Here is a 279,541-nt window from a genome sequence, read left to right as displayed (position 1 = left end):
ATTCCCACCCACCTTTATTCCCCAGAGGGTACCTAGATCAACTGAAAACAGCAGCAACAATGAAAACATGGTTTGACCTTGTGGATGGGCAATTCGACGGCGTCCGTTCTTCCCAAGAGTTTAGCCCAGTGCCTGGCATACAGGAAAAATTCAATAATAGCAGCTCTTACTGTTTTCTTAGTGAGAAACCTAAGGCTCCAAGTTACCAGTCGGTGAGTGGCTGAGCCGGGAAGAAGGCTGAGCTCTGCTTGGTCCTGCAAATTCAGGCTTATTCACCCTACGACACAACCTCCAAAGAGACAGGGGCTGCTTGTAGCCAGACTAACCCATTGAGTTATTCTCATGCTGCAGGTCATCAGGAACCATGGATAGCTGGGTTGGAAGTAACAACAGGTGTGGCATTTATAAAACTCCCCTGACAACAGAGTATAAGATAGAGATCAGTGGATAGAAGCTAGGGATGGTATGGTGATTAATGTAATAATAACAATAAAAAAAAAAAACTAGGGACAATGAAACCAGCTAAGCTTCTCCTTAAATAGAAAGCAGGACTCAGATGAGAATGATAGCAAGGGACAAATCTAATGACTGTGTGTGTGCCAGGTTGCAAAGGAAGGGGTAGCAGAACATGGTGGCTATCGTGTCATCATCTGTCATACAAGATGTGTGAGATGATGCTGAGCTCCTGTGTGCTCACTGGAAGATGATGGCAATATTGGGGGAGAGCACGTTTGCTCCCAGGGTCTGAGACACACACGACTGGGAATCTACTCCTTCTGGGCTAAGCTGTTCATGAGCTGGGCACCCAAGCTTGAAGACATCTAGGAAGGTCTTCCTCCTAAGGGTAACCCACCAGGAAAAGAAGAGGATGAGATTGTGGAAAGATGAGGTCGGGGGCTGTTAGCTGGAGGTGTGGGTGTTGGAGGCAGGGCAGTGTGTGCTGGTAGAGGTTTGTGAGTACGAGTGTGTGTGTACAAGTGTGTGGGTGTACATGTGTCAGTCTGTATGTTGGGTGGGGTGTCTGGGTGGAGGACTTGCTTCAAGTAGCAGGTGCAGGATTATATCCAGCAGTGAATGCCACACACCATCCTTTCAGTTATTGGGTAGCTGAGCTTCCAAGAAAGGTATCTTGGAGCTGGGCCTCCTCTATTCCAAATAGGCAACCTTGCTATCTACAAGAAAAACAAAATCCCGCCTAGTGTGATGGCGATTTGCCTTGCCAGGAGCCACACATCTCTTACCCAGTCCATGAATGATTAGAGGTGGGCATGGATACCGGTGTTAGGCTTCTCGATCTTGACTTTCTGGTGTTCTCTTGGGTGTGCGGCAAGGGGAGGGGGTGGGGAGAGACATCAAAACTGGAGGTGACCTGATGTGGGCTTCCTCCAGAAGACCAGAAACCAGCCATCGAACGATCACCAAGAGTCCTCAACACAGGCAAGGAAGGCTTTAGATTCACTTTGAAAGTTTCGACACATGCCAATTACATCTTCAAGAACTTAGCTATATGTTGGTGGGGGAAAGAGAGGTTTGTTTTATTTTGTTTTTCAAATACAAGGAAAGTCTTGGTTGAGAGGAGCAGACATGTTACTAAGAGTTACACTTCACCCATCTAACTGTCATTTCCTGAGAACTCGTGAAGCTTTCAGCTTTTAGGCTGGAGAGATGCAACACGTTGATCTCAGGAGGAAAATCTGATTCAGGCTAGATTGCATCTAAGTTTATTCCAGTCAGAGAGTCAGAGGCATTTTAAAATATCACATTTGCATCACTAACTGCATAAACTTTGTAATTGCCCTGTGGTCTCTTTCCACATTTCTTTTCACGCGTCTAACCCGGCCTTCTTTCAAATAAAATATTACGCTTTTTAAGCTATTCTGTCCTTCATCAGCTTAAAAAGATCTTTATTCTATCAAATGGCCCTTGGCGTACAGCTTTTCTCCCCCTCCCCACTGCCCCCCCCCCCAGCCGGCCAATTTCATTTCTCTAAGGTCATCAGAGAAAACCACCATTTCTTTTATTTATTTGTTTATTTATTTATTTAAATTCCATTAGCTGGCACATAGTACATCATTAGTTTCAGATGTAGCATTCCACAATTCGTCAATTGCGTGTAACACCCCCATTTCAGAAAGTCGCCTTCAAAATCCCAACCTTGAGGGTGATAGTGGTGTCACAAGACCCAAGAAGCCCCTTCGCTCTGTCTGCAGCGACATTTTTGCCAGCACAGGCCCAGGGGTCGGGAGAGCCAGACCTGGATCCCTGGGCTTCACCCTGGATGTCTCTGCGCTCCCATGCAAGTATAGGCAGGAGGCAGGTCAAGGGACGGGCCAGGTGCATTTCAGCCGTGAAGCTTCCAAAATGCCCAGTTAGCGCCCAGTCTGGTTCTTAGACCTTGTGCTCCCAACATCCCACCTAAGCGCCTTTGGTTTTCTTAATGGAAGAGAGCGGCTTTCATTGATCACTTCGTATGCTAAGCTGAACAATTTTTTAAAAATTATCTTGGGATCCCTAATTTTCCTTTAACTCCCCATCATGGAGCAATCGTTCCTGAATTTATCCAGAAGTATTAAACTGCAGGCGTATCCATACACTATTTTACCATATAGAGGAGGACCCAGTAGGTGCGACCCTGTAGAGGTGAAGGCACTGCTCTTTTGTTCTCTTTCTGCCCCTTTTTGGTCTCAGCTTCTGGGCCAAAAACCAGGCTTTCCAACCACGGTCTCTTCTTTCCACAGTGGAAGATGCTGTATAGTCTCTCTGTGTCCTGTCTTCCACTTCTTGGAATAATGAAGTCTCATATTGTTCTAGCACCTTCAAAAAGTGTTGTTAACTACCAGACCCCAAGCCACCTCTCTCAAGGCTCCAGAGAATTCCCAGCCTGGTGGGACACATCTCCCATCTTGGAATGTAAGCTCCCAAGGACAGTGCGAGGGCTGGGTGCTCCCGACCCTGTATCTTGATAAATTAGCACTTTGCCTGGCCCACAGCAGTCATTCAACAAATATTCTAGAATAATGAAGGGATGAGGTATACGAACACTCCCACCATTATGTGTCTTCCTCAGGCATCTTTCCTAATCTCCTTAGCACATCTCCAAGTCCAAGGAAAAAGTAATGGATGTGGTATTTACGTGGCCACCAAGTAAATCTGTCCTTCCTGCTCATTGTCTGGGCCATGTCCATCCTTAGAGTTAGGACAGGCCACTGTGAGTAGTTCTAGAATGTAAGCCCTTCAGGGTGAGCCCAGTCAAAGCAAACACCTCCAGGCTTTCTCATTCCCCTTCGAGCAACGGGCATGGGGAGAAATCCTTCCTTATCTTTCTTCAGTGTCTTAAGCCTTGCACACTGGACCGTAGCCCCAGTGGAGCTGGTCATCTGGAGATGTCCTGTATTTGAATTATTAGTCTTCCCAAATCCTCAGCTTTATTCTTGCCGGTTTTTTTGATTGTTTGTTTGTTTGTTTTGTTTTGTTTTTTTAGGAGTTCATGACCTTGACATTGCTTTTCAGTGACATTCCCTTGGAACTTCAGACATTGGAGCTTTCCAAAATGCACACTCCCTTTGGTGACATCAATGGATTGCCTCGTTCTGTGTATGGACCAAAGGCAGAGGGACTCTGAAAAACAATCTGAGGGGTTTGAAGTGGCGAGGGGGTGGGAGGTTGGGGTACCAGGTGGTGGGTATTATAGAGGGCACGGATTGCCTGGAGCACTGGGTGTGGTGCAAAAATAATGAATACTGTTTTTCTGAAAATAAATAAATTAAAAAAAAAAAAAGAAAGAAAGAGAGAAAAAAAAAAAGAGCAGACTGCCCCAAGATAGGTCACTCTGCCATGAAGACGGTGTTGAGCTAAAAAGCAGCTGAAACCCAACAAATTCAGGAAAATCTCTGCCTCCTCCTCAACTGCTTAAGATGAACTGAGAAATAGGACCTGCGGCAGGAAAGGAGCTATCCGCGTTGATAATGAACTAGGTGAGGCAGACAGGATAGAGGAACCTAGCAAGGCCCATTTGATCAAATCCTCAGTGTCCCGTTGTTTCTGAGGGGCCTAGCAAATGAGTATTTATCAAACATTTATGCTTCCTCGTCTTCCTGTGTAATTGCATTCCTTCTCTTTGACGTCCCAGACTCCAGCCCCTTCTCCTTGTTTCAGGATGACATCCACGCCTCATTTGGTCTGTCTCTGGAATTTCCACGTCTGTGTGGACACCCGGTGGGTACAAAATTAAAAACTGCTTTTCTCCCGTTAGTCTGTCTGGTGTCAATTTGACTCTTAGTCTGCCTAGAAGGACTTTGAATGGGACAGGACATTCTTTCTCTCCAACATCTGTGAGAACATCGGTCACCCCCAGCAGGCATGGCAGCAACCCAAAGGGCAGCAGAAAGGAGGGCAGTCGGACAGACGCTGGTCAGCCCAGCCATATGGGCTTTCTTCTTCTTCCTCTGTTGGAAGGGGAGAAGCCAAGATCCGCTCTTTTGGCCGCATGTTCCTCAAGAGTGTGAACAAAAAAGAGTGTGAAGAAAATAAAGTGACTCTCAGACAAAACAATGGGTCTGGCCCTTCATTTCAGGAAGTCACTAGGTTGAGTTTGTTTGTTTGTTTGTTTGTCTCCTCTCCCTGCAGTTTGGCAGACTCTGGGTTCTTGGTCGCTGGCCTTCCCCTCACCTGGCAAGTCTCTCTCCCCAGACTCAAGAGATCTCTGGGATTCCTGGAAGTGAGACCACAGAACAGGCCCCTGGAAAACTCATGGCAGCCCCAAAGTTTTGTGTCCAGCTCACCGTAGATTTGGGCCCTGACTAGATGCTGCACAAAGCCGCTGCTTTTCAAGGGATGCCAACATTCCCAGACCCCATGTTTGCTGAAAAGAGGAGACCATGAAAAGCTGGATGGTGTGTTTTTAAAAATCGGGCTCCCCACAGAAAAACACTTTCATATTGAAGGTGTGAGTGTTTGATGAGGAGATAGGGCACAGCGGTTGAGGGTGTGGGTGCCTCAGGCCCCAGCCCCCCCTTGCAGGCCTCTCACAACCTCCCTTCCTCTCACCACCCAGACCTGGGGGCCCCTCGAGGGCCGGGGTGGTCATCCACAGCCAGGGAGCCCACAGCTCCCGTTTCCAGAGTTCCAGTCATGATTTGCTTCCTCTGAGATCACTTCTGCTGATATAAAATGTTCTCAGACGTTAATTTTAGGCTTTTTATGCCAATAAATGTTAAGCCTGTCAGACAGTAGGAGGGTCACTGAATTCCACCCCCCGACCCCGACTCCATCTTTCTTTTTCCATATCTTGCTTTCAAAAGATTCACATAAATACAGCAAAAGTTAAAAAAAAAAAAAAAGGTAAAATGAGCCCAAGGCAGGGTGTGAGATCAGAAGAGGCTGGCAAGGCCAAGCAGGTCCTGGCAGCAGCGGGTTGGCCCCAGTTCCTTGAGGTGGTGTGGGAGCCGCTGTGTGAGCAGCGGACATTTTCCAGACTTTAAAGCTCTGGACAGCGGGGAAACTGTCCCCTACCCCCCTGTTCCTCAGTAGGGAAACCCATTCAGTGGTGCATCAGGTCAGCCTTAGGCCTGAACAGGAACTCAGAGCCACTGGCCATGAGTGGGCCTCTTCTGGCGTCTTAATAACTCTTGCCTGGTCAAGGGAAAATCCTTAAGCCTGTCCTTTGCATTTTGGTTCTGGAAAACAAACAGCAGGAAGGGCTTGCTTACGGCCTTTAGGCCAGGTCCCCCCCTTTCCAGGACACACCCAGACACCTTCAGATCCCTGTTGCCACTAAGTAACTTCTTCCCGCCGGATCAGCATGTTTCTCTCCAAACAACCCTGGAGGACTGGCGTGGGTGTTCTCTCATAAATCAGAAACGTGGTCCTGCAGGATTTCAGGGTGGTGAGAGCGCCTTGGTAAAAAAGGCAGAAAGTGGTGGGAGCCTTGGGGAGCATGGCTGAGTGACCTCTGTGCCCTCGAGGCCCTCAGGAGTTTCTGCTCTTTCCCCCAAGAACCATTCAGACACCCCTAGCGTTCCGTGGGCTAGTGCTCCACATAACCAGGAAATAAGGCAGAAATCCAGAGAGGTGAGGAAGGTAGGGAAAGGGGCGAACAGCACTCCTTGGTGTTGGCTGTGAGCTCACCCCTGGACTTGCTTTGAGCTGAGCCCACAAATGACCTCTCGCTGTGTCCCCTGCCCCAGCAGCTCCCACTAGAGCAGGTAACAGTGACTTGGCTGAATTACACCACCGGCTTTCCCTGTTCTCCAGCCCACAGAGACCAGATTATGGGTCTCCGTAGTCTCCGTAACTGCGTAAATCAATTCCTATAACAAATCTTGATCTACGCATCTCTGTAGGTCCTAATGGTTCTTCTTCTGTGGGGAACCCTGGCTATTACTACCTCTAAAACAGGAAATCTCAAGGGTGAGATTCCTGGGTGGAATCCCAGGGGCTTCCCTGAAGGGTGTGCAGGAAAGGGTGGGTCCAGGGAGAATCAAGGTTCCCTTGACTAGGTGAGGAAGGGCAACAACAGGGGCCTCTCTCCTCAGCCCTGAGGCAGGGCTGGGAGGTGGAGGTCGCTGTTGAAAAACAAAATTCAACTGAGTGAATTTAAAGATCTAATCAGCTTTCTTCAGAATTCCTGAATCGGGCAGCATCCCATCTAGCAAGTAGAGGGGAGTTCCTGAGCTGAATGAAATAAAGGTTTTTAAAAACAAAGAGAGGAAAGAAGAAGAAAGAAGCAGAAGGAGAAGAGGAAGAAGAAAGAAGAAGAGGAAGGAGAAGAAGAAAGGAATTTACTAGCAAGGAGTTCCTTATTTAGGCAAGGTTGTCCTCTTCAGGGAGAGATGGGGGCCTATCAGCAAATTTCCTAGCATTGACCAGGAAATTCCTTGTCGATTGGTGAAAGGTTATGTTCCCCAGGGGCTTGACAATGCTGTCAGGTTAGGTATCGAGTCTTGGTTTGCTGACTCCCCAGTCTACGTGATGTCATTTAGGGCCTGTGGTTTTCTTTTCAACACCATTAAATCAGTATCTGAGGAGTGAGAGGATTTTGTTGTATTCAAACACACACCCTTAACAGTGCTCAAACCCAGTTCTAGTCAATTGTCAAGGCATGTTCTCTTTCTTCCGTGATGCTGAAAAGAAATGACCCTTGCTTCACCGCAAAGTGATTGCCTGCTGCATGTGAGACAATCCTGCACAGCCATAGTTAAGGGGACACAGGGGGTGAGGAGTAGTGAAGACAGAGAGATGAATTCCGAGTCTCCTCATGAGAGCATGTGGTAACTGCCTATGTCCTACGGAGCGGCAGGGCGTGTGAAGGTGTTATTGAGGAAATAGAGATCAAAAGACACTTTCTCAAAAGGAAAGAACAAAACAAATGTAGGTATTTGATGAACCACACGTTGATAAAATGCCAAGGCCTAGAGGATTCTGTGATGAGTAAGATTTCTCACCCTTGAGATTTCCTGTTTTAGAGGTAGTAATAGCCAAAGTTCCCCACAGAAGAAGAACCATTAGGACCTACAGAGATGCGTAGATCAAGATTTGTTATAGGAATTGGTTTACACAGTTACGGAGACTAAGGAGACCCATAATCTGGTCTCTGTGGGCTGGAGAACAGGGAAAGCCGGTGGTGTAATTCAGCCCAGATTTGAAGGCCAGTGGTGCAGGTCCTGGGCCAATCTGAAGGACCTGGAAGCTGGAATGCCAATGTCTGAGGACCTGAGGAGATGGACGTCCAGCTCAAGCAGAGAGCAAATTGGCCCTTTCTCTGCTTTTTTGTTCTATTCAAGTCCCCAAAGATTGGGTGATGTCTGTCCTCATGCCTTGGTGACAGCAATCTTTTTTTATTCATCTACAAATTCAAATGTTCATCTCTTGTAGAAACACTCTCACAGACATACCCAGAAATAATGTTTTGGCTGCTAAAGGAGCTTCCTTTAGCAAAGTCAAGGTGATACAATATTAACCATCATGGAGAGGAAATCAGAATTGAACCCACTCATTTCCAAACAGTGGAGTCAGCCTGGAAGCCAGCTTCCTTTCCTGCACAGACACTGCTGCTCCCTGATCTAGAGCTAGGCTGTAGCCACTGCCACATGTGGCTACTGAGTATTGGAAATGTGGCTGGTCTGGGCTGCTATATGTCATAACTGCCAAATATACATTGGATTTCAAAGATTTACTTAAAAAAAAAAAAGAGCGCTATCTCAGTATTTTTTAATATTGAATACATCTTGAAATAAAATATTTTGCTGAGTTAAATAAAATATATTATTAAAATTCATTATAATTATACGTGGCTACTATGCAACTTTAAATCACATCTGGGGCTTGCATTTTTTTTTTTTTTTTTACTAAGCCAGCACTGACCTAGAAGGAAAGCTAAGATCTCCTTTCACAGTTTTCCTTAAACTAAGACCCCAGGAAAAGTCCCAAGGAGCTTCCAGAATTGTTTTGTTTTGTTTTTTTTTGGACTCCCCACCCTGAATCTTTGGGCTCTCTTGTTCCTCCTGAGTCAGAGACACCCGAGCAGATGTCACTAAAGTCAAAAATATTCCTCCCGTAGGGACCCCTCCAAAAATGACCTTGGGAAATTGACCCCTAAAATAGCCTGCAGAGATCCCACACGGAGAGCTCCTCACCCCCAAACAGAGACCAGAAGTACACCTTCCAATTGGCTGTTTCTCTGTGTGCTCTGGGCTATAGCTTGCCAAACCGTGTTAGTAAACTTGGTACATGCTGGACTAACCCAAGTTACTTTTTCCAATTGCAGGAATGCTCAGAGCCTATGTATACTAATAGATATTGCGAATCCCTAAGAGTCAAACACTTTTTTAAAAGTTTCATTTATTTATCTGAGAGAGGGAGAGAGGTGTGCAAGTGGGGGGATGGGAAGAGGGAGAGAATCTTCAAGCAGACTCCCTGCTGAGCACGGAGCCCAACTCCAGTCTTGATCTCATGACCCATGAGATCACCACTTGAGCAGAAACCAAGACTTGGACACCTAACCAACTGACTGAGCCACTAAAGGCACCCTGAGAGTCAAACATCTTTTGCGACTCTTCCTGCATTTACTGAGGATGGAGTCCTCACACCTTGTTTGAGAACCCACCAAACATACCTCAAGAAAGGCTGTGCGGGCTCTGTGACTTCTGCCACCACCCAGGTCTTCTCCTTCCCTAGAGGTGGCCAAGGGCACCAGGCACACCCCTCTGGTTCTGAGAGGAGATCACAGCTGCCTCTAGTTTCTAGACTACTTTTCTTGCTGGCATTTGGCAAAATGGCACTTGATTTAACAGCAAGAGGAACTTGCAGCTATTCAACCAGGTAAGACCATTTTTCTCTGCCTGGTTTTGATATTCTGTGCTCCAGACCTCGGGAGCCCTTAATTGCCCTCTGATTTATATCCTCATAAGAGATTTCAAAATATATATATAAATTGTGTATTGGGAGTAAGTGAGAGAGCTTTACATCAATACCTAGTTCATTTACCTCTGCTGAAAAAATATAATCAATTTCCAGCAGACAGCTTGAAGATTTACAAACTGTTGGACTAAGGACCTTACTCAATAATCATCTTTTCTATTATTTCATTTCCAGGCTCTAACCTGCCCAGGGTGTGGGGGTGGGGGTGGTAGAGGACAGAGCCTGCCCATAGGCTGCTTGTAGTAAGCCACCAGCAGGCTGGGACTGAGGGATGGCTGGAAGGGGGCCAAGAAGCTCGTTTACTTCCATCTATCTTGCTAGCATTGGTTGCTATTATGTTCTGTCCCAGTCCCTCTTCCCGTCCTGACCCTTGAAACTCAGAAGTCCCTCCCAGATATTCCGTTCAGGCCATAGCGTAGCTTCTAGCTTCTGTCACTGGTTTCCCACACCAGGCTCACTTGAAAAAAAAGAAAAAGAAAGAAAAGTCAGCTCTAGGTTGGTCTTGCTATCTCGGGTATTTTCTTACTCTTGACTCAGTCCTCCTGGCTTCATCATCACTTCACATTTTTCATTAAACAGAATAGCAGCCCTGTGCCGGGCATGGGGCTAAATGTCCCTACAGGGTCTGCACATACAGAATTGGTTGATTTGGGTTTTTTTTAAATGGTATTTTATTTAAATTCAGTTCATTAACATCTAGTGTGTTACGAGTTTCAGGGGTAGCACTTAGTGATTCATCAGTTACATACAACACCCAGTGCTCATCACATCACATGCACTCCTTAATGCCCATCACCCAGGTACCCCATCCCCCCACCTGCTTCCCCTCCAGCAACCCTCAATTTGTTCCCTATAGTTAAAGAGTTAGGTTAAAAAAAAAAAAAAAGTCCTGGCCTCATTTGGTTGAATTCATTATTCCTTTGTGTTCTTTTATCTTCACGACAATGAAATTGGAGTTTGATCCTGATGCATGGTGGACCACGTCTGCCAGCTGTCTTACTCCTGGAATGCTCCCTCATTATCTTAATGCCAGCAGTGCCCCCGTTCTCCGGAGAACCTGATTTCTGTTCTCCTCTAGGTCCTGGAAACTGCTTGGTGGCTGGTCGCAGGGTAGGGCCATTGCCGGCCACGGAGCCTTCTCTGCCTCTGCTAACACAGCAGAAGCCCGGGTTCAGCTGACAATCTCATATTGCGAGACAGGAAACAAAAGAGGAATTTAGTCCTTGTGAAAACTTGCCAGATTTCCATGCAACGATTTTCCTTCTTGAAATCACTTTTTGTGTTTCCATCACAGAAAAGAATTCAAAGGAAAATGAGTAATTGCTGGTCTACTCAGAATCATTGGGCCCCCACGAGTAAGCGCATTCCTGCGTGAATCTACTAATTTCCATTTCCACGGCTTTTGGATATAAAACAAATGTTTGATGTAATATGCACCACTAGTCTGCTATAATTAAACAACCTCTTACTGTCTAAATTGGTGAAGCACATCATCGATCAGTATAAATTTGGTCCTTAGGAGAGGGCTTTCACATTTTCTTGATACATGGAAAATGGCCACAAGTATTCTGTTAAGATTTCTTGGATGCCACTCTCCCCCAAGTTAGAATAATAGAAATAGCTCCTTCTCGGCAGCCTCACTGTAATGCTCGTGTCCAGTGATGGCTCAGTGCACATGTACGTAGAAGGGAGTGAATGGTGGGGAAACTCCGATTAGGAATCAAATACAATTGACCCTTGAATAGCACAGGGGGTTAGGAATGCTGACCCCCATGCAGTCAAAAATCCACATAGATGGGCACCAGGGTAGATCAGTTGGCTACGCGTTGGACTCTGATTTTGACTCAGGTCATGATCTCAGGGTAGTGAGATGGAGCCCCACGTTGGGTTCCCAGCTCAGTGTGGAGCCTACTTAAGATTCTCTCTCTCCCTCACTCCCTGCCCCACCGCCTCCACTTGTGCCCACTCTCCCTCTCAAAAAAGAAAGAAAAGAAAAAATCCATGGGGCAACTGCGTGGCTTGGTTGGTTAATCGTCTGCCTTCTGCTCAGGTCAGGATCCCAAGGTCCTGGGATGGAGTCCTGCATCGGGCTCCCTATTCAGCAGGGAGCCTGCTTCTCCCTCTGCCCCTTCCCCTCCCCACTCATGTTCTCTCTTTTTCTGTCTCTCGCTCTGTTTCTGTCTGAAATAAATAATAAAATCTTTTTAAAAACCCATGTATAATTTTGGATTCCTCCAAAACTTAACTACCCATATAGCCTACTGTTGACCGTAAACCTTACTGCTCACTTAAATAGTTGATAAACACATATTTTGTTTGTTATATGTATTATAATACTGTATTCTTACAATCAAGTAAGCTAGACCTCTGCCTTCAGCTCAGGTCATGATCCTAGGGTCCTGGGATCGAGACCCGCATTGGGCTCTCTGCTCAGCAGGGAGCCTGCTTCCTCCTCTCTTTGCCTGCCTCTCTGCCTACTTGTGATCTCTCTCTCTGTTGAATAAATAAATAAAATCTTAAAAAAAATAAAGTAAGCTAGAGAAAAGAAACAATTATTGATAGTATTATAAGGAAGAGAAAATACTTTTACAGTATGCTACTGTAAAAAGATCTGCATGTAAGTCCATCGGTGTTGTTCAAGGGGCCACTGTATATTTATTCCATTCCAGGACCATTTCCTTAGCTCCTATGCAACACCATTCTGAGCACCACTTACTAAGCGCCTCGAATGTACTAGGAGCCATCCTGACATCTTGACGATATTTAAGATGTGGGTTCAGTCCTCCTAACTACGCCCTGCATCTTCTGCTGCATTCTTCCACAAAGTGGGGAGGCTGGGTTCCTGCCAGGTCTGGTAGGATAGCCTGGAATTCACCGCTTTCCTGTAGCCAATAGGAGAGCAGAGTAATTCTCAGCCACTGCTCCCTTCCCTGCCCAGGTTGGGGGGCTACCTCGCTGCCATATCCAGGTCAGTCCTGGCCCCGGACCCTGGGGCAAAGGCAGATCCAAGGTGGGGAGGCTGTCGGTACTCCATCACTGCACGGTTAGCCCTCATTGCACACCGCATTTCGGACACCACAGCTTCTGCTTTAGTTCTCTGGAGCCAGCAGCCACATCCCACCTGTATTCATTCTTGGGGCTCAGCTGCTGAAAAAGAATCGCTTAAGCCACTTGAAGTGGAAAAGGATTTCTCACAGGCTCCTCAATGGCTTCCCCGATGCTTGGCAAAGCTGAGGAACAGACCCCAGGAGGGGATCCCCAGAGCTCCTCTCAAAGCCACCTAGCAGAGCCCGGAGACATTCATGTCCCTCAGGGAGGTCTGCAGGACGGGCAAACAGCCCCTGCATCTCCTGGCTTCAGAACCACTCCCCTCTTCTCTGGTCCTGCCAGCTGAAGTAGCTGTCTCGCCCTCTGCCTTCTTAGCCACTTGACCCTTGCCAAATTTAACCTCCCCCGTTTGCATCAGGAGGTGGATCCTAAGTAAGTCTAGAGTCCTAGTTGCCAGGATTCAGGTGGGGAATGAGGTTTTCGCCTGCCCACCTATGCAGTCTGGGAGGGAAGACAGGTTGAGTGACCGAGCTGACATCAGGTTTGGTCAGTTTCCCAAGCCATAACCTAACACCCGCCCCTCTGGACTCGATCCATTTTTATCTCGGTAGTTGGCTTAATCCCTCAGGGCTCTGGAAACCGATTTCAGTTGGCTGAGAACCAGCTGGGAACCAGCCACCTGCTGACAAATGCCAAACCCAGGACTGTTTTGTATCGAAAACTTCTCTTTGCTGAGGTCCTAATTTTCTGCAAAGGGCCTCTTCTCCCCACCGCCCCTCAACATAGTTACCATTTTACGAGGTGCATCTCTGCCACCTAACACCTTTGTCCCTCCAGGAATAATAAGCCGCTCCCTAATCTGAGCCAATCAGGGATCTCATCTTGAATCTAGGGGCTGGAACCCAAGAGGGTTGCATCAAACTTCGCCATTGAAGCTGTAAAAAAATATCTCGGGAACTCTCAGACGCTGTGATTTCTGCCACATGGACAGCCCTGACCACAGTGAGAGCAAGGAAGGAAGCGGATAGAAATACAGAAGGAAATTCACAAGAAGGAGAGGGAGTGCTGAAGGCCTTGGCAGCCCTGATTCTGGTTTCTTCTAATCCCCTCCCCTCCCATGCCAGTCTGTTAGCTGCAGGGGTGGTTCTGTGCCCGAGCAGTATTGTCATTCTCCCATTTTTGCTTCATTTTGAGGTGGCCTCTGTCATCTGGAACAGGGGGTTCGAGTTAATACATATGTATTGAGTGATTTGAGACGGACTCTTTGATTCTTGTTAGTGTGCACACATACTGTTATTCTCCTAACACACACATGCATGCACACACACACACACACACTTCCTGACTCTGCCAGTTCTTAAAGCTCCAGTGCTATTACTCTGCTCCCCTTCATAGCAAAGCCTCCTCAGAACTCTCCGTACTTCCCCTGGTACCTCCTCTCTCCATCCAATCTCTCCTCCGCCTCACTGCTGGCCTTCAGGGTCATCTCTCAGCCTCTCTCTGGACCTCTCTGCAGCCTTTGATGCCACTCAACATTTCCACCTCCCTGGAACTTTCTTCATTCGCCTGCAGGCCACAAGTTAGCTTCATCATTGCCCCTGCCCAGTGTCCCTCTTGGTTCCTCCTCCTATTCTTGACATCTTCATATTTGTACCCTCTGTTGGCCTCTTGGATTTCCTGGCCCTCCCTTGTCCTTTTCATCTGCTCTTCTCTATCACAGGACACCTGGCTCAGAAGTCTGTTTTCCCAGATGACCACGCTAGCTGGTTTCTGCTGCATATGACCAGCTGGAGGCTGGGCTGGGAGAGCTGAGGAGGAGGGAGTCCTGAGTTTTGTCTCCAACAGCAGCTTCATTTTGCCCCTGTCCACCTCCTGGGGGCTTGCCAGAGCTCAACGTCCATCAGGTGAGCCCAGCCTCTGGGTGCTGGTAACACCATCACTGTTCTGTTCCCAGACCACATGACTGTAGAGAAACTCTGATGGAATCTGAAAGTCAGCTAGGAGAATGAGTGAGTTTAGCAAGGTTGCAGCATACAATATCAAGGTACAGAAATTAGTTATTTATCTATATACTAGCAACAATCAGAAATGAAAATAAATCAGTTATCACTTAATATCACATAAAAGTATTGAAAACTTCAGGATAAATCTGACAAAAGATGTGAAAGACCCCCACTGAGAACCACAAACCTTTGCCAAGGAAAATTAAAGAGACTTAAATTAATGGAGATACATACCTTTTTCATAGGCTGGAATACTCAGTTCTCCACCAAATTGATCTATAGATTAAAAACACAGAGGGAAAGGTACGTGGGTGGTTCAGTTGGAGGAGCATGCAACTCTTGATTTTGGGGTAGTGGGTTTGAGCCCCAAGTTGGGTAGAGAGATTACTAAAAACAAAACAAAACAAAAAAACCAAAACCTTTAAATAATAAATAAATACATAAAATTTTAAAACACATAAGGCATAGAGGCAATAGTATTGTAATAACATTGTGTGGTGACAGATGGTGACCATGTTTATTGTGGTGAGCATCACATAATGTATAGAATTGTTGATTCACTAGGTTGCCCCAAAACCCATATAACATTGTATGCCAATTACACTTGGATAAAAAAAAAAAAGAACAGTCCCTGTCAATATCAAGCAGAGCATTTTTTTGTAGAAATTAACAAGCTGATTCTAAAATCTATATGGAAATGCAAAGGACCTGAAATAGGTAAGAAAATTTTGAACAAAGTTGGAGGATTAATGCTGCTCAATCTCTATAGCTATTATAGAGCTATAGGAATCAAGACCGTATATTACTGGCATAAACACTGACAAATTGAACAGAGTCTAGAAATAGACCCACATATACACATACATAGACCACTGAGTTTTGACAAAGGTGTCAAGAGAATTCAATGAAGAAAGGATAATCATTTAAATGAATGGTACTAACATAATTAAGTAAATAGTACTAGAACCATTAGATAATCATATACAAAAAAATTTTTGATTCATGACTTGTACCATATGTAAAAGTCAACTCAAAGTGGACCATGGTCTTAAATGTACGATTATAAAATTTCTAGAAGAAAGTATAGAGAAAAATCTTTGTGACCTTGGGTTAGGCTAAGATTTCTTAGTTACACCACCAAAAATAATGTCCATAAAAGAAAAAGTTAATCTTTGCTCTTTGAATGACATTGTTAATAGAATTAGAAGCCAGGCCACAGGCTGGGAGAAGATGATTGCCAATCCTATCAGAAAAAGACTATCGGAATAAAGGATTCAATAGCTCAATAATAAGAAAACCAACAATATGGTTTGAGGGCAAAAGGTTTGAACAGATACTTCACCAAAGAAGATATATATTTGGATGGCAAATAAACACATGGAAACATGTTCAACCTCATTAGTCGTCAGAGAAATGCATATTAAAGTTACCATGGGCTAACACCACACACCTATCAGGACGTCTAAAATATAAGACACCAGCCTTAGCAGCTGTGAGGATGTGGAATGACTGGAACTCTCTACCATGATGGTGGGACTGCAGAATGGTACAACTACTTTGGGTAATGGTTGATTCTTGCAAAGAGGAACCTCCACTTCCCATATGATCCAGCCTTGCTGGTCTAGGCATATATCCACACAGAGGCTTGTACGCAAATGTTGGCAGCAGCTGTCCTTGAAATAGTCAAAGATTGGAAGCAATTCCAATGTCCACCAACAGACAAATGGATACATTCTGGTACATCCACATGACAGAACTCTGCTCTGCACTAAAAGGGAATGAACTGTGGATACACGCAAAGATGGATGAGTCACTGAACAAACACTGACTGAAATAAGCCAGAGAAGAGAGCACAGGCAGCGTGATTCTTCAGAATGCAAATTCATCCTTAGGGCAGAACGAGGTGTGTGTTTACTGGGAGGAAGGGTGGGAGGGGAAAAAAGACAAAGGGGCGTGGTGACCTATTCATGCTCTTGATTTGGTGATGGTCTCACAGGTGTGTTCACATGTCTACACATTACCCTTACAGTAATCTTTATGGTGTATCCATGATACGTCGATAAAAGTTTTGAAAAAACTAAGTCAGACCATATTTGCCCTTTGCCCCAAACCCTGCATTTCATGTGCTCCAAAAGCCAAGATCCATACCCCATCCTCGTCTGTGCTCCCAGCACCCTGAGTGCCTGCCTGTGCTTCCCACAATGGTTCAAAGACAGCAGGCAGGTTTCCACATGAGGGACTTTTTTGTTCGCTGTTCATATGTAACCCAAATTTGTTACCGAAATTTCCATGTAGCTAGGTCCTTCTTTTAAGCCTTTGCTAACATGTCACCTTCTCAATGAGACCCACCGTTATTTAACTCCCCACAATCCTGAGTCCTCTTTCCCTGCTCTGTTTTTTTTTCCCGAGCCCTGACCACATTCTAATAAAATAGGTATTTTATTCACTTATTATATTTATGACTTAGTTTTTCTCTGACCCCCCCTCTAGAATATAAACTCCATGAATACAGAGGGTTTTTGCTGTGCCCACCACACCCTGATGAGTCCCAAGACCTAGAACAGGGTGTGGCACATGGCGGCTTCTCATAAAGACTTATTCAATGAATGAGTGAATGAGTTATACATGGATAACGCTTGCTAAAGACAGACGTAACCTACATCAACACAGTTCTAAAATCCAGCTCAGAATATATTGACAAAGTTTTGACTTTCATGTCCAGAAAATGCTCCATAATTTTACATGATTGTGTTTTGAGCGGTAGTATTTTCAATCAGTAATAATTCCCCCCGCCAAAATGCTCACTGAACGTGGATGATTTCAAATACAGTTTGCTAACGTCTCCCAAGTCAAATCTGTAAATAAGGACTCCCCGCGAATGGCTTTTCCCATAACACGCGGAGTTAGAAAAACAGCAATTACGGATATCCTAAGAATGAATAAGCTTTTTGCATGTGTTACCCTTTGAGACAATAGAGCCAGCTTGAGAAATTGAGTGCAATAGGCCATCTCGTTGCTTCAGTCAAATCTGGTTTAGCTCTACTGAAACTTCCTCTTCACACAGACAAGGGCACTGTGGTTCTCATGCCAGCAAGCTTTTAGGTAAAAAAGTATTTAAAGTAATATCGTGACCCAAAAATGTGCATGTTGTTCTTTCTGATTTGACATTTCAAGTTCAGAATGCCCATCAGTTTCTGTGCAAGAATTGGCTGCAGCAGAAGTTCTCAAAGTTTGATGGTTACTAGAGATGCGATTTTCCAGACCCTAACCAGACCGACAAATCAGACACCCCCCACCCTTGGGGTGGGGTCCAGATTTCTACAAGCTTTCTAGGGGATTCTAATGTCTGCTAAAGCAGAACCAGGACCACTGGGTCTACACAATAGTGAGGTTTGGAAATCAATTCACTATGATGTCTCTTCTACTGCCTGAACTGAAATTAGTGCCCTGAAATCAATCGGCAAAATGTTTCCTATTTTTTAATAGTTTTGCTCCTTCTTCTGTTTTCTTTATTTTATTTTTTAAACTGGACAACTTTTTCAGGAGGCACATGAAAATTTAGATAATAAAAAACACTATTCCTTCCTGGTGATCAGCAAATCCTCATCAAGAACAGAGTAAATAAATGTATTTTTTAATATATTAACACAATAGATTTACTAGTCAGTGGTGAAAACAAAAAGTATACGTGTGCACACACAGTGTTTTTATTGATATGTGGTGAAGGAAAAGAAGTCAGATGCAAAATAATACAGTCCAATTTCATTTATATAATGTTGAAAAACAGGTTAAACCAAACTGTACTCAGGCGGTAAAAACTACAGTTGAGAATGGTATTGAAGTCAGCACAGCGACTGCCTCTGGAGGCAAGGAGGGTGTTTTGATGGGGAAGAGAGTAATAGGCAAGGCTTCTGGGGTAAAACCAATGCTCTGAGGGTATTTGCCTTATAAATACATTAAACTATACGTGGAAGTTTTTATGTTTTTTATGATATTTCACAATTCAAAACTGTCTTAAAAAGAAAGAAAAGTAAAAGAGTTGACACTGTTGTGCCCCCCTTTGGCTTCAGGAATTAATGTTACCAATACAAGTGGAGGGCCTGTGGGTTTCTCCCTGATTCAGTCCTGTCTTTTCCCCTTCTCCCACAGGAATTGTTTGAAATTGGTTATTCATCTATTTCTGTTGTGTTTGTGTATAATAAGTTTCTGTGCAAGAATTGGCTGCAGCAGAAGTTCTCAAAGTTTGATGTATGTATATAGCCTTAACTAGCGTATATCACCGTGTTGCCGGTTTTTGAACTTTATATAAATAATCTTACACTGAATATGTTCTACTGCACTGCTTCACTCAGATTGCAAGTTCATGTGCATTCATATGACTATGGTCATTCATTATTCTTTGTTTAGCTAAGCACATTATCTGTAGATATTGGGTTGTTTAGAGATTTTGTCATGTATTGTAAATGGTGTTGTTATGAAACACTCTTGCACATATGCCATAACTTTCCATCTAAATGTATGGAAGGTGATATTGTTTTAGAATTATATAAATTATATAAATAATTATATATAATAAAATATTTATTTATAAATAATTAATTAAAATGAAAATAAATCATATAATATATAATATATAATTTAGTATATATTATATAATATAAATATAATACTATATAATGTATTTTAATGTATATAATTATATAATATAATAAATATAATAATATATAATGTAAATAAAATAATAAAATTGTATATAATTATATAATTTATATATACACATATATTGGCATATAAAGACACCTGTGGACATATGTGGAATTTCCTGGTGTGTGTGTAATGGTGGATTTCTCAGGCATATGGTATGGTCACATTAAACTTGATTAGATCCTGCTAACTGGTTTCCCCAAGGGGGTTGTTCCCGTCGACATCCCTGCTGGCAGGACACTGTGACCCATAATACCAGCGTACCGAGACTGTCTAATGGATCTGGAATAGTGTCCAAATTTGGTTTTCTAACCTGCGTTTCCTGTTCCCTGACCATCCTTTTATATGGCCATTTATGTTTCCTCTTCTGTATATAGCCTGTGTATATGTGCACCCTTTTTCATATTGTCTCTCTTTTCTAAGTTCTTCTTGTTGAGAACGTGTTGAGCATATTTTCTTCCAGTTCGTGGCTTGACTTTATTTATCTCTCTGGATTGTGTCTTCTGAGAAATGGAAATCCTGGTTTGTAATTGAGTAGGACTTATTTACTATTTACTTCAAGATTTATGCTTTTTGTGTCTTATTTTTTTCCATGTCAAATTCATAAAAATATGGTTCTACAGCCTCCTTTAAAAGCTTTGCTTCTCACATTGATGTTTGTTCTGTCATATGAAATGAGGCTGAGGGTCCCCAGCTGTGGACTGGCTTAATATGCACCAACAGTCCCTTTCTCTACAGACTATCACTTAGTACTTACTTCTGGACTAAATAGCTAAACATAATGCAGTTATACTGCTCTTTCTCAGTTCTCCTGTTGTAGACATTGTCTACCAACTTCCCAGGATGAGTGATGAAATGTAGCTTTTTGGCCTGACCTTGTATCTCCTCTCCTCTACATCCCAGAACTTTCCATACTGTTCTCCCCACCACTCTCTCCCCTTTCCTTTAGCGGGAATTCCTAAAAGTTGATTGTTAGCTCCTGTATATCTTGTAATTTTCTCATCTCTTCCCTCCATTTCTAGAAGATTTTCTCAACACTATTACAGAGCCTTTCTGCGTAATTACTAAGGCCACCTCATTTGTCATTTCCAAGAGCTGGCTCTGTTCTGTCACTCTTCAAGTTTCATAGCATCCTGTTCTTGCCAGGGACGCATTGTGTCCTGAGAGCAGGATCATGTAACAGTTGGGGGTGCAGGAGGGAATGCTCTAAGGGGATTGGGCTGGGGGAACCCAGGAATTCAGGTGAGGAAACAGCCCAGACAAACATTGTCCCATAGAAACATGTTGCCACCCAATTATGTCATTTTAAATGTTCTAATAGATATATTTTTAAAAATACAGAAGAGGAGGTTGGAATTCATTTTGATAAGGTATTTTATTTAACCCAATATATTATTGTTTCAACATGTTAGAGATTTTAAAACTTAGTAATGAGATAGTTCACATTTGGGGGGGCATGTTTTCACAATTCGGCATGTGTCTCACACTTAAGCATATCGTCATTCAGACTTGCCACATTTTAAGTTCTCGGCAGCCTGTGACTGGTGGAGCCTATGTTGGGTAGGTCAGGTCCACAGGGAGCTAAAACAAGCCAGTAGGCTCATTTCGAAGCTGCCTTGACTCCATCAAGAACTTCCTCTCCAGCCCATTTCCTGTCTTTCTGGACCTTGCCCCCAGCACTCTGGCCCCCATGGATGGTGGGCCCTAGAGCACTGCTCCATCCCAGATCCCTGTCTCAGGCATGTCTCATGGGCCCCTGCCCACCTCTGCATTATCGCCTCTCATGGACATGATTTGTGTTGCTTCATTTGCTCCCACTTTCATCCCTTTAGAAAGTGCGGTGCACCCAGGGCTCTCTCCCTGTCCTTCTCCCTCTACCAAGGCCTGTCATCCTCCAGATCCACTTAGCTTTGCCATAGCGGCCTTGATATCCAGAGCGGCTGCCCAGCTGACTGGCTTCTTAATCCGGTTAGAAAAGCTGCAGCCTAAAGGTGTCATGGTGGGCCAGAAGAAGCTCATACCCAGCATGGTGAGTACTAGATCCAACTGGCAACTAGCTCTGGGTCGGGTGTGAACTCCCAGATGGGTGGCCAGCTCTGGTCATGATGGGCTCAAGAACTGGAATGGCCTTGGGGCCACAGTGTCTAGGGCCTGGACTCTGGCCTTTGTCCCAGTAGAGAAAAGACAAGGCTAGGAAAAATGAAGTAGGGGCCAACAGGAGGCAAAAGAGATGCCCCTAGTGTTCATGGGCGAAGAGGTATGGAATGAAACCCAGGGTATGCAGGAAGCTCTGCCTGCCCCGGGCCCCTGAGGAATGGAACGGGCAGGTGTGCTTGGTGAGTCAGCCCTGGGCCCCTGCTGCCCTCCCGATGACTTTCAGCTCATACAATAGCCCAATTGTGTCACTGCATCTAGCTATGGCTTGGGTTGCAACCCAGGGACTCAGCCCAGGGACCTCTAGGGACAGAGAGAAACAGCTATGAGAGAGGTCTTTGTGCAAATCTGTCCTGCAGGAAGGAGCCCAGGGGTCACAGAGAGCATGGCTGTGGCTGAGGAAGGACAATGGGGGACAAGAGGAGATGGTCTCAGCAATCCGTTTGGACTGATGGCCTGTGGGTGTCAGAAAGTGGCAAGAGGAAAGCTTATCCAATCAGTGTGGAATTGTTGTGCATTTTAAGTAGGTTTTCAGACAAAAGACTTTCTAAGTCTGAAGTCTAAGGGAGATTAGTGAGGTCTCAAGATATTGCAATGCTTTCTAACCGAGTGAATAATTAGAAAGCATTTGCCTTTTTTTTCTTCTGTTGTTGTCACATGCAAGGACCTATTTGAGATTGTTTGTAAACAAAAATGATGGGTAGCTTGGGTCTCTTGGGGCTGAGAGCTCAGTGTCCACTGTAAAAAAGTCTAACTTATTTTTGCAGAAGGTGAAATTTCTGAACAGTTATTCTAGACCATGTTTAGAGATGAGAAATACGGGGGCATTTCATAGCTTATTTCTGTGAAACAGGAAGTTAAAATATTCAGACAGAGATGTGGGTCTAAGACCAATGGAGGCAAGCCCTTCATCCAAGGCACCCAACAGTGGCATCTTTTCATGGGTACCAGCTTGCAAGGTGTGCCTTCTAGGTGTTAGCCTTTGTCTCCTAGGGGAACTAAGGGTGAGAGAGATTTTTAAGCTCAACACTGTGTTCGAATACTAAAAGTAAAGCATAGCCTCTGTTGTCCCACTTTCACCAGCCTACAGGCTTGATGCTGGGATAGTCCCAAGGATATCACTGGTTTCTCTAGCTCCAACTGATTCATTAATGCTGGGTCTGTAGCCCCTCTTGGATTCCCACCTGATTCTTTATGGAAACACTGGGTGAATCTCACCTGGAGCCTGAGAGACTTCCTTGCTCCTGGGTGGAGCCATTCTGGCTTTTCTTGTTGGTGTCCAATGCATTGGCCTCATTGACCTCTATAGGGACACCTTTTCCTCAGCTTGTGTTGGGCAGGGCCCCAGTAGGCTTGGATGGAAACCCAGTATGAGTAGGGACCATCTCAGAGAGGACGGATGCTCTCCTTTTCCTTGTCTTCTCCTTCCCGCTGTCCACACGGCCACATTCCATGGACATCATTTTGTCAGGAATCCTCATGCAAATCCACGTCTACCTCACCTCCTGTCATATATTCACAGAGAAGTCTGAATCGACATGAAATGGTAACTTATATATGGGACCTCCCCTATTAATGAGAACTGAAATCCTGGGACAAACTCTGTAAGGTGTGATAAGATGCCAAACTTAGATTTTTTCTACCTTGCAGTCTTGGCAAGAGTCCTGAAGGCTGTCCTTTTTGTTTTTCTGTATGTTAACCTCATGACTTGAAGTGACTTACACTTTTAGCTACCGTCTATCAACTGCTGACAGGCTCTCCCATGCTTTCCTTTATGCTCTCTTTCCCTCCTTCCCTATCTACTTTGTTATCTGGAATTTTCTTTGTACATCATCAAGGTGGACAGCATTCCCATGATGTCAATAGCCACGTCATTTCCAGGTGTTTTCCGATTCACGACTGTGATGTTCTGTCAAATCTGAGAAGATTCATTTTGTTCACTTTAAAGTACCTGTTGAAGTATCTCTGTTTCTTCAGTTGTTTGTTCTATTTTTGGACTTTGGTGTTTCTCCTCATATTTCCTTCAGTGTTGAAAAGTACTGGGCTTTAGTCACCTGCCTATCAAATGCCAGTTTTGTTTACCAGAGCCTGCCTCAGGTGACAGGCAGGAAACTTATGTATATCACAGATAATGTTAGTCATCACCACGTAACTTACCATTCCAGAGTCGGGGCGCATCCACTCCTCCGTTAATTCCATACCACTTCAATTCTGCAACCGCGCTTTGGATGGTTTGCTTCTCCCTCTCCCTCTGCCCCTCCCACTGTTTGTGTGCTCTCTCTCTCTCTCTTTCAAATAAATAAATAAAACCTTAAAAAAAAAACACACAAAACACAAAATACCACAGAATGGGTGGCTTATAAACAACAAACATTTTTTTTCTCACAGTTATGGAGGCTGAGAAGTCCCACGATGTAGCTGCCAACAGACTCAGTGTCTGGAGAGAGCTCTCGTCCTTGTTTATGGAAGGCTGTTCTCTCACTATGTCCTGGTAGAAGAGCAAGGGAGCTTTCTGGGGTCTCTAATCCCATTCGTGAGGGCCCTCACTTCCAAATGCTCCACCTTGAATATCATCCCCCAGGGGTTAAGATTTTAATATACAAATTTGGGGGGGGATGCAAAACTTCGGTCTCTATCAGACTAATCTCTGGAACCACAAAGACAAATAGGATACATTCTTCACACAAGAAGTGCACCTTCTCAGGAGAAAACAAGAACGGTCCCATTAGAGTACAGTGCAGTAAGTGCTACCATGAAGATAAGCACAGATCCATGTGAGACCATAGTCCAAGCTGAGGAGGGGACAAGTCTCTTGAACGGGTGCTTTCTGAACTGAGTCTTGGAGACATCCTGAGGTAAGAGAGGGAGGCACCTGGGGATGGGAAGATGAATGGTCCAGGCTGAGGGAAGGGCAGAGACAAAGCCTTGGAGGCACAGGAGAAGACAGCAAGCCTAGGGGTGAAGACAGAATGTATGGCTGGAGGACTGGCTGCTGAGGAAGAGGGAGCAGAGCATGAAGGGATGAAAATCTGGGAAATGGAGCTGGGAGGTGTGTGTTCCCAGTGCTCTGATTATTCTTTGCTGCAAAACAAACCACCCGGAACGGTGGCTTAGAACAATAGCAATCATTTACTTTACTCACAAATCTGCAGTTTCTGCAGAGCTCATCACAGAGGGTTTGTCTCTGTTCCACATGGGGATCACCGAGTTGATGTGACTTGGGGGCGGGGGAGGGGTGCGCAGAATCTGCAACCAAGATCGCAGGACTCCTTATCCAGCTGCCAGCCCCGGCTGCTGGTTGGCTGGGACTCTGACCAGTGCGGAGAGCCAGGAACCTTGGCTTCTTTCCATCAGGTCCTCTTTGTGGACCTGCTCTCTCTTGTGGACCAGTGACTGTGTGCCCAGAGTGAGCATCTCAAGACAAAGAGGCAGGTGGAAGCCGAACTGGTTTTTGGTATCTTGCCTTTGAAACTTGTAGACTCATTTCTGGTTACACTATTGGTTGAGACAGCAGGAAAAGCATCCAGTTTCAAGGGGAGGAGACCTAGCCCCCATCTTTTGAGGGTTGAGCGGCAAACTTCCAAAAATGCATGTGGGATGAGCTATTTTTAGAAATGCACTCTCCCCCATGCAGCAACTGTGTGGAAGGCAGAGTGTACAGATTGATACTACAGGCAAGGAGATGCATTAAGAGATGTTTCCAGTGAGCAAAGAGCAGACTGGGGAGATGCAGATGTATTCCAGAGTCTGCTAGGTTCTGGGAGTCGGGAAGGGAGGCTCAGTCATCAGGGAGCAGCACTGGCCACAGTCTACTTTGCAACTGAGCCCTTCGCCCTTTGGAGGTACAGTCTGTGTATACCAGCTCTCAGTTCCCTAGCATCAGTGCTAGGCCAGCTAGGAGTTGTTGGTGTGTGCTGTCCCCACCATCAGTTGGGGCTGTGGTTTCTGTGGTCCCAAGGAAGCCTGGGGTGCCGCTCACAAAGGCCCACTGTTGTTACTGATTGATAATAACACCAGGACCTTGCTGTCCGCAGAGACCAGTCTTCCCCGGACACCACTGCAGAGAGAGAGAGATTTTCACCTGGGAGGAAACGAGAAGGTCTGGTCCACTTTCAGACCATGGAAATTCCTCACAGTGGCCTGCAGAGGAGGTGGAGGACATTGACTTCCAAATGCCTGGCCACCCATTCAGTGGATGAACAAGGACATTTAAGATAACATTTAAGAATGTTCAAGAACATTCAATTGTGCTTATTTTCAAGTCCACAGACCTTCAACGGTCAGAAGCTGAAGGATGGAAAATAACCCTATTCAGCTAGTTTGTGAAGACAAGAACAGCTATTGGGATGTTTACTGTCTCCTTCCCACCAATGGTCATCTATCTCTTGTTCTCTGAGCAGCACATACTTTCCTCTCTACCAATCTTGGAATACACCCAGCTGGTTGGTCAGCAGAATCCCACCAACTCTGGGACCCTTGGAAGCACATGAGGACCCCTGAGAAAGGCTCACAAAAGGAAGTTCTACCAGGAACGAGCACTGAAGTTGTCAGGCAAGGCTGTCACATGCTCTTTCCTGATGCCAGCAAGACAAAGTCTTCAAAAAACCAAGAGCCCCTTGTCATGGCATGCCCCATGTGAAAGATGGCTCATCTCAGCGATCTACCAGAAGAAGCCTATGGCTTTAGACACTGCTGGTCAAATGCTCTTCCCGCTCTTCCCCTGTTGCTCCTATAGTTTCTCTGAGCCTCCCCTGTCATTGTTTGCAAATGCGGTGGGGTTAACTACCCCTACCAGTGGAAACCTTTGAAGTCCACTTTTTTTTTTTTTTAAGATCAAGAACTGACCAAGTTCATCCAGATGAATCCAGTTTCTTGACTTTCTTCTCTTTGGTGATGTTTCCCTCCTCTCCTTCTTGATCATTCACTGGGATAGACAAGTCCTATTTGGCAGCCACAACCAATTATCCTTCCACGTCAGTTACTAACTTAATCTTACAATATCACATAGACCTCTGAGTTCATGGATCCCTGGGGATCTTCTCTTCCTTCATCGATTCCTCTTTACTCTCCCCTTTATCCAGTTTGGATCCCCGTGGTTTACCTTCATAACTAAAGGAGAGGGTGTTTTATCCCGTATCATTTGGTCTGGCAAGTAGTAATTAAAGTAAGAAAGCATTTAAAACGTAAAAATATTAAGTTAAAATTGGGAAGACCCAAAACTGGCATGTACATCTTTGAACTCATTACTATGGTTTACAGCAGATAGAGATGGGCATTCATCCACCAGTCTTTGGAGTTAGGTCCATGCCTTTCCTTTGAGAATGGGTCTGCTGATAGGAATTCTGCACTGTCTCTCTCGCATAAGTCACTAGAAAGCCTCAACTACAATTTGGATTGGTTTTCTTTAGAATGGAATGACCACCAGTCCATGCCTGAGAAGTGATCCGAGTGCAAGTGTGCTCTTACAACAGCATGGAAGCCTGGAACAAACAGGTGCTAAAACACCTGTGAGCTCCGAATAAATAAAACCATTTCTTGTTCCATAAAGAACAGTGGACAGAGTGCGCACTCAGGGTGGCACCTGCTCGCCCCCTGGCCTCACCTTCTGCTAGGGGTCCAAGCCCATGAGGCCAATAAAGCCCTTGTGCTCTTTGAAAGCTACTCCCCAGTTCTTTTTCATTTCTCAAGCCCTCATCCCTAGGTCTTCTTAGACATCCTTATCAGCTTAGGGCCTTCCCTCCATTACTGGAGTGATCTTAGAGCCAGACAAGGCCATGAGAGATCGATCAGGGCTAGATGTTTACTTAAGGGTTGTGACCGTAGAAGGAGGACAGATGGGACTGACAGAGTAGGGATGCTCGCTACAGGGATTGGGGGCATCTAATAGCATGAAAGTAATCACCGGCCTCCCTGAGTAGTGAAACAGTGGGGGGTTAGTCTGAGGACCATCTACGAGAAAGGGATGACACAACCATAGGCAGGGCCCACACTCCCCTCCCTTAGGGATCACGGCAAGAACCCTGTCACTGTCTGGGCTGTGACCTCTTGAATTATAAAAAATCCCCTTCTTCATCTCTTGAAACTAAAACTCTGTCCTGAATTTCAGGACTGAGAAGGCAAACCCAGAAAACGCTTAGGAAATTTCTGCCAACATCACTGGGGATGGCTACAATTACTTTTGTAGATAAATATTTCTTAATTCCAAGAAGACTTTAAATTATAGAAATGTTTGCTGGGATGAAACTATAGCATTAACATTTTTAAGGTAAGACAATCTGTGTGTATCTGGTAGCTTATGTATTCATAAAATTTAAGAGAATCTGACCTGTTAATTTAAAACATCTAACTGAATTTAGACTTTTGAATTTAGGTTGGACTCTTAGTAAATGTACAAATAGCAACAGAACATGTAAGAGAACTTAAGACTCACTGTATTCATAAGTTTAATTATTAGATTTCCCAAGGATTACTTAAATGCTTGGAAAGGTTTGTTTGTTAATTAGATCCCTGAAGTACTTAAGACTGGAAATTGAGGGGCGCCTGGGTGGCTCAGTGGGTTAAAGCCTCTGCCTTCGGCTCAGGTCATGATCTCAGGGTCCTGGGATCGAGCCCCACATCGGGCTCTCTGCTCTGCGGGGAGCCTGCTTCCTCCTCTCTCTCTGCCTACTTGTGGTCTCTCTCTGTCAAATAAATAAAATAAAAAATCTTAAAAAAAAAAAGACTGGAAATTGAATTAATAGACATATAAATGTAATTTAAAATACTTAAAGGAAAAAAATAATAAAATGCTGAAAGGAGATTAATTCCATGTTAATCTGGAAATAGACATTAATCAAACTAATTAAAAAGGATTGCTTTATGTTGGGTTTATAAATAAAATAAGATTTGTAACCCGAATTAAGAAACTTAAGGTAAAACCAGGGTTCAGTAACTATATATATATTTTAAAACTCAAGTAACTTCCTTTAAGATAATCTTAGCTATAGATTTAAAAGCCATTTTTTGAGGACACAAAAATCTCACACTGATAGCCTCATAGTTCATGGGAAGACCAAAACCACCAGACAGGCACCCCATCACTGTCTGATTACCAAATCCACAAACCAACTGTATCCACTATTCCTTCTTTCTTCCAAGTAGCAACAGAGTCTTGTTCCTTCTGTCATTGCTCAGTTCTCTTTTGCTCCCTCCAACCCTTCCTCCTCTGGGTGTCCCCTTCCCCACACCATCAGCTTTGTACTAGTATGTAAAGAAGCTAGCACATGGACCAACATGCAAACATTGGCTGGACCCAGAGCTACAAACATATGTAAGAGGATGGGTATCTAACGGTGTAATTACAGACAGAGCTTTTGAGACGCCAACTATCGCAGATGGGTTGGGTTGCCTATCTCCATGCTAAGGGATTAAATTCATTCACTAAAGTCACAGGCAGAGGGGAGTGGTGACTGTTGGGACAAGGTTGCATTTTTTATTGCTTGACTTGGCTGATTTTAAATGTTAATTATTTTCTAGAAACAATTTCCTTTTAAGACTAATCTCCAGTCTCACCATCACTTGCTTTTAGATTTCATTTTTTTCTAAATTAGAGTAAGCTGTACTCTCTACATTACACCTATGAATTAAGATACATAAAAATAAAACTTTAATATAAGTTGAATATAATAAACTTATAATATAAGTTCAATGTACTTGTTAATGCCAATGTACTTGTTAATATGGGTTTGAGGATATGCATACACTCAAGTTTAAGTTCATACATGCCGTTATAAACATGAAACTGAGCTAGAATGATGTGACATTTTCCTCTAATCTTTACAAAAACTTCAAAGTAATCATACCCATTAGTATGGCTACCACTGAAAAAGCAGAAAATAACAATTGTTAGCAAGGATGTGGATAAATAGGAAGTCTTGTGCGCTGTTGGGGTTATAAAGTGGTGTGGCCATTGTGGTAATCAATATGGTGGTTTCCCTAAAAATTGAAAATAGAATTACCATATGATCCAGCAGTTCTACTTCTGAGTATATGTCAAAAAGAATTAAAAGTAAGGACTCAAAGAAATATGTGTACACCCATGCTCACAGCAGCATTATTCAAAATAGCCAAAAGGAAGGGAAGCAACCCAAGTGTCTACTGAGGGAGGAAAGGATAAAATAGAGCATATACATACAATAGAATATTATTCAGCATTAAAAAAGAAAGAAAATTCTGACAAAGGCTACCAGATGAATAAACCTTGAGGACATTATGCTAAATGAAATAAACCATTTGCAAAAAGACAATACTGTATGATTCTGCTTATATGCAATACCCAGATTAACCAAATTCATAGAGACAGAAGGTAGAATGACAGTTGCCAGGGCCTGAGGGGAGAGGGAATGGGGAGTTGCTGTTGTCAATGGGACAGAGTTTCAGTTTCAGAAGATGAAAGAGTTCTGGAGATGGATGTGGTGAAAGTTGCCCAACAACGTGAATGTACCCAGTGCCACTGACTAAAAATGACATAGTAAATTTTTTATAGACTTATTTATTTTAGAGAGAGAGTGGGAGAGACAGTATGTGTGCACAAGCAAGAGGGGAGGGAGGGGCAGAGAGAGGAGGGAGGGAATCTCCACTGAGTGCAGAGCCCAACGTGGGGCTCAATCTCATGACCCCTGAGATCACAACCCGAGCCCAAATCAAGAGTCAGATATTTAACCAACTGAGCCAACCAGGTGACTCAAGATAGTAAATTTTGTTATGTGCATTTTGCCACAATTTTTTAAAAAGTCACAATAGGTCACAGGGCACAAGTGGTTTCTGATTTAAGGCATTTTCCAGAAATTTTATGGTAGATTAGACAGATAAGAAAAAACAGCCCTACTGAGCAAAACTCTGACTCAATTTCTCATGCCATATAACCTTTTGCAGACACACACAGACGAAAGAGCCTGAGAGACACAAGCCTTCTTGTGAGGCTTGTGTGTGCAAACTCAGAGTTAATCAAAGTGCCACCGGGACTTAGAATGTACCTTTATAGCTAACGTTTGATTATGTCGAGGCTTCCTTCTAGTGTTTGTAAAACGGCTTGCTTTAACTCTTATTAAATCAGAGAGAAGGATGTTATTTCATTTTATAGGTTCTCTTTTGCTGTTGTCAATCAACCAACAAATATTTGCTAAGCATCTACTGCGTACAGGGAGCACAGAATCTAATACTCCGAGAAAAGTTTTTAGGTTGAACCATAGGAAATTGCCACCGTTCAACCATTTCTGACCTGAAAAAAAGGGCCATTTCCTATGGCTCAATCTTAAACTCAGTTGTTGATAATCTGGGGAGAGAACCAGCAACCTCGGGAGAGAAAAGATACAGACACACCAGAGAGGTTGGCCGGCAACCACCAGTACAACTAGCACAACACATACGACCCGTACAGCCCCAGAGCCAGAGAAACGCTGCAGGTCTTCTGGAGAAGAGAGCAGGATAGGGACAGTGCGGCTGGGCGGGCAGAGGAAGTGACTCATTTACCAAGATGGCTGCTTGACGCGAGCGCAGACGCAGGGAGACCGGATGCCCGGGCTCCGTGCGGAGTCACCGGTAGCGATGACGAGGCCCCGGGGAGCTGAGGCTCGAAGGGGAGTGGGAGTGTGTGACGGGCAGTCTCGTCTGGGTTTCACCGACTCCGTTGGACCAGGCAGCTGCTGAGCACCGCAGTGCGAAGACGGAAGCGGAAGTTCAGGAAGAGCAGTTGGTTGAGTGAAGACATTAGGTGAAGACCGTGGGCTGAGTACCTACTGTGTGCAGAGCACTGGTCTATTTTGGTTACATTAGGCAGCAAAGCAAATACCCCTGCCTTTGTGGAACCGAATTCTAGCTGTGGGGTGTGGATGTGTGGGTGTCTATGTGCACGCGCACACAGTAAATAACAACCATAGCAAAGAAGTGAGTTATCTAGTATGTTAGAAACTGTTAAGTACTGCAGGGAAGAAAAAGAGCAGAATAAGGGTGGTCGTCAGGGCAGGTTCATTGAGAAGGTTCTAGATGACCCAGATTACAAATTCTGTATTTCATAATATTCATTATTCAGTTAATTGGCTTCACTGCATTTTTAATTTGGCAATTAGGATTTTAACCATTATTTTTCGTGAAAAAGTTGGCTACCGATAAAATTATTTTCTAATAACCCCAGGAAGGCCAAGCAAAGTCCAGAGCAGAACTCTTTCTTTTTTCTTTTTTCAATTGTTCATCTTAGAGGTTTTATTTTTTTTTCCAGTGTTCCAAGAGTCACTCTCTCCTAAATATTTTTCTACAACCAGTACAACAAATGGAGCATTGACTCTGTGTCCACCTCATTTTGGTCCATGCAATTTTAAATACAGAAGAATTTTTTTGATGTATATTTCCTTCAGATAATTTCTATCTGTTGTAGAAAATTTGGGAAACATTAAGACATGTAAAAAAAAACACAATATTTTCAATTGCTCAAAATGATTTCCTGAAAACTTTGTAGCCAATATCGCTGTCCTCCCCAAGAAAATCTACCACTGAGAAGTCAGAGGCTACACCTGCAGCATGGATTGGTCATTCCCAAAGAAGAGCTCTGAAAGCCTGTTGAACAAACACTGCTCCCTTGAGCTTCCAACACCTACTGTGACCCCTGTGATTTACATGCTATTTGGATATCTATATTCTGGTTAGGCGGTGGTTTTAACTGGTTTCATTACTTCAAGTTCATTCCTTTCTTCTTATTTACTATTTACAGTGCTACAAGGGAACCGTTTGTCTTTGTAGCAATGAACACCACTAGCATCTGAATCCTATCCGTGACTAGATGGGAGCTGGAGGTCGAAATCATTTGAATACAGTGCCTCTGTGGGTCTACAAGCAGACATGGTCTGGAATTGTGGGTTACCTCGGGCTTCGTTTAGATAATAATCTAGCCTATTAATCTATTTTTCCTTTTTCATTAAGATACTTAACAAGCTGTACGAAGCTTCTAAGCATGCCACATTATTATGCAAAGTAGTTCACCTTATCTACATGTATAATAATGTCTGACAACTATAATATCATCCTGAAAGGGTTGGGCAGAAAGTGCCGCTCTGCGCCAGTGTTTCTGAGGCCATTGAAGTACAGAGGTCTCCAAACGTGGCAGTCAAGGTGCTGGAGAAGGGCAGAGCCCAAGCTTACCCACAGGGCAGAAGCCAAAAGGGTTTGACTACCATGAAGATAGGACCACTGCCTCTTTGGACTTGGACTTTACCCAGGCCATGACCTATTCTTGGAAAGCTGCATCAGCAGGAGATGGAGCTCTGGTCCTCTGGTTCCTGACTTTGGCTCCAGAGCCTGATGCCCAAGCTGAGGAGTTGGTCAAACACCCATCCCCTGGGGAGGAGGCCATGCATTTTTTAAAAATCTAAGAGCTTTTATACCAGCTGTCAGTCTCATTCATCTTCGGTAATAACTTCCTGTCAAGTGACAGGATCCTCCAAGGATGGAATGAGTCTTTCCAATTAGCTTGGACGGCTGGAAGCTGTGATATGGGAAATCCACATGGAGGTTAAGGCAAGTAAAGATTACTCTTTAAAAAAGACAGCTCTAGTTATTCAAGGTCTGACACTTCTCTCTATATGATCCAAAGAAAGGACATGCTACAGAAGGTGTGTGTTGTCAGTAATGTGAACACAAGGCTTTGGGAGGTGGTGATTTTTCCGAAGGTTTCAAGCAGAGTAGAACAGTATCCAAAGCGTAGGCCTCAAACCACCACCATCATTATCTCCAGGGAGCATTTTAAAAATGCAGGTGCCTGTCCCTTGCGCCCTTTAAAATGGAATCTGGCAGTTAAAAAACTGCATGAAAGAACATTCTCAAAGGGTTGGAACTATAAGCCATCTAGGTCTGAGTGAGCTGAATTTAGAATAGCAACTACCAGTGTCCTCGGAGTGCAAAGGCTTTTTGAGAAGACTGCATTAGGGACTGATTGTTTGCACTGCCTCCAAATTCATGTTAACATCTAATCCGCAATGTGATAGCATTTGGAGGCAGGACCTTTGGGAGGGAGGGAGTTCAGTGATGAGGAAGGTGCCCTTACACATGGAACTATTGCCCTTATGGGAAGAGGCCAGCAAGCTAGCCAACTCTCTTCCTGCCATTTGAGGAGACAACATGGCAGGTCGGAGGTCTGCATCCTGGGAGAGGGCTCTCATCAGAACCTGACCACACCGGCATCCTGATCTGAGACCTGCAGTCTCCAAAACGGTGAGAAACAAATCTCTTTCATTTATGAGCCATTTGGCTTATGGTATTTTGTTATAACAGCACGAGCTAAGATAGGGGGCAGAGGTCTTCTGAGCTTTGGTTGGCCAATTCAACTTTTGCCTAGTACTCAATGACTCTTGTGTTGTCAGCTCAGGCTAAGAAACATAAGGAACTTGGAGGATGTTCTATTCTGCCCTCCATGCCCCCTCCCCTTCCCAGCCATCAAGGAGAAAACAAAGATGTCTGCTCCTCAAGGGAGGATTTTTTTTTAGGGGATGTAAATTTGTCGAATACCTGAGGTAAGAATGTGGTTTGAGTATGGTGCTCAGTGTGGCCAAGTATGGCTTTGGGGCCTGGGCTTCTAATGAAAGATGGGTCCCATATTTAGAATGAGGAGTTTCTTGGAAGACATGTCCTTGCGTACTTTTAGAGTCTATGTTCTAGACTATGTGGGGGTGGACTGGTGCTGACACTGCTGGTAGGGACCACATCGAGGGTCTCATGGAGCCACACCTTTGCAGTGGGGCCCTCTGAGAAAGCCCGTGGCTGGTGGACGCACCAGGGTCCCAACAAATGAGGAAAAATGTCAAGTAGATTATGTGACACACAATCGGCCTGACTGGCATTGCTTAGTGCTGTGGAGCGTGTCCTGCCAAGTTGGTCAAGTGCTCTACTGCATATAATCCTCACAGAGCCCTGGGAATTGCCAAGATGGTGAGCAGCCCCGTTCGCCCACAGCGAACACACTCAGAGAAGCTGGCTGATTTGCTTGAAGAGACAGGGTTAATAAGGATAACTGGACGCTCCTACCACACTTGGCTTTGGCAGCAGCTCCCAAGCCTGGAAAAGGGATTCTGCTTCGTGAGAGAGCTGACAGCAGATCAGCAAACCACGGTACTGATCACACGAGTGGTTATTACACGAATTATACACCTATGGCTGAGTTGTAGTGGGAAAGTGGCCAAGACCAGAGCTGTATTTACCGTGAGATTTTATTTTAAAAGAATACTTTCAAGCTTTTCTAGGCTCTCACAGTTCTAAGCTTTGGTCTTAAAATTAATTTGGCATTCTGGTATCGGGTGGTAGAAATTAGGAAGAGAAGTAGTTTATAAACTGCTTCACAGATAGAAGCCAAAGATAAAATTGTACTGGTACTGAAAATATTTAGCTTGGGAATGTCAGAGTTTCAGTAGACCTAAAGATTCTAATTATAATTTAAGACTATAATTTGTGATGCACTTTGGGAGAAAACATGGCCAGTTTTAGCTCCCTAGAAACATGATTTAATAGCATCTGGCACTCGTCACGTGTGAGGGCTTGGTGGTTCAGGGCCGTAACTCATCAGGGCTGTTTCTGAAAAATGAAGGCACACTGAATGCAAACAAATGAGCGGAGTCACACAACTATAAAATGACTACCCTTTATTGTCCTTTGCCATCTGTGCAGAGACAAGGGAATGGCAAAGCAAGATCTGTCCAGGACATCTCGGACATGCAGCAAGGTGATGGCAGAAGGGCCACCTGGACAGGGCACTGACAGTCTGTTCACACTCCAAACCACACGGGGACCCTGCCTTGACCGCCTTCCCCACTGTCAACAGGCTCGTACTGGGACTATCAATCCACCCTCCACCGGTCCACCTGGCGCTGGGAAGTCTGGGGATGCTGGAACCTTCATAAATACAAATCCTGATCTGTCCCCGGCAGCTGGAGGACTTCCCATGGGGGTTTGGGGCAAGATTGAAAATGACGGTCAATTTTAACTACAAGCCTTAGAAAAGTTCCTGAGGCCAGAATGTCTATCTGTATTGCGTCCTTTAATTGCTTGTTTCTTCCTTACTTGCTTTGTGTAAACCCAAGTCTTTCAGCTATCCAGACACTTATCGTATGAACGGATTCTAACATCAGGTCAAAATGGAACACACAACACTGAGACCTGAAAAAGTCAGAAGCACTTGTAATTTCCAAGGATAAGGTATAGGACAGATGTGCTTTGTCTGAAGCAATGATCCACTTCGCTCATCTGGATATATATTCTTACAGAACTGGGTACCCCAGCTTCAGGTACCAGACCCCAAACTTCTGATTTATATCACAGGCAACAAAGAGAACAACGAACTCACAGAGAACAGGAATGGCAGGTTAAGTGCAAGCTCTCACCAAACTGTTTATTTCTGCTGGAAACCTCTGGGGTTGGTGTTGGAAGGGGGTGGCACCAAAGCCAGCTTTCTGGCTTTGCAACTGGCATTACCAGCGCCGTGACCTTGTGCATTTACTTCCTGCCTCATTTTTTCCATCTGCATAAGGGAGATGAGAACAGGACCACCTTAGGGGGTTGTGATGAAGACTAAGTGAGGACCCCCTTGTCTGGCATAGACAGGGCACTGAGGACACAAGCGCTCTTCATTAGCCGGTAGTGGCACAACTCCCCTGTGATGTGACTTTGTTTCCTGTGCCTGGCATGTTGCAGGTGTTTGAGATTTGCCTACCAACTGAGCAACTGAAGTAAGACATGGGTGGGAGAGAAAAAAACTGGTGCTCAACAGTACGGCTGACAAAAGTTCGGTGCAACATTTTTAAACAAATAATTTCCAAAGAGTAAAGTTAGGACCAAGCTTGAGATTCTGCTTTCTCTTGGAGTTTCACTAATTAAAATTTATTATTTCAGCATATAAAATATGTGGTGGTAGAAAAAGAAAACACGCAGATAATAAATCTGTTAAAACTCCTCTCTAAAAATTGTTTCCCCATAGACACTGAGGAACCAGTAAATGCTGGAGCAATTACTCTCCCGGGATGGACTCTGAGTTTTCCCAAAGATAAATACACACATAGTCTTGTCATAATACTTTTTTTTTATTACAATATCCAAAAAACTGAGTATGCAAGTTTAGAAGGTCTCAAGACCCCTTCTTCAGTTGTAGGAATGTGCCATCTCAAGACTGTATATTTAAACTATAAAGAAGTTCAAATGTAAAGAAAAAAGAAAATGCAATTTCTTCATAAACATTCTGTGTCTTACTACCAATCACATATCTCTTGTAAACCCTGAAAAATTCCCTGTAAAGCAAATAATATATATATATAATATATATATATATATATATGGGGTGTGTGTGTGTGTGTAAAGTGTATGGTAGTTCCCCTTCCCCAAAGATCAGCTGTTTTCCTTAATCATCTGTATTAGTGTCAACAAATGGCTACGGATACATATTACTTTGAGAATTAAATACATAATTGGGAAATTTAAACAAGCCGCAGGGCGAGAGGAAAAAGCACTAGGCGGATGGCACATCTGGGGGTAAATGACCACAGCATCTGTCTGTCTGGGTCACAGGTCTGGCTTCTGCAGACTGACTTTCAAGGAAATTCTTTTATTGCAAGCATAGCCCCGAAGGCACTGGACTTTCCTCACTACTCTCTCATCTGATGGTTCTGGTATTGCTACCAGCAAGGCGTGTCCACTCCCTGGGCAGTCTGGGAGCCACGCGAGGGCAAAGGGCATGGAGCCACGGCTGCCAGGCCCAGGGCCGGGGCCCTCTGCAGGAGCGCCCGCCCCGCTTTCTGAGTTGTACTGTAGTTCACTTAACGGCAGCTTCGGTGCGTTCAAACCGTGCCTGATGTCTGCTTAAGGAGGGCTTCTGTTAGCGCGAACCATCTGAACAGACTAAGGCTGTTTTCAGTTGAGCAGGAGTGCCGTGATCGAACAGCTCCCTCTTGCACTTCCCGTTTGAAACCTGGCCGGAGGAGGGCAGGCCGGCAAGTGGGTACCACGGCCTGGCCTGGCAGAGGGGAGGCGAGCGGAAAAACAGACCGACCTGCACGCAAAGGTAAACGAGGCCAAGGAAGCCAAGGACCAATGAACCACCGGACAGAGCGGAGCCCGCTGCAGGAGGGCCCGTGAGCGCGGCCTCTTCCGGGGGCGACGCGCCCGGCTCCGGGGAGGTGAGTGTGGCACCAAGGGCCTGGAGGTGGCAGGGGCTGTGGGCGTCACTGCAGCGCTCGGACGAGGTAGAGCTTCTCCCCGTGCTCACTGGTGAAGATGGGCGCCTTTTTGTAGTGTTCCACCAACTCGTCCATGGTGTGAAACCGCCGCTGCCCGATGCAGTAGACATTGTCCACGAGCTGCACCTTGAAATGTTTGTTCTTCCCTGACGCTTTCAGAGACACGGAGAAGTCACTGGGCTGGGGAGGAAATGGAACAAGAGTCAGGACGGGCGGGCGGCAGTACCTAGCGCGGCACCTGAGGCTCCCAGCGACCCAGGGGCCATGCGACCTCGCGTGCTCCGAGTCCAAGCAAAACTCCATTTTGCTTAGTACAGTGTCCATGCCAAATGTATTTCAGTTATTCGAAAATTGGGGACCCCATACATAGAGTGTGGGATACTGGTGTTACCCTGATGCTGAAGAAACTTGAATTTTTTTTTTCTCCAGCCTGTTTCTAATAAACTGAGAATTTCTAAAAAGTGGTCTGCATATAGGCAGCAGCTAGAAATTTTCCTCCATTAGAAATGAAGCCATCAAAATTTTTCTAATTCTAAGCTATTTAAAAATAAGTAAGAGCAGTTGAAAACTCCAGAGTTTTAAACATGGTTTGTGGTATCTGGGGGTGGGGGTGGGGATGGGGGGCGCTGTACTATGGTTTAAGCGCAGATTTTAGTGAGAAGTGCCTGATTTTGCGATTATGTCAGTGCCTTATTTATATGTGAATCAATTTGAGAAAGGTATCGTTATTTTTTATTAAAAGTGGTCCTGCCTCTTCTGAGACACTGACTAGCCAGCTGATGGGGAAGTGGAAGGAGGCTGGTCCCCCTCAGTGGCTCCAGAATAAAACCCAATTGCCCACTGGCACTGTGTCCACATGGAGTGTGTCACGTGGCCCTGCCTACAGATCTAATCAATGAGATGTCACTGTCCCACTGTCCCACTCTCACCACAGTTCACGTTGTTCTTTGAGCCATCCTGTTACTACCTTGGACGATCATCCCTGCAAGGCTACAAGCTAAAAGGTTTTCCACCTGAAGAAACCTCTCTCAATTGAGGTAAGTTCTTCCCTTCCTTGGCTTGCCATACAGCAGAAAGCTGACAACTTCCAGGGACAGGAGTAGAGTGTACTCCAGTAACTGTTCTGTAATAAATAATTTACACATTCGTCCTATCCCTTCAACTATGCATTAGGCCAGGTGGACCACATCTTCTCCACTCTATATTCCGGAGAGCCATACAGATGGTAGGAGCCTACTATAGCTCTTAAAGAAATTCCTACAGCAGGGTTCATTGGTTCTCAAGACCCAACTAATTTCCTGATGCGGAGGACCCGCCCTGTTGTGTGATCCCACGGGGACAAAATTAACAAGCACCTTAGCCACTTTTACATGCAACTTACAAACCTTTGGTCCAAAGTGTGCAAAATCCTGCAAAACAAGTGAAAATCCCATAAACCAATGACATCCCAGGGAAATGGATATCCAAAGGCATTCAACTCTACAAAAGCACTGTGGGGCTTACCCACCAGTCACAGCTGCTACCGTGCAAGAATCAAGAGACAACCGTATTCACAGCCTGTATTTATGGATCCCTCCGCCCCAATCAAACCAAAGAGAAACAAATCTGTGAGGAAAAGGTCCCATCTTATCTCCGTGCTAACCCTGGGACTTGATGCCCTGGAGGAGATGCGGGAAGTGCTAGTGGGCTGGACCTTCAGGAAGACACAGAAAGACTGATGTCCGAGTCAACCTCAGACGACATACCATTTTCAGAGTCATGGGCGTGTGAGGGTTAGGGAGTGGGGAGGACGACACAGAACTCGGAAGTTATTTCCTCCACTAGACCTCTTAGAAACGAATCATCACAAACCCTGATGTCACAGATGATCCTTTCAACCCGCCCTGTCAACGTAATATTCTAAAATGCACAGAACGTCATTCTAAGTAATTCTAATCAATTCTCCAATTGTGACTGTTCTCATGGGACTGAACAAGATGGGTTCAAGCTAACCCTTGGTATCCTCTGTGTTATTTTCCAAGCTGGTTGCTGTGTGTGGCTCTAAAAAAAGAACCAAGTGAAACAGGTTCTGCCTGACAGGTCCTCCACGTGTGAGCAAGGCTTGGAGCACCAGTGTCATTGTTGCTGTCACAACAGTTATTAGTCCTAATGCAATAGTCCATACAGCTTATGTACCACTCAACCCTCTCCTGAGGGCTTCTGGTTTCCCTTAAAGCAATGTTTAGTTTCAAGCTTCTATTACACACACACACACACACACACACGCACGCACAGAAGGCCATCTCCCTTTTATAGTTTAGCACAAGCCAGGCACTGTGCTAGTTTTATAGATCCCTGAATCAATTCACAGATTAAGCAGCATCGTGGTCGAGGTGAGTCAGGGTAAGTACACAATATACCCAATTTTAATTAAGCCAAATGATCAACAGATGACTTTCTGAACAGGAAAATGTGCTTTTAATTTAAGCTCCTTAATTCAACATCATGGCACGCCATGTGCATTTGGGTGTTAATGGCAGGAGCGCCGATGCAGCAGAGAAGGTAATTTTTAATTTCATGGGCTCTTGAGCAGAAACCTTAAAAGTTAAGGACGTAGAACAAACCAAGTTTATGTGAAACAGGAATGCTGAACACTTGGGGGATTCTTGGTTCGTTCTGGGCAGATTTTTCCAATCACTAACTAGCACTAAATGAAGCCTGAAGATGAGCTCGACCGGTGGTTCTCAAGGTGGGCTCCCAAGACCAGTACCAGCAGTAGCATCACCCAGGAACTTATCAGAAAAAAAGCAAATTCCCAGGCCTCGCCCCCAGACTGGCTGAATCAGAAACTGCAGGGTAGGGCCCAGCCATCTGTGTTTTAACCCTGGCCATCTGCATCTCAGTGAGCCATCCGCAGGATGCTGATACGGTCTTAGAACAGAAACGCCATCTGCGCCAACCACCAGCAGTGTTTTCAAATGTTCAGAGCCATGAGAAAAAGATATGAACATGACTGATGGGCTGAGTAGCCCCCTTGAAGTGGGGAACTCTGGGGCCAACCTCACCCCCAGGCTGTGGGTGCCTTTCTGATTCTGTCCTGAGGACTCCGGCCCCGCCAGACATTCTAGTATGGAGCTGCCTCAGTGACACAGCTGCGACACAGGTGGGCAGAATCTCCTTTCCTTAAACTGGGCCAGTTCCCTGGGTCTGACAGAGATGGAGTGGCTCCAGACCCAAAACAACTCTGCCTCCGGAGAAAGCGAAAGACCACGAAGTGGAGGAAGACCCCTGGGGAGGCGATGCCACCAGCCTTGTCCACATCTTGTCCATCTTCTAGAATGACTCAGGGGAGTCAGGTGAAAAAGAACGAGGCCATGCTCCCTTCGGCTAGCAGCGGTGTGCTGACACTGTGACTCTGAACTCTAATTTGAAGCCAGTCAAAGAACCCTGACAGGGTTTTGTGAGAATACCTACGTTGAGAGAAAAATGCAGGCAAAACTAAAATGTTCTGTTTAGGGATACATACTTAGGTTTAAACAATCATGGAAATTATTTTAATAAAATTAAAGGTAGTAATTATCTCTACTTGGAGGTATGGAACAATCAGGAGGCTAATCTGGGATGGGCAGTAGCTTCTAGAGTACCAGCAATGTCCTGTTTCCTGAACTTGACCTGGGTTACACATGTACTTAAATCAGGCTCCTTGCTCTGTGGGAAGTCTGCTTCTCCCTCTCCCACTCCCCCTTGCTTGTGTTCCCTCTCTCACTGTATCTCTCTCTGTCAAATAAATAAATAAAATCTTAAGAAAAAAAGAAGACATTTTCTGTGTGTTACTTGACATGATAAAACATGTTTTAAAGGTGCTAAATCTGAAGCGAGGAGAGCTGGCTTGGCTCTCCACCAGTCATGTGGCACCAGCATTTACCACTTCAAATAGCCCTGCCACCCTCTTGCCGAACTCTCCCCTTCCCCATCCACTCTTTTGGGACACTGGTCACATGTAGGTAAATCTCAGTTCAGCCTACTATAACTGAACACCACAGACTATGTGGTTCAAATTTACTTCTCACAGTTTTGGAGGTGGGGAAGTCCAAATCAAGATCAGGTTTGGTATCTGATGAGGGCCTGCTTCCTAGACAACCAACTTCTCATGGTGTCTCCGAACAACAGAAGCAGCAAGAGAGCTCTCCAGGGTCTCTTTTATAAATATGTGACTAATCTCATTCATGAGGGCCCCACCCACCTAATACAATCACATTGGGTAGTGGGCCTTAGCCTGTGAATTTGGCAGGGGTTGAGGTGAGACACACAAACATTCAGTCCAAAGCAAAATCTTTTTTATATTCTTTCTGTGTTTTCTGTCCTTTTTTGTGTGTATCCTAAAATCTCTAATTCCTCTGGGCTATCTTCCCATTTACTAATCCTTTCTTTGGCCATGTTTAATCTATGGTAAACCCACCAAGTTCTTAATTTCAGTTATTATATTTTTTAGTCTTATAATTCTCACCTTTGTTCCTTTTTTATTACTTCTAATTGTTTACTCAAATTCATCTTGCTGAATTTCTTGAACCTACTAATCCACAGATCTTGAGGACGATGTTTACACATCCAAAATCTGGGCTTCTCTGGGTCTGTTTCTATTCTCCTTTTCTTCCCCTCCTTGTTTTTGGTAATTCAGTCTTGCCTTTTGGTACTGTCATTTGAGTGCTACATATTGATACGAGATATGAAATGATGCTACTGTCCTTTGGAGAGAATCTGCTTTTGCTTCAGTACTCGGGGAGGGTGGCGCAGAACACCTCAATCCAATGAGGAAAAGAACTGATGACAGTCTAGTTAATTTCAGAATTGCCTTTGTGTCCAGTATGTAGACTTTGTGGAACCCATACTGAAGGCATGGATTTTTTTCTGGTGCCTTGCCTCCTGGGTGGCCCTGGCCTCCAATTTTTGCCCCCTAGCACTGTAGGCTCCCAAAAAACTACTACTTGGTTGCTTTTTGTTTGTTTCATGGTTTCGTCCAGCTTCTCAAGGTGTTTTTGGCAGAAGCGTTAGTCTGTGAGAAATTAGTCTACCATGACCTGAAGTGGAAACTGGTCGTGTGACATTGGACAAGTGGGAATTTGTTCAGACTCCAGGTCTATTACATTTATGCTACTGAGAAGCAGGATAGTTGGTTGTACTAACACTCTGGAACCAAGCTGCTTGGGTTCATATTCTGGCTCCTTCACTGAATAGCGTTGTGATCCTGGCAAATTTCCCAATGGTTTTTTGTATTGGTTTTCTCAACTGCAAACAGAGACAATTCCTAAAATTGGGAAGCAACTAGAACAGTTTAATAAACTCTAGTAATGTCAGGAGTATAAAATCTTTGGGGAGATACTAAGCAAATACTGTCATTTAGGGGATCTTTCTTAAGTTCCTCTCATGAAACTTTATAAAGAGAGCAATTGGTGTCTTGTCAATACTTAAAAAGATTTCTTTTGACTAGAATTTCTAGAGAATACTTAACTTTCCAAACTAACTAGAAGAGGCCTACTTCCTTCTGCAGAAGCACCACATTTTACTTCACACGTGATCATGTTGTCATCCTGACTTGTTTAAATCTATCCTACTAGGCTCCAAGCTCCTTGAGGAAGAGGATCATTTCTATCTCATTTTTATGAACTATCTGCCTTTAAGTATCTTTGAGGTCTCCTGATTTCCAGCAGAGGGAAAATAAACATTACCAACATGGCAGCCACTCGTTCGCTTTTTCTTTAAACAACCAATGGAAAAGCTTTGTTTCTTGAACTGTCATTTTCTGTCGTCGCCTAACTTACGGTCTTGCCTTCTGCCTGGGATACCATATTACTTATTTACTGCTGTGTCACACATCACCCCTAAATTCAGTAGCTTGAACAGTGAAAATTTTAATTGCAGTTTCTGTGGCTCAGGAACTGGGGAGTGCCTGAGCCGTGAGAAAACCACTCAGCTCCTATTGGGCTGTAGTCAAGACATCGTCTGAAGCCTCAACTGGGGATGCGGGAGCTGTTTCCAAGAACCAGGTTTGCTCACATGAATCATTCAGGAGGCCTCTGTTCCTGGTTTCATGGGCCCTTCCAAGGGGCTACTTGAGTGTTTTCAAGACCAGGCAGCTGACTCCCTCAAGATCAAGTGCTCAGAGAGGGAGCAAACCCAGAATGTCTTTCACAATCCAGTCTCGGAAATCACCCAACATCACTTCCACCACATTCTGTTCATTAGAAGGAAGTCAGTAAGGGCAGCCCCTCCTCAAGGTGAGACAATCAGTCTCCACCCCTTGAGGAGAAGGGGATCAAAGAATTTGTGGACACCTTTTAAAGCCATCACAGGTACCATATTTGTTAAACTTTCATTCAAATCTAACTAGACTCAGTCCTGTACCTTCTCTTCCATTTTGAAACATCTGCCTTCAAGTCTTGTAGTTAAGCTTCCTCCCACTGCCCACACTTCCTCCCTTTCCTTCTCCAAATGCCATACTTACTTGATGTCATGTCTCTTCACCAAATGTTCTAATATCAGACCATGTCTTCTTATTCTCTCCTTCTCTCTGACTGTCCTTAAATGAGTGACATATTTCTTTTCTATTCTCACACTTTTGAACCACAGATTATGAAGAATTATCAGTTAGGATAAGCCATTCATTCTCCCCATCCCCTTTTTTAGGAAGTCATTTTCCAAGTGGAACAGGAAAACAATTACTAGATTAGGAGAAAATCAACCTCTCTCAGGGCTTTTACTAATATATATATATACTTTTGCTTAGGTTTTAGGTCCCTATTTCAATACAATCCCTCTAAGTACTAGAACTTGATTTAACCCCACACATCCACACTGGGGTCAGAGCAGGTGTTCAATAAATGAACTGACTTATGAATTTCCCATTCTGACCATCTCTTCCAGTCTTCATTCCTTTAGGTAATTTTTACATCTCACCTTTTTATAATTTCTGCTCACAAGTGACCACTTTTAGAAAAGACAATGAAAGAACACCCTCTTTGACATTACTTCTACAGCTTCATCAACTTGATCCACTGTTTCAAATACTTGCTGTAAAGCACCTTTGCATTTTTATAAAACAGATACCCTGGTCAAATATTTCTCTCCTTTCCTCAAGATTTAATCACTATTTACTCACTGATGGGGAGAAAATGGATGCTGAGAACAGTCCGTAATGTCCTTTATTTCTTCTTCCGTCCCTGATAGCTTAAGTAGTAATATGATTTTCTTTTAAGCACATGGCTGGGAAGAAATAACAGGGGAGGATGGGAACTTGCTCCCTGGCAGTAATTTCTTAAAACTTCTTTTTCATTTTGGAGAGTAGAAATGTCATCTGTGTGGTTTGTTAAGCCTCCTAGGTAGGCTCTGGACCGAGTTCCGGTCATGCTGGTTTTTGAACATCAATAATTTATGCGTATATTCAACACTCCCTCTACTTCCAAATCCAGGTCACCCTGTTGGTTTCTTATCAATGGCCGCATCATTCTTTCCTTTTATTTGGTAAATGGATCTCTTTTATACTTCTTCAAGGAAGGTACTCTGTCCAGAGAAGCAGTTCCTTGATCAAAACAAATCTGAGAACCAATGGATTAGAGGCAAATTCTATTCCACTGATCTTCCACTGATCAATACTCTCTCTGTTCTTATCTCAAAAAAGCTGCCTTTTGGTTTTATCATTCTGCTAGATCACCTGCCCAGGTTGTCCAATACGGCCTTCGTTTAATCAAAATTGACTCACTGTCTATACTTAGGCCACTAGCTGTCAACTGATACTACTCTCTTTGTTTCTCCATTGATTATCTCTTTGCTGGCGTTTTCTCTTCCTCTATAAATGTGTCTTTGAAATATTTACTTCACAGGCCTGAGGCCATCCCATACGTGACATGATCAAGCATTCTCATTCTCTTTTGAAATAAACTCTTTTACAGAACTCAGTCGTCAACCACAGAATGGTCTACTAATCTTTAAATAACAGTGTTTAGGGTCCACTTTCAAGTTAGTGTGTGCATGTGTGTTTATCCTTCCCTGCCTCCCAAAACACATTTCCTAGAGTTAAATGTAACTATTTCAGAGGCTGAACTTTCAGAATATTGTCCTTGTTACTCCTCGTCTTTTTGCCACGTCATGCCGAGTGTAAATGGTCAACAATAAATGATATTCAGCGATTCATCTTACCATATAACACAATGCTGTTCAAAAGGGCTGGAACCAATTTCTGATGCCACAAACCAGTGGTTCCCAAATCACTGGGAGAGCCTATCCACACAGAAGGCACGTGGCTCCATCCCAGAGACTCAGATTTGGCAGGTCTGGGGTGAGGTCTGATCATCTGCATTTCTGGCAAGTTCCCTGGTGACACTAATGCTTGTGCAGCAACCACACTTGGGAGAATGACTGCTGCCAAGCTAAGGAAAATTTTACATGTGTCTTCTCCTGTTTGTTTGCCGACCTATGCATGCTTGATTCTGTCATACTTCCCATGACTGTAATCTAGTGGGAACTTTCAAAAAGGTGAAACACAACACAGTAAGGAAGAAGGGGGTGAGCAGGCCAGTTTGTACGCAATTCCACCTGTAATGACAACCTGTGGACCTCATTCATAATGAACCGCTTTCAATGTCGCAAACTTCACAGGGCTATCTATTTTGTTATTCTCCCTGGCTCTTGCCATCACACGGAGGTAACGGGGAGGAGCTGCTTAGTACTAGTGCCATGAGAAACATCCCCAAAGAAGCAAACAGTGAAGCTGAGATTAAGAGGTTATGTGCTGATGCAAATAAAAACCACAGTGAGCTGTCACTTCACACCCATTGGGATGGTTATCGTGAAAAACGAAAACCAAAAAAACAGAAAGTAACAACTGCTGGCGTGAATGTGGAGAAACCCTGTGCACCACCCGTGGGAACATGCTATGTGCCGCTGCTGTGACTGACAGAGGGCAGGTCCTCAAAAAATTAACCAGTGAATTACCATTTCATCCAGCCACTCCACTTCAGGGCATACATCTACAAACACTGAAGTCTGGGATCCGAAAAGGTATTTGCACACCCATGTTCACAGCAGCATTACGCACAACAGCCAAAAGGTGGAAACCCCAACCAACTGTCCATCAACAGATGAATGGATAAGCAAAATGTGGTCTGGGCATACGACAAAACCCCATTCAGCCTTAAAAAAGGAAGGACATCCTCTCACCGGCTACAACACGGATGAACCCTGAGAACATGATGTTACATGAAATAAACCAGGCACAAAAGGGAAAATCCTGTATGATTCCACCCCAGTAAGGAGCTTAGAGTGGTTGGATTCATGGAGACAGAAAGCAGAAAGTCACCAGGGGCTGGGAGAAGAGGGAAACAGGTGGTATTTAATGGGGATAAAATCCCAAGCAGGGAAGCTGAAAAAGTTTTGGACATGGATGGTAATGATGACTGCACAATAATGCAAATATCCATGATGCCATTGAACTTGAAGATGGTTAAAACCGTAACTTCTGTATTATGTACAATTTGCCACTATAAAAAGTACCAACCAACCAACCAAACAACAAAAAAACTTCTCTTAAAGTTTCTGTGGGGCCTAAAAAACTGTGAAATTCCGGTGGAAATATGAGGCATGTGACAAAGGGAGCCAAGGCATCGGGATGGGCAAGGACATATGCTCCTCCCGCCATGGACGTTAACCTGCAGTAGTTTGGCTGAGCAGTCACCGGCTGCAGGAGCGCTGGGGGCGGGCTGAGGAAGTGGCGGGGTCCAGTGCATCGCCTCCTAATGAGGGCACAGCAGTGGTATGCAACATTTCCCTCAGATCACCTGAAACACCTGGTGACCCTAGTTAGCTGGTTTTCTGAGAGAAGTGTGGGATATGGGGGGTGACCACATGTGGCAGTTGGGAGACAGGGCTCAGACTCACCTCCTGATCCAAAAATGCATGCTTTCCTTTGGCTTGGGGTCAGGCAACAATCATCCCTAAACTTTACTTTTTCCTATGAATCACTTTTTTCTCGATTTTCCGAAAATGCTACCATGATACTACCTTGCTTTGGCTGGGACACCTGCTGGTCCACCTCAGAATATCTTAATGTTGGGAGTATTAGTGAGATACCCTAGAAACCATGTGCACTGGGCATATACCTGTCTTGCACACATCTTGAGACCAATGTATACACTTCTTGCAGAATTCCTTCTATAGGAAGGAATTCCTTCCTTGCAAAGGAAGAGTCTTCTCAGGACACCTGGTGAAGACCCCTGGCAGGCAGGCCAGGGTCCTCAGCTTAAGGAGAGAAGACATGTGAGACTGCAGGTTGCTGTTTACCATGTGTCAACGAGAGCCAGATTTCGATGTTTCTTTGTCTGTCCTGGTTCCTCCAATCTTGAAAGCTGGAGATAGTACAGGTGATCTTCCTTCACCAGCAGAGAAAACACATCTGTGGCAAGCAGCCCAGCTTTGGTCTGGCCAGTGGGCACCGGCCTGGGCCAGCAGCCTCACGTGCCCCTAGCTCTGTGTCTATGCACGTGTGTGTGTGTGTTGTGAGAAACAAAACAAAACTGCCCAGTTCACAGAAGTCCTAATACTTTCTATGGTTTTCTTTCACTGCTCATTCAGTGGCATGATCGTCAAGTTACTGGGAGGTCAGCCTAACTTCTACCTCCTACAGAAACCACATGGAAGCCTCGGTCCAGAAGATAAATATATTTAGCTATTTCTGTAGCCACAGCCAAAAATTCGATAAAAACAAAAACAAAAACAGGGGCGCCTGGGTGGCTCAGTGGGTTAAAGCCTTTGCCTTCGGCTCAGGTCATAATCCCAGGGTCCTGGGATCGAGCCCCGCATCGGGCTCTCAGCTTAGTAGGCTCTCTCTGCCTACTTGTGATCTCTGTCTGTCAAATAATAAAAAATCTTTAAAAAAATTATTAGAAAATAAAAATAAAACAAAAACAAAAACAAAAACCAACGCAGAGGCTTTCATAAGCCTTTCTAACAGATTAAGGGCTAAGAACTTCCTTCACCCAGTTTTTAAAAATTTCCATTACATTGTGAAATGTTTTTGGAGAAAACCATTTCTTACAGGTACTGGTGATTTTCTATGAGAGCAATAGAAATATTTAGAAAAATGGTAGTTCATGGTCTAGGAAATTTTTATGAAAATCTTTCTGAATACTGTTATGGATCAATTGTTGACTTGGACCTATTTTTTTGTTTTACTTTGAAAGACTTGTTCTTCAATTGGCAGTGGTTACTGGATGACCACTTCTCTCTTCATTATGTCTGCAGGCCTCAACAGAGGGTGTCTGGACCACCCTCGTGGCAGCAAAAAATACGCCAGAGGCCACAGTTAGGAGTCCAGCAACGCATTTAAGCACAACCCCGGGAGAACACAGGCACAGACAGAGAACTTCGGAATCTCTAGCTCTCAGCACTTGTTGGCTGCTGATTCCCATACTGAATCTATTACGCACTTTCGGGATAATTAATTTGTTGGTTAATGCAAAGAGTGTTTCTTAGAATCCCACCAAAGCAGTGGGATTCAATGGCCAACAACATGACACAGTACAAATTCTGTGTGCTGACCTGGCCTTCACAGGGGCCAGCACAGCCATGTGTTTAGGGGCAAAGTCACCCGAGTGTAAGAATGCCCTGTGACCCAGGAGTATGTAAGGAGCACATGGCCCAGGCCTGTAGGTCAGGAAAGACTCTGCAGGAGCAAAGGTGGCTGGAATGAGACTTGAAGGACATGTATACATTCCACTGGTGAGGGGCCCAGGGGAGGTGAACTGCATTCTAGATTTTTCTAGGCCTGTATAAAGGTCTGGAGGCAGAGACAGCCCACTCCAAGAACCCAACAGCAGGAACACAAGCACAAGGAGGGAAACTTGCACAATAGGACCTGGAGAGACACCAGGCATAAACAGAAGAGGCCACTCAGCAACTCAGCTCACAAAGGGGAGGAGAGTGGCTCTGCGCAGCCTCACTGCCCTAGTCCACTGGCCTAACAGGGCCCCCCTGGCGAACCTTCGCCTGTTTCCTTTACATTACACGTCACCAGTTAGCTGAGTTTGGGGTAACAGACTACTCTTTCTTTTCAACATTAATCTCCCTCCAAAAACCAATCAATGGATTCAGAACTATTTACTTTTATTTGCAACAAAGCAGAAATCAGACTCCATTTAAAGCCCTTCATCATAAATAATGGTATTCTAAGATTCTCAGGTGCTTTCTGTGTTACTGATGGGCTAATTTATTTTGCCTACTGGTTACATGCAATTCTATCGGTAGTCTGCAAAGACACAAGCAGAGCACTCAGAGAACCAGTCCATTCCCCTCCTCCCAGGAAGAACCCCCTCCTCCGGGGATGAACGGGGAGCCAGGCCTTGAACAAAGGCCAAGGGCTCAGTACAGAAGCCTTCGTTGGGTTCTGAAAAAAATCACAAGGGATACCCTGGGACACTTGTGACTGATCAATATTTCAAGAACTAGCTTTAAATAAGACTCTAGCCTTTTTCACAGATGCATGAGTTTGATGATTTGTCTGAAGGTAAATACGGAGGGGCGCGCTGGAGCTGAAGAGGCTCAGGGCCATCTGGGAGGTGGGTCAGCGAGACAGGTGATGAGGAGTGAACTCTTGGAAAAGCAGCCACCCTAAGTGATGCTTTGGGTCCTTGCAGTTTTAAAAATGTGATATATTTCAAGTGAGACATACTATAAAAAAAAAAAAAATACAGGCTTAAAGCTTCCATTCAGTACTGTTTTCTCAATGGAAAGATACATGTAGGCACGGCTCTTCTTTAACATTAACCCAAACCTGAGAAGGCATCTAGAGATCATGGCCCCAGACCATGGATTTAAGAAAGCTCGTGAGTATCACTGTTATAAGGAACTCACTCCGTGGGTCCCCCCTCTCTGAGCTGCTAGGAAGCAGGGTTCACTCTGCTCTGACGACTGCCCTCTTTCCCACTCTGAGACACAGAGCAAAGGCCATTCTAAACAGCTGAAAAAAAAAAACCACAAAAAGCACTTTAGAAGCTGAATTCCACTCAACAGAAAGCCAACAGTTCTACCTGAGGAAAACTTTAGAAGAGATAAATGTTCAACTTTGAGCATGTTTATAGTTCTTGCAAATGTAGAATTAAGCAAATGTAGTATTTCAACAGCTAATGTAAATGTGTCTGAAACCATTCAGGTTACAATAATCATTCTCAAAGTGTGGTCCTCAGTTCAGTAGCATCAGCATCAGTATCACTGAGGAGTGTGCTAAGAAATGCAACTTCTCGAGCTCCAGATCTGCCGGGAGTCACGGTAAGGGAGTCACAGTCAGGAACGTTAGGGGTGGGACCCCATGGTCTCTATCTTACCAGCCCTCAGAGAGATGTTGGCCTGTGGGACAGTGTAAGCATCAGTGATTTAGAGAGGCAAAGGGATGACATCACCCAAAAACAGAGTTTTGGCAATAAAATTATGATTTCTAGAAGAAATAAAATTTGAATACTATAACAAGGAACTATACTAATTCCTTCCTTCTGTTCCTCTCTGGCCAGATAATCTTAATGGATGGATGGAGATAGATAAATATAATTTTTTTTTTTCAAAAAGAGCAAGGAATGAACACATGACTGTTCATGTGGTCACCACACACATTACGTGATCTTTAGCAAAAGGTTGTTTTTCTCCATCAGAAACAAACGCCGTGGATGATCAGCAATTAGTTTCCAAAACCCACTGTGAAACATACCATACACATGTGGAAGAAGGAGCTCTTGCCAGGATTTCTTAAGTCCGGCATAGGAGAAGGGCTCCCTAAGCCACGGGCGGGTGCTGCACGGCTAGTCTCCTCGGCAAACCTCATCATAGGCATAAGCTGTCTCTTTCCAAATAATGGCTTCAAGGAGGGAGGATGGAGCTCCTGTAAAGCTAAGTTACTGACAACTTCCAGAGCTTCCCAGAATGCCCGCTGCTGGTTTTTCCTAACTGTGAGCACGGCTTTCCAACCCTATCCGCAGAGTACAAATACATGCGGGCAAATGCATCAGGATGTCTGGTGAGCACACAGAGGACAGGCAGGAACTTGGAATTCTCTAGACTTCATGAGCTATGGATTCGCAGGTGCATGCAGGGAATCGGAACATGGGGGTTAAGAAACAGTGCTGTTTTCACCCTGAGCTGCTAAGAGAAATGATAATTATAGGGCTGAGAGGAAGGGAGAGAATACGGTAGAAACGGAGGGTAGGTATTGAGATTTGGGACAGGAAAGGGCGCCCAAATAGGATCCTTTGGTTGGTCTTGTTCATTCCTTGATAAAACATGCCTGACAGCTCTGATAACACCCAGGACATCACTCACACGGGCAAGTCCAGGTTTGTATTTATTTTTCCAAAACAGGCGCTCCTCCTCCCTTAAATGCACGCATGTCCTAGGCAACTCTATTGGTAGTCTGCAAAGACGCAGTGTTAGGTGTATTTTTATTTTTCAAAACAGGGAAATACTGAGTATTTTTAAATGCACGATAACTTTAAGAAAGCGCCTCGATTATTTATAGCAGAATCCCTCAGGAGATCTTAAGGAGGCCTATCTGGAAGAAAAGCTCTGAAAATGCTGCTGAGCTCCCGCAGAAGCCAGGTGTCCTGTGGTGACCTCAATCAGAGGAAAGTCCCATGCCCAAAGATGGCAAGAGAGAAGGGAAGTGAAACAAAGATGTCCCTGCATCCCATCAGAAGCCTTTCCGACCCCGGCAGGACACGATGTTCTGTTAGATTACAGCGGCTATGTCAAAGGCTCACATCGGTCTGTGGTGGCTCTGAAAGCCAGGCTCATCTCAGAAGTGCCCAAGTGAATAGCAAAGGAGACAAAGGATAAGAGAGCGTTGGGAGACAGGAGAGGCAAAGAGGCAAGGCAGAGGCAGACAGGAGATCATGGAAAATGAATAAGAAATGATCTGTCCACCTGTCCAACCATAAAGTTCCTCAACAGCCTCAGAGGAGCCAGGTGGGAGTAGGAAAAGCAGACCTAGGTCTGCTGTTGGGAAAAATACAGCAGCATGCCTTGGAGACCCCCAGAACATCCCTTTGGCACAAGGCAGGCATCCCAACAGGGAAAATGCCATGTGTGAAGGCAAATGCCACTAGTACGGGCAGTCCTGCACACCGTCACAGCCCTGCACATTGGGTCATGTGGTCCTCTTCAGCCCGAGCTGGTGCTAGAGAGGGTGCAGGGCTGATGGGTGTCCTCTCCTGCCTCCATTCTCCTGGAATCACACCATTAGTGTGCCACAGCTCACTTTTCTAAGTTAAGACAAAATGGAAAAAATCAGGAGAGTGTCCTATAAAAATGGTTAAAATACAGTTTTAATAATTAACATTTCAGTTATTTAGAAAGTCAGCATATTCTCTTATAATCTGAGACAAACAAGCCACGGGAGCTTATTCAAGTGCTAAGACAGAACCCAGGTGAAGAAAGCTCAGGCATACCTTGGGAATACTCTATAGACCACCGCAAAGAAGAAAATTTCACAAGAAAACAAATCAGATGAATTCTGTGATTTCTCAGTGTGTATGAAAGTTACGTTTACACTATCCTGTAGTCCATTAAGTGTGCGATAGCATTACGTTTAAAAAATAATGCACACATCTCAACTAAAAAAAAACTTCATGGATAATAAACACTAGCCAACACCCGAACTTTCAGGAAGTCAAAAATCTCTGATCACAGATCACCATAACAAATATAAACATGAGGAAAAAGTATCAAATACTGTGAGAATTATCAAGACGGGACAGGGACACGATGTGAGCAAATGCTGGTGGAAATCGGTGCCAGTCAGACTTGCTCACCACGGGGCTGCTGCAAACCTCCAGTTTGCGAAAAACACACATGAGCAAAGCGCAGTGAGAAGGGGGAGGCCTGTGTCCCCCCATCCACCAGGATCTGGTCTCTGAGTTCAGACAGTGACCCCCCACCGAATATGTGTTTCCTACGGAAATGTAGTAGGAGGTCTGCCCCGAGGCCAGCAGTCAGGAAGGCACTTTTCTCATCTCCCTCGCCCCAAGCCCTAGATAGGAAGAACAGTGAATGAGGCTAAGGTCTCCGCACCGCAGGGCTGCTTTGACCCCTCTCCATTCTTAAAAGTGTCTTCAAACTCAAAAATTATTATTTTTTTTAAAAGTAATCTCTACATCCAACGTGGGGCTTGAACATACAACCCCAAGGTCAAGACTCACACGTTCCACCAACTGGACCAGTCAGGGGCCTCTCAAATTCCAAATCTCTAAATCAAGCTTATACTTTCTGACTCAGGATTATAGTTATCCCTTAGGCACTCTGCACCAACCACCTTCTACCATAATTGGTTTTCCAGTGATTCCTCTAAGTTTCTGCTCAAGAGTTAAACGTGCAACATACTTCATCCTCCTAAGCCTCCAGCATGATCTGAAGGCAGCTCTGCGCAGAGCTTACGTCACGTGAGAAGGATTCGATCTGATGTCTTGCCAGCAACGATAAGCTCTGGTGGCTGGATAAGAAAATCACAGAGTTCAGATTTCAGAGGGAGTTAATATCCAGGCCTGGGGTGCTTGCCTCAGCACATCTAAGGCGGCTGCCAACGCCGTGACCTGCTGACACGGCGAGGGGTCCAGTCGCCACCACCATGATGCTCCTCCTGCCTTGAAGAACACATCGCAGGTGCCTCTCTCTCAGAGAAGGAAAAACATTTCCATGGCCTCGAGTTCCTCGCAGATCCTTCTGCAAGAGTCTTAAATATGCACTGACTGATGGCGCTATCAGCCTTCCCAGAGGACCCCAATTACAGTACAGATTACATATTTCCTAGTCTTGTAGTTTGCATTTTAAAATTAAACTGAAACCTGCCAGAACCGACACAAAATAATTGCAATGCACTCTATCTACAGCACTCTTGTTTCGGGGGAATCTTATTATATGGAAGGTGCATCTTTAAAGGGATCAACAAAACCGGTTGGGTTGAGTATTTCCACAATGTTTACACATGAAAAGGTTACCTTGCGTGACACTGGCCCTGTTCTTCCAGACAGGCTCAGCCTCGTACCCAAAACACAAACCCCAGATCTGTCGACCGACTGCTAGAAGAGGATCTGCTATGAGACAAGCGGCCTCCTACCTCTGATTCAGTTCACACACGCAAACTCTGCTCTCTTAAGCCCTGTCTTCTTCTTTTCAATTCCATTCATAAGTGCTTTAAAAGCTTTCGGGAGATGAACTCCGCGATGCTGCCTGCAGCAGAGATGACCATAGGATTGTATGGTTTCAAAAGGAAAACCAACCAATGCACAAAGGCTGTGTCAGAACCCAGGTGCCCCGCCCGCTGAGAGCAGCAGACATGCCTCGGACCCAGAGAGGAAACAAAGTCAACCACCAGGGCTGCGGTCAGCAGGGAGTGGGCTCATGAACAGAATGGGAAGCCTAGAGAGAAAAACGATGTCTGAGTCTGTAGAACATTAAAGGGGTAATCTCTGTAGAGCAGCCAAACCACCTTCAGGAGCTACAAAGCCACCTTCCTTACCATCTCATCTGCAAGAGTACGTATGCAGGACAATGACGACCACTGTCCCCAGCTGGGTTCCCATCCCCACGGAAGACACAGTCTATTACAGAGCAGCAACCTTACGTGGGTTTACAGGCAAATTGTATTTCCTGAGCTTAACTGGAGCCCCAGATATGGGGGGGCTCTAGGCTACCTGGAGCTATAGATGTGCTCTGGCTATGGGCCTTATATGGACAGGGAAGGGAGCTGACCAGCACGGGGCATGATGTACCCATGGAGATGAGTACACTGCAGCCACCAGGCCTCTGCCACCCCAGGGCACTTACCGAAGACTCGCTGTCCCTAATGAGGAAGTCGCCCTCGACGCCCCGCTCGTTGAGGGCGCACTCGGCCTGGTGCCGTGTCACGTTCCCGTAGTACCACTCTCGGCCCGCGAAGCGCCCGCTGCACGCAGGGCCCGCGTAGCTTATCTGCGGCGCGTGCGAGGGATGTAGGGCAGGCCCGTCGCTTAGGACCACTACGTAGTTTTTGGGGACCAGGCCGACCTGCCCCCGGGCGTTTTTGCACTTCCACCACTCAGGGTCGTTCTCGGGCTTCTCAATCACCTCCATGGTCTCCCCCTTCTCAAAATTGAGCTCCTCCTCGGTGACCGAGCTGAAGGGGTACAGTGTCTGCACCACATGCAGGACCCGGGCGCCCTGGCCGTTGCTCATGGAGGCACCTTTCCGCAGGCTCAGGAAGCTGGGAGACTCGGCAGCCGCTTCATCCATCTCCTCTAGGACATAGTTAGAGGGAAACCAGCCAATCTGCCCATTGTAGCTGCCTCGCCACCAGCCATCGCTGCACTTCTCCATGACGGTGACGCGCGACCCCTTCACCAGGGACAGCTCGTCCTCTCGTTCCGCCACATAGGCGAACTTGACAAAGGCGGGAATGTTGAGGTCATAGATGCGGTCGGCACCGCCCCCATTGGCAGGGTACTCGGCATCCGTGCTGGGTGTCGGGGATGCGTCCCGTGCGCTCGTCTTCCTCTTGGTCTTGCCGAGGCCTGCAGAGACACAGCAAGGGCTCAGTGGGCACACACGGGGCATCCCTGGTGCTCAGACATGCCTTCCCCAACCCTCTGACACACCGGGGGGGGGGGCAGGAGGTAGACAAAGCCACCGTGGGCACACCCTGCAGCCATAGCCAACAAAGGGAGGTGCAGCTAGAGTGCACCTTTGCAAAAGCTGGGGATTCCTACGCCTCCCCTCTCTCACTCACTTGGGAAAGATTGTCAGAGTACTAGCAACGCAAAAAGATTACAAAAGAGCAGAGAGCTAGCTTCCTTTGGAAGTATGCTACTTTTTAGAAAATTCCTGTGACCCTCTTAGAGAAAAATAAGGTAGAGTTGCTTAGATAGGATGTCTTTGACCTTCGTACACACTGGGAAGTTGGACTGATAAGCTCAGACCTGCTCTAAGTCTAGGACTGGTCAGAGCTGCTTGCCCAGCTCCCACCTCGCCAACCCAACGCCTGTGCCACTTCGGGGACACTTTGGGCCCTCTGAGAGCTGTCTGGCAGTAGACTGGCCCTACTGGGTGCAACCAATACCCTCCTCCTCCTCCTCTCGTCTTCCTGCAATTCTGTCCTTTCAAAACAAGAGACTCATTTCCCACATGTTGTGATGAACCAATTAGGAAAAAATTAGTTCATCTGTTAAGCCTAAGGCAGAATTTCTCATGTGGTGATTCAAAATCCACTAGTGGATCATAAAACCAATTTAATGGGTTGTGACCGTGTTGTTCGTGTGTGTTGAGTTGTTTGGGTTTTCTTCAAGGGAATAAGAAAATCTCAAAGTGTATCAAGCAGGGTCTGAAGCTTCAGATACATAAGGGAGTGGGTACTGAGTTGCATTGGGAAACTTACTTCCTCCTGTGCAAGGGGAAAACAGTGTGAAAAGCTCTAAGGTAAAAGTGTTTCAGCCCTGGTAGAACATAGAGAATTCCGGAACCTTCTTGAGAAGTGAGCCTAGGGGAGGAAGTTACATCGGCACTCAGAGCCACGGGGCCACTAGCCTCGCAGGGCAGGCAGACTCCCCAGCTTTGCCTGATAGACAGCTGCCCGCCCATCAGCTCCACAACACCTCCTAACTTGTCAATGTGGGGATTTTGATGGTATGGAAACTAACCATTTACAGATACCCACCCCCACAAATGACACCAAAGCATTTTTATGGGTGGAGCTTGTACCTCTCATTTTTTTCCTTTAAATGGAATAAAGACAGAATGATCCCTTGTTGAGCAGGCAGGAGTTCAAGAGGAACAGAATGTTGCCTTATGACCACTGTCTACTGTAGGGTGTTGAGCACCACCTCCTGGACCAGCACCCCCAGACCTCAAGGCTCAGCTACCCCACATTTAGTGCCAGCAGTAGGGTCTGGACACTATAAGGCCCTTGGATAGCACGCACGAGGTGACAGCCCAGCAACATGAAGGGATCATTCACAAGGCTTTCATGCAGACATACCAATTCTTTAGTGAATGGCTTCAGCAGACTTTTCTTTTCTTTCTTTCTTTCTTTTTTTTTTTTTTTTTAAATATACAACATTTTATTTAAACATGTAGGAAATACGAACGTAAACCAGGTATGAAACCAAGTTATGATTTTAGACTTCCACTTACAAGTTAACTCACTTTACATGAAAACATGAACCTCTAAATCTTCAAATGAATCTTTCATGTGATTTCAAACCTATGTGAGATTCACTAGCTCCAGAATCTAGAAGGCAGACCACTCAAGAAAGTACGCTTCTGTCTAGAAGGCTCAGGCATCAGGGTATTCTGAGCCTCATCAAGGAGTTGGCATGCTAAGGCAGCAATGGCCAGGCAGAGGAAAATTTCTACTGGTAACAAGACTTTAAGAAATAATATTTACAAATAACTTTTTTTTAAAAAGATTTATTTGAGAGAGTGTGTGTGTGTGTGTGTGTGTGTGAGAGAGAGAGAGAGAGGGGAGGGACAGATGGAGAGAATCTTCAAGCAGACTCCCTGCTGAGCACAGAACCCAGTGCGGGGCTCGATCTCATGACCCTGAGATCATGATCTGAGCCGAAACCAAGATGCTTAATCAGATGCTTAATCGGCTGAGCCACCTACGTGCTCTTACAAATAACCTTTTTTTTAAAAGATTTTATTTATTTATTTGACAGAGAGATGGCAAGTAGGCAGAGAGGCAGGCAAAGAAAGTGGGGTGGGGGGAGCAGGCTCCCTGCTGAGCAGAGAGCCCGAGAGGGGCTCGATCATAGGACCCTGAGATCATGACCTGAGCTGAAGGCAGAGGCTTAATCCACTGAGCACCCAGGTGCCCCCACAGATAACTTTCTAATAGACCTTTTCAAATTTGTGAGTAATGAAAGCTACTTGAGAAAACACCTACAGAGGAGCAGGATTTAGAATATTTATTGGCACAGAAAGGTGTCAAGATCAGGAGAAAAGCCAGCATTAGACCTTAGATCTCATGATACATTGTTGAAGCCACCTTATGACCGACTTATGAGCTTGTGACTTTGCTGACTCTTCAAGCAAAAAATAATTACTTTAGCCACTGAGTTTTTACCAGGCACCTTCCTAGACTTTGGGGAGACCAAGAAAAACGAGACAGGCATGTTTCTTATCTGCATGGAGCTTAAATTTATCAAGACTAGAACATTCCGCATAGCAAGCACACCATGGAAAGTTAGACCTGTTTTACAGCTCTAATGTGATCCAGTCTTTGAGGCAACTGTCGAAGGGGAAGGGGGGTATGGAATGCGGCAAAGAAACCGAAAGCCCGGCCCACAGGAGACTCCAAGCAGGCCACTTATTAGCCGTGTGGTCTTGGGTAAGTTACTCAGTGTGTGTCTTCATTCTCTTACCCATAAACTGTGGACAATAGTGGCACCGTATTAGTGGGCTGGGGCTGCCATGACAGGGTACCCCACAGACCGTGGAGCTTAAACAGAAATTTATATTCTCACAGTTCTGGGGGCTAGTGAGACCTCCCTTGTTAGCTGGCAGGTGGCTGCCTTCTTGCTGTGTCTTTCCATGGGCTTCTCTTTGCTGCACGTCTGAGCCCTGATTTCCTCTTCTTACAGGACACCAGTGACATCAGACTTGGATCCACCCTAAAGACCTCGTTTTAACTCAGTGACCTCTTTAAAGGCCCTTTACCAAGTCCGGTCACACACTGACATAACTGGTGGGTCAAGACGCAACATATCAATTCTAGGGGATATAATTCAGCCTCTAATAGGTAATAAATGCAGATTGTAATACAAGGCACATGAAGGACTCTGTGAATAACAATTACTACTCTGAGTGAGGGCCTTGCGTTTCTTTTTTCCCAAACAGGTATTCTACCGGGAGAGGGCCAAAGTCCTCTGAACAGTCTTGGCAACATGTTACCAACACCAGATGGCCACCAAAATAGAAAGCTCGCCTGGCGAGCTTTTGGCACCTGAGAAACATTATCGCTTGGGAGCAAGGTCACAGGCAGTTGCTGAGGCAGGGAAATTCAAGAGACAGATGTCTGGGAATAGGGAGGAAGCTGGCATTCCCTACATCTACATGATCTGAACACTCAGATCAACAGCCCTGCGACAAAGTGAGCATCCCTCTATTTCTACAGATGGGGAAACTGAGGCTGAGGGGATCAGGGAAATGGCCCAACACGTGCAGCCAGCGAAATGGTGGGGACTCGTGCACCAACAAAATCCTACTGAACCCGTAAGACCATGTGCTGTAAGACCCTGTACCGTGAGACCTATGGGAAATGTGTGAGGACTGCCGGCTGTCAGAAGTCCATCCTCACTTTCCATATCAAGCCTCCAAATCCCATGATAAGTGGTTCCTCTGGTCCTTGGGAAAGGAAATGGCCCGTTGTCTCCAGGTGTAAGCAGGGCTGAGGTTCAGGGAGTGAAGATGTGGGGTTAGAAACATATCCCGAGTAAACATGAGGCCAATGGGCCACTGCCATGGGGCAGCTTGGAGATCTCAAAGGCTCAGAGGGAAATCTGTGAATGCAGAGCAGGCAGTGTGGTTCACAGACGTCTCATAGATGGCTGTGCTGCTATGCCCGCCAGCCCCAACTCAACCCCCCCCCACAACCACGTGGTGTCCAGGCCCCAAGCAATCTCTCTCTCTAATTTAAAGGCAAATCTGTGGGACGCCTAGGTGGCTCAGTTGGTTGGACGACTGCCTTCGGCTCAGGTCATGATCCTGGAGTCCCGGGATCAAGTCCTGCATGGGGCTCCCGGCTCCACGGGGAGTCTGCTTCTCCCTCTGACCTTCTCCTCGCTCATGTTCTCTCTCACTGTCTGTCTCTCAAATAAACAAGTAAAATCTTTAAAAAAAATAAAAAAAAAATAAAGGCAAATCTGTTAGGGATTTGGAGGCAGGGTGGGAATTCCACAGTCCCCGCCCCCCCGCCACTTTCTCTGTGGCTATTTTCCCCACACATCTTCTGCTCTGTTTCTTCTTTCACTGAAGTCATACCACCTACTTCTCCCAGTTCTAGCAAAAGCACCTTGAACCCATCAATGTGTGTTTTTGATTTTCTAACAAAGACAATGTTACATTTTTTCCTAGCAGGCGAGGCAAACCCTCACACTCTTTTGCAATGTCTCAGGCAATCTTTACCTACCATAAGTAAACAGTAACTAACCCCACAAGGCAGACCGGAAGTCCTCATTAACCAGTGTTTCTACTCATGCCCTCTCTGTGTGGTATTTTGCAAGAACACACTTTCCCACGGGGACTGCTCCTTTGGCCCAATCATGAATCCCTGGGATAGCCAGACTGCAGACAGGAAGAAGGACCCAAGAGCAGTACCCAGCCGCCCTACCTGGCCATACCCCTCCCCCTCCCTCACCCCCTTGGGTATGGGACCTGGTACAGGTGGGATACCAGGCAGTTCAGGACTGAAGACAGGGGACCTGAAGTGTGTGTGTGTGGGGGGGGGGGGGGGCGGATACTGGTGTACTTTGGCAAGATCTGACATGACTTCAAATGATGGGCTTTTCTTTCTGTTCTCCTGTTAATCATTAAATCCAACTGCATGGATTTTATTTGGTGCCTGAGTGTTTTGGAGGCTTTGCTGTGCTGTGTTCTGGTGAATCGTATTATGGGTGAGAATATCTAGAACGGGACCGTCAGATAACCATGATGGCTGGCATGCTGTATTGGGTGATGTCAAGTAACATTTTCTCGCCAAGTAATGGCTTTCTCTACGGCTTGTTCAATAATGTATACACTGCAACACCTTTGCACAGAGGAAAGAACAAAGGAGGAATAAAAATCATTGTGAAAAAAAAAAAAAAAAGATGTTTCATGTGACCCGTGCTCAGGAGGGACTGGGATTTTAACTTCCCTATTAGAGATAAGGCTCTCAGAACAACTGGGGTCCCCTCCCCCCAGTCTCCTCCCCCCCACCCCCAGCAGCTCCAAGGTTCTCCTTGCTCCACCAGGGGTCCTGGGCAGGAGGGTGCTGGACAACAGGCTCCACATATGGAGATGGGTAAAAGTCTTGGAGAATCTGAATGCTGTCCGAGGACTCCAGGCTGGACAGAAGTTAGCAGTCAGGCTGGAGAGAAGGGTGTGGACCCAGAAGCACAGGGCTGCCTGGGACGGGGGGGATTACAGCAGGGAAGGATGTGAACAAGCTCCTCGGCAGAGCCCCCTCCCGCCACAGTTTGTTCCATGAGTTTTATCTGCATCTAGTAACAGTAATAAAACTATGATTTGAAGGGGCAAACAGGTGAGTTGGTTCCAAACATAAACCACTTTTCAGCTTTCGTGATGATTTTCTTACACCAAGCGCTGGGTCTTTAATCCTGAGTTACATTTTCATTGATGATAATGAGAACATTTTAACTTTTCTTGAATAAAATTACATACATTAAAGGTGGAGTTCTCATAAAAGCTTGAATATGTCATACATTATTAATGTTGCTGATTTTCAAGTCAAAATCGCTTAAATGCTCCTTTGAAGATAGATGTTCTAACAGACGACTTCAAAATATGCTCTAAGTGTCACCTGCCAGCTGGAGCTCTGGAGATTCAACAAAATGTCAAACAAATAGGATAGTTCAAAAGTATATTCAAGTCAATTCATTTAAACATTGGGCACCCAAGTTTTAGGAGGTCTATGGTGAAGACATTTTACTTTCATTATTTATTGGATCTGCAACATACACCAGATTTAACTAGAAAACCTCCTTGTACCTAAAATGCCATTTACAATAAAGTCACTATTTGTGGGCATTTCCCCCTTTAGGATTAGAGCCTATAACAAGAGTCGACTGAAAGTTACAAAGAGCTTTTATTATTAAATGCTAAGGAGATCTGCCAAGGTTTGATTTGGGTACAACATGTCCAAAGTAACTTTTCTTATAAGATCGGAATATTATTTAATGTTTGGCTTCTAATAGCTTTTGGTGCTTTTATATGTGCATTTAATTTGCATCTGGTGTTTATGGCTACGTCGAAAGATTAGCTTGTACCAATGCTGAAATTTATAATCAAAATATTTGTTATAAAAAGGGGAAAAAAACCTCTCAAATTTACTAAACTTCCCATGTTTCAAGGAGTGACCCATTAAAATCAATGCAGTGGTCTTCTGTTGCAGTTTTCAATTGTTGAGTATCCTTTATCCCTTCCATTATTCCATAAGACTCCTCTTCTTGTGGCTTCAGCTGGGCCATCTGCACCCCACCAGGCCATCTGTGGGGGGACCCATGACCCAGATCTGCCACAGTTATGGGCGAGCACCAGCCCTAGCCACCTGGAGTTGCCCACGTTTATAGAAGTCTGAAAAATGAAGGGCTAAGCAGGGATGAGGCCCAGAATGAGAGAAAGAGCCCCTGGGTCCTACCATACTTCCCAATGATTTGAGCCACTGGATTCCCTTTTGAAATTTTCCTCTTCTTTTTGTTCTTTTTTTTTTTTTTCCACCCTGTCTACTTTTGATTTGACTTTGTCACTTTAATAAAAAGTGCAGAAAAAACACAACCGCCCGTCCCTGTGCTTACTCCTCTCAGCCCACCTCCTTCAGTATGCCAAACTGTTGATTCCCACTTAACAAAGTGCTATATTTCGGTGAGAATGTCAAAAAGAATACAGTCGTAGTTTGGGAGCACCCAGGTTTGGGTATGAGAGTGAGGGCAGGATGGCGGGGGTGTGGACCGCCGTTCCCACCATGTCACAGTTAACGGCTGGGCTGGTGTGCCTGCTTCTGAGGCCCAGAGTATCCTGGGTTGAAAATACTTACTGCAAGAGTCATCATGTGTGACATGGGGGTGGCCACAGACATCAGGCTTAACCAAACCACACCATCGAACCTCAATCTGATGGGGCCTAGGGTATTTGACTTAGGATGGTCCCAAGTGAATCACTGTGGCTGGTATCTTTAGGTGTGGCTCGTCAGAGAAACCCCAAAGACAGCTCAAGACGGGGGGAGGCTGTTCAGCCCAGCTTACTTCAGACGAGGCCAAATCTAAGTCAAAGGAGACTCAAGCGTAAATTCCTCATTCAGCTGATTCAGTGAGCATCTGTTCCTTTTGTCACACAGGTCACACGGAGGCTCAAACATGTCACCAACTGCTGACCACAAAGGAGTTCCTGAGAGGAGAGGCAGCATGGGGGCAGAGGAGACAGGCTGCAGAGGGCTGTGAGCCAGACATGAAGGAGGCCATGGGGCCACGCTACCGAGGCCCAGTGGGAGAGTGGGATGTAGGACGAGGCCAGAGGGCTGGGCCGTGCTGGGGCTAAGATGCGTACAGTGAAAGCTGGCAGAACTATGTCGGGCCAAGCAAAAATCTTGTCAACTTAAATCTCAGAATTCTGAGTGTCCCACTGGCAGAAAAAAATTCCACCTTCCCTTGAGACTCATTATTAAGAACCAGATAGACTGAAAGAAGCAGAAACAATAAGTTTCTAACCACTTGTGAGACAAAGGACTAAATGCATCCTTGGCACCTTTTGTATCTCTTTGGGCAATAGTTTTATTTGCAAAAAACCCCAGCGTTATCGTCATTGCTGTTGGGTGCCACAGTACACATGCCTAGTACAGTTTGACAACAGGGGAGCACCCACCCTTCTGACAGCCAGGCTGGCCTAGAAACAAAGGAGGCTAGAGCAGAAAGCTGGCCAGGGAACTTTCCTCCTCTAGGGGTTTGAATCTAGCTTTCAAAAATGACAACAAAGGTTCTTCCCAAAAGTTTAGTCAGTCTGTATCTCCACGGCCAGACTGCAGACAATATGACCTTGGGAAACACCATGGGCTTGTGGGCAGGACTCAAGGTCAGCGAGGAACAAGCTTTCTGTGGGCCTTTCCCCCATAGTAAGGCGACAGCTGATCCCAAACTCCTGGTCAGCACTAAGATCTGCAAACACTAAAATAAGGTCACGTCACCCCCACACGCCCCGTCGTACTCACCCACCTCGATTTCAGTGCCCACCTCCCCGTGCTGTATTTATCTCCTTGAGAAAGACTGTGTTTCATCCCGTTGTAACCTCAGGGCGCGACAGCCAGTAAATGTTTGCTCAGTTAATAAGCTCTGCTTCCTATCTCACCACCAGGATTCCATAGGCACTGATCGGTCCTTCCGGACTGATCTCACCAATGACACACACCTATGTTGCCAGCAGTGTTAACACATTACTGAGAAGCAGACTGTTATCACAATTAGCAAACCTCCAACCCATGAAGGGGTAGGAACATGGGTAGATGGAAGGGGATGGCCCTACCCGAGGCAAACCCCCACTCTGCGGGCAGGGGTTGTCAGCCGAGGGAGGGACAGAGTGACTATTGGCCACCCCTCTGCCCAGGTGGTCGCTCTTCCAATGGGCAGCCTTCCCAGGAGCTAGCTGAGAGACAGGTGCCGGAGCAGAGGGCCCACCATCACGTGGGGCTATGCATCTGGGACTCTGAGCTGGAATTCCCTTCTTTGGGCATCAGAAAGCCTGTTCATGTGTTAGCAGGCAGGCAAAGAACACAGTCGAACATTTAAGCCTGGGGAAAAAAATCTTTTATGGTACAGGATTTTTCTATCTAATGTGAAAGCCGAATGGTAACACAGATGCCAATGAAAAGAATTTTTTTTACATTTTCATTATAATTTTTAATTAAAAATACATATTTAGTACCCCTCAACACCTACTCCCGACCCACGAGCACAAGCATTTCTGAATATGCAAAAGGGTGTATGAGACGTGGCGCGGCTCAGCTAGACAGGCTGCCACGTTACCGAGCGTGTTAATCCACTGGCAGAAACTCAGCACGCACGCAAGTCTATAGGGCCGTACCTGCTAAGTAAAATGAAATATGGTAAATACATGCAAATGAGCAAAGGGACGGCACACTCGTGGGGGCAGACACAGGTGGCCAATGGCTGGCAGAGACGACAAAGCCGAACTGCAGCCTGCGTTCCAAGCCTGGCTCTGCCACCCATGAGCCATGGACCTCAGTGATTCTCTACAGCTCTATCCCTCGGTATCTTCGTCGGTAGTAGGAGGATATCGGAGGCCCCTGTGGGCTGTTAGGAAGGCCCAGTGACAGGGGAGCACACAAAGCGCAGTGTCTAAGACACAGCAAGAGACCAAGTGACAGCCGTCACTATGTTTATTGCTGTTGTTAAAACACCTAAGGTTTTTCCTCTGGTTGAAGGCAAAGGCAGGGGCAAGTGGAGAAGAACACAGGTGGTGTTTTCCCAGGAGCGGTGTGCACATGCCTGTTTTCTTCTCAAAATGCTCCTGGGGGTCAGGCCCTCAACCTTACACCTGCTTTCCAGGTCATCACAAGAGGGAATGTACGATCGATGCAAAATGGGCCTTCGCACAGGGTGACAAAGGAGCCCTGTTTTCCTAGCAGGGATGAGCAGAAAGGCTCATGAGTTCACCTGCTGCCCTGGACAGGGCAGACACCAGTTACTATGATGCTGGGCTGTCCCCACCCGTGCTCCAAGATGGGGCCTTTGATATCCCTGGGCTCCTGGCCTCCAGGCCCTCCCTTATCTGTGTGTGGAGCTGCCTGGCTTTGCTGTGAATGAGCCTTGCGACCTTGAACACATCACTCAGTTTGCCCGATTTTGTAGAAAAGCTTGGACCAGGTCATTTCGAGCCTCATTCTGGCATTTGAGGGTTCCACAGAGAGCCCAAATTCCACTTTTTAAACTTAACTATACACATTAGAATAAAAGAAAAAAAAAAACAAAACAAAAAACCATGGAAGAACTGCGAGGGGTTCAAATGGGTTCAAATGGCCACCAACAGCATTTTTCTTAGCACTTAGGTTAAACATTATGGATTCAGCTGGGTTAAATTAGCAGCCTGAGAACCATAACCATTTTACTACTAATATTCATGCTCTACTTATAAACACTCCAGTGTTCCACATCAGACCATCCACGGGACTGATCCCCAAAAAACCAAAAATACAAAATCAGGTGAGACTCCCCTGCAAACAGCCGCCTCGGAACAGCCCCCTCTCGGGAAACACGATGGCTCCAGCCTTAAAAACGAAGAGCCGCCCTCCAGGTGGCTTCCCGGCTGCGAGAACCAATGGGCCAACTGGGGCTGTGCGGGGAGTCGGTGAGTTCGCAGCAGAGTGGAGGAGACATGAAGACACGGCAGCAGGCCGCCTGCAGCCCACCAGCTACACTCCAGCCTGGGGAGGGGATCAGGCAGGAGCCCGGCAGAACATTCCAGTGCAGGGGCGCAGCAGGAGGCGGCACCACAAGGAGGCACCCAGGTGGGTCCTGCAGGGATCCAGAGGCTCAGCATCAGGCAGCGCAACACATGCGAGTAAACAAATACACTCTCCATACCCCATGCCTGCCCCAGGGGACAGACACAAAAATGTAACAGCGAGAAGGAGTGTTGGAGACATATGGAAAGGGTCTAAAAAAGAGAGGGTGCCATATGGGGAAATGCAGTTAGAAACATGGTAAGAGGATTTTACTTCAATTCCTAGGCATTTTTAGTTCACGTTTCTCTGTTCTAAAACTTGAAGCTCCCAACATGAGTAACTCTTTAGTCAAGAAAGGGTGTTCTCTATGTTCTTTAGAAAACCAAAGCAGAAAGTGCTAATTTTAGCAAGCAGCGTACAAGACCTCGGTTTCTGGGAAATACTTAACCTGTGTTCTCATCCTTCCTCAGACAAGGGGTAGCGACCAGCCCAAGGGACAGAGCACAGTGCCTCTCGCACACCCACACGTGACTCCACGCCTGCTTCTCCTGGTCTCCTCAGGGTACGGACCCCTCCTCACTTCCCCTTACCTCTCCTGGCTTTTCTCTCATTAGCATTCTTTTTAACAATCTGTCTCGTCTCTAATTATCCTCCCACTAATCTGTTGTGAGTTGTTTTACATTTTTGGTTCTAAATACTTGGACGCTTAAGATATACAAAAACAAGTCCCAGTGTATTTTGGGTCGTTGGCACCACAATTGCCGTAGAAGCTTCCAGATTATGTGGGCAATACATTTGGCAGGTCAATTCTATTGGGAACGAGCTCCCAAGACAGAATCCTAAAGAATTCCAAAGTATGAGATGTGTAGGTATTCATGTTCATAACAACGGTAGATTATACAACAGACCAGAAAGTAAGCCCACATGCTAACTGGAACTCTGAGAACCTGCACTCCCTGTTTTGTTACTGCGAGAGAATGACAATTGGCTGGGGGAGTCCAATGTTCAAAATAGGTGATGGGGACTGAGGCGTGCACCTGTCGTATGAGCACTGGGTGATGGAGGAAAGTGCTGAATCACTGTATTGTACACCTGAAACTAACAGAACACCGTATGCTACCTAACTGGGATTTAAAAAAAAAAAAAATCAAAAGAAGTTACCTTAGTCTTTCCACATGTTATGTACAAACTTTTCGTGGGAAATGGTTTGGCTTTGCACTTTCTTGATACAAAGAACAGGTTCCGCAGAGAGTGACATAGCTCCTATAGGAATCAGGTTTAAGTGATCTTCTTACTCTTGAAGAACATTCCACCCAGGAAACAAACTTCTTCTGTGACAGGTGCACCAGAAAGAATCAGCTTCTCCTCTTGCACAGTGGATAAAATATTCAGAACTCGGGGAGTCCCCTGGCCACTGACAGCCAGCAAGTGTACATCAAAACTCATGTGGTCAATCTCCCTTCCGGCATGTGCTGATACCAGCATATGTGCCTTGCGGAAAGAGCGTGATATCTCCTGGACTAACTCCAGCACCATAGCTAGTATTAGTAACAGCAAGAAGTCACCTACAGTACGCGATTCTGATTACATACGTGTATAAATACTAAGAAAACAGACGCAGATGATTACAGACCCAGGGATGAGCTCTGGGTGAGGAGATCACGGTGATTTGTTTTTTCTCATATTTTCCAGGCTTTTAAAAATAAGAATGCCACATTAGATGGTGGTTTTAAAAAGTACCAGCATCTCAGAGATTACAAGACTGAGGAATACCTGTTTGCAGAGACCTGGGTCGTCCCAAGAAACTGTGAGTGGCCAAGATGACTGAAATGTATGTGCCCAGTACGGGCGGTTACAGGTTTGCCACTGGCGAAACGGCTCCCAAAATAAAATAATCAAATGTATAGACAAGGAGACACGTTCCCGTGACATTCGGCCTCTAAATCATTGTAATGAACGGCTTTTGCTCACCTCCACAGAAGGAACGGGACAGAATTACAAGTGACTCCCCTGGGTCAGGGAGAAAATGATGCTCACCGAAGGAGCTGGTACCCTAGCAGAGCAAGAGCGGCAAGAAACCACAAGGGCTGTACGGGCAGGGACCCAGGGAGGGATGGATTTCACTGGCAGCCATTGTGTGTGTGTCCCCAACCCTGCCCAATCTGAACCCCCAACTCTAGCAGCTGATCAACAACAGAGGTTGAAGTCGGGCAGACGTGATGTGAATTCCAACCCTGTCCCTTACTGTGTGTTCCCGGGCACATCCCTAACTTCCCAGTGTCCGTGTTTTCACACGGGGAACGAGGGTGTCAGCATGCCCCTCTTCGAGTTACTGTGAAAATGAAAACAAAAATCCATGTGGGCACCGAGTATGCTATGAGGCACAACGAGGCACTCGGAGAGAGGGTTAGTACCCTCCAATCACTGGCAGCATGTACATGAAATCCGCTTTGGGGTCCTGGTCTGAATTTTTCAGCGGCATTCGCTTTTGGTTTGACTGTGGGGTGCGGGGGGGGCCCCTTCCTGCAGGGAATGTCAGGAGCATGGGGAATGAGGGCTCAGGGAACCCTAAGGCTCTTCTGCCAGGGCACGGCTGTGGTGACCAGGCTCCCAAGGTGACTGGAGGCCTGGGACCATTCCTCAAGACAACAGAAACACTGACAGCCTATGTAAGGTCCCTAACATGCTACTGAAGAAATTCCAGGTCTCCACTGCAGGCCCTGGATACAAATATTTATATAGAAGTCCAAAACTAAAATCCCCTTAAAAATAGGGAGTGTGTTATCACAAGCATCTGAATGTTGCCTGAAGCATCCCACTGCACGTTTCCACAGGTGTCCTGCTGTCACTCAAACTCAAACAGGTCTTGTCCTCATGGCCCTGTTTCTCTTCCTACTTCTTGAATTCTCTGCTGGACATTCATTCAGGCTTAAAACTCTGTGGAGTCGTCTGTGCTAGTACTTCTCCTAGCTGCTTCACACCCACTCAACTTGAGTCCTAGGGTCTTCCTGTGAAATCCCGTCTGCTGCTGTGCTCAGGACTTAGGACATCACCCCAGGGTGGCCCTGAGGCCTCATTCCCAGCCTCCCGCAGACAGACGGCCCCCGTCCAGACCCTTTCTGAGGACCAGGACCATGCTGCCTCTCGTACGCCCTGATGGACATCTCTGTCCACCACATGGCAACTCTTGGGGGTGCCCTTTCTAAATGGTACCAGGCCTGGTATTCAGGGCCGACTGTGTGGGGTACCCAGATCCCTGAGGACATCCCTATGCTCTCCCTCACCCCAGTCCAATTAGCTCCCTGAATGTCCTCCAACACAATTTGGCTTCCAGCCTCCAAATCTTGGCTTTTGTTCTCCCTGCCTCATCTGAAGCCCCATCTGCTCTCCCAAGGGTCCACTCAGCCTGGGTATCCTTCACTGAATGACTTCAATTGTCAAGGATCGCAGGAGACAGTCACCTATCCCATTTTACAGATGATCCTAACCACTATGCATATGGCTCCATGAAGGGTGGGGCAGAGGCCCACACCGCAGTTCCCAATGACACAGGATGACACGGCGCCACAGCTTGACTGAGGGCTGCTTATTCGTGCCGGTGTCATTTTCCCAGTTCGCACAAACTTTAGAAAGCCAGGGAATGAACCTTATCCTTTCTTCATATCCCACCAGATGAAATGCCATCTGGCCAAGCTCCCACTTATGATCCACACATACCCTATGACAGCACGCTGATCCCCACATAATGTTTGCATCTCTATTTCAAAGGCTTTGGTTGTTGTTTTCAAAGGTCGCTCAGCAGGGGATAAAGCAGCTCCAAAGGGATTTCCCAGGAACAGGGCAAGGGAGGGACAGTATAGACTAGGGCTCAGCTCCCACAACCATGGGCTGGGGCACTTCTAACTCACCACTCATTTTTAACTGACCAGCTGCCCTGGTTCAAGGCCACTGAGCACATTTATAAGCATGGCAAAGATCCACAATCCTGTGGTCTCGAAACGAGAATTCCCTCATAGTCCACATAGTCACAGAGGTGGTGAGCCCAGGAGATCACTTCTGACCATCACTCTCCCATCACTACGTCAACAAAAAAAGCACACAATGAACTGACTCAAAACGGTCCGGGCTCATCCAGCCGGCAGCATGGAGCTAGTGTCAAGGAGAGAATTCTGGATAATTACAGAAAAGTTCTGAATTAAGTACTTTGGGCAACCATTCTGATGAGCGTCGGTTGGACACATCTATGCCCGGTATTATTTTTATGTTTTAAGTCCAATGGCAACAGGTGCTCAGTGATAATGCAATCTCTGAAAGGCTGGTACCAAATTTAGGGTAAGTAGATGTCTAGACAAATCGGAGGGGGGTGTGGGGAAAGCTCAAGTTTTATCTCCTCTGCTACAAGCCAACTTTCGAGCCTGGGGGGTGGTCCCTAAACCACTCACATCTATCTGTCCATTCATTTTAATGTAAAGTTACAATAATGGCGCAGCAGAAATATCATCTTCCCTGAGCCATCTGAGAGCCCCTCCTGTCTACACGATGTTCCAGCAAACCTAAATGCTCAGTGTATATTTCTACAAATAAGGACATTCTCCTCCACAACCACAATATAACCACCAAATGAGGAAGTTAACGTCAATACATTATTATTGCCCAATTCTCTGATCCCATTCAAGTTTTGCTAGTAAGTTTTTCACCTCTAAAATAAAGGACTGGATATCAATAAAATTTCCTCTAATATTCTAACTGCCTGTCTTGGCAATGGAATTCTATCACAATGCCCACTCACTAAACCTGGGTATTCAACTTGGATTTGGATTCAAACTTGAGTTGAAATCCCATCTCTGCCCCAGGACCAGCAATAGTATGCTCCTGGGGAAGTCACTTCGCCACCTCAAGTCAATCCCAGTCAATCTAAGAGCCTTGTGAATTTCACCCATGGGAACTACCCTCTCCCTGTCTGAAAGTATTAGCTCAAAAGGGTCCAAGGGCTATTTTATAGTTAGTTAGCATCAGAGAGCCTCCCTCTGCTCCCAGGTCTGGCCTGGAATCCCACGCTTGAAATCGAGTTTGGCCTGAAATCAGAGGTGGGAGTCTGGGTGCTAATCACTGGTATGGTGCTAACTGACCCAGGTATGGTCACATTGGGACAAATGCTAAGGGAACAACTGTGGGGGGTGGGTCACTTCTAGCTCCACACTCCCAGGAAAGTGGTCAGCAATGAGCACGTGTGCCTTGGAACATACCCTCCCGAGGAGGTTGCTGTTAGCTTCTAGATCATTTTGGGTAACCCAAGGCAGCATGGGGACTTAAGTGAACCACTGAGAACAGAGTTAACCTTTGGGGCTTTGCTGGGTCCCAGCTGCTGCCATGAAGTTTTAACAAAAACCGTTCTTCAGTAGTCTGAGGGAAAATGTTTGAAAAATACCTCCCTGGAAGCAGCTTCCCTATCTCAAAAGATGTAGCATGGTGCTTTAAAACACCTAACCCGCATGATTTAATAAGCGAGGCAGCAATGTCAAGGCCAGACTGTAGACCAGCAATGCTCCTCACCACTGAGCAAAGAGCTGCATGGTTTGAGCCCTTCAGAATATCAAGTGGGCTCGGCCAAGCAGAAAGGGTTCTTAACAATTGCTTCTTGTTATCTGCGGAAAAGTTCTCTTTGACTATTCATGGTCAAAAGTTGAATATGAGAGGGGATCCGGTATCTAAATGTTTTGCTCATGTGCAAATAAGAGCTCATAGTGTTTTAGTCAATTATAAATTATTAAAGGAAAAGAAAGAATGTTAATCCTTTCCTAACAGAGATCTTTTTGTCAAAGGTACTGCTTTTTAGAAAGTTAACCTAATGAACTATTATTGCATGTGATTAAATTGAATTTTCCACTCAGAGCAACTGAGTGTAAGAAAGCAGGAGGGAACTCCACAGAGTTCCAGTTCTCTGCAGCAGAGATGTAAACACATTTATAACACCATGACTTTGCTGAGGAGTCCAGTGCTATTTTGTTCCAAACCAGGCACCTGCCAGGGAAACCTTTACTCTGGGGCCTGAGGCATCAGGTGGATTTCCATAGCATGAAAAAATCACAAAGGTGGATGACACCACGAGGAACTACTAGAAGGTTGACACAATGCCAGGTAGTTTTCCACATAATTTTCACTCCTTCTAATATGCCCTGGAGAGAATTTTTGCCGGCTGCATCACCAACTAAAATCACACTGTAACTGTGACAGCATGCTGGTGACAATACTTTAAGCAGGGAGCCACAGACATTCGGCTCTAATCTTTTTAGCCATGGGGACGAGTGGGAAGCAGGATGGGCCTCGGGTTTTCTCACCTTCTTTGTTGACAATGATGCTGTGGCAGGCCTGGCTGTGGGGAATTAAGAAGTCCCTCCACTGTGGGGATTTCTTGTCGGGGAGCCTCCCTTCCCTTTGCTACTGCTGAAGAGGGCAGTGGCAAACTCAGGCCGGAATACTAACGTCTCTCTTGGTGCAACGAAAGCAAGACTTCGGGCCAGCATGGTGAACACAAAATAAAGATACACAAAAATGGGTGGGGGGAGCATCCCTCCACAGATACTGATGTTGGAAATATAATTTTGTGTTTTTACAACATGTAATGCTTAGCACAAATGTGTCCAAGCAGATGCGCGCCTGAACTGTGACTGAGGCCTGGTGGGGAGCTGTCACCTTCCAGGAGAGGAGCATGCGTTCCTCAGGCAGCTCTCGAGAGCCAAGGGGAAAAAGTTAAAGAAGAGCAAACTCCGATTCTATTTAAGGGAGAGCTTTCGAGCAATCTGTGTTCTCCAAAAATGGAACTGGCTGACTGTCGAGGTAAAAGTGTTCTGGCAGAGCTGGTGGCCATCTGTCAGGGGCGGGGCAGTGGCCCAGCACCCAGCACCCAGCACCCAGCTCCAGGAGGGGCTGGTGGAGTGAGGCTCCTCATGCTGAGAGACCAGAGTTCCCCCAGCACCCAGTACCCAACACCCTGCTCCAGGAGGGGCTGCTGGAGTGAGCTCCTCTATGCCAAGAGCCCATAGTTTCCCAGCACACCAACCGGATTACAGCTCGAGAAAAAGTAGACACAGAGTGAGACATCTAGTTAATGGTTTCAATTTGAGGCTTTTTCTTTCCTCCTTCTTCCAAGTGAAAGGAAAAAAAAAATTACAAGGTATTCCAAGGAATTTCTAGATAGGTCAGAATGCTTGCTTTCCCTCCAATTATCTCATTCAATTTCTCAGTATTTCATTCTTTACTATAATACCAAGAAAAATTTTTAAAAATGCATTAGAAAGAAAACAAAACAAGTCAAGGATGTTTAACAGCTCCCAAAGAAGGTACGTTGGTGGGCGAGAGGCTGAAATTGGAAAAAATAAATAAAATTAAGCTTAGGTATTTATCTGTTCATGCTAACTGCATTTCCACCAGTTAATGAAGAGTTAGTTATAGGTAAAGGACAACAATGTTTCTTTCAAGTGACCTGCCTGGGGAAAAAAAATTACAGGGGTATCAGGTTAATGGAAAAAGAATCAGACTGCTCATGCAAAATGAAATTTCTATATCAGCCTCAGACTCTGTGATAGCTGGCGTGATTCGTACTCAGGCCTGTGTCTCATTTCTCTTTCTGCGTCACAAAAATAACCTAAGCCCTAACACAAAAACACTACCGAATAAATGAAGTCTTTCAGTGGATCCGAAGAGAGACTGAGCAGACTCCCCAAGACTGCATGAAATTTTAGACGAGTATTTCCCAACACCCACTACACTCGGTGCATTGTTTTCTTTCTAGTTTTCCCACCTGCTCCCTTCCCACCTCACAGGAAACAAATCCTCCTGTTACAAAGAAAAAGGGAAAAGTCAAGTAAATGTAACACAGGTAATAATACTGACTTATTTCATAGCAAACTCTTAAGTGATGACCAGCAGCCTCAGGTACGACCTGCATTAGACTCATACAAGGAGTAAACACTAACTTCTGTAAATGGCGGTGGGGCTCATCATTCTTCGGTGAGGCCCTCAGTTACTGCCACACGTCATCTGAAGCAGTCACTACTGTAAATATATCAGGTATGTGCACTAAGACAAGAGGGGACACCATTAACCTGAGGTGATTCAAGGTGGTCTGGGTCACGTTGGGATACAAGGCACGTGGGAAGAAAATCGAGTGACAAACCAATTGGGTTGAGGTACCATTGGTCCCCACCTGAGTGACGGCTGTCAGCCTCTGGCATCACGCTGGGGCGTGCCCACAGCCACCTGAGCTAACACTGGCCAGGGCTGTGGTATGGACATCATCTGTCCAGGACAGGGGGAAAAACCCACCCGGTTCAAAGTGCTCTTCGCTCCTTCCCACTCTATGCATGAAGGCACGTGGACAGGGTTGTGTGAGACGCAGAAGACCTGATGCGGTGCTGCAGGTAGAGTGGCTGACATTTTTGGAGGTGGTAATTCCCCATGAGGAACCTCCAGAAAATGGATGCCAGGAGACCGAGACACATGCGCAGGGGTCCCTACCACACAGAAGTGTCAACCTCTGTTAAGACTCCAGACTCTAAAATCTACAGGAAATGACAAGCATGGTATTTCTCCAAAGACAACTAGAAAGATGTCAACTTTAAAACAGACCTTTTTAAACACACATACATGAACTAGAAGGATGAACGCTCTCCCCTCCAAACACACCAGGCTTCTTCGCCTTGCCTAACAGGAAGTAGTTGAGCTCTAATCCAGGTCCTCCCGCGTGGGGCGCACTCACCTAGTGTGTCCTTCAGGTTCTTCACCAGGGAGCCCTTCTTCAGGCTGTTCTTCCTCTCCACGTAGTTGGACGGCACGTAGCCCGTCCGGTTGGCCGCGTTCCTCACCCGCCACCACGTCTTGGAGTCATCCAGCAGCCATAGGCGCTCGTTCTTCTTGATGTCCAGCTCCTGGTCCTGTTGGGCTGTGTAGTCCCACTTCGCTATCACAATAACTTCTTCTGTCATCTTTCATGGAGTCCTTCTGCCAGCAAAACATTTGGAGACGTTCATTAGAGAACCAACCAAACACTTCACCCTGCGCATCAACTTGAAAAATTATGCACTGACAGCTTTTATTACAACTTGGCAACCGGTTTCCTCCTGGGTCTCGAAATGACCTTAAGATGACCTTCTTTCAGCATGCTTTAGTATTCTGTTTAGAGACAGCAACTTAAGAAAACAAATCCTCATTTTGTACACTGGGAAATCTGCCTGCTGGGCCAAAACCGAAAATGAACTTTCCAAAAATTCTAAGTAACGATGTCATAATTAAATGTGTTCACTTGATTAAGTAACAGCAGCTCCTTGTAGCTATGTTTATAGCCATGTCTCAAGATCTGCTGAATTTTATGAGTGCACTTAATGTACACACACACCCAAACTGCTCTTATAAATTAAAACTAAAATAAATGTGGTATCCTAGACAGGCTCCTGAAACAAAAAGGAAATCAGTGGAAACAACAGTGAAATCTGAACAAGATGTTGTTAATAGTAACACATACCAATGTTTGTCCGTTGGTTTTGACAAATGTACCATGGCTGTGGGAGATGTTAACACTAGATAGCAAACTAAGGAAAGGATATATGGGAATGCTCTGTACTATCTTTGCAACTTTTCTATACATATGAAATTACTCTTGAGGGGCACTTGGGGGGCTTAGTCAGTTAAGCATCTGCCTTCGGCTCAGGTCATGACCTCAGGGTCCTGGGATTGAGGCCCGAATCCAGCTCCCTGCTCAGTGAGGAGTCTGCTTCTCCCTTGGCCTTTGCCCCTTCCCCTACTCCTTCTCTCTTTCTCAAATAAAATATTTAACAAAAAATAATAAAATAAAATTACTCTTGAAACCTGGACACTCATAACTGGCAAAATTTGGAAGTGATCAAGATGTCCTTCAGGAGGTGAATGAATAAACTGTGGTATATACAGGTAACGGAATGTTACTCACTGTTAAAAAGAAATGAGTTATCAAACCATGGAAAGGCACTGCTAAGTAAAGAAGTCACTCTATAACGGCAACCCCCGGTCTCATTCTCACAAAGACCCTTTTCTTGACAAAACTTTAGTCAGGCCCCTCTGAATCCTCTTTCCAGACTAGGCCTCAACCTCTACACTTCCACATTTGTCTCTGCGTGTCCCAATTTTACTAAGAATCCTGCCAAGCTGGTTTAGCCAGAATCCTCCACTCTTACCCAGGTGATGCCCCATTGCCTGGCGTACCTTCAGGAAGACTCCTGTCAGGTCAGTTTACTCAGAATCCCTCCTGATATTTCCTCTCAGTAACTCCATTCATCTATGGCCTACCTTACTCCTTGGCTATGAACTCCCATTTTTCCTTCTTGTATTTAGAATTGAGCCCAAATGTAACTCCCTTGCAGTAATGCCTCAGTAAATTCTGCTTCACCCTTCTCCCCACCCCCAACCATCTATCTATCTATCTATCTATTTATTTATTTGACTGACAGATCACAAGCAGGCAGAGAGGCAGGCAGAGAGAGAGGAGGAAGCAGGCTCCCAGCTGAGCAGAGAGCCCGACGCGGGGCTTGATCCCAGGACCATGACCCGAGCCGAAGATAGAGGCTTTAACCCACTGAGCCACACAAGCACCCCTGCTTCACCCTTCTTCAACAAGTGTCACGAATATTTTTTCTCTTTACCGATGCCAACTCTATGACATTCTGGAAAAAGCAAAGCAATGGTGATAGTAAAAAGATCAGCGGTTGCCGGGGCAAGGGAGGCAGGTGGGATGAACAGGTGGAACGTAAGATTTTTAAAGGAGTGAAACCGCTCTGTATGATACTTTAATAGTGGATACACGTCATTATACACTTGTCGAGACCCATAAAACAGGCTACACCAAGAGCGAACCATCCCAAAACATAAAGTTTATTAAAACCAGAGATAAATATAGTATATTATACATCTAGTTAAGACAGTTTTGGAAGTAATAAATAGCAGAGGCATAGCTGAGTGACTGAAATGAATATAGTTATCAACTGTGTGAGCAGCTCCGTACTTTTTGGGTACAAGATGGCCCAGTATTTCTTCCAGCAAAAAATTCGATATTCAGTCCTTCAACTGACTGCGTTTCCTTAAAACTTGGAAGGAAGGGATAACGGAAAGACTCTTGACTAAAACCCTCTTCCCCTCTGACAGAGACAATTCCTTATCCTTTTCTAGGGATGACTTTAGGATTATATAGGGAATCATGTGCATTGGCTCCACGGAGGCCCAAACACCATTTTTAAATAACATGACACTTTCTACTGGATGCTAAGGCAACTTATAAATAATACATGTTCTCCTGTTTCTTGAATTAACTTCCAAATTTAGAGATAACAAACCTTTTGGGAAGGAGGAAATATTTAATAAACCTTATGCATAATGTATGCAACATCCAAGAGGACAGAGTTTCACACAACGCTCATTTCCAAGCTGGAGACCATTTTGTTACATACTTTTGGGAAATCTCCAGGCCCTACTATGTATTTCTCTCTCTCCTGACCTGTCAGGGTTAAACTTTTCACAGTCATAAAGGCAGTTTTTCTTTTCTTTCTTTCTTTCTTTCTTTTTTTTTTTAAATAATAATGAGAGCAGTAATAGGATTGGGGCTCAGAGAATATCCCATTTGAATACCAGGTTTGTTTCTTAATTACACAGTTTTCAAGAGAGTTCTTTTTTTAAAGATTTTTTTTTTTTTAATGTATTTATTTGACAGACAGAGATCACAAGTAGGCAGAGAGGCAGGCGAGGCGGAGAGAGAGGAGGAAGCAGGCTCCCCGCCGAGCAGAGAGCCCGACATGGGGCTTGATCCCAGGACCCTGGGATCATGACCCGAGCTAAAGGCAGAGGCTTTAACCCACTGAGCCACCCAGGCGCCCCTTCAAGAGAGTTCTTAACAAGACCAGCCTATCACATAAGACCAATCAGAGCAATTTATTTCTTTCCAGCATGATTTAACTGCATGAACAACAGTCAAGTATGGAGCTAGCTTGGCAGAGTACCCTAACATCACTGAGAGCTTAAACACATGTGGTGCCTGGGCTCTAACACAGACCAGTGGTATCAGAATCTTGAGGAGTTAGGTCTGAGCATCAGGTTTTTACAGTTCAGCTTTCTGGCAGGCCTTAGAAGGGAGAAACCAAGTAAGAGGGAACTAAGTCACCACATGCCATCTCAGGATACTTTCCTTGGGTCAGTAGACTATGGATGATCACTAGAACTTTGAGTGTGTGATGGGTACCTGACACAGGTCAATTCGTTTAATCTCCAGAAAACCCACCTTTCAGGAAGTTGGTATGTTTTAGGAGACTGAAGATCACAGAGATTAAGTGATGGGTGGAACAACAGAATCAGGATCTGAGCCCCGGGTCTGTCGACTCCCAAATTAGTACTCATGTGCCCCCTTTCGGGGTGGGTGGCTGGGTGAGGGTCTAATGTGTGATGCGCATTTTGATGGGCTTATTTCAATCCGGGAAATCTAGGATTCTAGACCAGGTGAAAATAAAAAGTTCCTTCGCACCTAGAGAATGATAGCAATGGGTTTCAAACCTATTCTAAGTGACTTAGGACAGCTTCCCATCACTGTAAAAACTTCACGAAGTCAGCCAATCAATAGGTGCTTTGTCCCAGTGCTTCAGACGGTAGCCAATCAACAAACACCTCACCCCGATGGAGCCCACCAATCAATAATCACCTCACCTCAAAGGTAACAGAATCCACCAATCAATAAACGCCTTACTCCAGAGATTGAGTGTTAGCCAATCAACAGCAGTGCCAATGGAAAGAAGACGAGGTGGGAGTAATAGCAGGGACGACAGAAGGAGGTGATGCTGACCCAGGTGCATGGCAGGAAACCGGGATGTGGGGAAAAGGGAAAGGAGGCTGATTTCAGTCTTAGAAGGTGGGTGGGTGGGGGAGCTGGTCAGTGGAGCCAGAGAGGGGCTCTCCAGGATTGAGAGGACTAAACAAAAGAATTAAGGATACTAAGCAAGAGAATTAAGAATAATGACTCCAGAAAATCATTTAAAATAAAAAGTGAGCAGAATATTTTATCTCTGGATTTTTTTTTTTTAACGTTTTTAATTCCAATTAGTTAACTAACAGCCTAACAGTAGTTTCAGGCGTATGACACAGTGATTCAACAATTCCAAAGAACACCCAGTGCTCATGACAAGTGCCCTCCTTAGACCCCATCTCCTATTTCATCCATCCCCCGACCTACCTCCCCTCTGGTAACCATCAGTGTGTTCTCTATAGTTAAGAGTCGGCTTCTTGGTTTGTCTTTCCTTTTTCCCTTCTGCCTGTCTCTTTTGTGAAATCACCTAGTATTTGTCTTCCTCTGACTTATTTCACTTAGCATTATACTCTCTAGATCCAGCCATGTTATTGCAAATGGCACGATTTCACTTTTTATGGCTGAGTAATATTCCATTGTATATGTATACCACATCTTCCTTATCCATTCATCAGCTGAAGGGACACTTGGGCTGCTGCCATAAGCTGGCTACTATAAATAAAGCTGCTCTAAACCTAGGGGTGCATGCATCCTTCTGAATTAGCGTTTCTGTATTCTTGGGTTAACACCCAGTTGTGTGATTGCTGAATCATATAGTACTTCTATTTTCAACTTTTTGAGGAACCTCCATACTGTTTTCCACAGTGGCTGGAGCAGTTTGCATTCCCACCAGCAGTGCAAGAGAGCTCCTTTGGGTATCCTCTGGTTTGGTTTTGTGTTTTTTGTTTGTTTACTTGTTTGTTTTTAAGCCATTTCAATGTGAAGTTCTGTACCTTTCCCCTACTCTGCACATCACCCTGTAGCCCAGCAGAGGTTTCATTTTCCTTCTCTTTGCCAACACAGGTCAGAAAAGCCACCTGGAGGCCCATCTGGAGGCAACTCCAGGTTGGCCAAGAGTTCAAATCCCATCCCTTTTGCTCAGCGGCTCAACAGGAGGCCACGTTCTTTCAGTTGCTATAGTGTGTAGGATATATTGGAATAGAAAGAAATGCAGCTGAATCAAGATTATTCCATACCAAAATTAGATTTAATTTTCTAATAGCAAGAAGCCTTAACAGAACAAAGTCTGAAAAAGTACACTCTAACTGCTGAATGTTAAGTGAGACAGTATTTTGATTTAGTCTAAATATCAGAGAGGTCAGCGCCCAAAAAGTAGGCACGTTTATCACTCCAGCTTAAGCAGTTCAAGAAATCTCATTTTTGCCTTTGTTAACTGTAGCTAATTAAGTTATCATTAAGTTATTAAACCAACAGAAAGAAGAACCACATATTTGATATCATACAGCCAGATCCTATCTTAAATGGCATGTGGCCGCTGTAGAATAGAGCTTAGCAAGAACCTCATGTCATACTGGATAAAAGGCACACTCAAAGAATCTAGCAAATGAAGCTGCTTTTTTCAAGATTTAGGTGGGAGAAGATTTAAAAAAAAAAAAAAAAAGTCTAGAATAGCTATAAAAACTTTCTTAGCTCAAAAGTTTTCACTAATTCCTAAAATATCTAGGGCCCTATTTTCTTTCTAAAAAAACAACCCTGTCCCACCATGTGGCAGTGGTTGTTTGGGCTTTAGGCACCTGGTTTGATGCGAAGTTCAAGGATAAGGTGGACTGATGATTCAAGGTTAATATACGACTGCCTTGTGGGACATCTGGGTGGCTCAGCCGGTTCAGTGTCCACCTCTTGGTTCTGGCTCAGGTCATAAGAGGGACCCGCGTTGGGCTCTGCCCTCAGCACAGAGGCTACCTAAGACTCTCTTTCTCTTTCCTCCTCTGCTCCTCCCCCCATATGCTCTTTCTCTCTGAATAAAAATAATTCTTAAAAATTTTTAAAAGAAATACATATATACATCTGCCTCATTTACACTTCTACCAACAAACTAATTTAGCTCACTAAAGAAAAGACTCACAGAGCTTTGAAAAACTGCCAATTTCACTTTGCAATATAAACCGTACATGGACAGAATAGGATTTCTTAAACTTAAGTCAAAATGAATAGATAGATAAGTAGACAGACCAAAAAGGTGTAACTCCTTACCCCCAGAATATTAACTTGGAATTTCATAAAAATATCTATGTGCACACGTGGATACAGACCTATCAAAATATACGTGTCTATGGGCAAATAGTGTAGAGACCAATCATGTAGGAAACAAAAGTAAGACTATGTGAAAAAATTTACTGTCCTCCCTACTTTGATTTTCAACATAGAGTCTGAATTACTCAAATAAAACAATGTACTTCACTACAGGTCTAAAGGACTTTTTTTCCTTTGCAACATTTCATGCCTTCAATGTAGTCAACCTATTATTATGGAAAATCATTCAAATATAGGCTTTTAGCAGATGAGGAACGAAAGAATGATAGCCCCCCCAAAGGTATCCCGAACCTCCTATCTACAAACCCGCGAATGTGCCAATGTGCTAGATTACATAGCAGAGTGTAATTAAGGGAGCTCATCAGCTCATTTTGAGAAGGGGAGGTTATCCTGGATTATACGGGGGGGCCAGTGCAATCACAAAAGTCCTTACCAGCAGGAGAGGGAGGCGGAACAGTCAGAAATTTGGAAACGCTGCACTGCTTCATTTGAAGACAGAGGAAGGCGCTGTGAGCCAAGGGAAGAGGGCAGCTCCATGAGCTGGAAAAAGTGAGGAACAGATTCTTCCCTAGAGCCTCCAGATGAAACACAGCCCGGCAGAAACCCTGATTTTAGCCCTGTGAGCCCAGGTATAGGATTTCTGACCTCCAGAAATGCGAAGAGGATAAGCGTGGGCTGCCTTAGGCCACAACAGCAAACCCATTCAGTGAGTAAATTCCGCTAAGGTCAGTCCCAAAAGGGAACACCTTCTGGGTTTTCCCTCCTGTATTCCAATGCCTTTGTCTCTTGGTGTCTATTGGCAAATATCTAAAAACAGGACACTTGCATTAAGGAGATATACTCAAAGAAACCGTCCCAGAAGCAAATGAAATGCCTTCTAACTTCCTTATTAAAGTCTTAAGTTGTGCTGTAGATAAAAGACTTGCCAGATGCCAACTAATTTGACAGGAGTTGGCAGGAATGTGCGGTACCCTGTGGGGGAAGAGAAAGGCCAGTTGGTGGCTATTTACAAGCAGGATCAGTAATTACAGCTAATACACTTCAACTTTAAGTAGGACACAATATGGAATCCAGAGGCTGTTCCAACTCACAGTAAGTTAATTAAGCCATGACAAGAGTCAAGGTCTTACTACTTCGCAGAGGCACACAAATGCCACACACAAAAGAGAAAATGTTCAATGGCGCGAGGCTCGCTGCACCTTTTTACCGCAGGAGAGAAGTGCCAATGCAAGCTGCCAGTCGAGTGGTTGAGGGGTGCATGCTTGTAGGTGAGCAAAGCCACCCCCCTCGTCCCTACACGACACTGCTGTGTATGTGCGAGCTTGTCAGATGTTTCAGACCTTCTGAAACAGAGGTCATCTACAGGTATCGTCAGTGACTGATCATCCTCAGGCATAATTAAATAACCTATCCAAATCCACAGGGCTGTGAAGGGCCTGGACAGGGGTCTGAAGCTGAAGCTTTATATCCGTTATCCTCTCCGGCCTTGGAGTGTTTGCCGGGAGCAGAATTCTACAGCATGTCTAGAGAAAGAAATCCGGAGGGCAAGGCAGATACGGAAACATAAGAACCAAATTTCAATTTTCTTTTTGATAAATAGGTAAGCAAAAATCCTAAGGGAGGAAGAGACCAGGTGCTCCTGGTCTTCCAGGTGCTGTCCAGGAAGGCCTTGTTGGCTTTTTAACAACCCACTGGAGGAGGGGCAAAGGCAGACCAGCTGCAAGGGATGTTTCCCCGATTGCCAAACACAAAGTTGAAGAGCTCAGTTCCTCCCTTGGTGCCAGTGCAGGCCCACTGGTGTTGCTTCCCTGCAGCCGCTCCTGCTAAGCAGGGCTGAAAGGGACAGGGCTCAGGCTTCCGACACACTGAAAGAGCCCAGCAGGTTATTTTGGACAAGGTCTTTTTTATGATTTGCTGCTAATTCTGTTGGATGACAGAGCCTGTGGCCTGTAAAGTCTCTGAATTTGCAAAGTTGCATTTGTGATTGTTCCTCTCTAGCTGGAGAAGGCTAGGGTTTGAAATGCAGTCGTAACACCAACCAGGCAGGTGACGCTGGGGGAAGTTGCCTGACCTCTCTGACCTCCATTGCTGTGTTTGGCGGTGGGGTCAGGGCTTCTATGAGGATGAAATGAAACAATCCACAGGAAGTACCTGCTACCTGGTCCATGCTGGATCCGTGGCAGACATTCTTGCTCCCCCTAGTCAGGGGATGCCATCACAGGACTCACTAGACTTCAATGCGGGGCTTCAAAAATACATCACCCTAGATTATGACAGTTTCAGCTAAAAACAGTGAAAGAATTTAAAATAACAGGTAATACTCAATGCTCTAAGGTAATGTCACAAAACTGAGATGCCATAGTGCCATCAATCCTATTTTGGAAGTTTTACCAAGAGATCCCCATGGGGGGGCGCCTGGGTGGCTCAGTGGGTTAAGCCACTGCCTTCGGCTCAGGTCATGATCTCAGGGTCCTGGGATCGAGTCCCACATCGGGCTCTCTGCTCAGCAGGGAGCCTGCTTCCTCCTCTCTCTCTCTGCCTACTTGTGATCTCTCTCTGTCAAATAAATAAATAAAATCTTTAAAAAAAAAAAAAAAAAAAAAAAGAGATCCCCATGGGTCGCAGGTACACCCTGGCTCCTGCTGGGGCTAATACAGATGATATCTGCTTGCATTCAGCCTAGAGAGAATTTTCATGTGTCCACAGTATTTATCACAATACATTTTATAGACAAATAGGTGTAGCCAAGTTATTTCCAAAACATAAATGTTTTAAAGATTTTATTTGTTTGAGAGAGAGAATGCATGGGGTGGGGAGGGGCAGAGGGAGAAGCAGACTCGCTACTGAGCCAGACATCGGGCTCGATCCCAAGACTCTGGTATCATGACCTGAGCCAAAGGCAGACACCCAACTGACTAAGCACCCAGGTGCTCCTTAAAACATAAATTTACAGTGTGTGCTGAGGTTTATTCCAGAGAACCGGCCAGTGAAACACCACCAAAGAGGGGAGGTCACTTGTCTTTTTTTCTTCTTTTCCTTTGCTGCCTGCTCCTCCCTAGTGCTGCTGGCCCCTTCCCCACCCCTGGAGCTCTGCAAGCAAGCTCCCTGCTGGCTCCAGGGCTCTTGCTCTGGGCTTCTATTCCCAGTGCTGCTGGCTCTACATCCCACCAACGTTCGTTCCCACCCCACCCCCCGCCCACGGGGCTTGTCCTCATGACTCAGAGTAGCTCTGACCACTTTCTAAAGACTAATTACAGTATCAGCAGAAGCTCAGGCACACAATCTGCCACACGATTTCTTTTTTAAAATTGTGGTAAAATACACATAATGAAAGATCTACCATTTTAACTAATTTTAAGAGTACAGTTCAGGGGTAGTAAGTACATCACACTTAGACAACCTGCATCTCCAGAGCTTCTCCGTCTTCTAAAACTGAAACCAGATACCCATTACACACTAATTTCCCATCGCCCCTCGCCCCCCACCCCCCCCACCCCCCCAGCAACCACCATTCTACTTTCTGTCTCTATGAATGTGACTACTCATATAAGTGTTGTCCTTCTGTGCCTGGCTTATTTCACTCAGCATAAAGTCCTCAAGGTTCATCTACATTGTACCAAGTGTCAGAATGCCCTTCCTTTTTAAGCCTGAAAAATATTCCATTGCATGGATAGACCACATTTTGTTCATCCATTCAACCAGCGATGGACATATGGGCTTACTTCCCCCTCTTGATTTTTATGAATAACACTGCTGTTGAACATGAATGGGCAAATATTTCTCCAAGACTCTGTTTTTAATTCTTTGGGGTACATACCTCAAAGTGGACTGGATCATATGGCAACTGTTTCAATTTTTTTGAGGGGCCTCTATCCTGTTTTCTATAACAGCTGGCACCATTTCCAATTCCCACCAGCAGTGTACAAGGTTCCCAGTTTCTCCACATCCTCATCAACATTTGCTATTTAGTTGTTTGATAGCAGCCATCCTAGTGGGTTTGTACACATACTTTCTTAAGTGAACCTTCTTTTTAATGGATACTGAAGAGGATTTGTTAGTGGATGGCAATTCTCAAGAAAAAAAATTTTTTTTATTAACATATAATGTATTATTTGCCCCAGGGGTACAGGTCTGTAAATCATCAGGCTTATACATTTCACAACACTCACCATCCCCAATGTCCATAACCCCACCACCCTTTCTCTAACCCTCACCCCCTCAGTTTGTTTCGTGAGATTAAGAGTCTCTTATGGTTTGTCTCCCTCCTGATCCCATCTTGTTTCATTTTTCCCTTCCCTACCCCCACAACTCCCCACCCTACCTCTCAAATTCCTCATATCAGAGAGATTATATAATTATTTTTCTCTGATTGACTTATTTCACTCAGCATAATACCCTCTAGTTCCATCCACATTGCAAATGGTAAGATATCATTTCTTTTGATGGCTACATAGTATTCCATTGTGTATATGTACTACATCTTCCTTATCCATTCATCTGTTGATGGACATCTAGGTTCTTCCCATAGTTTGGCTATTGTGGACATTGCTGCTATAAACATTCAGGTGCAGGTGCCCCTTCGGATCACTACATTTGTATCTTTGGGGTAGATACCCAGTAGCGCGATTTCTGGGTCATAGGGTAGGTCTATTTTCAACTTTTTGAGGAACCTCCATGCTGTTTTCCAGAGTGGCTGCATCAGCCTGCATTCCCACCAACAGTGTAGGAGGGTTCCCCTTTCTCCACATCCTCGCCAGCATCTGTCATTCCCTGACTTGTTAATTTTAGCCATTGTGACTGGTGTCAGGTGGTAACTCACTGTGGTTTTGATTTGTACTTCCCTGATGCTGTACCCAAGGAGTACAGGTCTACAATTGACTTGTAGCACTTAGAAAGAAAGTTTTATACTTTATAATTCATCTCTGGTATTCTGCTCTATCCCACGCCCATTTTTTTCTTTTTAAGTGAACACTATTAATTTATACACACTAGCAGGATCAGACACTCCCCCAAATTGAACCATATTAAGAAAAACACCTCAAAATGTGAGTTTGTAGGTGTTCATCACCAAGCAACTAATTTTACTACATGAAATGCCTGGACACAACCAGAATTCCAAAGACTAGACTAGTAAGTCAATACGACTCAATAGTGCCTCAGAAATATTCCAGAAGAGAGAGAATTGGAGTTCTGTTGCTTCAGTGGAATCTAGTAAGTGTTATTCTTTATACTACTTTTAGACATAATTTACCACTCAGGCCCTGAGAGTATCCATTTTACTAACCTTTGTTAACTGGTCTCCATTTCTGCATGAGCCTCTTAGACATTAGTCACACTAAGAAGCAGATTATGAATGTTAAGGCCTGAGTACCATCATTTGGAGACTCGCTGTCAACGTAGTAAGCCAATTTTATCATACAGTATTAACTGTAAAACACATGGAATTCCAAATACCTGCACTGGACCTGGAACCAACAGACACCACCTTACACTGACCTGGAAGATCTCACAGTAACGGGGTCATGAGACAAAGGAGAACAGTGGAAACCACTCCCTCCGCCCCTCCTCCCCCAAAAGCAAACTCCTACAGGCAGAGCAGGGAAATGGCTAGGCAGACAGGAGAAATGAGGAGATACTGGTAAAAAGGATGTAAGCTTTTTAACTGTTAGGTCTGACATCTCCTGGAAAACAGTAACTACGGTTGATAATAGTGTATTGGATAATTGAAATTTGCAGAGAGAACTTCGATGCTCTCACCAAAATAAATAAATATGTGCTGTGATGGGTGTTTTCATTAACATCTAGGTGGGGAGAATCCTTTCATGATGTATATGGTAAATCACCACAATGCACACTTTGTGTATATATATATATATATATATATATATATATACACACATAAATAAATTACAATTTAATTTGCCAATTACACATCAATAAAGCTGATATTAAAAAAGGAAAATATTCATCTATGAAAACGGACATTGTTCTCTTTGGTGAAATTTGGCCCTCTGTTAACCCAACCAAGGGAGTGTGAAGTATTTTTAGACAATGCATGCCCACTGCTCCCAAAGTAGACACACAACCATGGATGGCCATTTTTAGGGGTTTATTAGGCTTTGCTATTTTTCCCCATGAAAGTAACTGTAATTGCTATAACTTCAGTATCTATTTCTTAAACATATCAAAATGTAAATGTCATGAGTTTTCTTGGTTTCCTAATGAATTCAGCCTCGCTAATCAATACCTGACCTTCTTCCTGACCATCTTATTATTCACAGTCCTCTCTGCCTAATGCGGAAACACACACGAGTGAAACAAGCAGCACAGGGACTTTAAAAACACTCCATGTTATCAAGGTCTCAGTGTTCAAATATAATTAAGCTGCCAAAATCATTTTCATTCTTCAGATATGCAAGGTTTGTGCCCACATTCCCAAGTCCTCGAGGTTTTCAATTCTCCTATATAATGGGGGAAGAAAAATTACTGAACACCCGTCCTTACCTAGCCCCGCAAATGGGGAGCTTTCCCCGTCATGCTGAGGACGGAGCCTGGCCCGGGTCGGGGATCTGGAATATGGAAGGGATGCTGGCGACTCCAGTTTTTTACTCACTACACACACATACCTACAAATGCTTTTATTAAGATAAATACTGACGGTTATTCCAAACATGCAACTCTTTTAAGGATGTCTTCGGGGAGCTAGGTGGCTCAGTTGATGAAGCATCTGCCTTCGGCTCATGATCTTGGGGTCCTGGGATCCAGCCCTTCTTGAGGCAGGAAGCCTGCTTCTTCCTCTCCCTCTCCCGCTGCTCCTGCTCCTTCTCTCTCTCTCCCTCTCATTTGCACATGCTCTCTAACAAATACATAAAATCATAAAAAAAAAAAAAAGGATGACTTTACTATCATTTCATAAAACAGAAGGAGGAAATAAGAATTTCCAACATCTATGCCTGACTTTTTGAAATAAATTTTATTTTTTAGAATGGTTTCAGTTTGGGGTGCCTGGGAGGCTCAGATGGTTGGGGGTCTACCTTTGGCCCGGGTCACAATCTCCAGGTCCTGGGATCAAGGCCAACTCAGCAGAGAGTCTGTTTCTCCCTCTCCCCCTGCTCGTGCTCTTTCTACCTCTCTAAGTGAATCTTTAAAAAAAAAAAAAAAAAAATGGTTTCAATTTCCTCTACTGTTAACACACTACATCAGAATCAGAATGGCACATTGGGACAATCAATAAACCAACACAGATACATTATTAACCAGAGTCCATATTTTATTTGGATGTCCTTGGCTTTTACCTAATACCCTTTTTTAAAATCCGCAAACATGCCCAGAAGACCACAATGTCTGCTCAGGCCCTTCTTGGCTGTGACAGCTTCTCAGACTCGGCTCGTCTTGACAACTGTCCAGTTCTGAGGGATACTTGTCAGGTCTTCTGTACAACGTCCCTTGCCTGGGATGCATCTGGTGCATTTCTCCCCGTGCAAGTGCTGTTAGTGGTTTGGGGAGCAACAGCCCAGAGGCAAAATGCCGTATCCATCACAGAGGATCAAGGAGAGATCCTGTCCACGTGACTCACCACTGGTGATGCTGACCTGGCTGAGGTGTGTCTGTCAGGTCTTCCCTCTTCCAAATCTGTCTGTCTCTTCTCCACACTGGGCTGTTGGGAAGGACACCTCTAAGCAGCATCTGCCCTTGGGTGGGGCTTCCACTCCACCTCCCTCGAAGATGTGGTATCTACCGAAGTTAGATTCCATTCCACACAGGAGACTTGTCTCTCTTCCTGGTTTAAAACTCATTCATTCATTTGCATCGGGGTAGATGCACAGAAACTTATTTGAGCCACACTCTGGCCACAATCCAGGATTGCTTATTGATTCTGTGGCTCAAACTGTTCTAACTTTGGCTTCTGGGAACTCTTTCAGTTGGCTCCTGTGTTCCTTTGCTATTCCACCATCACCGTGAGTGTGTGTGTGTGTCTGAGTGTGTGTGTGTCTGTGTGTGCTAGGAGTCCATCCTTGTGCTCTGGCATCACGAGACAGCTCCAGGCTCCTCCTGGACATCTCCTGCTCCAGTCCCAGAATCAGTACAGCTGGTGTTAAGGTAACCAGTGGTACCTACATGCCACTTTGTGTGCATTTTATAGACTCTAGCCCAACTCCTGGGTCACAGCATTGTTGAAGAAAGTAAAGAGGCCATCCTGTGGGCCTGCTGCGGTCTGGCTTTGATTAGCCTTCGCTCTCTCTAAGCAGTGCTGTTAACAAACACCTCTCCCTGGTCCCTAACGTACCTGTCGCTATGTCTGACTGACTGTCCTCAACCCCTTCTCCCACTGCCTACTCCTCCTACAACCCCAGCTGGGTCCCATCCCCATCCTCACCAAGCAGGCCTCCCTGACCCCACCTTTGGTCTGCTGTACATACTTCACACTACCGCAGGCTAATTATTTTTTTTTTTTTAAAGATTTTATTTATTTATTTGTAAGAGAGAGAGAGTGAGAGCGAGCACAGGCAGACAGAGTGGAAGGCAGAGTCAGAGGGAGAAGCAGGCTCCCTGCGGAGCAAGGAGCCTGATGTGGGACTCGATCCCAGGACGCTGGGATCATGACCTGAGCCGAAGGCAGCTGCTTAACCAACTGAGCCACCCAGGCGTCCCAGGCTAATTATTTTTACCCTTGACTTAGGTGAGCCGAAACCATATGTCAAGAGCACCTCAGGAGATCCCAGGTGCTGTGAATCAGGGCTCTGAGATGGTCACCCAAAGTCCCAAGGAGGCACAGAGAAAACTCTGGTCACATCTACCCTCCCCCCTGCCCCAGGGCAGCAGAAGGTGCTACAGAGGCGCTCCCAAGCTGCTGATGGGTCCCACTTGATACTTCTGATCACTGGCCCAAGCAAGTCCTGGGTGCTACCAGCAGCTCGCTCCATGTCCAAGCGAACTCCCTCCCTCCATCTGTAAGGGGTTTGTTTCAGATCTTCCTTCTCCCTCCACTAACGTGCCCCACCCCTTCTGCAGTGTCAGGTGATGAACAACCTTGCCTCGTACTTCACTGAGAGAAACGGAAGCAGTCCGAAGGAAATGTCTACCTGTCTATGCCTGTGACCATGCCACCTGTCCCTTTGTTCCCAGGGCGGGCAGCTGAGCGCCCTATGGAGGCCCGCCCTCCTCTGTGCTCTGAACCCCACCCCTCTACTTCTGGAGGAACCTGTTGGTCCCCACCCCACCATGTCCCTAGGATTCTCCTTTCTGGATCATCTTAACTGTACGGTGATAGCTGACACTGTCCATTAGTGCTTTCTTGAGCGCGCCCCCCACTCGGCTTCTGGGCAATCATGCGGCCCTGCTTTTCTTCCTCCCAGAGCGCCCCCTCAGCTCCCTGCTGCTCCTACTCTGTTTCAGATCCAGATGCAGCAGCAGCCAGGCTGTCTGGGAGCCGCTACTCTGTCTGCTTGCTGCCTGGGTGATTCTGCCCATCCTCCTAGCGCAGGGCGCCACTTTGATGTGGGTAGCTTCCAGAAGTCAGTCTTCACCCCTGCTCCTCCCCTCAACGCCAGACTGTTCCACCCAAGTGCCTAGGGAATGCATCCACTCGAATGCCCAACGTGGTCCCAAATGGCTCACACCCAGAGACAATTCCTCATTTTCCCCACCAGAAACAAAAGGAAATGAGTCAAGTCAACAACAACAAAACCCACCTGTATCTCCTCTCAGTGTTCCCTTCTGAGTAAATGGCATAAAAGACAACCATCCATCCAGCTGCCTGTCCAGCCAAAACTCTTAGAGCCATCTTGCAGCCTCTCCTTCCGCACCACCCGCCCCGCACAGCACACCCTGCAGCCTCGCCTGAAAAATGTCTCCAATCCAACCACTTCTCCTCCCCTCTACTGCCCTGCTCCAAGACAGCAGCCCCTCTTGCCTGTGACTTTCTCCTAACGGGTCTCTCTGGGTCCAGCCCTCCACCTCCCCCGCTCTGCTATCCTAACAGCAGCCTTGTGAGACCTGTACAACGGATGGTGATTTGTGTCACTCCTCTGTCCAAACCTTACTACGTCCCATCACATCATAACAGAATCTGGAGCCTTTATAAAGGTCTCAGATAACTTGACCTTGGGCCGTACCCTCCTGCTCCTCACACCTGGCTGTCCCTCAGAACCACCAGGCGAGCTCTTGCCTGAAACACCGTGCCCCCGACATCCACTGACTTTCCGTCCCCTCGTGCTGCCTTCTTATTTCCCTGGTACTTCCCAGGAGTACTTCATGCATGTCTTTATTGATTAATTGTCTATTTTCTCCCACTGAATACAATTTGTTGCAGACAAGGACTGTGTGTCCTTGTAAACAAAGTGCTCAGGCAGGCCTGAGCCCATGCATGTCCCCTGCGAGCATCTGAAGGAGGGAGTGGATGAATGTCCCATGGATGCTCTTTATCGGGAGGGGCGGACAGCCTCCCCCAGAGGAATCTGCTCGTGGGTCCGAGCTACTGAAAGGCTGCTGTGTCCTACACTGAAGTCCCAGTTTGCTGTTGGGAGTCACATTGAAGATGCTTCATCTAAAACAATCTCACTCCTTGAGATAGCCATTGTTGTTCTACATAATAAGGGCTCTTGACTCATGATGGCAGCCGTAGAAGAATTCCAATTAAAATCTTAAATGTTATACTATTGAGCTACTTTGGGTAAAAGGATAAAAGTACATGGAATAGACATAAATATTCATGAAATGCGGATCAATAACGAAGAGGGACTCTTCCAGCTCTTTCTAGCAACTAATGAGCACAGCGACAGATACAAGAGAAGCCAGTTTAGGCGAACCCACAATACGTCTGAGAGCGTGCCGGCCGAGAGCAGAGCACACACCTGGTGAGTAGGCTCTAAGCACCGTTAATAAGATTCCAGCACTGGAAAACTCTGTATTTATCCTTTTCAACCCACAATTTTGAAATAGGCAGTTGAGCACTGAAACAATGCCAGATGGATATGGTCCTTTCAGCAGAGCTAGAAGAATACAAGACTCCCTTTTACATAAAAGCATTAAAGTTTCTAACTAGTGGAATCCATTGCTGGCACGGTAGAAGACTGTTAAGAGGACATCTGGATTCTCAAGTAGGAATTCCCGAATGCCACAGATTGAAATCTGATGAAATATACTTGAAAAGAAACCGCTGTAGGCACTGCAACACAATGACAAAGGGCTGGCATTTAGAAGACATAAAAACCCTTGAAGTCCAGAAGAAAAAGACCAACAGCTTGACTGAAAAGTGGGCCAAGGACACGCTCCTTGCACAGAAGGGCGGCACAAATGGTGACTACATACCCGAAAAGATCTGCCGCATCCATAGCTTGAGAGCAGAGTACGGAAGATGCCTTTTGACTCCAGAAGGATAAAAATGAAACAGGTTGATGATACAGGTGTGAGGAAGGCTGGGGAGATGAAAATGGAATGACCAGCATTGAAGACGATTTGCTGGGCTTTTCATGGAAGCTCAACACAGCATGAAGTGCCCGGTGACAACTTCACTCCAAGTCACAGGTGGGACTGCTGTGACAGAGAAGAGAAACGAAGCCGAGCAAGGGGAAAAGGGAGTAGGGTGTCACACAGCAGTGACACAGAAGCAGGCCTCCCCAAACCACTTAGATGACTCCCGGAAACCAGGCTAAGTAGAGGAAAACAACAACAACAACAACAAAAAAGGACATCCTACATGGTATCATTTTTGGAAAGCCTGAGACCGACCAACTAGACAATATTATTCAGGCTCACCCATGCATGTAGTGAAATGAGCTTTAAAAAGCAAGGGAACGGGGGCACCTGGCAGGTGCAATCAGCAGGACATGCAACTCTTGATCTCAGGGTCATGAGTTCGAGCCACACATTCAGCACAGAAATTACAGATTTAAAAAAAAAAAAAAAGATAAAAAACTAAGAGAGTAAGAGAATGGGCTGGTGAGTAAATAAATGAGGGAGAAAAGACAAAGGTCCCCAGAACAATTCCAAATAAATTATGTAGCTCCTCCTCATCAAGGAGGGGGAGCCTAACTCCACTCATTTAAGAGTGGTGGCACTCAGACCTCCTTCCAAGGAGGACGGCACAAGAGGGGCATGAGGAGGAACTATGGAGCCAGCTGGTCAAGGCCAAGGTCATGTTGCTTAGGCAGATGGACAGTACACACCTTGGATATTATGTGATGAACAATGGCACTTTACTACTTTGGTCTCCAAAGAATCCCACGACCCTAACAATGAAGATCAGGTAAATCCCCACAGGGGGACACCTGACAAGTGCTCAAAACCGTCCAGGTCACCAAAACCAGGAAAGTCTGAGGAACTGTCACAGCCTGAGGACACATGACAACAACGTATAATGTGCTCTCCTGGGTAGGACCCTTAGTACCGGGGAATTTTCCACCCTCTGAAGCATACTTTGATATTAATATAGCCATTCCTGCTTCTCTTTTGATAATGATTAGTGTTTGCAGGGTGTGTAATTTTTCATCCTTTTGTAATCAACATATATGCAGACATATATACATATGCATGCCTCTAAAGTGTCCCAGGATATGACAGAAGAAGAGACAGAAGCTCCTCGGAGGATAAGGCTCTTATGTGGCCAGTATTTTGTGCTTAAAAAGGAGGGGTCCTATAGGCAGAAGTCAGGAACGGGCTAAACCCAGGGGTCCTGAGACTGTACAGAAGAGTTCAGAACCCTATACTAGGTAATCCATGCGGAATCCAGATCTCATTTGGGAAGAAGACATTTCTGGTTTATTTATACTTTTTTTCAGGGGAAAAAAAACACAAAAACAAAAAACAAGCGATAAGGTATTCTCTACAACAGTCTGAGTTTTCCATTCCCGAGATCGTCAAGATGACAAGCTTCCCCACAAACGCCACCCACACAGTAAGCAGAACACCTGAGTGCACAGAACTGGGCCTCACGGGGTCAGCCCCCAAGGGACACAGAACATCTTCCCACCCAGCTCTAGAGTCACAAAGGGCTCAGTGCAATCATCTGATTCACCCGCTGATCCGTCGGGATCCTGCAGCACTAGGAGGTCTGATCCTGGTCACCAGGACACTTGGACCTAAGAGACTTGGATCCTGTGGCTAGAGGGTGTCGGTCTGGAGCCAAAAACATTAGGTGACATCATTGACAATAGAACCAATTCTGGCTCTGTGGCCTTTTATAAAGTTGTAACTATTTCACACTTCTCCCGTGTTCTGCAGGTAACCCAGATATTGGTTCCACTGAGCAAAAGTCGGGGCTCTGTAAAAAGTGCCTGGAAGAAATAATATGGATTCTGCTGTGTGAAATCTCCACTGACCCTGAGCCCTGTTTTGTAGGAACCCATCATCCCTCATGCTGAAATCTCCGAAGTAGAAAACGTAAAGGCATGGAGAGAAAATATTAGCAGCACTCCAATTTCTGGTATGCTCTAACACATCGAGATGCCCTGTGCTTCCTGTTTCTGTATTCTATTCTGCCAGATTTCTGTGTAGAAGACCAGTCTCCCTTGGGGGTAGCTCATTATAAGGATCAAAAATCAGAACTACCAATAAACACTGTAATCAGTCATGGGCTAGAGTTTTGTTTGTTTTGTCTTTTTTAAGTTTTGCAAATTATCTACAGTGTGAATAAATGAACATTCTCGGATGGAGGACTTCAAAGCAGAAGGCCTCTTGCAGGAAGACGGATGCAAAAACATACAGACACACAGGCGCAGCTCACTCCAGGACGTTCTAGAGTCAAGTCTGAGCACCCTAGTGGCTCTTGGAGGAAAATGCACATTCCAAGGTGGCCCAGAGCACAGAGGAGGTGACCTGGGCACAAAAGCAAGTGAGGCTTATCTAGGATACAGGAATACTGTCCTGTGACATCCTCTTTACCCCTCTTTTCTTGCCTTACCTCGGCTCTCAACCCCAAAACAGCCCTTTATCTCCCCAGGGTTAGCAGTTTCCAGACTGGCTGATCAGAAAGACTTGAGAAGCTTTAAAATAAAGCCAAAAAAGTCTAGGCTTCCCAAAATCGAATCCCCAGAGCTGGAACCGGAAACTGGGGTCTGTGTTTTTGTTTTTTTGTTTGTTTTTTTAAACCCACCTCCAGGAGGGGGAAGCACAAGTGGGAAGAGTGTTGATGAAAACATGTCAGCACCTGTGTCAGCACCTTTGACTCCCCGGGGAGCTTGCCCCGGGAGATGGCAGGGCCCATCGGCCCCTCCAGGTTGGTGGCTCCCCTGTGCAGCCAGCAGGCCATGACTCAGAGCTCCCCGAGGCCCATGTGTTTGCTTCTGGAAAGAAAACTGTGAGGCAGAGGCAGAGGCCAGGTCTTCTCTGGTCCCCAAGCACCTTTTGAGTGACCAGCTCCTTCCATTCCCAGCCCACCTGACCAAGAAGAGCACAGGCAGCAGCACAGGCAGCTCATAGCTCAGGGGAACTCCTGATCCTCTCTCTTGGAGATGAGAGGCCAATGGGAGACGAGCTCCTGTGTTTTCCTGCCATTCGAGGCCAGAGGGGGACTTCCGGTGTCACCCACACCATGAATGCTTCTTCCCACAGAATTTTGTGGGGTGTGGTGCAAAACTGTCTGCGAGGGACTGTCCCTGAACTCCGAGAATCACAACCCAGGTACTCCTCGGGTCCCTCCCCATCACTGGCACGGAAACCAAGGCCTAGATGTTGACACACAGTCATGAAAAGCACAAATGAACAAATGGCAGGTCCTCAACCCCATGTCCCCCCCCGACACACCACTTTCTCCAGAGGCCTTTGCTCCAAGCACAAGTCAATGAGACTTGGAATCCAACCACTGAGAAAATAGAGCCAAAATTTAACAAAACTGTGCTCACTACGGAGTTTTGGGATGATAAGACAGAGCCATTTGAAGACGGCCATGCAGCTTTTCCCACAAAGAGGAGGCTATCAGATGCAGGCTGCTGACAGGAAACACTTCTTATCTCGGGCTCCTGGGATGAACGGCTCCCCCCAGCTCCTCTGATCTTGGTGTGGAAAGTCTTTCCTAGTACTTGTAAGCACTACAGAATTGAGAACAAAACCTCTGGGTAAGATCATAAGCTGCAGGTCTCCAAACTGCTAATTAAAACAAGTCTGGAGAAGGGGGTCTCAGCTTTGTTGTCCTCCCCACTCCTTCCCCATGAGCACTGAGATGGGGAGGAGGGATCCAAGCAGAATGCCGCCTTCTGTGGAAATACCCTACCTGAGCATGAAGCATTCTGCTTCCCCCACTGGGTTTGGGTCTGGCCTGGGGTCCACGATGGGCCTGGGCTGCTCCTGACCGCGGCCTGCCCCCGCTGTGGCCTACATGGCATTCCACACAGGAAGGTCAGAAGGCCAAGGGCTCTGGGCAGGGAACCACCATGAGGGATTCCAAAATTAGGATCTCCCTTACTTCTTTCAGAAAGCAGTCAAGTTCAAACCTAACCAAGGCTGAGAAGACACAGGTGGTTTCACAGTGAGACACAGGATGGGTTCCCACTGTCACAGACCTGGCAGGTGGACACGGTTACCCTCTCCTCAATAAACACCGGGGGAACCCCAGTTTCCATTCAAAACCTACTTCTGCTATGACCTTGATCATTAAAACGGTACCAGTGATCTTCTATGGTCTGACTGAGTCATATGAAGTTTTTATTTCACTTCTTGGAGCCAGTACTCTTTCCAGAGAAAACTTCTCCAATGTTCTAACAAAAGTGAACAGGGACCACCATTCTGATGGGCAGAAATCTAACTCAGGTTGCATCTTTGCTCTCTGCACTGAAGAACACCAGTGACAGGAGAAGGTGGAAGTGAAGCGGTCCCAGGACCTCCACCCCCATCCCCCAAGTGTCCCAGGACCACCAGCCATTCTGCCTGTGCAGGACAGCTCTGTGGTCTCCTGAGTGCCCCTTTAGATGGGCACATGCTAGTGGGAGGTCCATAAAAGGAATTCTCACAAGGACACAGCAACTTATTTTTCAACTTCACTGAGGGAGACTTAATATAAAAAAAAGTCATGCAGATTTGATATGTACAATTTGAGTTTGGACATAGGCACACACACCTTGGCATTATCCCATACACCCAAACAAGGTAATAAACAAGTCCACCACCTCCAACAGATTTACTTGTTCTGGGTCTACAGATGGCTCCCAACTTCTAGTAGATTTTTTTGACTTTATGACGGCGTGAAAGCGACACCCATTCTGTAGAAACTGTTCCTCTAATTTTGAATCTGGATCTGTTCCCAGGGTAGCGAATGTGCTCCATCCTCTCTCATGATTCTGGGCAGTGGCCACGCAATGCCCCCGTCAGCCACACAATCATGAAATCAATGAGCAGCACAATGAAGACCACTCTGGTTTTCACTTTCAGTTCAGTATCCAATCAGTCACAGGATATTCAACCCTATTAGGAAATAGGCTTCGTGTTAGATGATCCTGCCCAACTGTGGGCTGATGTAAGGGTTGTAAGCACATTTACGATGGATGAGGCCAAAGATGACATTCACAGGTGTATTCAATACCTTTTTGACTTAATGATATTTTCAACCTACCATAGGTTTATTGTGATGTAAATGCATTCTGAGCCATGGATGATCTGTGATTTGCTAAAAACCTCCACCTCCCCAACCCCCCACTGGGACACACACAGGGCAGGAATGTACTTTTTGTTTTTCTGCAGGAAGGTTAAAAAAAAATAATAAAAAATTAAAACTTTCTAATTTTGGAACCTTGACTGCAGCAATGCTCTCATTCAAAGATCCACGTGATCTACTTCTTACTCTACTATTCTGTCCCACCTACATGCCTAGTCCAGTGGCTCTTAAAGGAGTGCTAGGTCACTCTGCAATCGAGCATGCACAAGTAATTATAACCCATGACCTCCTGGCTCATTTCCTGCGTTTATAAAACAGTGGTGGTGTGGGGAGAGAGAGAAGAGCCACATCATCTGGTTTTAAAAAGAAATTATGCAAGTTTATATGAAAATTCCTTTGTGAACTGTTGGGTATAATTCAGAGAATAGTGGAGAAACGATAGAAATGCCCAGAACTCAGCTTCTACAATCTGTCACAGAGAAAAGAAGGGGGGGGGGGGAGTGGGGTGTGAGGACTTGCTTTTTTGTGTTTTTAATTGGTTTTTTCAGCTTTCTAAGAAGCCACACTGCTAGAGCATGTTGGGTAGGGGAGAAAAAGAAAAATGCTTGATTAAACTTCATCACTTCTACCATTAGAAAATGGATGATTTCATTACATTAAAAAAAAAATTGCAATTTTCTGAAGCTTCACTCTGCACAAAGGTGCTGTGGACATCTAAAGGGACATGGGGAGGACACAGCACGTGGAAGTATACAGGTCCTCTTGCTCCCACAGATGATTTTTTCCAAAGGTCTGCTCCCAACTCTGGAGTCACCAGTCCAAGGCGGCACTGAAGGCTGTCTGGGAACAGCACAAGGCCAAGTCCGTGGCCAGCTTCTGGTCTCTGCTTGGTCCTGAGCTGCTCAGCTCAGGACTTCAGGAGGTGCAAGGCCCTCCTCCATGGGGCTGAGGTTCCTGTCTCCCACCCCTCAGCTCCTTCCAAAAGCTTTTCTTCCTGCTCCCTTCCTTAAGTTTCCAAAAGAGACTTGCTTCCAAACCATACTTGGTTTTTCTATGGGAAAAAATAAGCAAATAAATAAAATTCATGGTCTGGTAAGAATGAAAGGCTTTGGATCAGAAGATGTAGACACACAGCCTACTCTTCCCTCACAAGCCCTAAGCTTTGGCCAAGCTGCTTAATCTTGGTCAAAATGCCAGCATGTGAGTTTGCCTCTATGAACATAGGCAATCACCTTTATCTCTCCCAAGGGTCAGTGCCTCTGCCTGTAAAATCAAGGTAATGAGATCTGTGTTTCAGATTAGAGGTTACAGTTGAGGTGGAAAGCCCTATGCCAGGCACCCAGCAAGTATGACTACCCCACCAGGTTATCTATGGTAGAATCAACACTGCAGTATTTTTAGCAATTGCCAATACTTACTGAGTATATATTTAATATATTTATTTGATTAGCACAGATCTAGCCGCTACAAAAACTGGAAAACATCAAAGGCTATGGCTATCCCCAGACACTCAGTATCCCTTAAGACTGCAGTACTCCAGGTACAGAGTCCCTACCCCAGATTCCTCAGGAGTCCCAATGAAGGGGAGAGTGGCAGTGAGGGGGCCAGGATGGTCCCTTCTATTTTTGCATAAATCAACAAGTTACTTCCAGATATCTCCATCTCTCAAGATCAGTTTTAGCCCTAAAAACTTAATGACTGAGAGATGGGTTTTGTATGTAAAAGTTCTTTCTAAATAAACCTGTGGGCCAAGAGATACTAGCAGTCTCGTCATTTCTAAAAAAAAAAAAAAGAAAGAAAGAAAAGAAAAGACAAAAGAAAAAAGCCTGAGATATGGTAAAAGTGAGGAGAAAAAAAATAAAATTTTCCTTTACTAAAATTAGTATTACTGGATAGGATTTTTATGAATCTAAGAGTGACAAATATGGTTGGCTTTCATTTTCTCCTGCCCTATGCAGGTTTAAAAAAAATCACTGCTGCTTCTGGAGTGGACAGAAAATAATGCATACAGACTTGGTATCAGACACTTAAAGTAAGCTGTTGTCAGGTGTTTTATATAAGCCTTATGGTAACCACAAAGCACAAACCTTTAATACACAAAAAAGAAAGACAAAGCAATCTAGAGGCACCTGGGTGGCTCAGATGTTAAGTGATTGACTCCAGCTCAGGTCATGATTCCAGGGTTCTGGGATAGAGCCCCACATCAGGTTTCCTGCTCAGCAGGAAGCCTGCTTCTCCCTCCCGCACTCCCCCTGCTTGTATTCTCTCTCTTGCTCTCTCTGTCAAATAAGTAAATAAAATCTTTAAAAATAAAAAAGAAAAGCAATCTAAGCATACCACTGGAGGAAATCATCAAATGACAAAGGAATTGACAAAGAGAAGAAAGGAGCAAAAGAATTACAAAAAGCAAGAAAACAATTAACAAAATGACAACAGTAAGTCAATAACTATCAATAATTACATTAAATGTAAATGGACTAAAATTCTCCAATCAAAAGATGGGCTAAGGGCACCTGGGTGGCTCAGTGGGTTAAAGCCTCTGCCTTTGGCTCAGGTCATGATCCCAGGGTCCTAGGATCAAGCCCACATCATCAGCCTGCTTCCCCACCACCACCCCGCCTTCTCTGCCTGCCTGTCTTCTTGTGATCTCTGTCAAATAAATAAATAAAATCTTTAAAAACAAAAACAAAAAACCACTTACATCAGTTCAATAGATCATCCAGACAGAAAATCAATACAGAAATTTATATGTAAAATAAATGCTAGAGGAGGCAGACTTAATATTTACAAAAGATTCTACCTAACATCAACACTATTTTTCTCAAATACATACAGAACATTCTCAAGAATATATCATAGGTTAGGCCACAGACAAGTCTTAATAAATTTAAGAGGACTAAAGTCCTATCAAGCATCTTCTATGGCTTGTAATGATATGAAACTAGAAGTCAATTGCAAGACAAAACAGGAAAAATCCACAAGTATGTGAAGACTAAACAACATGCTACTGAATGGATGAAAGAAGAAATCAAAAGGTAAATCAAAAAATATCTTGAGACAAATGAAAATGGAAACATCAAAAGTTATGGGACAGAGCAAAAACAGTTCTAAAATGTAAGTTTACAGTGACAAAAACCTACATTAAGAAAAAAACAGGTGTGCCCAGGTGGCTCAGTTGGTTAAGCAGCTGCCTTCGGCTCAGGTCATGATTCCAGGGTCCTGGGATTGAGCCCCACATCGGGCTCCCTGCTCAGCAGAGAGCCTGCTTCTCTCTCTCCCCTCTCCTGAGGCTCTGCTTACTTATGCTCTCTCTCTAACTCTCTGTCAAATAAATAAAATATTAAAAAAAAAAAAAAAGAAAAAAACAAAGACTTGCAAATGAAGTAACTTTACACCTTAAGGAACTAGAAAAAGAAGAACAAATGAAACACAAAGTTAGTGCAAGGAAGGAAATAACAAAGACCATGGTAGAAAGAAACAAAATAGAGACTAAAAAGATAATAGAAAAGACCAGTAGCACTAAGAGCTGGTATTCTGCAAAAGATAAAATACATAAACCTTTTCCAGACTCACCTAGAAAAAAGAGAACTCAAGTAGATAAAACCAGAAAAGAAAGAGGGGACATTATAACTATACCATAGAAATACAAGGATCATAAGACAGTACCATGAAAAACTGTATGCCAACAAACTGAATTGCCTAAAAAGGGGGACAAATTCCTATATTTCTATAAAACCTGTCAAGACTGAATTATAAAGAACTAGGAAAATCTAAACAGACTGATTATTAGTAAGAAGATTGAATCAATAGTCAAAAGCCTCCCAACAAACAAAAAGTCCAGGACCAGATGGCTTCCTTGGTGAGCTCTACAAAGCATTGAAAGAATTAATACCAATCCTTATCAATCACTTCTAAAAAACAGAAGAGGAGAGAACACTTCTAAACTCATTTTACAAAGCCAGCATCACTCTAAAACCAAAATCAGACAAAAACATTACAAGAAAATTAGAGCCCAATATCACTGGCAAGTATGGAAAAATCCTCTACAAAATACTAGCAAATTAAACAGCATATCAGAAGAGTATATGCCATGATCAAGTGGAATTTATTCCAGGGATGCAGGGATAATTCAACATATGTAAATCAATGTGATGCACTATTTAAGAAAACAAAGAATAAAAATAATATGATAATCTCAATGGTTGTGGAAAAAGCATTTGAAAAAATTCAATATCTGCTAATAAAAACTCTCAGCAAACTGGGTATAGAAGAAATGTACCTCAGCATAATAAAGCCCACAGCTAATATCATACCTAACAGCAAAAAGCTGATGGCATTCCTCAAAGACTAGGAACATGACAAGAATGCCATTCTTGCCGCTTTTATTTAACATAATAATGGAAGTCCAGGCCAGAGCAATTAGACAAGAAAAAGAAACAAAAGGCACTCAAATCAGAAAAGAAGTAAAACTGTCACTATTTGCAGATGACATGATGTTATATGTAGAAAACCATAAAGACTCCTCCAAAAAACTGTCCGAATAAACGAATTCAATGAAGTTGCAATTCAATGAAGTTGCAAGATACAGTATCAATATACAAGTATCAGTTGTGTTTCTCTACATTAACAAAGAACTATCAGGAAAAGAAAACAATCACATTTGCAAGTGCATCAAAAAGAAAAAAATACCCAGCAATAAATTTAACCAAAGAGGCAAAACATCTGTACATTGAAACTGTTAAGACATAGATGAAACTGAAGAAAACACACAAAAATAAATAAATAAATAAATAAATAAATAAAAACACAAATAAAAGATACCCATGCTCATGGATTCTAAGAATTAATATTGTTAAAATGTCCATACAACCCAAAGCCATTTTCATTTTTTCTTAAAGATGTATTTATTTATTTATTTGACAGCAAGATCCCAAGTAGGCAGAGAGGCAGGCAGAGGGGGGAAGCAGGCTCCCTGCTGAGCAGAGCGCCTGATTCGGGCTCGATCCCAGGACCCTGAGATCATGACCTGAGCTGAAGGCAGAGGCTTAACCCACCGAGCTACCCAGGTGCCCCTCAAAGCCATTTTCGGATTCAATGCAATCCCTATCAGAATTCCAATGGCATTTTCATCAGAAATAGAACAATCTTAAAATGTGTATGGAACCGCGGTGCCTAGGTGGCCCAGTAGTTTAAGTGTCTACCTTTGGCTCAGATCATCCCAGGGTTCTGGGACAGAGCCCCAAGTCAAGTTCCCTGCTCAGTGGGGAGTCTGCTTCTCCCTCTCTCTCTGCCCCTCCCTGCCGCCAGTGCATTCACTCTTCCTCTCTCTCTCTCAAATAAATAAAATAAAATCTAAAATTAAAAAAAAAAATTTGTATAAAAGATCCCAAATACCCAAAGCAAATTTGAAGAAAAATAAAATAAAACAAAGGTAGAAGCATCGCACTTTTGACCTCAAGGTATCCTACAAAGCTATGATAAAGAAAACAGTAAAATGTTGGCATAAAAAGAGACACACAGATCAGTGGAACAGAACAAAGAGCCCAGAAATAAACCCATACATATATGGTCCATTAATTTTCAACAAAGGAGCTAAGAATACACAATAGGGAAAGAATAGTCTCTTTAGTAAATGGTGCTGGGAAAACTGGACAGCCCCATGCAAAAGAATGAAACAGACCACTAGCTTACACCGTAAATAATTAACTCAAAATGGATTAAAGGCTTAAAACCAGAAAACACCTAAAAGAAATTGTGGGCAGTAAGTCCCTTGACATCAGTCTTGGCAATGAGCTTTTGGATTTGACACCAGAAGCAAAGGCAACAAAAGCAAAATAAACAAGGAGGATGACATCAAACTCAAAAGCTTCTGTACAGCAAAGGAAACCATCAACAGAATGAAAAGTAACCTAGAGAACGGAAGAAAATATTCACAAATCAGATCTCTGATGAAGAGTTATTATCCAAAATATACAAAGAACTCCTACGACTCAACAGCAGAAACACCAACAAAAAGTGGGCAGCGGATCTGAACAGCACTTTTCCAAAGAAGACATCCAAATACTCAACAGGTACATGGAAAGGCACTCACCATCACTCATCATCAGGGAAATGCAAATCCAACTCACAATGCGATATCACCTTACACCTGTTAGAATGGCTATTAGCAAAAATACAAGTGATAACATGTATTGGCAAGTACTGGAGAAAAGGGAGCACTTTCTCCCTCTTTTTTTAATAAACATATAATGTATTATTTGTTTCAGGTGTACAGGTCTGTGAATTATCAGTCTTACACAATTCACAGCACTCACCATAGCACACGCCCTCCCCAGTGTCCATCCCCCAGCCGCCCCATCCCCCCACTCTCCCCTCCAGCAGCCCTCAGTTTGTATCCTGAGGTGAATCTCATATGGTTTGTCTCCCTCTCTGGTTTCATCTTGTTTTCTCACTCTTGATGGAAAGATAGGTTGGTGAAGCCACTATTGAAAACAGTATGGAGGGGGCCCCCAAAATTAAAAACAGAACTACCAGATGATCCGACAATTCCACTTCTAAGTATATTTCCAAAGGAAATTAAAATGGGCTCTCACAGAGCTATCTGCACCCCCATGTTCACCGCAGCATTATTCACAACAGCTGAGATATGGGAACAGCCTAAGTGTCCAGAGATGACCAGATTCAGATGCGGTATATAAATACAACAGAATGTTATTCAGCCATAAGAAAAAAAAGGAAATCCTGACATTCTTGACAACACAGATGGACCTCGAGGCATTATGTTAAGCAAAATAAGCCAGAGAGCCAGACAGAGAGAGACAAATACTGTGTGGTATCACTCATTTGTGGAATCTTTAAAAAAATAAATAAATAAAAGTCAAACTCTTGAAACAGAGAGTAGCAAAGTGGTGGCCAGGGGCTTAGGGTGGAGGAAACAGGCAGAGATTGGTCAAGGGTATGACTTTTACCTGTAAGATGAATAAGGCCCAAGGATCTAATGTATAACACAGTGACTACTGTTGATAGATAACACGGTATTATTTAATTGAAATTTGCTAAGAGGAGGAAATGTAAATGTTCCCACATACACACACATGAAGATAAACATGTGAAGTGACGAGTGTGTTCATTAACTAGATGGTCAGGACTCTTCCACGGTGTATGTGGTGTATCAAAGCACCACAATGTACACTTTTAGTAACTTACAATTTTGTCCATCACAAACCTCCACGAAGCTAAAAAAAAGAAGGAAACAACACCTAGAGGATCACAGGTAACATCTGCTCTCCAGTACTCGTATCAGCAACTGACAGTTCATGGAATCTGTGCCTCCTCTTCTTCCCTTCGCTCATGAGTCTTACCACCTAAGCCACGATCTTTCCTCCCCTCAGACACCAACATCTTCTACCCCCTTGGGCTTCTCTCGTGAAAATGTCTCTGCTAGTTTTTCAAAAGATAAGGAATTTTCAGCATAGTGTACAAGGCCCTTCACATCTAGCAAACCACCCAGCCCCCAATGCCAGTGAACTAGAGTCAGTCTTCAACATTCATGGGAAGAATTAAGTGCAGGCTCTAATCCACAAACAGCGCCAGCGTAAACGGAAGGGCTTTGCCACTGTGTTTCTTCCATGATTCCCCCTACCCACAGCAGCCAGGGTCAGGGCTAAGGAGTTCCCAAGACTGCTCTTCAACTTCCAAATGGAGGAGGCTCCAGGGAAGACAAGAATACAAGGCAGGGAAGTGTACCACCTGGAAACAGGGGCTCAGAACCCCCCTTAGGCCCCTCTGAGAAGCAGCTGGGACATTCCTCCTTCCCCCTGCTCCCCCCAGCCAGCCCTAGGTGCAGGTCTCAACTGGGACAGGGCACACTTTGAGTCCCGTTACCGGGGAAATGCATCTGAGGCTGTCATCCCACTTAACCACTTTACCAGGCTGGTGGGGTTTTCATTTCTTTCCAAAATATGCCCCTCGATAAAGGCACTTTTCCCGTTGCGGCTTAAAGGACCACAGACCAAAGAGCATGCTGGGCCCCCACTCATTATTGCTTAAATGATTTGGAGATTCTAAGAGCCATTACCCATAGAATCCACCTAGCCTGTCCTTGCCAAGGGGACCCACTATGCCTGTGCACATGCATGCCCTCATTCTCTAAAACTCACTCCAAACACAGCTTCCTGTGACTTCCAGACACCTCTCTGAGGGACAGTCCCCTCTGCCTTGGGCACCAGGGACCCCAGCCAGAGCTGTCAGGGTCCTGCCCCTATCCCACAAGGGCTAGAGAAAAATGCTGTCTGGAGCTTATTTTATCTATTTTTGTAGCTGCTAAAACACTAAGAAAAATAATCTAGAATCCAGTTGGTGCTCACAATATTTATTACATGAATGGATGCATCTAAAGATTTTCCCATTGGATATTTAATCCAAACCACAAAAGTAATTTTTAAGAAGTTTTGGCCATGGATGTCATGAGCTTATAAAAATTAATTCTTTAAAGTAATATGGGTATGAATATTTTTGTAAGTATCTTTCCACGGTTATGAATGGTCCTCTACCTAATTGTACCCAGGAATCAACCACTTGCCCAAGAGTCACTGACACCTGCGGAACACGCTGCTGGGAGTGTGTGTAACCCCTCCCTGCCCACCACTCTCTGCGGAAGACAAACCTTCAGAGTCACTGGAGTGATTAAGGGTGTTAATATCATGAAGTGTCAGATGCTGATACTGACAAATTACTGATGAATTCTGATGATCAGCTTTGAGGATTTGTGCTCATTTTTTGCTTGTTGCCATGAAATATGTGACTGCATTTATAAAAGACTAAGTCTTAAAAGGTTCCACTCCAATGGCAATTAAAAAAAATAAAACAAAACAAAACTGAAGTGCTCCGAGTAAGAGCTTTCCTGTGTAACAGAAATCTCCTAGGACTGGACGTCTCACACCCCCAACGATACTTATCTTTTATCAGGTCTGCAAGAGAAACTTGGGTTTCTTTCCATTAACGCATGAGGGGGTGGAGAGCTAAGAAAAGACATGTCCAGGAAGCAGGGTCAGAATAAGTCTGAGCATAGCGGGAGGAAGGAAGGAGGGTGTAGAATCAGGCTGCACAACATTAACTCCGAGCTCTAGATTCCAAACCAGGACCTAGATTTGGAAATCACAACACTCTAAGTGAGACATGTCATTTCCTCCAAATGAAACCAGAAAGGATAATAAGGTGAAGACACCTAGACACTTAATCCTACCCTTATGAAATACTACATATTATTTCTGCGCTATTCTTGTTACCACACATCAGAAGGGAACATAAGTAATATCAAGAAGCCTTCAAAAAAGAAAAAGAAAAAAAAGAAGTGGTCAAGGGGGCGGGGGGAACCCCACTCATAAGAAGTTTAATAGTAGTTTTAGACCAAATGAAAGACAATTCTAATTTATATTAAACTAATAAACTTAATGAATATCACACCAAGAGAGTTTACAGTCCAAAGCTATAGATCCAAGAATAGTTTAAAACAAGTTGTGGCTAACACAGGCAAAATAAGGCTCTGAAGGAAAGCCCAGGAACTGGGTGCTCTCCCTACTGAGGATGAAACCGTACCTTCTCAAAAAGCACTCGGCACGGCCCAGCCAGAGAGAGACCACCAGATTAATCAGACGAACAAACCACAACTCTTTTTTTTTTTTCTTTAAGATTTTATTTATTTATTTGACAGAGAGAGATCACAAGTAGGCAGAGAGGCAGGCAGAGAGGGAGAGTAGGAAGCAGGCTCCCTGCTGAGCAGAGAGCCCGATGCGGGGCTCGATCCCAGGACCCTGAGATCATGACCTGAGCTGAAGCGGCTTAACCCACTGAGCCACTCAGGCGCCCCCAAACCACAACTCTTATATTTAAATCAAATGTCCCAAACAACATTTTAGGGCTGAGAAATCACTCTGTTATGCAGACACCTGTTTTTGTCCAGTACCTGTTACTACAGGACCCCTGGACCTCCGAGCCCACAGGCTATCTTCTGGGTATAGTTTTAGCACGCATGAGCCGATTTCCCATAAAAGCAAGCAAAACATTCCCCAGAATCCTTTACCTGTTTGCGTGTTTTCACAGAGCCTTATCTTCCCAAGACCAAGGTCAGAAGGAACATTTACTCAACTAAAAGTAGCCTGAAGGCACTTCTTGTTTATCTCCTGCTCCCAAAGCAGCACAGAGAAGGCCTTGCTCAAGGCCCCACTCAAGACCACTGTTGGGCCGCAGAGATGGGCGCCAGGGCACTTACAGTGGGGGACACCCACCATTCTGCTTCCTAGCTACCCCATGCTGTCACGTGCTGACGCAGGAACAGCGATCTCATTTTTGAACCAGAGCCCTTGGAAACTTGAACATGACATGGCTCAGCTCATCGGGGCCACACTTAACTGCCATTTAACTTAGGTAAAACCTATACTGCAGATCAAGCACTGGACTGAGACAAAAGCACCAACTTCTTGCATCTGTTTTAAGCAGGGCACTGCACACTTACCTTTGGCACTCAGTTGTAAGAGATGACTGGCAAATGCAGAATGCCTTGAAAAGTGAAATTGCCAGCTGGTGACACACTTGAAGTTACAAAGCTGCCGGGATTCTCCAAATTCTTGAAAAAAAACCCCAAATCTCAGCAGAGAATTATGATCTGGGCAATCACTCGTATAAAAGGAACATAGGGAATCTGAAAGGAAACAAGAAAAAAAAACATTAGGAATGCCTGCTTGCAAGAAACTGCATGATTATTTATTTGCCTGAAACCAGTATTTTTTTTTAACTTTTTTTTTAGATTTTATTTATTTGACAGACAGAGATCATAAGTAGGTAGAGACAGGCAGAAAGAGAGGGGGAAGCAGGCTCCCCGCTGAGCAGGGAGCACCACTCGGAACTTGATCCTAGGACCCTGAGATCATGACCTGAGCCGTAAGGCAGAGGCTTTAACCCACTGAGCCACCCAGGTGCCTCATGAAACCAGTATTTTTCATACACCCCAGAAACAGGATGCTTTGCACCTACTGACCTCTACCCAAACAAAAGTATGCTCCTCCTCTCCCTTCGGCTCCCTGCTATCAGCTCTGAGGCTCTGTGGAGGGAAGAGATGGGGAAGGCCGGGACAGGTGGCTGCCAACAAGGTACCTATGTTCCCAAGATTCTTCCAGCCCTCCTCCCCGAGACAGCTCCTCCCCACACCCTTTAACCTGCCAAAAACAAAAGAAAGGTGTGCCAAGTGGAAAGGAAGCAAGTCTGAGAGCTTAATTAAGGCAGAAGGGTTGCAGAGAGCATGGATATTTAAATTTAGAGACTCGTTCCTCTTTTGGAGGTTTCCTGCCCCGGCCATTTACTGAGAGGTGGGAGGCCCCCCTACTGGACCCATAGCCTTGTGCTAAAAACATCCGTGTAGGAAATCTGAGAATAGTATCCTGAAACTACAAGGAAGCTGAGACAAGAGAAGCCTGACAGAGGTGACTGGTAGCCTCTCCCTCCTGCTCCTGGACAGTCCACTGCTGCCTTATGTTCTCTGAACTTGGGTGGCTATTTTCAGTCCTTGCTGGCATTGTTGAGAGGTCCCTGAAGCTCTGCGGACCTCCAAGAGAGTTCAGTGACATTTTTAATTACATTTCAAACCTAGAGGGGCTCTGTCCTGACAGTTCACTCAGAGAAGATCTATTAATTCATCCCTGGCATGATTGTGACCCAAAACGTTAAATACCCCATAGAAAAATCAAATTCTATTTTAGTCAAATAGAAAAAGATAAGTCAAGTAGGACTTTCATAAAAATGTTATACAGCAAGTTCATAAATTTTGATTAAAAAATTAATTCCTCTTTGTGCACTCTAGCATTATTTTAAAGGCTGCATGATTTTTTTCAAGATTTATTTACTTGAGAGAGAGAGAGAGAAAGAGAGCAGGGGAAGGAGGAGGGGCAGAGGGAGAGAAAGTCTCAAGCAGACTCCACACTGAGTGTGGAACCCAATGTAGGGCTTGATCTCTCAACCCTGAGATGGAGATTCACGCAGAATCAGGAGTAGGACACTTAACCAACAGAACCACCCGGGAGCCCCCGAGGCTGCAGGACTTGGAAAAAACAAACAAACAAGCACACAATTTGACAGGGAAAAGGTGATGCTGGAACACGAGAGGAATACTAGATTGGGGCAAGACAGTAAATGTGGACCTGGACAATTACACCCTTCCCGCTGCTGAATGTTGACGATAAAATGACAGGGCTTCCAGAAATAGATTTGGAATCTGGACTCAGGTCCTGGCCAAGCGTTGTATTTCCTTTTACTGCGCTTACCGAAGAAAGCCGCCGATTAAACAGTCATGCACACAAATGCCACCTCCGTATTAGTATTTTCAGAGGTATAAGCTGGATTTTTAAAATTTTAACTGAAAAGCGAATTTAGCTGGGTTGGATCCCCTAGGCCATGGTGAGGGGGCGGCTAGAAGAGCTGTCTGGGCATACAGCCCTCGCTCTGGACGCACCGCGCTCTCAACAGTGAGATTTTTAAACTCTCATAATAACCCTCCACAATAGTTATCAACACCTACTTTTTCACAAATTAACTTTCTCCGGGAAGTGAAGGGTTTTCCTTAACAGTCTTCAGGGAGGAATGCAGGCCTCCGAAATTCTAGACCCACCACAGCAATGGCCAGCCCTGTGCCCCAGCTGACGTCTTCACCAGTCCACAGCTGAGGAACTACAGGCGGGATCTAGAAGCCCAGTCCTCTGATACTCAGTGTCATGGGTAAGGTGGAAAAGCCTGGTGGAACAGAGCAGAATTTGAACACATGGAGGAGCTCCGATCAAAGCGGCACCATTTCAAGTTCCTTCCAAGGTGCCCGTGGCTATCTGGGATTCAAGCTGCAGCATTTCCTTGGAGAAAAGCATTTCATTGACAAGCCATCAATGAAATGGACGTACACCTCAAATGGAAATAAACCGAGGGGTCAAACCTCTGTCATCCTGGGTTTCAGGGTAGCCTGCCCATGGCCCATGTCTAATGGGTCGGGTTATTAGCATGTTCAAACCTCTGTTAAGGAAAAACACTTCAAATCAGATCTTAAGTACAAAGATCCAACCCCATCAGGAAAGCAGACACTCTTGTGCAAAAACCACCTCCGACTCCAAACACTACCAGGCACAGGGTCAGCTGGGGCGTAGAAGGCTCTCACCTGAGAACCCACTCAAGGCCCGTCTACACTGCACACTTCAGGCAGATGGGACTGTATGCAATGGGTCTATGTTTTCCTTTGAAAATATTTCTCCCCTAGCTCCCTGTACATCTCACTTTAGAAACACAAGAGGAAGAGGCATGATCAGAAAGGAATTAACCCTAATACCAAATATATCTCCCTCTCTGCATTATTTTGGACCCCTAATAACAAAAAATTTCATCTCTGTGAAATCCACGAGATTATCCGAATTCTCTGTAACACTGACGTTTTCTTTCTTTCCCAACTGTGTTTTGAAAAACCCAAGCCACAACGTGGGGCTTTTCCCTGGTCTTTAGTGTGTATGGGGCAGGGGGGAGCAGGGGGGACAGGCAGCACTTGCTTCCACTGTGAGGGCTTGCGTGTCTCAGGGCCTCGATGTGCGTGCCTCGGAGCACTGCCGGTCCTGGGGCCACAGCCTGACCCCGAGATGCCCCTGTTGACTAGCCTAGCCTCACTTAAACTTCCAGTGCCTGGGGCAGCAGGAGACTCGTCTTGGTCCCAGGCAGTTTCCTTCACACCTGTAAGGAGGTCCAGCGTGATGTCTGTCATGAACGCACTTCACGCCGGAGAGTCACTAAGGGTTAGTAGGAGGGCATGTGCGTGCCCCCTTCTGCTGATGGCCGTGTGCTGGACTCGACGGCTTGGTGGCCAACGTTCCTGGCTCTTCCAGAGCCTCAGCCTGAGCGCCCAGGGGATAGATACCACTTTACCTCCTTGAGTCACAGAAATGGAGCCACATCACGGGCAGGGAGGAGCAGGGTTTGTCCTGGTCCCAGTGAGACCTGGCACTGGTATTCTGCCCTCCTGAGGACCCTGCGAGACAAACCCTATCACTGAGCTCAGGAGCTAAAGCAGCAGATATGGCCCAACCGGAACCTGAACCTCCCCTGGTGTGATTTCAAAGCCCAGCCTCGCTCTTTCTTCTCAAAAAAGATCACCATTGACATGTCAAGCCTGGACACTCAGGCGAGGTCTGCCGGTGGCCTCCGTCGGGAGTTGTCTGCTACCCTGGGAGGCCGGCTTCAGCCTCTCCAGTACAACGGCAAAGGGGCCAGCCCGCGAAGGGACACACCGCTTTGTTTTCAAAGGAAGGGTCCCTCTTAGATGTTAACGCAGCAAACCCAGAATTGCTGAAAACCACGATCTGACTGGGTCGAGTACAACACAAAACCTACACACTCGCAGGACGTCTCAGGTGGGCATCACAATTCAATCTTACATATGCCACACACACCCAGAGAACCCCCAGACCCCTAATCTATAGACTGCACAGAAGGCAATTATCTTTCTTCTTTCCTGTGGGTGGGAATCACGTGACTATCCTAGGCCTCTGGGCTCATGAATGCCACAGCCTCCTCTCATCCTTACTGTCCCTCCTCACTCTCCCCAAGTGAGACCCCTCTTCAGAGCACATGGGCCCCACGGTGGTCTAAGGGACATTCAGCTCAGAACAAATATGGAAGGTCACTGCCTTGGGACAGGCTGCCTTGCTGACTTCTGGCAGTACAAACTATATTTCATTCCTACGAAACTACCTGGTGGATAACTTTATTCCGGGGCAAAAGTGCTCATTTCAGACACGAACAAAGCTACACAAAAGTCTCCTTGAATGGCTTGGGCTAAAACTCAAGCCCGGTTTCCTCCCCCATGCCTGGTGGTTCCCGGTCAGGGCCCAGAGGGTACCGAAGGCCATAAGCTAGTTACCAAAATTTCAAACAGTCCCACGAAATTAGGATTTTTTACTCAACATAAAGCAGTCCTAAGCAGGATTAAGCAGTTTTCTGCACTAGGCTAGATTTGTATCGGCTCTAAATGATAAAGCTGGTTCTCAGTTGATTCTATCTGTTGATTAGAAGTTGGTTAATGAAAGTGCTTAAAAAAAAAAAAAGTATTAATTTCTAACTCTCTGAACAGCCTCCAAGAGGTATCACATGTCTGGGGAGGAGCATAAATGGTCAGATTTTCAACTCTGAGGTTTCTATGTTCTAAAATAACAGAGATTTCTGCCTCCTGGGACTGAAAAAAAGAGCAGAACTGCAGGCAGTGGGGTCAACCACATATAAAGAGGCCAGAGAAAGTGGCAAGTGACCACAGGACAGGAGAATGGGGGTTTCAGGCCCAGCTCAGCAAGCCCAAAGCCCTGTATGACTCTGCCTGTTTCCTCCACCATGCCCAGGGTGCCTCAGCCCTGATTCTGTAGCTTTGACAGGCAAATGGGTCTAAGAATGATCAAAAATTGATCATGCGGTACCCCCGCCCCCAAAAATCAAAGCTTATCTAAAATACCACTACCAAAAAAGTCATAATGTAAATCTTAATATGAATTTAAATGTTACAGTCCACTGACGAAAAATTCTAACAGATAGGAATCTGACGAGCAACGCCATTTCCAATGGTTTATAAAGACTTTTTGTTTATACATTTGATGGCAGCCTCTTCAATACAACAATATTCCATCCTGCAAAAGGTCTGATAAGGTGTCACTCTTAAGAGCCTCCCTGCTAGTCCAAATAAGTTTTCAGAATCGGCATAAAAAGCCTTACTACACCTCTCAGTGTGGTAACTAGATGATCTAAAGACATAAACAGGCATACCTTGGACATACTGTGGCTACAGGTCCAGACCACTGCAACAAAGTCACTATTGCAAAAAACAAGTCATGAGTTTTTTTTTTAGCTTTCCGGTACATTTAAAGTTACGTTTATATTAGAATGCAGCCAATTATGTGTGCATTAACATTAGGTCTAAAAAAACCAAAACAGCGCACTTGTCTTAATCAGAAAATACTTTTTTGCTAAAAAATGCTACCAGCTGTCATCTGAGCTCCTGGGGAGTCATCACTAATCACAGATCACCATAACAAATTAATAATAATGCAAAGGTTGGAAATACTGCAACCCTTACCCAAACGTGACATAAAGAAATGAAGCAAGCAAATACCCTTGGAAAAATGGCACCAACAGGCTTGCACAGCCCAGGGAGGCCACAAACCTTCAATCTGTGAAAGACGTGGCATAAGCAGAGATCTACAGCATCGGTACAGCTGTAACATTTTTAGAAGACTCGCAAGTGTTCTTTATGACACAGGGTTTAGTTGCTGCAGGTAGTTACAAAACCAATAAAAAGCACACTCACAAAAATAAACTTTAAGCACTAAAATGCACTACTGAATAAAACTTGTGCGAACCCCCTCTTCGTTTTAAAAAGACAGCAGGACAGGAAGGCAGGCAGGCAGGCATACAGGCTCTGAAATCTCATCTGAGATAATTCAGGGGCACCAGGTGGTCCAAAAGATTTAACTTTAATGTGTGTAAGAATTATTTTGATTATTTTGCTGAAGTTCATGTCCCTTACCTTTTGGGGGACAAAGGACTGGAAGCATGGGGGAAATGCCGATAAAGGCCAAAGCCAACAAATGGGTTGGGGGGAGCAGATCCTCCTTTGCTCCCGCCCCTTCTCTCTCTCCCTCTCACAACTGTACACACTCACACACACTTCCTCACATTTTTAAAAAAAATAGAATCTTCAAAAGCAGGCAAGGCCAAGCACAGGCTGTTGGTAGGGTGGAAACTGGGGTGAGGAGTTATGACTTTACTTTTTTACTTTATTCTTTTCCGTAACATTTTTACAACTCTGTGTTACTCTGGTGATTAGGATGTTAAGTTATTAGATAAAACCCCATCATCTTCCCCATTTCTTTTCACTGCCAGTCTTCTGGAGAGAAGACCCACCTGGCTGCCCTGGGGCACCTGGGGCACGTGCTCTCTCCCTGCCTTCTCATCCACCCCCAACCCAGCCCCGTACAAGCCCTTACCATCAGGGCCTCCTCTCCATTCCTGGTCTGCCATTTCAGATCTCCTCTGCTAAAATGGCTGCTCACCATCTTGGGCTGCAAAGCTCTCTCCCCCGCCTTCAGCTCATCTTTGGGCACTCCCTGCCAACTCTCTCGGGTCCCTCCCCGGTCTTGCCCCCAGTGCGCAGGGGAGGAGTGAAATCCTACCCTCTTGCAAGAGGCTGTTCAAGGCCCCTCCTCTGGGAAGAATTCCCAGATGTCTCCAGAGGCAGTTAAACACTCTCCCTCTGGGTTTAAATTTTGTCCCCCAATATTCATATGCTGAAGTCCTAACCCCCAGTACCTCAGAACGTAACAGTATTTGGAAACGGGATCTTTAATGAGGTCACTAGGTTAAATGGAGACTGAGGCTCATCCAATATAACTGGTGTCCTTCTGAGAATAGGAAGAGCCACTAGGGATGTGCAAGCACAGAGGGATGGCTGTGCAAGGAGGCAGCAAGATGGCGGCCATCCACAAGACAAGAAAAGAACCTCAGGAGAAACCAAACCTGCCAACGCCTTGATCTTGGACTTCTAGCCTCCAGAATTATGAGAAAATAAAGTTTTGTTATTTAAGCCACCCAGTCCTTGGTATTTTTGTCATGGAAGCCTTGGCAAACCAATATATCATCTCCTTCACCAGACTGTTACCCCACAAATTCTCACTACATACAACACATACAACAAGAACCTGAAAAATAAGCCCTAAATGAATGCAGGAATGAATGAATAGAAGGAACCAGTCAGTACTAAATCCACCAGAAAAATCACAGAGCATCTCCCTGCCTCCTTCCTCCTGAGCACAAAAGGAACGGATTCTCTAGTTTTCCTACTTTCTTTAAAACCCAGTTTAAATACTGCCACCTCTGGGAACACACTTCCAAGTCTTGCCTTCCCTCCTATTGTGGCATTCACCATACTGTACCACAGCCCCTGTTCTTTGCATCTTAATGTAGGTATTTAACCATCTATAAAAATAACCAGGATATATGTCCCCACCTACCTTAACACTTAAACCTCAACATTTATGGATCTAAGCCAATCCACGAGGCCCTAACCCCAACTAGGGGACTTGAAAGCAAATCCCACAGAAAAATTACTTTATTTGTACAGACTTCAGTATATACCACCAACAGATAAGTACAACTCCATTATAACACCGAAAATAATCATGTATTCCTTAATATAAACCTCATAGTGTTCCCACTCCCCAAATTTTCTCGTAAATGTCTTCTTATAGCCGATTTATTTGAATCAGGATCCAAATAATGTCTATAAATTACAATGTCTTGCATGTCTTTTAAGTCACTTTAAATCTATTTTATTGGAAGGATGATTTGTTGAAGAAACGGAGTCATTTGTTCTGCAGAATCCCCAGCATTCTGGATGCTGTAAATTTCATCTCCCTGACGCTGTTTTACATCGTCCTCCACCCTGGCACTTCCAGAGAATGGGCAGTGAGCAAGGGGTTCATCTGATAGAAGACTTTCTCAGGCGCAGGGTCCCAGCGCTGACCCCATACTTGGTACCCAGAGAGCAACCCAGTTAATCAATGAGTCAGCAAATGACAAAACAGACCGGAGGTGGTGATGTTATCGGTGCACTTCTCTGCTTCCGTCCTTTCCGCTGGGCCCATGCTCAAGCGTGATCCTCCTTGGGATCAAGGGCATGCTGTCACTTCTGGGCCCTTCAGAGAGAAAAGGTCCCGCTCTCCTTCTTCAACTGGGAATAGGTATATAATACCTAAGACTCAAAGTTAAAATAGTCCAAGCACTGAATGATGTTCTTCTGGTTTTTAAGAAAATGTTTAAAAAAAAAAAAAACCACTGGTGGGGCAGATGAGCATAAGGTGGCATGGTTTCACTGATGGGACATTCTTACATAACCCCAGAAAGGCAGCATTCACACCCCCAAACTACCCCACTGAGAATGCTTTCCCCTCTATTCCTCTAAAACAAGAGTCCTTTTTTCTTCCTACAAGGAACATTTTAATTGTTTTATATAAATCTAAGCCCAGAATTAACCAAATCAGAAACCTCAAATCCTTTCTTTCCCCTACCCTTCAAGTTCAACACCTTGGTGTTGTTTTAGCGCCACACATTAATTTTAGAGAGAACACTAGATCTGCCGAGTCTGCAGCAGACACGCACGGGCATCACAGAATGGAAACATCCGGAGAGAGCTGCTCACGTCAGGGCCTGGGTTCTAATTAACTCAGGACTAAATCACTGTAACCTCAAGTGAGTGAACCACACATACTGATGCAGATTTTAGTACTCTAGGGATCTGGGGCTTACTCAGACCCCATCTTTGTTCTGGATCACTTCAGTGGCTTTCTAAGACACCAAAACAGGACTCTCAATGTGAGGGTCGGGGACATGAGTTTTACAGCTATTAGATGAAGGTAATAAGTTAAAAAAAGACTGGGAACAGTCCATGACCTTTGGCACCAGAGAAGACCATGGAAGCATACAGAACCATTAAGTTCTAGAGAAAGATTTTGTGGGAAGGTGGTTGGTTTGAATTCTGTGTATCACTGGTAACCGAGAAGCCTCCCACAGAATAAATTTGCTTCTAAGAGACTGCTGGGGGCGGGGGGGAAATCTCACTGCACATTATCCTATGTTACTTATGATGGGTACTGAATAAACTTGATTTGTTTTCCCCACTTTTAAGTAGGGGTGATGCTCATATAGATACTATAGTATCCCCTAAATTACTCTCTAAAATTCCATAAAATATGTAATGAAAAGAAGTTGAGTAAGTTAAATGTTGCCATCCAAAAAAGGGGTTAATGGGCACCTGGGGGGCTCAGTGGGTTAAAGCCTCTGCCTTGGGCTCAGGTCATGGTCCCAGGGTCCTGGGACCAAGCCCCTCATTGAGCCCCAGATTGAGCTCTGCTCAGCAGGGAGCCTGCTTCCTCCTCTCTCTCTGCCTGCCTCTCTTGCCTACTTGTGATCTCTGTCTGTCAAATAAATAAATAGAATCGTTTTTTTAAGGGGGGGGGCGTTAAAAGTTATCAAGTTTAACTAAGAGAGAACAAATTTATGATTATTCCAAATGAACAGGAATTTTAATAATACTGTGTTCCGAAAGTACCCTTAAGCTACTTTTAAAAATTCCTAAAATGGTCAAAGTGTGTTTCAGCCACATTTTCCCCAAATGCCAGATGCTTTCACAATTCTGTGACTTTATGTCTACTCTTTATTCCAGGTTCCCAAAGCCACTATCTGGCTAAATCCAACTCATTGTTCAGAAATGAACTCAAACAGTTCCCTGTCTGGGGACATTCTATAGGAATGGAAGATGTTCCTGTGGAAATTATTCTCGTATAATCATAAACTCCCCTACTAAAAGGCTATCTAGACAGGAAGAGCCTCCAGGAAAGGACCTCCACATGCTGAGGTCCATATGGCTTGGCCACATGGCAGGTGCTCAATAAAATGGTAATAACAGACATTTATCATCCAATAAACTTTCACTTCTTTAATTATATTTGTAAGATCTGTTGCAATTGTCCAATACCCTACAGCATTCAGTGCCATCTGGTCCAGAATCCTTTCCTCCCAAATTTCAATCCAAGAGACCCTGCATCCCTTATACAACTGTCCTAAAGCCAGCCCGCGAGTGTCAACAAGGAGACTCAAGTATAGATAATAACGTAACTATGCCAAAACCAAATGAAAGTTCTACTTATGAACCGTATTTCTGAATTCTACTGTTATCAATTCATTTTTCTTGAGTTTTTTATTTGTTAAATAAATTAGCAATGAACCAATGAGAGGGAATGAATCAAAGAATACTTTGAAATTCTAGAGTTCAAAAAAAAATTTATATGTATATATATATATATATATATATATATATATATATATATGACTTCCTATGGCAGCTGCCCAATTAATGCCATCCATAAAGCCATTCAACTACTGTGAGTGCGCTGAAATCCAATTAAGTCATTTCTGTCTGAATCTCCCCAAAGAGCCTCCTGGTGAGCTCGAAGTGGAAATAATCACAAATGCCAGATTAGCTGTGTAAGCATTTCCAAAGCTGAAACCAGACAAGAGCATGAAAATCTACATGCCCAGCCTTTTAACTGGACACAAAGGAAAAAAACATTTCAATGACCACCTGGCAGAAAGTCAAACCCATTTCCTTGTTCTGCCAGGTTTTCTCAGATAATCCTCACCAAGTGTAAACGGTAAAAAAAAAAAAGCAGCTTTGATCCCTTCATTTATACACATTATGAAATGATAAACTTCCACCCCACAGTGCAGTCTTATATAAGCACAGAAGAAACGAATCAGGAAGAGATTTCAAACTTTCTCTGAATTCACCATTTTACTCAACCAACCCTTTATGTAGTTTGTCTTGAAATCAGTAAACTCTAAAATTCACAATTGCCTCTCGGCATGGAATTCGTCCCATAAAAACATGCAAGCATAGCCAAAACCTTTGAGAGGCTGCAGGAAAAAACAGACCCAGCTCACGAGTTCAATTTCTCTTTCACCTTACAACCTGTCAGATTTCCAACTCGGCAAAATAGAGAGTATCTTCAGCTATGCACAACAGCCAAACTCTTGAGTGTTCTAACCATGCATTCAAGAAATGGAAAGGACTCCGGCTTGCCTCTTCATTCCAAACAGACTCTCCCACCCCCTACCCTGCCCCAGACCTACTGATTTAGGGTATCTGCAGTCTATAAAAAGCTCCTAGGTGCTTGAAATACCAGCCCCAGTTAAGAACCAGTACAACAGAGAAAAGACTAGAAGGTGAAAAGGGCCGATTCAAGAAGCCCTATTCTCTCAACCCTAAATATTCAAATACAAGGGTTGTCTGAAAGAAGATGAATCCAGGTAATGAAACTGACCATGCCACTGCATATAATGTAGAGGACGCGAGGACATTGTTTTCAACTGGATGCAAATCCCTGTTCTGTGTCTTACTTACAGGATATTGGGGTTGCTACTTCGCCCCAAAGTCTAGGTTTCCTTGAAGGCAGTTTCAGTCACCTCACCAGTGGAACAAAAGTCATACTTATTCAGTGAAAATGTGTTGCACATCTGCTGTGTTCAAACACTGTACAGATATAAGGCACAACACAGCTGTCGTCCTTCCTAAGGAACTCGGGCTGGTCAGGGACCAAAGTCAAATAGAAGATGACACAGCAGGGCTTCTTTATTTCATTTGCTACAAGAAAACTCACCTATTAGAAAAAAAAAAAAAATGAGCTGAACTGTGCAAGATAACTTCTAAAACAGATGTGTGCTCTCCAAAATACCTAATATCTGCTTTAAAAAATAAAAAAGTCTAAGGAGACAAACTGAGTGTGTGTTGTGTGTGTGTGTGTGTGTGTGTATATATATAGTGTGTGTGTGTAAACATAACAGCTTTAGTTAAAAAATAATTTATGATGCAACACAAAGTGCTAATCTTGCTTTCCTGAGACCAATCTTCCAATAGTTGGAGAAACGGTGATGTCGGGATCTCTTCTCCAAGCAAAACCTTCCTTGCTGGAACACTGCCAAAACTCCCTGAAACGTATCATCCCAACGCTGTTCCAGCTTCTAGACAGACTTCAAGTTAATTCATCCAACAAGTATGTTCTGAACCAGTACCGTGCCGGGCGCTGAACACACAGCATACATGACAGACATGCTTCGCCCCCACAAGGCAGACACAAGAGACAACTTTTTGTTGTCTCTTGGAACTCTTCCAACTCTTTGGAAGAGCCAAAACGGGGACCCAGGATGCTACGGGTCGTTATCAATCACCCCTGTAAGTGGTGCAGGTACTCAGATGAGGACGGCACCACAGGAAACGAACTTCTGGAGCTAGCTCACAGTGAGGATGCCTGACCCCGCCCTGCTCCTCAGGCAGCATCACACCTGTACCGTGGGGGCTGGCCTCTCACTACACCTGGGGAAGGTGTTTTCGGAGTGGCACGTGATCCTCACACGTCCCCCTGTGGCACCTCACCACGCCAGTGTCAGAACCCTGTCCCAGCTCCATGAGAGTTCTGGACTCTGCTACAGTTATGGACGACCCCGGTCTCTCCATCTATTTACAACGGACACACAGGTTAACATCCACGCTGAGGCACAGGTTACAGCGAAGAACAGTACGTGGCTGAGACCTGGACTCGGGGAAGATCAAGCGAGCAGTCCCTGTCCTGTGGCTGTGGCCGTGCGTCCTAATCCACATAATAGTTCAAGACGCAGAGATGGGCCTGTGGCCCAATTTGGTGAAGGAGCTTTGGCTTTGAGATGAAATGCCAGCCCCGCCCCTGCTTGGCTCTGTCTTCTGGCCAGATGGTTTACTCTGTCCAAAGCTTAAGTTTTCGCCTATAAAACAGAGGATGAAGAGAAAAGGATTGCCTTACAAATGTGCTGTATACAGCAAGAAGCACAAGAAGCACCCAGCAAATTCCAGGTACAGGGTGGGACACTCAGAGAAAACACTGCTTTGCTCCCCCTGTGACACACTGAAACACCACTCCTCTCCTGGCAGCCAGCCCCCACACCCCCAACCTTTGAATGGGGCCAGCCAGAGAACACCAAGAATGATGCCCCCCTCCCCTAGCTGTTATCAGAAGAGATAAGCTTAGCCACCTGGGAGATCAGAGGACAATGAGTGGAGGTGAGAAATGTCCTTTCTCCTCTAGCCCTGGCACTCCCTATCATTCCTTTGTGCCGTGAGCCACTCCCCTTACTCCCCAGAGCTCTGACTCACTCACCTACTCTGTCCCTCGGATTTTCTCCTTTTCTGTCTGTCGATACTATACACCCTTTTTTGTGTGTGGAAAGTGACTATGACCGTGAAAAAACACTGGCTGTTCCCCAACCTCATACGGACCGCACAAGATAATCTGGGGGTAAGCTCAGGAAGTCAAGGGCACTTGGTCAGTGGACAGGATTGGGGGAGCAGAGCACAGGGAGGGCAGATGACCACAGACAAATTGCCAAGAAGCAACAGCCCAGAAGGCTCCTAAAGAGTGACCGTGGTCAAGAGGGGAGGGCCCAAGGTGAGCAGGTGCATCTGCGCTAGAGATCTAAGTGGGTCCAACTTCATCCAGACTCCCTGCTGACATCCAGTCAAAAGGCATCAAGGAGGGGAGGTGCCGACAGGCTTTCATCTCCATTCTGTAATCTGTTTAAAGACCACTTTCCTGATTCTGCTCTTCTCACCATTTAGAAAATCAGAACATTCGCCATCTCCATCCTTCTGGTACGTCTTCCCTTCAAGGCCACAGAGAGTATCAATAGGGGTTCCACAGACTTCATCTGAACCTCAGTGTGTGAGTGCAAAGCAGTCAGGGGCTCTTCTCCTTCCTTTTCTCCTTTTCAGCTTTCATTCCTTCTCAAGACCTGTTCTGTCCACTCCATTTTGAGGATTATTCTTTTGGACAAAGAACAGCAACAAAAATGTACATGGATGGGCGCCTGGGTGGCTCAGTGGGTTAAGCCGCTGCCTTCGGTTCAGTCATGATCCCAGGGTCCTGGGATTGAGTCTCGCATAGGGCTCTCTGCTCAGCGGGGAGCCTGCTTCCCCCCCACTCTCTCTGTCTGCCTCTCTGTCTGCTTGTGATCTCTCTCTCCGTCAAATAAATAAATAAAATCTTTTACAAAAATGTACATGGATGTTGATCCATCCTGCTCCTGCTGCTGGTCACACAGGACAACACACAACACGCCTGTGCTGAGTCCCTCTCTCAGACAAACCGTGAGAGAAAGAACACCTTCTCGGTTTAGACCTTCGAACGTGAAGCTTGCCTCACCTCATCTGTGGTTCAGCAGGCCACGCGCCACTCGAACACGTATATCCCCCCCTCTCTTATTTACTCCCAAATTATATCCTACCTTCCTTCAGCTTGCAAATCCAGGAATTGTGGGGCTCAGAGTTTCATGCACTAACAAGGGAAGGAAACAGACCAGTGAAGCCGCAAGCCTTTCCTCAGCATTTCCTGGGCGCCACAAACCAGGCTGAGCACTTTCCCTCCATTATCATCACATTGAGTCCTGACACCAGGAGGTTTCACAGTCCCCATTCACAGAGGAGGAGTCAGGGGATAGGCACAGGTGCAGTGAGAATTTGGAAGCTATTCACTCGGGAGCCCTTGGCCTTGAGCTTATGCCCACTGCCGCTCATGCTGGAGACCAAGGACAGCCAGTGCACCTGAATGGAACAATTGCACTGAACTCTTCCAAAGGACCACGTGATAAGGGGGAAACCAGTTATGATCTCCACCAAACACGGATGGAGAGAAAGGCTTAACGATGTCCCAGGAACACTGTGGTTCTTAATGACAGATTTCTCAAGGTCCAGAAGCTACACTTATCAAAGAAAACTCTTCAAGGAACTCTTACACACCCTCCCTTTCTTTAAAAGAAAAGAAAAGAAAAAAAATACATTGTCATTAACTATTTTCGATCACATTTCCTACCATTCATGCTTAACCTGCCTCCCACATCCAAGAACATCCAAGAAGCTGGCGAGACTGCAGAAGGCTGGGCCAGGTAAGGACCACCAAAATGCCTTCCAGCAATGGATATTATTTTACCCACTTCTGGACACAAGAGAGGGAACCATCTGCCTTCTACCCCAGGCCAAAACAACTCTGTGATCTTTGGGCCTCTGCTGTCTCATTTATTTCTATACAAGCACAGTCCTTAGCTTTTTATAGACTTTCACAGAATGCTATTTCATTTTGTTTATTTAAGATAACAGAAAGTTTTCAGAGAACTCATCTGTTCCAGTTTGGCATGGCATATAATGGAACTAGGAAATAGGAACACAGAAACAGACTCAAGTGCTTCTGGGAATTTAGTATATGACAAAGGGTGCTTGTTCCAGTCACTGGGGAAAAGATGAGAATTCTCAATAAATAGTGATGGGAGACTTTGGTAGCCATCTGGAAGGAAGATGGAGCCACAGTTCACATCCTACAACAGGATGAGTTCCAAATGCAGCTAAGGTTTACCGTGAAAAAAAAAATAAAAGTATAGAAGGACATATGGAAGAAATTCTTTAGAGCCTTGAAGGAAAAACTTTTTTTTTAATCTCTGACTAAAAATCCAGAAACCACAAAAGATGTCTGAATTCATCTACATAAAAATAAAAACTTTTTTTTTACAAGGCAAAATATACCCCAGGCAAATCCAAAAGACAAATGAGAAGACAAGGGATATTTGCAATTTGTGACACAGACCAAGGTCTACTCTTCCTGATCTGGGAGAGCTCCTTAAGATTGATAAGACCAGCAAATCAAGAAAAAAGAGGCAAAGGAAACGGGCAGGAAAATGTCTGCCTATCAGATAAATGCTGGACTTGAATTAAAAAAACACATACTAGAGTCACACAAAGATACCACCTCTCTCACCTATCAGTCTGTCAGAGATCCACAAATGTGGTGACAGATAGTCCTGTGTCAGTGTAAACTTCCCATTGTGATCACTGTCCTGTGGTTATTGAAAATGTTACCATTTGGGGCACCTGAGTGCCTCAATCAGTGACTCGGGTCATGATCCCATGATCCTGGGATCAAGTTCTGTGTTGGGCTCCCTGCTCAGCAAGAAACCTGTTTCTCCCTCTCCCTGCCTGCTGCTCCCCCTGCTTGTGCTCGCACTCTCCCTCTCAAATAAATAAAATCTTTAAAAATAAATAAAGAAAATAAAATGCTGCCATTTGAGGAAGCTGGATGCAGGGTTTACAGAAGTTTTTTTGTAACCTTTTTGCAATTTTTGGTAAGCTAAAATGGATTTCAAAATAAAAATAAAAACACTTTCTTTTTTTTTTTAAATTTCAGTGTGACAAAACAGCCTACTGGTGAGGCTATGAGGAAGCAGGTAGGCTCGTGCACTGGTGACGAAAATGCAAAATTGCACAATTCTATGAAAAGCCATTGGGTAAGACGTATGAAAATAGAAACAGCCTAAATGGTCAACAGTAGGAAAAGAGTAAAATATATTACATCTACAGACAAAGTGCTTTTCCCTTATAAAACAGGAGGAATGGCTCTAGGTTCTAAATAGGCAAGAGTTCAAAAATAGTTGCGTCAGAAAAATAAGGTTTAAGGACACGTCAGGTTATTTTCCCCACATGCATTTATCTATGGAGAAACTTACCTACCACTTGGGCTGCCGGGCTAAGCCGCCTCAAGTACATCCTGGCAGTTTATCCTCATTACGTTGCGATTCATGACCCATTTGAACTTAATTATCAGTAACCTTGGTGAGCTCACTACAGGCTTCTCCATCTAAATAACCCATAAAAATGTGTTTTTAATCCAAGCTACAGGGATCTCTGAGGAACCTCACCATTTGTCTCTGACGATCTGAAGATGAAAGCATTTCACCCTTCATTTCTTTTCTCTACAATCAATCCCCAGGCTCTAAGGTTACTTCTCACGAAATCGAGAGATCATTTGCCCACCATAAAAATTCACCAATTAAAAAATGTACAAAATTTGATGGTTTTACTTACTTTTAAAATCAACTAACAGAGAAATCTCTTTATAAGAAGAAAAAGGGGGGAGACAAGAGGGAAACTGATGAGTTGGGTAACCTATTACTTGGGTATTTTCCAGAACATCCTGGACTTACAAGAAACCATGAACTTTACCTCTGGTGAAGCCATCTGGGCGCCTCGGTTAGGAAGAAGGCTTCCCTCCACACTAGATTTCAGCTGCCTTTTGCTTGTTTGTTTGTTTTTCTACTTATTACTCTTTCAAATAAAAATTTCTTTCAACAATAATACCAGATAGAAAATAAATCTCACAACAAGCTAACCCTAACGCCTACTCCTTTCACAGAACACTAAATCCTACAGATACTTCTGTTCAAAATCGTATCTTGTGGAGCTGGGAGTTAATTTAATATTCGCCCTGAAATAGATGGATCACACCCGTAAATTAACGAAAATGTAGTTATAATTTTGTTCTCTTCGGAAATGAACCGAATCAGATTAATGCAGCTAGTCATCCTGTAGCCAGACCTTCCTGACGATGATTAAACTCTTTAAAAATCTGCAGTTAGTGCCAGTAGCTTTGAGAAAAAAAAAAAAAAAAAAAAAGTTATGAAACCATAAACTAATGAGTCCACATCAAACCTCTCAAAGAGTTCTCAGTGTCAAATTTATGAACTGGTTTTGTTTTCTAGAAGCATCCTGCTTCCACAGAGAGGCAAAAGCTGACAGCACCCACAATCTAAGGTGCTTTGTTCTACCTGTGCTTACAAAACACCTGGCTTCTGCTCCCTCATTCCAACTATGGGAGAATCATACTGAATCTCGTCTCAGTTGGGAGTTGCTGCAAACCCAGGGACTTACTGACTGGGATTACACCCATCTCGCACGGGTCTGGCAGGAGCCCCCACAAGATGAGGACCATGCTATACTCCTCACCAACCCTCAAGTCACTAAGCCCCTGTCCTCTGTGAGGTTTCCTGAAGCATGCATGGGATACTGGAACAGCTTCCACTTGCTCCCACAGCCCGGTGGCTTGCTGCATGGGCACACCGACTTTTGTTCCTTCAAAGGACATGCAAACCGTCTTTTGCCCTTACACAAAACAACGTGGAATTGTGGTGCTGGTGGTCCTTTCATTCATGCTCTAGAACCCTGAGTACAACTCATCACTCAGAATAGCACAAATTCTTGTTTGATTTCTGTGCGGGGGGCGGGGGGGGGAATCAACCCAAGCTTCAGAACGTTATCAATTATTTAAGGGCTTCCCCCAAAAACTAGCAGAAAGGCTGAAAAGGGGGTATTTTGCAAGGTTCTGAATTTAGCAAAGGAAGGCTTATAAATCAATGTCAACTTTTCTCTTGTGTGGGGGCAGGGGAAGATGCAGAAAGAAAAGGGTTGGTGGCACAGGATATGAGTCAAAGGCCTAGAAAGGGTAATAAATGTTTATCTCTTCGGGCCACAACGTTTCAACAAGGAGTTTTGATGACTCAATCTATTTCTGAAAGACCACCCTCCTAACAATCCGAAACTCTTCCACGCCCCATGGCAGCATCGAAACCAACCACAAAGAAGCGTTAAAGTCCAAGACTTAAATGTTAATAAAATTTATCTTAGACAACCAACTCCTAAGAGGGCTGCCAAACTTGTAAACCGTCATCGCTAATGTCTTAACTGTTCTATTGATACATATTTCCTTTCCAGGAATCAAACTGCTATTGCATTTACTTGTGTCAAGAAGAAATGCCAAGGGACGCCTGGGTGGCTCAGTTGGTTCAGCATCGGCCTTGGGTTCAGGTCATGATCTCGGGGTCCTGGGATAGAGTCCCACTTTGGGTTCCCTGCTCAGGAGGAGCCTGCTTCTCCCTCTCCTCCCCACTCATGCTCTTTCTCACCCTCTCTCTCGCTCTCAAATAAATAAAATCTTTTAAAAAGAAGAAGTAGTAGTAGTAGTAGAAGAAGAAATGCCGATCAGGATCCCCCCCACAATCATTTAATTTACCTGATGCAAGACTGGGAAGTACAAGGCGAGGGGGAGGAAGGAAAAAGAACAGTCATGTTAGGAACATCTGGAATAATCCTAAACTACTGGATCTCTTCATCACCAAAGGCAAAAGGTGGACATGGCTCTGAAGCCATCAAGCACTGAAAAATGTCCACCTTCCACATCCTACGCCCATCTCACACTCCTAGGCCCTCTCTGGGAACCACCACATGCAACTGACACCACTGTTGATAGCTCCCAGGTGCCCCCCACCTGAGAGAGGGAGCGTGCCCCCTTTTATGTGTATTGCATTAAAACCACCATGCAGTTAATTATTCAGTCCCCTTTTTAGTTGAAATGGGGTAATTCATAGATAATAGATAAAATGCAGATAGAGAGATAAGAAAAATGTATCTTGTTATCATGCGTGTCATCAATGACAATTTCATAAGAGAAGCAACACTTCCAAACTCCCCATGGGTCACCTACACTCACGTGCACCTCTGAAGGACAATCTTCCTTTTTTAAAAGATTTTATTTTCATTTTTATTTTAGAGATATAGAGGGAAAGCATGAGCAGGGAGGAGGGGCAGAGGGAGTGAGAAAAGCTGACTCCACACTGAGCCAGAAGCCTGATGCGGGACTCAATCCCAGGACCCTGAGATCATGACCCGAGCAGAAGCCAAGAGTCGGGCACCTCCTCAACAGAGCCACCCGGGAGCCCCTCAGGTCTTTTCATTTTAAATGACTTCTGTTTTCCTAAAGCGCTAGACGTAAATATCTATTGAAGAAGGAGAGCGAGCGGGAGGACGAGCGAGGTGACCCGAGCTCTCGAAAGCGTGGCTGAGACAGAGGACTTCTCACCAGTGGTGCATATGTGGGGACCAATCAACATCTGTCCCAAAGCTCTCTGGAGCACGGGAGGACGGGTAGCAGCAACTCCCATCCCCCCTGGAATGGTGACAGTCAAAAACTCCAGACACTGCAGACATTGCCAAATGTCCCCAGAGGGACAAAATTACCCCACTGAGAACCAGTGAACTAGAATACATGTAAATTAAATAGAACAAGTTGTGTTGTTTTCTTTTTAAACAGCAAAAATAAGACAGGAATATTCATGTATTTTCTAACTATTTCCGAATGTGATTAAAATATTTAGATGGCAGTAGCTATAATTACCCCTTCCAAAATCACTGAATAAATAGGCACATTCAGTTAGACTCAGTGTCATGATTAACTAAGTCATTGTACACCATATAATCAGAAGACAACCTCTCAACTCTAGCTTGGGAAAAGTGGGTAATGTATGCTACTGTTTATTTAAGAAAATGAAAAATATTAAAAACAAATATACAACTGCATGAATGTTATGTCTGTGCTTGCATTAAAAAGCAATAAATAAAAGGGGGAAGGAAAAAATCATCCTTTTACAAATAGTGATGGAAAGGGCTTGAGCAAGAGGCACCTAAAGATACAGAATGAGACTCTGGGCACACTTCTGGCTCTGGAACCATCTAAATGGCTTATGTAACTATAAACCAATATTAACTTCTTTAAGTCCTAAAAATCAAAAGCAGGATGCAAACCAATTAACCAAATTATATATTGAGTTGGTGGCATAAACAAGAGAGACATTATTCCAAAAGGCTTAGAAACAGTAATTTGACTTTATTTCCCCAGTGGGAGAAACCCTGAGGACAAAGATATCTTCTGCCATTTCACTACTCATATGATTGGTAAAAATGTTGGTAGTTATTCTAAACATGTATGTGTCATCTACAAATAAGATTATCAAGCAAATAAGTTCTTATGTCGACATTCCTGCGGAGAAAAACTTTCATCCTCAGAGAAAAGCGATACAAATAAAAAAGCAAAGAAGTAAAATATCCTGAAATTCGAATCCTGAATTAGAAATGTCGGTGTGAATTTAAGAGGATGATGTCAGAAAACAAACCAAGAAAAACAAATGAAAAAACCCACCTCTGTCCACAGCAAAGACCCAGATCCAACAACCAGCCTAGAAGCAATGATTCCTGATTTCCAAAGCGAGGTCCCTAAATTCCACTCTTCCTAACGGGGCCACGGTCCTTGAAATGTGGGCCTCCGCCTGGGGTGGGCACAGCCGGTCGGACCCGAAGCACAGCTGCCCCAGCCTTCGGTGGCAATGATGTCACAGACTCTGGGCCTGAGCCCCGGGACACAGAAACAACCTCAGGCAGCCCAGCTAGGCGGCAGCCGGGCACTCAGCATAACAAGGATGCCAGCAGCAATGAATGAAGATGCTCCAGAAATACTTTACATCATGAGCTCATAAGAACACACATGCAAGCCACACAAGCCACCTCACTGACGGCTTGTGAAGGAGCTGGGGAACCAGAACTATTTGTTCTGAGAACTGCCAAAGAGAAGCAAGACTTTCCTGCACAAGCGGACCTCAGGCTAACCGCCACATGTCCTCCTCGTCTGGCTGGGAGACAGAAAAGGAAGGACATGATCAGAATGGCATCATTTTGCAACCCTGATGAAATCGGGGATGAAGGCAGTGATCACCAGGGCTGTCTGTTCTCATGCCCTCCTCCTGAAGTGCACACACTGCCCACGAGGAGTCGTGCCTGAAAATTGGAGCAGAACGGGCCCCAGATCTGACCAGCGGCTTACAGGAAGCACAGGGCCTGGGGGCCAAGGCGAGTGAGGGTCTGGCAGAAAGCCGCAACTGTGGGAAACCCAAAGGATGAAAGACTTGCTTTCCCCAACAAATCAATCGCCGGGGGGGGGGTGGTGGTGGCAAACACACCATTCAATAGCAGTAAGGTTCTGAGATAACTGGGGAAATTTGAACACTGGTTACAGGTTTGGTAATAGTAAGGAATTCATTACTGGAGTATCCACTATTATATTTACAGATGAAATGAACTGGTATCTCGGCTTTGCTACAAAAGTAAGCCACTGGAGTGTGCAGGAGTTCAGATGGAATAAGACTAGCCGTTTACAACGCTGTACTGAAGTTCTGAGAATGGGTCCTATTGAGGATCCCTGCTAGGATTATACCTCTGAAGAGGATCATCCTATAAACTAAGAAATCACAGTTCAGGGGGTGACTGGGTGACTCAGTTGGTAAAGTGTCTGCCTTCGGCTCAGGTCACATTCCTGGAGTCCCAGAATCGGAGAGCTCCCTGCTCAGCAGGGAGTCTGCTTCTCTTCTGCCCCTCCCCAGCTCGCGTTCCCGTGTAAGTGCTCTCTCTCTCCAATAGTATTAAAAAAAAAAAAGAAAAGAAAAGAAAAAAGAAAAAGAAAAAGAAATCACAGCTTACAAATGAGAGACAGTCCAGAACATCACAAAATCGGGCACCCTGAAGGGCCTTCGGAAACCCCCAGGCTCCAAACCACCTTCTCCACAGGAAGGCAAGTCAAGTCACCCCAGGGCACAGAGCAAAACCTGGCCAGGCCACCACGCAGCCCGGCTCCTGAAATCTCCACTGTAGCACGACAGTAGCACGACAGGGCTAGGTAGAGGATATTCTGACACACTCTTAAGCCTTCTTCTCTTTTCTTCTTTTGAGTATGAGAGAATGTGAGGGGAGAAGAGAGCAACGCAGGAGGAGCAGGGGGAGGGCAGGGAGAGAGAAGCAGATTCCCCACTGAGCAGGGAGCCACATGCGGGGCACAGGACCCCTGAGATCATGCCCTGAGCCGAAGGCAGACCCTTAACCACTTGCCTAGCTGAGCCACCCAGGCACCCCAGAAGCCTACTGTTTACAATCAACTGCTAAGATGTTAAGGCTCTTCTTTTTGCTGGTGAATATACTTCCAAAAACATTAAGTTTCTGGTAATTTGAACTCTTGTCTATTCCCCCACCACCCAAGAAAAAGAATGATCACCTCATTCATTTTGTAACATTTTGAGAACTTACTGGGATGTGGAATGTACAACAGACAGTAAAACCTTCCATGCCTCAGGAGAGTGCAAGGAAGCAACAGCAGCTGGGTCGTCCTCAGCTGGGTCGTCCTTACGCAGATCAAACCATGTGCACTTTCCAGCTCCGAGGCTGCAATGACAGTGAACAGCCGCAGTTTGTCTGAATTGTGAAATTATAAAAATTAACACATTTATCGGGGCACCTGGGTGGCTCAGTGGGTTAAAGCCTCTGCCTTTAGCTCAGGTCATGATCTCAGAGTCCTGGAATCGAGCCCCACATTGGGGGCTCTCTGCTCATCAGGGACCCTGCTTCCCCCTCTCTCTCTCTCTGCCTGCCTCTCTGCCTACTTGTGATCTCTCTCTGTCAAATTAATTAATTAATTAATTGATTGATTAACACATTTATCAAGCACTCGTTTAGGTAGGTCACCGTGATCTAGCCAGGTCACGGTAATCCGTGGTTTTAAAGTGAGTCAATGAGAAACATCCCCTGTCAGAAGAAGCTGAGCCTGTCTTCACTCTATAAACATATTCTACAAACATACAACAAACCATGCTGGTATGCAAGTAAAGAATAAGGACATCCCAAGGACGTGAAGCCAAGATAAAACTGCCGGAAAATGACAGCTGGTGAAGACTGAGGGAGGAGAGGAGGTGCATTCACTAAATGGACATTTTAAGCCCCCACATCCCATACAATCCCCAGCCTTGTCAGCCCTGAGCAAAAGCCATCCGGAAACTGACAGAGCCTACATCCACACCTGTTCATTTTCTGGGGCAACGACAGAGAAATAAAGGCACTAGAGTAAATGAGGGAGATGAGAAATGACCAATATCTTATCATTGTGGCTGTAATTGACATTACTTCCCCAGGCTCCTCCAGATGAAATCAACGTTCTCTTAAAGACCACTAGAATTTAAATCCTGTGGGGGAAGGATTACAGATGTGCTCTAAGCCCTTCACTTCACAAATGAGAAAAGAAAGGCACAAAAAGGCCACATAGGTTTCAGGGTAGCTCAAGCATCCTCCCGGTTATGTTACTCAAGGGTATTTCCAAAACCCCAAAGTTTCCTGCCTGAAGGTCAGAGCACCCAAGCTGTGTCATCCATCCAGTTCTTGTCAAGTTCTAGTGACGAGGGGTGCCTGGGTGGCTCCGTGGGTTAAGCCTCTGCCTTAACCTCTGCCTTAATGCCTTAACCTAATGCCTATGCCCGCATCAGGCTCTCTGCTCAGCAGGGAGCCTGCTTCCCCCGCCCTCCCTGCCTGCCTCTCTGCCTACTTGTGATCTCTCTCTCTGTCAAATATATAAAAAATAAAATCTTTTAAAAAAAAATTCTAGTGGCAAGACAGCTCTCCTAGTGGTGTGTATCTGTGTGTTGACATGAAAGGGAGGTCCGTTTCCTTCTGGCTGTTTCCTTATGAAGCCCTGTGGGCAAGAGCCCTCCTTGTCAGCATGGGCTGACCAGCCAGACTCCTGCTCTGGCACAGGTCAGAGGTCAGAGGTCAGAGCACAGTGACGAAAGTGCCTCCCATAACTTGCCTGTGGACATCAGTGGGTGGCAAGAGGCCCAACTGGACAGAAGCTCACCAAAGACAAGCTCTACCTGTTCACACTTACTTCCAGGTGTGCTGAGAAGGGAGCCAAAGGCCAGGGGTTCCAGCAGCCCGCCCTGGCGCTGAGTCCCTCCACCTGAGAATGAAGATGGGCCAGAGGCTGAGGGGCAGGAAGATAGCCCATCAGCTGGTGAGAGGCTTTGGGCTGCACCACCAGACCCGGGACTCCATCAACGGCTCCTCTCGGGTATGTGAAGTAGCAAGAAGGGGCTGGGGGAGGCGGTTGGGCCCCCGGGCTGTCTGCCTGGGGACCCACTCCCCAGCACCCCACCTGACACAGTGCCCAGGCATAGAACCTCACCTGTCTTAGGAGCCTGGCCACCTGCCAGCTTATGGCACCCAGCAGCCGAGAGCTCAGCACCGGTTACCACTCTGAGTCAGCAGTGCAAGACCTACTAAAAATAGGTGCTAAGCAGTTACACAAGCTGCAGGAAGTGAAGAAATGAGAGAGTCTGTAATTGTAATCCGATCAACAAATTCTAAGGACACCAGCACTGTTTCTTAATGGTTTGCTTTTATGTCTGAATGCGCAGGCCTATTTATGGGCTTTGACGACAAAGGAGCTTACTGTATTTTTAGCTCACAAATCAACTTTTAATTCTTCCCATTCTACAAATGGGAAATAACACTGCACATAGCACAAGCAATAAAAATTAAGATGTTTTCAAGATAAGCCACTTCTGCTCATTTGCATTTAACACATGCCTGACTACACCATGCACGAGGCTCTGATGCTAGGCTCCTCCTCCAAGCCAGGAGTGAGGACAGAAGTCAACATCCATTTGTGAAAATTTAGTTAACTGCTGCTTATGGCCCATGTTTCCTGGTGGCCAGGGGCAGTGGTTCTCACCGGGTGCGCTGACCAGCAGCAGAGCCACTCAGAAGCTTCCCAGAAATGCAAATTACTGGGGCCCCCTGTAGACCCCTGAGGCAGAAACTAGGCGGCTAGGGGCAGCTGTCTGTCTCAAAAAGCCCTCTGTCTCAAATAGCCCAAGCTAACTTGGCACAAACTCAAGTTTCAGAACCACGAACCACAGGGCAAGGTGCTCACAGGAGATCATAATAGGCAATAAATGCTTTACAATGCATTTCAGACACATTTTATTGCCCATATTAGGATGTTATCTAGCAAGAGAATCGTTTTAATCAAAAAGACTCCAAGAAACAGTTCTTCAATTGGAAAGAACTCTCTTATTTGGACCAAAAAAAAACAGGGTAATTTTTTCTCATTGAAAAAAGTTATGAAACATTTTTTGTGCACCAAGGTCAAGTCCACGTATGAATGCAACCTTGGCCTGGTCATCACCCCGGCAGAAGGTCCTGGTTGATCCACCCAGGAAGGTAAAGAGGACAGCTCCACCCCTAGAGCAGCCTGAGCACCAGCAAAGCCTGGCAGACACTCGTGCTTTAGCTACGTCACAGTTGTCGTCAATTTTTTAAATTGGAGCTTGTCCACATCTGCTTAACATTTGGAAAAGATTAATGCAACTAGAATACATTTTTAAGAACTCAAGGCAATAGGAGCGCCTGAGTGGCTCAGTCTGTTAAGCATCTGTCTTCAGCTCAGGTCATGATCCCAAGGTCCTGGGATCGAACCCTGCGTTGGGCTCCCTGTTCAGCAAAAAGCCTGCTTCTTCCTCCCCGTTTGCCTGCTCATGCGTGCGCTCTCTCTCGCTCTCTCTCTCTTTCTGTGTCAAATAAATAAATAAAATCTCAAAAAAAAAAGAAGAAGAAGAAGAACAACTACTACTACTACTCCTCAAGGCAATAAATAAGAGAACCACTGCCTTGACTATGGTCTCCCCCTGTAAAAATACACAGAATTAATACAGATGGCTTCTGTCTTGAAGCAGAGTCATGAATTACAAGTGCTTATAGCTGATATAAAGCGACTTAAAAATGAAAAGAATGGAGGGAAACCAGGAAAAAGCATGCATTCTACAGATAAAGAATTTTTAAAGAAAAGAAACGAGGAGTACCTGGGTGGCTCAGGTGGTTAAGTAACTGCCTTCGGCTCAGTTCACAATGCCTGGATTTCGGGATGAAGTCCCAAGTCCCGCATCAGGCTCCCAGCTCCATGGGGAGTCTGCTTCTCCCTCTGACCTTCCCCCATCTCATGCTCTCTCTCACTGTCCCTCTCTCAAACAAAATAAATAAAAACCTTCAAAAAAAAAAAAAAGAAACAAACAAACAAAAACCAGAAGACATGGGAAGAGAGAGCATGGAAAGAGATGTGCCCTAGCCGGCATATCAAGCTCCCTAATACACCCCAGGCAACACGCTCCTCTAAAGTATGAAATACATGCATGTGTACATACCACTTACAGGACTTGTGAACACATGAAGACAAGCAACAGTAGTTTCCAAACATTCATCCCCACTAATAAGAAAAATTAATTAGGACAGAATACCGGTCCAAATGTACAAACCAGAGAAGAAAGCTAAGCACCAGGCCTAACGGTCATCATCTAAACCGTGCTAACGGCAATCGCAGTAAAGAGAAGCACCTGCCCCTTCTGTGCACCTACTTTTTGGCAACAGCTTACTCCACCGGAGGGTATTCTTCGTGCAGGAGTTTCCAGGGCACCAAACTCTTTAAACCCATGACAGCGACAGTGTCTCATTTTGACCTCTAATTCACGTAGCTGATTTGAGAGACTCACTGTATTCAGTACTGGTCTCCTTCCTCCCACTTCCAAAACCCCAAAATTCAAATAAACCAAAGGGAAGAGAAAGGCAGCACTTAGCTTTTACACCCCTGGTCCTCATCTCTGCATCCTGGAACAGCAGGTGCCACCTAGGAAGGGCGGAGTCCCAAGCAGAATCCGCCCCTGGGGGGAGTGGGGGCAGGAGCCACTTGGTACACCTGGCCCTGCAAATGGCCAGTGAGCGACCTTGTGACCCAGAGGTCTGCACACCGGGCTCGTCACAGAGGAGCCGGGCTCACATGGGAGGATGAGTCTCTCCTACAGAACGGCCAGGGGTCCAAAGTAAAGCCAAAAAGCACTGGTCTCGAGCTTCATATCCCACCCCTCACTGTTGTCAAGACAAGACAGCAGGGCCTTGTTTGTCACACGAGGGAAGCTTGCCGCAGGGATGCCCGAGGAGGGGCTGGGGGAGCTGGTCTCCCCGGCAGTGAGGGGCCCAGGGAGGCTCACTGTATTCGTTTGCTTGGACTGACATAAGAAAAACCACAGAGTGGGTGGTTGAAACAACAGAAATTTATGTTCTCACAGTTCTGGAGGCTGGAAGTCCCAGATCAAGATGTGGGCTGAGCTAGTTCCTGAGAGCTCTGTTCCTGGCTTGCCGACAGCCGCCTTCTCGCTGTGTCCTCACATGGCGGAGAGACAGCCCGTTCCTGGTGCTTTCCTCAGGACACCAGTCCTATCAGATCAGGGCCCCACCCCTACGAACTTTCTTCATCTTGATTCCTTCCTTAGAAGCCCTGGTTGGGTGGAGGGGGAGGCATGGGGAGGACCTCAACAATGGTCATGGGGTGAGGGTGCCCAAATTGGTCCCGTTGGGGGAGCTGGCCTGAGGCAACAGCAGCAGTGGGATCAGACCTGGAGTTGGGGTTTCTACGCTTTCCACAGCCCTGAGCTGACCCTCCTTCCCTAGGAAGAAAAGGATTCAGGAAAGAGAAAGGCAGCCAAGTGGTGCAGAGCCACAGATTAGGAGGACAGAAGGGACAGGCAGCTGCACGGCTGTCACCACTCCTCGGTGGGGCCAGACCCAGAACCCAGGCGCCGTCAAAGCAAAGTGCAGACAAGAGGCAAAACGCAAACCACCACACTGGTGAACATGCCTCAAGTCCTGCGAGCTCCGGGGGGCACCAGGCCCAGCTGAGGCCTGCTGGGGTCATCGCCTCCTCGGAGTCTGACGACAGTTCCCTGCGGCAGGCACTGAGAGCGTCCCTCCTGAGAAATGCGGGGCTCAGGAGCAGAGGCCAATCAGCTGCGAGGGGCTAGGCAGGGGCTGGCAGCAAGGCGGCGGCCCTGAGGCCAGCCACCTGGCCTCCAGGACAAGTGGGAAGAGAAGAGACCCAGGGGGGGTTGTTGCTGGAGCCCAGGGAGCGCAGGAAGGGAAACGACCAGAGGATGCAGAAAAAGGAAAAAGAGCGGTAGGGACAGGAATTAGAAGGGCCTGGCCGCCGTCCTCCACAGAGCCATACCCTGAGCCTATGCATGTCAGGTTCTGTGCGAAAGGATTCAGCTCTCCTTCACAGCCCTGTGATGGGCGGTTCCTCCTTCTTCAAAACATACATACAGGCTCTGCACTGAGGGAACCCCCAAGCAGCCCATGCCTCAAGTGGGAGCGGACACTAGACCTAAGTGGAGTTCGAAGCCAACCCCAAGGCTGGAGGCAAAGTCTCCAAATCCAGAGACCTTCCCAGATGGGCCTGGGCCAGCACGCCCGCCGTGCACCCCACTGCCCACTAGCTGCTCCCAGGGCCGGGTGAAACTAGCGAGTGCTCACGGCCAGGCCTGGCACACAGCTCGAGCTGCTCAGTTACTGGTAACAATTGCTATTACACAGACTCAAAATAACTGTTTTGTTTGGTGTCGGAGCCATCTGTATACATTGCTCTGTCTTCCCCGTATCAGGTGCGGAGGCGGTCTGCAATTTACCGTTCCGTCCACAATACTAATAGTGGAGCCCTCCACAGAAGAGATGATCGATACAAGGCAGGATCAGTGAATTAATTAACTGATAGAGAAATGTACAATGGAAAGGACATGAGAATAAGGCAAATAAGGCAGAAGGTAAATGAGAAAATCGACAGATGGGCAAAGGGTGGACACACATAGATGAAAAGATGCAAAAAAAAAAAAAAATAGGCAAAAGATGTAAGTGCAGGGGACAGAACGGTCTGGGTTAAATGATTGGTGTCTCCCTGGAGTGTCTCTCTGGACCAGAAGGATTTCATCGCCACCAGCTATAATCATCTATTTTCTTCAGCACACCAGATAAGAGCGAATAAATACACAGACACTGCACTTACTAGGAGGAATTAAGTGCCCCTCACCCAGCCTCCTGTTAGCCCAGGGGTGACGCTCTGCATAGGGACTGAACTCTCCAGGGCTTTTTCGTACGAAGCAAGAGAGCAAACACCACCTGCACGTGCAGGGCGACCCCAGCCTCAGCAGCAAGCCTTCAACACCTGAGCGGACGTGGCACAGGCTGGTCACTGAGCTCCCAACTCCATCTCGGCTGGTTTACACTCTCCCCTGTATTTCACAGCAGGGAAACCCATCTGTGGGTCCTTTTAGGTGAAGAGAGGTAAAGCAGGCAACATTAAAATTCGGCTTTCTGTTGGATGGCCTATGATTGAGTCACTTTTACTCCATTTAAATTTTATCTTTGTGATTAATAGCAATGACACGCCCATGTCCCTTCCCCCCATGGACAAAACCATGACTACTTTGTCTTATGGCTACAGACGTCACAGGAAAAGGAAGCTTCCAGATAGGCTCCTTGGTGGAGAGGGGAGACCACCCTCCGTTCTGTGCCCACCAATACACAAAGACCGTGGCCACCTTGGGCTCCCCGTGACTTTACCCAGAACCACACACCTGCTCCAGAAAGCATTTTGAATTGTGAGGCTGTCCACCTGCATTCACAGTTTCTTACCTTTAGCCTTATATCCTATGCAATTGGTTTTATAGGATTAAATTCCTATGTATATATCACAAGAACACTGAAATGGAAAACGTCAGAAACACTAGTGATACCGATCTCTCACCCAGCCCACTCCCCGGGGCCTAGAACAGCGGCTGGACACCAGACCAAGGGCAGGGAGACAGATGTCTTCCTCCAGAGGCCAAACTACCATGCCCTTTGTTCCCAATTTTGAAGGTGCTACAGTTTCCACTAAGTGAGAATCTTTTATGGAAAGCACTTACAATGGCCTGACCCCTACCTGTGCTTAATTTAAACATTAGTGATTAGCATTATTAGATATGAATGATAATAGCACATTCATGCTGACTTACGTTACAAAAACCCAAACCTCTTCACATTGTATACCCTCAGCCCCTCCCCACTAGGACACAGGAAGGCAAAAGCAATGTGCGTTCCTCCATGGATCCCTAACACAGCTTCTGGTACATGGTAGAAGCACATGCAGAAGCGGTTAGATGAATGTCACACGGCCCTCCACTTCAGAGGAAACGTACCTACCATTACTGGCATGAAAAGGAAATCTGAAATGATCTGCTATGTAAGCAAATGAATCTGTCCTCTTCCCTTCACCCCAAGCTCAATCTGCAGGGGGGAAATATTTCCTACTGACCGTACAAATTAGCATCTACCACTGGCACAGTTTACAGCCAGTAAGTAAGGCCAGCTCAGAGCCAACTCCACTTCGAGCTGTTCTGTTCTTTTTTTTTTTTAATTTATTTGACACAGAGATAGAAACAGTGAGAGAGGGAACACAAGCAGGGGGAGTGGGAGAGGAAGAAGCAGACTCCCTGCTGAGCAGGGAGCCCGATGCTGGGCTTTATCACAGGACCCTGGGATCATGACCTGAGCCAAAGGCAGATGCTTAACAATTGAGCCACCCAGGAGCCCCTCGAGCTGTTCTTATCCTACAGAGCACCCTATGTGTGAGTGACACAACAGAATCCTCACCCAAGGGCACCATTCAACCACCAGCTCTACCTAAAATTCTACCAAAGTCAATTCCTATCGACCTGTGGAACAGCTGACACCTAAGCAACATCTGAGCAAGAACAAATGAATCCAGAGACTGCTCACCATGCCCGCAGCCTGGTGACGACAGGCAAGTCAGCCCTTATGCGCTGGGTTATTTCTGCAATGAAAACAAAACAAAACACCTCACTAACTAAAAATGGAAAACCAACTAAATGATCACAAGGTCCCCTTTGGCTCCTAAATACGCCATTTAGCACATCATGATTGATAAGCCAGGAAGTTCTGACATCACCTAGAGAAAAGATGTGAACTCAGAAAGCCATGTCTTCCTAGCAGCAGAACTGAATTTTCAACAGAATCAACAACCGAAGGACTTGTTCACATCTAAAACTGCTTTCACTAAGACTGCAACAAGCACGCCTTCCGTTCCGTTCTTGCGCGCTTGCTGGAAATCCAATGCACAAGGACACACATTTCTGTCCTTCGTTAGAGAGCAAACAGAGCTGACGTGGCAGAGCATGTGGCTCGCAAGGAACGGAGTCTCTGCAAACCTCCGTCACCAAGACAATGATCAGATGAAGAGGACGCGGCATTCAAGGCCGTGAGTCATGCAACAGACATCACCATTAACACTTTGCATTTTACTTCAGCAAAGTCAAACAAGACAAAACTGTCTTTTGCTAACTGTGAGAGTTTAATTTACAGGAAAGGGATGTGTTGAAGGCAACTCTGCAAAAGATTCATGAATTGCTAAATGTCTTCCCATCTCTCCGATAGGAGGCTGGTCTTCCCCACATGCCACCATGTCCCTCCAAGCACCTCGACCCCCCGAAGTGGCCCAGCTTGGTGATGGTGGCCTGACTTTACCTGTCATCCTGCAGCCAGACAAGCCCCTTCCAGGGACACCTGGGCATGTCACGAGTGAGCCAAGGCAGAGCCAGCCAGCCACTGAGTAAGCTCGCATTCACACCCTTTTCTGCCCCAAACAGAATGCGTCAGGACGGAGCGGACGGAGCGCGGTGTGGGGAGGGCTGACCCAGTATGACCAGTGTCCTTATAAGAAGTCTGAGACACACGGGGGCTGCCACATGGTGATGAGGTCAGAGACCACAGCTCCACAGCTGCAGGCCAAGGAACGCCACAGCCTCGGGTAACCAGACGCTCTCAGGAGGCAAGGAAGGACTCCCCTCTCCACGTGTCAGAGCAAGCGCGGCTGCCAACACCTGGACTTCAGACTTCTGGCCCCCAGAACCGTCAAACAGTAAATTTCTGTTGCTTTACCACCAAGTGCGTCTGTGTTGCTAGGGAGGGTACACAGTCAGCCTCTGGGAAAATGGGGGCTACTTCCCAGGCCAGATGGTGACGGGGGGGGGGGGCAAACTTGGCATAAAGAATCAAGGGAGTTTCTCTTCAACTTTAGCAATGTGTGGGCTTTTAAAATGGTTGCAAAGTCACAGACAAAGCAAGAAAAGTCTCATTTAGAGCCTGATCGAAGACAGGGTAACACCACTGATCAGACAAGTACTTGTAGGTCTCTGAGGAAAGCAACATACTGCAGCAATCACTAGACTCGGTGACCACAGAACAGCGCTCTCCAGAACTCAGAAGGCTCTGAAGAAACAACAAAAGAGATTAGTCATTTACGTAAAATTAGAAAGCTTTGACAGAAGAAAGTCAACAGAAGATCACTCCCAGTGGGTGTGTATTAAAATCCAAATACCAACACTGCCAAAATAATAGTAACACTATCTGCACCAACCACAGTTACTAACAGACACGGTTTTATCCACATAACTGACATAAAGCACATGAATATGGGACGCTTTCTAAATCACCACACACCCTTCAGAAGCGATTAGCCATTGAGGCAAACGCAGGGTATCTTACTAGTAAGTGGATACCAGCATGAGGGAATAGGGCAGCAAAGGATCACAGAAGATGCCATGCTGGGCCCCTGCCCCACCCCCACCTAGCTCCTTCCACCTGTGCAGAGGGGAGACTCTGCTGGGGAGTCGGATGCCCCAGGACGTCATGGGTCTCATTTTATACCTGCCTTTCACCGCTCTCATTAGGTACTTAGTTAGAAAAGTACCTAATGCACGACCAGTTCATTGAATTGTAGTAAGATGTTCATGCAAGGAACAAACCCAGGCTCTCTGTTGCAAAAGAAGTCCCCAGCCAGTTCTCCCTGAAGTGGCCAGCAACATTTCCAAGCATGTGCTACGTGAAGCGGGGCTAACCTGGCACGAGCTCAAGCCTGTTGGCAGAAGCTGTGCATCTCCCTGGTCTGGGGAAGGCCTGGTCCTCAAAGCACACACAAGCAAGGAGAAAGTTCAGAAAAGTCTCTTTCCTAATGACAATCTACAAGGTTCCCCAAGGGCACGGGGACCAACCAAAGTCAGGCTAAGTTCCAAATGGCCCTTTCGGCACTTCTAAACACCACTTGGAGCACTTTCATTGCTGTTGCCCATCAGTTTTAAATCAATGCATATTTTATTTTTATTTATTTATTTGACAGAGATAGAGCACAAGCGGAGGGAGCAGAAGAGGGAGAGGGGAAGCCAATGCAAAGCTCGATCCCAGGACCCTGGGGTCATGACCGGAGTCAAAGGCAGACGCTTAACTGAGCCACCTAGATGCCCCTAAATCACCGCATGTGTTAAAGAGAAGCCCACGGCAAGGCTTGCCAAGGCCCTTTTGGTGCTAATTCAACAGGAGCTAAGATGCAGGCTCACTGTTTCCCCAACTGCTTCAGCACAAAGTCAAGCACATCTCGTGAGGATTTTAAAACCCCTTTCAGGGGATTTTAAAACCACCTGTTTTACTTTCCAACCAAGTAAAAAGAAAGAAAAGTACTAAAGCTGGATGCTAGCTCCTAGCAAAATTCAAGAGCAGGTGATGGGAACATACAACATGGTATGCAGCCAGCATCCCTCAAGGGAGAACTTGTGTGGGACTTAAATCAACTTAAATCAAGTTTCACAGTGTGGAGTATGTAGGGGATTGCCCCTCCAGGTCTCAAAAGACCTTCAGCCCAACCAGCACCTGAGCTGGAGAGGCAGAGGGCATGACACTGGTTCCATGGGAACACTGGTGGCAAGGGGAAGGTGGATGACCGGCCCCCCATTAGCCCATTAGGGATGTGCTTGGTCCCCTGAGCCAGAAGGGAAGGCCACTGGGAGTCCCCAGGCCTGTCTGTACTGCCCGCCAATGATCAGACCAGGAGAGTCATCTTCCCACTAAAACTATTCAAAACCAGTGATGGGAGGAGCAAGAAACCACCAAGTGAGAGGCTCCCACACTGGGAGAAACCTGACAGCAACTTCTCCGAGTCAGGGGTGGGCTTACGACCAGCAGTCTCTGTGCTGGGGGCTTCTTCTCTTTAAAACCAGTCATGGTGGGGCGCCTGGGGGTATCAGTCACTTAAGCCTCTGCCTTCAGCTCAGGTGGTGATCCCCAAGGTCACCACTGGTGATGCTGGGATCGAGCCCCACATCAGGCTCCCCGCTCAGTGGGAAGCCTGCTTCTCCCTCTTCCACTCCCCCTACTTGTGTTCCCTCTCGCTGTGTCTCTGTCAAATGAATAAAGAAAATATTAAAAATAAAAATAAAACCAGTCACGATTACAGGCTAGCATGTGGCCATCCTTCCCTACCCTTCCCTTCCCCCGATCTTTCTTTTTCCTTGGCAAGAACGGAGTGAGGAAGGGGCCAGGCCCAGGAGGAAGTCAGGTCTTTGTCCTGAAGCCCCTCCCTTGGCTGGGGACCAAGCAGGCCCCAGGTCATCAGGCATCAGGTCACTTGGACACTGTCACCCTGATACCAAAGAAACTGGCAGCTCTATATAGTTAATCTCAACCCAAAGCATTAGAGCAAGAAATCAGCAGGGACCAGTATATATGCACATGCACCAATCCACTTGGCAAACACCCAGTGACCCAAATGCCATTCCCAGAGTCATTCTACTTATGCACTCAGATGCCAGGTGGAGAAACAGGCACGGGTACAGAGAGCTGACTACCAGCTACCACTGGTCACAGACAATGGCAGAATCATCACATGCCAAGGAATGGGCTCTTTTCAGGCACTGCTCTTTAAAAACTTTACAACTATCCTAGGACTTAAGGCTTGCTATTGTCCCCATTTCTCAGATGGGAAAACTGAGGCACGGAGAGCCCTACCAAACCAAAGTCACACAGTGCCAAGTGGAAGGCCACGACCTATGCCAGGGAACCAGATTTGTACCACCAAGGTGTACTGGCTCTCGGGGTTCAGTGCTCAAGTGCTCAAGGACAGTTGTACAGGAGAGGCCCAGGAGACCTCCTAGTTCTAGATCTAGGGTAATCCAGACACCCCAAAGGAGAGATGCCACTGCAGTCCCGTCACACACAAGGAGGTGAGCAGTGGGGGCGGTAGGGGAGGCAGGCCAAGCACTGTGAACAGCGTGAACAAAGGCACAGTGTGAAAGTGCATGGCCTTGTTGGAAGTAAACCAGTGTGATTACATTTATAGAATTTAGAAAGTACTAAACGGTGGCAGATGAAGCAAAGATCAGATTTTTAGGGCCCTTTAATAAAACACTCAGGAGCCCAGGCTTCATCATGAAATGGGGACCCAGAGGCTTATAAGAAGGAAAGTGAAACAAGTAGATCTGTGTATTAGAAAATCAACCCAGCTACCAATAAGAGGCTGGTGAGAGGGAGAAAAGTCCAGAAGCAGGAGGATGAGAGGATTGTGGCCAGGTGAGAAAGAAAGAGAGAAGGTCAATTTTTCAAGGCTCAGTGACCACACGCTACCCTCATCTGTGACTCTGGGTTCAGTGTAATTATTAATAGCACCCTTCGTTCACAAAGGTGTCCAGTGCAACCAGAAAAACCGCCACATTATTCCACACCCACTTGGGTACGCTTGTACAGTAACAGGCAGAAGCAGGATTTGAGGATGAATACCAGATAAAAATAAGGGTGTGTGTGTCTTTTAGAGAAATTTACGTAATAAAAACCATATTACAGAAATGTGATGACATATTAATATTTATGACTATCCTGGCCCCTCTTAACCTGGATATTGTGAAACGAAGCTTTTTGCCCTGAAAATTTCACTTTAAAAACCTTTCTACTATTCTACAGCATTATTAGTTCTTGATTAATCTTGCAATCAGAAAATTTTTTTTCTAGGAAAAAACATGCCTTGTCTCTGCTGCACAAAAAATATTCTTCATTGAAGTAATGCCATACCTTGAGAAAAAAAGAACAAGAAATAAACTAGATAAGCAGGAGGAGGAAGGGTTTAGGAGAGGGCAGAACTGAATTAAATAACCGAGGAACAGCAAGGTCCAGAGAAGGGACATGTAAAGCGGGTGGGTGTGTACACGACTTATGTAAGACAGCGGAAGGCAGTCTGCTCGCAGCCACCCACAGAGGCCATGGTATCCCCACGCTGCTTCTCTCGTGTTAGTTCCTCCTCTCCTACTGCTAAGGAAATTAATCCTGTCCTCCTGCCTATGTGAACTCTACAGAACAAGTATACTAGGTACGTATGTGTGCATGTCCAGAAGTGTGGGTTTTAAACCACAGATGGACCAAGAGGTCCAATTCAAAAGCTGCAGTATTGGTGGAATAAAAGTAGCATTCTTTAAACACACCCTCCACCTGTGCCATGCTCAGTGGGTGGGGAACATGCGCTCCCTTCCCTCCAGCCACCCACAGGCGGGGCCTCCACACTGTCTGGATTCAGCGGCTGTATTGTGCCCAGCAAGCCACGTTTTGCTGGAACGCTGCAACCTCTCCCTTCATCAGGGGTAAACACAGATATGGCTATACTCTCAAAGATAAAGGACCACAAGGGTGATGGACTTCAAGCGCCCCCTTTAATTAAATTAATGCAAAAAGATTAGAAGTCTTGAGTGCTGTCTTCTCTGTTCTCTACGGGAGTGATTCTAATAATAAACACATCTTACTAACGACTCCTAGTCACATTATTCTCAATAACATCTCAATTTCAATATTTTATAGAAACCACATTTCTGAGTTTGAAAGAATATATTCTTAGTGCAAGTTCATAATAACAGTCATTTTTAAATGGCACACATCCAGCAGTTCTGTGGGCATTACTTCCCATCGTCCAAGGAGTCCCAAGCAGGGGCTTGAGCAGAAGACACCCTGGCCACCTGATTTGACCACAGCGCTGGCATTACTCTGTGGAAGGCTGCTCTGGAAAAGTCCCACGGGGAGGCCACCCAGACCAGTGACTTCCCCTCTACCCTCAGCTGCCCTTCTTACCACTCCCACGCACCTATCTGAAGGGCAACTGTGTTCTCCAGGGCCGCCTTCTCCTCCCTCCTGAGGGATGGTCCACTGACTGGCTCAGGGTGTGCACCTGACCAATGTGGACCAGAGAAGTGCCCCTGCCTCGAGAGGTGAGGTACAGAGTGGCACCTCTGTGAGGCACACGGCCTCCCTGCTGTTGCTGGTGACTGCCTACTCCACCCCATGTTGCAGGAGACGAACCGCTGGTCCACCCGGTACAGAGAGAGCAGAGCAGAGGCTGGGTGGCTGTCCCGGTCCCTTGTGTGCATGTCCCCAAAGCCCGGCCCACACCCCTTCAGAAGATCGCCCATGCCCAGGAAGCTCCAGAGGGGTTCTGGTAGCTGCCCACCCACCTTTGCAGGTCCTGCAAGCGAGAGGGGTGATGCAGGGGGTGGGGGAGCCCCAGATGCAAACGAGGAGTGGGGGGAGCCGCAGGAAGTCAGGGTCTACAACAAGGAAGCTTCCTGTTCCCAGCAGAAGGGAAGCAGGGGCTGGAGGGACAAGCAAAATCCCTATGCTGGCGTCAGAACCCTGTTACCACCACCAATGCCAAGCTGCCCTTGGGCAGGGCTGTGTAGGAGGGCCTGTGGCCGCTTCCTCCTTGTCAGCAAGGGCCAGTCTGTTCCGGGACTTCAGAGCGTGGTTCTGGCCTCCCACCTGGGACAGGGCGCACCAGAGGGAACCAGGCTGCCTCCCCGCCTCTCTGCACAGCGGCACCCAGGCGTGCAGTGCACACGTGGGTGGCGGGTAACTTCCCCGCGGTGCAGCTGTGATGGAATCATTGATATTCACTTCTAGTAGCCAAAGCCAGCATGTTTGACTTTTTGTTTTGGTTTCCATCCCTTCCTGCAAGTATAGTCTGCATGAGGCATGACTGGCAGACTATCAAGAGTCCAGTCCCACTGACCCACGCCGAGAGGAAACAGCAGCGACCACTCATTGTCCCCCACGTGCCAGGTGGCACCAGGTCAGTTCCTTCAGCCACACTCCAGAGAGTCCCCATGCCAAATGTGCTCTGGCGTCTGGACCACTGTCATCCGGCCACGCTCCCCTCTGGACCTCTGGGGCTACATTTCCCAGGCCTTTGCCAGCTGGCCTCTGGGTTTGGTTCTGCCAAAGGGAGGCCGTGGTGCAACATGAGAGCAGGAGGGGGGCACCCAGGTGGTGCAGTCAGTCAAGCAGCGAACTCTTGACTTCGGCTCAGGTCACAATCTCAGGGCCCTGGGACTGGGCTCCGGGCTCAGCAGGATGTCTGCTCTTGAGAGATTCTCCCTCTCTCTGCACCCCTACCCCCATGCATCTTCTCTCCCTCTCTCTCTCCCTATAATAAATAAAAATCTTAAAGAAATAAAAACAATTTAAAAATAAAAGGAAGAAGAAAGGGTGAAAACTTGCCCATGCCCAAGCCCCATGAGGCAGGAGGAGAGGTTCTAGAACAGCATCAGCAATGCATTCCTGCCTTAGCTCCCAGGGAAGGACCTGGAGTTCAGGCTTCCTGCTGGCACGGGGGGTGCCCCCACCCGGTACAGAGAGACCACCTGCTCCCAGGCTCTGGGGGACTCCCATGTCCTTGTTTTGCTCCTGCATCTCTAGAGCCAGCAGCAACTTGCTCAGTTTCTGATCCCTGGAAAACGTGTCTTCCCCCTTCAGCTCCGTCAGCACTTCACACACTTTTGTAACCACCCTTGTGCATCTAAAATACCTCGGAGGTTTCTATGTGCTAACAAAGAGGCCCCACAGAGGACAGAAGGAACCCCACAGCCAGAGCAAGGCAGAGGCCATCTGAAAAATTATGGCTGGCAGTAGTGACTTTCAGTTGAGTCAAAACAGAAAGAAACCAGAGGGCGGTGTCACTCCTCACCTGTCACCTGGGGTCTGACTGCGAAAGGTCCCTGTAGCCTGGGCAGAGCTGACATCACTCTGCGGGTACAACTGAGCTCAAACCAGCTGGGCCGGCTGGAGGAGGAACACAGCTAGCCCGCGTCAGCTGCTCCAGCAACCAAACCTAGAAGAAAATCCACAAGCTCCTTTTTCTGCACGTGCTCAAAATGTCATGCAGGTCCCCTGCTGGGCTGGGGCACAACACAGGATGGGTGCCATGCAGCAGGCCCACCACATGCGGGGAGCGAAGCATAGGTAACAATCCTGACCACAGCTCAGCAACCCTCTGCCAGCCAACCAGACGTCCCACCTGCCATATGCCTGGTAAGAGAGGGCCCCAAAATCCTCCCCCAACTTCCGTGGGCTGCTTCCAGGTGATACTGAAATTTCAAGACACTTGTGGAACACTTTGACAAGTAAGGGACAAAAGGCAGGTAACTGATTTTGCTACAGAAAATCCAGGAGGTATGAAGATCATAGCTGGAACAAAAGCGGGGCGGGGGATCTTCCACTCTGCCCCCAGGACACAAAAGGGAAGTAGGAGCAGCTGGTGACAGCAGAGCAGACCTCCAGGATTCCCTGAGTGGGGGGTGGGGAGGATCTGAGGGCCACCAATGGCCTTTCCACACCCACATGTCCCCAGAAGTGGGCCACAGGAAGGGATATACATGGGCTATGCCAAAACAGTCCAAACCAAAAATACAATGGGTGCATTTCCTTCAAATTACTCCCTAGGTGGAAATTATTCACTCCCTAAGCAACTGAAGGTCAACACTTGGGCCTTCGGCTAGATTCGGGGGCTTTTTTATAACCACAAAACCAAAAGGGAACTTTGATAACCAGCTATTTCAACCCTCTCATTTACAGATGAGGAAATTATCAGCATGATCAGTACATTAAAAAAAAAAAAATCCACATTAAAAGAATCCAAGTGAACCAACAGAGCTCCTAAAACCTACACAGAGGGAGCCGTGCCACTTTTGGTTAAGTGAACCAGGCAGTGCGGTCAAGACGGAAAGAGCTCTAAATTTCAAAAGGGTATAATTAGCTGGATTATTCTTCAAGTAAAGGTAGCTTGAGACGGCGCCTTTATTTACAGCAGAAACTACTGAGATCTAACCATGAACTCATAAATAATGTTTACAACCCAAAGGAGACAAGAAAGAACTTATATATAAAGACTCAATAGTGACAACTGAGAAAAACAAGCAAGTCGGAGGAAAAACAAGTTCAAACACACCCATCTGAAGTTAAACTGAAACATTACGTTCTGGTTAAAAATAATCCCAAGAAATGACACGTACCTGGAATTCACTTTACAGTCCTCTAGTGGGGAGCACAGCACAGGAAAGGAAAGTGAGTGGAGCAGAGCTGAAATGAGAGGGGACTCAGGGTGGCTGAAGCTGAGTGGCACACCACATGTTCTCTGCGCTGCAGAATTTCCCACCATCAGTTTAACATCCACGTAAAACTAGCAGATTCCCATTAAACATGCACCCTTGTGTAACGCCCAGTGCAAATTACTCAGCGTGGGTCAAGCAACAGCAATGCCACTCCTAATGCATGTCACTTATTATTACTTCTTACAAAATAAAGTTAAGCCAAAATCAGATCACAAGGTATTCAGATGATAGGACATTACTTAATTTCCAAGTATGTCAACCTGGTAATGGTTTTTGAAAGCATTTTTTCAATTATGCATCATGTATGGCTTAAGCCAGATTTCATTAGATAAACATAGAAAGGCTGCTTTACAGATAATCTATATTAATCGGTATCTCACAGATGCCTTCCACAAGCTGCTCAATAAATGTGAGTTCAAACTGGGCCTGTCTGTGGACCCGGATTTTCGTGAGGCCAGGCCCCAGGCAAGCTGAGACATACCCGCACTTCGCCCAAGACAGAGGCCAGGCCCTGCAGACAAGCAGCGGTGGACACCTGCCCTAAGAGACTACTGAATGGGCTCCAGGACCCAGACTCACTACTCCAGGGACCCTGCACACAGCGACACAGAAAAGACCACCGTACCCCGTGCAGGCTGATCGCCAAATTCTTACAATTGTTCAATACTTCAATTTTATTTTTGCTCCAACAGAAACTAGTAAGCATCGGTCAGACCACCATCATGACGGGCAGAGTAAGAACCTGCTTCAAGGGGGCAGGGTTCCCAAGACTTGAAGAGAACTCAGGCACCTGGAGCGTCCTTCCCTTCGCACCCTTTCTAGATTTCTAGATGTGCATTTCACTTGGTGTCTCCAGTACTTTCCTTATGATCCCATTGGAGACTTCATTTTTTTTAAAGCAAAATAAACCAGTTACACAAACGATTACTGAACTACTCAGGGGAGTACAGAGGAGCAAAGCAACAGGCCACACCAGTCACTCTCCCAGGAGCCACGGGATGCAGGTTCCTGGGAGCAGGGGTAGGGGCCCGCCCCTTCCCCGGCAGGATCACCACCGCCTAAAATGTCACCCAACCAGGAGGAGGCCCTCAAATACGTGTGGAGTGGCTGACTGACGCTTGAAAACTTTCAAGGAAAAGACACCCACACACTGGAAGCTACAGTGTTTAAGTAAGGAATGGCAATGTGCCCAAGGGATGGCACTCTGTGGTCTAAGTGACTGTGTGCCACCCCAAATCCTTACGTGAAATCCTAACCCTCAAGCACATGGTAGGGGGGGGGGGGAGGCTTGCGGAGGGGATCAGGTCATGAGGGGGAGCCCCATGAGTGGAATTAGTCTCCTTATAAAGAGACTCTGTAGAGCATCTTTGCCCCTTTCCACCGTGAGGCTCTGAGAAGTCTGCAGCCCAGAAGGGGGCCCTCGCATGACCCCCCAATGGCACCCTGGCCATGGACTGGCAGCCTCAGGTACCAGAGCAACAAAGGTCTGCTGTTTAGAAGCCACCCAGGCGCAGGTATTATGGGATGGCAGCCTGAACAAACTCCCAGACTTTATGGCCATGGTACTGGGGATGATTCTAGGAGAGACTTTTAAGTATGAAGTGGCACAGATCAAGACACCACGGGAGTCTTTCTGCTGAACTTGAAGTCACCCGTTCAGCAGGTTACACACACACTGTACATGGTCACAGACAGCACAAGAAGCAAGGGGGTGTTCCAGGGAAGAAGTGGCACGAGAAAGACGGAATGGAACCGGCACGTTCACTGGGAGGGGATAAAGGTCTACCTGGAGCCGGGGCTGGAAGCTGAAGGGCAAGACAGCTCACGCTGCCAGAAGACACAAGAAGCTGCTGTATTCAGTGGCAGGGAAATGACATAAAAGTCCTTGGCTTTATCTGGGAGGACAGCAGAGGCAACGAGTAAGGACCGGGACACCAGGTACAGGGAGAGACGCCGGCTCCAACAAGACACTCAGCCACACCCACTGGGTGAACGGAATGGGGAGAGGCGGCCACTTGCAGAAAGAAGCACTCAGGAAACAACTCTCCAGCAGGAGCTTGGAAAGCCTCAAGCTCCCTGAAATCCGAGGCAACACAGCTTCGCTGCTTTCCTTTCATGTCCTCTACAATGAAGACCCAATGCCAAACAACAGTGACACTTAAGTCCTCGCTCAGTGCAGCTGTGTCAAAACTGGAGTCTGACCCCAAGCTAGGGTAGTGGAGGGTGGGCGGTGGAGAAGGGGTAGGGGGGAGAGAAGCTGAACAGAGAGCCAGTCGCTTCTGGAGACTCTTAGACTGAACCAGCTGCCTAAGAGGGGGCTCAAGGGCCCCCAGGATGACGCCCACAGCCACTGGGAAGAAAGAAAGGCTCATTTCCCTTTTTCTGGGCCTTCCCCTCACTAAACCCAGGCAGACGCGAGGGATGTTGAGTGCTGCTCATTCTGAGGGGTTGGAAGGTTCTCCTCTGGGGACTACAGAAGCGAGCTGAGTGTTTGAGCTGAGCCTTGAGAAAGTGAAAATCAACAGTCTAAATCCTGGTTCTCAAACTCAGGGCCAGAAAGGTCAAGAGTTCCCAAGAGGCTCAGAGAGGCGGCTGGGAAGATCCCGATAAGAGACCGCTAATAAACCAGCACTCTCAATTCTCTGCCAGCCTTGAGACCGTCCGCCGCAGGCAGGGAAAGACTCCCTGCCCTCCACGCCACGGGCGGCCTGGCAGACAGGGGGCGGCTTACATGCTCTAGCTGCCAAAGCCTTCAAGCTGAAAAGCTCTGGTACCCTTCTCAGATGCCTCATCTTTGCAGGACAGCAGGCAGGGAATGGAAAATTCAGCCCTCCAACTACCCTGGGAGGCAGAAAGTCAGCCTGGGAAAGCTTCCGGAAACAGCTGTAGGGAAAAATATAGATCTGAGTGACAGGCAGGCCTGACAGAAATGGAGGCTTTGATGCCGGAAGGGTTCTTAATTCAGATAAAAGAAAACAATAGTGGAAAGCAGTGTTCGACCAAGGTACGTGCTTTCTAAAAACATTATGAAGCTTCTGTTTCTGAGTCTTCCCCCAAAGTCATCTGTTGAAACCCTACCTCCCAGGGTCGTGGTATTCAGAGGTGCTCTAGGTCTACCAAATGTCATGGGGGAGGGGCCCCAGGTTGGGCTGAATGCCCTCCTCAGAGGAGGAACAGAAGAGAGCCCTTTCTCAACCCAGCTCTCAAGGACCCTGCAAGAAGGTAGCTGTCTCCAACCCAGAAAGCAGACACCAGACACTGATCAGCCAGGGCCTTAATCTTGAACTCGCAGCCTGCAGAACCGTGAGAAACAAACCTGTTGTTGAAACCACTCAGTTGATGGTATTTAGTTAGAACCACTCAAACTAAGACAGCCCCTATTTAAGAAACACGGGCTTTTAAAAAAATTATCCTCTAGTCATAAGAACATAGTTTTCACTTAAGCCATATGATGAGAAAGAATGGGAAACCACCCTAGAAAGATCTGTTCAAAACATAACTTAGATTCATGTTTCCTACCGTAAAGTCAGAATGAAAAAATATGAAAGAGGGCAGAAATGGTGATATTAACATCAGGACTATCAACAATGAAAACTGAAATTACCAGCAATCTAAAAAATAATTTAATGTAAGATAGCTTACTTCCCCAAAAAGACTTTCTAGAATACCCAAAATGTTTAAAGAGGCCTTGACCTGTTAAAATGAAGATATTGAATGAAAATTAATAAAAATACCTCAGCCTACTATTAAGGTCCATATCCTAGGCAAGATAGCTTTCTAGGACTTACCACACGAATCAATCTGAGACATGACCTCATCATTTTACAGACAAGAGCCTATGTTTCTGGAGCACACCTATAACCCCTTAGAAATGACATCCTGTAGCCTTCTGTTACTTAAATAAATAAGTAAATAAATAAATAAATAAGTTTTTTCCCCATGTGAGCATTTGTGGTCACCCACGCCTCACACGGTATGCTGCAGCACTCCGTTATAGAAAAGCACAGAATCCTATCCCTGACACCTCTCCTGACATAGGCCTCAGAAAGATAAAAGCCAGATGGAAACACCACCCTTAAAAAGATCCTTAACATCAGAGAAAGCTACTGACTCCACTTCTAACTTCCAACCGCACTAAGAGAAATTTTATTCAAGCCCTTAAAGTTTACAGAATTTTGAGAAAGCCATGACCAAAATAGTACATTTTTCAAAAATATTCTGATCCATAGAAGTTCCTTTAGCAACCACGCCCCACTTACTCAGCAACTGGAGGTTCTCTGCCACCATCCCCTTATTCCTGCAATATACCTTTTCTTTACTTGTTAGTGCTTTACATGATGTAATGAAACAAATGAAACAATACTTAGATAATGCCAGAGGTCAGGCCCTGTTCTCAGTGTTTTTGCATATTTTAATCCTCCTAATGGTCCACCGTCCAGTGACAGCAACTGAGGCACCAGGAGGGGAGGTAACCTGCCCAAGTCCCCAGTCCTAGTGATGGACCAAGATCTGCCCCTACCGCTCTGGCTCCCAAGCCCTGGATTTAAAATTGCAAGAGCGAGCTGAATAGTAGACATTAAGAACACAGACACATCAGGCAAGCAAGGGAGACCAAAGACTACAAGAGGAATAAAAATCTTAGTTTCTCTCTGGTCTTCCTCCTGAACCAGTTTTATCAGTAAGGTCCGGAAGCTCCTGTGCCCTGCCCTGGAAGGGCCTGGACAGCCTGGCTCCTCGGGGAGGGAGCTGCATGGACCAGCAGGCCTTCTCAGCCAGATCTGCCTAATTTTCCCTGTGGTTCCACATGCCAGTGGGTGGGGTGGTGGTTTCACCCATACATCCCACTTTTTGGGAAACCTGCACCTTACAACCCTATTCACTACAGAGTAATGATTCTTCTGTAAGATATTCTAAGGAGAGTCACCAGTTTTGTGCTCCATTTCATCGGTTTGTATCTCTAAACTTCCCTAGAAATGTTACTGTATCTTTCCTGCATTTGCTTCCTGAGAACCAAGAACCGGGGGAGTTAGCAGCACAGTCAGGATTAGGCAAGAGAGGGTAGAGAAGAATGTAAAATAAGAATGCATCAGCTGTTTCGGAGAGGAGGAGTGTTCTTAAATAGGGCACAGCCAGCTGGGGAGGAAGAAGGGAGGGAAGGCATTCTAGGGCTGTCCTGGTGTGGTATAATAAAAAATATAGTTGGTCTTGCTCCACGGTTCCCAGCACAGAGCTCCCAAAACCCCTGGAATTCCCGGAGTGATGGGGACATCTTATTCAGACCAACCCCTTAAGACCATGCCCAAGTTTATGCTAATTAAGTGACTCAGGTTTAGAGCCCCCCCCCCCGCAGGGGGGGCTATCTTCAGACCAACCAAGGGATTAAGAGGGTAGGAACCTTCAGCCCCAGCTCCCAGCCCCTAAGGGAGGGGGGCTAGACACAGAGTTATAAAAACTCTAGAACAATATTCAGGGAGCTCCAGAATTGGGGAACACACTGACAAGCTGGGAGGGTGGCCAGTCTGGAGAAGGTATTCGGGCTCTGTACCTGCCCCTGGCCAAACCCCTCCCTGTATACCTCTGCCATGCGACTGTTCCTCTACCCTTTATAATAAACCACTGATGTGAGACTCTGTGAGTCTTTGCAGCAAATTATCAAACCTACTGAGGGGATCATGGGAACACCCAATTTTCAGCCAATCAGTCAGAAGTACGGGGGGGCCAGAACTTAAGCCTAGCATCTGAAGCCAGAGGGAGCCTTACAGGGTCTGTGCTAACTCCGCGGAGTTGGTTTAAGAATTGAACGAATTAAAGGGTGCCCAGCTGGTATCAGGGAAGCAGAGAGCTGTGCGGTTCAGTTGCCCCTAGCCACACATGGCTGCTGAGCACTCAAGATGCAGTCAAGTCCATCTGCGTCCTGCTATAAGGGGTGAAACACACTGGATTCCACAGTCTAAGGCACAAAGGAAAAAAATTAAAAATTAAATATCTCATTAGTGATTTTTTTGAAAGATTTTTACTTATTTATTTGAGAAAAAGCGAACGAGAGAGGCAGAGAGTGAGCAGGAGCATAAAGAAGGGGCAGAGGGAGAGGAGGAAGCAGACTCCCTGCTGAGCAGCCCTCCCACCTGCTACCAAACCCCCTACCCCGCCACATGGGCTCCATCCCAGGACCTGGGATCATGACCTGAGCTGAAGGCAGACACCTAACAAACTGAGCCACCACCCAGGTGCTCCAGCATGAGTGATTTTTTATATTAATTTCAAGTTGAAATGAAACTGAGCTAAATAAAATACATTACTAAAATTAATTTCATCTATGTCTTCCTACTTTTTAAATAGGATTAACTAGGAAATTTCAAGTTACACATTTAGCTCACATCGGTGGCTTGCGTGATAGTTCTACGGGATGGAGCTATTTTAAATGCTTTCGTTTCTGAACGTGTAAAGACTGAAAGCCACTTTTCATCTCCAATTTTCACATGCAAAGAAAGCAACTACCTGAGGATGGGAGCAAAGGATGTGAGTCATGAAGGAGAAGGAATTAATATTCATCACGCGCTTCGTTTGTGCTGGGAACCACCCAGTACCTGGTACAATTTCACCCTAAATCCCCTCGATGATGAGAACCCTCTTCCTATCACAGAAGGAGACACCAAACCTTGCCTGCACCAGTGAAGTCACACAGCAAGGACTCCGACAGTACCCCATTCCTTCCTGAACAGCAGGGCTGGCAGACTTTTTCTGGAAAGGACCAGATAAATATTTTAGGCTTTGCAAGCCATAGTCACTGCTGCAATGACTCAACTCTGCCCTTGTATCATGAAGGCAACCACAGACCACATGTACACAAAAGGGGCAAGCTGTGCTCTAATAAAACCATCTCACAACAACAGACAGGCAGCCGGATTGGGCCCGCAGGCCATTGTTGGCCACTGCCTGTCCTACACAGTTAAAAACAAGACAACAGGTCCAAAATGGAGCTGCTTACACTAAGACCAGTGTCACCAAACTGAAACTTAACTGAAAGTTTCCACTCTCCCAGAAATGGGATCTTAAAAAAGTCAGTGAGGAATTGTCTAATAATCTGCCTGACAGATCTCCCTTCCTCCCACTCCCACCCCAGCGCCCCCTGAAGGAAAAAGACCTTGTCACGACGAACCAACCTGTTTTTCTGTCTAGTATTATTTCTTCCTTCCCAATCCCTCTCACCTACAAAAAGCCTTTCATTTTGTATAGCTTCTCAGAGCTGCTTTCTATCTGCTAAATGGGATGTTGCCCAATTCAGGAATCACTGAATAAAGCAAACAAGATCTTCACCCCTGACTCAGGTGAGTTTTGTTTCTTAATAGTCTGGTGTCAGTGAAGGGATATAAGAGACCTCTGATACTGTCAGGGATGAGAAACACGGCCAACCCTTTGAGCTGTCTGTCTTGCCTTTCTAAGGTTCATGGATAAGGTTCTCTCAGATATGAGCCCCGCTCAAGTTGAGTTCCCAATCTAACTGGTTCTCCAGTCCAGGGCTGAGCAGTCAGTCTACACGGACAGAAGGCCCTAACAGAGCACCAGTCCTTGGTTAGCCCTCAGTTGTCCCCTGGTTGATCCATGGTTCCAGCCCGGAACTTAGCAGACCAGCCTCAGCTGACAGATGGATCCCCAAGAAAGCCAGATCCCTAGCCGCCGGTTAGTTCCTAGTTCCCATCTGTTGGGGTCTGCTGGATTGGCCCACAGTTCCACACTGGGAGCTGCTGATGCTGTGCACCTAAGGCCTCTCCACCATGGTACTCTCTCTTTGGTTACTGCGGGTGGAAACAGCTCCATTTCCTCTATTGCTGTTGGTCCCTCTTACTATGCACATGAGAGGAAGGAATAATAGATCCATCGTTAATGGGCATCTCAGAATCCAAAGCTCCAGAGTCGGTGGGCACGGCGGGCCAAGTGCTGAAAAACTGTTGGCAGGCTTGCCACTGATGACACTCATGTGAGGATAAGCTGGTCACAACTAGAGTTAGATGGACACTAGGTCACCTGCCAACCTCAAGAAAATGTCCATGCCCTAAGGTACAATGTAGAGCACCCAATCCCAACCCAGCACCACATCCCCCTTAGGTAATAATTTGCATCTGAGTGACCAAGGCTCGGGTGAGGAATGGGATCCTCTAGCTCCAAATCTTGAGTGTGCCCACTTCGGGTGAACTTGCTTGTTGGACATCAAAGGGCTGTGACGACATCCTATGAAGATAAGCTACAACGACAATGGCCATCATGGAGAATGATCCACCTAGACAACATCATTCACTTAAGAAATGCACTTGAAAGCATGGGTTCCCAGATAGAACAGAATGGGATACCTATTTTCATGGGCTTGCAGAAGCCTCCGAAAGGCTTCAAGATTCCAAAATGGCTTCGCTGAAAGATGCCTTGCAAAAGGCTAACAAAAAATTAAAGACACAAGAGGTACCTAAATCCAAAGCCTAATATGTGACTCCAAGTGCTCTCCTCTATTCTCCCGTATTCGAATACTCAGCCCACCAACCCTCGGCCTGACCTGCCTTCACTCTGCAGGGACTGCACGACTGCAAACAAAAGTCTGCCCAAATAATGGCCTTACAGATGCCTCCGTTATCTGCCTTGCAGATCCTTACTATGGGCCCCTCCTTGGGTTATCTGGGGGATTTTCTATAAACGCCTTGAACAGCCAAGGGGACACTAAAACAGAAATTCAGTGGAAATCCTTGCCAAATTCTGGCAGATACTGGAGCAACACTCTCTATTTTATTTATTTATTTGACAGAGAGAGATCACAAGCAGGCAGACAGGCAGGCAGACAGACAGAGAGGAGGAAGCAGGCTCCCCACTGAGCAGAGAGCCCGATTTGGGGCTCCATCCCAGGACCCTGGGATCATGACCTGAGCCCAAGGCAGAGGCTTTAACCCACTGAGCCACCCAGGCGCCCTCCCATAACACTCTGTACTTTAAACCCTACTCTGGAGCCTCTAGATGGGACTGTTGAGAAAACTGGCAGAAGTCGGCGAAAGACGACCTGTGTGCCTTCTTGTACATCGCATTTTGTGTCCTGAGAATTGTCTGAGTCTTTTTCCTATTGCTATGGGGGGGGGGGGGTAACAGTAGTATCCTTTGCACCCTCCCTGGGAATGCCTTGTGCATCCAAGGATGGGGAGGGATAGTTCAGTACCTCCAGGAATGTTTACTGTTTTTTTCAAGCTGAAACCTGGACATATTTGAAAGGATCTTCTCAGTTGCAATGTGGTCAGTTGGCCAAATTGGAAGCTGATATTCAGAACTTAATAGTAACTATTTTTAGGCCCCCTCTCCTCAGGTAAAGATACCCAGAGGGAAAGGAAAACATTCCCAAGACAAAGCTCTACATCCAGAACACAGGAATGTTTTGATTTCCATCTTAATATAAAGACACAAAATGAAGACAAGGTATTTGGATGGGAGGGTCAGCCCTTTCCAAATCATTTTAGGTCATTTCTCAATTTTTTGAGGAATTAAAAACAGCTACCTTTGTCTTACAAAGTGAGTCCTTGCAAGAAGGGAAATGCAGTTCTGGAAGCAATTCAAAGCACTTAACCTTCTAACCAATCCCCAAATCTCACCCATTCATCTTTTAAAAGGCTCACAGGCAACATAAAATAGAAGATTTAGGAAACAAATTCAAGAGGAAGGAACTTGCATTCTCTCCCGGTGCTTTTGAGATGTAAATGTTCTACCTGGTCTCTCCAGGAAATGGAGTACTTCCTATGAGGGGGGGGAGTTGGGGTGGGATATCTGGAAAGGAGGCAAATGAAAAATCTTGAAAGTCTTCTCCACAAATATTGGTAAAAAGTTTAAACCATCAGAATGGTTAACCTTAACTTATCCTATCTTCTAGAAACACAATTTGGATCCAACTGTTCTTTAAGAAACGAGTGAGTTTTGCATTATTGTACCCACTTTACAGTTAAAATTTTATTTTTTTAGTTTTTTAAAAAGATTTTATTTATTTATTTGACAGAGAAAGCAAGCACAAGCAGGGGGAGCTGCAGGCAGAGGGAGGGGGAGATGCAGACTCCCCACTGAGTGGGGAGCCCAATGCAGGACTTGATCCCAGGACCCTGAGATCATGACCTGAGCTGAAGGCAGAAGCTTCACCAACTAAGCCACCCAATATGGTTATAATTTCAAAACAACAGCTCTAAGGTCTGTGTTTGTGTCTGTATGTATGTTTATGTATGTCTAATATGTATGCTGTAGATGTGATATTTTTCTACTTCTGGATGGTATTGCTAAAAAAAAATTTTTTTTAAGGTCTATTTAATTCGTTTAAAGGAAAATAAGTATTTAATTAAATATTTCTAGACTCTCAGAAATATAAAAACTAACTCAAATATTCTTCAGATTTGCCTGATCTAGGATAGTCTTTGGTTTAAAAAAGAAAAAAAGCAAGTTGTTTAATTAAAATAGGAATGTATTTAGAGCTACCAGCATTAAATATAATACTTTTATTCTGCCTGCATTTTCTACTCAAATAGATTAATAACTTCATCTCTGTTACAAAGTTTGTCAGCGAGAAAAATATCTTAGTATAAGAACTTTGTTTAATGTCTACAAAATTTTCATGAGTAATCTCAATGTATTAAAAATTAGTGATTTAGATAGATGTAAGTAGGATAAAAGTTTTAGGTGAACTTTTAGCCATGATTATGTTTTATGATGGGTCCACTTAAATAGTTTCTCCAAATGGTTTTGGTAACTTGAAACTCTGGAGTTTTGTTATGTTAAGTTAAATGATGTATAGTCATTGAAAATCTAGATCATTTTCAAATAAGATAAAATAATGAACATTAATTATTATTGATTGATTAATTATTGAACACCAGTTTATCTACTGTTGGTTTATTATAGAGAAACTTAAGTATGCAGGTAGATTAGTAAACATGTTTCGTGCAACACTGAGAAATTTACTAGGAGAAAGAATATACTTCTTCAAGATATGAAATGTATTTATGAGTTTGCTGATCCCCAGAATGCTAGTGTAAGAGACAGTCCACGATTGCTTGCTTCTTAGTTTTCACTAGGAAATAAGGATTCTGTGGGTTAAGAATTCTAGTCAACAGAAGTACCTGAAACTGCTTCAAAAAAACAAGGGTGAAGGAAAACAAGAGTATTAAGAGTAGACAAGGAGAGGAAAATGACTAGCTGTTCCAGAATGAGGAAAAACATACAGATGAGACGTGATCTGAATGGATATAAAAACACTTGCAGGTTTGGGGATCTCGAATCTCGTAAAGGGAATTTTACATGTGGTCAAGCAGGCTAAGATTGAAATGGATTTGCTTTTCTAATGAGTTTTAATAGCAAGACTACACTGGTACAAAATTAGAATTTGATTTTCTCCCTGGAAAAAAAGGGCAGTATTCTCTTGGACCTTTGGAATGCTTTAGATCAGAGACTATGAAAGTTTCCTTATCTTTTAAGCAATCTCCTAGGCAGCAAAGATTTTGTGTCTTAACCAAAGCAACTTCTGGTGCATCACACTCTCTTCATTAGCTCTTGGGTGATTTAAGAAAACGCCAATCTTCTCAATACTAAAAGAGCTAACTTTTGTTCACAGCGTTGTAACCTTCTGTGTTTGCCTTTAACACCATTTTCTGTGTCATTTTGGTTAAAAAGATAATGGAGGATTATTTCATAATGATCTGTGACCCATTTAGTCAGACTTTTAAACCACTTGACATTTTGACAACTTCCTAAAATCAAATTCTAAATGGGGGTTTTTTGCACCTTCAAGTAACTCTGAGATTTCCCAGAGGGTCCCTGGAAAATCTCAAAGGATTTGTCTCTCACCTGGGTAAAATATTAAACTAATTAGGTTTATTTGCTGTTAAGTTAGGTGGGATGCACTCTCAAATGAAAGATGCTAAAACTCTTTATCTTATACTTGTATGGACGCAGGTTCGGGATATAAGTGTTCTAGAAAATGAATGAAATTCCTAGAAATCCGTTATGTCCCACTATAATGTTATCAGTCATAATTGCAATTATTATCTTAAAATGTTGTATATTGCACAAATGACCAAATATTTTTACCACTTACATTATAAAAAATCCTAACAATGAGCATCCTTAAGTCTTTTGACATTTACAGACCACTACTGTCTTACTCTGATGCATTTGCAGAAGTGAGACTCCTGAAAGGGATGCTAGCAGGAACTCCTGATCACTGACACCAAATTACAAGGTGTTGAAACTCTGGTGCTATCTCACAGCTGAAGAAGGCTCCACACCTGACAGCTGGTCCCGTACAAATGCTGGAGAGCTCAAGATCAAACTGGCTCAGAAGAGAAGCAGCCAACATCAAGGTAGACTGCTTCCACCCAAGAAAGCAGATCAGGAGTGTTTCTCTCCATTCCTCTTCCCTCTCTGACCAACCTTTCCCTAATTCTTAGAACCCAAAGGCCTTTATGATTCATTTGCCCGTACTCTGCTCTGCTCTGGCCTGAAAGATTGTTCATACGCTCGGGCCACTGCAAGCAGGGATAATCCAGTCTCCAAACTGCTGGTGGCCTGGCCATGATGCTAATGATCCTGTAGGTCTGTCCTTCCTTCACACACCTTCCCCCAATTGACAAAAGCCTAAGTTTCTCTAGAACTAAGCCCCCCTCTCTATCAAGTGAGGCTCCCTAACCCAGGATTTCTATTTCCCTGCCTCAGTTTAACAGCCCCAAAGCCAGAAAACCTTGTGTCCAAGTCTTGTACCAAGAAAGGGACACAAGGCAAGGGTAAGCAGAATAAAACTGCCTTGTGGCCCACAGACCCTTCAATTTTACTGGTCTCCAAGGCTGTCACCTTCCCAGACCTGAGCCTCAAACTCAAGCAGGAATTAGCCGGAAGTGGGGGTATCCATAACTCCAGGAGAGCTTCCTTTGATAGATCACTGCTTCCCTGGCCACAGGTGCAAGAGAGGCTATTACCAGAACCTCGCCTTTTAACTCCTGAAGGTGCTGCAGAATCCGCCGTTAACAGCCATACTGCCAACAAAACTTCCTGGCCTCTCTGGCCCAAGTTGGTCTTGGTTAACAGGATAGTCCTTGATTACTGTTTTAGTCTGTGCCGTCATCCATGCCACTTGCTGCCCTGATGGACACTTCTGGGGAAGCCGAGCTCAGCTACACAAGATCACTAGACCAAGCTGGCTTTGGAGAGTGACCCCTTCAGTGGAATTTGATCTTGACTACAGTGAGTCTTGGGGACCATGGCTCTGAGGTACTCCAGGCACCGGGAATTATCCTGCTTAAAATAATGACGGGGACCCTGGGCACAGCTGACTTAAGCACCAACTCTTGTTTTCGGCTTGGGTCGTGATCTCAGGGTCCTAGGATCAAGGCCCGTGTCCGGCTCCATTCTTACTAGGAAGTCTGCTTGGTATCCTCTCTCTCCCTCTGTCCTTTCCCTTCACCCCCATGCATGCTCGCACTCTTTGTTCTCTCTCTCTCTAGTAGGTAAATCATTAAAAATAATCCTCATAATCTTCCTGGTCCACTGTACTCTCTCACAAACTTTAAGTGTATGCACAGCCACTAACCACCAAGCCAATGATCTCATTAAGAATGGAACATCAGAAAGGAATGAAGAGGGACGCCTGGGTGGCTCAGTGGGTTAAGCCTCTGCCTTCGGCTCAGGTCATCATCCCAGGGTCCTGGGATTGAGTCCCACATCAGGCTCTCTGCTCGGCAGGGAGCCTGCTTCTTCCTCTCTCTCTTTCAGCCTGCTTCTCTGCCTACTTGTGATCTCTGTCAAATAAATAAAATCTTTAAAAAAGAAAGAAAGGAAAAAAATGTCAAAACCATTTAAAAAAAAAGAAAGAAAGGAATGAAGAGAGTGACTGACTAAAAGAATGTGAACCCAAAGTCATGACTTGTGAACACCACACAGACAGTCAGCAAAAAAACTCCATCACCTGTGAATATCCACAGAGAACCGGCAAAGCTCACTTCAAGTGGTGGCTGTGAGTAGTGCTAATGCCTTAAATTTTGATCACCTCTCTCAGGTTAGAGTCTCACCAAAAGAGGGAAATTGTTAAAAATAATAATAAAAAAAAAAGAAACCAAAAACAAAAAGCAGGGCCCATGTCACCAAACTTCACAGTTTCCATGCTCGCAGAAATGAAATCTTAGGCCAGTCAATGAAGAATGGCCTCATTAGCACTAATTAGGTAATTTGCCTGATAGACCCCTGCCAACCCCTAAAGGAAAGTGACCTTGTCAGGACCGATCTGCTTTTCTGTCTACTATAACTTCATTGTTCCTTTTCTCTTCTGCCTATACAAGTCTTACTTTTTGTACAGTTCCTTGGAGCGCCTTTCTGTCTGCAGGATGAGATGCTTCCTGGTTCACAAGTCACTGAAGGAAGCCAGTTCGACCTTCAAAAAATTGACTCAGTTGCATTTTGTTTTTTAACACCACCAGGAAGAGAAGAAGCTGTTCCTAAATGATTCTAACTATCAAAGCACCAAAATCTAACATTGTAAAGGATCCCTTTCACAAAATACTAATTAGGTCACTGTCGTAACAAGCTGACCCGGGAAAGTCAAATTCTTTAAGTTACCTTACTGTTCGGCCTCTAGGATTTTCTTTGATACCACAAGTAGGCCATTGAGGTGTATCAAGTTAACAGCACATTAGATTTGATTCAATATATACGATGTATGCGGCAAAAATAAAATCAAAAACTACCACTCAAGGGAATACAGAGTGGAGGACATGAGAGGAAACACAGGGAGGGCCTAGGCGACCAGGTCAAAGTCAGTCCTGTTTCTGAGAGAAAGGGTTAAACACCATGATCCTGGCACGTACGTGTGTGTGTGTGTGTGTGTGTGTGTGTACCTGACCTGGCTAACTTCACACATGCAGCTATTTCCCACCTGGGCAAATATGCCCAGATGTGGGAGGAGTCATACTTGACCATGTCAGGGCTCTCTTTGAGACCAACCTCAGCCCTACTCTGACTCCCAGTTTGACCAACTCTTTACAGGCGGCAGCAAAATGGAAGAAAGCAGCTCAGGTCAGTTATTCTGCAAATTTGAAAACTTTTAAAAATAGTATCTCATAAATCAGTACTCACTACAGATGGACATAGTTCTGTGGGACGCCTGGGTGAGACTCAGTGGGTTAAGCGTCTGACCCTGATCTCAGCTCAGGTCTTGATCTCAGGGTGGTGAGTTCAGGCCCCCACCTTGGGCTCCACAATGGGTGTGGAGCCTACTCTAAAAAACAAATAAATAAATCGTGGGGAAAATCCCTGCACGCCTATCAGGGGGAAGGAAGGCCAAGGAAAGCAAAGGTTTGGGGATTAAACTGAGGTTGGCCAGGCTGCTCACCTAGAGACCCCCTGCTCCCTGCTTTCTCCCGCAGAGATCACCCTGAACGGTGCCTGGTGGACAAAGACAAAGGGGAAAACATCCCTAGAAAAAAAGAACATCTAAATGAAATAAGAAAGGGAGAAAGAAATACATCAAGTTTGTCCTACTGTGTGAACAAATTCTAGTCCATTTGTTTTTAAAAGCAGTAATGCTGTTTGGGGATCACTCGGAGATGAGGTCCTCTAGACAACACGAACTCAAAATGCCTTTACGAAGGGGCCACTGACACTCTTTCCAAAGTCGTGTAGTTTTGGTGATACTGAAGCTTCCACACCACTGGTGCAAGCCTTCAGAAGGGCATCGTGGCAACAAAGCTCAAGAACCAGGAGCACGCCCCACTACTGAACCCTGCAGCCCCTCTCTGAGGAATGGATTCCCTGGAAACAATTCGGTAGAAGAAACCAAGTGACCAAGTCTGTGGGCTCTCTCTCTAATGGCTCTGTCACCTCGTTGGGACACCACTCAACAAGGAAACGGTACAAAGATTACTAACAAAGGGGGGAAATGTTCACATTAAGATGAACATAAAATTGTACAGAGGTTTACAAATACAAGGACAAGTTACAAACACTTAAGTTTCTTTCTTGGGTTAAGAATGCAGGAGGCATCTTTATCCTCAAATACCATCTTTAAGAGTTAGTATGTTGTCTTTAGCATGAAAGGAAACTCCACCAAAAAATAAAAAGCAGAAACAAAAAAAAAAAGAAGAAGAAGAAGAAGAAGAAGAAGAAAAATTAAAAGGAAAAACAACAGTGCCAGAAAGGAGATGTCTGAGGAAAGCTAAGTCTCCGTGGCATGTGAGTGCTCAGCTCACCTCCTTCCAGACCTGGCAGAGTGCAAACCCCACCTGGGAAAAGCCCAGGAAGAGACGAGCCTCAGTGGGCTTCCCGCCAGGCTTTCCCAACCAGATGGGTGGGGCCTCAGGGTCCAGAGGCAGCTCGATTACTGCCCTTCCAAGTATGCGGGACACAGGTGTCCTCAGGGATGCAGGACCGGGCAGGGGAGGAGGGGTGCTCAAGTCCCAGCGCCAAGATGATCAGGAATGCGAACGACCGCCTGCCCGCAGGGCCCTCCACCTGCACGCTGCAGGCACACAGCCGGGGACTTAAAGGTCCCCGTGCACGTGTGCAAACAGAACATGCCTCCACGAAAACAGAGCGGCTGTCAGGACTGACACTCGGATAAGTCACGTAGCTTCTCTAAAGGGCCTGCCACAACTGTTATGCAGGCAGAAGGGCAGCTTGGAAGGCGACGGTGACGATCAAACAGGACACTGTATGAAATATAAAGTGTTCAGTAAACAGTAGCGACTGTCACATTAATACTTCAGGAATGTTCCTCCACACGCTCCATCACTTTATGGGAATTCCCAGCAGCTAGTGTTTATAATCCTACGTACAGAGAAGCAGAGGGCAAGCCAGGCATGCACCAGTTCTTCCTCCAAACTATTTTTTATAGCACATTTCTGCAAAACATGGTCAGAATTTTGCCACACCACCACTGCGAATCAAAAAGTCCAGCTCTTGGGGCGCCTGGGTGGCTCAGTGGGTTAAAGCCTCTGCCTTCAGCTCAGGTCATGGTCTCAGGGTCCTGGAATCGAGCCCCACATCAGGCTCTCTGCTCAGCCGGGAGCCTGCTTCTCATGCTCTCTCTCTGCCTTCCTCTTTGCCTACCTGTGATATCTCTCTCTCTCTGTCAAATAAATCTCTGTCAAATAAATAAATAAAAATAAAATCTTAAAAAAAAAAGTCCAGCTCTTTTATACAACAGATTTTTTTAGTCATCAACATTTTCCTGATGCTGGCTGTTACTCTAAACCCCCAGGTACCAAATCCATGACGACCCATCGCTCTATTAAATGATCAAAACTCCAAGAACAATATTTATATTCATTTTCTTTTAGCTAGTGAACTGAATATATATTTTCCTACCTTGACAATTTAAATGCTTAAATTCACAATAAAAATGATTTAGGCTTTTTATCTAATTTAAGTAAAATTCTTTTTAGTTTTTTGTTTTGGTTTGGTTTTTTACAGAAACGATTTCCCCTCCTCCTCCCACTCGGGAGATGTTCTGCCATCACTGAGGACTGGGAAGAGTTCTGCCAGGCAACAAATTAAATCACTTTTCTGCAAGGCCTGTGCAGACCATCTCCAGCCCAAGGGCTAGAGCCCAGAAGCTGTCTGTCCCCTCAGACAGAAGAGCACCGGGTCCCTGAGAGGTGTTGCCCTCCTGTGCATGCCCGCCCACCCTCACGTCAGGCTGGTGAGGCGCAGGACTCCTCCTCACGAGGCTTCCAAATGGTTTTCATTTTATGCAGTTGGATTAAAGCACAGTTATTAAAATATTATTTAAAAAACACATTTGAGACATCATAATATATGTGCTCCTTTATTAACTCACTGAACAAAGGGCGTCACGGCAGATCTAATAACCACCATAATTTCAAAGGAACGATAAGAGTAGCTCGAGTTTCAACATATCAGCAACCACCATGATGCAGTTATGAGAATCCCAGTCATTTCTGGGAGGACTGTGAATGTCAAGGATTGTGTGATCTGCATTCACAATGGGGGGAAATACTTAATTTCAGTTAACAACTAGTGAAAATAAAAATGTAAGTTTTTCCCACCTGGTGTGCTTGGACCACCCCCCACCACCACCCAAGTCCATCGACTCACAAACAGTCCCCCTGGGTTCAGGATTCCCACTCTGGGGAGTCACTTGGAATTTCACATGATGCCATGAACCTGGGCCATCGAATTCAGCAAATCCCTGGAGTCCAGACTTGGAGCAAGGGGTTGCAGGAGGGACATTTCGAAGCAGAGGGCTCTTTTGTTGATGTGAATAACAGCAAGGCCTACTGATGTGGGGGCACAGCCCAGGGCTGGGGACCCAGCCCCCAGTCTGATGCTCTACTAGGTGCGACCCACTTCCTAGAGTAAGGCCTCTGCCAGCTTGAGAGCTGGAAGAAAGCTTCAGCGATCATTCCGTTCAGCACCACTCTATGGAAACTATGCTCTCAAAAAGCTCGTGTATTTTAAAGAAAACCCAAGACCAGCCAACTGAGCAGAAATAGTGCCCTTAAATGTTTTCCAACAAAACTTGAGTCTTTGGTTTTCATTTCGAGTGATTCTTCTACACAAAACCTCCCCAAAATTGGATCAAAACAAAAATTTAGAAAAAAAGACCAGATTTCTTAAAAATCTTTCATTTTAAGAAATTTCTTAAAAATAAGAAATCTGCAGGTCAAAAGTGTAAATTATACACTGAACACAGAGGCGTGGATTTAAAAGATAATCATGTTCAAAGAGGCCACTGCAAATGCTCGTGTCCCATAATGTTAATAAACAAATGCACTAATACAAACTGTATTTGTGTGAATGAGTACAGCTGAATCTCTCTGGTCCATGTTGCTCTGGGGAGTGAAAGAGTATGCAAGCCTTCCACCCCCAACCCTCAAATCCTACCACTGCTGTATGGGGAGAGGAGGTATAAAAAGGAAAGCAAATGGGCTCCTGACCTTGACTCTGACCCTTTCTGTACCCAAAAGAAAAGCCAACCACTCTTCTCGCTCTGGAGAAAGATTCTCTAGAACCTCTGGTCAGTGGCTAGAGTAAAAAGGGCCCTCCCAAGACCCTCTCCGACCCCAAGCCAGCTTCTGAGCCAACTCCCACCTGGGCTCGGACCTCTGCTCATATACACACCTGGAGCTCTATCGTAGTACCTGGGCAGGTGGGCAGGGCCACAGCAGCAGACTCTGGTCCTGTGTCTACAGCAGGCTGAGCCCACTGCAGGACCTCCCTCCACACTAAATAAACTCCTCCTCCAACAGGAGAAGCCAGTTGGGGCCACCACCTTCCCCTGCAATCAGGGATCACCACAGAGACACACAACCATTGCACAGCCAAAGGCACTGGGCACCCAAGGAGACCATGGACATCTGCGCCGGCCATTATTATTTGCCCAAATTTGGATAGCGTCCACAGGCCACCCCCACCTTCACACAGTCCCTCCCGTGCTCTCATGGGCACACACACGACAACAGCATTTTTGGACAGGCCTGAGCATTTGAGGCCTGCTCTCCTGCGGCCCAGACCTGCCCTACCCACAGGGTCCGTGGTTATAACTGCTTTCCTTGCCCACTGTGGAGCTCCGAGGGCATCACGCGGAGGCAAGAATGGCCCTGTGCTTACACAGGGAAGCACTTACGCTATCCAGAAGGGTTTAAAACCGTGGGGGTGATCAGACCAGAGGCCCTTCACAGAAAAGCCACAGGACTAGATGCTACTGGCAGAAGAGAGGGTTCAAATGATAATATAGAGCACCAGAACCACCTGGGCCACTGGTTTGACAGGAAGAATCTCAAACCAGTGCTTCCCAGGAAACTCGGGCAGTAGGGCCAAAGCTGGCCCCAGGAATCTGTGTGCCTAATACATACCCCAGGACCACATTCTAGAAGCAAGGCGGCTCCAGTCTTCCCTCCTCTGGAACAGCACCAAGGGCAGTGCGACACTGTGACCACTGAAAACCCTCCTCCCTCAGAGAGAATACATAAATCTCCCATGCAGAATTTCAAATCACTCCCAGACATAACATGCCCCTCCTCAAGGACGCAGAATAAAACTCCCTGTGTTAAGTGACTTCCTCCCCAAACTTGCTATATGGACGAGGAAAAAGTTAACTGTAAAGTTAACTTTACAGTGGGGAAGCCTGCAAACACTTCAGCCAGGTGATCAAGATCAAGAGCAACAGTGACGAGTCACATTGACAGTATGTATACCACTGAGACAAGGCACAGAAAATGGCATTTGACCTCATGCTCTCCCTCCCCAAAACCTGTAACTCCAGTCTAATCATAAGAAAAACATCAGACCAATCCCAGCTGAGGAACGTTCCAAAGGACACCTGACTGGTATTTCTCAAAAGCATACAGGTCATCAAATCAAGGAGAGCCTGAGAAACTGTCACAGCCAAGAGGAACCTCAAGAGACATGACGACTAGTGTCATGTGGAATTCTGGGTGGGATCCAGAAAAAAGACATTAGGTAAGAGTCAAGAAAATCCAAATCAAGTACAGACTTTAATTAGCAATAAGGTACCAATACCATCTTTGGAATTTTTTTGTAAATCTAAAACTATTCTAAAATTAGGGCCACCTGGCTGGCTCAGTTGGAAGAGCATGTGTTTCTTAATATTGAGGCTGTGAGTTCGAGCCCCATGTTGCGTATAAGGCTTACTTAAATTTTTTAAAACTTTAAAAAAATTATTAAAACTATTCCAAAGTTAAAGGTTTATTTAAAAATATATATGTACTATACATAAATACATATATGCAAAGCATAACATGAACGACTTTCAAGAATTACAAACTGTACTTTGGACAAGTGGGTAAAAACTAGAACGAACAAAAGGAGATAAATGTACCGAATTAGCTTAACACAATAAAATAAGGTTATTACACGGCTGGAACTCAGTACAATTTTTATGCCGTTCTTCAAATAGCATGCTATATGTACTTGAATATGTAAGGTAAGAGACTACATGAGTTTGTAAACAACAACAAAAAACTGCCTCCCTTGAATGAGATCCAGAACAAACTAATTGAACATACATTAAATTCTCTCCTACTCAGGCCTCCAAGAGCCAGGAATCGATGTATTCCAACCAATCTTTAAAAGTGCATCACAATACTCATATCTCAAGTTACGTTCTCATTATTCTCAAATTAAGTTAATTTGAGCACTAAGCATTAATTACAGTGTATCACAAATTAATTACAGAATATCACAAAAACTACTTTACACTAATCCACATCATCAAAAGTGAAATGTAAGCTGGTTCTGTATGAAATGGAAGACAAATCTCTAATTATGATTTTAATTATTTGGCATGCCACCATTAAGCTATTTCTAGACACTAACCAGAGTGAGAACAGAAACACGAAATTGGCCCACCTTTAGAAATTAGTTTCCTATCAACACGCTGTCAAATGGCACAATGATTTGGGTACCAGATAAAGCAGAAGTCAACAATCTTAAACTCTGCATTTAAAATATAAAAAAGGAACATCTATAATGAAGTAAGAAAGAACTTAAGTTTCAAAGGAGACACACTTCAAACCAGACTATCAGTAGGATACAAAATAAGACTGGGAAATGTCTGGACAGGAGTGGTTTATAATACTCATTACTAACCCAAGTGAAGTAATAATCTGACTAAATAAATCTTTTCTGGATTAAAATGTAATGGCACAATGCATTTATGCCATTACCAATTAAAAAAAATGAGTCAGGAAGTATTAGTGTAATACCCCATGCCAGCCTTTCCTTAAAAGCACCAAAAAGTAGCCTTACCAGTTTTTTGTTTAGTTTTGTTTGTTCTTTAAAGATTTTACTTACTTATTTGACAGAGAGACACAGTGAAAGAGGAAACACAAGTAGGGGGAGTGGGAGAGGGAGAAGTAGGGAGCTCCCCACTGAGCAGGGAGCTCTAAGCGGGGCTCGATTCCAGGATCCTTGGATCATGACCTGAGCTGTAGGCAGAGGCTTAATGACAGAGCCACCCAGGCGCCTGGCCTTACCGGTTTTTAAGATCTAAAGTCTCCGGGAAATAAACAACATATAAGTAGAGTTCACATTCTCTGAAAATTAGGGACTAGCTGACCCCCCCCCAAATCAAGTGTTCATCCTAAGCAAAGGGGCAGCCCGAGCCTCCGCCAGGCCCTGCAAGAACAGTGCCCTTCCTGGGAAGCGGGAACAGCGTGCCAGCCCAGTGGTAGCGGTGACAGAGGTTGACAATTGGCAAGTGGGACCATGGCAAGGTCTCTGGGGCCGCGTGCAGAGCGAAGAAGTTCTTGCAAATCTCAAAGAAAACATTATCCTTCCCTGGAACTGCAGGGAGGTCTACCTGGCCTTGGGGACTCCCCCGCATGCCTCCTTGTACCCACTACAAGATCCCACACAGAGGGAACAGTCACTTCATAGGCTAGTGAGCTGGGCTGCGAGCTAAGTGGGAACCAGTGAGCCCAGCTTGCCTCAGCTTCTAAGATCCCAGAGGGCCAGTTTTTGGGTCCCAAGCCCCCGGCACAGTGCCTCTCCCATAGCTGGCACTCCAAAGCACGAGCTGTGTGACCATGCAGCTGGGCAAAATGGGGAAGGCGGTCCAGTCTGTGGGTCTGAATAACGCAGCCTTTTCTACGCTTGCGCATATGCCTTTGCCATCCTCAAACCCCATTCACCAAAAAGGAAGAGCAACAAGACTGACCATGGAACTCAGCTGGGTCCCCTTCCTGGGGAGAAAGGTCTCTGAAAAGGCGCGGTGCGGTTCAAATTTTTCAACAGGGAACAGTGGGCCCATACAAGATTCTCAAAAACAGGAGCACTATGGCCCTGTTTCACAGAAGACAAAACAGAGGTTGGGAGGTTACGGGTTTGCTGCACGACCTGAGCCAAATAAGCAGCAGGCGGAGAGGAGTCTACACCTCCACTCCTCAGAGGAAGCTGTGTTTTTGCAGTTCAAATCTTGACCAGCTATTAATGAAGTTCAGGACCACACTGTGTTATTCCAGCTCCTATTATAATTAAAAGTCAAGAAGTCACTACCAGAAGGCCAACCTTTTATTTTCAGGGAGGAGACGTGCACACAAAGCCTGAAGGACAGCTGGGATCCGCAGCTCTGGATTCCAGCAGCTCACACACACCCCAGACCCAATGCACTGCTGAGAGTATGGGCCTTACCAGGCTCCTCTGGGCCACTCACAACAAGACCCCTGGTGGCCAGCCACTGTCCCGTGACCTGCGCTCTCCTCATTTACACAAGAGCTTATGACAACATTTGCCTCCCTCCACCCAGGCTAGAAGAATCCAATGATACCCAGCCTGGGCAAAAAACAATGAGATATGTTACACTGTTTTAGACCTCATACCTAGAATGCTTGAGTCTGTCCAAAGAGTTACTATCAACTTTTCAGAGGCCCTTCTCAGTCCACCGAGGATGGGAGCATTTTAGAAAAGAAAAGACTGATCGTGCTCTCAACGATCTTCACCAACAGAAATTCAAAAACTCACAAAGTGCTGATTTTTTGTTTATCCCCATAACTGCACAGGAAGAAGATAAGAAGCAACAAAGTAAAAGTAGAAAGGAAGAGCAGTACAACAGGAAGTGATTTATACAAAATAGACCTAGATAAAGCCAAGGAAATTTCTAATTGAGAGCCCTCTTAATTCCTGGGCTTATCGGACTTGGTCAAGTGGGAGTTTAAGTCTTTAAAAAAAAGTGTGGACATCAACGTCATATTCCGGGCTGGCTAATAGGCAGCTCTGCCACTAACCCAGACAGAGACTAACAGCCAAATTATAATTTTCTCTTTCCGTTTCCCTGGATAAGGTCTAATTTGTGGTATTTTCACTTGCTCTCCCCTGAAGTGTTTATTTTTTCAGAGCTATACAAAGGCAGGAGTGAAACACTTGAAAGCTAACAGATGTGACCCACTCAAAGATTATCAGGTTGAACCTAGAATCTTACAAAGTTTAGTAATAACAACAAAAACCTTTTTCCTATGGACAGTCACCAGTTGAAAGGATTCTCAGCTACGTAAAAAGATTTTGAGTGGACCAACCTCTGAAAACTGATTACTTAGTAAGAGCAATTGCGGGGGCCACCTGGGTGGCTCAGTTAGTTAAGCAGCCGACTCTTAGTTTCGGCTCACGTCATGATCTCAGGATCCTGAGATCAAGCCCACCCTTGGGCTCTGTGCTCAGCAGGGAGTCTGCTTGAGATTCTCTCCCTCTGCCCCTTCCCTTCCCACCCCTCCACTTGCTCACTTGCTTTCTCTCTCTTCCTCAAATAAATAAATGCAATTGAGAAGGGACCCCATTACTTCCTTGTAAGTGGACATTCTAAGGGGAGCATGTTTTTATCACAGTTCAGCCAGATTTCAAGATGTTTCCCACAAATCAACATTATATACTTATATGGTCCAAAATGTAGAAGCAGAAAATTTGAAAAAGCCATATTTTACCACAAATGGTGTTACAGATAAACTGTGGTTAAGTCCCTTATAGTCAAGTAGGTTTCTCCTTTATATAACTGTTAAGATATATAAACAGTGTCTAACTCTCTAAATAGATAATTTTCATGTTTATAAAAATGGGTGAAAAAAAAATGATCGCCATATGGGCAACTGTGTAAAAAATACAAGTGCCATTAATTTAAGGGTTAAAGTAGAGAAGCATTCACTGACATCAAGGTTGCTTAAATACCAAAATTCTGGCCGGGTTCATTTTCAGTGATGGGAGCTGTCCTGTTGGTTGTAGGACGATTGGCCTCTGGCCACTTAAGACACTAGGAGCACTGCCCAGTCAAGATAACTCAAAATGTCTCCAGACACTGCAAAATGTCTACATAGGCACAATCACCCCCAGTTGAGAACCACTCATCTATATATGGGACTGGAAGTTCAAATCTCAATGAAGTTTTTTAAAATACTAACAATTAAAAAAAAAAAAGATTTCTGTATTTGTAAAAGGGAATGGCTTTCATTTCTTAATCCATACCTAATAGCCAGTAAGATCTAAAAATGGATGGGAATTTACACGTACTAATGTGCATGGCGTTGAAGACTTACCTTCTTCCTCCAACATGTAACCCCCACCAGCTTGACACACAGAGGAAAAGAGGATCTGCCTCTCTCTTTTGGCAGGTGGAATCTGCTTTCCTGACCAGAGCTGAGCACAGGGCACAGCCAAGTTTAAGCAGCGATGCAGTCAACACTGGAGGCTTCCTCTGTGACACATCAAGTGAGCCTTGGTTCCACCCAGGCATGCTCCAAAGCGGAAATTACGACAGCCTAGTGTGTGTGATCCCCACTCCCCTTTCTCTTTTTTAGAGGATAATGGCAAAGTGTGTTTACAGTCACCACTGGGTCTTATCTTCTGAACCATATAAAACAGACCAACTAAGAAAAGTAGGGGAAGGCACTAAAGCGGGACAGATGGCTTAATAAAGGGGTGGCAGGGACAGCTTCGAACTACAAGCTAGGGATGGCCCAGGAAGGCTATACCAGAAGCACATAAAGGAAAAAACCATCCAAGAGCAGGTACTGGAGACAGATGGAAAACAGACTTGAAGATAAATGGTCGGGATGGTGGTGTACATTAAGTAAGTCACGGGCAAAGGTGAAACATGGACTGGAGAACCAGGAAAATGGAAAGAAAAATCTGTTTTTCCGTCTTGCCTGATTCTGTTCTTCAATAGGTTTTTTTTTTAAAGTGGTTTGATGAAAATTCACTATTCGCCTGTATCAAATTTCCTGAAACTGTCTCTAAAATAACTCCCTGAATCCCTTGTTATTTCTTGATCTCTTAAAAATTCTCAAGCAGTTTGCAGTTTTTATGTTAACATCCCCAAGCTGGCTTCTGTCACTCAGAGCAGTAAAAGGGCTGTTTATCACTGATCCAGACCTCTCCCAACCACCCCCCCAATACCAACAGACTTGCAAATGGGGAAACAAGCTTTTAAAGTCACTGTCCTTAAAATGGACATACGAGAACGGAAAAGAGCAACTGCTCTTTCTTCTCTTCTGCAGCCCGACTCCTGAGTGACATAATTAAACTATTTGTTGACTTGCAGACATCCTTAAATATTCAGCCAAAATTCTTGAGATATTAAACTGAGGCACATTCTCCAAGGAAAATCAATGTCGACATTGATGGGCTTTGTCTGGTAAGACAGTGGCTGTCTTACTTTCTAGGCATCTCAGTGTGACCTCAGCTTCTTGGAACAGTTATTAGCTGGCCACCCCCACCGCTGCTGGGAGAATTATTATGCTTGTTTAAGTAAAGCAATCTTTGCCGCTACTCCTCCTGGAACATGCTACATACAGAGCTGGCCACAGGAGAAACAGCTTGACTGCAAATCCAAGCCTGTGAATTCAGAGGAGCTGCTCAAGGTGTAGTCCTTCTGAAACCACTGTGTTCCCAAGTCTTGGTACAGACACACAGGCGCCTCCCCAACAGAGACACCAGACTCTTCGTTCCACATGAGGGCTACCCGCTCTGGGAAAGGGATAGCCAACGCTCTGACAGCCTCTAAGGGTCTCCCCAAAATGGAAGGTTAGATTAAGGACGGTCTGGCTTGGAATGGCGACCAATGTCAACACCCCCATCAGAAGCCTGTAACAGAAACCTTCCGAAAATCCAGACTGACACTTGACCTGGCCTCTCTAGTGATCTGAGAAGGAGATTTTCAAAACCATTTTGGGATTCTTCAAGACACAGACATCATCAAAGCACCAAAGCAAAGCGTTTGGTGTGTTGGGCTCCAGGCTCCAGGCTCCTCCCTCCCTCCCTTCTCTTCACTACACAGAAACTCATTAAGACACAGCCGCAACTGACAATGGCCTCCCAAAAGGCATCCCAAGGAAACAGGAGCTACGTGTGGAAGAGCAAGAGAATCCCCAGTCCTCTCTCCGCAGAGAATCCCCAGTCCTCTCTCCGCAGAGAATCCCCAGTCCTCTCTCCGCAGTCCCCACGGTGATAGACATTGGGTGGGGACCCACCAAATAGACACATACGAAGGGACTTCGTGCACAGATCTGTCCAACAGTGCTAGAGGCAGGCTTGTGGGTCACTCTTAAATTACTGTTAATTTACTGTAGTAATGCTGTTACTACTCAACATGGAAACCTCCTCACTCAGTGGTGCCCTATTGCAAATCCCTCAGTGCCACTTCTCAGTGTGTGGTGCCCATTCCAACACAGGTCACCTGAAAACTCAGCAGAAGAGGGCATCCTCACTCCAGACCTTTGCATCAGACCCTCTGTGGTGGGTCCAACCATCCGAGTTTTAAGGCAAGCCCTCCAGCGATGCTGATGTCCATCTCAGAACTGGCAAGTTTGCCCATCAGAGGAGCACTGACCTCAGGGATACAGCAAGGAAGGGCCGAGAGGAGAAGCAAGGCCAAGGGTGCTCAGTCATGCTCCCTGTGACCCCGCAGAGCTAGCCTTCCATGGCCAGGTGAGCGGCTCTAACTCTTTGTTCCGTCCTTCCCAAGCTCAGACTTTTCCTCCACTGCTTGGCTGATCAAAGAAGTTCCAGAATGAACCAATATCCAAGCTCCACTCTTTATCAATGGTTTTCCATCAAAGTTTCTCAAATATTATACCTAATAAAAGTCTATAGTACTGTTTACATATTTTCAGATACATCTCAATGAAGAGATGGGTGGCCTAGCTTCGGGATTGAGAGCAGAGACCCTGAAATCAGGTGGTCTGAGTCGGAGTTCCAGACCTGCCGCTTTCTAGCTGTGGACACTCAGGCAAGGTAACCTGCTCTTTCCCTGTACCCCGATCTAGAAGGACAAAAAACACTTAATTTTTGAGAAGATTCACTGAGTCATTACTTTGTATGAAGTACTTAGAACAGTAATTACAATGTGTGATTGTGTGTATGTGTTCACAGATAAACTAATCACTAAAGAAAATACAATTTTCGCTTTAGTACTTATAAATCACGTACTTCACATCCATCAGAATTAGGTTGAATCCTAATACCCAAAAGTTACTTTACATTGGTAATTTAGCCTCTAGAATCCAAAACACATTTTAAAATCTTTGTAAAATGTACCAAGTATTTTAATTACATGTAATCGAATCTGACTTTAGCCTCTAAAATTGAGTGCATGAGATCTTACATTATTCCCTGTAACTACATGGACTACACCTTTCCCACTCGGGAGTAATAATAATTGCCGTTACTATTATTCGAAATTGTTTCCACTCTGTCTTTTTAGCTTTCTCAACTTTGGAATGAACAGAATAAATGAAATGGAATCATCAGAATTAGACCCACCTGCACTCTGCAATATGGCGGCCACCAGCCTCACTGGGCTCTTGGCCACTCCAGGGCAAGAGGGAACATGATGGGCCATTAGTGCAGAACACGACCAATTGCAAAGACCGCACACAAAGAAGACGATGTACATTATCTCACTAATAAGACTTTCCATCAATTACACGTAGAAATAAAAATATTTTAGAGCTCTTGGCTAAAATAATAAATATTACAAAAACTAGTTTTATTTGTTGGGCTTCAAATTTTCAATGTGGCTACATTGAAAATTATGTCCATGGCTCACAACTGTGGCCCACAGCAGATTTCAACAGAACAGCACTGTTCTTGACAATCACTTCAAAGGGCATCTGCGGGGAAACAGGTCATATGAAAGCAGACACACAAGATGTGCTGCACCCATTCTCTCCCCCCCTCAGGGGCGTGCAAGGTTTGGAGGTGCAGGCTTGCAGCTATGCGGTGATGCCACTAGTGTAAGGGTAACACTGAATCAAGCCCAGTGGACACAAGTCTTTGAAATGAAGGTGATTATAAACTTTGGTCTTGTTACCGCCGCTAGCAAAGTGCCATTCAGTGTCTAGACACAGATGACTATAGTGGCTCAGGGTACAGGGCAGAGGCGGGGGTTGGGGGGGTAAATTTAGAAGCTGGGGGAAACACAAAGAGAGCCCAGGTGTGCAGACCCATTCATGCCACACAGAGGACTTGGGACAGTGGTCTGATGTGGACCAGGGCCAGTCTGGAATCACAGTGCGGTGAGCCGGACGGATCGGCAAGAGTGATCAAAAGGGACTCTGACAGTCCATGCACAAGAGGAAATCAAAAGTACAGCAGGACTCAGAGGCAGGAGAGCTTCCGGTGGGAAGATCACTAAGTCTGGGGATGGGGGAGGTGGGTATTCAGGGATGACTGAGTGAGTCACTGATGGAGCTCTTAACTGAGAAGGCCTGCAAGTCAAGAGACAGTGGACATGCAGACATCTGCTTGTGAAACTGAGAGTTTTAGGTGGGCGCGATCAGTAAGAAGCTGGATAATTCACGTGAATGACAGACTAAGTGAATAAACGATGAACATACCGATCTGGAGTGGGAAAGCTGTCTGCCACACAGACCTCCCTCTGCCTTCTGCCATCATCCTGCACAACCCAAACTGCCCTGAGCCAGAAGCGGGCATACAGCGCTCAGGCTGTACCTGAGCAAACTCGGGCCTGCACCAGCACTGAAGGGACCCCTGCTGACACCCGAAGGCTGCAGGGTCACAGCAACAGAGGCCCAGAGGGGATGGCCTTGCCCTCCCACTTTGCTCTCTTCACCCAGGGCCAAGAAGCGCTTTCACGGCCATACAAACCCAGTGCTTTCCCTAGATCTGATATTTTATCACAATCCTGATCCCAAAAAAACCTACCTCCACTTAGGGGAAGCATCCATAACTGCATTAGGTCAGCACTGCTCTCTCCCCTTAATCATCCCACCTAAAATCTGACCAGCATCTGGAAGCCCAGTGCCAAGGATCCTTCCCTATGCTGAGGCTGTGTGGCTAGGAATGAGCTGCCATCCCCTCCTTACCTCTGCTCTGTAACCACCCCTGGCAGGTGTCCTCAAATACCCAGATTCCAGATCTGGGTGAAGGAAGCAAGAGGACTTCCCAAGATGATCAGTCTTGTTTCCCAACACAGAGTTACACACTGGTATGAACTGACTTGACCCAGCCCCCTCCCAGTATGTTAAAGCTCTAAGCCCCAGTGTGACTGCATTTGGAGACAGAGCCTTTGAGGAAGTAATTAAGATTTAGTGAAGCCGTATGGGTGGGGCCCTAATCCCACAAGACTGGTGACTTTGTAAGAGGAAAAGCCACCAGAGACTCTCTCCAGGCAGAAAAGAGAGGACACACAAGGACAAAGCAAGAATGTGCCCTTCTACAAGCCAGGACGAGAGGCTCACCAAGAACTGAATCAGCCGGCCTTTGATCTTGGCCTTCCCAGCTTCCAGAAGGATGAGAAACAAATTTCTGTTTTGCACCCGGCCTGTGCGGTTCTGTTTCTGTATCCAGAGCACACGGTGAGCAAGAACAAGCACACTTCCACTTGCAGGCACTGTCTAGGGTGATGCTGGCTCCCAGCACCGAAGCGAAGATAAAAGTTTCACTCGAACTGCTCACTGACACCGTCTCCCCGAAACAGCTCACCTTCAGAGAGTCAATGCACACGGAGATCCTGGTCGCACCTGCGACGTGACAAAGGCATCCACGCAAGGTCTGTGCACTCCACTTCCCAGCGGGACGAGCTAGCACATCATAACCTTACAAAAACAGCTCCCCAGCACCCTTCTGGGGTCCCCCACCTGCCATCTGCTTAGCCACAGGGCTAAGGGCACAGGGCTCCGATGGGAAGCACTTACCACCCTCGAGTTCAAGCTCTGTCCTCCCTGCTGTTGTCCCTGAGCTCTAGACTCCTCACGGAGAAAGAAGGACCAGAGCCCATTTTACCATGTTATTTCAAATATGAAACAGGATGGCATGTGTGGAACGCCATTTGTAAACCCTTAATTAGCATGTCAGTATTAACACCGATTACTTTTATCTGCCTACGGCACTTCGGATCTTCATGAGCCACTGACCAGCACAACTACCAAGAGGAAACTGCAATATTTAAGTTTGGAATGTGCTGGAAGCTTCTTCTCTTAAAAACATGAAAAATACAAAGGGGAGGAAGAAGTAAGGTGGAGCTAACAAACTCAGTGACCCAGCCAGGCAACAAAGGCTTTGCCCCGAGCTGCCAGTTCAGGCTGGCACGCACAATCCACTGAAAAGCATATGCACGGAGCCAAACCTACAGGTGGTTATGCAACCGGGTTTGTTTCTTGTTTTGCTTTTTGTTTGTTTTGTTGGGTTTGTTTTGTTTTGGTTTTTGGTTTAAGTTTAGCTGCAGGACTATAAATGACTCTTCTGACCAAGATCTAAGCAAATAGAGAGGCCACCAGACCAAATGCACCCATTGTCTGGACATCCTGGGGACAAAACCTTCCACGATGTCATAGGTTCTGAGCAGATGTACAAAGATCCTGGAGATCTTTCATTACTCACATCTCCGTGGGAACCTAGAGCCCCAATAACTCAACATGCTCAGAACTCGGTATTCACGTGTTTAGTTAGTATTCGTTGGGAACCATGCGTATAAGGTATGAACACAAGAAATCATAGGACAAACTGTGACATGTGTGTATGTGTGGGGGGGAGTGAATATAACTTGCTAATGTTTATTATACCTTCAGAAATACATACTTTGAGATCTGTTCAAAGTAAAATGCAGGAAAAGAAAAAAACAGTCTAATTTTTAAAACTGTGTTACTAAAACGGCCTAAAGAACTAGGAAACTATTTTTACTTTAGCTGCATACTTTTGATAACCAGTTAAAGGCTGTCTTGACCTCTTTCTAAGTTGTCTGAACTCAAGCATTTAACAACACACATGATAGCGCTTTTTAACTTAGGCCCTTTGAAAACATGCCATGAAAGGTTTCCATCACTCATCTGAAGAAAGAGAAACCATTTGGAAGTACCATTTGCTATCCCTCTGGATGGGAAAACTAATTCCCTAAGCCTCTGGGTGAGTCGTGGGGAGTTTCCAGTTCATTTGTGAAAAAAAGTTTAGCTTACTAGTTTTCCCAAACATTGCCCACTGCCCTCCCCTGCAGGTCCAGCAAGCAATTTTCAGCTCCTCAGCTAGCCGGCCTCATTCTGAATGATGGAGAACCACGTCCACAAGCCCTCTCTGCCCCCAGCACACGCTGCAAGTCAGTCTGGGCCATTGGAAGCATGTGTATCCCAGAGAGCAACACAGCCTCATTTAGCCAGGGCAAATTAAGCTAATGCAAGTTATCAAGTAAAGGACTCCAGGTTATTCCAGGCAATCAGGAAGTCTTTAGGGTATTTCAAAAGGTTATCGAGTTTGTGCACAAGCAAGGAAGATTTCCGGTGTATTTAATATGGATGATAATGCCTTTCTCAAATACTGTGTACATAAGATCTGCTGCCAGTTGGAAAACCTCAATAATCCCCCAATGCAAATGACAGGGTAGGGTCACAGATTTCAGGGAAGGAGAGAAGTTAAGCATATAGCATGTAATAAAGCAAAACTCGAAGCCTGGAAACTGAGCACAGTTCTTAGAAATGCACCTTAAACAGGACACCCATTTAAAAAGGGCCCATTTCAGGACGCCTGGCTGGCTGAGTCGGCGGAGTAGGGGACTTCTGATCTCAGGGTTCTGAGTTCCAGCCCCACATTGGGTAAAGAATTACTTACAAATAGAATCTTTTAAAAATAAATAAATACATAAATACATAAATAAATAGGGGCCAGTTTCTCTACAAGTGGGCAAAGGCGGGTGATGGAGTGGTCAGTTCCACCGGTGTTGATTTGCCACCCAGTTTGATCCTAAGTTCGGTGATCAACACTGTCATGTGTTTCCGTAGCAGCTGAGAAGCTCCGAGCCCAGATGAGGCCTAGTGGAGAGGAAGGAGAGTCAAGCATCTTCTCCACAAGCTCCCCACCGCTTGAAGTTCTCAATGTCAGCCTCCAAGTAGTTGCAGCCAGAAGACCACAAACATCCGGCCTTTCTCTCCCATCAAAAGTACACCTCACCAACCTCAACAGGAGAAATAATTAAGGTAGGATTTTCCCTGGTCACTGGGAAATAGCTGGTCACTGCTTCACCAGCCTGGTTAACACCCATTTCTTGGGAAATCCCTGTTCCAAACACCTGCATCAACAGCCCCAGCTCCCAGTTAAGCCCATTTTCTCTCCATGCATTCACTACCACCATTCCCCTTCTAGGTCTATAAACACCGCACATGCTGGACTCCTGTTAATTTACCCACCTATCTAGGAGCACCTACCTGGTAAGGGCATTAAGAGGTGTTCAGAAGCAAAGTTTAGATCTGTTTTGATTAAGTTACAGTAGCCCTGGTTAATTTCATTTTCACTCATTTGAAGATTTGAAAAGCAGGGCTGCTAACAATATCAAACGCAACGGTATGAAACACACCCGAATTACTCTCATTCCTACCCAAATCCCTTCCCAGAAGGCAGAAGCCAGGGCTGGGCCTGAACCAGGAAGGGCCTCTCCTACCTGCAGGTCCTGGGCTAAGTCAATGCCCACTGGCCTCTGGGGTACAGTTTCTGTTTGGGTCAATGGAAGGAGGAGGCCTGCAAGATTTGTAGGTTCCTGGGACCCAGCGCTGGGGCCTGCTCATCCCATTATGCAGACACAAACTTGGCAGATATAGCCTTAAACCTGTTGGCAAAATAAACAAAACCAAATAAAGGGGAAACCGCCAACCGGAACTGTCTTAAGTGAGAGGCCCACCATACACGTTCCTGCTTTGTCCCTGAAGCTGTTACAATTGCTAGTTAAAGTCAGGTGCCTGCGGTTCATCAGTCAATGACACCCCCTCCGCCCGGCATCCTGCGCAGACCTTCCTCAGCGATCGTTATTGTCTACAAATTAAAGCGTTTTTGCAAATTAGATACCTCTACACAATGCCACGCTAACTGCGCTCACAAGGGAGTTACCTTCAGTGCCTTAAAAATCACACACCGAATTCTTCCAGAACCACTCGGTGCTTAAATCACCCTGAATAAACCGAGAGGGCAGAGCGATGTGAGAAACTTTTCTTTCAGGTGGCTGTGAGAGAGTCATGTAAATCTGGGACAGGACGCAGAGCCTGGAACCCATCACAAAGCGCCCCTCGCCCAGGCGAGGACCTCCTTTATGCGATGTGACAGCAAGCTTTGTGCGGGATCGTAAATAGTTGCCATAAACACTGTAAGTTCTCCGGGCCACGCTCGGCCTCCCGCGTCCCCGCGCCGTGGCCGGGAGAAGCGGGGCTATTCTTCCCGGAGACTCTCGCCACGGCGACCCCGGCCACCGAACGGTCCCACGCCGGCCCCCGCTTCGGTGCCCGCCGCTGCCGGCCCGCAGGCCGGACGCACCCCCCGCCTCCCCGCCCCACGCGCCGGGGGGTCTCTGGTCCCGGGAACGCGCCGCCCAGGCCCTCCTGCGTCCGCCCGCCGCCCTCGCCCCCGCCCCCCGCCCCCCGCGCCGGCCCAGAGAAGGTGAAGGGGGTCGCCCGGAAGGCGAACGGGAAGGTGCGGAGCCAGGAGGTGCCCGGCAGTCGCGGCCGCGGGGGGCCAGGCCGCGGCGGGGCCCCAGGGCACCGGCGGAGCGCCGAGGACACCGGCCCCCCGGCCCCTCCCCCGGCGCGCGCCAACTCCGCCGCGCGGCCCAAGTTCGCGGCCCCCGCCCCGAGCCCGCCCGCAGCGCTTACCTCGCCGTGGGCCGCCCACCGAGGCCGGAGGGCAGCGGCGCGGGTCCCGGGGCGGCGGCCGCTCAGCGCCCGCCCAGGCGCCGCTCTTTGTCTGCGCCGCTCCCTCCTCCCGCCGCTCGGGGGACGCTGCCAGCCCGGGCGGACCCCGCCGGCCCGGCCGCCGCGAGCCTCCCGCCGCCGAGCCCTCCCCGCCGCCTGCCGCCCGCTCGGCCGTGCGGCTCCGGCCTGACGATCCCCGCGGCGGCGGCGGCGGCGGCGGCGGCGACCCTCCCCCGGCGCGCTGCGCCCGCCTCCTCCGCGCGCTTCCTCCTCCCCCTCCTCCCGCCGCTCCTCCCCGGCCGCGCCGCGACACCGCCCAGGGGCCGGCCCTGGCCGGCGCGCGCGGCGGGGACCCGACACCCACCTGGGGGCGCGCAGGCAGCGCCGCGGGCCCGGCCTGGGCCAGGAGACTAGGCGCTCCGGAGCGGCGGGCGCGGCGGGCGCGCGGGGTCGGCGCCGACCGGGAGGAGAGGTTCCGGCTCCCCAAACTGCTGGCTCCGGGAGTGGGGCAGCGGTGGGGGTGAGCCAAACAGAGAGGAAATAAAGGCAGCAACTTCCAGCCTCGAGTAACTGCTGGGTGCCCTTTCCATCCTCTTTCTGTTTGATTTTCTTATCACGACGCTCTAGTTGTTTGGCGCCCGGCCCCCTCCCGGAAGCATTCCCACGGCACTCTCAGCAAAGCAGGCCTGTGGTCCATCAGAAAAGTGACTTACATAAAAATGTCACTTCCTCTCTGTAATTGCTTCTGGGCATTTTTATTTATTTGCCTTGTATCTATTTACTTTCCCAAACAAACACTTTGGTACTCCATCATTCCCGTCGGAAGCACTTAAGAGGAAGAGAGGGAACTCAACCCTCCCCTCCCCCCCGCCCCCGTGCCCACTATCCCGCTCAAGCGTGCCCACCAGGCAGAACCATGGAAGGAGCTGCCACTGGTAGTGGGACTGGTCCAGTCACCTGGCCACACGTAGGGGGTTACTTGTAAACAAATAAGGAAGATTAAAACCCAAGAGGAAGGGAAAAGACAAGTTTTCCTAGAACAGGCACAGGCATCCAGATGTCTGTTCTCCTGTCTCCTTCCCATCTGGCTTTCCAAAAGGAAATCCTACTATTCAAATGATTCTGATTTCCTGACGGAATAGCCTGGATCCATGTTAATGAGATTCTTTCTTAGGCTCCTGGCTTCTCATTATTATTAAGGCAATAAGGATTTACCCAAGGTGACAAGGCTGTATCATCTGAATCATTCATCCCCTGCCTTGTTCCCAAAAGGAAGTACCCAAATAGGATAACTAGAACCAGTATAACTTTGAAGTCACAGTACAGTGTTTAACTTTCTGCTTTTTCGACCGTGGAACCTTGCACAGGTGTTTCTTAACCAATCTAAAATCTAACAAATGAAGAGATTATATTTACCTACTTCCTATGTCAGTCCCTGGCACCTTTCCTCTCTATAGGGAGCACTCAGTAGGTGACCAGTTGGAAGTAGGTACAGTACACTGAGCAGCGATGGGTCCAAGATCAAGGAATCTGGATAGCTGGCTTCTCTTTGACCTTGGGAGAGAGGTACCTTGGTCATTCTTTTGTCTTATTAATAAGGAAAGCAGAATCATGATAAATGGTCTGGCCCAATTTTAAATTAGTTTACCCAAAATACATATAATAACAGTGACCCAGTTTTTAACTTGTCTGCTTTGTAAACCATCACTGAATCATCATTCTTGAACTTCTCTTCCTTTTTCCTTTATTTACAAAGGTAAAGTCCCCGAGGACATTCTCTATCTAAAACCCAGAGTCCCTTTCCTAATCTTTATCCTATGCAGTTTTCAGAAGGACATGGCATTTCTGCTATTACCTGAAATTCAGTCATCTTTTCACCTATATAACACGTCTCCCTTTCTGACCTTTCCACATCTGTCCCTTACAGAGCATGTTGTCCTTCCAGCTTCTAACAGTAATAGTCCCAAAGCAGAATTTGGCCCTTTGTTTTTATTCTGATATGTGTCTTTTTTTTTTTTTTTTAAAGAGAGTTCTCTTTTTTTTCCTTTTCTTTTTTTTTTTTTTTGATATGCTTCCAGTATGGATGGTCAGTGATTAACTCCCAGATCTGTAACCTTAGAGGGTTCCCCAACTTGTCTCTCTGGAGCTCATCAACTCTTCAATATCTCCAGGTTCAGAATGAAATTTATCTCCTTTCCAAAGTAGCTCCTCCGCTACAGTCTCAGGCTTGGCCAAGAATCCACCAGGCGTCTCAGCTTTGGGAGGAACTTCACTGCAATTCCATTTCCTCCTTACCTCTCCCAAGGTCTCCCCAAGGGCAGTGAGAAGAGGGCACTAGGTGATCTTGGGATTCCTCTCCCTTCTAAATCTTCATGATTCTGAGTCCTGGTGATCTTGAAACAGCTCTTTTTATTTTCTTTTCCTTTTCCAGTGGTACCTTCCAAATTTTTACATTATTACTAATAACACTTATGAAGCTTCTTTTAGTTCTTTATATATATATATGTATAAAGATGATATGTATATAATATATATGACATATATATAGATATATCATCTGTAACTCACACATGATAGTATTATCCTCATTATATACATGAAAAAATGGAAACTATGTGAAGGAACTGGGGTCAGAACTGAACATACTGATTCTAAGATTCCTGTTTTTTCCAGGTACACCCATTACCTTCCAGCTAGCCTCCTGTCATTCACTTCCTCCCGTCTCCCAAATTTATGCTGGATATCAGTGTCGCTGAAGTCTTCCTAAAAATTGCATCTATCTTACCTCGCCCCTGCTCAAAAAAAGCTTTGCATTGCCCACCACAGTTTCTCAAAAGTTCTCTGACAGCTGAAGGCTTGAGAATCTGCTCCTGAGAAGGCTGAGGAACTGAGCCCTAAGAGGCCTATAATCATTTCCTCAGGGCTATCTTAATAAATTACCTGAAACTGTATGGCTTAAAACACAGTTTATTCTCTCAGACTTCTTCAGGCCAGAGTCTGAAATCAAGGTGTGAGCATGCTCTCTCAGAAGGCTATAGGGGAGACTCCTTCCCTGCCTCTTCCAGCTTCTGGTGGCTCCAGATATGCCCTGACTTGTGGAAACATCACTCCAGTCTCTCCCTCTGTCTTCCCATGGCCTGACCCCCTGTGTGTTCTGGCCCCTTCTCTCTTGTCATTGGATTTAGTACCCCACCCCTCCCCCACCCCCATTCCAGGATGATCCCATCTTGAGATCCTTACTTATCACAACTACAAACCCCCTTTTCCAAATAAAATCACATTCACAGTCTCCACATGAACATAGCTTTGGGGGCCACCATTCAACATGGGGGAGACATTTCTTTCCAGCTGTTGTTTTGTCTGAAAATGTATGTCTCTGCTTTCTACTATATAGAATGCCCAGTTTGTTTTACTATTGAAATGTCTCCAATAATGAAATATTGAAAGTGAAAAAGTATAAATCTGGGGCACCTGGGTGGCTCAGTTGGTTAAGCATCTGACTCTTGATTTCGACTCAGGTGATGATCTCAAGGTTGGGAGATCAAGCCCTGCCATGTTAAGATTCTCTCTCTCCCTTCCTCTCTCACGCTATAATAAAAAGAAAAAGGATAAGCCCTTCCCCCCAAATCAATTCAGCATTAAATCCTAAGACTTATCTTTCAAAGCCTTCTCAAACTTAGTCCTACCACAGCAATCTCATTGTGGACTCTGTCCCAATTTACTCCAGTAAATTTACTCCAGTGACTCTGCTCCTCATTCTGTGTCCCACATAGTCACACCAATTTCTGCCTCAACAGTGCAGACACAGGAAGGAACTCCTCTTCCCCCTCCTCTTCCTTCAGAGTTCTATTCAGAGCCTCCTCATTGGACTCATGGGAAACCCAAGGTAAGCTTGAGGGTGTTGGGTCAGACTTCAGCGGCCCACAGCCTGCTACAAGCCCATGATTTGAGATCATTTAACCTCTCTGGGTCTCAAATAGAAGTAATGCTACTCTTACAAAAAACTGAGAATAAGTGAGGTAATGTAAACAGTTCTCAATTGTGTGTTTGGCACACGGCAAACATTTGTATCAGCTTTTCTATGACCTTCTATCTTAACATCCAGTTTAATTAAACATATCTGGTATATTTCTATTTGTAAGGTATTATGAGAGAGAATTCAGGAGAAATGAGGATAAATTGAGATTTTAATCTCAGAGGAAGGATAAGACCAGGATACAAATAACTCTAATATAAAACTAAATATGAAAAGCACCAAGGGAAATATGTCCTGGGAGTCAGAGGAATCTTTGGATTTTATGATAGATGGTGGCATTGGGAGTGGACCTTGAGAGACCTTGGCCATCCTCTAGCCTGACCCCTTCCTGGTTTTAGGGAGGCCCCCCGGCTGACCTTGGGGGAAGCAGAGTGGGTTTCTCCATCCATTTATTCTCCCTGTGAGAATAAATCGTCTGGGATTGACCGATAGAAACTTCTCACTCAGGACTTTGAAACTGGAGAGTGTGGCAGAAAAGAAGAAAACAAGATTCAGTTGGCTTTTATGGGAAGGGTCCCAGAACTTCCTTACAGAGATGTTAACCCGCTCAGTCCAGGCCCCTTCTCAGAGCTCCTCCAGCCCCACTGCAAACTACTTAATATCCTTCCCATAAATCCCTGTTCTGCTTAAGGTAACCAGAGGCACTTTGCCTTCCTGCTACCCAAACCCCTGAATGACACAAACTATAGGATTTTGAAGTTAGAGACAGGGAGGAAATTCCCGGTGCAGGGAACTTAGAACCCTGAGCATAGGGGGAATGTGGGAGGTTTCCATAGGAACAGGAAATGCCACCAGTTGCCTCCATGGAGCAGAGGACGCCAGCAAGGATCCAGAGGAGATCAGACCAAGGAGATATGGTAGTTAAGAATCAACGGGCTTGGTGGCAGGATAACTCATTAGGCGTGCCTACCAAGGAACACCTGGAGGTAGGAAGAGAGGTGATGCGTTGCACTACTCAGAGACGTAATAATTCAGACTTGGGTGGTGCCTATGGATGGGCAGTGGTGTAGGAGAAATTAAGGGGAAAGTCTCACAAGGAACTGACAAGTGATCAGATGTGGGGAAGCAAAGGAGAAAAGACATCTACTATAACCTTAGGGTTCAGGGTTCGGATTTGGATGTGAGCGAAGATGATGGTGTCAATATCACCAAATAGGAAAGCAGGGTAAACTGGTTTGAGAGGGATAAACGGTTCTGGTTTTGTCCCTTAACTTAAATTGAATGTACATTATTGCCAACTTACTACACAGACATTGTTCTACCCATAGTACAGAAATGAGCAAGTCACAGTTCTTGCCCTCGAGTGATGTTTGGCTAGGAGAGTAGCTATTAGCGTTCTGGGTCTGGAATAGTCCAATGGAGTAATGAACCATACTGCCCCATAATTGTGGCATCCATCTTAGCACGGATGGAATCATCCTGAGGGCAGAGACCAATCCAATTTTCCTCGGCAACTTCAGCGTCTTTTCTCCTGTACCCAGTATGAGCAGACACTTTGTAGATCTGTAATAACTGATGGAAATTCTGCACCTCCGTGAATTTGCCAAAGGCAACAGAGGACAGTGAGCTTTAGTGAGGAGACCTAAAAAGAGACCTTTATGAACTCCCTGTAAGAATGTCAAAACAAATACTGTGGACTTGCAGATTTCACTATTTCATTTTACCTACATTAGCAGAGGGGGATGGGACAGAAACACGAGTCTGGAAATGGCGTGGTAATTTCTTACCCAAACTCCTAAGTACCTTCTCATTACTTCTTCAGATTCGAGAGGGGACTGGCTAGGAACCCATGAAATTCATCTCTCAGCCACTGTCAGGATTAAGTTTCTGTAAAAAAAAAAAAAAAAAAAAAAAAAAAAATCACAAATACAAAGAGTAAGGTTCATAGAAACCAAAAAAAAAAAAAAAAAAAAAAAGACATTTTCTATGTCTTGTCAATGCAATTCTCCTGCTTCTAGCTCTGAATTATGATCTGGATTTCAGGAAATGGCAATGCATTATCTAAGTTTTTAAATGAAAGAAAAACAGGCAAGGTGATAGTCTAAAGCTGGGTCCAATTTAGGGTAAAAAGAAAAAGAGCAGTAAGTGTACTCTTATGCTCTCCAGTCTGTCCTATGCATTCTGTCCAGGAACACTTACTGTGATAATAGATCTATACAGTATAACTTTCGAACTTGAAGTCAGCTTGCTCCGACATATAAAAATGATCAAACTTTAAATTGTTTGTGATTATTAGCAGCAGGGAAGAATTCATTTTAGATAGGAAAACTTTTAAGAGAGCTCCATAACTTTAGACAAGCTAAGAGGATTTTGCTCAAATTTCCATTTTGAAATCTGCCTTTAGGGGAACATCACATATGAAACATTTCTGTTAGATACAATAAACCCTCAATTAATCAGGATGCCTCAGGAGGGAGGTGTTCTGCTAAATTAAATTTTCATTTTGGGTGAGGATTAACCAGAAAGCCCCTTTAGCTGGAACAGAAGTTGAAATATATATATATATATATATATATATATATATATATATAGCAAGCTGATATCTTACCTTAAAAAATGCAGTGGTACATGAAATGAGTCTTTCTTTGATGTTGGGGTGCACGTCATGCCTCAGAGTCATCGTTCTGAAGAGGTACCTTCATTTTACAGTGCTAAATATATGGAGGCTTGGGCAGAATCTGTACTAAGGCAGAACCACGTGCCAAAATGACTTTTTAAAAAATTAACGAAATTTATGTGTTTTCCTGCATTTGTTTTCCCAAAGAGGGAGATTGCCACTTAATGAGGTTTTCACTTACCTAAAGTCTCGTTATTCAGTGTTTTACCTACATATTTTAAAGGGGAAGACTTCTAAACTAGAAAGCAATTCCCAACTTGGGTATTGGTGAAGAGAATGGTGCTTTTTTCATCCCATTCTTGACTGAAACACAAATGAGGTGATGAGAAAGTATGTTCTGGAAATGCCGCCATGTGATATTGCTTTCACTTTGCTGTCTGTGTCGCCTCTCAGAACAGCTCTATGGTCCGTGCATTTCATGGGGCATTTTATGGAAATGGCTGTTTGAGAAATGATACTGTCTAGTTTGGTACCTAGTAGTCAGGGACACCCTCCCTTCCAGAAGCATTCTCCATTCAGTATTTAGTAAACTCTGCTTGGAGTTTCCCTCTCTGCTCCGCCCCCCACCTCCACACCCATGCTGGAGCACTTAACCACAAATGCCTCGACTGGCGATCATTTACATCTTTATGATATTTAAACAGGACAAATGGATTAAGAGCAAGAGAGATTAAGAGCAAGAAATCTCTTTGAATTCCCCAGAGCATCTCATACCAAGTTGGCAGTTAATAATGGTTTTTTGAAGGCATGCTGTATGATCAAACCATTTAGAAATACTGTTTTTGTAATGCAGATGTTTACCTATGTATATTACAAGTAATTATTAATGCTATCATTATTCATTTATTGTGTTCTTAGTACTTGCCAAGCACATGGTCTGAATTTCATAGCCCAGTGAGGGAAGGCTGATGATCCCCATCTTACAGGTAAGACTTAAAAAGCCCTAAGCTTGTCTAAGGTCACAAAGGTAACGGGGTGGTGATGGAATTTTTTTGTGACCTCTTGTACAAATATTGACTCATAGGATGCCTGTGAAATACAGCCAAGATTAATAAATTACACTTACTTTATTTTCTCACTAAATCACTTTCCTAGTGAATTACTTTTTCCCCTATGACTTCTTTATTTTATAGCTCAAGTTTGTACTTTTTGATTCCCTTCAACCATTTCACCCCCCACCCTCTCTGCAAACTAACCTGTTCTCTGTGTCTTTGAGCTTGTTTTGTTTGTTTTGTTTTTAAAAGTCCACATATAAGTGATATCATACAATATTTGTCTTCCTCTGTCTGACTTATTTCACTTCGCATAATGCCTTCAAGTTCCATCCATGTTGTTACAAATGGCAAGATTTCATTTTTTTATACGGCTGGATAATATTCCACAATACACACACGCACACACACAAACACACATGCACACACACACACACACACAACCCCCACCATTTCTTTATCCATTCAGCCACTGGTGAACACTTAGATTATTTCCAGATCTTGGCTTTTGTAAATAATACTACAATCAACATGAGAATATGCATATTTTTGGTACCGTTTTTTAGTTTTGTTGGATAAATACCCAGAATTGGAATTGCTGAATCATGTTATTTCTATTCTTAATTTTTGACGACCCTCCATACTATTTTCCACAGCACCCATTTACACCTCTGTCGATACTGTACGAGTGTTCCCTTTCTCCACACTCACCAACAATTGTTATTTCTTGCCTTTCTAATAACAGCCCTTTTAACAGGTTGAGGTAGTACCTCATTGTGGTTTTGATTTGCATTTCCCAATGAGGAGTGCTTTTGAACATCTTTTCAAGTAACTGCTGGCCATCTGTATGCCCTCTTTGCAAAAATTGTATTCAGATCTTCCGCCCATTTTTTAATCAGATTTTTTTGCTATTGAATTGTATGAGTTTTTCATATATTTTGGATATTAACTTCTCATCAGATGTGTAATTGTCAAATATTTTCTTCCATTTGGTAGTTTTGGTAGTTGCTTTTCCATTTTGTCGATGGTTTCTCTGGCTGTGCAGAAGCTTTTGGGTTTGATGTGGACATTTTTTCTGTTATTGCCTTTGCTTGTGGTGTCAAATCCAAAAATTTATTGCCAAGACAGATGTCAAGGAGCTTACTGCCTATGTTTTCTTAGAGGAATTTTATGATTTCAGGTTTTACATTCAAGTCTTAATCTAATACGAGTTCATTTCTATGTATAATGTAAGATAGTGGTCCAATTTTATTTATTTACATGTGGCTGTCTAGTTTTCCCAACACCATTTATTGAAGGGACTATCCTTTCTCCATTTTATATTCTTGGCTTCTTTGTCATAAATTAATTCACCATTTGTCGGGTTTACTTCTAGGCTCTCTATTTTATTTTATTGATCTCTATGTTTGTTCTGTGCCAGAACTATTGTGATTAAAATAGCTTTGTAATACAGTTCCTAATCAGGGATCATGATGCCTCTAGGTTTGCTCTTCTTTCTCACATTTGCTTTGGCTCTTCATGGTTTTTTGTGGTTCCATACAAGTTTCTTTCCAAAAAAATATGTCCCTGGAATTTCAATAGGAATGCATTGACTCATTAGATTGCTTTGAGTAGTATGGACCTCTAAACAATATTAGTTCCTTCAATCCATAAGCACATGATGTTTTTCATTTATCTGTTGTCTTCCTCAATTTCTTTCATCAATGTCTTATAGTGTTCAGTATACAGAAGTTTTACCTTCTTGGCTAAATTTATTCCTTGGTATTTTATTCATTTTGATCCAGTTGTAGTAGAATTGTTTTCTTAATTTCTCTTTGTGATGGGGTGTTATTAGTGTATGGAATTGCAACAGATTTCTGCATATCAATTTTGTATCCTGCAACTCTACTGAATTCATTTAGTAGTTCCAATAGTCCTAATTTCTGGTGGAGTCTTGAAGGTTTTCTACGTAAAATATCATGTCATCTGCAGATAGCGACAGTTTTACTCTTTCCTTTCAAAGCTGGATGACTTTTATTTCTTTTCTTGCTTAATTGCTCTGGCTAGGACTTCCAATACTATGCTGAATAAAAGTGGTAAGAGTAGAACATTCATGTGTTGTTCTTGATCTTAGAGGAAAAGCTTTTAGCTTTTCATCATTAAGTATGATGTTAACTGTGGACTTGTCATGTATGGCCTTTATTAAATTGAGGTCTTTTCCCTCTATGCATACTTTGTTGAGGGTTTTTATCATAAATGGATGTCGAATTTTGTCAAATTTTTTTTCTGCATCTGTTGTGATGGTCATATGATTTTTACCCTTCATTTTGTTAATGTAATGTATCACAGTGATTAGGTTATGTTGAACCATCCTTTCATTCCTTTTTCATTCATTTTAATATATTGTTGAAATTTGTTAATATTTTATTGGGGATTTTTAAAAAATCTATGTTCATCAGGGATATTGGCCTATAATTTTCTCATCCGGTGACATCTTTGTCTTGTTCTGGTATCAAGTTAATATAAACCTCATAAAATGAGTTTGGAGGGATACCTAGGTGGTTCAGTGGGTTGAAGCCTTTGCCTTCGGCTCAGGTTATGATCCCAGGGTCCTGGGATCGAGCCCCACATCGGGCAATCTGCTCAGGAGGGAACCTGCTTCCTCCTCTCTCTCTCTCTCTGCCTGCTTCTCTGTGATCTCTGTCTGTCAAATAAGTAAATAAAATCTTTAAAAAAATGAGTTTGGAAGAGTTCCTCCTCTTCTATTTTTTGGAGGAGTTTGAGAAAGATTAGTATAAATTCTTCTTTGAATGTTTGGTAGAATTCACCAGTGAATCCTTCTGGTTCTGGACTTTGGTTTGTTGGGAACTTTTTGATGACTGATTTAATCCTCACCAGTAATTAGTCTGTTCAGGTCATCTATTTCATCATGATGCAGACTTGGAAGATTGTATGTTTCTAGGAATTTATTTGTTTCTCTCAGTTGTCCTATTCGTTGGCATTTAATTATTCATAGTAGTCTCTTCTGACCCTTTGTATTTCTGTGGTATCAGTTGTCACTTCGACCATTTCATTTCATCTCTGATAGTATTTATTTCAGTTCACATTGAATTCTAAACAGAGTTCCTGATTCTCCCCCACCTCACTCTGATTTTATTAATCACTTCTGATGTCTACAGCGGACTAAGGCCTTGTGGTGTGGGGGTGTGTGTGATACCTGCAAACCATATGGACTCAGGCTGGAGGGAAGTACAAGCTCCCCAAGGTGGTCCTCCAAGTCAAACTGGCTGGGGAATTTGTTTCCTATTGCTGCCATAGCAAATTACCACAATGTCAGGGGCTCAAACAATGGAGATTTCTCACCCTACAGTTTTGTGAGTCAGAAATCCAATGCAGGTCTCATTAGGTTAAATTCAAGGCATTGGTAGAGCTGTGTTACCTTTTGTAGATTATAGGAGACAATTTGTTTCCTTAATTTTCCAACTTCTAGAGGCTGCCCACATTCCTTAGCTTGTGTTCCCTTCTCCATCTTCAAATCTACCTCAAAACCTGTCTCTCTATATATGAAGCTTCATCTAAGACTGAGGCTGACCTTTTAAAGTTTTTTAATTCCCTTGAATACCTTTTAAACCTGATTTCACCAATACATACATATTTCCAGTGTGATTTGTGCTAGATCCCGAAACCTCTAAATTTCTATTATTTGTAGACTGATTCTCAAGATCAAGTAGAAAAGCAGGTTGCAGTACAATAAACCACCTTTCCTAACCAGTTAGTATAAGTGGGAGAAAAACAAATGTGTTGTTATTGAAGAAATGGGTCTAAAACCCGCACCAATATTATAAACACCAAAGCAGCCTAAAAGTAGACACTACTGTTTAATCCAAATGATTGTAGCAGATGCCATATGTCCTCTCCAAAGCCCAGCTGCAGCTTCATTGGACAGATCCCCTTCTTACGTACATGCTAATGTATGTAATGCTAATTCCTATGTCAAGTGAGGGCAAGGCAGAATTCTAGCGAGTTAATCTCCCCCAAGCAATCCAAGCAATGGGGAGGTGAATCTGAAAATAAATATGCCAGCTTCCTTAACTCTGGATGGTTCTACATGGAGGCCCCCAGCAGGATTGAGGCCCCCCCTTGCTCATAACAATGACCCACTTGGTTACTTTCCTTTCTTGCCCATCTCACATCCCTATTCCCTCGTGGGCTTCTAGAAACACCTACTCATTTAGTCTGCTAGAACTGCTGTAACAATAGGTGACTTGAGCAGCAGAAACTTACTTTCTCACAGCTCTGCGGACTAGAAGTCTAATATCATGATGGCCACAGAGATGGTTTCTCTTGAGGCTCTTTTCCTTGGCTTGCAGATGGCCACCTTCTCTGCATGTCCTCTCATGGCCTTTTCTCTGTGCATGCATCCCTGCTGTCTCTTCTTCTTACAAGTACACCACCTTACAAGGGCCCCACCCTTATGACCTCATTTAATGTTAATTACTACTTTAAAGTTCACCTCTCCAAACACAATTACATCGGGGATTAGGACTTCATCCTATGAATTCAGGGGGATATTTAGTCAGAAACCTCTACCAAATAAATTACTTGTACTCAAATCCTTATCTCAGGGTATGAGCCCAAATTAGGATAGCCATATGCTGATTTGCCTTAGACCCTAAAAAAGGTGTTACAAAGAATCGTTATGATGTCTTACATACACACACACACACACACACACACACACACACACACACACACACGTGCGCGCATCTGCCTTGATAAAAACAGGCATTCCTGGAGTCAGGGAATGCCACTGAGCATCCCAAGCCAGATGCCTTGTAGGCTTGGATTGCATAACCCAAGAATATAAGTCATGTGTGTGACAGGATTCTCCTTAAAGGGATGCACTTCTGGATTCATGGGATTTTGCTTTTTCTGCATCAATTCCTTTTACTGTGCTATTTACTATTGTTTTGCCTGAAGGCAAGTTGCGTGAACTACTAGTGGGAGGAAATTCAAGAGACAGATTTCTCGGGGTGGGGGGACTCAGGAAGGCCTCATGTGATGTATTTTGGGGGCACGTATCTTAACAGTTACATGGTCCTTCCATTAGGACCCCTTTTCAGACCAGGGCTCATCATCACCGGGAGGGTCACTGTGGTACACTCTTGAATCAGCATACTTTCCCAACCTGTGGGCTAAGCAAACCTTGCACACCTTGCACATGCATAAACTACAATTTTTCCAATACATGCAGGTGCTGTGGTGATGAATAAGACACAAGTTCATTGTGTGGTACTCCCAAATTCATTGTAACTTTCAGTCCTGTGGTTGTCTTACCAAAGAATATTACACAGTTACCACTAACACATGAAGACATTTGACAAAATTATGTAAAAAGGGACCCTCCTACTCAAAATTTTGGAGTCTTTGTTCTAATCTGTGTCAGAGACATTTCTAACACAGCTACCTCTCCATGGACAGGTTCTAAGAAGATCTGGAATCTACTGCCTGTCTACAGTCCCTTGTCTCTTGAAGAATTCCGTTAGCCAGAATTGCCCTTCACTGTGGGTCTTCTGTTCTAGCTCTCCTTCTCCTCGACCTCCTTTTGTTTGTCTTGCTCTCTTTTTCTGCCAATATTTTTATTCTCTTCAGGTAGGCTTTCATCCTCAGCCTGATCACTATGTTCTGTATTCTTTTAATTGCCAGTTCATGGAAAAGCCTTCTTAACCCCAACCACAAGTATGCCTATCAGGTCTGGAGAACTTTACCCAAAAGCAGAGATGGAGAATTTGGACCAGGAGAAGAATCACTCAAATCTACACTAGTTCTTAAAGGTTGGTGGCACACAGTGTAACAGAAGCAGCTGGTATCCAGCCTTGGAATACAGCATGTCCCTGCCCGCAGGCTGGTTTCCAACTGCCCGTACCTGCAGTGTTTTGCCTTCAGGCTCTCTCTGGCCAATAGCGTCCATTCTACCCCAGTGCAAGGCAGGGAAGAAGTGTGAGGACATTAACACCATCCAGAGTCCCAACAGCCAATGACTGATGGGAATTCATTGACAAATACCCAACTCCTTCACCCTTCCGGAGGGATAACTGAGATACATGTCCCACAGTGACTCCCAGAGTTCTCTGGGTAATTAAGCCCCAGATGTCCACAGTGGTCACCAGGTTCCTAACAAATCTCATTTTTTCTTTCTTCCTTGTCTTGTCACACTCCCTGCTCCCTAATGCTGTTTTCTGTTATCTCTTCCCGATAATCTTCTTGCACTGCAGTCCTTCTCCCTGTCTTATCGGGTAACCCAAAGTAGAATGCAGCAGGACATTCTCTGCCCATATGCATTTTAAACAAGCTGTTTCTAGATTGAAGAAAAGGATAATCTGGCCATCCTCTAATCCTGCTTGGATTTGTAATTCATTACCTGGAGATGACAGTTAGCCATCTATGACCTGGACAAGTCGCTTAATGTCTTTGTGCCTCAGCTCCCTGATTGTGGAATAAGGGTTTGGGCTGGAGCAATGATTTTCAAAGTGCAGGGTTCTTCTGAAATAACTTTAAAGATTCTCCAGACAAAAGCAAAATCTGGAAATGAAGAGGCACTTATAGAATCATTTAAGTTAAATTACAAAACTTCAAGGAAGGGGGAAGAATATAGTGTTGGGTATTGGGAGATAATTCTCCATGGGTCTCTCATGTTTCTGCTCCTCTCACAAACAGAGGCCTTGACAATCTTTATTTCAGACTGTCCTTTCTTTGTTGTATGGCAGAGAGCCTTTGGAAATAAAGGCAGTGTCTCCCAACAGCCAGTGGTAGGTTCGCTTACCATTCAGCATAATGAAGGTAATGCTTTCCTCCACTACCATGGTTGAGCAGATTCCTTGTCTTGTAGCCCATTATAAGAATGCAAGTTCTCTTGGGCATCTGGGAGGCTCGGTTATTAAGCATCTGCTTTTGGCTCAGGTCATGATCCCAGGGTCCTAGGATAGAGCCCTGCATCCAGCTCCCTGCTTGGCTGGAAGCCTGCTTCTCCTTCTCCCACTCCCCCTGCTTGTGTCCCTCTCCATCAAATAAGTAAATAAAATCTTAAAAAAAAAAAAAAAAAAGAATTCAAGCTCCCTGAGCTTTGAGCTTTCTGGGCACTGATAAACACCCATTCCTTACATAGAATCTTCTAGACCACTTGGAGTTAACCCAAAATGACTTGAGAAACAAGGGGAACCAAAAGCAGAGATGAAGGTCATGTCACTTGCTATCTGGGAGTATGAAAGCCCTTTGTCTCTGATCCAGGAATTTCATGTCTTCTGCCAGCATTTGTGAAGCTATGGTATAATAACTTTTTAGCTTACAAGTTGGGTAAAACCTCAGACCCCTCACCATACTTAACATGTGGAAAATGTTACTGAATCTTGCATTGTTGGTGTTACCAATGAAATGTGGGCTGATGGAAGGTTTGTACAATATAGTAATTGCCATTGTCCAACAACAGAGTCTAAAATAGAACCCAAGAGTACAGACCCAAGTTCTGAAATAATTGGCTTAAACTCTGAGATTAGTAAAATCTTTACATTTCAAATAAGCAAGTGTATTGATGTTGGTGATTTCTCTACTTTGATGGGTTTTTTTTTAATATGTTTTTACAGGCAAATAAAAGGGATATTTATCACTATATAAAACACTCACCACAGACATATTTGGAGAAGAAAATTGTAACTAACTGCTTAGAACTCAAATAACCTCATAAAAAATGTAGCAATGTCTGTATAATGAGGAATAGAAAAACTATTTGCATAAAAATTATTGCCAATATGTATGCAAGCAGTATATTTGCATAACAGGCTCTGGCGGTTAACAAAAAGACAACTTTGTTTTTTAAGTGTTGGGTAACGTCCTACAAATTGACAACTTTATTAAAGGATTGTCTTCCCGTTGCAAACTTTTCAGTTATTTACAGTGATAAATGCGGTGAATTCCAGAATTTACTTTTCATATTGAAGTTCACTGGTTATACTGAAGAGAGGCACCAGGGCATGTAAATACTTCAAATGAGACAGAAAATTACTATTGTGTAATAGAAGTATCTTTAGCTGAAACTCTCAAATATAGCATGACTGTGCTGTTTGCCTGTCTTATGGATATTTTTAAAGAACTAAATTTGGCAATGCAAGGCCCCTATGTTACCATGCCTAAAATTACAGTTAAAATGTCAGCAGTGAAACTGAAAACTAATGTTTGTACTCAACAAGCAAAACAAAGTAAATTAGACTATTTAGAAACCTCAAATTACTATTTGACAAAGAGCTGTGCTACTGTGTCTGATTTTTAAAATATTAATACAGTTTTATATTGTTCATGGTTATGTTTGAAAAGTATTTCCTGCTCCATGATAATTAAAATTGTCTTATTCTTTCTCTGTTCCCTTACTATTCATCACATTTCTGAATTTGCTTAATTGATGTGTATCCTGGATGTCAAGGAAGCCATTTTTTAAAACTTGTACCATTTGGATCTAGTTGTGTTTGTGAATTTTAACTGCTTTAGTTCTGAACAACTAGAATCAGGGAAGAGGGCCAGAAGACTGTGCTTGACATCCGTGAGTCCCAATTCCTAAATTTTGTATTCATGGTATTGTTCTCGATGATTTACTTTATAAGTACATGTTACTTACTTCATAAGTACATGATTTGGATGTGTAAAATAATTTTATGTTAACAAAATACCATATTTTCTGTTGCAGTCCCTAGAGCTTTACCTAAGATTTTATTTTTGTGAGATTTGAGGGGTAAAGAATTTTGAAAATCACTAGACCAACTGGTTTTTCAGTTTCTAAAGACTTTATTCCTCTAACTTGAATTTAAAACCAACTTTTCTATTTTTCAAAATTATTGAAACAGAACACTGAAATGCTATCCAAATTAGACATACACACCCCCACACACATATTCTTGTCTCACTGTCCCAGCATTTCCTTCTCTGGTGTGATCCAATTGCCTTCTCTAGTCATTGTCTGAATCAGATGTGCCAACTTTTCTGATTATTTGGTTTTTAAGTCCTCATTTGTCTTCCTTCAAGCTGGTTGCTTTTGGTCTCATTCGCTGCTCATCTATACTTTTGCAGAAAGATGGATGGAATATTTACATAGAACAACAAAAATGGAAAGCAGGTCATTTTGGTATTTTGTCAACTCTGATAAAAAGCTTTTAGTGGAGTAAATATTTAGGCTTATTGGCTGGGACAATATTTTAGTTTTTTATGCTGCCATATGAAGATGTCTGTACAATGAAAGATTCTGGAGAAAACTTTGTATTATATAATTGAAATACTCTTTATCTCAGATTATGGTGTTGTGCCTCAGGCTATGTACTTATCCTCTTACTGTGTAACAGATTATCCCATAATTTATCATGTAAAACAAGATACATGTGTGATCTCATGTTTTCTATGGATCCGAAACCTGGTACAACTTAGCTGGATGCTTCTGTCAAGGTCTCTTATGAGGTTCCGATCATACTGCTGTCCAGGGCAGTGGTCTCATCTGAAGGCTCTACTAGGGGATGAGGGTTTGCTTCCTCACTGACTAGTATGGCTGTTGGCAGGATTCAGTTCCACACAGGATGTTGGACAGAGGGTCTAAGTTCCTCATTGGCTGTTGGCTAGAGCCTCCCTCAGTTTTTTTGACATGGGCCTCTCCATTGGTCAGTTTACAACATGGCATTTGTCTCCTGTCAGTGTGAGCAAGAGAAAGACAAAGAGAGGGGGCTTGAGGCAGAAGCCACAGCCCGTTTGTGATTTAATCTCAAAAGTGACATCCTGTAGCTTTTTCCATATTCTGTTGATAAGAAGCAAGTGACTGGGTCCAGCTCACACTCAAGGGGGAGGGTATTGCTCAAGGGCATTCCACCAGGAGGTGTAGATCACTGGAGGTCCTCTCTGAGCCAGCTGACTGTGGGGTGCTCATGCCTCTCCCATAACCTGAAGGAGCCCAAGTCACACAGTGAGTAGGTGTATATGGCTAACATCACTCTGTTCCTGAAATTGAAAGGAAATGACAGCTTCCCTGCCCTTACGTGTCCACTATTTTGTAACCATCCAATTCAGAACATGGGGATGTTGGTGGCAGTGGTGGAGGGCACACTCAATCCCATCACCACAGACACTGAAAGTCTCACAGTGTGCCCACCAGACAGGAACAGGCCAACCACAGGACACACCACACAGGCCCAGCATGCCTCTCTTCCTCTGTAATCATACCTTGTTGCTACCTGTCAGATTATTACCATGCCTCACTGCATGTAAAGTGACTTTTTAAGGTTAAAAGAATTCTTGCTCTGAATTGAGGTTGACACAAGCCAGTATATCGCTGCCCTGACTAGCTGCTATGGCAGTTTCCGGAACTTGCTAATTGGCGTGTGTCCAGACTTCAGGACTGTACTTGCTTCAGCTGCTACTCAAAGTAGGAGCTGACTGTGCCAAGGTCTCTGCACAGCTCAAATCCCTGCACCACTCATAGTGGAAACTGTGTGGATAACCACCTGACTGAAGCTTGATTACATTGGCTGTTGAAAAATAATCAGCATGATGAGTTGAATAAAACACTGGATATACGTATGAAACAATTTACATTTACATAGAGAAAGCTGTATGAAGAGTTCACTCATTTTCTGAAATACAGAGTTGACAAGAAGCAGTGATGATCTCAAATCGAGGACAAGGAGGACTATCACTCCTCTTGAGAAGCACCCAAGGAAGATGATCTAGAACAGCAAGCAAGGAAAGCTCTAGTTTCATCTATTAGTATTATAACTCAAAATACATATGGTTCCAGACTCATTCCAAGTGCAGATTGTGTTTGGTTAAAAGTTCTATTGGGAGGCAGTCTTGCCTAGCTTTGACGGAACCTCTCTACTGGAACATTCCAAGCTCCATAGGAATGCTAGGGATTGCAGTGGCAAGAACAATTTGATTCCCTGCGATTTCAGCTGCCCCACCTCTCCTCAGTACAGATTGCAGAGAGAAGAAGGAGTTATGCCAAGATCTATTTTAAGGCTCTGTACATTAACTAAAGAGGCACACCTATTTTTAGCCCAAATGAATAGATTTTCATTACCTTAACCCTAAAACTGAAGATGAGGGTGAGTTGGTGGGCTTTCCCCTTTCATCTCAAACTTTCTTTTTAAGTCTTTAGAAATCATTCTTGACCTAGAATGTGATGAATTCTGAAATATGGTAATTATCTGTTTATAATGCAAACAATTGGCAACACATCCTTGATCAGATCCTCAATATGAGTCCTTGGAGATATTAGAATTCTTCCCCAAGCAGCTCTTGAAACATGCATTATTTTTGACTTATAAACTTCAGCAGTACAGAGGACACACCCAACTTTTCTGTTCCTGTGCCATAAGCTCAGGGGATTTTTCTTCCACGCTGAATGAAGGCTGGTTTGACACAGGCTTGAGGAAAAAGCTTAGAGGTAAAACCAAAGAGAGAAAGAGCAGATCCATGATCAAGGGATTCAGGGCATCCAGAAGGCAGACACAGAGTTGGGATGAGCTACTGGCCTCTCGGTTGCCTCCTTTGTGCCTAAAAATGATACCTAAGTGTCTCTATTTTCTATCATCAAATTACAAAATGTTATTAATATTTAAATTTACATTTTTCATTTAATGCAACTATATTCCTTTTTAAGTAAGTGTGATGCATCAAACTTCAGATGTTCAGAATTGGAAAGATAAAGAACTATTATTTTTTTTAACTGACATTTCTGACATTTAAGTAATTTTGAGGGTAGTCTGTTATCATGTGTTTACATCTATTGTACTATTTCCCATCAAATGTCTTCCATTCAATATTTCTGGAGATCTTTCTTTCCATGGAAAGCAATCTCAATGTAACTTTATGGTAGAGATCAATGGATAGTTTACAATATGGACGTTTGCTCTATAAGCTATTGAAGTAAAATTTATCTGTTCTGTAGTGTAAAAGAGACATGGAGAAGCATGTACACTCAACTGTTAATCACAAGTTAATACTGGGAAATACCACCAGGCTCCTGGGATCTCTTACCCCAGGAGGTGCCAAGACCCTCCATTTGGGACCTATCGCATGGAGCTCTAGATCACTTCTAGAGCCCCCTAGAGCCTGATGGAGTACAAGAGTACCCAATTTGCCCACCAGCAGAGGATACCATGGACAGCACACACAGATGGCCAGACCCAGTGGAACCCTGTGAAGCTTGAGGTGGAACTCCATGGCAAACCATGGCAGTCTGACTTGACCAAAGAGGATGGACATCCCTGCAGTACCAGCCAGGATAGTTGTCATCACCCAGAGAGGTTCCCTGTCCCTTCCCCTATCCTGTCGCTGTGCCCTGACACGACATACATAGACCAACCTCAGGAAAAATGTTATGTGTGTACATTTGTGTGTCTGGGTGGACACTGAGGTCACTGCAGGTACATTTCTGTCACCAGGGGTCAGGGAAGGGGTATTGTACTCCCCAAAGAAAAGAGTTTCAGATAAATTGAGACTCCCTTGGGTTCCTGGATGCAGGTGTTTCACCCGTAGTTCCTATAGGCTTCTACATGAAGCTCAACTTAGTTTCCCAACTTTCTAAAATAATCCAAAACTAATTCCAAAAGGACATTTTCACTTTTGTTCAGAGAATGCTCGTCATGTAGGCTGCAGTGGCACTTTATGTTTAACATTTTTATTGAAGTATTACATTTGACATTTGATGAATAACACCTGTAAATTGGATCTGAAGATAGAATGGATCAAAGACATGGGTTTGATGTCTAGGTGGTGACATCTTGAGATGTCTAGGTGGTCCTTCTCAGCTCCAACATGCTCTGATTACCTGAATTACCAACACCTCCTTTTCCTGGAATTGTTGGGAATTTCAAAGAATCTACTACCTGAGTCTCTTTTTAAAAATTAGATGTCTTGTAAACCTTAGCCCCCCTCAATTTTTTTTTTTTTAATTCAAGAAATCTCACATCATTCTATGGCCATAGCCCAGATATGATTAACTTTTGGACACATTTCCTTCCAGACTTTTTTTCAAATGTACATTTTACTTTCATAGTTGTATTTTTTTTTTTTTTACTGCCCATACAATTTTTCACAGCTTGTTTGGGTAATACATATATTTAATTCAAATTCAAAAGTGAAAAGTTGTGGCCACTTTGTTGCTTTCAGTTACACAATTTCAATTACAAGTGAGAATCACTGGTGGGGATCATATTTTGATCATTAATTCCATTTTCCTGGTCACAAATGATTGCCTTGTGTTCTTTTGCATTTGGTTATCAAGGTTTAAATGTTCTTATTTACTCATATGACCTCTTTAGCTGATAAATATATTGAGCATTTTTCTACCAAATTTGTCCTAGTCGACAGATTTTCATTAACATGCTATTTATTTAGTCGTATCTTTCTTTTACGAATTGCTGTGCCACTTCGATTCTTAGAAAACTATTCCTCTTCAGGGTCTTGACAAATATTTTATATATTTTATAAATAATTTTCTTCTGTGTTTAGCTGTTGGAATTTTCTGACACTGCAGATAAAATCCGTGAATGAAAACAAAATTACTCTTTCCCCGACTGTAATCCCGGTTCCCTCCCGGTCGCGCCATCTTGTGGGCCTCCACCAGCCACCCTCCTCCTCACTTCCTCCACTTCTTTGAACAGGAAGTGGGACAATTTTGTGGCAGGCAAAGCAAAGGGCTCATGGGGGGGCACCATTCCTTCCTCTGGCCTCCTTTGTGATCTCTGAGAAACCAGAGCTGTTCACCTCAGCTGAGTTACCCCAGAAACCACTCAGCAGTTGTGATGCGCCAAGCTTCGAAATGGCCTTCTGCTTTGGCATTATGAAAATGTCCACTTTCTGCTGTGGGCATCACCCTCGTGGACCTGCAGTGCTCAGGGCCTGGTGCCCCTTTCATTTGAGAGCAGGATACCATCAGAAAGTCTTCCTGCGGCCCTTAAGATGCCTCAGGACTTTCTGTATCGCTCTCTTTTTCCTTCCTGTCTCATTTTCGCTGCCTGGAACTTTAGGCATCCCTAAGTGTGGAGCCCTCCCCACCGCAACCCCATCAATAAAATTCTCACCACTGTTCTTCACTGAAGAGCCTTAAAAAGAAAATGGATGGCCATTTCTCTGAGAGAGTTTAATTATGATCCTGCCCTACAGCAGCAAGATGAATTGGATGGCATCTCAAATTCTTTCCAAAGGAGCAGTTGGGAGAGACCTATAAAGCCGTGTGTCTAGACTGGAAATGAGGGAAAATCCTAGTTGTCTTAAAGTAGATGAAGTCCACAAGAGTTCCGTTTTTTTCAAAATTTTACTTCGTTAATCTCAGGAAAGGACTCCTACTTTTAAAGCTCTGATAATGCCCGGTCTCAGGCCACTGGCCATCTGAGCCTATATACCAAGATTATCGGAATTCCCAGTGACATACTGTCCCTCCCCCGTGCAAAGATGTCAGGGAGCTGGCAGGGATGAAGTTTTCCATGAGCTGTGGAAACCACTCCCACAAGAGACAGATGTGCATCCTAGCACCTCAAGAGAAACTCGACTTTCATTTGCTATTAATTTTTTATCATTCTCGACCACTTTTGCCCCAGAAATTTCAAACCTTATCAATCTTTCACCATTCACTCTGTACCATTTTCAGTGCGGAGGGAAATGAGACCACTATTCGCTCACATTATAAAAAATAGCCTGTTCATATCATGACTTTGTTTAGATTCCAATATACTAAGGTTGTGTTTTGTTTTGTTTTGCTTGTTTTTTTAATTAAAACTTGAGTAGAGGATTTAATGCCTACTTTAAACATAGTCCTACATTTATTTTATGAATGTTATTCTTCCCTTGACAAGACGGGTTTGGAGTCTTAAAATGTCTTTTGAATGTGCATTATTATCCATTGAGCTAAAAATAATGTTTTCCTTTTGTTAATGCAACTACAAGAAGAGGTCAATGTTTTCTCCTTGAAAACTTAAATAGTCTCATTTAGAGGACTTAATTGACAAAAAAAAAATATCCCTTTGCTTGATAAATATTAAAAAATTACAACAGCGAGACGAAGATACATAACGAAGATTCCTAACCAAGGAGACAATGCTTTTATTGGTCTAAATGTTATATGGAGAGAGGGTCAGCCCTAAACAATGGGACAGGTGTGGTTACTTAATAAATGGTGTCTGGTTAAGTGTTTGGCAGTTTGGGGGAGGGAGAGGATCTACTTAGTTCCTGTAGCACGGATTGCTAATTTCCCTCCAGATCTGTTCCCCTCTCCCTGTTTACTAATAGCCCCCCCCCCAGCTTTAGAGAGCACCTCCATCAACACATGCTGTGCTCCCCAGTTCCCTGGCAACTAGAGAATCACACAAGAACCCAGGCACTTTACACAGAAAACTGCATGCCCTTGGTTCTTTATCCCTTCCTGCAGACTGAAATTCAGACTTGGTGGTTAAAGATCAGCAGTAGCCATGGGAGAGTAAACAGCCTTGGGACTAACAGAACTGGAGGGAAGAAGTCTGGGTCCCAGGGTCCCTGTGTGATATCAGGGAGCAGAGCTTCCTGTCCTGGCTGGCCCAGGGCCCTTGACAACAGTTGATCACCATATAAGAGACTAATTATCAAATTGAATGAACAGTTGAATATTTGCAATGGACATAAAGATAAAAGATATAAAATATTCAAAGGAGATGAGATATGAATTGCTCTTGAACACATGAAACAACACTCAATTTACTCCTAATAGGAAAAAGCAAATTAAAATAATGTTTTTAAACCTCTCAGATTGGCAAATAATCAATACAAAGTGATAAAACAAAAACAGTCAACTTCAAGTAAATAAGGAAGGATGCAAATAAAACAAAGCATACAGAAAAAGAAATATTTATTGAAGATAACAAGCCAATATTTCCATGTATTAATTGGCAATATTTCCCTATTGTGGGGGAATGTGTACATTCCAACAATGTTATGAGGAAATTGGATACAAATCTTATGGAGAATCATAAAATTGTGTTTTTGCTAGCCTTTGTCAGTCTATACAGTTGAAATGATTCAAAATATAGCAAATGTATACATGAAGATATATATAGTGATATCATTAATAATAGTAAAAAATTAAAGTCAAGATGCCCACAGAAGGGAGATGGCTATTATGTAACCACTCAGTGGAAGAGTGTAATCATTTCAGATGATGCTTGTGAAAACTGCAACACATAACAAGAGGATTGATATATTTTTTAAGTGGAAAAAGCAAGTTGAAACTGTACATACATTTATTGTGCTGTTGCGTTTTCTATGCCTACATCTGGTTCTGTATCTTTAGCCCAGATCTGTCTCTTCAGCATAATGCTGAATTTCAGATGGCTATCTCCACCTGCCTACTCCTTATCCTTTTCCAATAAATCTTCCAGGCTTCTGCCAAATTAATTCATCCACTGTTTATTCAACAAATATTTATTGAGCGCTAATCACTAGCCAGGAACAGTTCCAGAAGCTCGGGACACGCCACTGAACAAAACAAAGAGTGCTGATCTCACAGGGATTATGTTCCCGTCAGGGGAGACAAACAATAAAAATAAGTCAATAACTATACAGTATGTGAGAAGGTGGTGAGTGCTGGGGGAAAGAAGAAAAAGGAAAATAGAGAAAATAGAGCACTGCAAGGTGGTTGGCTGCGGGATGCGGTCGGGTCGCAGGGAGACATAGAGCTCTCCGAGTAGAAGCTCATTGGGAAGGAGCTTCGATCAAGGAGACTTGATCAAAGACTAAACGGAAAAGATGCAGGGAACTTGAGTGGAGATCTGAGGCAAAAGCATTCCAAAAGGCGGGGCCTCTGGAGCTAAAGCTCAGGGGCGGGTTCCAGCACGCCGTGTTGAAGGCCCTGCGGCCTCCGTGATGGATTGGATTGGAATGGGGGGTGTGGGGAGAGATCTTGTGGACCCCTGTGAGGATCCCCGCTCTGGTCTGATGAGACCTGGCGGCGCGACGGGGTGTGAGCCACGCGCGCTCCCGTTGGGGTTCTAGAAGAACTCCCCTCCTGAGCTGGGAATGGAAAGAAGGGGCAATGGGAAAGGGAGACATCAAGTTAGGGGACTTTTACAGCCATCTGGGTGAAAGATGGGAGTATGGGAGGAAGAGATAGGACTCCTGGATCGGTTGAAAGGAGGGCTACACGATTTCCTGAGGAGGCACGAGAATGGAAGAGAAAAGCCAGGGCGCCTCCAAGCCCTGAGCTTGATCAACCGGTAACTGCACCCACTGCAGTGGTTAAATGGAAGTTGGCATGACTACGGAACCTCCAGGTGTTGGTGTTGAACAGGGAACGTAGGGGTCCGCAGCGTGGAAGACACCACTGTTGCTGTAGAGTTGTAATCCTTTGTGGTTCTCTTATTTTTTATTTTTAAACATTTATTATTTGAGAGAAAGTGAGAATGAGAGTGTGAGTGGAGGGAAGGCCAGAGGGAGAGAATATCAAGCAGACTCCCGGCTGAGCGCACAACCCATGCAGGGCTCGATCCCATGACCCAGGAGTTGAGGAGCTGAGCTGAAGCCAAGCGTGGGACACTCAACTGACTGAGCTGCCGAGGCATACCACTGTCCCCTTATTTTAGAGCTAATGATTTCCTTCAGATCTCAGAGGTCCTGCAGGGTCTGTAGGCCTTGAGCACTGGGTCTATGGCCCTGATGACTTCAGGTTGCTGACAGGGTAGACAGTGCTCATTTATCATGAGCCCTGAGCTACCTTTTTCATTCAGTTTCTGCCCCTGTCCTCTTCATTCCCTCTAGAATTCATCCAGACTCATCTCCCTGAATTTCTTCTAAATAGCTCCTCACTTCGTCCTCTGATTCTGCAGCTCAGGGCTGTCCCTGAGTCCTGCCTCCCTCTTCTCATTGTGTGTTTGTTGATGGCAGTACTAAAGATCTGAGAAGGCAAATATCCCCAAATGATAGGAGCTATGCCCTGGCAATGGGCTTCTGACAACCTTGCACTTTCGAGAAATTCTGTAGGGTTACCATCTTTGAATGACTTTGCAATTTTCTCCATCCTTTTTCCTTCCTTCAAAACTAACTGCAGAAAGATTGATTGTAAAAATATCCCATGGATGTTGGCATTTTCCTTTATATGCAACTGAGTGGGATGCTTTATAATAAAAGTATTGCTGTGATTGTCGTCCTACCCCAACTTCCATGCTTGTGATTTCAAGTTCTTCGTGCATTTGCAATGAGCCGGTTCCCAAATTCATCCCAAAAGGTGACAGCGTGTTTTCTGCAGAGCAGAAACCATACCTGAACAAGGACATTGGGTGCTTAGACAAGAAGCTCAATCTGAGTCAGGCTGGAGAGGTCATGGCCAAATTTGTTTCTGGTGAAAACAGAAGTTCTGGCTCTAGTTTCTTTCCAGATCAGGTGGCTGAATGGGACCTGGGGTGACAAGAGTGGATCCAGAGGTGGTGGGGAGGGGAGGTGGATACCAGCACCTTTTAAAGGAAATATGACAAAAGCTGGAAGTATCTAACACGAGGGGGCTGCCTGCAGAGCCAGAGAGCAGGCATCCTGGCTTCCAATTCTTGCCTTCTGTGAATCCTGACACATCTTAATGTTTGGCGTCTCTATTCCCGTATTTATAACTAGAGACAATAAAAACTGTCATAGGGTTTAGTGTGTGTGTAAAGACTTGGCAGTTTGGAATGCACAAGGGTTTCAGGTGCTATGTTCTTAGTAAATATTAATTTCTCTTCTTTTTGCTGGGATATTACAATAACGACAATACAAAAGTGTCATTGATCTAGTAAAGCTGCATGTTCAGGTGGCTTGTAAAGGATTTGCTGAGATCCAAAGTATCTTAACCCTACCTGGGCTCCCAGATAATCACACTGATTATTTATGTAATAATCACCAATAGGCCTAGAGAACCAGCTTGGGGTCTAGGCATTTATGTATATTTCACATCAGCCTGTGGAGGCAGGACCTGTGATCACTATCCTTCTGTCCCGTGGGAAAGGAGAGTCGTGGAGAGGAGAGGCAGACCTCCTAAGGTCACAGACAGTAAGTGGGAAGGGCAGGTCTTGACCCCTGCACCCCACTGCCTTTCGGCCAGCTCCTATCCACTCAGTGCAGGCTGTGAGCAGCCCTATCAAAGGGCTCCCGTATCCTAAATACCCAAGTGGTTCCTGCTGAGTCAGTCCCGCTGACTAGGCTCACACAAAGATCTTAATTCACTGTGACTCCAGCACGGCTATTTTCACTCTTCCTGTGTGCTGATTCTGCTCACAGTGACATTGGCAAACGCATGACATGGAATGAAACAAAGCATTCCTGGAAGCTTGATTTCCAGAAAGACTGTCATTGTCCCTCCCTCTTCCTCTCCTCTCCCCACCGAGGAAGCCCCCAACCCTGGGGGAGTGACTCCAGAAAATGCTTTCCTTTGAATGTCATCATTTACACTCTCTGCCAAGTGTCCCTCTAACTCAAGTCTTGCCTCTCGCATTAGGGTGCAGTCAAATTAGGCAAGCAGGTACCTTGAACCCTTCGATGGAGGAGTGTCAGATGTCAAAATCAGTTACTTTATGCTGGAAGGTGTTACATTTCAGCGCATTTCTGCAAGGACTACAGTCAGAGCTTTAAGGCTTTGAAATGTCAAGGCCCCATACTCATCTATTTTACCAGTGTTGACATTTGACTGGCTGAAAATTGCCTTTGAGTCCTGTTCAAACATTTGAACTGTTGCATCTTATTGTTTCTGGTGCTTGAGAGCATCAACAAACAGTGTGCAAATCCGACAGCTGTATTGTAAGTTCCTATGCTTCGTCTCCTTTGCTAGGAATCCACCTTAAGCTCCACACATAGAAAAGAACTGAAATTTTTCTCTAAAGACTGCAGTGTGCACAAGCACGGGAAAAGACAGCAGGGAAGTGTTTGCTGATGAAATTGATATTCCTCAAAGATGGACGGTAATATCTATTCAAGAAATGCCAGGCGCCTGAGGTAATTCACTGCAGGAAGTGACAGCTGGGGCATGGAAAGAGGAGGAGGGTAATTGGCTAAATTAAAATTGAGATCAGAGTTAACACTTTTACATGTGTGAAACTTGCAGTGCAATCTAAAATGAGCTAAAACTCGTTGAGATCAAAATACTGTCTGGCCTGTATTTGAATCTCACTCCCCATTTCCAATCCTTGCCATTTCTGTGCACCTTTTCATTCTGTTACCTGGATGACATGAGAGAACAGAAAATCCACTGCTCGGGGTGCCTGGGTGGCTCAGTGGGTTAAAGCCTCTGCTTTCAGCTCAGGTCATGATCTCAGGGTTCTGGGATGGAGCCCTGCATTGGGCTTTCTGTTCAGCGGGGAGCCTGCTTTCCTTCCTCTCTCTCTGCCTGCCTCTCTGCCTACTTGTGATCTCTGTCTGTTAAATAAATTAAAAAAAAAAAAGAAAGAAAAAAAGAAAGAAAATCCACTGCTCCCCTCAACAGGGAATCAGCTGCCCAGGGCTCTCACACTGGAGGAGACATTGGAACCCCCTCCCCCATTCCCCCCCCACACAGGGGGCTTATTAAACACAAGTTGCTCTAGCCATCCCCCAGAGCATCTGAATTAAGACCGGAGGGTGGACCTAAGAATTTAACGTCTTTCAAATTTCCCCAGGTGATGCTGATCGGCCACAGATCACACTTGAAGAAGCCCTGGTCTATGTAACCTGGACTATGATATTTTTTCTTAATTTTTGTAAATCCAGTAAAGCTGGATGAAGGGTGGGAAAGGAATTGGGTTTGGATTAAGACAACCCTGGATTAGACATCCAGTTCTGCCAATTACTGGCTGTGTGAATTTGGAAAGACTCCTTAACCTCCAGGAACTTCAGTCTCCTAACATGCAAAATATGGATAGCAGAATTGCGTGAGAGTCATGGCAGGATCCAAGGCTGTACAGATTTCACAAATAAAAATATTAGTGAACAGGATCCCTGCACCCCACACCTTGCTCTCTACATAAGCCTTGATTGCAGGTAATAAAACCTTCCAAAACACTAACCTGCAATACATTAGTCCATATCACAATCAATAGGACTCTATGCTCGGGGACATTTTGGCTGCTAATTTATGTTAATATTACCTCTTTGCTTGACCAGCCCATAACATGAGAGGCTACGGTTCAACATCGACTTTCATTTTTCAAAGAGAATACCAACACAAACCACAATGGTAAATGGCCTAGAATCACAGGACACACACACTGAGAATTTCATATCAAATATGTCACCTATTCAAAGTTTGGTCTTAAAGCTCTCAGTATCTCACAGGTGGCCAATGTGACCATGCCTCTCTGATGTTTTTCCAGCTGATTCTGGAATTTGCTAGTGTGGGAGCCTCCTGAGGAGACCAGCGACTGAGCCTCCCCCAGATAATTCCCTCCCATGATAATTTCCAAGAGAAAACTGGGACTAGGCCAGTGATGAGTCAACCGCAGTGACTAAGAACAGAGGCTCAAAGATGGGGCTGAATCCCTGCCCACTGGTCCTATGAGCTCCCTCATTTCCAGGTCTCATTTGGTGAAATATTGGTCACTCAAAAGAGTTTTTAAAATGTTATTCACATCTTACCTAGCTTCCCTCAGAGCTCAGGTGACCTGTTCATAGCAGCCTAACTCACAATAGCCAAAACATGGAAGCAACACAAGGGTCCATCAGTGGATGAGCAGAGAAATGAAACGTGGTGTATGGACACAGTGAGCTATTATTACTCAGCCTTAAAAAGGAAGGAAACGATACCTCCTACAATACAGATGAACCTTAAGGAGCCTGGGCCCAATGAAGTAAGCCAGTCACAAAAAGACAAATACCGTATGATTGTGCTTATATGAAGTACCTAGTAATCAAATGCAGAGACAGGAGGATGGTGGCTGCCAGGGGTCAGGGGAGGGGAAATGAGGAGATAGTGTTTGGATGATGGAGCATTCCAGAATAAAGTGAATGTTCTGAATGCCACCAGACTAAACACTCAAACATGTTAATTTTCTGTGTTTTTTACCATAATAAAAAAATAACACCAAAAAAACCCTCGATAAAAGTCACTCGATAAATTCTGAAAACAAATGGAGGCTGGATCTTCCAGCTTCTAAGTGACTCTCTAACATGAAGGTTAAGCTGTCATGAAGTCTGCAGTCTGCCTAGACACCCCTCTAAGTTTATACCCCAAGCAAATAGCAGAAGGAAATAACTTGAGGAAAAGACACGGTTCTTATGAAATCAACGGGCTTATAACCTAAGTCTGTCAGATAGAGTGCCAGAATTTTCTCCAGGGTCGCTGACACGAAACGAGGTAGCTGTTGGGAAGCTGTGGGAATTAAATCATGCATTTCCCACCATGCGGTTTAGGCAACACTTCTCTGACATCCACCAGCAGATTCTGTTCCCCATAAATTGAGTCTATGGGGAGCCTTTGGATGTTCTATAAAATGACTTTTACTGACAAATTCGTTTTGCAAAAGCGGTGGAAGAAGGGTGTGCTTGCAACTCTCGCCTCTGGCCCTCTGGGCAGACTGTGCTCTTGAGTGGAAGCAGTCATAGAGTTCTCAGAATTCCTCCCAGAGTTCTCAGCCCTGCTTTTCCTTTGGTCTTGCCCTGTCTGCACTCGACTTTCTTTTCTCACACATGTTCTGACTTCCACGGATCTAGGCACAAATGGAAGCACATGGAAACGCATGTAGCATTTGAAGAATTGCAGAGGTGTGCTGATACACAAAGGGACCTTTATGAGGCGCCGTACACAGATTCTTCTCAGTTATTCCTTACACCATTCCAGTTTCGTTACCCTTGTTTTATAACTGAGTGAATGGAGGCTCAGAAAAGGAAAAACAAAACAACCCGCCTCCCCGATAACCACCTAAGTAAGATCCTGCAGCTAGTAAGGGGACAAAGGTGAATTGGAAACCAGATCCTTTGCCTTTCTTATTACCACTAATGGAAACAAAACAAAGCAAAACACCGATCTTCTGTTGGTTTCCCCTTATCATCTCTGATCCGCTTTGAAGACTGAGCTATTGAAAAGAATAGACAGGTCAGAATATCAGATACCTCAGTATTTGTATTTACAAATATAACCAGGCAAGTAGGAAAGATGAAAAGAATTTATGGTGTGACTTGATATTCAGAGAGGTGAATATAGAATGATGAAGGCAAACCAAAGTATGGTAATGATGTTACATCCTTACGTATAAAATACACCATTACATCGTGACATACAAGGTATGTCATGACGGAGTGGTACAAACGTAGAAATCATGATGAATGGTGAAATCCTGAGACGGAGAGCAAAGGAAAGTCATGTAAAGACCAAGAAACAGTATTTGGATATAAGATTTTTTTTTTTCTGTAAGAACACAGGATGATAGCAAGTTGTAAGGTGATGTCAAAGATATATCTCTCTGCCCCACTTTCCTCTTGCAAATCTGCCCAAAACAAAAGAAAAACAAACAAGATGCAAAGAAAGTAGGAAGCACTAATAAATCCCACTTAAAATGTAGGATCAAGGGCTACAAAATGCACTGAAGTCACATGGCGAAGGGGGTGGGGTGGTGGGGTAAGGCATGATGCCTGGTATTGTTTTGTTGGGTAAAGTCAACAAAACAAAATTCTCCAAAGAGATACACGTAGAAGGAGAACTGACCATTTCCTGCCTGAGCTACATTTGTTCCAGCTAGAGGCAGTGCCAGAGAAAGCACCATTTTGTTGGGAAGCAGTCAGACAATGACCCTGGAGCTCTCCCATAGACTCTTCTGCAAGTAACTCATAAAATATAATAAAGAAAAAGGACAGACAGAGAGAAAAGCAGCATATTAGCCTGTTTGGGACATAGTTTTTGCTCATAACAGAATATCATGGACTGGGTGGCTAACTCAACAAAAATTTATTTTCTGATGTTTCTGGAGGCTGGATGTCCAAGATCAAGGTGTCACCAGGGCTGATTTCTGGTGAGACCTCTCTCCCTGCCTTGCAGATGACCATGATGTTGCTGTGTTCTCACGTGGCCTTTTCTCTCTGTGTGTGCACTCCTGGTATCTTTCCTCCTTCTTTTCTGGACACTAGTTCCATTGAATTAGGTTCTCACCCTATTGACCTCATTTACTCTTAATCCAATACTGTCCAATATTATCTCCATTACAGCCAAACTGGGACTCAGGGCTTTAACATATGAATTTGGGGGGATACAATTCAGTGTTAACAGATGATGAAAATATAAATTCACAAAAGCTGACCCAAAGAGAAATAGAAAATTAGAACTGTCTTATTAAAGAAACTGAATCAATAGTTAAAAATGTTCCTATAGGGTGCCTGGGTGGCTCAGTGGGTGAAGCCTCTGCCTTCCGCTCAGATCATGATCCCAGGATCCTGGGATCAAGCCCCACTTTGGGCTCTCTGCTCCGAGGGGAGTCTGCTTCCCTTCCTCTCTCTCTGCATTCCTCTCTGCCTACTTGTGATCTGTCTGTTAAATAAATAAATAAAATCTTTAAAAAAAATGTTCCTATAAAATAAGCATTAATCCCATATGGTTTTTAGAGCTTGGTTCTACCATGTATGGAATTCTGATCTCACATAAACTTCTTCTGAAAATTAAAAACCAAAACAGAACAATCCATCCCTCACTCATTTTTGAGGTAAGCATAAAGTTGATCCTAAATTTTGACAAAGATAGTATAAGAAAGGGGAATTTTAAGCCAAACTGATTTATTAACACACATGCTGTTATTTTACTACATGAACAGACCAGAGAGCTACATGGAGATTTCAAAACTAACAGGTACTGAACTTTGAACTTACACACAGGCTATCGTAACAGCCACTGTATCAATCATTTATTTTATCAAATATGTATCATAACTTTTCACAGTGGCCTTGGAAGTTAGGCATTTTTACCACATTTGATATATGAGAAAGCCAAGACTTGGGAAAGTTACCCCTGCCAGACCTCAAAGAAAATAACATTTCTCAGGTCCCCTTGGCATGGGTGTCCTGGGGCACCCACTCATTGGCGATGGAGGGCCTGTGGGCTCATGCCCCAGAGTTCTATTTATGCTGGCTGGCTTCTCAGTCACATCACTATCCAGAAGCTCTTCCTTCTCAGAGTCATTGCCTGGCCCATGTCTCCCCTAGGTCTTCTATTATCCGGGTCTTCTATTTTTCTAGCCAGTTTATTGAGACACTTTTTTTTTTTTTTAAGGTTTTATTTATTTATTTGACAGACAGAGATCACAAGTAGGCAGAGAGCCAGGCAGAGGGGTGGGGCGGGCGGGGGGTGGGGAAGCAGGTTCCCTGCTGAGCATAGAGCCCAGTCCCAGGACCAGAGATTATGACCTCAGCCTAAGGCAGAGGCTCAACCCACTGAGCCATCGGGGCACCCTGAGACACTTTCAAGGATTTATCCTTCCTGGGCTTTCTCTTTTGCTTTTCAAGAATACTTTCTTGAACAAAAGCCAGTACTTGTAAATCATAACTCTGGCTTTCTTTTATCCAGAAAATGAAAAGGCAATCTACTAGATGGGAGAAAATACTTTCAAATAATATATATGATAAGGGGCTAATATTCAAAATATGTAAAGAACAGATACAGTTCAAGAACAAAAAATCTGACTTCAAAATGGGCAGTGGATCTGAATAGACATTTCTCCAAAAAAAAATAAAATAATAAAAAACCTACACAGATAGAGGGCCCACAGACACACGAGAAGATGCTTACTGTCAGAAAAAAGCAAATCAAAGCCATAGTGAGCTATAACCTCACACCTGTTGGAATGGCTATTATCAAATAGACTAGAAGTAACAAGTGTGGGCAAGGATGAGGCAAAAACGGCACCCTCGTGTACTGTTGGTGGGAGTGTATATTGATGCAGTCACTGTGGAAAACAGTATGGAGTTTCCTCAAAAAAAAAAAAATAGAGCTATCCTATAATTCAGCAATTCCACTTCTGGGTATATACCCAAAGAACACAAAAACACTAATCCAAAAAGATATATGCACCCCCATGTTCACTGCAGCAATATTTATAATAGCCTGGATATGGAAGGAACTTCAGTGCCCACTGATGAATGAATGGATAAAGAAGGTGTGGTATAATATAAAAATGGAAAATATATATTATATATTAATAATTAATAATATATATTATTATAATATTATATATAATACATAAAATATATATTATATTATATATTGTATATATTATACATATATATTACTGAGCCATAGAAAAGAATAAGGTCTTGCCACTTGCAACAGCATGGATCTTGAGGATACTGAATTAGGCTTACTGAAATAAGTCAAACAGAGGAAGACAAATACAGTGTGATTTTACTTACATGTGAAATCTAAAAAACAAAACAAATAAACCAACATAAAACCAAACCCATAGATATAGAAGAAACCAGACTGATGGTTGCCAGAGGGGAGGGGAGGGTGATAGGTAAAACGAGAGAAGAGGATCTAGAGGTACAAACTTCCAGTTATCAAATAAGTAAGTCACAGGATGTAATGTGTAGCAGGGCGACTCTAGTCAGTAGTACCGTATTGCATCTTGGAGAGCTGCTGAGAGAGGGAATCTTAACAACTGTCATCAGAGGAAAAAAATCTGTAAACTTGTATGGTGTTAGATGATAACTAGGCCCACTGCCATGATTATTTCACAATGTAGACAAAAACCAAATCAACGTGTTATACACCTGTGTATACACCAGTGAGACTTCAATTAAAAAAAAAAAAGAACAACTTTGAGAAAGGAACACACAAAGATTAATAATTCAAGGAAGTGTCTTAACTACACAAATAGCAAGGTATTTTTCTCCCCAGAAGGAATCGTGTTCAAGTTCTCCTCATGCCGGCTACACTGTTCTTCTATACATGGGTTGCACCAGGGAACAAACCTGACCCAACCTCTCTGCCTCTCCTAGAGTTTATGTGCCCCCAGGGGAGACCCAGATCCAAAACCAGTTAACAAAATATTTAATGACTATAATGAAACATGCCTCAAAGGGGACACGTGGGATGAAGCGGCACGTGACCTAGGGGAGCTTTTCTGGGTAGTCTGGTTTTTTCCCCTGGATTTTCAAGGAAAGGACTCCAAGATCTCAAAGACGGGCAGAGCTCCGACAGAGAGAAGCAAGAGGAAGCAAAGAGGTGGGGAAAGCCCTCAATCCGAAGGCCGCAGTTACAGTAAACTGCTGTGCTGCTTTTCTTTGTTTTATTTATTTTTTTAACTAAAGTGTGCTTGACACACAACGTTACATCAGTCTCAGCTGTATAGCATAGAGTTCGATTTCTCTGCCCATAATGCCATGCTCACTGCAGATGCAACTACCACCTGTCACCCGGCAGCACTGTTAGGGTACCACTCACGATATTCCCTGTGCTGTATGTTTCATCCCGGTGACTGGTTCATTCCATCACCAGAAGCCATGCCTCCTGCCCCCTTTCACTCAGTTCGCCCATTACCACCCCCCCGCGCCCCCCCCCCCGCAACCATCAGTTTCGTTCTCCATATTTATGGGTCTGTTTCTGCTTTTTTGTTGTTGTTGTTTTGTTTTAAACTACCTCCCCCTGCCCAATTAACAAATTATGATTTTCCTGCCCACAAATACTTTCTGTAGCAGGATTTTTTTAAAAAATGACCATGTGGTGTTTCTGTATCATTTATTGAACAAATTTCTTATTGTTGCAAATTTAAACTGTTTCCAACATCCTCCTCCCATTTTCAACACTGTTTCAAAGTCCTCCCACCTTTGAGTATATACGATTTATTTTCTCGAGGTACTTTTCTAGAAGAGGAGCTGTTCTGCCAGAGGGAGAAAGGAGGGTAATGTATGTATGTGCTGTCTATGTATGTTTGATACATATTGTTAAAGTAAGCTCTGGAAAATTTGGATGATTTACATGGCCATCACCAGAGCATGGGAGATGTATTTCCACATTCCTAATGCTATTATTATCTTTCAAAATCTTGCCAGTTTCATGATGGATACATGGTAGGTATTATTTTTATTTTATATTGCATGTTATATTTCTGATAAATGTTAACATGTATTCACATGGTTGGCAGGTCTATAAATTGCTTCTTTAATTAATCAAATACTTCTACTGTTCACCTATTCCTTTTTTTAAAGATTTATTTATTTATTTTTAGGTGGGGTGGGGGAGAGGGAGAGAATCTCAAGCTGACTCCCGGCTGAGCAAGGAGCCCAAGGAGCCCAAGTTGGGGCTTGATCTCATACCCTGAGATCATGACCTGGACCAATACAAAAAGTCAGGCGCTTAACTGACTGAGGCACTCAGGCATTCCTCCACCCATTCTTATAATATAGTCCTCTTTTCCTGATTAAATTTTAAGAGCTCTCCTATATTAAGACTATTCAATCATTTGCACCACAATGTATTGCCTTTGATTTTCTTTCTGGTGCTTTTTGCACATACACAAGCACGCCGAGCATTTCCATATTGGTGGATATATACACACATGCATATTTGTGTAATCACACCAGCATATCTGTAATGTAAATTCCTACAAACAGAGTTCCTGGGTCAAAGGGCAGGTGAATTTAAGATGTTAATAGCTGTTACTAACCACACAGCACGTTTAATGCCCATGGCAACCCTGTGTGATGCTTGTTCCTATTGTGATTTGCAAAGAATAGGAAAAAAGAGGCTCTGGGGGTAACTTGCTCAATGGTGCACAGTTAGTAATTGGAAGAGCTTAGATTGGAAGACACATTCTCTGACTCTTAGCCAATATACTCACTGTCTCTGGTAATATACACACACACACACACACACACACGCGCGCGCGCGCGCGCGCACGCAGAAAGGACTGTATTTCCAATTTCTCAGACTTCTCCCTTACCAGAAATTAGGATTGTAGAGACTAAATTAAACAGTTTATTTTAAACATCAAAAGAGAACATGACCTAAGTTAGGAAAGGAAAATCTAAATTTGCTGCCAAGTGATGGTCTCAGCCCTGAAGCCTGTTCCAGAATCTTCTGCATCATGTTGCTTAGAATAGGCAGTGAGTTCTATTTTTATAGGGGTAGCCCCTCTATGTCAAATCACAGAAAACATATTCCTGTGTTCTCGGTGCTTTTGTGTTAATGTCTCTGGGTATTTTAGAACTGATGGGAAATCTAAGAAAAAATTGCAGGCACTGAAAAAATAGATTTTTCTATTACATTCTACACAGTAAAAAATTTTGGATGAAAACAGTTGAACCTAAAAAATGATTTCAGCTTGTGGGTAACATGAGAATATATACAATATTATTTATTACTCTTTTTCAACTGAGAAACAATGTGACATTTCAAAATGGGATAATGTAATGAACTTTTCTGGCACAGTATATAACTTTAGCTACCGTCATTGAAGTAATTGACTGTTTCAGAAAAGGGTCCCAGAAGGACTGATAGAGGATGCCAATGAACTTGACTATTTGAAAGACAATGTCTTTTGGTTCTTTACTGTGCTATAACTGTACATGAGAAAAGCATCTTGTGCCAATAAAGTCTCCCCTCTTAAAGAATGGAACTGCCTGTTTGGTTGCAAAGGAACCTAATAACATGCCATAGTTTTAAGAGGGGGAAGAAAGTGACACAACTACAATTAAGGATCATTGATCTGCTATCACGAGCCACTCTGGACCATCAAAGGAGGCAGATATGGGATCGATGGGCAGCTCACAGGGAAGAAACAAGGATGGCAAGGAGCATCCTATTCACAGATTCTGTGGCACACAGCTTTTCATACATTACCACCTCTCTTGTTGGGTATGTGGGACACTCAATGGCATCTTACAACTGGTGGCTTGCCTGTTTATTTATCACAGATATTTTCTTCCTTGGTGATACAGAAAATAATGGTGCACCTCCCCTCACTCCCTGAGAGTCAATGAAGCAGGGACTCTTAAGTATAAGTAAGCAAAGCATGGAGGACATCATGGAGGAGGAGATGGCTGTCATTCACACCCCTGGTTAACAGTTGCAATTATGGTATGAGGACTAGCATACAAGACTTTTTTTTTTTTTTTAAGATTTTATCTATTTACTTATTTATTTGACAGAAATGGAGAGATCACAAGTCAGCAGAAAGGCAGGCAGAGAGAGGGGCGGAAGCAGGGTCCTTGCTGAACAGAGAGCCTAGTTCGGGGCTTGATCCCAGGACCTTGAGATCATGACCTGAGCCGAAGGCAGAGGCTTAACCCATTGAGCCACCCACGTGCCCCTAGCCCACAGGACTTTAAAGCACAGTTAAAGGAATATAATGTGTGGAGGGGAAGAAAGAAAGCAGAAAAGTGTGATGAGGCTGCTTATTCACCGTTAACCTGAATAAGACTACGTCCCGAGCCCAGTGTGGGAAACTGCCACATTACTTCATCTCCCAGAAGTAAAGAAGCCATTTATTTCTAAAGTGCATATTAGCATTAGAGCCTGAAATCCAAGTAAATTAGGGTATTTATAGAAACTATCGGATTGTTTGGAACACAGTGTTTGTATCTATTGATAGTAATTTGTAACAATTAATTAATACTCAGATGTAATATCCAAACAAAACACTTCTGTGCTACAACGTGATTATAGCATTGATTTCCTACAGAACATTTTCAGGTGACGTGGAGTTACATGGCTAAGAAGGAGGAGGAGGAGGCTTAGAATTTGAACTGGAATCGATTCTAGCCTTCTAAATTCAGAAACGTGATAACAGGACCCCAAGCTCTGGTACCAGAGACCCCAGACCCAGTATTGTCTGGGCCTTGCTCCCTCGCTGAGGGCAAAGCCTGATGATCTCATCCTGGACCTTGAGGTCCTTTCCAAACACACACAGTCCTTGTGTGATGAGGCCTCCTGACCTAACAACCGTTAGGACTGTCTCAGAGGAGGAAGAACTACCACAAGTGTTCAAAGGACCAAGATGTCTGCCCAGTTGCGATGGAGGTGAGGAAAGTCTCCATGGGGAAAGCCTGCTTGGAATGAGCTTTAAAGGTGGGATTTCATGTTGTGGTGAGAAGGGCCAAATGGGATGTCTTCCCCAGAGAACAGAGTGCACGTGTCAAGGCAAAGTGGCAGGGAGTGTAATATTCGTACATGGCTCTCAGTCCTGGCTGCCTATTAGAATCACCCAGAACACTTGCCCCAGGCAACACCTGATCCAGCACATCTGCCCAGCCAGATGTTGGCCACCTGCCTCCATTCTCCCTGTTGCACAGCCGTGACATTCTGCCTCACCCAGGCCAACAGAATCAGGATCTCTGAAAATGGGTATTTTATTTTATTTTTTATTTTTAAAAGATTTTATTTACTTATTTATTTAGAGTGCAAGGAGGGGGAAGGGCAAAGGGAGAGAGAGAGAGTGTCAAGCAGACTCCCAACTAAGTGCAGAGCCTGATGCCAGGCTCATGCACCACCTGAGGTGAAATCAAGAGTCAGGATGCTCACCCAACTGAGCCACCGAGGCACCTGACAGTGGGTATTTTATTTTATTTTATTTTTTTAAGATTTTATTTATTTTAAAGAGAGACAGAGATCACAAGTAGGCAGAGAGGCAGGCAGAGAGAGAAGGGGAAGCAAGCTCCCTGCTGAGCAGAGAGTCCGATGCGGGGCTCGATCCCAGGACCCTGAGATCATGACCTGAGCCGAAGGCAGAGGCTTAACCCCCTGAGCCACCCAGGCGCCCCGACAGTGGGTATTTTAAACCTTTTTTCAAGTAATTCTGATGTGTGGTCTGAGTTGAAGACTCTGATCTTTGGTATAGCAGGTAGAAACAAGGATTGTGTTGAAGTTCAGGGTATGAGTTAGGAAGGTACAAGAGAATGGAGAAACAGATTCGGATCTTTTCCAGAAGGCACACTGTGTTGGCAGGAGAGAGAATGCAAGTCAGGCAGGGTTAAGAGGCTATAGGCTGCAGTAAGGGAATCAGCAAGACATGTGAGGACGTCCACAGAGATCACCCCTAGTTCTGGGGGAGGAAGGAGCCCCATGAAAGCCAGACCCCAGAGGAGGGACAAGTTAGCAAGGGGCTGGAGTCTTGAAGTGGCCATCAGCAGGCAGGGGGAGGGGACGAAAAACACCACCTCTCTCTTCCCGTCTGTCAGTCTCTTGCTGCTTCTTCCCACTGCACAGACCCAACCAGAAGCCAGCAGGCCAGCCTCACAGATCTTGGAGCCTGGCATGGGATGGTGGCGGTGGGGGAGAGGCAGATGACACATGGAATATAAATAACATGGTGTTAAAGGCATTTCTACAAGTTTTGCCTGAATTTTCTAGGCAATGGTGAGCCCCTGGAGGCTTTTGACTGGGAAAGTCATGATTAGAGCCATGTCTTTAAAATGTTTAAGCTGCCATGATATTAAAACTTAATAGGAGTGGGAAAAATATTGACACGTAGGTTGATTAAGGCCGAAAGAAAGCAGGAGAGCTCCTGCGTGCATGCTGGCCTTGGCCTGCCCCCGTGGGTCGGAGGCTCCCCTTGGGGCTGGAGATCACCGCCAAGAGCAGTGGGTGATCTGCCGGCAGCTGCCTTGACCTTGGCCTCCCTGAACACTGTTCACTTGCTGCAAGTATTCCATTCTGAAGAACAAAGGCTTGTCTGTTCATAAACCAAATTTATGGGATTGATTCATCCTGTGTCAACATTAAAGAACTATGAAAATGTTGGCAAACACACAGGAGCATGTAGATTCTGAATTCCTGCGTGGGACGGGGGAATGGGTAATTCCTTGGTGGACGTGTGGGAGGGAGGGGAGCCATTTCCCACTACAGCCACCCTGGGAAAGCACAGTGCGGGGAGGAAGTTCCCCACCTAGTAACTTGGCTCTCCACTTTTGCGTGAGAGCAGACCTCTCCAGGCTTTCCCTGTCGAGTGGCTCAGAACTGGGAATGAGATTGTCCAAACTGAGAGCTTCTGTTGGGGTCCGATCCAGACATTTCCTTTTGCCTGCTGAGGGTCAGCAGTGAAGTTGAGTCTGTCCAAACTCAGAGGGAGCAGACTCTCTGCCCTCCTTGCTAGTTCTGGGGCAAGAAGGGCAAAGGAGAAATGTAAAGGGTGATTGTTTTACTTCGACATGTGCAAAAACTCAACCAGAGTGCCCAAGAGAGGGATGGGCTGCTTTGTGAAGTGGGGAGTTCATCCAGATAGGTACTGAAGCAGGTTCCTGGTGGCACAATTATGACTGATATTTTATTTTATTTTATTATTTATTTAGGAAAAGTCTTATTTTATATTATTTATTTATTTGACAGAGAGACAGAGATCACAAGTAGGCAGAGAGGCAGGCAGAGAGAGGGAGGGTAGCAGGCTCCCTGACGAGCAGAGAGCCGGCTGCAGGGCTTGATCCCAGAACCCTGAGATCATGACCTGAGCTGAAGGCAGAGGCTTAACCCACTGAGCCATTTGACAGAGAAGGAAGAGGCACAAGCAGGGAGGACGGCAGGCAGAGGGAGAGGAAGAAGCAGGCTCCCCACTAAGCAAGGAGGCCAATGTGGGGCTCCATCCCACAACCCTGAAGGCAAACGTTTAACCGACTGAGCCACCCCGGCCTCCCTATGACAGATATTTTAGAGGGTTTTTCCCAAAAGGACCAGAACAAAGGTAATGTTAGATGACTCTCTGCTTTGGGCTGCATTCATATACTGAAGTCCCAATTCCCATATCTTAGAATGTGATTTATCTGAAGATAGGGTCTTTTAAGAGGTAATTAAATTAAAATAAGGTCATTAAGGTGGGCCCTCACCCAGTATGACTGTTGTTTTTATAAGAAGAGAGTATTTGGACATAGATATTTGTTCTACAGAGAGAAAAAGTCCTGTGAGGGCTCCCTGAGAAGGTGGCCATCAGCAAGCCGAGGAGAGAGGTCTCTGAAGATACCAACCTTGACAGCACCGTGACCTTAAACTTGAACTTGCTCTGGAATTTCTAGCCTTCAGGACTGTGAGAAAAGAAATTCCTGTTGTTTAAGCCATCCAATCTGGGATACTTGGTTGTGGCAGCCTTAGAAAACTAATACACCCTTACTCTTTCTGAGACTCTACTATGTGATGTGAAAATTTGGAGGAAAAAAAAAAGAGAGATTCACTGGAATGCAGAGTAACAGTCAGGATAACAAGTCTTGGCATTTAGTAAAACAGCAGGGGCCTCAAGCTGCAGTTGCACATTACTTAGCTTCAATAATTGAAATAGGAGGGTATCAAGAGGAGGAATTACAGGCAGGATGAATTCATACATTAATGAATATCTGTTGAGGGCTATCTGTGTGCCAAGACCAACAAATCAAAGCTGTAAGCAGTCAGCCCGGCTGGTTGCAGAATGCCAGGCTATTCTTGAGGCACCTGGGATCACCCATCAGCTGGGTGGGTAGGAAGTGTCCAGGCAGGTGGACACTGGGTATCTGGGTGCTAGAATGTAGGGGCAAATGGCTCTAAGGTGGCATAGAGAATTGACTTTCTCTGCACTCCTATAACTAAGAGCAAAGTGTGGAAGTTTCCGGGAAGTAGGTTTTTGTGCAACATTTGCTCATTTCACACCAGTAGGATACGAAGGCTGAAGTAGGAAATCAACTGGAATAATTCACTGGAAAGGAGCCTACAGCTCTTCAAGAGCCTGTCGGGGTAGGAAGGAAGAGCTAGATGTAGTGAAAGCAAATGTCCAGAAAGCTAATGTCTGTTTGCTTCTCTATGGCCACCATTTCCCTGTCCCTCCCCGATGGAGCTGATCTGTTTGGATCGCATCAGTGGACTTCCTTGCCTTCTGGAGACAGGTTGGGTTTAGCAAGTAAGAGGTTGGAGGGAGAGAGTAGGAGGAAGGGGACCAGAGTATTTACTCCCTAGTTCCTCCTTCCATCTCAACAGGGAGTCACCGACCCTCTCAAAGGGAACTACTCTATACCATTTTCTCTCCCTCTGTGTTCTGATAACCGTTCCCTTCCCTTCTCCCCCCAGGCCTAGGAATGGTGGCAGTACCCGTCTGTTGGCCTGGATTTCTGCATGCTCCTTTGTGTTTCCCTGCACTGTGCCATACCTTTGTAAATAAAATCCCCCTCATTCGAGTGTGCCGTCTATTTTCTTTCTTCTATTCCCTGATCACACGAACTACATCACTAAGTTTTCTGTAAATCAGTGCATCTCTAAGAGCACCGTGAGGGTCAGGCGAGGTGTTCTGTGTGTGGCCAATCAGAGCAGCGATGTTTACCAAGAGGTAGATTTGAGAGAGAGGCTTCTCTTGAAAATTCTATTTGCATAAAGGATTCCACAACAAAAACTCAGTTTGAAAACCTCTGGGGAAAAAAGAAAGCAATGCCCTAATTTTGAGCACGGATCATAAACTGAAATTCTCATGCGATCCTCGCCACAGACTTCAAGCGACCCAGGATCTAGTCCGGGTCTTGGGCTTTAACTTCTCAGGACAACATCAGATGGAGTCTTGGCATTTTTCCATTTAATTTGATAAATGTACACTACCAGCAAGGTGCAGTGGCTTTGTGTCTAAAGAAATCCACTTTACCGTCTAAATTATTCAGGTAACCTGTCTATATTAATCAAACCAGTTGGATAACAGCCAAATCTCCACTTCTTTTTGTATTACTTAGGGCCAAGACAAGATGACAAAGGGCGGGGGGCAGGGGAAGTTGGTGTTGCCTGTATCTTCACAGAGATGCTGCTAGACAAATCTACTGGGTTGTAGGTAGCCCACCCAAGAGAGTCTGGCAGCAAATACTTGTTTTTAAGGCAGCTCTAGAATGTGAGCCTCAGGACAAGCAGCGAATCCTCAAGACTAGACACTTTGGTAAGAACGCACTCCAGACATCAGTGAGGTACCAAGTTATGGAGACCATAAAATGTCTTCCTCCCAAGACGGGTGCTCTGTCAAGCATAATGTTAGACAGGGCCTGTCAGCCAAACTCCTGCACTCAGTGAAAAAGCCAGAACAGAAGTGAAAACTGATTGGAGAGGTGGGAGTTAAGAATCATGAAATGAAATACTCCTGACACCAATTGCTCTGGGACAATGCCAAGAATTGTGGAAGCTTTGTAACTGTTCGGTTCCCCTTGGGATTTCAGATTTCCAGCAAATAGAGATGTTTCTGCTTTCCAAGGTACAAGGCAAGTGAAACATGGGAGTCAAGGGAGGGGGCACGCTGTCACATGGGAGTGGACATGATTGCTCCCTTTGAGGTCTCCTGGCAGTTTATGGGATGGGGAGTGCAGAGTGGCTCTTTAGAAAGAATGTCTTCAATTGGTGAAGTCTGCTCGTGTCTGTTTATTATTTTTTTCTAAGCAAAATGGAGGTTTAGAGAAAGAGAGCTTTGATAGGGCCTCAGAAGAACTGAATGAAAAGCCCACTGGGCGCACTAACCAGGAATGAGATGTTAATGGCACATTGCTCTGCCAGATCTATGAGAGGGAAGGTGATGGGGCATGATGAGGAGTCTCTGATCTGTGGAGCTTAGTTTCTAAGCCCATTTGAGCATGGAGGAAGGGTGTGGCTTCTTTCCCAAGTTTAGATCCTCTTTGGATGGGTTCCAAGCTGGGCCCAAGAGTAGAAGTGTGGATGGATCCACAGAACAGGGGCATGGGTAGGGGAACTAGGCTCACTGGGCTTCAGTCCCTCTGCTGGAGAGAAGGACTTAGGTAGAAGATTCTGTCATTTCTTCCATGGCTAATACTCTACAATTTTATATCTGCTCATCTATGAAGCACTGATTCTTCTCTCTGAACTAATTGCCCAGAAAAAATTAATAGAGTTCTTAACATACTAAGTAATCTTTCCTTTCCTTTCACTGAAAATAATAGAAAATTAAGGCACAGATGAATGGTTTTCATACATAACTTCTCTCAATTTAAATTTTTTTCCTAACCAAATTTAGTATATAGTTTTGTATTGCCTTTTTTTTTTTAAATGGATGGTATTTTAGCCCAGATAAGTTAGAAGGATTACTTTCTATGCTTTAGCAATTCTGTGGCCACTGGGAGTCCTAACTCTGTTGGGCTGACCTGATCAAGAAATTTGAAGATCAGAATTCACTCAGAATCCTCAAGTCTGGACATCCTCTCTTAAGGTTAAAAAAAAAAAAAAAATGCCACCCGCTGGGCCTGTCAAAACTCAGCAGGGCAGCTGCTTGAGAGGATCTCTTGCTCCTTCTGTCCCTCTCTCTGCTCTCTGTCCCTCTCTGTCCCTCAAATAAATCAATCTTTATGTTAAGAATAAAACTTGTCTCTAAATCTTTAACATCTTGTTTTTAAAAAAATTCCTTGAAATTTAGATCTTCCCTGGCCCTTTTTGTCGGTGTGATCATGTGAAGACTAATGTCTCTCAAGCAGGAGTGATGTGTCATCAGCCTGGTAGAGTGATTTAAAGGACATCAGAAACTCGGAAACCCGACAATCCAGGGACATGCTGTGTGGTGGGGTATTAATGGCCTACACTGAGTTGCGGGGGTCCCCAAGTCCAATAGGATGACCTCCTTTCATTATTCCAAGTGAACCAGCTAAGGTCAAGGCTATGTCAAGTCATTAAAAGATGTCACAATTAAATTATCTTTTAAAAGATGGTTTGTTTTGACAATATGACTTAATTGTAAGTAACTCTTTCTGACATGGAGCATTTTTAGGGTGATGACATACATAAATACAGGGGGTGGTTGAAACACACTGTATCCATAGAATGGAATATCCAGTTTGGGAGGACAAATGAAACTCACCCCAGAAAGCCACCCATTTATTGATAAGTATGTCTTATAATAGATATTAATTTTACCTTTTTTATTGCTAACAAGGAGGCAGTGTTTTGTTTTCTTTTGTTCAACATGAAGGAGTTGAGAACAGTCCTAAAGTTTATTAAGCTTTAGGGACAAGTCTGGCTTAACACATGCTCTTGTTTTCATGGGAGAAGGTATGTGGCTTTGCCGATGTCAACTGTCCTTGGAGCTGCTCAGTCATAGGCTGGGCCCCATCCCTCATGCTGCTGGTTCTTTTTGCTTTCTTCCCAGAGGGAGGAATCCACAGAGAAGCTCATCCCTATGGGCTCAAGTCAAGGCAGCCAGCAATGTAACCAAGATGTCTTCCCACTGCTAATGCAAGGAGTGGACAGAATGTGGTTGCTCCCTGACCAAAGGCTGACATTTCTTCACAGGCAGAAGTCAGCATCATCACTCCATGCTCTAAGAACTCTTCCCTGTCGTTCCAGGTTTCTCTTCTAGTCTCTGAAAAATTAAAAGACTTTTAGTCCCCTGAAAAATTACAGGAAACCCTCTGACCCTCCCAGGACCCGCACCACTGATTCTAACATTCCCTCCTCCATTACCCTTCAAACTGCAACGTCCACACCTCCAGTTTAGGGCTTTGGCACTGGCTGTTCTTCTCACCTGGACCATTGTTTTCTTGGATCCATATGCTCACCTTATTCAAGGTGCTGCTTGAATGTCACCTTGAAACTTACGGTAACCCCTTTTAAATAATTACAACCTACATCTGTCTCTCTATTCCTAATCTCTTTCCTGACCCACTTTTTAAAAATATTCTCTGATTGCTTACTACTTTCTAATATAATACCTCGAACGTATTTTTCATTTGTTTAGTTTATAATTGTTGTTCATCCTCCCTCCCCTGCCAAAAGGAAAGTTGCATGAATGACGGGGAATTTATGTCTGCACTGACGTATTCTGGCCATCGAGGAGAGTCTCAGTTACTCAGCCAGTGTTCGTTGAACTAAGCGCATACGAGATCCTGTAGAGGTGCACTAAGACTGCAGCTCTTCTTTTAGAGTATGACACTTGGATCTATATAAAATCTGATCTGGAAAACATGTGTGAATTTATTCAGTTTTTAGTGAACACATTTTGACTATCCTATTTCAGAGTGTCAATCACATCACTTTTTAAAATTTTAATTTTTTTAAACTAAAAAAAAAAAAGAAACCCAAAAGAGTTCACATATTCCACCCCCCCCCACCTTACACATACACTCCTGCATCCCCTACCTCTGGCAACCACCAATCTGTTCTTGGTATCTATAAGCTGTTTTTTGGGTTTTGTTTTGTTTTGTTTTGTTTTTAAGAGTCCACATATAATTGGGATCACACTGTATTTGTCTTTCTCTGACTTATTTCACTTAGCATAATTCCCTCAAGGTCCATCCATGTTGTTGAAAATGACTAGATTTTGTTATCTTTTTATGGCTGAATAATATTCCTGTGTGTGTGTGTGTGTGTGTGTGTGTGTGTGTGTGTGTGTGAGAGAGAGAGAGAGAGAGAGAGAGAGAGAATTTACCCATTCATCCGTTAGTGAAAAGTTAGGCTGTTTTCCATATCTTGGCTATTATAAATAATTCTGCAATGAACAGGGAGGTGCATATGCCTTTTTGAGTCAGTGTTTTTGTTTCCTTTAGGTAAATACCCCGAAGTGGAGTTGCTGGATCATGTGATATTCTATTTTTAATTTCTTGAGAAACCTCCACACTGTTTTCCACAGAGGCTACGGTGCACAATATCTTTACCAACACTTGTTATTTCTTGTGTTGTTGATTTTAGCCATTCTAACAGGTGTGAGATGATCTTATTGTAGTTTTGATTTGCATTTCCCTTATGATGAGTGAGATTGAGCATCTTGCCATGTGTCTCTTGGCCATCTGGATGTCTCCTTTGGACAAATATCTGTTCATATCTTCTGCCCGTTTTTAAATCAGATTTTTTTGGTTATTTAATTGTATGAGTTCCTTATATATTTTGAATATTAGCTGCTTATATATGATTTGCAAATATTGTCTCTTATTGCTCTTTCATTCTATTGGTGATATTTCTTGCTGTGCAGAAGTTTTTTAGTTTGATGTAGTCCCATTTGTTATGTTTACTTTTGTTGCTTTTGCTTTTGGTGTCAGATTAAAAAAATCATTGTCAAGACGCATGTCAAGGAGATCACTAATCACGTCTTCTTCTAGGAGTTTTATGGTTTCATGTTTTACATTAAAATCTTTCATGATTTTGAGCTGATTTTTGTGTATGGTGTAAAACAAATGGTCCAGTGCCATTCTTTAGCATGCAGTTATTCAGTTTTCCCAACACTATTTATTGAAAAGACTGTCCTTTCCCCATTGTGTATTATTACCTCTTTTTCCTCCAATTAATTGGCCATATAAGTGTGGGTTTATTCCTATTCCATTCCATTGATTTATGTCTGTTTTTGTGCCAGTACCATATTGTTTAAGTTACTATAGCTTTGTAATATAGTTTGGAGTCAGGGGGCATGATGCCTCCAGCTTTGTTTTTGTTTCTCAAGATTGCTTTGACTATTCAGAGCCTTTTATGATAGATACAAATTTTAGAATTGTTTGTTCTATTTCTGTGAAGAATGTCATTGGAATTTTGATAGGAATTTCATTGACTATTTAGATCATATTGGATATGGACATTTTAACAATATGAGTTCTCCTAATTTATGTGCATAAAGTATCTTTCTATTATTTGTGTGCTCTTTAATTTGTTTCATTAATGTCTTGTAGTTTTCAATATGTGGGTCTTTCACCACCCTGATTATATTTGTTTCTAAGTATTTTATTCTTTAACATAATTGTAGATGGGATTGTTTCCTTAACTTCTCTTTCTGATAGTTCATTAATAATGTACAGAAACACAACAAATTTTGTGTATTGATTTCTTATTTTACAACATTACTGAATTCATTTAGATTTTGATGGAGTCTTTAGGTTTTTCTACATATAATATCCTGTCATCTACATATGTCATCTATATCTACAGTGACAGTTACATTTCTTCCTTTCCAGTGTGGATGCCTTTTATTTCCTTTTCTTGCATAATTGCTCTGGCCAAGACTTCTAATCCTATGTTGCATGAAAGTGGTGAGAGTGGGTATCCTTGTCTTGTTCCTGATCTTAGAGAAAAAGTTTTAACTTTTTCACTGGTGAGAAGGATGTTAGCTTTCACAAAGAGATGAAAAATATAAGAAACTGTCAAATAAAAGTCATAGACAGAATAATACAAAAACCAAGCTGAAAAATGCAATAGCAGACTAGATGAAACAGAAGAAAGGATCAGTCAACTTGAAGACAAGGTGGTGGAACCCATTCAATCAGAGCAATAACAACATCAACAACAACAAAGAATTTTTTAAGAAGTTAAGGTAGTTTAAAGATTCATAGGAAAAAATCAAATAGACTAACATCACACTGTAAGTGCCCCAAAAGGAGAGGAGAGGAGAGGGAGAATGGGGGAAATGTCTTTTTCTTCTTTAAGATTTTATTCACTTATTTTGAAAGAAAGAGAGCAAGTTTGGGGAGGGGGAGGACAAGGACAGAGGGGAGAGACAATCTCAAGCAGACTCCATGCTGAGTGTGGAACATGATGCCGGGATCAGTCTCACAACCCTGAGATCATTACCTGAGCCAAAATAAAGAGTTAGATCTTATTGACCAAGTCACCCAAGCAAGTCTTATAAGAAGAAATAATGACTGAAAACTTCCCTAACCAGGGGAATGAAACAGACCTCCAGGTCCAGAAAGCCCAAAAAGGTCTTAAGAGGAAACAAAGGAGATCCACACCAAGGCACATTATAATTAAAATGTCCAAAAGTTAGGGGTTCCTGCATGGTTCAGTGGGCTGAGTGTTCAGCTTAGGTCATGATCTCAGGGTCATGAAGCTGAGCCCTGCATCAGGCTCCACACTCAGCACACAGTCTGCTTGGGATTCTTTCCCCCATCTTTGTCTCTCTCTCTGTTCTTCAATAAATAAATAAAGTCTTTTAAAATGAAAACTTAAAAAAAGTCAAAAATTGAAGAACAAAGATGAAAAGTAGCAAGAGAAAATCAAGTTTTTATGTACAAGGAAATGCCCACACGACAACTAGCAGACTTTTCAACAGAAATTTTGCAGGCCAGAAAGAAGTGGCATGATATAGTCAAGGTGGCGAGAGAAAAAAGCACTTTCAACTTGGCAAAATGATCATTCAGAAGTAAAGGAGAGGCATAGAGTTTTCCAGATAAGCAGAAGATAAATGAGTTCATCAGCACTAAGCCAGCTTTAGAAGAAACGTTAAAGGAACTTCTTTAAACTGAGAAGAAAGGACATTCATTAGTAACAAAAGAAAAAAAAATGAAAGAAAAAATCTCACTGGAAAGGTAACTATATAGTAATGGTTATCGATTAATCACTTGTGAAGGTTAAAAAACAAAATTAATAAAATAACTATGATTACAATAACTAGTCAAGGGATCTACAAGATTTAAAAAAAATGTAGATGTACCTGGGTGGCTCCGTTGGTTAAGTGTCTGCCTTCTGTTCAGGTCATGATCCTGGGATCGAGCCCCACACTGGGTTCCCTGCTCAGCCAGGAGTCTGCTTCTTCTCCTCCCTCTGCTGCTCACCCTGCTTGTGCTCTGTCTCTCTCTTTTTAGTAAATAAATAAATAAATAAACAAAATCTTTAAAGATAATGTAAAGCATAACATCAAAAACAAAACATAGTAGGGCACATCATAATGTTGATCTATACAATAGGATCAGACTTTGTTAGCAACTTAACTGGCAAAGATATGTGTAAGTCTCATAGTAACCATAAAACAAAAACCTACCATAAATACACAAAAGATAAAGAGAAGGGAGTATAAACATACCACTAAAAAAAGTCACTGAATTCCAAAAGAAAAAGTAAGAAAAGAAGTAAAAGAAAAGAAGAAAGAAACAGAGAGGAACCACAAAAGCACCCAGGAAACAACTAATAAAATACCAGTAAATACATACCTATCGATACTGCTTTAAAAGTAGATGGACTCAATTTTCCAATCAAAAGACAGATTGGCTGAATGGATAAAAACAAGGCCAACCTATATGCTGCCTACAAGAGACTCACTTTATTTTTCTATAAGATTTATTTATTTGAGAGAAAGAGAGTGAGAGCATGAGTGGGAGAGGCAGAGGAAGAGGGGAGAGAGTCTCAAGCCGACCCCACACTGAGCAGAGAGCCCCATGTAGGACTTGAGCTCACAACCCTGAGATCATGACCTGAATGGAAATCAAGAGTCAGGTGCTTAACCAACTCTGCCACTCAGGTGCTCCAAGACACTCCCTTTAGCTGTAAGGAAATGCATACACTGACAGCACAGAGATATTTCCCTCAAATGGAAATAAAAAGAAAGTCTGAGTAGCTGTATTTCTATCAGACAAAGTAGACTTTAAAACAAAGACTCTAATAAAAGATAAAGAAGAGGGATGCCTGGGTGGCTCCGGTCATGATCCCAGGGTCCTGGGATCGAGCCCTAAATCGGGCTCTCTGCTCAGCAAGGAGCCTGCTTCCTTTTCTCTCTCTGCCTGCCTCTCTGCCTACTTGTGATCTTTGTGTGTGAAATAAATAAATAAAATCTTTAAAAAAAAAGAGATAAAGAAGAGTGTTAAATAATGATTAGGGGGTGACTCTAATAAGAAGATACAACATTTGTAAATATCTATACACCCAACAGAGGAATACCTAAATGTATAAAGCAAATATTAACAGACTTAAAGAGAGAAATGCATAGCAATACAATAATAGCAGATTTTAATATCCAGTTCCATCAATGGATAGCCCACTCAGACAGAAAATCAATAGGGAAACATTGGCCTTAAATGATACATTAAACCAGACGGATTTAACAGATATATACAAAACATTGCATCCCAAAGCAGCAGAACACACATCATTCTCAAGTACACATGAGATATTTTTCAGCATAGATCATATGTTAGGCAACAAAGCAAGTCTTAATACATTTAAGAGGATTGAAATCCTAGCAAGCATCCTTTCTAACTTCAGTGGTATAAAACTAGAAATTAATTACATGAAGAAAATTGGAAAATTCACAGATATGTGGAGATTAAACAACATGCTACTGAATGACCAATGGATCAAAGAAGAAATCAAAACAGAAGTTAAAAGTGCTTTGAGATGAATGAAGATGGAAGAATAACATACCAAAATGCATGAGATGCAGCAAAAGCGGTTCTAAGAGGGAAGTTTATAGACATACAAATACCTACCTCCAGAAACAACAAACAGCTCAAATAAACAATCTAAATTTACACCTGAAGGAGCTGGTAAAGGAACAAAGGAAGCCCAAAGTTAGCAGAAAGAAGGAAATAACAAAGATTAGAGCAGAAATAAATGAGAGATTGAAAAGATCAGTGAAACTAAGAGCTAGTTCTTCGAAAAAAAAAAAAAAAACAAAATCGACAAGCCTTGAGCTTGACCACCAAGAAATAAAAGACTCAAATAGAATCAGAAATGAAAAGAGGAGATGTTTTAAGTGGTGGCATAGAAATAGAAAGGATCATAAGAGACAACTACGAACAATTATACACCAACAAATTAGACATGGATACATTCCATGTATCCATGGAAGAAATGGATACATTCCTAGAAACGTAGATCGAATCATGAAGAAATGAAAAATCTGAACAGACAGATTACTACTAAGGAGACTGAATCAGTCATCAAAAACCCCTCAACAAACAAAAGTCCAGGGCCAGATGGTTTCACTGGTGAATTCTACTAACCATTCAAAGAAGAATTAATGCCAACTCTTCTCAAAGTCTTCCAAAAAACAGAAGAGGAAGGAATTCTTCCAGACTCATTTTATAAGGCCAGCATTATCCTGATACCAAAACAAGACAAGCATGTCATGAGAAAAATATAAGCCAAAATCTCTGAGGAACATAGATGCAGAAATTCTCAGCAAAATATTAGCAAACTGAGTTCAATAATACACTAAGAGGGTCATACATGACGATCAAATGGGATTTATTCTAGGTATGCAAGGATACTTCAACATCTGCAAATTAGTCAATATGAGGCATTATGTAAATAAAAGGAAAGATTAAAAAAAATACGATCATCACAATAGATGCAAAAAAAGCATTTAACAAAATTCCACATCCTTTTATGATAAAAAAACAATGAAGCGGGTAGAAAGGGAGTATACTTCAACAAAATAGAGGCCACAGAGCTAATCACCTCATTTCAAATCAAGTTTGCTATAGATAATGTCTTAGCGTATAAACCTCTATGAGGTGTCACACAGTATGTGTACAATTTCTTTTTTTAATTTTTAAATAATTTGTTTATTATACTGCATTTATAAAGAAAACAAACAATGCACCCAGTAGAAAGAATAAAAATCACTTGGAGTTGTAACTGACAGCAGTAGAAGTCCTTTACTGAGACCGTGGCAATTTGACAGCATTATGATTAAGTTCAGTAAAGGTACATGGGGTACTTGGAAGATCAAATTCTATAGCTGCCTCTATGTGTATAATTTCTACTCAGAAAGTTGCTTACCTGATATCTGTCCTTTATGCATGTATACAGTCTCTTAAATAGGCCAATTTTCCCAGGTCTTATCCTGTTGCTTTAAACTTGTATTGAGATGAGGGGAAGATCTCTCCCTCTTCTCTCCCTCTCTCTCTTTCTCTTTTGATTTATTCATTTATTTCAGGGGGAGGGGCAAAGGGAGAGAATCTTCAAGCAGACTCTTGCCTGCTGAGTGCAGAGCCTGAAGGGCTTGAGCTCGCTACCCTGAAATCATGACTGGACCTGAAACCAAGAGTTGGATGCTTAGCGGACTGAGCCACCCAGGGGACCCACACTCAGTTTTCTCTTAAGCACAGACATGGAGGTCCCAAAAGCAGTGCTGCTGGTGGGCCTTGTCATAAGGATAGGGGAGGGGCATCCTAGGCCTCAAGCTCCACGGACATGCAGAATAAATCGAGTCTGTGCTAACAGTTCTTGGCCCCAGAAGTTCTAGCTGATTTGGCAGCATCCAGACAGGCATGTGTGTTAGGCCTGGGGCTGAGAAATTTGGATCTGATAAGAATCAATCTGAATTTGTTCTGAAGACACATGGTGAAAGATAAGTGCAGACGATATGAAGGCTTTTAGAAAACCACACACAGTTCTCATCTACTGCACTGCAATGTAATAATCTTGGCATGTCATTTAAAACACTTTTTAATGAGAATAACTCTTTTATTTGTCTACATCAGAGACATACTGAGGTAAAAGTCATCACTTCTGATGTTCTAAAGATAGTCTCAAATAGACGGTGCTTAGTACCTATTAAGTGAGAATGATATTAAAATTTACGTCCTCAACAATGACTGATTTAAAAAATAAATACATTTGTCAGGGATAAAAGCATGTAGTATCTACTTACAAAGCCATATACAGAATTCATGGGTTTATCTAAGCACTCATTCATCACTGATTAAGTGTTGGGCGCTGCAGGGAGCAGGCCGCAAACAGCGGAGGAGAAACTGGATACCGCTGTGTCCTTTTGGACCAAATGGGGGGAATATGCTGAACAAATGGACATATAGACACACAATTACCAAGTGTGATAAAGACAATGAAGGTGTTTCAAGGGGATGTGAGCTGCCTGGTGTCAGAGTTAGAAGGTAGAGTTAGAGCTGAAAGCTGAGTAGGAGGCAGAACACCCCCAATCCCCTATACATGCACTCCTGTACAGACACAATGTACATGCACAACGCGTACAACATATACCACACACACAACTTCCACACAGAGAACAGAACACACAACACACATCATACACAACAAACACAACACACAGACAACACAGACAATATATGCACACAACATACACATATACAACATACACACACAACATACGCACACACAACACACACACACCAGGGCCCTTTGGGAGTGCAGGGCTGGTCTTGAGAGACTTATCCCTAGTCTCCCTATGGAGATGGGTTTTTAGAAAATCTCAGGTAAGACTGGGGGGTGCCTTTGCAGTGGAAACTGGGAGGCTTGTTTTCTGTCTTGGGTGTTTACTGGAGCTGCTGTGAGGCCACCCTCTTAGAACAGCTTGACATGTGGCCTCTGAAGTTGTGTGTCCGGGAAGATGATGTGGGCAACTGCATCCTACAGTTCAAGATGGCCCAGCCATGTGGTCTGTGGACAACCGGATGTGGGATGGGGGGCGGCGGAAGAGGACACACACCTGTCCACTGCTGCATGGGAAGGAACACGGAGGTAACAGGTGGGTAGGGGTGCGGGGGAGGGCTGCCTGCTGAGCTGGGGGAGGGGCACCCACCAGGACAGCGGTGGGGTGGGGAGAGCCCTGGCTGAGCTGTCTTGTGAGGGGTTCTTGCTGGCAGAGAGCCCTGAAAAAGCTGGAAACCGCTCCTGCAGGGAGGACTCTCCCTCCAGTGGCCTGTGACGTACAGCTGCTCTTCCATGTTCCTCCCCCTTTCGCATCAAGTTGAACCATCGCTAAGAAGGCGATTCCCAGCTCTTGTCAATATTGGCTTTTAAAGTGAACCATTGCATCATTCTCTTAACCACATCCGGTGGAAATTCAACACACTGTGATTTGACACCTACTTTTATTCATGACAAAAGCACATGGATAAGCTCTTAATTAATACACTGAAATGGAGAGCCTTTCCCACGCAGGCTCCAATTTCCATTCCACTTTCCTTTTATTGTCTGTGGTGGTTTATGCTTGGGAAGTCTTCTATTGCTATCTTGATCATGCTTCTCTGCAAAAAGAAAGAAAGAAAGAAAGAAAGAAAGAAAGAAAGAAAGAGCATAAAAATTGAATTCATTTGATTTCACCTAAGTGTTAAAAAGATCCTTCTGAAGGGGTGTCTGGGTGGCTCAGTCATTAAGTGTCTGCCTTGGGCTCAGGTCATGATCCCAGCATCCTGGGATCGAGCCCTGCATCAAGCTTCCTGTTCTGCAGGGGAGCCTGCTTCTCCCTCTCCCTGCTTGTGTTCCTTCTGTCGCTATCTCTCTCTCTCTCTGTGTCAAATAAATAAAATCTTTAAAAAAAAAAAAAGATCCTACTGGATTGTGTTGCTGTTATAAGATTTGTTAACAGGGATGTGTTTACAGTAGCAAAAACATGTTATAAATTTTGATTATGTTATATACGAAATGGAAACAGTAATATTTTGGGGGAAACTATATTTTATTAAGCATGCATCTAAATGAGGTATTTACACCCCAGGGAGTAGAGATTCCGAAAGACGTGAGTGATCAAAGGACCAGTGTAGACCTGCTAAGGAGGCTAGAATGGAAACTATTCCAGATGGGCTGGGCTGGCCACTCCTCGGAGGCGTGGACAGGTACATGAAGAGGGAGGCGGCAGGTGCAGGGAAAGGCCTGGGGGCTGCAGTGTCCAGACATGGGCTCCTGGGGGCTGCTTAGGGGCTTTAGTTTTGCTCTTGTCATGAAAAGTCTGGAGGTCTGAGACAAAAGCGAGGAGGCAGAGCCCCTGGGCAGCTCAGTCAGTTAAATGTCTGCCTTCGGGTGCTGGGATTGAGCCCTGCCATCAGGATCCCTGCTCAGTTGGGGGTCTGCTTCTCCCTCTTCCATTGCTGCTCCCCCTGCTTATGCCCTCTTGTTCTCTGTCAAATAAATCAATAAAATCTAAAAAAAAAAAAAAAAAAAAGTGGGGAATACAGTTGGGTCATCAGATGGAAGAGAAGAGGTCAAGAAGCACCCTCAGCCTCTACCATGATTCTATATTGTCACCCGTCAGATTGCTTTTGTGTGTGGCCTTCAAACGACGGACAGACGAAACTGGAAATGCTAACGATGTTCCAGTCATTCCACGAAGAGTCATGTTCTACTTTCCTGGAATCCAGCAGATAGGTTCTATCAGGCAATAAGAGGTCCATGTTTCTAGTTTTTGCAGAGTTAGTTTTGTGGTGACGTACCTGTTTAAATCTCTATCATTCTATAACTGGCATAAGCCTTGAGTTAAAACTGATTAGAAAGAGATATGAATGAATACCCGAATCCAAAGTCTGCTGTTAACAGACAAAATCTGCTGACCAGGAGTTTTCTGGGGGGAAAAAAACCAAACCATTTTTCCACAGATAGAAACAGAGTAACCACTATGTAACTTCATTCAGATTCAGCGTGATTTAATCAATAAGGGAGTTGAGGTGTATTTTATCAGAATGTGTCATAAAGTACTTATTCCAACTGTATAATTGTATTTTTGAGTCATCGTAGACTATATGAAGGGTTAGGGCTTTTTCAATGATAATAAAAAAAATTCATCAGACTACATGAATTCAAAATAAAATAGAATAAAGAGCTTATAATAAAAGATAAGGGGTGCCTGGATGGCTCAGGTGGTTAAGCATCTGCCTTCAGTTCATGTCATGGTCTCAGGTCCTGGGATCAAGTCCTGCCTCAGGTTCCCTGTTCAGTGGGGAGTCTGCTTCTCCCTCTGCCCCTCCCTCTGTTCATGCTCTCTGTCTTGCTTATGCTCTTTCCTTCTCTCTCAAATTAATAAAATCTTTAAAAAAAATAAAAGATAATATTTTCCTGTTCTACTTTTTCTAGCAGAGGATTTAAGACCTCTATAAATTTTAGGTTCAATTATTTTTAGAATTCCTAACATATATAAAAATATTAATATAACAAATAAGTCATGGGTATGTAATGTACAACTTTGTGAAGATAGTTAACAACACTGTATTTTACATTTGAATGTTGTTAAGAGAGTAGATCTTAAAAGTTCTCATCATAAGAAAAAATGTGTGTACCTATGTATGACAATAGATGTTAATGAGATTTACTGTAGTGATTATTTCTCAATATATATGAACACTGAAGCATTACACTGTCTACTAATATAATGTTAAGTATCAATTATATCTCAATAAAAAAGTTAAAATTGCATCCACATCTCTACTAACGGTAATTTTTTTTGGCTTTAAAATTTGAAATAATTTTATCATTCTACTTTTGAAATGATCTACCTTCAAGTGACTCCATGGTACCTGCTAGAGGATTTTTGCAAAGCGAAAAATCTATAAATTATTTTCAAGTGTATTAAAACGTTCATGCATTTTGAATTTAATAATTAATGAAATTGACACAATATGTTTTGTAGACACGTACTGAATTATTTATAACTGCTAATTTGCTTGTGTTCTTGATTTTTGTTTTGTTTCATTTGAAAACAGACCTCAGGGTCTGGCATCCTGGACTCGAATCCCACTGCAATTGTGACCTTGAGCACTCTGAATGGGTTCCTAAAAACCCAGAGTCCAGCCCTCTCCCCCACCCCACGTTGCACTTGAATTACTCTCTTTCCCATTGTTCATGTGGCAGTGAGCACACCTTTAATCATCAGCTTTCAACAAAATTTCTTTAACTGCTAACTTAACTATTCACAGCTGTGATGAGCAAGGATTACGCTCACTTATGCCACAATCCGTCTCTTCTTGTGCCCCCTATCCCCCACCTGCCAGGGAGCTTCTGTCACTTTTTCCTCTGTTGGCATATTTCTTGTTCATAAATCTTGTGTGTGCCCTCTCTCCCCCTTTGTAAGATGAGGGATTGGTGCTGTGCTCCCTTCATCTCTTCTCTGGTCCTTCCGCTCCCCCAAGGGGGCGTGGTGGTTTAAAGGTGAAATGCGGGCTTTGTGAGACTAACTGGTATTTTATTTCTCAAGAAAGCAGTATACAGTAATTTTAAGTGTATCTATGTCAGAATGAGGCCAAGACACTAGGGCATGTATGAGATGTGGCAAAACCCAGCACCATGAAGAAGGTCTGTAAGGGACAGGGGTGCTCTGTCACAGGGGCGATTCCAGTAGCCTTGACCCATTCAGAAGCGTGTGTTTTACCTTATGAGTGAGGCTCCTAATGAGAATGAATCATGTGGTTTTTGAAGCTGAAGTAACCACTTTTGCCCTGTAGATGAGAAAACTGAAGTACAAAGGAATGAATCGACATGACATGAGTCATGCGACCAAAAATCTTTGGTAAGAGTGCACCTAGGATTGGATGCCATGTCTCCTAACAGGCCAGGTGGAACAACCCCAGCCCCTTCTTTCCTTTCTCCCTGCTAACAAAAGCAATGCTTGTTTAACTGGTAAGCAGATCGCGGGGACTGTGATGCATTTCCTCCAAGATATAAGCACCATGGGACCACTTTTTATGACCCTTCTGGCCAAATCCTGGTGGAACCCACCCTCCTTGTCTCATAGGAGATGATGATGATGATGGTTTTTAAGTTTGATTTATTTATTTTTGAGAGAGAGAGATTGCGTGTGTGACTGGGGGGAAGGGCAGAGGCAGAGGGAGAGAGACTCTCCAGCTGACTCCCCGCTGAGCATAGATCCTGATGTGGGGTTTGATCCCAAGACCCTGAGATCACTACCAGAGTCTAAATCAAGAGCCGGCCGCTTGACTGACTGAGTCACCTGGGCATCCCGTGCAGGGGATTAGTATGATAGCTTCCCCAGTGGTCTCTTTGCTTTGACCCTTGTTCCCTAAGCCTTATTCTCAGTGCGGGGGGTCCCTGTAAATTGGGCATCAGAGTGTTTCTCTATTGTGCTCAACGTCCTGAAGTAATTTCTCTTGTCTCAGAGCTCAAAGCCAGAGTCCCTTCTGTGCCCCCCAAAGCCTCTCTACTCATCAGCTCCATTTGACCTCGTTTCCGACGACTATCTCCCTTGGTCACCAGACACCTCCTGCCCTGATGCTCCCACTTCCCACCAACATTTTCCAGGGGAAGCAGAGCAGACTCCACAGCAGGCCTGACCCATCCCTCAGACCTTGTAGTGGGAGCCTTTGGTGGCCAACTGTGACATCTCCATCTCAGCTCTGAACTCCAGAGCCCTGGCAATTGGAAGAGCTAGAGAATGAACACCCCACCACCCAGCAACCTTTGTCCACTGACCTGAACTAGTAGATAAATATCCCAGCTCCCCTGGAAGGCACATGTTCCCGAATGTCTCTCAGAGGCCCACAGATGGGTCGAGCACCAGTTGCCCTCCATGGGAACTTGCTTAATAGTAATGTACTGTCTTAGCCAGCCCCGGCTCCTATAACAAAAGGATCATAGATTGTTGATACAGTCTCAAACAACAGACATGTCTTTCTCCTAGTTCTGGAGGCTGGGGAGTCCAAGTTCAAGATACGAGCCTATTTGGTTCCTGGTGAGAACCTGCTTCCTGGTTCGTGGATGACAGCCTTCTTACTCTGTCCTCATGTGGTGGGGAGAGAGATCATCTCTCTTGTATCTCTTTTTATAAGGCACTAATCCCATAATGAGGGCTCTACTCCCGGGATCTAATCACCTCCAAACGTCCCATCTGTAAATGCTATCACAACTGGGAGTAAGGACTTCCACATGCAAACTTGGGGGAACACATTCAATCCATGGACAATATCTTTTGTTGGCTTCCTTCTGTCTCTGCCCTATTTCCTAGTCCTCTCCTGGGACAGCCCTGCAAATAAATCACTTGCCTTAGACAGTTTGAGAGCTTACTCTGGAGAAACCCCAAAAAACAGGGTAGCAAGGATGACTTCCAAGGTTCTGTTTACTGAAGCCAAGGATTCTAGAAAAATGTTCAAATATAAAAGGCCATGTTTTAGTTGGATGCTTTTCTCTTTCATAGGGATAAAGCAACTGCCTATGAATTAACTGGGTTTGCAGGATTATTGGTGGCAAACCTTTCCAAAGGAAAGTGCTGAAGAGTTGGTTGAACGACCTGTTTCGGAAGAAGGCTTGGCGGTAACACCAGCAGCGAAAGCAAGGGCTCCGGGTTGCCAAGTTGTGAGGCGAAGCTGGTACCCTGTTAGGTGGCACAGCTTCCTTCACTCTATGACAGCCACACATCCCCACTAACAGCTTGGGAGGCGACATACGGGCTCAGGAAATTCTTCTGGTGTTAGCATTCAGAAGGCAGGGCCGTTTTCCCAAAGTTTGAAGCAAGAGACCAGGGTCCTGTTTTCAGAACTTCCTGGACCCACCCTGTTTAGGGCAATTGCATCTGCGGAATATGCTTCCTGTCCTCGGATTTCCTTCCTGTGAAACCAAAGACCACTCTTCCCAAGACACAGACATTTTCCTCCCAGCTAGATAGGTAGCATGCTGATTCATGACGAGCAACCCTCAGTTATCGGGTGTGTGTGTGTGTGTATGTGTGTGATTATTTCAACCAGAGCGTTTAAGTACAATCCCTAGAAGACAGAGTTCTTACTACAAAGAAAAGAAAGGGGGAAAAGTCAGTGTCTGTGCATGAGACAAAGCATTTATTCACTCCAATGGGGGCAAGAAGTCTGCAGCTGGCCTGGGCAGGGGTTTTGGGCTGGAGCCCCAGACCTGGTGCTGGATGGCTGGGGACAGCTCATGTGGATGCTGGCCTGAACTTCGAATGGAAAAAAAAAAAAAATGACAGGACGGCAGGTGATCAGAGGGTTGTATTGTCCTTCAAATGCTCCCCAGGAGTCCCCTCTTGGCAGCACTCCGAGTTGACTCTCTCCTTGCAACTCTGGAAGGAAAAAGTGGGCAGAAAAGAAACAGCTGGAGTTCTGGATTTATTGATGTTGGTGATAAAGGAACAGAACCTATTTACACTCCTCTCCCTGGCATTTAGATAATGATTAGTTGACTATTCAAGAGGAAGCTAAAGTTAAATGGAAATGTGTTTTTTAAAATGCCTCAGAGGAGCAAGGAGAAAATCCTAGGACTTAACAGACTTGCTGCTTATTCCTATTCTAGAATAAGTGATTTAAAAACATGTCCCTTCAGGAACGGGGATCATTCAGCTGCAAATGCTTCTGTGGCTGACATAGTGGCGGGCCATCTGAGCGACATACCACCCTCCCCACTGGGGGCTTGTGACTGGAGGGCAGGGGTGAGGTCAAGATCCTAGGGCATCCTGCTCTGGGAACACAGCCATGGTGGCCCCGGGAGGGGGGACCAGAAGATTTGATTCGGGGTGTGTCTTTCCACACCAACCTTGTAAAATGCCAAGTGGCAAATCCAATGGGACTAGAAAAGGAAGAGTCGCTCACACTGCCCTGCAAATCCCGAGCGACTGTGAAGCGCAGAGCGACCGCTGAGCACGTGGAGCCGCACCACGCACGAACGGCAGGTGGAGGGCGCAGCGTCGTGCGTCCCGGGTCAGCGAGCAGAACGCAGGTGGGCGAGGGAGCTGCTGGGGCCAGACGCGGGAGTCGTTCAATACCTACAAGCCCTGGGCGGCCATGGCATTGTGGGAGATAGGAAAGTAGGCAGGAAGGACACACATAACAGTAAAGAAGGGAACAGATGGAACCTACACACACATAGGGTCCATCTGTCCATAAAATTTGCCCAGGGCCCCCCACCCACACACACCCTAGGGGCCACCCGAATGACATGGTCATCCAAACTCAAAATATCCAAAAATGGATTTCATTATCTTCCCTCTGACAAAATTTACTTCCCCTCCAGTTACTTAGGAATGGTACTGTTTATCTGCGCACTGGCTTTAGAAACCCAGGAACTAACTTCAATGTCTTTGTTACCCCAGTGCCCTCCCAGTCACCATGCAGGCACACACAGGGCCACTGGCTTCCCCTGCCTCCCTCTCTCCTCACCTCCATTCCCACTGTCTTGGCTCCGGAACGTGTTATCTCTTGCCTCAGAAGGTCCAGCTGGATGGGACCCTAGCCTCCTGAAATGGTTTCCTGCTCCTTCCCCATAGTTTAGTTCACCTTACCCACCATGAACTTTGCAGCCGTGGGATGAAAAGTGTTTCTTGTGCCTTAATGCCTTTGTTCCATCTGGATAGAAACAGGATGTTGTCCTCACTGGTCCCCACGCTAGTCCGCTCTGCTTATCCTTTGAGACTATGTGTTCTCTATGTGTCTTCCTACAATAGCCCAGGTAAAGGACAGGCTGAATCTTCATTGTTTTCAACTACCTCTTGAACCCGTAACAGTAGTTATCACAAACCACAGTAACTGTTTGCTCACTCATCTACCCCCTGCCCCGCCCTGCACTGACCCTGCAAGGGAGACCGTGTTTTACATTGAAAATAGAGTTTTAGAGACAGATTGATATGGATGCTATTTTTTTCCTTTCGTTATAAGAATAAAATAATATTACTATGAAACTAAAGGTAGATGATGCGTGATAGAGGTGAGTAAAGTGATGGGTACTGGGCTTAGCCCATTGAGCTGAATGTGGATTGTAGTTGTCATTCTGATCTTTTCTTTCTTGGTTCCCCGCCCAGTGCCCTCACAAAGTGTTCGCCTGGTAAATGAGGAGTGGACAGTGAGCGACTGTTGGGTCAGACTCTGCCTGTTGGAGGCAGTGAGGGTGGCAGGGACACAAAGTTCTGATGACATAGAAGACCACAGAATGGAGCTTCAGGGAAAGCCCTGGTTTTCCTGGTAAAAATAGATGACTGCTGGCAGATACCTTTTGTCGTTGCCTTTCTTCTTGTTCCACTTGCTCTGTGGATGTGATGTTAGAGGTTGAGCAGCCATCTTGTGCCCATGAGAACAAAACTGTGGAGCGAGAGACAGTCTCGAACAGCAGCCCTGGACTTCTAACATGTGGATTCTCTGTTTTGTGAAAAAATAAAGCTGTCACTTCTTTAAGCTGCCATTTTTGGGTGTCTCTCATGTTGAACTCAGTTGCATTTTGCCCCCTGGGGGCCATTCACCCAGCATCTCAGACTCATCATGGATCCAGTTAAATTCATCATCTTTATCATCATCCCCGTACCCTGGGCCTATTTCCTGTATTGGTCTGTGGGCAACTTGTATACAGACTGTGATCATTCCGTGGTTTCATATGTTCCCCTTCCTGTCTTGAAGTCCCTCCATCTCTGCCACGTTGGCCACTGTGGTCCAGAATGAGCTTTCCACTCTGAATTCGCATGGTCCTTCGAATCGTATTGTCCAAGCTTAATTAGGTAACATTTCATATGACTATTTTTGTATATGAACAACTTCTTTTTAGTATACATTCTACACTTGCCAGACAAAGACCATTTCTAAAAGTTCTGTGTCCTTGCCGTGAAAGGTTCACTCTGAGCCAGGCATGGAGCTGGCACACTGTAACATTCTCTGGTTGATTCTGTAGTGTCTTTTCAATTAACTGGTTGCAGTGAATGTCTTAGCTTGGGGCTTCTTCATGAGTACTGGTCAGTAAAATGATCAGAATTGAAACCAGTGCGAGGCAATATTGTCAAGGAACACATCCTCTGTTTCTGAAAATTCTAGCCTCTTTTCACTCTTGTTACTGTGCTGGAAGCTTCCTTGGGAAAAACATGGCTCCTTGGGTCTCCTTCCTGGCTGGCATATTGCAGACGCTCAAACAGTATAAAACAAAACGGCCCCTGGGAAGGAAATCCTTGGACCCCCACGTAGCCGGCAAAAGAATTCTCCAGCTCTGCACAACTACCATCGTGGATGGCTAAGACAAAAGCAGCAATAATTCCGCACTACCGCAGGGAAATGACTTCAGTACAGAATGAGAGGAAAACCTTCACTGCAGGATAAAAAGCTGTAATTTACAAGACGAACTCCTGGGAGTGTCAGCAAGAAAGAAGACAAGTGGAAGGTGGATAAAAAGGTGAGCACATTCACTTTTAGGACGATATATTTGGAAAGGCCTTCTTGCATGAGTTCCCTCTCAGAGTCCCCTGTTTCAGTGCCCCATGTCATAGGACACATGTGTAGTCATGGTACAGCCTGATGAGAATGATGGGACCAAGGGAACATGAGACACCATAAAACTAGTTGGCAGTTTCTTCCGGGAGCCTAAATATTTTGCCAAGTCCTGAGTTTTGGGGCAAAGACGCACTGAATAACCGCTATTTTTAGAGTGAGAACAAGGATCCAGTGCAGCCAGGGTCAGAATATTGGTCAGCATAGGTGGGCTTTAAGGGTCAGAATATGGTGATCTCTGCATTGGATTTTTACTTTTTCTCTGAGGTTTACACAAGTTGTGGTTGCGGGACGTCTGTCTGGCACCCAGGGTGTTGGAAGTGCCCATTTCCGGGTACCCAACCACTGCACTTTTATGGGATCTCTATAGGTGGGGTCCAGAAATAGGCATTTATAAACAAACCCTTTGGGGATCTTGCAACACATCCAGGGTGAAGGAACACTTTTTCAGCTGCGTCCTTCACAGCTTTTGAATTCATTTCGGAACGTAAAATAAAAGAGTGTGTCAGGAGACTCTGGCGGACCAAAGAAGGTCTGGGAGATAGAAAAACTTGGCAGATGAGGGAGCAGGAAGAAGAAAAGTCAGTTTCCCACAGCATTTCCTTTCACAGATTATCTTTTCTATTACACAAAACCTTTGAACGTGCACCGTTTCCCCCTGCCATCAGCCGACGCATAGCTCCTGTGGATGTTCTGGAATGTTCCAGCCATGGTATACATGGGCTGGTTGTGCAGAACATTTACCTGAGGTTTGCTTCCTGGCTCTCCCCTCTCTTCTCACCACTGAGATGCACACACAGCTAAGCTGAGAAGCAGGAGGAGCTGGGAGTACTGGCTCCAATCAACCACACACGGGGTTCCTGCTACACACTCTCCCTGGAGATCTGGGGCCCTAAGCCGCCAGCACGTGTCAGAGAGAAACTCTGCATGCCTTACTAAGTGCATTGTTAAATTTAATGAATTTCTAATGTTCATATGCTTGTCATAAAAAAAAAAAAAAAAGCAATGCAGAACAACTTAGCCACATACATTCCCTATTCTTTCTTCTCTGGCATTCATGGAAGATATTCTTAGCATGATGCACATATCCTTCTGATCATTTTCTATGTATGCGAAATCTGTGTCGGCACAGCCGGCTTATACATATGTTAATATGATGGGAGAACATGTGATGCTCTAAGAGGGTGCTTCCCCTCCATCCTTGCACAATGCTCATGGACACAGTCACATTAGCTTTCATTCTAAGCGGCCCTTCTGCCTACCATGCTCGTACCTTTACCGAATGTCCCTCAGCTGCATGCCCAGCCTTTGCTCTGTGATGCTGGAATGGGGACTCAGCAAACGACATTTTCCAGACTCCCCTCCCCCTCAACACACACACACACACACACACACACACTTTCTCTCTCTCTCTCTCTCTCTCTTAACTTTCTCAAAAATTCCTTTGGAAGCCTTAAAAAACAACAACAACAACAAAAATGAAATCTTGCCATTTGCAATGACGTGGATGAAAGTAGAGGGTATTATGCTAAGCGAAATAAGTCAATCAGAGAAAGACAATTATCATATAATCTCACAGATACGCAGAATTTAAGAAACAAGGCAGAGGATCATAGGGGAAGAGAGGAAAACAGTGAAAGAAGATGAAACCAGAGAGGGAGACAAACCGTAAGGAGACTCTTAATCTTAGGAAACAAACTGAGGGTTGCTGGAGGGGAGGGGTGTGGAGGGATGGGGTGTCTGGGTGATGGACATTGGGATGGATATGTGTTGTGGGGAGTGCTGGATGTTATGTAAGACGCATGAATCACAGACCTGTGCCCCCTAAACAAATAATACATTATATGTTAATTAATTGAATTTAAATTTTATAAAAAAAATTCCTTTGGAAGCCTAAAGAGCCTGCTGGTGTAAGTAGGGTTGGAAGATGTACTAGGGATCATATATAAAGGGATTGAATTCTCTGTAAGTAGGAGGTTTGAAATCAAACACAACCCTTTCCAAAATGTCAATCTAGATTCTGTAGGGATATGGGACATTTTCTGGGCAGAGCTTCCAGCCAGGCTCTCTCTTGGCAGATGTTGGCATACCCCAGCATTCTCATTTCCCCCTTGCTGGTTTGGGATGCCTGCTGTCTTTGGTGCTACTGCAGCCTTACAAGTCCATGTGGGGGCCGCAGGTGGGGCACCTTGCCAGATATGGACACCCCTAATTCATAGTGAGATGCTGGCCTTTGACATAAACATCACTCTGGGCCCCTGAGGACCACTCATTTAGCAACAATTGCATACCAATTTTTCACCTTAGCCAACATTCAATTTCTTTGGGAAGGAAGTGGACTTTCGACTTTGTCCATTGCACCTGTTTATTTAGTGACTTTGAGGATAAATTCTGGCTTTAGGCAAAACAACTAAGAAGCCATGTCTTGATGACTTTGACCTTGCCCAAGATGATGATGGGTAACCACCTTAACTACTACTCCATCTTGCCTCCACTTCCCACAGTATCTCATTCCTGCCTAACTGCTGGGATGTAGAAAACATTTATTGAGCAACTACTGTGTATAAGCCGCTTTGTTGGATGCAAAGATGAACAGTACGTGAGGGTTGTCAGGGGGAGAGGGGAAGGGAGAGGGTGGTTGGGTTATAGACATTGAGGAAGGAATGTGCTAAGGTGAGTGCTGTGAAGTGTGTAAACCTGGCAATTCACAGACCTGTACCCCTGGGGCTAATAATACATTACATGTTAATTAAAAAAATAAAAAATCATATTTAAAAAAAAGGTGAATAAGGCGTAGCTCCTTCACATAAGAAGTTAAAAATCCCAGACCAGCAGGGGCGCCTGGGTGGCTCAGTGGGTTAAAGCCTCTGCCTTCCGCTCAGGTCATAATCCCAGGGTCCTGGTATCGAGTCCCACATCAGGCTCTTTGCTCAGCAGGGAGCCTGCTTCCCTTCCTCCCTCTCTGCCTGCCTCTCTGCCTACTTGTTATTTCTCCCAAATAAATAAATAAAATCTTAAAAAAAAAAAAAATCCTGGACCAACAGCACTGATATCACTCAGGAAATTGTTAGAAATGCAGATTCTCAGCCCTGCCCTGGACTTACTAAATCAGGAGCCAGGAGGGGGCAGGGTGGGGGAAATGACATGGCATTTTTACAAGCACTCCCCTCCACCTCCCCGTGATGGACTTTTGGTTGCCGCTCTGGGATGCTGGGCTCCTGGGTCATGCATCAGTTTAATGAATCTTTACTGTGGTCAAAGCGCTTTACTGTACCCATTTTACAACCATAAACTTGGAGGTCTGAGAGACTTGGCACTGGTTGCTCTCTTACCATCCCTGAGGCGGGCCTAAAGTGAAACAGTTAAGGACCTCAAATAAATGAGGGCCACACTTACTCCCAACAGACCTCACGTTCCCACATGAGCACGGATCACGTTAGTCCAGGAACACGTCATGGCTGAGTCCCACCCAAGTTTCCTTTGGAGCCTTGGGTCTGGGCCTTTGCCTTGTGGACCCTTTTATCCCCTCTGGACCAGGTGTTGGGATTCTTCCCTCATCAGGCACTGGGTTTCCTCTTTATTCCTGGTCCACGGCACTCTGCCCCCTGCCTCCTCCCAGCTGTCCCAGAGATGTCTCCCAAACCAGGCTCCAGCCAACAAAACCCAACCCTCATACCCAGCCTCTCAAAACACACACAGAGGAAACCTTTCTGGTAAACTGGGAAGTGAGAAAAGTGATAGGTACAAGGTAGGTACCTTAGGATTAGAACTCTAAAATTATATGCATGCAATGAAAAAGAATTGGGAGGGAAATTATTAAAAAAATTAAATCTGGGATGACTGATTTATGTTTTAAGATCCATTATGGGGGCACCTGGGTGGCTCAGTCAGTTAAGCATCTGCCTTCAGCTTAGGTTGTGATCCCAGGGTCCTGGGATAGAGTCCTGCATCAGGCTTCCTGCTCAGTGGGGAGTCTGCTCTTCCCTCTCCCCCTGCCCCTCACCCCCACTTGTGCTTGCCACACTCTCCCTCACGTGTACATTCTCTCTATCTAGTGTGTTCTCTTTCAAATAAATAAATAAAATATTTTAACAAATAGATTATAGGGGCACCTGGGTAATGCAATTGGGTCAGTATCCGACTCCTGACTTCAGCTCAGGTCACGATCTCAGTGTGGTGAGATAGAGCCCCCCGTGAGGCTCTCTCTCTCCCTGCCCCTCCTGCCTTTGAAAATAAATAAATAAATCTGAAAAAAACCTCCATTATATATATAATGCAAGTTTTAAAGTTGCACTGTTAAAAATTGTGGTAAGATACACGTGACGCAAAATTCATCGTCTTCACCCTTTTCCAGTACATAGGCTAGTAGTATTAAGTACACTACACTGCGGTGTAACCAGTCTCTAGAACTCTTTTTATCTTGCAAAACTGAAACTCTATACCCGATAAACAATAACTTCTCATTTTCCCCTCTTCCTGACCCCTGGCAACCACCATTCTACTTCCTGTCTATAAATCTGACTACTCTAAAGTACTTTATATGAGTAGAATTATATGGTATTTGTGTTTTTATGACAGGCCTAGTTCATGGAGCCTAATGACCTCGGGGTTCATTCCTGTATTTATTGTCACATGTATATCTTCTTTGGAGAACTATCCATTCAAGTCCAGTCCTCTGTTCAGCTGTGGTTTTGGGTTTTGCTGTTGTTACTGAGTTATGGAGTTATAAGCGTTCTCCCTTATCAGCTATTGGCTTTTCATGTATGACCTGTATTATGTTGAGGTAGGTTTCTTCTATTCCTGGTTTGTGCTGTGCTGTTGTTTCTTTTCTTTTCTTTCTTTTTTTCTTTCTTTCTCTTTTTGTCATGAAAGGATGTTGAATTTTGCCAAATACTTCTACTGCATCACTCGAAACGATCATGTGGGTTTTGTTCCTCATTCCATGGATACAGTAAATTACCTCGATTGATTTGTATGTGTTGAACCATATTTGCATTCCAGGAATAAATCCCACATAGTCATGGTGCATATTGCTTTTAAATTTGTATTTTTTTAAAGAGAGAAATTCTTCGTTGAAGACTATTTAGTGAGAAAATAGACTCTTGAAACCATAAGAAAAACAAATCTACTTCCCTTCTAACTAAAAAGTGCAGTGAATTGGATGGTGAAAACACATATTCCATCCCAAAATATGGGATGCAGTGTCTCTGACCCTAACTTCTGGGGTGGTGGCTGACTCTTAGCTTTCTTGGTACAATACAGCTTTCCTCACACTGACTCTTGGTCTTTAGACTTTCACCTTAGCTTAAGAAGGTTAACCCCTAACACATTTAACATAGATACAATGAGTGGTTTAGAATTTCTTGTCCAGTTGGCGGTTTGTTTGCAACTAGATTTACTCTACTGGTTGGCCTGATTTCAAATTTGTCTATTTGGAAACAGAATAGAACTGGAAAGACCCTCAGGAACCATCTAGACCTGTCACCTCATTTTACAGATTAAAAAACCAAGATTCTAAGGAGTTAAGTTCTTGCCCAAAGTCGTGTGGATAATTAAACACAAGGAAATGGACTAGAAACCAGGTCTTCCAGCTGGACACTCTCCATATGCAGCGTCAGGGCTGCTTACCTCCTTCTGTAAAACAAGAAGCTGGCTAAGACCTCAAAAGAGTTGTCCAGATTTGGGATTCTGGTCCAACCAGTTCTACCAGAGGCTACTCCCTGCCCTCTGCATGGCTGGGGCTGGTGGTAGAATAGCACGCGGCGTCTCCACGCCTCTGCCACAGCCCAGACCACAGCAATGACATAGACAGGCAGGGCCTCAATGATTGCTGTGTTCCATCACCTCATGAGGATGGGGAGAGTGGGGAAGATGTCATCTGATGCCATCCTACACAACATCATCTTCCAACCTTTATTTGAAAAGACAAAAGTCTCTCATACAAGTAATTCCAGAGAACATGGATTTGGATTTTCTTTCCTTTCACAGTGTAATAAGTACACCAGGACTCACCATCCACTTCTATTTGCATGATGTTGGGAGAAACTGTGAAATGAGAACACTGTCTTAGTCTTTTGGGGCCGCTGAAGCAAAATACAATAGACTAGGTGACTATCAGCAACAGAAATGTATTTATCACATTTCTGGAGGTTGGAAGTCCATGATCAAGGTGCTATCAGATTCAGGGTCTGGTGGGATCTGCTTCCTGGTTCATAGATGGTTATCTTCTCATAGTGTCCTCACATGGCGAAAGGGGTGAAGAAGCATTCCGGAGTCTCTTTTGTAAGGCCATTAATCCCATCCAAGAAGACTCCACCCTTGCGACCTAAATATCTCCCAGAAGACCCCACTTCCAAACACTGTCCCACTAGGGATTAGAATTTCAACATATAAATTCTAGGGGGACACAAATATCCAGTTCACAGTACCCAGTTTTCATGCCACCCCTTGAATCATTAAATTGTTTTTGTCTTTAAAAGTGTTAGTTATTCTAGGCGCGTCTCCGGTCTCCCGGCCGCCGCCGCCGCCGCCGCCGCCCCCGCAGCCGCCCAGGGTCCCGGAGCCAGGAGCGACGTCACCGCCATGGCCGGCATCAAAGCTTTGATTAGTTTGTCCTTTGGAGGAGCAATTGGGCTGATGTTTTTGATGCTTGGATGTGCCCTTCCAATATACAACCAATACTGGCCTCTCTTTGTTCTGTTTTTTTACATCCTTTCACCTATTCCATACTGCATAGCGAGAAGATTAGTGGATGACACAGATGCTATGAGTAACGCTTGTAAGGAACTTGCCATATTTCTTACGACAGGCATTGTTGTCTCAGCTTTTGGGCTCCCTATCGTATTTGCCAGAGCACATCTGATTGAGTGGGGAGCTTGTGCACTTGTTCTCACAGGAAACACAGTCATCTTTGCAACTATACTGGGCTTTTTCTTGGTCTTTGGAAGCAATGATGACTTCAGCTGGCAGCAGTGGTGAAAGGAATTACTGAACTATTGTCAAGTGGACTTCTTGTCATTTGTTGGCCATCCACGCGCACACGAGCTGGGGCAGGAATGCTGAGTGGTACAGCAAGCCTCCTGGGGGTATCCTAGGTGCTCCCTTCTCACTTTCATTGTAAGCATACTATTTTCACAGAGACTTGCTGAAGGATTAAAAGGATTTTCTCTTTTTGGAAAAAAAAAAAAAAAAAAAAAAAAAAAGTGTTAGTTATTCTTTCTATGGCAATAATTTTCTGTAATTATAAGATTTTTGCTTCATAGCAGTTTTAATTATAATGTTAAGGTAAATTGAAAATGGAAAAATGAGAAGGAAAAAGACTACACTCTCCATGTTATTATGATTTTACTGATATTCAATTCATGGAAAGTAGATTTGAGAAGTTATTCTGAAAAATATATTATTCTGGATCTCAGAAATTTATTTTATTTAAATGTATTCTATATTTATTTCCTTATTGAATTAAAACATGGCATTCCATTTTTAAGCGCCCTTCAAGGAAAATGTGGCAAGAAATTTATGAAGACAATGATGTTGGTTGTTTTTACGACTTTTACATATTTCCAAATATTTAATTATATGCTTATACCAAACCCATATGTAATTAATCTTTTAACTCATATACTAAGGGGTTCAGAGAATAAATGGGACATGCTGTAGAAAACATTATTTATCAAATACTTAGTTAAAATGCAATATGGGGCATCTGGGGGACTCAGCAGGTTGAGTGTTGACTCGTGACTTCTACTCAGGTCATGAGCTCAGGGTTGTGAAATTGAGCTCAGTGGGAGTCTGCTTAAGATTTTCTCTCTTCCCCTCTGTCTGTCCTCCCTGCCCCACTCCATTCACACGTGCTCTCTCTCTCTCTCATAAATAAATAAATCTTTTTTAAAAATGCAACACAACCTGAGAGGAGGAGTTAAGTTTTTTAAGTCAGAGAAAATAGCAGTCAGGCTAAGACGAGGTCCCTCCCCGCATAGGACAATGCTGAAGGTCAATGGAAATTTTTGCATCAAATTTCCCATAGCCACAATGAAAGCAAAGGGACTGTCTTCTCTTTGATCATATAATCACAAAGACCTTCTCTAAATATTAAGATCTGCACAGAGGAGACATTCAGTTTGCAGCTCTGCTGATAATGTCACATGGCTGTCTCATAAGCCAGTCACACTTGTGTCCAGACGGTTGGGTTCTCGTGTCTTCTTCAAGGCTGGTCCTCTCACTCCCCAACCAACAGCTGAGTGTCAGCTCTCAGATTTTTCTGCTATGAGTCACCAAGAATAGATCTGGCCTTTGTAGACCTTCCCTTTGGAAACCAAGGGGAATCTCTACAAGTACCCATTACCAAAAAAAGCAAAACAGTCATCAACAAAATACCTTCTCTCTCATGATGTGAATTTCTCTCACTGCAGGACTATTCTGGCAATTTAGCTGTGGAGTTTTATTTTTGAGAACGTTTTATTTTTGGATGATGGGAGTACCATCTAAAACTTGACTAAAAAAAAAACTAAAAGGTTCTGCTTACCACTGTTTTGGCAGAGGGGTGGAAACTCAGAACCTCTTTGCCTTTTTATTTATTTATGTTTTTTAGGCCAATTCATCTTCCTTCTGTGCAGATTATCTCATGGAGGTCATCTTGTCAGGCTCTGGTTTCCTTTACCCACAGACACCACATCTGCTTCCATGGGATTGGCTACCTCAAGAGCATATTCAATTTGACACCTTATCTTTCTAAGCCTTGGGCCATTGCAACTTTCTGGCAGACAAAGGTCTCAGGTTCCAGCAGGGAATCTGCTCTCAGTTACAGAAACCCGTGTCCCAGGAGACTTGACACCAATCTTATATTCCTTGCGAACTTACCCACTACCCAACTACCCACACCATGCACACACAAACCATATAGCACACACATACACACACACTTATACAAACACACTGTACAACCTGTATAACACACACACATATACACACTACACATGCCCATACTATATAACCTACGCAACACACACATACACACACTGTATAAACTAGGATCCATTCATAGAACACTCTTTAAGCGCTACAAACATAATAGTAATCCTCAACTCGCCCTTGGAATGTAATTTGGTATCTCCCCACTTCCTGCCTTTTAAGTTAAAAGAGCATTTAAAGGTAACTCAGAGTATCTATGAGTCATGAACCTGGGGTATATCACCTCATGGGCTATGAGTCTTTCCACAAGGTTGAGTCCTAGGATGTGCGTCTCCAAAAAAGTTGAAGCAAACAGTGCTGGGATCATGGTGCAGCAGGAGGTGGGAGATCCCAGGGGCATGTCCGCAGCGACAGAAGGACAGCAGTCAGTTGGCAATCGTCAAATGGGCAGAACTCTGGGGACAGAAGAACAAGGACGTAGATAAAATGGGGGATTAAAGAATTTGCATTTCTGCCATGGAGAGATTCAAACTGAGAGCGGGCTGACAGGCACCCCCATAGCTGATATTTGGAAGAGGGGTCGGGGGGGGGGGGACTGGTGAGACAGGAGGAGTGAGGCAATCCAGCCCAGATCAAATCCCCCAAGTGGTGGCAGGGGGAAGAGGGCTCTTCAGGGTGGTCTAAGGGAGAACCAGGCTCCCCAAGGGATCCCTAACACCTGGCTCTGTTTAGCAGATACTTCTGTTCACAGAGGTGCGTCATGTGTCCCTGTGTGGCTCCCGGGGCCACTGTGGTCCCAGCCCCCAGCCCCGGCGGGCCTGTTGCTGGTGGTGCTTTGTTTCTCATACAAAGGAGAGATTTTCAATCAAGTGATTGCCACTTTTTAAGACACATCAGGTATGTTTGTGCTAACACTTTATAGGAACTTTTTCTCCCCTAAGTTGAGTACACTGCCCCCTCTTTAGATTTGTGGAGGAGAGGAAGACCAGAAACAAATAGTCCAGATAGCCAACAGGGCCCCTTCCCATCCCTTGTCTGTGATGAGTGTGGCTCTCTCTCTGGATGCTGATGTAGCATTTGCAGAGAGCTCAGTTCCCAGGGCTGAGAAGTTGGAAATGTCCACTTTAGGCCAGACGTCTGGGGCACAGGAAGCTGAGCTGATGTGGGGAGGGCAGGCCCCACGCGGCCCCAGAGAGGTGTGCCCAGGTGTTGTTACAGGGCTCAGGGTTTAGACTAGCCTGGTAAAAGGAGAGAAGGTGGGGCATACCCAGAGGGTAATCTGGAGGGCAGGGCAGAGACTGGGAGTCAGGAACAAGTCAGAAAACCTCGCGCTCTTGGGGGCCCTGAGTCTGCTTTGAGAAGTGAAAAGCTCAGACCAGACGGCCTCAAAGGCCCTTCCATCCTGGGCCTGTGAGGGTCACCAGGAGACCACTGAACCTCCCTCAACACTCCTGGTCCCCTTCTCCAGCCTCGGGCCCCGCCACACATCATTTTCAACTGAAATCAAAAGTGAACAGGATGGTAAACTCTATAGACCACATTTTCATAACAACAACAACAACACTGGGAAAGAACTTTCCAGAACAATGCAAGAAAAAAAAATCCAAGTGCCAAAATGTAGCAGATAAAATACTTCTCAAAGAGTATCAGGTGTTGGCTAAGCCAACCTGAGAAGCTGTTTACCCCAACCACAAGGGAGAAGCAGACAGACAGCATAAGAAAATAAAGGTTAGGTCTGGTGGGAATAGACATTCTAGCTCTCTGCTCGAACGGAATCATTGTCACGGCCGGAGGAGACACACTGTTTACAGAGAGGTGCCTGGCGACCTCATTTTCATCATGCTCCAGCCGGTGACTCACTGTTTCCTGATGGCAAGGAGCAGACGCTTTCAGTCCTCGGTCATCAACCTCAGCTGCATCCCACAGAGGCAGCACTTGCCTTACACACGGAGCAGTGGCAAATGCTTCTGGAATCTTCTGCCATCCCACCCTGTCTCAGATGTCTTTATTAAAAAGAGGGCTGCTTTTTCTAGCCAGCAGAGCTACACTTTCTGTGTAACCTTGAACAAGTTTCTAAACCTCTCTGAGGCCCATTTTCCATATTTGCAAAACAGGACTAATAATGGCATCTTCCTCACAGAATTGTTATCCCGATTAAATGAGATAAGACATATGGAGTGCTTTTTGTGAGGACACAGGAAAGCCCACGATATGCATTAGCTATTTTACATAATCTTTAGAAATACACTTTATCTTTTAGAGTAGTTTTGGGATCACAACAAATTGAGTGGAAAGTACAGACTTCCCATATACTCCTGCTTTCCCCATGATCAAACTCCCCAACCCAAATGCTGTGCTTGTTACACTCGATGACCTACACTGACACGTTGCTTTCACCCAGAATCCACAGTTTACATAAGGGCTCACTCTTGGTGCATTCTATGGGTTTTAATAAACGCATAGATAATATCTGTATTGATAACTACAGTAATATGTATCCCCCATGCTAGTCATCCGGAGTAGTTTTCCTGCCCTAAAGCTGTGTCCCCTGTGTCCCCTTCATCCCTCCTTCCCTCTACCACTTGCAAGCACTGACCATTTTACCATCTCCATATTTTGCCTTTTCCAGAATGTCATATAGCTGGTGCCCTACAGTGTGTGGCCTTTTCAGACTGGCTTCTTTCACTAGTAAAATGCATTTAAGATTCCTCCATGGCTCTCCATTGGCTTGAGAGCCCCCCCTTTTTAAATTCACAGAATGATAGGTCATTGCCTGGACATACCACAGTTTATTTTTCCAGTCATCATCATCATCATTATCATTATTATTATTCACATTTGTGCTAGCTCTTTGGATGTATACCCCTGGCAGTACTCATAAAGCAGGTGGTTAAGTGAGACATGCATACACATGAAATAAGCACAGAATAAGACGGTAAACTATCCATTGGTCTTGATGTGACTTTGCACATAATTCGCTAGCTAGGACAGCCTGTCGATTGGGCCGTGCAGCGAGAGAATGGGACCATGCACACTGAAGGGTTAACAGTGAGCTCCAGAGAACACATGCAGAAGGGAAGCAGAGGTGGTGCTGACTGGTCTCCCCAAGAAAGTTTCTTCCAGGGGACGCTGGGTGCCGGGGTAATAAGGTAGATAGGAAGGAGCCAGGCTGAGCGGATGAGCTTTGACATGGAGGTGGGCATATGAGGGTGGAGTTTTGGAGAATGGGGTGGGAGGGGGGATTGTTTGAGGGGGGGGTCAGAGGATGGCCCTGCACAGGAGGCAGAGACTCCAAACACTCAGAAACAGCGACACAGAGTGAGGGGAGGGTCATGAATGCCCAGCTGGAGAGACTAGGGGTCCATCAGGGAAAGGGCATGTCTGAAGTCTGGCCTTGCAGGGGTGCTGCGGGAGGGGAGAAGGAGGGAGGCATGAGGAGGAGGCAAGGGGGAAAACGTCTGTTCTAGAAGGCTAAGAATGGGCATAGGGCAAAAGGAGTTGAATGGACATTTTAGAAAAAAGGATGAATTTTTGACACTTGGAGATAGACTCGCTTGTCACAAGTCAGTCTAAAGTATTTCTAAATCTGGAATTGGTGCTCTAGAAGGAACAGGAAGGGAGGTGAAGGGTTGGGGGCTCCCCACTGCAGATAGATAATTGATAGATCAGTGGATAGTCCGATGATAGTTAAATAGATTGAGATACAGGGCAGTTATATAAACACACCACATAAACATATATACTTAATACACATGCACTCCAGATCCTTCCATATGGGAAGGCAGGCTGATTGCAAAGCCTAACATGGGGAGGGTGATTTCTGGGCTCGCTGGTGATCTGAGAGCTTACCACTAGGAACTCTAGACAGGGGCGGGGCTCACTGGCTCTGCAGCTCACCTGGCCCCACCTGCTGTCACTGCCTTTTCTGATGGGCTCTTGACCTTCCCACCAGATGAAGGTTAACCCAGCGGGGGCAGATCGACACCTCCTCCGTGGTTTTCCTTTGCCCTTCATTAACAAAACCCGTCTCTGTAATTTGTTTGCTCTAGGCAGATTATTAAATAAAGATGCTGATTTATTTACTTCTTAATTGCTGCCCCTTCCCAACCCTCCCCAGACCCCCGCTCTAGGTTTCCTCCCTGCTCTGGCTTGCAGCTGATTTCCCCAACAACTCCATCTTTGGTAGGCTTAAAGAAAGATCTGTTAACTAAGTAGCTAGGTATGGAAAGCTAACTTCACCTATGGATAATTTCCAATTATATGCACTGTCAAGTTCATCACAAGCGCCTTGCAAGGGGCTTTCTTATCACTAAGGGTCAAAAGGGAAGGAGACAGGTCATAGCCATAAGGATTTCTCTCTTCTCCATAGGCTACTGCTGAGCCCCTGGCAGCCGGCTGCAGGCAGCCCATGGAGAAGGACAGGGGCTAGCGTGGTCATAAAGGCAGAGGCTCAGTAGCCAGCCTGCTTCTGCTGCTGAGGATGGAGACCTGTCACCTTGCCTCTCTGTATCACAATTTCCTTGCCATGGAGTCCAGATAATAAAATGGGGCTCTTCTGCTGAGCTACCAAAACATGTGTGATACCGTATCGAAGATGAGCTCTTATTCTCGAATGAGGGTTGGTTCAGAGTAGGCTGTGGCAGCAAAGGCTAGGAAGATCCCCCTCCCCATTCTGATATTCCCTTCACCCGCAGCTCTGTTTTCCCTCCTCCCATTCCTATGTCCCATCAGTGGCCTTGATGGCATATTATCAGGTGCCTTGCCCTTCCCCATCCTTCCCCTTCTCTTCTGGGTAAGAGGTTCCTTCAGTCCACCATGAGCCCTTCCCCAGCTGAACCTCCCAGGATAAAGCCCTCTGTCCAATGGGTGGTTGGTTTCCATTTGCACTAGAAGGAAACCTTACCATAGTCCTTCTTCATCCTTAAAGACCTCTACTACCTGTGACTTTCTTTATGAAGTTGAAGGGCAAAAGGTGACTAATAGCACCTTTATAGCCCTTTGGATCTTAATCCACTGGAAAACTGTGGCTCATGCATTTATTAGGACGTCATTGATGTCTGCCCTTCTCCCTCAGAAGCAAAAGCAAAACTGAAAGCTTCAGAGAACAGTTCTCAAAGAGCTTAGTGTTTTGGTAGTTCTTTAAAACCCAGCAATGTCTAACCCTCGGTGGTCTCTGAGCATGCATTTAACCGGGTCTTTTGGGACCACACATACCACTGAGGACCACTGGAACCTTGTCCACTGCTTTTTTTTTCTTTCAGGACAAAGACAACCCTCTCTGTGACATTGCACTTGACGTGTGGTCTCCATGCCTTTCTCGTTTTCTAGTAGCTTCCCAGGATCCTATTCTTCCTGAGCTACCAGCAGGTTTACGTGCCCACCAGAGTTGGAATCTATTTGCAGAACTCAGTCCAGTCAGGCTGGCCACATATGCTCCCTTCTTCCTCCCTGGAATTTGCTTTCTGGTGAGCTGAGCCCAGCCAAATTTAGAAGGAAGTTTCCACTTTGTATGTCCCTTCCATGTCCCCGTCCCTCCCTTTCCTCCCCAGGCTCTGGCCTGCCTCCAACGCCCTCACTCCATCCCTCAAGAGTTGCTCCTGTCCCGGCAGGCATTGCACTCGCTGCTAAAGCTAGGACTCTCCATGTTTGAGTCTTAGAAGTTTGGAGGTCCAAGAGGTCATCTGATTTGACCTTCTCATCTTGTGAATGAGACTTTATGTCCCCAAGCCTTTAAAGAGAGACAAGGGCACACAGCCAGCCAGCATGAGGCTGGGACCAGAGCGCAGGCCTCCTGACCTTGGGGGCCATGGACCTTTGCCAACACATGGCTCAATCCCCAGGATGCCAATATTCACCTTGCTGGGCTCTGGGGGGAACAAAGCCTTCCTTGTTTTGTCATTCTCCCTGGCAAGTGACCTTCCACTTATTCTAAACCTCAGTCATCACAGAGACCTTGACTTTGGAGCTTTCACACTCACTCTTCAAGCACAGAATTCTTTTGAGTGATACTCAAACTGTGGGCATGGAAGTTGTTAAAATTCTCCATGCTTCCAAGCTTTCGTTGGGGTGGTAGATAAGAGCGACACAGGATACTGAGTTCTGAATGTGCATCAGACTCTGGGCTCTGCTCACAATTCTTCGTTTATTCTCAAAACCATCCGACCAGGCCACTGGCTTATTCTCCCTATCCTGCAGATGGGGAAACTGAGCCTGGGAGAGGGTAAGATAACCGAGGTTACACAACCAGGAAGATCTGGACTTCACCATTTGATTACACAACTCATTTGTGTAATTTGGCCTAAAAGCGAGGTCCTTGGCCCAGCAGGAAATCTGTTAGAAATGCAGATTCTCAGCCACCCCCCCACATGATAATTCAGGGTGAGGGGTTGGCACGCTGTTTTTACAAGGCTCCATGTGATTCTGACAGGTTCACGCCAAAGCCCAAGAATCACTCTACTAGACCCTGGGATGTACTAGATATCTCAGCCGTCCCTCTGGGATGCTGGGTACTCCCAGGATCCTTGCAGTTCAGTGGGGTCACAATTCTGTACTGTCTGCAAAGTCCTTGACCCTCCCCATTTTACAACTAGAAATCTGGAGGTCTGAAAGACTTTCTAACCTGCAAAATTAGGGAATGGGGAGGGCCCCTGTGGGACAGACCCTGGAAGCCCTCGCTCCAAGTAATTTTTCTAATCATTAGGTACCACTTCCTCTCTTACGGGCCCTGAACCAGATCTGAAGATAAATAGCTAAGGGCTTAAAATAAATGAAAGCCGTACTCTGTCCAAATAGATCGATAATGTTCTCTACTCTAACACAGGTCTTCTCAGCAGACTGAGAAGGGGCTCTGCCAAAACTGTAGTTCCTTTCCGCCCATCTTCCGCATGGTTTTTATCCATCATCTGGGCACTAGAGATCAATGATCTCACAGGTGCGCAGAGAAAGTTAGCGTTCTCTGCGGCTCTTAATAGGCCGGCAGAAAGAAACAATTTATTGTGGCATTTGTCATGTCATTGATCTGTTTACATATGTGTTGCTGTAATCACAGCGTATGTGGATAGGTCTCCATGGGGAGCAAATCTGACAGCCTCACAACAAGAAGAAAAGAGCAGGCAATGTTCATCGCACATAACAAATCAGGGGCGCTAAGAGCTTGGTGAAAGCCCGCCTCATTTAATCCACTGGCATCTTATGAGTGACGTTCCCATGTTTCTCTCCTTGCCGCCTCCTCCTATCCCTCAACCACATCACAGAGATTCCTACAGTGAGACACCAGTGTGAGAGAAATGCCTTAGAAAATTGATTTTTGGAAAACGTATGTCCAAACAATGCAAGGGGAACCTGGTGAAGCTTCCCGCCCCCATTTTGCAATATGTAGGTGCAGAATAAATAAGCCATATTGACTACTGGACTGCGCCCTGTCTCTTTTGATTGGCAAGGACATCAGCTTGCTACTGTTTGGATTCTGTCTGTATATTCTATCGAAGGTCCGATTTATTCACGTCTCCCATTATTTATTCATTCATTCTTTATTCCTGTGTACCAGGAATGTGCTAGAAAATGGAAGTTCGAAGAGGAACGAGTCCTCCTTCTAGACTAGGAGATCTAGAGAAAGAGTTTGACCAGTAAACCTGCAGAATGCCTGGAAGGTTCCAGAACACACACACACACCCAGACTCCCGCCAAACAAGATGGCACCTTGTGAGGGACATGGTCAAGACTGCAATGCTGATTTAAGGACAAGGAAAAACAGAAGGCTTTCTAATTAGAAGACACCTTTGCCCAGTGAGATTCCTACAGCTTTTACAGATTGTGACAACAGAGTTTTGCTTTCTGAGCAAATATTCTCTGCTGCCCACTGTCTCTGGATGAGATGTTCCTGAAGATAGGACAACCATGGGATTGACAAGCATGCTCTTTGGAGCAGGTGACTGAAGGTGCCAACCATCAGGGGCAGGCTTTCTGCTTCCCAAATAGACCCTGTTTGAACATGGAAGTGATAACCATGGCTTCCACTAAAGCAGATGATGGAAATAAAACGGGGACTAAACGTTCTCAGTGATGCCCCAGCAGGGAGGGCAGGGAGCCAGGGGCCCCTCACTCCAGTTCCCTGGGGGTGAACGTGGATGTGAGTGAGGGCCATTGAAGCCATCTTGGTGTGACATCTTTTGTCAGCGGCCGCCCAGGCAGCACACACGTGTCCCCAGGCCCTTTGCAAGCAAGGCTGGTTTGAATGCTTCGGTGCTGCAAACAGACGATCTCTCTATGATGGTGTGGAGAGGCTGAGAGGGAGCCTTCTCCCTCGCTCACCTGTCCTCTTGAGAGGCTCCTGGGCAGGTGTAACCATGTGGCTTTTCTTCGGCTCAGAGGAGACTGCTGCACGCAAGCCACAGGTGGGCCTGTCTCTCCTCCTCTGGTCCACGTTTCATCATTTCACAGAAGAGCTCCTTAGACGTGCACAGGGTGTCAGGGTTCAGAAAGTGCTTCTCCCCACAGAGTCTCTGGGGCCCTTCGTGGGCCTCTCTGGTAGGGTTGTTTGTTTGTTTTGTTTTGGTTTTGGTTTTTATCCTCATTTTAGCAAGGAGGGAACCACGGCCAGAAAGTCCAGAGTCTCTCAACTGGAATGTGGCAGACTCTGTTTAGACGTAGATTTATTTCTAATGAAACCAAAGTGAGGGCAGACAGAAGCCACAGGAGGCCGGGAGGAGAAGGGACCATGGCAGAGGAGTGCTATGTGTCCCAAATCGGGAAAAGCTGAACAAAAAGGAAACACTTCTTAGGAAGAAAGTGGAATCTTAGAGTCATCTGGTTAGGTATTTTGTTTGTTTTTGCCTAAAATTGTGATTTTCTCTGCCTTCTTTGTTGATGTGATTTTGTTTGAATTAAACATCTGCTGTGTGCCAGGCACTGGTTTGTACTCAGGTTTCCCGACGCCAAGTCTGGTGAATTTTTCATTAGGCACAGCTGCCTCACCCCACTGCTTTGCTCCCTCCCCTCCCCTCCAACTCCTCATGCTGTAACTCATTCCCAACAATAAAGGACCCGGGGTTTGCAGGAGCTTGTGAGCGTGAACAAGTGGGATCTGTCTCTCAGTACACCGGGTCACCACAGCTAGGAGAGCTCACCATGTCAGAGAATGTAACCCAGCAAACACCTAGGCAAGCAAAGCTCCTCTCCTTTGCCTCTTGGGTTCCCTACCATCCTGTTCCCCAGGCTGGGTGAGGTAGCATAACTGAGGCAGAATGGTTTCATTTGCAAGAGAGCCACCTCACACCAGAGCTCTCTGATCAGCAAAAACAGGAAATGCCCCTTTTCTCAGGGGCTCACAGAAATGTCAGTCTCCAAAGTCATTAATTTTCGCTCAAAGCAGCCAGGCATGTGGACAGGGAACTACAATAGAGCTCTCTCTTCCGGGAGTCGGGACCCTTGCAAAACTGCAATTTTGATTGTCACCGAATAAATCACCACTGTGTCATTTGGGGATACATACAAACAAGTGCATTGAAACAGAGAGAAAAGTGCCCTTCTCGAGAAGCTCGCCAGTCCGAAAAGGATAGCTTCCACAGGCGTGCCTTTGGTTTCCCTCGAAGAATCAACAGCAACAGATGGGGTATAAACAAGACCCTCATCTTTAAAATGTTTGTTCCCAGAACTAAAAATACCAGCTTTGCAGAGAAAGAAACCCGAGCTTGTTTGGCCTGGTAGCCTCTGAGCGAATGCTCCTCATTGGACGCCTGGACCTGCTCGTTGCTCGTTTGCGAAAATTTCCTTCTAGCTCACAGCTATGTTATAGACTACCTGGGTCATCTTTTCTGGAAATCAAGGGAAATGTTGACAGGAACTGTCTGTCCTGCTGTGACTTCATGCGGGTTATCCCTGTCTCGTGACTTTGGGGAAAATTAGCACATGACGTTTTAGACGGACTGGTGGCCCCGTCTCAAACTCTAGCACCCATTCTACAAATACTCAGGGCAAGGGAAAAACCAGCAAGGAAGAAATCTAGCAGTTCCTGGTCATTCTCCCTGCCTTGGCTTCAAGATAGTGTCATTGATTTTCTGCCTTGACAGTAAGAAAAAGACCTTCTAGCTAAGGAAGACATAATAGTTGCCTTCCCCGGCTGTACCTGCTTCCTGAGGATTAGGAAACTTGTGTCCTCATTGGCTCTACATTTTGGCCAGGAATAGCCAAAGCTGTAAATTCAAGTTTCTGAAGCCCCACCAAAACTCCGGGAGAAATCCCGGTTGGAATGGCCATAAACCCCTCTTTCCTGACCGCACTGAAGAGGGGTGAGGAGACTGTGTTCTCGGCACATCGGCCCTTTCTCCGATGGGCTTGCCCAGGCTGTGGGGACAGGGCAGCACATGGGTGGTGGGGGGAAGGAGGGAGGAGGGGTGAGGATATGCTGTCTAAATGCTCTTGGTGATAGATGTACAGCTTTGCCAAGGGTGTCAGCAGCACAGTCCCTGAACGTGGGGCCGAGGTGGGACATGTGCTGTGATGTGCGCCTGCGCACTTTCCATACCACGAAGAAATTAAATCCTTGCTCTTGAGCACCGCTAACTACATGCAAGTGAGCTGACAGTGGGCTGCCTCCGTCCACTTCCCTCCTGCAAACCGCTCTTCCTCCCATCAGCTCTGCATCTTACTTGGCCTTCCCGTCCTCTACCTTCTCTACTCCAGCCCAGCCTCCCTTCCACAGGATTCTTGGAGCCCTGGGCATCCAAATCAACTTTCCCACTCAGAAATTGCCTTGCAATGGGACTATTTCCACTTGTATATAATTTCTCCTTTTTATTTTTTTTGTTTACCAGAAGAAAAACTCTTTTGGGGTTAGTACCATTTCCCTCCACTCACATTTTATGGCCAACTCATCATGGATTGCAAACACTAGAAACGTAATAGAATTTGCTGGTTATCAGTTCAACGCATGTCTCAATCAGCATGTGAAGTGAGGTACAGACAATATCCATGTCCAGTGAAAATAAGGCTCTCGGGCAGTGTGGTCAGGAGAGGCCATTGCTTTGTCAGGAAAGGGAGCCCCCTCTCCACTCCACCTCTGTGATGACCTGTGTGATTCCGTCATCATTCCCCGGGGCCGTGCCATTCTTGTAAGTGAAGGGAGCAGATTGTTTTAGATGACCTGTGAAGGTCCCTTCCAACCCGAAAAATCCGCCAGTCAACATTTGCAAATTCATGGGATAGAAGCCGGCTCACTGCCTACCTTTTCTCCTGCGGAGGGCACAGTACTGCGTTTCTCTGTAAGGCGGGTGCTCCAACCTTCCTCCTGTGATCCCGTTCTTTGGTTCTTAGTTCCACCTGTTGGAGCCAAAAATTCAGTTGAATTGGCCTTTTCTGCGATAACTCTTCAGATGCTGGGGTACCCATTTCCCATGCCACCCCACTTCCCCGTCAGCTTGTTCCCCTCCGCCCATCTGCTCTTCCTCTGACATGCTTCCCAGGCTGCCCAGCACATGGGTCCCAAGCGAGGCAGGCCTCCCTGTCTGAACTGGCTACAGTAACCCAGATGGGCTGGCCTCTGCAAGGGTGCCCAACAATGTGCCTATTATCCCCCTTGTAATGGACACTGTACTTTTATTAATACAGCTTAAAATTTCACTAGCTTTTTTTGGCAGCTGTAAACCATTTTTAGCACCAAATGAACACATGACTATCTAAAACACTCATGTCCTTTTCAGAAAAAAGCCAAGTTGCCTCTCAAGTTGTGTTAAGAGGCATTATTTCAGCAAATTTAATTGATCAAATTAAATTTACTAGCCTCTACTGGTTTTATTCAAAAGGGTGGTTACTTTGTAATAGGAAATTTGTTAAGAATGTTTTTATACTTTTATTATGTGGCTTGAAAAACATTTTAACTTAATAGAAAAAGGACAATGTTTAGTTGTTCCTTTCTTCTTAAAACAATATATTTTCTTTGTGGGTAAGTGAGAGCTCTGAGCTTTGGAACTCTGAATTAAAGATGAATCTGTATTCTATTCACCCATTTGTCATTCTGTAGCATACAGATCATTCCAAGGGTATCAGACTGTAGAGTTTGGAAAACTAGGATAATTTGAACAAAGGAACTCTGAGTAATTGAGTGATGGCGATTGGAAGAGCTCACAAGCGATTGGAAGAGCTCACAACTGGTTACTAGGTTGCTTGCCTGGAAATAAAATTAATTACGAGATTCACAGATAAAGTTTTGCAGTTACTGAATTTGTAGTAACATTTTTCAAATCCATCTGTACTTTTTAGTAGATTTCTTGTTTGGAGGGTTGTCGGGATTTTTGTAGAAACAGATCGTCCTAGCCCTTTGCTATTAACCCTCAGCAGGATTTAAATTTGAGAAGCATGCCAAAATCTTCTTACCTGTTTGCCAGTTGATGTCATCATGACCACAGATGTGACGGTATGTTTACAAGGAAAAGTCTCGAGGCTGAGAGGGTCCGACCTGGACAATTTCGTGAAAATGTAAGGCCTCAGTGCCAATGACATCTGAGTTGCCATCAAAATTTCAATCATCTAATAATTGGGTTTAACTGTGCTGTTCTAGAATCTCAGTGATATGTATTTTTTCTTTATAGAAAGTGAAATTAATCTGGAAATATATTTTTGGAAATGTTTGTGAAATCATGTGGTCACTAGATTGGAACCACTCAGGGTTCTTCCTAGTGCAGAATGAGCCTTTTCTCTGACACCTGTCATTTTAAACTGCCAGGGCTCTATCTTGGATTAGGAAACCTCACCCAGCTGTTCCTGGAATGTGTGTGTGTGTGTGTGTGCGCGTATTTAGCTTCTTGTCACCCCCTTTTTGAAAATAACATATTTTTCTTATGTTTTTTATAGATATATAATCTTCACTGCAGAAAATTAGAAAAGTAAATAAAAAGAAAAAAGAAAAAAAATCATCTCAGCATCCTAGTCAACACTCTGGTATATTTCCTTATTACTTCTTTTTTTCAATTCATAAATATGAATATGTAGGGTCCTTTTGAAATCAAAAGATATCATTTTGTATACATAAATTTGTGAGTTTCTTTTTTCTTCTCAAATGTTGAAGTAGACAATTCTACATATCGTTTACTGTTGTTCAAGTATTTGATGTTCAATGGCTATGTAATTTCCATATATATGCACATAAATACATAAATACACACACACACACACACACATTCTAATTTAGCACATTAAGGTGGCTTCAAATCTTTGGCTGTAATAATGCTCTGAGGAATGTCTTTGTGCCTCCATCTTTGACCAAATATCCGATTATTTAGAATACGTTTCAAGAAGTAAGGTCATTAAGTTTAAAGGAATGAATGTTTTTTAAGGCTCTTGATACATATGAACCAATGCTTTTAAGGAAACTTTCCTCAGTACAAACTCATTTCAAGAGTGAAGAGGAATGCCTTCTTACATTATTCTTTGCGGCATGGAGTCTTATTTTCCATCTGCCCACTTTACATGAAACAGTCAATTCTAATTTTAATTTGCGTATATTTGATAATGACTTGTGATACACTTTTCTATGTGATATGTACATTGGATTCTTTTATGAACTGCCTTTTCTTGTCATTTGCCTATGTTATGAATGCTATTAGCCTTTACCCCCTTTTAAAAGATCTTAATGGTCGACCTTTTTAAAGAACTCAGGACTGTGTCTGCTCATGGTATATTGCACTTGTAAATACAAGTTCACTGTGGCTAACAGAGGGTTCAGGCTAGTGACTCTTTCCAAAGCACTCAACGTACTTGTCATTCAAACAACCATTATTTCTTCTTTTGTCCTCACATCTAATTGGCTTAGATAATATTCAAGCAAATTATACAATGTTAAGAATGAATCTGGGAACAAAGACAACTTGCTAATGGGGCACATCTGATTCAAGGGGCAGACCAGAGCCAGATGTACCTGGGTTTATGCTAGAGGGGTCTTCAAACCTGAAAGAGTGCGCTGAACTGGCCCTAGCCAGTGTATCGGACAGGGGAGTGGGGAGTGAGGGCTGATGCGTCCAGCTACCCTGGGGAGTGGGGACAGGCCAAGAGGTTCTCCTGGACTTCCCTTTTGAAAAGCAATCTGACCCTAGGTTTCTCTTCATTTCTTCATTCCTCCCTTTAGCTCTTGGTTCGGCTCTAAGCTTTGAGAAGGTGAGTCATTCACATTCCCTTTTATTTTCCGATCAGCTCTTCGACACTATTCTCCAGCAAGACTTGTTGCCATTTTTGACAGCCATTAGCAAAGTCTAATAATGACATGCAGCAAACTCATAAAGTTCTGTTGCATGAATAAGTAAGCAAATGAATAAATGGATGAGCTGCCAGATATGTTAATCATAAAAATCACAACAATTACTACCCAAAGACTGATGTTCAGGCTATAACAAGGGAAAAAAATATGCTTCTAAAAGATGCACACTGACATCTATGTCAGTATCTATGGAATGACACTGAGGACATTTCTTCCAGAAAGGGGCCATAAAGCAATAACCCTGTCACCATGGCATTTTGGTGGTTAAAAGGGGCAAGTGGTTGCCCGTGTTTGGAGTCGTCAGCTTAGTAAGTACATGTACTTTTGAATGAAGGTAACTTGTGACCCAGCTATCAAATCATGAGCAGGATTGAGAAGGAAAAAATAGTGGGGAAATAAATTGGGTTCAGAGAATGATGGGAAAAAATGACTTGGAGGTACTGAAAGAAATCATTTTTGCATTGTAAACCAGGGACATGGTTACAAAACAAAAGGCAAAATGGATACTTTCCAAGCACAATATGTTTCCAGTTCCATAGCAAACACTCCCAGCCCACTTGGCCGAGCAGGTGGAACACTCATTTCCAAGCACTAAGAGTGGACGTTGGGGATTCACTGTTTCAAGACACATTACCTCCCAAAATGGTTTGCTCCATGAAAAACCAATTTTTAGCAGATATCAGGAAATGCATTCTGATGCATTCACATGCATTCTGATGAACAACATCTACAGGGGATTTGCTAGAAGTACTTACATCACAGAGCCTCAGTATAAATATCCAACAGGAACTTTCCAAGTGTAAAATCATGGTAGCAGTTATCATTCGCTTACCAAAGCGTGCTTTATTGGTCTCTGAAACTTTGTTCCCCTACACTTGTCCTTTCTCTCTAGGATCAAAGTGATCTCGGTTACAGATGGAGGCATCAGGCATCAGAATTCTTGCCACTAGGATGAGCAGAAGTGAGGTATGCCATTTCTAGACCACTTGGTTATGTCTTTTTCTGATTCTTTCTCCCACCTGCCACTGTCAAGGCCCAGAGCTACTTGAAAGCTTTGTGCTGAAGGTGGCAGGGTCTCCGTTAGCCTGAATCCCTGAATGATTGCAAGGACCCGAGCTCCCACAGCACTATTAACTGTACTTTCCATGACATGGAAATGAACTTCTGTTGGTTATTAAGCCACATGCATGGAACAAAGGGCCATGGCCACTCTGCTATGTCTTCATTTTAGAGTGAGTATATCCCTGAATTGTGGGCAAGAAGCAGTAGCGGGCAGGAGAATGAATCCACTAGACTATCCTGGGAGCTAGAGAGGCAGGGCCTGTTGAGAAACCACTCAGAGGACAGACCCAGCACCCTGCAGCCCAGAGATGAACCTTCTCCTGGCCCACACCTTCTCCCTCACCTTATTTATCAGTGGGGGATCCATTTTCAGGGAACTCCTAGATGACAGAGAATGCAAATTCTTTCTCCGGGTTTGAGAGACCTTGAGTTACTCCTCTGAAGACAATTTGGTTCAATTATATGGGTGATACATTTTCCCCTTTTTTCTAAACCACATGTCTCATAATTTTGTCTCAAAGTAGCATTTTTCATGAAAATCTTCAAGAAGGAACACTGCTAGTGTTAAACCGTGGCTTGAGATCATTTCCCACCCTGCAATAAATAGGAATTTCTTTCTTTTCTGAGGTTCACGAGTCAAGGTGAAGCCTTAAAAATATTCACGTGGAGCTGAAATGGTACTGTCTTAGTTTAGGTTTCTCAGAAGCAGATCATGAGAAAGACATCGAAGGGATTTCTTTTTATTCCCTGGAAAGCCCCATAGTTGGGGAGTAAAAGAAGGGAGGCAAGAAGGCTAAACAAAGCTACAGTATCTGCTAGAAACCCATGGAGGCAATTATCCCCTCAATTACCACAGGATGCTCTGGACAGTGAGGGTCACGTCACAGAGTTACCCAGATCAGAGCATAAGAAAGCTCCAGTATTTATAGACCCTCATACTTTCAGTCCTTTGATGAAGAGTGGGTACCTCAGGGCAGCCCTTCTGCCAAGGGCTGGGGGAGGCCACTGGGGAGCTAGGATTGAGGGGAGAGATGGGGAGGGCTCCCAGCATCTCCGACAGACAACATTTCAAGGTAAAGCAAAATCATGCTTTGGTGGCCTCCGTGACATTCTGAGAGCCAGCTTACCACGATTCTTCTTTCACCCATTCATGATGGCTCTACTTTCTCCCCATCTCTCCTCCCTTCTACCACTTCTATGTCCCCATGGCCCAAGATAGGGAATAAAAAAAATATGTATATTTGCCACCTTCAACATCTCGTTCCCCAGGATCATCATCATGAACTCCACACCATTTGTGGCTCCACCCACCCAGACCATTGGGAAAGGAGGAGGAAAGCACATGGGGGCAGAAGGGAGGAAAGCGGCAGCCAGAAATGCCTTGCCGAGATGTTCGATAAAAAGAGGATGGGCAGGGGATTCTCTTGCCCCTCCGTCCCCAGTGACTCCACCACCTCATGCTGCTGTCCCTGGGTGACTGCTGCACACCAGTCAGGTCACCCTACTCACCATTTTGTTCTCTCCAAATGCTGTCTCCAAGCCAAAGCTGCAATGGAGGGGGGCAACTGAGACACGGAGGGTGGCCATGGCTGGCGACTAGGAACCCCACAGGAGCTGTGGGATCTGCTGGGGGTAAGGGCCTCTGCAGCTGCTTTGGCATTCAGTGCTACGACTCTACAGAGAACAATTTCATGGAGATATTTTCATAAAGGGTGAGCCTCCTGGGCTGCAAACACAGTACTCTGTTTTGCTTTGTTTTCTTCTCTGGCTTTTGCTCCCCAGCATGATTTTAAAGGACTTTGTCTTTTTACCTGAAGAAAAAAAAAAGAAAGAAAGAAAAATGAGCTCCCACCTCATATACATATATTCTCATTTAAACCCTAGTGCCATCTTGTAAAAATTTATTGAGAGGTATATCAGGGGTTTGTGTGGTTGTCTGTATTTGTTATACTTCGATAAATGCTGAAAAATAAACATAGTGTCACACTTTACCTTCAGAGCATCGCTAGCATTCGTGGAACTGTTTTCCCCTTGCCTCGCACTTCAGCTGGAGCTCTCATGAGGCTATCCTTCACCCACTCTCGATGTTCAGATGCAAGATCTTGGACTTGGCCAAGCCATCTTGACACCAGGTGAATTTAAAAGATGGTTAGCCAGGTTTCTAGCAGTCACTACTGGGTAGACCTGGCTGTGAGCAGTCCTCAAGTCATAGAAAAGGGGGAAGAACTCCGACCGATAAAATGAAAACCCTGTTAGTTTTCCAAGATTGTAAGTCTCAGATATCACTAGAGTGGATTTGAAAACCAAGTGACACTCACTCAATTATTTATGGTACATTTTTAGCTTGCTGGAAATATTTTGCAGTTTATAAGCAGAGCTAACTGAACCCTATTATTCTGCTTGTTTGCTTGGCCTACATATTATGAAACAGAATTCTGAAGGAAGATTCTAGTGCTGAACAGGCAGATGGGAGAGGTATCTCTTAATCTTTCTGAGCTCTGGCCTCTATGTGTCATTCCCCCAAACTCCCAAGTCTGACCCAAATTGATGCTTAAGACCTGGGGTTCTAGATTCTTCTTACCCTTCATAGCCTGTGACCTTGAGCAATTCCTCTCTGTTCTAAAATTCCCTCATGTCTGAAAGCCTTTTGAAGAAATGCTGAAGAAAAACAGAAACCAGGTCGAAAAGCGAGGTGATTGTTTTCTGCAGTTGGTTGAGGACCAACTCCTAACCACTCCAAGCACGTTTTTCTGAAACTTTCTCCCCTTCTTTCCCAGGCACATGTGCAAGGATTTGAAATAAATGAAATCAGCATTCTTTCTCTCCCACAGACACACTTGTTCCTTCTCTCAATGGAAGGCTTTTCCAGGACCAATCACTACTAATAGAGGTCTATCACCAATTCCGACCACTATGATTATTTTTGTCTCCAAGGGGAATATTACTTTGTATTGAGAGCCTTCCGAAATTGCATCTGCAGCCTCCCGGCTCTCCTGGAAAAGGCATTTACTGAGGGTTCCCAAGGAGCTTGCAACTTAATCTGAAACTGTGATTAAAACACACACCAATCAAAGGTCCAAGAGGATACAAGTGTGACATTCAAAACATTTCAATAAAAATGATTTTTTTTCCAGTGATAGAAAAAGCATATTTAATTTTGAGAGACCTAAGTGTGAGAAGTAAATGAACTTCATTCCCAGCCTCCATACTTAGAGATAATGACTATGGACATCGTGTGTGTGTGTCTGGGTGTGTATGTGTGTGTCAGATGTGTGTGTGTGTGTGTGTGTGTGCATACTACATATATATACATATACATATACATATATATATATATATATATATATACACACACAATAGAAACTTCTATGAATATAATCTCATATTTGCCTCTTCCAGTTTTTCTCTGTATCTTCTCATACCATCACCTCTTCCTTTAAAAAATGTGCATTATTAGGGAGGGCACTTGTCGTGATGAGCATATGGTGATGTTAGGAAGTGTTGAATCTCTACATTGTGCACCTGAAACTAACATAACACTATATGTTAATATACTGAAACTAAAATAAAAACTCACAAGAATTGTGCATTATTTACCACCCACCAAAAGACAGGAAAAACATCTTTGTAGCCATCTCTCAGCTGAAGGAAGATCTTTGAATACAGCCGAATACCTCCCTGTGCCTCTGCCAATTCTAACTCATTGTCCCCCACCAAGAGGCAACCCTCTTGCAGAGTTTGGTAATCGCTGTCTTGTACATTTCTTGATACCTTCCCCTCACATATTCCCATCCTTTTGCAAGTTATAATGTTGTTTTTCTATTTTTAAACTAAAAAAAAAAAAAAAAACCTGATGCCTTATTTTTCTTTATTTTGCTTTTTGTATTCCCATTTTGTGGAGATGCTATTTTGCTGGAAGAGTCACCCCATGGGGACTTGTGCCTCTAGGCTGTTCACCCCCACTGCTACCTAGTGAGCTGCAAGGTAGCCACAGCCTGCTAGTGCACCTGTTTGTTGTTTCCAGTGTTTGCTCTGTTACAAACATTGTTGCTATTACCATTCACCGCCATGGGGAGTTTCTCTAGGGAATATACTGGGAGTGGAATCCTAGGGAACTACATGTTGCCCATCATGCACAGATTTCATATAGCTTCATGTCCTATGTCAGACTTTCAGATTTTTACCAGTCTCAAGGGTAAAGAAGTATTACATCACTGTGGTTTTAATTAACCTTGCCCATTACCCTAAAACACCATTTTAATAGACACATAATACTCTATCAAAAAGAGATCAAAACTTATCCCCTCTTCCCTTATTACTGGGTATACAGCGTGTTCTTAATTTTTCACTATATAATCAATGCTTCACTGAATATCATTGTATATTGAATATCCTTTAATGGAGTGGCTGATGACTATTCCTTAGTTTACAAAGACACACATTACTCAAAGTGCTTACACTAGCTGCCAAACTCCCCTTCATGAGGACATAACCATTTCCTCACCACCTCTCCGCAGAGCAACTTCTGAATGTGCCTATTGGCTTGTATGTCCATAAACACTGGTTTAATATTATTTAATAACCAAAATGTATTAATTTGTGAAAAATTGTAACTTGTTTAAATTTGCACATTGTTTCTTTTCTAGTGAGTTCGGTCTTATTATTATATGTTTATTGATTATTTCTATTTCTTTCTAAATTATTACACATTCTCATTACCTATTTTTATATGGCCTGTCCAAAGAATGAGACAGCTTGACCCTTGAAGATATTGTAATGTAAAACAAAATTTCTGTTAACACAATTGTGGGGAAGTTTTCCCTGAAGCGAATGAGCTATTCTGTAAAATGGCATATGATCAGAGTGAAGTACCATGTGACATCAAGTCACATGGTACCATTAGGAGGATAATTACATGGACTTGGAACTCTTGGACCCTGTATTTGATATTAGTTTGAGCCAAGCCACTTGGTCATGTTTCCTAATGACTGTCAGGCTGACATTAATAAGTTCAATGTTAAAGATAAAAGTTAAAAGAATATTTTCTACAAATCCAGGGTCTGCATTTAGCTGAGAGAAATCTCACTGGACCAGATAGCTCCTTCTAATACACTCACACACAACCTCATGGCAAACTTCATAATTAAATGTGATTATAGATAAGAACACAATTCAGGGCTGAGATAATTTTCTACTGGAACCCAGAACCATAAGAAAGAAGTTCACTCCAGTTAAGAGAAAAGTCATAAAACAAGCTGGTAATGAAGCTCATTTGCAAGGGAAATGCATCATTTGCATGAGCTGCACTGATTGCTTTCCTTAAATGGGAAAAAGATTGTCATCTTTTCAACCTGATAGGAGGGCTTTGATATCTCTTTCAAGAAGACTTTGCCTGTCTCCCCAGTCTTTTCTTCTCCTCCCTACACTGGGGTGAGAAGTCCCAAGATGTTGACATGACACATAATTAAATGGCAATCAACTCATAAATATGCAAGAATTGGAATAAAATCATTAGTTTGAAGTCAAATGAAGTAACCATAAATCTGAGAGAAACGTCATGTAGCAATTGGAGGTATAATGACCAAGTAGCTAAACATATATGCAGTCTAACCTTGTTATTCACATTAGAGTTGACCCTTGCACAGCATAGCGGTTATGTCGACCCCCATCCAGTCACAAATCCATGTATAACTTTTGACTCCACAAAGATAACTACTAATAGTCTCCTATTGACCAGAAGCCTTACCAATAACATGAACAGTGGATTAACACATATTTTGTCTGTCATATATATTGTATACTGCATTCTTACAATAAAGTAAGCTAGAGAAAAGAAACTGTTAAGAAAATCATAAGGAGGAGAAAATACATTTACAGTACTATATTGTAAAAAATCTGGATATAAGTGGACCCCGGTAGTCCAAAGCCATGTTGTTCAAGGGTTAACCGTAGTTATGTTTTATAAAGTCACCTCAAACACTGAATTAGGGAATACTGAACCACTGCTCATAGAAGAAATACAGAATTAGGTTTCTTCAGGCTTCTGATCAACAGATCAATACTAAACTTACCTTCCCTTTAAAGACGCCTTATTTAATACATGTCGTTGATTCACTGACATTGAACTTATGGCTAACAGCCTGAGCAAAACTCTGCTAACACCCCTATGTTCTTTATGAGGCACCTCTCAGCCTTCCTGTGCTTAGGAACACAGACACTACTTCAGCATTGCCCATCGGGCCATTTTCAACATGAAGTCACCAACAAGAAGCACAAAGATGCAAAATGTGGTAGTACAAAATACACTGAGAAGAGGCCACTTCTTTACACCATGAGGGTTGAAACAAGAGGGCATATCAGCGCTTTGGTCCACCTCAGCTGGGAAGGTGCCCATTGGTCAACTCAAATCCCTTGCACACACACCCCCCCACGCCCAACATATCTGAGAACAACCATGAAATCACCACGAGTATTACTTTGGTGGTTGCAAATAAACTTTATTGCATGGACAAATTCACAAATACATACTCCATTCATAGTAAGGACTGATTATATTTTAAGGTACTGTCCTATCACACCACACGTTTGTGCTTTCAGCCTCTATTCCTCCTTTTTCCTGATGATATTGCTTAGTTTTCCTTGGGGAGCTTTCCTTCTTCCACAGTGATCATTCTTGATGATGTTTCCATTAAGCATCCCATTCTCTTAGGACCAAAGGACGAACATGCCCCTACCAAGCCAGACCAATAAGAAGGTCC

At 44.7% G+C, this 279,541-nt stretch overlaps 2 protein-coding genes and 1 long non-coding RNA gene across 5 annotated transcripts; 2 read left to right on the top strand and 1 right to left on the bottom strand.

Annotated features, from left to right (window-relative positions):
- Positions 1–36,400: 36,400 nt before the first annotated feature.
- NCK2 (NCK adaptor protein 2) lies at positions 36,401–184,626 on the bottom strand. Of its 3 annotated transcripts, XM_082743808.1 has the most exons (6): positions 184,378–184,626; positions 149,681–149,747; positions 109,005–109,190; positions 75,538–75,779; positions 55,403–56,124; positions 36,401–37,750 (listed from the first exon to the last, which is right to left on the bottom strand). In XM_082743808.1, exons 4-6 carry the CDS (start codon positions 75,761–75,763, stop codon positions 37,556–37,558), a joined length of 1,143 nt encoding a protein of 380 aa, XP_082599934.1. In that variant the 5' UTR covers positions 75,764–75,779; positions 109,005–109,190; positions 149,681–149,747; positions 184,378–184,626; the 3' UTR covers positions 36,401–37,555. The 3 variants fall into 3 exon arrangements, with proteins under 3 accessions (XP_082599934.1, XP_082599933.1, XP_082599935.1); XM_082743807.1 differs by lacking the exon at positions 149,681–149,747; XM_082743809.1 differs by lacking the exon at positions 149,681–149,747 and having other exon boundaries at positions 75,538–75,776.
- Positions 184,627–189,260: 4,634 nt separating this feature from the next.
- On the top strand, positions 189,261–212,079 carry LOC309871118. The gene is made up of 3 exons (XR_014315044.1): positions 189,261–189,378; positions 191,928–191,995; positions 211,887–212,079. It is a non-coding gene; the product is annotated as an uncharacterized lncRNA (long non-coding RNA).
- A 42,986-nt stretch (positions 212,080–255,065) lies between these two features.
- Positions 255,066–255,736, top strand: LOC309871114 (leptin receptor overlapping transcript-like 1). The gene has a single exon (XM_082743804.1). It carries the CDS (start codon positions 255,149–255,151, stop codon positions 255,542–255,544), a length of 396 nt encoding a protein of 131 aa, XP_082599930.1. The 5' UTR covers positions 255,066–255,148; the 3' UTR covers positions 255,545–255,736.
- Positions 255,737–279,541: the final 23,805 nt, after the last annotated feature.

Source organism: Mustela nivalis (assembly GCF_964662115.1).
Source record: "Mustela nivalis genome assembly, chromosome: 8".
NCBI classification, from domain to species: domain Eukaryota; kingdom Metazoa; phylum Chordata; class Mammalia; order Carnivora; family Mustelidae; genus Mustela; species Mustela nivalis.
The sequence above is the reverse complement of the archived record's forward strand: the minus strand, read 5'-3'. Positions and strand labels throughout refer to the sequence as shown.

Coding starts and splice junctions, on each gene's coding strand:
- NCK2 (XM_082743808.1), bottom strand. CDS start 75,763: ATGACAGAAGAAGTTATTGTGATAGCGAAGTGGGACTACACAGCCCAA. Junction 56,125..75,537: donor GAACCTGAAGGACACACTAG/GTGAGTGCGCCC, acceptor GTGTCTCTGCAG/GCCTCGGCAAGACCAAGAGG. Junction 37,751..55,402: donor TTAGGGACAGCGAGTCTTCG/GTAAGTGCCCTG, acceptor TTTCCTCCCCAG/CCCAGTGACTTCTCCGTGTC.
- LOC309871114 (XM_082743804.1), top strand. CDS start 255,149: ATGGCCGGCATCAAAGCTTTGATTAGTTTGTCCTTTGGAGGAGCAATT.